This window comes from Lynx rufus, unplaced genomic scaffold (genome assembly GCF_022079265.1).
Source record: "Lynx rufus isolate CCGP_SWC_20201006 ecotype Redwood Valley unplaced genomic scaffold, mLynRuf1.p SCAF_13, whole genome shotgun sequence".
Lineage (NCBI taxonomy): Eukaryota > Metazoa > Chordata > Mammalia > Carnivora > Felidae > Lynx > Lynx rufus.
Window position 1 is genome coordinate 46,915,147 of NW_025814827.1, and position 288,358 is coordinate 47,203,504.

At 39.7% G+C, this 288,358-nt stretch overlaps 1 pseudogene; it reads right to left on the bottom strand.

Annotated features, from left to right (window-relative positions):
- Positions 1 to 251,666: 251,666 nt before the first annotated feature.
- On the bottom strand, positions 251,667 to 252,048 carry LOC124508300 (ubiquitin-like; annotated as a pseudogene).
- Positions 252,049 to 288,358: the final 36,310 nt, after the last annotated feature.

The following is a 288,358-nucleotide window of genomic DNA, read 5'->3' on the forward strand; positions in this document are numbered from 1 at the left end:
GCTTGCTTTATCACCTCCTTTAGATCGTCACTTGAAGATCACCTTCTCCGAGAGGGGTTTTCTGACCATTAAATTTAACCCTTTTCCTGCTTTATTTTCTTCACACACTTATCAAACATGGTCTAAATTATTTTTTAATTTCTTATTTTATCCATCCATCCACTAGAATGTAAGCTCCAGAAGGCATGATTTTCATTGGTTTCAGTCATTTCTATATGTACAACATTGTCTGTACATAGTGTGTGCTCAGTAAACACCTGCTGGATGAATGAATGAATGAATGAATGAATGACAACAGGGACATTCTCTTACAGTTCCCTGCCACTGCCCTCCACTACAGAGCACACGTTTGCTATTGCAGGAATCAAGCAGTGCCAGCCAGCAAATACCCATGCTGCTGGGGCATTTGCCAAATGCAACAAATGCTGTTTTGAAACAAAGGAGCCTCTAATGGAGACATCAGCCATTTGTTAAACAAACCATTAGTTTGGTGGCAGAAGCTTCACATGTGATGAATCTACTAATTTACAGATCATTATTGGACATTAGTTAATTGCCAGACAACTCCATGTCCTAGGAAACACTGGGGAAGCCCCTATTACTAAGAAGACTGGATATCTCAGCTCTTAATAATTAGGGGGCTTATATCTCAGAGTGAATGAGTGGGTGGGTCCTACATACACTTAGTGTCCATTGCCACTTCAAGAATTGTTTCTGAGCTTTCATTTTTAAATAAAAATTCTACATAATGCTGAATATTTAAATGGAACAGAAATGAAAAAAATAGAATTTGTTTCTCTACCTGAAGGTACCTTTGAGATGCATTTTAGGCATTCTCCACAAATATATACACACACATATATGTATATGTATGTGTTCCAGCTATAAATATATCAGCTATATATATATATATGGTTATATATATATTTATATATACACTATAGGTTTATACTATAGGTAGTACATCTAATATACAGTATATATTTAGTATGCATATAGTATATATATGTAATTATACTATATGTAGGTATACATACTACATAGTATACAGCTAGCGTTTATACATATATATTCTCAACATACACACATATTTTAAAATGTCACAGGATTTTCCTGTTTCACATCAGATTTCACTTAATGCTATATTTAGGGTATTTTTAGAGCACAAACAGATATACTCAATTTTCTTTTTTGTTTTTTGAGAGAGAGAGAGAGAGAGCACAAGCATGGGAAGGGCAGAGGGTAAGAGAGAGAGAATCTCAAGCAGACTCCATAGAGCCTGACGTAAGAGAGAGAGAATCTCAAGCAGGCTCCATAGAGCCTGACGTAGGGCTTGATCTCATAACAGTGAGATCATGGCCAGAGCCAAAATCAAGAAATCGGATGCTTAACCAACTGAGCCACCAGGCACCCCTACTGAATTCTTGTTTAATGGTTGCAGAGTATTCTATTTGTGTTTAGTAATTAATTAACCAGATACTATTGATTGTTTGTGTCTAGGTTTTATTTATTTATTTATTTATTTATTTATTTATTTATTTATTTATTTATTTATGCTCTTATACAGATAACAAGAAAAATGTTATATACAAGCATACCATGGTAGAATTCTGTGAGTATATCTGCAAGTTAGATGCCTAATAGAGGAATTTCTGAGACAAGGAATATTTGCACTTAAAAATAAGAAACTGCATATATTTCTGCTCTGAACAGAAGGATCGGAGAGTACCTACTTCCATTAACTTTGGTAACCTTTTATACTTTAAAACTTTCTGAGTTGTGCCAGTTTGAAGGTTAAAGAAATTATGTCTAATTTTTAAAATTTGCATTTCTTTGATTCTGAGTAACGTTGAATATATTTTTCCACATACCAATCAGTCTTGTATTTGTGCATATGTGGGAAGAGAAGGTTAGCCTGTCATTCAAAAGCTGTGCCTGATAGTTTTTTTTTTTCTTTTCTGAAAGTTATACCTCTAGATAGGAGTTACTGTGATCTAGTCTCTTGATGTATTCCCATAGGACTCTGTAACGAAAGGACTGTGCTGTTTATTTAACCATTCCTATCACATATCCCACAGTTTGGTAGATGGTTGGCTTTCTCTTATGTATGTGGATGTTGTGAAAAAATAATGAGGAATCAGTTGGCGTAAAGCAAGTGGGATGGTAAAGCTAATGGAAATGGCAGAATATCAGATATAATGGTTAAAACTCAGAAAAATTATGAATTAAGAAGTTTTAAGGTCATTTGGATCTGGTTAAAACAGGCAATTTGCTAAACACTCAATGTAAATATTTATAGTAAAATAGTGAATGTCTTAAATACCTGCTACTCATTTGAGATCTGTTATTTTGATTATTATTACTTACCAGTGTTGATAAGTTTTTCATAAAGAGTTGTTAGCTCAAGTGTGACTTTTTAAAAAATATCTGGGAACCATTTGTTTTTTTTTTCACTCTTGAAGTGGATATTTAATTTTATGAAATCAGAAAAATAGGAATTATATAGGAAATGGAAAAATAGAAATCGTATACTAATATTTCACTTAGTTTTCTGGGTAAATATTTTATTTTTAAATTTTTGTTTATTTTAAAAAATTTATTTATTTTGAGAGAGAGAGACAGAGAGAGAGAGCAAGGAGGGGCAGAGAGAGAGGGAGAGAGAAAATCCCAGGCATGCTGTAAGTGCAGAGCCCAACATGGGGTTTGATCCCATGAACCATGAGATCACGACCTGGGCCGGAATCAGGAGTTGGACAACGCTTAACCAACTGAGCCACCCAGGTGCCCCTGTTGGGGAAATATTTTGAAAATATGGTGTGATGCAGCCCTTAAATTGGATAAACTTAATATTGGGGATACTTTTTCAGGCCAAATATCTCTTGGAATTAAGTGTATTGTGCATTTTAGGTATTAAAGTCTTCTTTCCAAGCAATGAAAAATGTTAAGCATTGCCTATGCAATGCTTATATCATTTAAGTGGCTATGTGTATTTCATTGTTCTATCTTAAAAATAAGTGAAAGACCGTTAGGCTCCATGGCCAATTTTTTTAACATTATGATTGCCCCCATTTTTGTTTGTGATTTTCAAGTATAAATCTGTGAAGAATACATGTGAATATAAGGATGACCCCTTTACAACCTATAATTCTTAAAGGAATATGCTGGAACATTAAAGATAAATAACATAATATTGAATTCTTATCTAAGATGTAGTAGGAGAAAGTAAACATAAGAATGAGGCAATACTTTATCAGAACATACAGAGCTAGAGAAAAAAATCAGCATTGGGCCAAGAGAACAGATTGGAGCAGGTTTCGTTACTTCCTGGCAACAATCCTTACAAATTAAAAAAAAATAATAAAAAAGAGAAAGATAAAAAAGAAAACACAAAGCTGTGGAAGCATAGGTGCTTCAGGCTGAAGGTGAAAGTTAGTGGACCCAAACAAGAATGTGCTAGTAGACAGGCCGCTCAAGTTTGACTTGTCTGCAGTAAATCTAATTTTTAACTTTATATTGTTTCCTAAATCCGTGAGCTCTCCCTTTGTTTGATGTGCTGGAAAAACAAAGTCACTGTTGTTTAAAGCCCAAAAATATTTTCTTTTCTGGAATGTGGGAAGTAGAAACCCCAAAGATGCAAAACTTAAAAAAAGACCTGGAGCATTTATCTAAAGCATAACTGTGGTTAATTGCTATAGCTACATGTGATTTTTATTCATGTTCTAAGTCATTTTATTTAGGGGCTGTATTCATTTCTAGGATTTCTCTGTCTAGTCTCCCCATTCCATTCCTTGATAGTCAATATATTACTTTTCGTCTGGGGCTCCAGACCCTCATATCTCTGGGACCCCTTACTATGTCTTTGTGCCCCTCCCCTGGCCTGTGTTGGCCTTTGTTTCTACTGGCCAGTCCCTCTGTGACTCTCTCGCTTGTTACTTGGGCTATTGGAACTACACCTGCTGCCTTAGCATCCATGCTTGTGTGCGTGTAGAGGTACACACACATACCACACACATACAGCTGAAAACATCCTCCAGGGAAGCCCTGAACTCATGACTGGGAGCTGTAAAAGTCCAACTCCCTTGTCTGGAGCTGAGATAAACTCCAAGGTGTAATTTACACTCCAGAGCTGCCCTGGGGATCCAGCCAAGACTGGGACTTGGCTTGTCCTTCTCCCCTTTCATGTTCTGCTTCCCCATTATCTTCTTGATTTTTCCTGAGTAAACTACCATCATGGAAATGTTCTTGTAGTTTATTTCTGGACAACATGATTTAAGAGAGCTGGTTGAAAGTAAAGTCAAACTTTTTCTTTCTAGTTTCCTCTTTGTGGAGTCACTCTAAGTCAATAAACAATAGTACTTTAGATCTGAATGACTGAACTACAACCTAAGGTTTTCTTGTTTGTGATCTCATTTGGAGTATTCTAGAGAATCCATGAAATGGGCTGGGCAGATGGCTACTCTTCCCACTCACAAATAGAGAACAAAAGAGCAAATGACTTGCTCAAGCTCATGGCGCAATCAGGATAAGAACACGGGTTATTTGATGTTTCGTCTTGTGCTCTCTCTTCTTCACCATTCGGCCTCTCTAAGGTGGAACTATCCCCTGCCAGACTCCTGTAGGCACTAAGAAAAACAAGGTCCCTTTTAGCTTCTAGAACTGCACTGGCCAGTATAGTAGCCCATAGCCACATGAAGTTATTAATTAATTAATTTATTTATAAGTTTATTTATAAGTTTGTTTATTTGTTTTGAGAGAGTGAGTATGAACAGGGGAGGGGCAGAGAGAAGGGGGCGGGGGAGACAGAGAATCCCAAGCAGACTTTTGCACTCCGCACGAGCCGGATGAGGAGCTCAGTACCATGACTGTGAGATCATGACCTGAGCCTATATCAAGAGCTGGATGCTCAACCAACTGAGCCACCCAGGCTCCCCCACATGAGGCTATTTAAATTTGAGTTTCAGTTAATTAAAAGTAAAAATTCAAATCCTCAACTAGCCACATTTCAAATACTTAATACCCACATCATTATAGGAAGTTCTACTGGACAGTTGGACAGCGCTGCTCTAGACCCTTCACTCATCAATATCTTTAAGAATTCTGCTCTTTTCTTCATGTGATGGCCTTAATTATACTCTCTTCTATCATCTCTGCCTCTCCCGCATATTTATATTGGTCTCCTTGCACATATCTGCTAACAAGGCCTAGTTTTTTGTTTTGTTTTGTTTTTAAACAATCTTGAGATTAACACCAGGGTGATTGCTACTTTTGAATTTACCATTATAGGCATCTGAATTTTCATAAAACACACTGTATTGGTTATTTTCATGTGTTAAGCTGACTGGGCTAAAAGAATACTCAGATAATTGGTAAAACATTTTTTCTGAGTGTGTCTGTGAAGGTATTTGCAGAAGAGATTAGCATTTGAATTGGTAGACTGAATAAAGAAGATCCCCTTCTCCAATGCAGGAAGGCATCCTTCAATCTGCTGAGAGTCTGAAGACAACAAAAAGGCAGAGGAAGGAAAGGCTCAGGCTGTCTGCTTGAGTTGGGATATCCATCTTATCTTGTCTTCAGACATCAGAGCTCCTGTTTCTCAGACCTTCAGACTTGTACTGGGTCTTACACCATTGGCTCCCCCAGTTCTCCGGCCTTGAGGTTTAGACTGAAACTATACCACCTGCTCCCCTGGGTCTCCAGTATGTAGATGGCAGATTGTAGGACCTCTCAGTCTTTATATTTGCATGAAGAAATCCCTCATAATCTTTCTGTATATATTTATATATTTTACTGGTTCTGTTTCTCTAGACAACCCTAACACACACATACTAGAGGAATTTGTTATAAAAGAAAAAGGTAATGACCACATAATGCATGTAATTAGTAGAGAAACTTCCATAGCAGCCCATTTTTTTCTCTCTCTGAAATACTAGTGGAATAATTCTTACTCTTGTCTACCACACAGATGTGGAATTAAGGTGAAATTATGGAAATTATTGAGAACACAGAGAATGAATTAGAACAATTCTGAAATGTATCTTTGAATTTAAGTAGGCATAATATAACCTCATGGGATCATTATTTGATTTTAATGATAGGTTATCTGTTAACAAACAGAAAACTGTCTTTTCCTACAAAATAAGAAACACTTTTTTTTCCCTGAATGAAAGAGACTTAGAAAAAATGATAAACTTTATGACTTTAACTTTGGGATACGTATGATCAACCAAAGCAGTGGATTATACTTTCTTTGCAGTAGATAGAGTGAAACAAATAAGAGCATTGAGAGGGGGAAGAGGTGAAGTGACAGGGCTCATGGAAGGCAACAGGAGGGCATTTGCTGTGGGAATGCAGAGGATGCCATGGGAAGGTTCTCTGAGGAGATGGGAGAAAAAAGAGAAGCTGACTGTGCCCTCCATTTCTAGTGGTACGTGTTTTGGGTAACGGAATTCAATCTAGGAACTAGTATCTTAAAAATGTAAGACCACAATGAAAATGAATTGTTGATGAGTAATTTAAATAGAAATTCCTCCTCTTCTCTCTACAAGTACTTTTGAAGTCAGATGTATTTGAATATAGCACAGAGCAATGGAGCCAAAAGAAAACGTGAAATGTCTTGGAGAAAAATGAAGACTGATTTATTTTTCAGAAAGGCCAAGAACCCCCCCCCCCCACCCCCGCCATTCCTAACCAAGTGACAGTGGATAATTTGAACTGTTGTGAGGTCCATCATTTGGCCAAAATTGTCTTTCTTCTGACTTGGCCAGTAGTGGCACAATAAATTACAAAATGTTAAAATGAATAACGGTAATTGAAATCACAGTTCATCGTTGAGTATGATGCTGAATAATGAGAACACACAAAGAAAAAATTTGTAAGAAGAAAAAAATATTTTTAATGTTGGTTTACTTTTTAGTTTTAATGAGGTGGATTCACTTGCTTATTTATTTTTAATCTGCTTTAATGAGATGGGTGTCAAGAAGAGTCCTTGTTGTGAGACAGGAAACCATCAAAACCTTAGAGGAGAAAACAGGAAAAAACCTCTCTGACCTCAGTTGCAGCAATTTCTTACTTGACACATCCCCAAAGGCAAGGGAATTAAAAGCAAAAATGAACTATTGGGACCTCATGAAGATAAAAAGCTTCTGCAAAGCAAAGGAAACAATCAACAAAACTAAAAGGCAACCAATGGAATGGGAAAAGATATTTGCAAATGACGTATCGGACAAAGGGCTAGTATCCAAAATCTATAAAGAGCTCACCAAACTCCACACCCAAAAAACAAATAACCCAGTGAAGAAATGGGCAGAAAACATGAATAGACACTTCTCTAAAGAAGACATCCAGATTGCCAACAGGCACATGAAAAGATGCTCAGTGTTGCTCCTCATCAGGGAAATACAAATCAAAACCACACTCAGATATCACCTCACACCAGTCAGAGTGGCTAAAGTGAACAAATCAGGAGATTATAGATGCTGGCAAGGATGTGGAGAAACGGGAACCCTCTTGCACTGTTGGTGGGAATGCAAACTGGTGCAGCCACTATGGAAAACAGTGTGGAGGTTCCTCCAAAAATTAAAAATAGACCTACCCTATGACCCAGCAGTAGCCCTGCTAGGAATTTACCTAAGGGATACAAGAGTGCTGACACATAGGGGCACTTGTACCCCAATGTTTATAGCAGCACTCTCAACAATAGCCAAATTATGGAACGAGCCTAAATGTCCATCAACTGATGAATGGATAAAGAAATTGTGGTTTATATACACAATGGAGTACTACGTGGCAATGAGAAAGAATGAAATATGGCCTTTTGTAGCAACATGGGTGGAACTGGAGAGTGTTAGGCTAAGTGTAATAAGTCATACAGAGAAAGACAGATACCATATGGTTTCACTCTTATGTGGATCCTGAGAAACTTAAAGGAAGACCACAGGGGAGGTGAAGGAAAAAAAAAAGTTAGAGAGGGAGGGAGCCAAAACATAAGAGACTCTTAAAAACTGAGAACAAACTGAGGGTTGATAGGGGGGGTGAGAGGGAGGGGAGGGTGGGTGATAGGTATTGAGGAGGGCACCTGTTGGGATGAGCACTGGGTGTTGTATGGAAACCAATTTGACAATAAATTTCATATTAAAAAAAAAAAGAGAACAGTCCTTGTTTCACCCCAGGTAAATTTAGGAACCAAAAGTGCCAGTGCCATCAGATCTGAGTCTTGATTTAAGAAAGTAAGATCCAGCACCTCAGTGTGTAAAAGGAAAATAAATTACTGGGGAAATCATTTGATGTTATTAATGAGAAAGGGTAGTATTTTTAATAGAAAGAATGGCAGTAGCCACTGAGAAGAATAAGAGCCCGTGAGAGAGGTCACTTTTTCTACATAAGAAAGACAGAGAGAGTGGGATGGGTAGGGAGGAGGAATGGCATTATTTCTGAAGATTGAGGAGGCAGAAACATATGCAAAAGTCATGTGGGAAAAAGGCGAAGAAGAAGTCGGTGGTGGCTGGGGAGGAAACATGGAGATGGGAGGTGTTCCAGTCATCTAAAGCTTCGTACAAATTACCCCTGAATTTAGTGACCTAAAATCATCTTCATGCTTGCAGATTCTGAGTCAGGATTTTGGGGAATTGGGTTAGGTTTGGGTCTCGTCCAGTTGTAGGCCTATGCTGGCTGGGGCTGTGGTCATCTGCAAATTTGACTGGGCTGGAGCACTCTGCTAGCTTAGCCAGTAAATTAGTGCTGACTGTTGGCTGGAGGCTTCAGTTCTTCTTTACGTGGGCCACTTCATGGAGCTAACTTGAATGTCCACATGATGTGGTAGCTGGCTTTCCTCAGAGTGAGCAATCTTAGAGGCCAAGTTGGAGCCTTACTGCCTTTTATGATAACCTCAGAAATAGCACATCATCACTTCTACTGGTCACTCAGATCAGCTCTGATTCTGTGTCAGCAGGGACTACACAAAGGCATAGATCCAAGGAATGTGCATCACTGGGGGCCATCTTGGACACCGGTTACCACAGGGTACCATAGAGATATATAATAGGGCTCTAAATAGCATTTTTACAGCTAGTGTGTCGTGTGTTTTCCCAGACTCCTCATTCAGTTTCCCGTAAATCTCAGATACTCACTAATGGTGTGTAGAGTTGGATTTGCTTTGGAGACCTGCGTTAAGTGGGCTTGAGATAAGAAAAGAGGCTTCCCACAGTTCTGGACACATCTCAGTTACACATTTATTTTGATGAGACTCTGAGTTTTATTTATAAACCCCCCTGCAAAAATGGTAGGAGTAGCTAACTAGGTCCTTCTGATCTTCTTCCAAGTCCCAGATTGTTCTCATTGTGTTGCCTAAGATTAAAATGAGAACACCTAGTTCTTTTCCATCTCCTGGGCAATGTGCACCATGGTGGAAAGACTTTCTTTCAAATTTGACCTTTTATACTGGCACCAGAAAACCAATGTGGGGAAATTCTGTATAGCCCCGTTTTTGCTATATTCACAGAACTCTCTCCTTCCATGTAAGAACAATTTCCCCTCCTTCTCTCTTTTCCTGATAGCTTCAGGAGGAACCAGAGCAAGAACTAGAAAGAGCAAGGGAGGAAATGGCTTCTTCACCAGGCCTCTGGACAGGCAGAACTTGCTCTTCCAGTCAAGTTCATCTTCTGTTTCTTGGGAAAATGATTTGTTCTGGAGAATGAATGAGCTACTCAGCGAAAATAAATGCAAGTAAAGAAAAAGGTAGAGGAAACAGGTTCTATACCATGGGGAAGGGCTGAAGATCCGTCATTACTATTTCAGTTTTAGTCAAAGAGAGTTTGAGTCGTTATTGGCTTTTCTAAATGCACTCTGTGACACAAGCCTCCATGAATATTCTCTAACAAAACTGTTACTGTGAATCGATGAAATACTCAATAGCATTTCCCTTTGGAACCCATTTAAAAAGAGCTATTATTGTGATGACTAGAATATGCTAAACACATCGACTATTATCCGTTTGATTTTCTGTGAGGAGAATTATTGCAAAGGTACCCAAGCAGTTTGATTATCACAGGGAGACTTTTTATTTTCAGCTTTGTCAAGCTGTGTGTTGAGTTGCTGTGCCTTCATTTAAACATTAAGTTCTGAAATTAATTTACAATAAATTCAGGGAAAAGACTCCTTGGTGTAAAGCAAAAAGCTACAAAAAAGTGGTAAATTTAGTTCCCTCAAAGCCTTCAAATTAAATTTAAATTCAATTCAGTTAACATTTATTGAATGCCTGCAGGGAGCACGGCACTGTACTAGGTACCAGAATTTGAAATATGCAGAGGTTCAAGAGGTTTCAAAGTTAATTTTATGAGCTTGGAGAGAGAAAAATCAGAGTCATTTGAACTGTTAATATTATTATTTTTTTGAAGCCTACATTTCCTTTGATAAATTCTCAAATTTGATTGGGAACTCAATGGGAATGGGGAGAGGAGAGTAGAAACCATTTTTTTCCTTGGGTTTTAAGTTTGGAAGAAAGGGCTTTTTCATATTTCAATAAATGGTTTAAGTAATAGAAAAATTAGTGAAAAAATAAACTGAAATGAGCAAACAATGGTGTTGTTTTCAGAAAGAAAATGAAGTAAGAAGGCTCTTGCTATACATGGAAGTTAATATGTCAGATTGGGACATATTTACCTTTTGAGGACCATTCTAAAAGAGAATAGAATAAAGAGCACTTCTGTGTCACCAGGAATCAGGCATAAGCTTTAGAAAGAGAATGGAGTGAGTTTTAGAATTGCTAGTATTTGCCAAGAGATGTACCAAAATTCAGCAAAAGATGATCACTTAAATTCCTCCAGAGTCTTCCTTACCTGAAAATGTTTTACATACCTGTTGGTCCTTTTCTGCAAAAATCAGATGGGCTTGCAAAGAAAACAGATGCACTGAGGTTTTTTCTTAGGGTCAAAAGCCACATCTTGTCTGTGGTTGATGAAAGTGGCTATCCACAGCAGAGCCGGAAACACTAAAACATTGTTTCTTGGTCTTTGTTACATTCTCAACTTTTTTGCTTATCCTGTGGTATTAAAAAAAATTATTTTAGTACCATTTATTGGAAAATAAATGCCCGCTATACTGTATGGGTACTTTGTTGTAGGTTAGCCTTCTATTTGTGGGTCTGTTTCTGGACTCTGTCTTGTTTCATTTTTCCATTTGTCTATCCTTGTATGCATTCTACACTGCCTTCATTACTTAATGACTTAATGTTAATCCTTGCTATCTGAAAATCCTCTGACTTAATTTTTTCTCAAGACTGTTTTGAGTATTCTTTGATCTTTTTATGTCCGTACACATTTTGGAGTCAACGTGTCAATATCAATAATGACAACCACAAACAGAGTACATTTTACTTCATATAAGTAGCTTTATTTTCTCTCATAAATATTTTCTAGGCAGAAGTCTTGTATAATTTTTATTAGATTTATTCCTACTATTTAAAATGTTTGATGTTATTATAAAGGGTAGAGTTTTAAAAATTTTATGTTCCTGTTGTTTTTTGCTTGTATGTAGGAACACAATTGTTTTGGTATTTTGACTTTGTATCCAGATATTTTCCTAAATTTCCTTATGAATTTTAATATTTTGCCTATAGACTCTTTGGGTTTTCTATGTGCAAAACTATAATGTTTGCAAATAATGGCAATAATAATTTTTCCCTATTAATTTTGTCTTTTATTTCTTTTCCTTGCCTTATTGTACTAACTAGGATCTCTAGTTCAAAACTATACAGATGAGGTAATAGCAAATATGTTTGTCTTATTGATTTCAAGAATGATCTTAATGTTTTATCGTTAGGTATGATGTTTGCTGGAATTTTGTAGATAAGAGAGCGCTTTTCATTATATTTGTTTCAACTACGCAGCATTTTCATTCTTTTTCTGTAGCTAATAATTGTTTCATCTTTTTCTTTGTCCTGTTTTTCTTCAACCTAAGAATGGGTCCTCCTACACTTCCCAACAGTTTTTTAAACTTCTCAATATATTGTTGCACGTGGTCAAATCTGTCAGTTAAACTAGCTCCTTTTAAAAAAATTTTTTTTTAACGTTTATTTATTTTTGAGACAGAGAGAGACAGAGCATGAATGGGGGGAGGGTCAGAGAGAGAGGGAGACAGAATCTGAAACAGGCTCCAGGCTCTGAGCTGTCAGCACAGAGCCCGACGTGGGGCTGGAACTCACGGACTGTGAGATCATGACCTGAGCCAAAGTTGGAGGCTTAACTGAGCCACCTAGGCACCCTTCCTTTTTTTTTTCTTATTTGAGTAGAGTTGACACCCAATGTTACATTAGTTTTAGGTATAGGGCATAGTGATTCAACTTCTCTCTGTGTTTTGCTATGATCACTAGCCATGCGTGTACCTTCTGTCACCATACAACACTATTAGAATGTGATAAAGTGTATTTCATATGCTGTGTCTTTTAGTCCCATGATTTATTCATTCCATAACTGGAAACATGTATCTCCCACTCTCCTTCATCTATTTTTCCCATCCCCTCACTCTCCTTCCCTCTGGCAACTTTTAGTTTGTTCTCTGTATTTATAGATCTGATTCTGTTTTTTGTTTGTTTATTCATTTGTTTCGTTTTATAGATTCCATATAGAGTGAAATTATATGGTATTTGCCTTTCAGTCTGACTTATTTCACTTTAGTATAATATCCTTTAGGTCTTCCATGTTGTTGCAAGTGGCAAGATTTCATTCTTTTTTTATGGTTGTATAAATTCTTGTCTCTGAGTGTACACCCCTCCCCCACACCACATCTTTGTCTATTCATCTATTGATTGTCACTTAAATTGCTTCCATATCTTGGCTTTTTAAATAATGCTGCAGTAAACATATATCTTATCAAGTTAGTGTTTTGGCTAACTTTGGGGGGGGGTAAATAGTAGTGAAATTATTGGATCAAATGGTATTTCTATTTTTAATTTTTTTCAGGAACCTCCATACTCTTTTCCACAGTGGTTATTACTAATTTATATTCCTCCTGACAGTGCACAAGGGTTCCTTTTTCTCCACGTGCTTGCCAATGCTTATTATTTCTTGTCATTTTGCTTTTAGTGATACTGACAGGTGTGAGGTGGTATCTCATTGTGGTTTTGATTTGCATTTCCCTGATAGTTATAGTGATGTTGAGCATCTTTTCATGTGTTTCTTGGCCATCTGTAAGTCTTTGGAAAAATGTGTATTTGGGTCTCCTGCCCTTTTTAAAATTTTTTTTTCAACATTTATTTATTTTTGGGACAGAGAGAGACAAAGCATGAACAGGGGAGGGGCAGAGAGAGAGGGAGACACAGAATCGGAAACAGGCTCCAGGCTCTGAGCCATCAGCCCCGAGCCTGACGCGGGGCTCGAACTCACGGACCGCGAGATCGTGACCTGGCTGAAGTCGGACGCTTAACCGACTGCGCCACCCAGGCGCCCCTACTGCCCTTTTTAAAAATGGTTTTTTTTTTTTTGGTGTTGAATTGTGTAAGTTCTTTATATATTATGGATGCTAACCTCTTATCAGATACATCATTTATAAATATCTTTTTCCATTCAGGAGTTTGCCTTTTTGTTTTGTTGATGGTTTCCTTTGCTGCACAGAAACTTTTTATTTTGATGTAGTCTCAATAGTTTATTTTTGTTTTTGTTTCCCTGCTCTCAGGAGACATATCTAGAAAAATGTTGGTAAGGTCAATGTCAGAGAAATTACTACTTATGTTCTCTTAGAGGATTTTTATTGTTTCAGATCTCAAATTTAGGTCTTTAATCCAATTGGAATTAATTTTTGTGTATAGTGTTAAAAATTGTCCAGTTTCGTTCTTTTGCGTGTAGCTGTCTAGTTTTCCTAGCACCATTTGTTGAAGGGACGATCTTTTCCTCATTGTATATTCTTGCCTCCTTTGTCATAGATTTTTTATTTATTTATTTTTTTATTTAAAAAAAATTTTTTTTTCAATGTTTTTATTTATTTTTGGGACAGAGAGAGACAGAGCATGAACGGGGGAGGGGCAGAGAGAGAGGGAGACACAGAATCGGAAACAGGCTCCAGGCTCTGAGCCATCAGCCCCGAGCCTGACGTGGGGCTCGAACTCACGGACTGCGAGATCGTGACCTGGCTGAAGTCGGATGCTTAACCGACTGCGCCACCCAGGCGCCCCTGTCATAGATTTTTTTTAAAGTTTTTTTTTTTTTTATTAATGTTATTTATTTTTGAAGGAGAGAGAGACAGAGCGTGAGTGGGGGAGGAACAGAGAGAGAGGGAGACACAGAATTCGAAGCAGGTTCCAGGCTCTAAGCTGTTAGCACAGAGCCCAATGCAGGGCTCGAACCCATGAACTGTGAGATCATGACCTGAGCTGAAGTCAGACACTTAACCGACTGAGCCACCCAGGCACCCCTCCTTTGTCATAGATTAATTAACCATACAGATGTGGTCTTATTTCTGGGCTTGATCTATGTGTCTCTTTTTGTGCCAGTATCATGGTATTTTGATTACTATAGCTGTGTAGTATATCTTGGATTCTGGAATTGTGATATCTCCAGGTTTATTCTTCTTTGTCAAGATTCCTTTGGCTATTTGGGGACTTTGGAGATTCTATTAAAATTTTGGTATTATTTGTTCTAGTTCTGCAGAAAGAAATGCTGTTGGCATTTGGATAGGGAATACATTGAATCTGTAGATTGCTTTGAGTAGTATGGACATTTTAACAACATTCTTCCATTTGCTGAGCATATAATATTTTTCCATTTGTATTGTCTTAAGTTTCATTAAAGTTTTATAGTCTTGAGAGTGCAGGTCTTTCACCTCCTTGGGCAAGTTTATTTCTAGGCATTTTATTTTATTTTGTTTGATTTGTTGGCGCAAGAAGACTTTTGTAAATGGGATTGTTTTCTTAATTTAAAAGTGGCGAAGGCAGACATCCTTGTCTTGTTCCTGATCTTAGAGGAAAAGCTCTCAGTTTTTCACCATTGAGTATGATATTAGCTGTGGGCTTCTCATATATGACCTTTATTAAGTTCTAAACCCACTTTGTTGAGAATTTTTATCATGAACAGAAGTTTAGTTTTGTCAAGGGCTTTTCTGTATCAAAATTATCCTGTTTTTTATTCTTTATTTTGTTTATGTAGTGTTTCATGTTAATTGATTTGCTAATATTAAACTATCCTTGCATCCCTGGAATAAATCCCACTTGATCATAGTGAATGATCTCTTTTTTTTTTTTTTTTAATTTTTTTTTTCAACGTTTATTTATTTTTGGGACAGAGAGAGACAGAGCATGAACGGGGGAGGGGCAGAGAGAGAGGGAGACACAGAATCGGAAACAGGCTCCAGGCTCTGAGCCATCAGCCCAGAGCCCGACGCGGGGCTCGAACTCACGGACCGCGAGATCGTGACCTGGCTGAAGTCGGACGCTTAACCGACTGCGCCACCCAGGCGCCCCAATGTGAATGATCTCTTTAAGGTATCATTGAATGCAGTTTGCTAATATTTTATTGAGGATTTTTGTATTTATGTTCATTAGGGATACTGATCTGGTGTGTGTGTGTGTGTGTGTGTGTGTGTGTGTGTGTGTGTGGTGTCATTGTCTGATTTTGCTATCAGGGTAATCCTGGCCTTGTAGAATATATTTGGAAGCTTTCCTTCCTCTTTTATTTTTTGGAATTGTTTGAGAAGAATAGGTATTAACTGTTTTTTTAAATGTTTAGTAGAATTCACCTGTTAATCCATTTGGTACCAGACTTTAATTTTACCAACTCAAATTTGTTACTAGTAATTGGTATGTTCATATTTTCTGTTTCTTCCTGATTTAGTTTGGGAACATCTTATGTTTCTAGGAATTTATCCATCTCTTCTAGGTTGTCCAATTTTTTGGCATATAATTTTTCATAGTATTCCCTTATAATTCTTTGTGTTTCCATGGTGTCAATTACTTCTTCTCTTTCATTTCTGATTTTATTTACTTGGTTTCTTTTTTCTTTTTTTATTAGCTTGGTTAAGTGTTTATCAGTTTTGTTTATCTTTTTTTTTAACGTTTATTTATTTTTGAGACAGAGAGAGAGCATGAACGGGGGAGGGTCAGAGAGAGGAGACACAGAATCTGAAACAGGCTACAGGCTCTGAGCTGTCAGCACAGAGCCTGACGTGGGGCTCGAACTCACGGAGCATGAGATCATGACCTGAGCCAAAGTCGGCTGCTTAACCGACTGAGCCATCCAGGCGCCCCAGTTTTGTTTATCTTTTTAAAGAACCAGCTCTTGGTTTCAGTTCTTCCCCCCTAGTTTTCTTTTTTAATCTCTGTCATTTATTTATGCTTTGATCGTTATTATTTTCCTCCTTTTACTAACCTTGGGATTGTTCGATATTCTTTTTCTAGTTCCTTTATTTTTATTTATTTATTTTTAATGTTTATTTATTTTTGATGGGAGAGAGAGAGACAGACAGAGCGTGAGTGGGGAAGGGGCAGAGAGACAGGGAGACACAGAATCTGAAGCAGGCTCCAGGCTCTGAGCTGTCAGCACAGAGACCAACATAGGGCTCGAACTTTGAACTGTGAGATTATGACCTGAGCTGAAGTTGGACGCTTAACTGACTGAGCCACCCAGATGCCCCTTTTTCTAGTTCCTTTAGGTGTAAGGTTGGGTTGTTTATTTGAGCTTCTCCTTATTTCTTGGGGTAGGCCTGTATTACTATATACTTCCCTCTTAGATACGTTTACACTATGTGTCAAAAATTTTGGACCATTGTTTCCATTCTCACTTGTCTCTATTTTTTGATGTCTTCTTTGATTTCTTTGTTGACTTATTGATTGTTTAGTATCATGTTTGCTAGCCTCTGTATGTTTTACTTTTAGTTTTTCTTGTGAATGGGTTTTAGTTTCATACCATTGTGCTCAGAAAAGATGCATACTATGATTTCAGTCTTCTTAAATTTATTGAGACTTGTTTTGTGGACTAATGTAATCTCTCCTTGAGAATGTTACAAGTTCACTCAAAAGAACGTGTATTCTATTGGTTTTGGATGGAATATCCTATATACATTTGTGAAGTTCATCTGGTCTAATGTGTCATCAAAGACACTGATTTTTTTTTAATTGATTTTTCTGCCTGAATGATCCATTCTTTGATGTAAGTGGGGTGTTAAAGTCACCTACTATTATTATTAATTTCTCTCTTTATGTGTGTTGGTATTTGCTTTATATTTAGGTGCTCTAGTGTTGCATGCATAGATATTTACAAATGTTATATCCTCTTTTTGGATTGATTCTTTTATCATTATGTAATGCCCTTCTTTGTCTTTTGCTATAGTCTTTGTTTTAAAGTCTATTTTTTCTCATATAAGCATTGCTACCTTAGTTTTTTTTTTCTACCTCCATTTGCATATTGTTTTTACATCCCTTCACTTTCAATCTGTATGTGTCTTTAGGTCTGAGGTGAGTCTCTTATAGGCACTATATAGATGGATATGTTTTTCCCCATTTTACCTCTTTAAATGATGTGACCGAAGCATTTAGGCCATTTACATTTAAAGTAATTATTGATAGTTATGTACTTATTGCCATTTTGTTAATTGTTTTCTTGTTTTTATAACTCTTGTGTTCCTTTCTTCTCTTGCTCTCTTTCTTTGTGATTGATGAGTATTATATTTGGCTTTTTTTTTCTTTTTTTTTCTGTATGTCTATTATAGGTTTTGGGTTTGTGGTTACCATGAGGTTTATATGTAACATCCTAAGTATATAGTAATCTATATTAAGTTGATGGTCATTTAAGTTCAAACACATTCTAAAAAAAATTATTTTTTTTACTCCCTGCTCCTTGTTTTATGTATATGCTATATTACTCCTTTTGTTTCCATGCAGAACAACTTTAGCAGTTGCCTGCAGGCACCTGAGCTCACTGCCAAACAGGGAATGGGGGACAAAGGGTACAACAAAGCCATTCTGTGGGAGCATTGCTGAGGCTTGGCTGAACTGAGAGGCTTTAAGACAGAAAGTGTGGAGAGGAAAAAGGGAAAGATACAGCTGCCATGCTTCGATTCATGACAGTTATGAGGCTATTTAAAAAAAATTTTTTTTTAATGTTTGTTTAGTTTGGAGAAAGAAAGACAGAGCATGAGCAGGGGATGGCAGGGAGAAAGGGAGACAAAAAATCCAAAGCAGGCTCCAAGGTCTGAGTTTTCCAGACAGAGCCTGATGTGGGGCTTGAACTTACGAACCATGGGATCGTGACTGGCGTTGCAGTCTGATGCTTAACCTACTAAGCCACCCAGGTGTCCCGAGGCTGTTTTAATTAACATAAAATTTGGTCAGTACCATATTTGAGTGTGTGTGTTTTCCTATACTGTTTTTAAAAATGATGAGGGAATATTTGAAATAGGAAATTCAAATAAAACATTCATGACGTCTCTGAAAATCATTAAGATTTGTTAACCTTTAAAATGGATTATCAAAGACCTTGATGACCTTTCCTGTAAACAATGAATATTCATTCATGAAGTATTCATCCAGTACCTTCTGTATGCAAGGAATCAATGAACAGAATAAACATAAATCCCTGCCTTCATGAGGAAAGGCAATCAATAAACATAATAAAGTTAATTATATAGAACAATAGAAGGTGAAAAGAGATATAGAAAGGGTATGGCCAATGAAGTCCTGGAAAAGTGCAATTTTAAATAAGAATGGTGAGGATGGGCTTTGTTGAGAAGGTGATACTTAAAGACTTGAAGAAGATGAGAGAGTGAGATATGGACATATGTGGTTGAGGAGCACTACAGGCAGAAGGAACATGTCTGGCATGTTTAGGGACACATGGGGCCAATGTGGCTGAAGCTGAGTGGAGTGAGAGAGTACACTAAAAGATGAAATCTGAGAGATGAGAGGGCTAAACCATGTTAGGCCATGTAGAACATTGTAAGTATCTGGGCTCTCACTCTGAAATAAGAGACTTTGACAGGTATGGAGTGGAGGAGTGACATGATCTTGTGGTTTCAAGGGATCACATTGGGTGTGTAGAGAAGAGACTGTAAGGGGCAAAGGCAAAGGTAAGGAGGCCAGGTAAGAAGCTATGACATAATTCTGGTGGTGGTTTCATTCAAAATGGTGGCAGTGCAGGTGGTGAGAAGTGGCTGAGCAACACACTTCCAAAACTTAGTGGATTGGAACAGTTTATTATGTATCATAAATCTGTGGGTTTACCAGATGGTTCCCATGATGGTTTCTTCTGTACTCATATGGCTACATTTGCTGGAAGGCTGTCTGGATTGAAGGTTCAGGATGGGTTAGCTCACATGCCAGAGATCCTTGGCTTTCCTGTCCTCAGCCTCTAATCCTCTAGAACTAAACCAGCCTCCTCATGTGGTGGATTCAGGACAGTATTCCAGGAGAGGGAATGTGGATATTGCAAAGTACCTACCTCCAAGTCACATATTACTTCTGCCACATTCTAGTTTTCAAAACCAGTCACATGGGTAATCCAGATAAAACCAGTGGGGATACAGACTCCCTCTCTTAATAGGATAAGCAGCAAAGGGACCTGCATAGCAGGATAGAGGGAATTTTTCAATTCACCAAAAATTATTCAGCGTTATATGAGTATAGGTTGGATATGTGATATGAGAGAAAGAAAAGCATCATGGATAACTCTGAAGTTTTTTATTTTACTGACAAGCAAGTAGAGTTGGTACAACTGAAATGGGAAAACTGTGGGTAGATTAAGTTTTGGGTGAGAAGAGCAAGATCCAGGCAGAGGAACTGGAGGGTAGGCTTAATGCATCAGCATTCAACATGCAGCTTAATATTAAGTCAAAGGCTTTCTGAGGCAGGGTCTCCTGCCCTAGGCCAGGGTTAGTCTTCAAGATGGGGAGCTGGGTAATCAGAGGATGCAAGTAGGTGGGCTTGAGTGGAAGAAGGATGAGAGAAAGCCTCTGCATTCCAGGAAGTGAACTTGTTATATGTAGAAATGTTTTCTGGGTATGGACAGAAGAGGTAAACAGGCAGATTCCAGATGAAGAATTCTAAGAGTTTCATAAGAAAACCCAGGGGTATTCTGCTTCCTACAGAGACTGACAGAACAGTCTTGAGGAAGAACTGAGAAAAGCTCTTAAATAACCATCGCTCATTGAGGACATAGAACTTTTAACAGAAAGAGATATAGGCAAGAGCATGATAGATTGAAAAAAATTTCCTATTGCCAAGCCAGGGAAGAGCCTACAGCAAAGCTGCCCCTGAGTGTTATAAATGTGAATATGACCCATAATTTAAAGACAACTTTTTTGAGTGGGAAGAAATCTCAGGGGGAAACCTTTGATTTTTCCTTTAGGCATAAGTGGACCATGAATTGTATCCAAGGAAGATAGTATTTTGCACTCTGTGCTCTGTGAGTCTTTAATGGGAAGGCTCTATGTATAAGGATGTGTCTATGCTGTGTCTGGGTGTATTTGTATGTATGATTGTACTTGTGAGTCCTGGCAACTTTATATATGGAAATATTGGCAACTGCTCTGATTGACCTTTGCTTAAGTCAAGGACTCTGATGTTGAAGAGGGAGAAGCCGGTCACTCCTCACGCTGGTGCACATTCTTGGCTACATTTTACAAATATGCTGTAAAAGATGGAATATATTCTTTTCTGGCTGGTTTGACAGTCTACCCAAGGGTAGGAGGATAGATTCCATGACCTTTGAAAGTCAATTTTCTTCCCAAGATTTTACATTCCAATTATGTCTGATAGACTATTTAAATAAATGATGTTTTTTCTATTAGGAAAGAAAATTGACTGGAATTCATTCTATTTGAGCTGTAAAAATTTGAAAATAGGTCAACTCTTAATTATCCAGGGTAATAGGGAACATCTTGGATGGATTATCCTAAACCACAGGTAATTAACAAAATGTGCAAATTAGGCACTGATTCATAGCATTCATTAAAATTTACATTTAAACTACTACTTAAGCAGCATACATTTGTAGATGAGCAAATCAACATGGTAAAAATAATTTTAAGACGAATACAGACATTTTAAAGAAAACGTAGTTGAAAATATTGCTGGCAGACTGGACAACCTGAAATATTTTGTATTTTAAAATTCAAAACATTTACCTAGAGCTTCACAGGACACTTGGCAGTTTTTATCATCCCGTTTTTATAAAAGCAAGGGAGAGATCAACAGAGGCCTCCCGTCTCCTGGAAACTGCCTGGTGGCCCAGGGCCATGGAACACTGCTTTGGGTGTAGTATTTGGGCATATGGGGCCATTGCTGTCTCTGTCCCATGAATTCCATTAAAGATCCAATAGTAACACAAAGGCTAGGGCAAGTGGAGAAGTGAGAAGGAGAAACTAGAGACATGAGTAGTAACAGGACAATCCTTAACTGATTATCAAAACCAAAACTCTAGTGGCAGTCCTGTGTTATCCTCAATTTTTCAACAAAGCACTTGGCCTAGAAAGCTCTGTTATTCTGACAAATTATTGTTAAATCTGTTAAATTACTTTTTATTATTATTCTAACAGTATTTGCTGAAATAATCGGTGATATTAGCACTTTTATTTTTACTGATGATGGTTTATTGAGACATATAATGCGCCCAGCATTACACTGGGCACTTTGCTAGTGTTATCTTCTCCTTTACTTCCTACAGCAGCTCTATGCAGTGAGAATAATTCCCATTTTACAGCTGATCCACAGAGAAGTTTATGGCAGCATGTAGTAGAGTTTAGGTTTAAACCCAAACTTTTCTGTGTCATGCCAAAGCCCATGCTCTTTCTACTAGGCCACTGGTTTCTTTCCATTGCTCCTACCTCCTGACCAACAGAGCATGTATCTCTTGGGAACTTGTTGGAAATCTAAATTCTCAAGCCTCACTGTAGACCTACTGAGTCTGAGGTTGGGGCCCAGCGAACTGTGTCTTCACAGGTCTTAGGAATCACTTTTCACAGGTAATTCTGATGTATGCTCAAATTTGAGAACCATCATACTATGCCATGCTTCCTTAAAAGGACCTTTATTATTTTTAACTAGAGGTAGAACTAATTGCAACTGTTCCATGAGAAAGGAAGTCAGTGGTCTAAATGAGCTTCTCAACTGGACTTTCGGGTTGAAGTGAACATTGTCAATTTTCTTACTAGGAGTAGCCAGGAAAGACTTCCTCAGAATCATTTGAGGAGAATATTGCATAGTCTAAATCGGTGGTCTCCAAAGTGGACTTTGTGCAATCTAGGGGTTTGCAGGGCCATTCATGGGGTGGTAAGAAGAAAATTTCTATTTTTATTTGTCTCTAAAAATAAGAAGAAAATAAAGTTTGCTAATATTTAATATGGATTGAGAGTAACACATGCACGAATAGACATGCATTAGTGTGGGTATGGGGGCCCCCACATGCCCAGGCTTGCCTACTGTTGTTCTACCCTTTTCTCTATTATGTGGCAACCAGCTGTGTACAGGTGTAACCCATCAGCCTCATGCTTCTGCTGCTCTGTCTCTCACTTATTATTCTGGTCCTTCTCTACCCCGGTGCAGTTATTCTCAAGCATGCACAAATGGGTAGTATAAGGACTTGATTCAATGTAAGCCAGCAGCCAGTGAATAAATAGTTGCCTTTCCCAAGTCCCATATGGACAGTTTTGAAGTGCATTCTGCATGCCTCCTCACAGGGTCCCCAGCATAACTCTAACCTCATTGACTCATAGTAGTAACAAGCTCAATTTTGCAACTTTGGATTGACCTTTGACCCTTTCCTTTTTTCCTTTTTCCAGTGCCCATTCCTGTTCTTTTTGGTGAAATCATTTGTGAAAATAAGCTCCCTGTAGAGAGGCCATTGTCTTAGACTCTTGGGGAAAGAATCCAGGCCGAGAAGGTGCATGCTAAAACATCTTTATAAAAGGATTTAAGATAAACATTTTGGAGATTGCTGGTCTAAAACATTCCCAATGTTTTAAAGAAATGAACCATCAGAGGATAGTCTAATGCTTGTATATGTGCTATACCTCTATGAATGTGTGCCTATTTCATGGGCATATTATCTATAACTCTAACCCCCTTTCTCCCACTCAAGAAAGCATATTAGATACAAGTCAGTAAAAGTATCGTTATTATGGTGATATTCTTAAATTTATTTCAGTTTATAGAGAGATAGCTAATCAAATGTAGGCATTAGTACTTTATCATTAATGCCAAATTTCATACCTCAATAACTGTTTGTAATGCATAGATGTGCTGTGATCCTTTGGTTGAAATCTCTGTCTAAAGAGACTTGAAAAGGCTTTAACGCAAACACACCCAGGTCTAGAGCCTGGAACTTCATGCATGCAACATTTATTTTCATATTTAAACAACTTCTTATTTATTTGTAAAGTGTAACAATGTTGTGTTGGAGGATAGGAACTTTTCACCATTTTACTTCTTGCTTAAAAATATCTTGGGGATGTTATGAGAAGGGTACCTCACCTCTGGGTATTTTCCCACAAAATTCATAACCTCTGTTTAATCATGAGAAAACCTCAGACAACCCAACTGAGAGACATTCTATAAAATAGCTGTTCATTCCTTAAAAAGTATCAAGATCCTGAAAAATAAGGAAAGACAGAGAATTGCCGTTGTCTAGGGGAGACTAAGGAGGCATGATGGTTAAATGCTCTGTGGCATCTTGGATTGGATTCTGGGACAGACAAACAATGCTGGTGGAAAAGCTGGAGAAATACAAGTCAAGTCTGTGGTTTAGTTAATAGCGCTGTACCAATATTAATTTCTTAATTTTCACAGATATGCCATCATTTTGTAAGATGTTAACATTAGGGAAAGCTGGGTGAAGGGTCTATGGGAATACTCTGTACTAATTTGGTAACTTGCTGTAAACCTAAAATTGTTTAAAAAAAATTTTTTTTAACGTTTGTTTATTTTTGGGACAGAGAGAGACAGAGCATGAACGGGGGAGGGGCAGAGAGAGAGAGGGAGACACAGAATCGGAAACAGGCTCCAGGCTCTGAGCCATCAGCCCAGAGCCCGACGCGGGGCTCGAACTCCCGGACTGCGAGATCGTGACCTGAGCTGAAGTCGGACGCTTAACCGACTGCGCCACCCAGGCGTCCCCTAAAATTGTTTAAAAGAAAGTTGAAAACAAACAACTCAGGTAGACTGAATTCTGGCTCTGTGGGCAGAATCTTGCTTACAGGTCCCAGTGAGAGAATCCTTAAGGAAACATGTCTGTAAAAGTATATGTATAGAGAAGTGACATCTACACAGGCAAATGAAAGCTCTCAACTGAGTTGTCAACACTAGAGAAAGCCTGTTTGTACCATGAAGACCCAAAGCTTATTTTTCCCCTTATTTAGAGATTTTGGGGGGTGGGTAATAGAATTATCTAATTACCTCTAAGATGCCACTTAGCATTGCCAACGAATCTAACGCTGTTTCTTCAGGAGGTTAAATGGCGGGATCATCATCTTTTGTAATTATTTTTCTATTAGCAACTCTCAGAACATAACTTTCGCTTTTGCCCATGAGATGACAAACACTTAAGAGATGAAACCCCGGCTCTTAGAGATGCAACCCTTAATTTCGAACCAAGCATTTAATGAGTAAGAATTCTGCAAAGCTGCAAAATGTGCCCTTGAGAACCTCTGACAACTAAATATTCTGTGGTTTCAACTGATAATCATGCTGTCAGTTAAGCATTTTGCATTTTAAAAACAGCTGGATATATATATTTTTCTCCATGAATTTCTGTGAAGGGATTTTGATGCAGGAACTTTTTAAAAGATGGCTTACCACATGCTGGGAGGCATCAACAATCACCAAGGTGTTGTATGGTAACTACCTGTTCTGTCCGAATTGAGAACGTTATATCTCCTGGGAATCATTGGGTCAATGGTGAACTCTGCAAGGTGTATTTTTGGACTCATTTCCATATTAACCCCAAATATGTGCTTAAAAACCTTTTGGGGCCATATTCACAAAAAGCAACATTTCTGAATCATGAAATTAGGTATAATGGGAGCTTAAACTTGGTTCAAATAAATTTTCCATTTTAAGCCTTCTTTTATTTATTTATTTTTTTTTTTTAATTTTTGTTTTTCAACGTTTATTTATTTTTGGGACAGAGAGAGACAGAGCATGAACGGGGGAGGGGCAGAGAGAGAGGGAGACACAGAATCGGAAACAGGCTCCAGGCTCTGAGCCATCAGCCCAGAGCCTGACGCGGGGCTCGAACTCACGGACCGCGAGATCGTGACCTGGCTGAAGTCGGACGCTTAACCGACTGCGCCACCCAGGCGCCCCTTAAGCCTTCTTTTAGAAACCTGGCTGTGATAAATGCCAAGGGAGTCCATGCCAGTTCTCGGCAGTAAGCCTGCAGAGGCGCCGGGTTAGCATAATGCGATCATTCTGTTATATGACTGGATATGTGTAAACAGATCCATCAAAACCCGTCTGTTGTTAGATAGGTGACAAAACTATATCAAAATATGTGGCACCTATCCCAGACGGTTTTGTTTTCTCCATCACAAATTTGATATCAAAGTTGCATGGCGCTTGATCATGGACAATTAAAATGAGGGGAATTATGGAGAGAAGGAAGATCTCTGAAGTCTGTCTTGAGGTGTCTTTCAGCCAGAACCAAAACTGACCTAGGGGAAAAAACCAAAAACTTGCCTGTTACATTGGGGTGCCTGGGTGGCTCAGTTGGTTGAGTGTGTCCGACTTGATTTCTGCTCAGGTTATGATCCCAGGGTCATGGGATTGGGCCTTGTGTGGGGCTCTGCGCTGAGCATGGAGCCTGCTTCAGAGGCTCGCTCTCTCCCTTTGTACTCTCCTCTGTGCACTCTCTCTCTCTCTCCCCCTCCCGCTCCCTCTCTCTCTCAAAAAAATTGCCTATTATAACTTGTATTTTTAATACATAGTGGACCCTTGGAATTCACAAATTGAAATTTGTGATTTTGACTAGCAGAAAACAAGAGTGGGTCTGCTGTGTTGCATATATAACATAAATGGCAACCCAGAATTGTGCAACACAACCCCCTGCTCTAAAGCCTTGTCTCTCCTCTGTTATCCTGGTGCTGAGAGACAACTTGGAGCCCCAGTGCAGTGGTGTGCCAGGGAGACTCTTTTAGCTGGTGAATATGCCTCGTTCACCACCCCACAACCACATCTTGTGACTTGTTATATATGTAGACACACCCAGGAAGTGATTGTGAAAGTTGATCTAAAAAGAAATCCAAGTGCCGACACTAGTGATAGAAGAGAAGAGGAAGCTAATCAGTTGGAGGATAAAAAATTGTAAAGATGAATTTGGCAGGTTGTGAAGGCTTCACCCCTCGCAAATGTCAAGAACTTGCTCTTCAGAACATAAAATGTAGCATATAATTTTCTTGGTTGTCTGAGAATAATAATAGTCAATCAGTGAGTGTAACATTGAACTACTAATTTTGGTCTTAGCGTAGTGCCAGATGCCAAGGATCAAGGGAAACAAGGACCGGCCATTGCATGAATCTTCAAATGCCTTCAAATTCTGGGAGAGGGAGACAAAAGTAATCTAGAGGAGACAAGTCAAGAACAATAACTGCATTGTTTTAAGAGGTTGGCTGGGGTGGGGCAGTGGGGGGTGGGGCCCTGAATCAGGAGTCAGGAGTGGTGAGTTCAGTTCCAGCTCTTAGAATAATCCTCTTCGATTCCTTCCAGAGGTCAACAGGCCCCAGTTTAAACCCAAGAGCCTCATAGATCTATAATTTATTGCCCAGACTGGGACACTTTTGAGAGTGAAAGTGGGCTTCATGAATATTTATCCTAAGATGACTGGAATACACTGGGACTGTCCTGGACAAACCAGGATGCAAATGTATCCTAACTCCTGTACTTCTGGCCTGTGGCTGATTGTCTCTACAGATCTCTTCCAAGTGAAACTTCTTCCTCCTTGGATCATATGTGTGCTTCTATTGAGTGATAGATGCTTATATACATTCCTTGCTTATATGCAAGGAAATAATGTACCTATGTTATTTGAGAATTTTGGAAATCAGTCCTTATTTTTATATTTTAATAGGAACATTCCATTAATAGGAACATTCAGACTGAAAAGGAGAAAACCAGCAACCTGAGGGAGGTATTTTGATCCAGGTGAGGTCTTCGGGTTGCTTTCAAATCCCCCTGCCTAGGCAGCATCTGAGCAACCCATTGAAAAACATCACTGCCATAAATACCACTAAAATGAATTCAAGGAAATTGCTTTTTAGATTTTACGTTGATAACAGTATACTCGCATCAACAAATACCTATGTGCTTACTCTCCACAGTGGGCTTTGCTGTGTGCATGACACGTACGTAGCTTTTATATGAAGCTTGCTTTTTAAAACATAAGATGGGGGGATGCCTAGGTGGCTCAGTCGGTCGAGTGTCTGACTTCAGCTCAGGTCATGATTTCCCTGCTTGTGAGTTCAAGCCCCACGTTGGACTCTGTGCTGATAGCTTGGAGCAGAGCCCGGAGCCTGCTTCAGAGTCTGTCTCCATCCTTCTGCCCCTGCCCTGCTCACGCTCTGTCTCTCTTTCTCTCTCTCAAATATAAACTAAAACATAAAAAAATAAAAAAAATAAACACAAGATGGAGTAGCGTATGCTAAATGTTTGTTAGTGAAAATAAGAACCATGGGACCTCGGAAAAGAGAGAGAGGGATATCTCAAATTTTGCATGGACAAGGAAGGTGGATAGGACTTACGTGGGGTATGTGGCATGTAAGCATGTGTGGTGGTAAGGGTGGGGATGGCAACTAGATTGACTATTTTTCACTTAATCCATCAGAACATGAAAAACTCTTTGAATGTGGCTTGCCAAGTTCTATAAAACTGAATCCCATTTTCCCCTCGGAAATTAGATCACCTCAAAATGGGGAAGTTGAATCTGCAAGATAGATTTGATCAACAGTCCATGCATTCCGGGTGTGCGTCACCCCTGACTGAAGTGAGTGTGCTGAAGCTAGTTTGGGAGAGATCCTTTTGTCTAAATGGTGCTTAGACATAACAGAGTGGCCTCAATGATGTGCTCTTTATTAAGGTAATTTGTAGAGAAGCTTCGTGTGTGAATGTGTTGTGTAGTAAATCCACAGCCGACTGCAGATTTATGAACTTCGTTATCCTGCTGTACAGATAGCACCTCCATTGAATTTAATGAGCTGAAATAGGTGAACAGTTCATTCTAATCTGCTGGTGCCTGGGACTCCTGTAGTCCCTGAAATCATAGAACATATGTCCTTCTCTTGTTTTAAAAACCAAAGGTGCCTTTCTGGTAAGCAAGCCTCTCTTGAGGGTAACGACAGGGAGTGATTTTGAAGATGTTTCCTTTGGCGCCTCGATCGAAAGCTAACCTGAGGCAGCTACCTGTTGCAGAGCTGTGAGGTGATTTGTCAAATCCAACATCCATGGACGATTTGCTTTAATTGCTTCTTGTTCCTTTGCATGAGTTTATTACCTTCACAATGCCTTAGATTTTCTCACCCATATGTTTCCTTTACCGTTAGGAACAAACAAACTCTCTTCTATAGTCCTTTACATAATAACTTTAAATTGATTCTACCATGTTTATCATAATTAGATGAAATGTTCATGAAAGACATACCTACCAAATCTAACTGAAGTTCCTGCCATATTATAAAACGACTAATGAGTGAATTCAGGTAAAGGAGTATAGGGAATAAAACTTTTAAGGTCTCTAATGGAAGCTGGAAATCCTACAGGGCAGCATTTATAGGGAGAACCCTGGTGAAATAAGACAACTGGTGTATATTAATGGCAGTGCTCATGACACTTTGGGACATTGTGTGTTTGTGTCTGTGTGTGGATGTGTGTGTGTGCACTCATGCGCAAGTCTGTCTAGGTTATTTCAAGACTTTTAGAATCAACCCAAGCATGGCACCACCAAAACCATCCCAACACAATTATCCAAACAATGCTTAAGATACAATTCATTGTAGATGGTAAGAGAGTAAACACTTTCTAGATACAAGAAATTTCTAACTTGAAAAGTTAATGTTTACAAAGGTGACTTTGATGGGTTAAATGTAGAACACACTCTTCTGTATTGTGAAGGATAGACATGAGGACTATGTCCCTAGGCTGCTGACACCCTGACTGGCCTCCTTGACTGCTGTCTACATTTCCTACTCCAAGGTCTTAGACTAAAGTCACTTAATGCCAACATTTAAATCTCTTTTTCTCTTCCTAAATCAGATTGTCAAATTAGAGTCTTCTTAAAGTCTTTTTGATTAGGGAGACTTTAAAAAGTTAATTGACTTAGGACCAGATTTTGGCCTGATCAGAACTTGTTCTGGCTCTTACCTTATTCCCAGTGACCTAGTTCCTATCTTGCATTATATTTACTGATATGATCCCTATCTGGCCCTCATATACTTTCCATCCTGCCTTCTCTATGGGCTGCCATTGCCAGTCTCTTGAAGCTTATTCCCACTTGCCTGTGGGACCATTTGCTGCCCAAGTCTTTTTGCTGGCGGCTAAGCTACCACCTGGACACCTGGTTATCCCTTACTTCCAGGTGGAAGACACCATGTCCACCATTTTTATTTCTTCCTAAAGATTGTTTTCGGGTTGTCCTTTGGTTACCTCCGTTGCCCTGGCAGGTCTTCAGCTCCTGCTTATTCTAGGGTGGGCTTGCCTGCGCGCCAAACACAATAACTAGCTTATTCTGCTATAGACCTGATGCAGCTGCAATCAGGAACCTGGGTGTAAGAGGTGGGGAAGCAAGGCTGCAGTACAGTAATTAAACAAATCCAAAAACAAATTGAATAAGAAATAGTTGCTTAATCTTTAAAGCTGGTGCTTAAAGTAAAGTAGTCTTAATTAGAGGAAAAGAGGAGATACACGAAAATTATTTAAAAAATCTGAATTATCTGAGCCTTTGAGGCAAAGTTTTCAGAAACTGATGGCAATGACTATTATGGTTAATTTCCCTTCAGAACTTATGGATTTACTCTTCCTTGATATGGAAATATCATTAGCAGTACTCTCAGGTTGATCAACTATAATTAAGATAATTTTTTTGCCTCACAAATGAAATAAAAAGAGATTTTTCCCCCCTCTAGGATTACTGGGCAAAAAACTGAATTGCAAGTGGAAGGAAGGAAATCATTAAAAATAAATGTGTATGTGTGAGTAAACAAAAATGGAAAAGCTTGATAATGGGAGTAGCAGATAATGCACATAAATGCTATTCTTCTTTTTTTTTTTTTAAAAATTTTTTTTTCAACGTTTATTTATTTTTGGGACAGAGAGAGTCAGAGCATGAACGGGGGAGGGGCAGAGAGAGAGGGAGACACAGAATCGGAAACAGGCTCCAGGCTCTGAGCCATCAGCCCAGAGCCCGACGCGGGGCTTGAACTCACGGACCGCGAGATCGTGACGTGGCTGAAGTCGGACGCTTAACCGACTGCGCCACCCAGGCGCCCCGATTCTTCTTCTTATTTTGGGGTGGAACATTTTGTTTTAATCACTTAATGTATGCCTGTGTTATAGAAATCAGAAAAGATTGGGGCACCTGGGTGGCTCAGTCGGTTAAGCGTCCGACTTCGGCTCAGGTCATGATCTGATGAGTTGATGAGTTCAACTCAGTTGATGAGTTCAAGCCCCGCATTGGGCCCTGTGTTGACAGCTCAGACCCTGGAGCCTGTTTCGGATTCTGTGTCTCCCTCTCTCTCTCTGACCCTCCCCCACTCACACTCTGTCTCTCTGTTTCTGGGAAATGAATAAACCTTAAAAAATTTTTTTTAGAAATCGGAAAAGACAAAAAGTAAAGAATGAAAAGTGAGTCTCCTATACACCTTTTTAATTGCACTATGTTGCCTTCCCCAGAAACCACAATTACCTATACCTTCATTTGTGTGTATGCCTTAATACACACATATGAATTAAATATTTGAATGGATTTGTATTTAATTGGTATTACAGTCTCTAAGGACCAAAAGGCTCTTGTCAAGATATTTAGTAAAAAAAAAAAAAAAAAAAAAAAAAAGTAACGTCAGGCTTTTGTGTTAAACCTTGTTAGAAATCTATTTCTTTAGAGTCTCATCTTTGAGTTCCAACCATATGCCATCATTACTGTAGATAACATAAATAAAATGATGGTTTGGTCGATCTTAACTACATCTGCCTGTTCCCTCTGGACAGATTCCTACTGACATGGTGCCTTGTGCTATTCTTGGCAACACAGTTTCTAATGTGTTTTGATATAAACCAGTTTTCCTCTATCCTTGTGGTATAACAGTTATCCTGGGATTCCTGTCTCTCCATCACCCTGGAGATTCTCTTCACACTTAGGTTGGGTGCATTATTTCTTATGTTTTATAGATTCCTCTTTCTTAGTTTCTCCTTCCTTAGTTTACTTCCTCATTTTGGTGGAACACAACTAGCAGTGATTTCCAGAGAAGGGATAGATGACAGATCAATTTGATTACTTTGAGATCTGTATCTCTGTATTTCTTTATTTACTTTTCCAAACAACATGTATGGAGTTCTGTGTTGGAAATATTTATCCTTCAGAATTTTGAAGATACTCTTCTATTTTCTTTGATCTTCCAGTGTTTCTGGTAAGTCGGAAGCCTTTCAGATGCCTTTTGGGGGGCGGGGCATGTATGTGACCTGTTTTCTTTTGTTTTTTGTGTTTTTTTTTTTTTAAATTCCAGGATGTATTTATATCATTTCTGTGTCCTCAATGTTTTGAAATTTTACAATGATATGCTTTAGTGTGGGTCTATTTCCATTTATTGTGTTGAGCATTTTGTACTTCCTTTCAAGGTGGAAACTGAGGTCTATTAGTCCTAGGGGCTTTTCTTGAGTGATTTAATTTATGATATCCTCTCTCTCTCTCTCTCTCTCTCTCTCTTTCTCTCTGGAACTCTTATTCAAATTATCCTAATATTTGGATGCTAGTTCACCTGTATGTATGTTCCTTAATTTTTTTGTCTCTTCTTTTGTACTTCCCATCTCTTTATCTTGCATCTTTCCATCTCTGTACTTTCTTCATGATTTTCTCAAATGTATCCTCCAAACATTGTATGGATTTAAAAAATTTTCTGTTGTCCTGTTTTTAATTTCTAAGAGCTGTTTTTCTTTATAGCACCATACTTCATGGGTGTAGTATCTCCTCTTAATGCTCTGAGGATGTTAACTATATAGTATGTTTTTAAACTTTTTTCCTAAGCTTTTTTCAAGTTATTTTTTCTCAGTTGGTTTTGTCTTTATCTTTCTTGTTAACTGATTTCTTCAAACGTTCATTGATCTTTGGTTGTCTGCTAGAAATTAAAAGTGAGTCTAAAGCTCTTATCGACTGTGGGGCTTTGAGCTTCACTGTAGGGTGATTTGATGCTTATGTCCTTGTCACCTTGTTCTCTGAGGTTACCCAGAGAAGTTTTCCCAGCTTGGCTCCTGCTTGGGGAATAGAAGTGTGGCTCCCAGAGTCATGGAAAAGTAGGGCCAGGGGACTGAAGGTTTTAGCACTTAGAACAAAGCATTGAATATGCATGTGGTAACTTTAAAAAAATTTTTTTTAACGTTTATTTTTTGAGAGACAGAGACAGGACGTGAATAGGGAAGGGGCAGAGAATGAGGGAGACACAGAATCCAATGCAGGCTGCAGGCTCTGAACTGACAGCACAGAGCCCGACATGGGGCTCGAACTCACAGACCATGAGATCTTGACCTGAGCCGAAGTTGGATACTTAACCGACTGAGCCACCCAGGTGCCCCACCTGTGGTACCTTAATTACCCTTTATATATGGTACATGGTTCCTTAGTTGCTTCCTAGTCAGTTCCTGGTTCAGAAATCCTGTTTAACTCATCAAGATGAAACTCCAGGAGTCTGCTGGCATTGAGAAGAGATAGTCACCTGTGAGCGTGTTGTGGGGAAAAGGGTGTACCTGCAACTCAAACAACTGTAATACATTTTTTCCTTCCTTTAGTTTCTGTCTCCTTTGCTCACTTATAGTTCTAGAAGTAGCTGGATTTTACAGTGTAAATTATGTTGCTTACCAGATTTCCCCACTATTGACTTCAGATACTCCTGCCTTGGGTCTGTAAGTCAATTTCCTTTCATGATCTGTTTTGTCTTCTAAAATTATGTCACTGTTTTCTCCAGTAATTCCCATCCTGGTGGATTTTTTAAAAATCCCTTTATTATAGTTTAATGGGGTTGGATAAAAAAGGGATATTATATGCCATATTAAATCTTCCATCTTCATGGGGAAGCCCATTAGTGGCTATTTAGGATGGTGGGTTTATGTTTGATTTTCAGTTAATCTGCGTATCTATATAATTTTTAAATGCTTATTAGTGTTTTACTTTGGTATAAAACAAAACACAATACAATAAGAATTATTTTGAAAATTATAAAAATTTTCCTGCTCCCCAAAAGAAAGTTACTTGAGGTAAAATAAACAGTTACAGATAATGAAAGAGTGAAATCATGATATGATCACAATGTATGCGCTGCGGAACTGATTTGGGGCAGTCTGTCATAACATCCACTAGATGGTGCTGTTGACCAAGGTCAGCTTGGTTGTGGTTGGGTTTGGAAGAGATAAAATGGTTGTTTGAGGTCGGAAAGGGTTGAGAGACATCCTGTACCAATAACCTTTCTATGTATCGTCTTTATGTAAATAGTTTGGCATGCTTTCATTTTGATATACTTTGTCCATTCCCAGATAAGAATGAGTTTGGTGGCATTTTTCGGTTGTTGCTTGTATCAGCTACTCTGGGCAGCTACTCTGCCTTGAAGGTAAAGGGGTCTAGTTTATTTAAATGATATATTTAGTAGGAACTCTATAAATGCGTTGAGAGAGCTTACTTTTGATAATAATGGTAATAATGAATGCAGAAGAAAAAGCTGATAAAATCCACCCACAGTTGTAAAATCCTATCGGTTAAAGTTTGGTCTTCTCTTCCTTGACATTTTATCTATTTCTGCTATGGATACCAGGTGGCTCTTGAATTACCCAATAATTGAAAAATATAGCAGGTTGGGGGGGGGCAATGCTGCAAGCTGGTGCTAAATATGACCTGAGGCTTTTATCCTTAAAATAAGTGAAATACCTCAGGGTTGGGAGCCCAACTGCTCACTATCTTTATGGATATGTATATATTTTTAACAGCTTTTGTTAAAAAGCAGATTTAGAGGCAGCTCTTGATGTCCATTTTTTACCAATTTTCATCTGGTTAAATACTGAAATAGTTAAATGTAGCTTATGTTCAATTTCTATAAATCTGTACGGGGTCACGAAAGGACTCAATCTCTGCACGAAAAGGCCACAACACAGGCTCAATTTTATTGTAGCTGATTACAATATGCTCCGTGCAGAATAATAGAATTCTCTGCACCTCAACAATTAAAAAATTTTACTTTTCTTTTTCTTTTTCTTTTTTTCCCCTCCATCATACTCTTTGTGGGAGAATAAGCTAATGCAGCTAGCGAGCAACAAATTAGCTGAAAGGTGTGTAAAGCAGGCTATGAGAGCTCAGGTGATGCTGAGGCGCAGAAAAGACAAATAGGTCTAGAAATAAAGACTATGCAACATATAAAAGAAGGCTAAAGAATTGAAAAATTCATTGCACAGTATATTGAAACTGTGATTTTATTACTTTATCTCTTTCCTGCTGACCTTCCTTTTCACATTTATAATGACAATTAAACAGGAGGAAAATGTTGGTTGAGGCTAACTGCCCAAAATGAATTAAATTGAAAGGATAAATTAAAGATATAGTTCCTAATTATTTCTTGATAAGGCTTAAAAGAACTAGGAATCAGGCAAAGGAATGGGAACGATATATTTGGCTTTTGGTGTTCTAGGCAGTTTATTTGTAGATTATGCGGTTGTGGTTCAAGGTATAAAACGTTGTCTCCTAAAATACCACTACCACTTGGAAGATGGGCTTTACGACTGGAAAATAGCCAGGGAAAAATGAATATATAGGCATGCATAGTGGATTCATACCTATATAAATATCCATGAATCTGAGGGTGAAGCAATGGTGAGTTCCCTCTGATTGATTCTTGATTTTTCTTACTCCCCCCCCCCCATATTGTTCATGTTTTTATCTTATTCTACTGTCTGGGAGAATATTTAAACTTTGTTTTTCAAACATTCTTTGGAAATTTTCATTTGGGATAACATATTTTTAATTTCCAAGAACCTCTCTCTGATTATTTTTCTTCCCATAACATACGCTTCTCAATTCATCTGAAGATATTAAAAGAAATTTGGGGGGCGCCTGGGTGGCGCAGTCGGTTAAGCGTCCGACTTCAGCCAGGTCACGATCTCGCGGTCCGTGAGTTCGAGCCCCGCGTCAGGCTCTGGGTGGATGGCTCGGAGCCTGGAGCCTGTTTCCGATTCTGTGTCTCCCTCTCTCTCTGCCCCTCCCCTGTTCATGCTCTGTCTCTCTCTGTCCCAAAAATAAATAAAAACGTTGAAAAAAAAATTTAAAAAAAAAAAAAAGAAATTTGGGGCAGGGGAATTTTTCTTTACACACCTACAGTATCTCTTTTCCACCTGAATTCCTTGTGTGTGTGTGTGTGTGTGTGTGTGTGTGTTGAACTTTATCTTTTCTTACTCTATTCATGATTCTGAAGGCTTTCTAACTGAAATCTCATTTAATGTTTACAACAACCTTATGAAGTAGAAGTCTTATTATTCCCTTTTTACAGATAAGAACACTGAGATGGGGGAAAAAAAAGGTTAGTCTATCCACAGTCACACACTTAATAAATGTTGGAGTCAGGATGTGAACCCAGGCCGTCTCTCTCAAGCATCTTGTGTCTTGTCTGCCCATATGTGTTTATTTATTTTTTATTTTTTATTTTTATTTATTTTGAGAGAGAGAGAGAGAGAGAGAGAGTAGGGAAGGGCAGCAAGAGAGGGAGAGAGAGAATCCCAAGCAGGCTCCACACTGTCAGTGCAGAGCCCGATGTGAGGTTGGAACTCACCAACCACAAGATCATGACCTGAGCTGAAACCAAGTTGGATGCTTAACCGACTGAGCCCCTCAGGCACCCCTGCCCATATGTATTTAAACATGAAGTGCGAAAACGTTATGTGGGAACTCTTGCATAGCTAGGGCCACCCAGCTGCTGGGCTTCTCTGGAGGAGTGCAGAGCAGGAACCAGATGATTTGCTGATGGGTCATGTATTGGCATCTGTAGATGTTCCTCAGAGAGAAACCATCTAGTCTCCTACATTGTGGGATTGTGAGTCTGGGGATGGTGTTGGTGTTCCCACCATTCAATAGGCAAGTGCTTTTCAGCCCAGTGACTCATCCCTTCCCTCTACTGTGCCAAGTTTTCCCAAATTTGGAGCCTTCAGCATAAAAACCCTCCTCCTGTGGTGGTAGAGGTGGAGTTGTCACCTGATTACATAAAATGAAAGAGGAGAACTGGAGGGTCCAAGTCTTTCTTATACAGATTCTCATTTACCTCATTTTCTGCCCATCTTCCACCCTGCTTTTAGAGGTGTCTGCTGCTTCCAGTTCGAGTCTACCCTAAGTTCTGTGACATGAATTGGTGTCAGAGTTTCCTACTGCTGCTGGAACAAATGACCATACACTAATTGGCTTAAAATGCCACAAATTTAAGGGTACCTGGGTGGCTCAGTCAGTTAAGCATCCGACTTCAGCTCAGGTCATGATCTCATGGCTCATGTTCGAGCCCCACGTCAGGCTCTGTGCCAACAGCTCAGAGCCTGGAGCCTGCCTCAGATTCTGGGTCTCCCTGTCTCTCTCTCTCTGCCTCTCCCCTGCTCATGCGCGCTCTCTCTTTCTCTCTCTCTCTCTCAAAAATAAACGAACATGTAAAAAATGATTCAAGTTTACATCTTACCATCCTGGCAGTCAAAAGTCCATATTGAGTCTTAATGGGGCTAAAGCCAAGTGGTGACAGGGCCATGTTCCTTTTGGTGGCCCCCGGAGAGAATTTGTTTCCTTGATTTTGTCCAGCATCTAGAGGCTGCTTGCATTCCCTGGCGTATGGCCCCATGTCACACCAACTGCTGTTTCTGTCATGGGTCATGGGTCTCCTTCTCTGGCTCTACCTCTCCTGCCCCCTCCTGTGATTACTTGAGGCCACCTGGGTAATCCAGGATGCTGTCTTCATCTTCATACCTTAATCATACCTGCGAAGCCCCATTTGCCATGGAAGGTAACATATGATAGTTCTGGGGATAAGAAGTGGACGTTTGGGGGGCCCTTGTTAAGCTTACCACGGCCAGCCTGCTTCTTACCGACTTTCCCCCTACAGCCAATTTGGTTGCAGTTTTGCTTCTCTGCGGTCAATTGCCACTCATCTATCTGCCTTTCATCCTCTGCATCGCTGTTGACATGTCTTATCTGCAGTGCTTTCATCTTCCAGTCTCTGTTTTGATGGGTCCATACCTTTTACAATCTTCTGTCATTGTTGAGGTGTGTCAAGCTTCCATTTTGAGCTGGAAACCCTCGTTTGCTTTAGAGGTAGGCAATCTCAGATGCCGAGAAATTGCACGTCTTGCCCAAAGTTGTAAAGACAATTAGTGGCAGTAATGAACCTTTGTTTAAGGACAGAAACAATTCCAGTAATATAAAGAAAATGGAATTTCAAAGTTGAAATAGCACAGAAACCACATTAGTTCTTTGTGATAGATTTAGGGTATTGTTTTCCTCATCAGGAGATTTTTAGAGCTGACTTTTTTGTTATCATTTCAAAGATGTGAATGTTGCCATGTCTCACAGATCTATTGTGAGAGTTAATAGATGAAAGTTTCTTTGAAAGGCTTAGAGTGCTTCTATAGAAATACAAGAAATCCAGTGTTACTTAGCAAACTCTGGAAATATCCTCTCAATGCTCACTTGTAAAATAATCAGAAAATGTGAGTTAGGTATGGACAAGGAGTAACTTGGAATTCAATTTAATCAATTACTAGGACATTATTCAGAAGACTGTGGTCTACATTTTTAAGCACAGAATTGACCAAATTCTCTATTCCATAATTCAATAAATAGACTTAGCTTTCACTGGAGAGAAAGTAAACTATAAATAAGGAAAAAGAACAATAAAGTATTCCTAGGCATCTCTTCACTTTGGTGTCTAAAATAGAATTTCTAGGCAGACAATGCAATTATAATTGGTAAGGGTATATAGAATCCTATACTAAAGAATGTTAACTACATTTCCCTCATACTGTGTGCCTTTCAGTCCTCCTAAAAAGTGAGAAAAATGAAACTGGTGTCTTTATCTGCCTGGAGATTTGTACAGAAATGGGAAATCGAGCCAAATGTAGAAGTAGTTCTCATATCTTAGGTCTAGAGAGAGAGGGAGGGGACAGAGAGAAGGGAAAGAGAGAAGGAGAAGAGAGTGAGGGAGAAGTAGGATGGGGAGGGGAAGGTTGGAGAGGCAGCTTTTGAAGATATCTCTTTGAATGAAAAAAAGTTGATTAATTTGCAAACCTTTGCTTTTGGACGTCTACATCTCTGTCTTAATTAGTGATAATGAATCCTTCTGAAAGAAAGGTTTATGCCCTCTTCCTTTCCCTTCTCAATGGGCATTGTCATATTCTGTAAACCTATTTTCTGCAATAGGAGGTCACAGGTCATAGCACAGTTGATCATTCATGGTGGAGAAGAAGGAAGTATGGGAGTCCTTCCGAGCTAAGTTATTTTAGTGTCTTGCTAAGCACTTATTCCATGGCTCTTAGGATATGGCTCTTAGATGTGGCCATAGATTACTGTTAGTCACCTAACTCCTGTCAGATTCCAGAAAGGATTAGTACTATAAATGACCCTATGGTTCATATTTATTTATATTTAAATCGAGACTCAACTCTGCTTTTTGTTTAACTGCAGCCTACAGTTCTTTTACTTAATAGTTGAGAAGAAGAGAATACCAATTTGCTGAGAGAGGAAAGAAAATATATTTACCAAAATCTTGTTGTTTTTACTGTATGTATAGACACAGGTAGAAACTGGTGCTGATTTGGGTTTCTTTGTGGCAATAGAATTACATGGTGGAAGTGTGCTGAGAAGTGAGGTGTGCTAGGGTACAGGACACATTACCCCTAAATATGGCACCTTGAATATTTTCGTTTTTTTGAGGGAGAGAGCAAGTGCGTTTAAATGTGCATGTGTGAGTGGGGGAGAGGCAGAGAGGGAGAGAATCCTAAGCAGGCTCCCTGCCCAGCACAGAGCTGGACACATCTCATCTCATACCATGAGATCATGACCTGAGCTGAAATCAAGAGTCTGACACTTAACTGACTGAGCCACCCAGGCGCTCCACATATTGAATGTTTTTAAGTTGAAGAAGTTTGAGAAAATGGCAGAAGCCACCATTCTCCTCTGAAATGGGTCATAAAAACCATCATGTGAGATGTGCCCACTCCATACCTGGAGGAAGGGAGCATCCTTATCTTTAAGAAGAGTGACACCAAGAAGAATTTGAATAAATATACCTTGCTAAGCTTCCCCCAGTTTACTACACTTACCTCATATTCTCTATCATATCTGCATGATTGTCTACTCTCCATCAAACTTGGCATAAAAATCCTCAGGTGTAACTCTTTCTTCAGGTCTTCATTTCCACATTAAGGTTCTAATGTCATGTAAATCATATCTGTTAAATGGGTATGCTTTTCTCCTGTTAATCTGTCTTTGTCAGTCTAATTTTTAGACCCAGGCAGAGACCCTAAGAGGTTCCAGGAAAGCTTTTCCCTCCCCTATAAGTGGATCCTTGAGTTGGGGTACATTTGGACCTTCAAAGATGGGAGAGTTTCTGTCCTCTAAGGACGAAAGCATATAAAGAAACACAGAAAAAACAATGCCCAACTTTAACCCATTTTCTGTGGAACTAGCCATTCTTTGACTTGCCTTGTCTCATTGACAGCCTGAGCAAGAACAATGAGGTTATATGCTTGTAGATGAGCAGAAATATCAGAACTGTTTTCTCTTACCTATATTGTAAGAACAGGGATGCAGGAGTATCAGGTTATGTAATGGGTAGTCTTTCTTTTTTAGTTTTTATTTTACTTTATTATTTTTAATTTTTTACAATGTTTTTATTTATTTTTGAAGGAGAGAGAAACACAGCATGAGTGGGGGAAGACCAGAGAGAGAGGGAGACACAGAATCTGAAGCAGGCTCCAGGCTCCGAGCTGTCAGCACAGAGCCTGATGTGGGGCTCAAACTCACAAACTGTGAGATCATGACCTGAGCCGAAGTTGGTCCCTTGACCGACTGAGCCACCCAGGTGCCCCTGGGTAGTCTTTCTTTAATCGTGCTCCTCCACTTCCAATGGCCCAAGATTTCTGTATATAAGTTAAAGAAACTAGTTTGATGTAGCTGGGAGAAAAGACCAGATAATTTTCCTTTTGGCCTTCCATGTATGCAGACTCTCTAGATGAGGGTGATAATAATTCGTATTCGCAGAGGGCTCATCTTGTGCCATGGACTCTCCTGAGACCCATTTCCCATGACACCTGTATGAAATATGTGTCTATATAATCCCCATTTTATAGACAGGAAATGCAGGCAAAGAAAATCCATTTGCTTGCTCTGGGTCACACAGCAAGGATGTGGTAGAGAACAGATTTGAATCCAAGCAGTATGGCTCTAGAAACTTTGCTTTTGACCACTATCCACACAGTCTTGTTAAAGGATGGAAGATATAAGAAATATTCTTTCGCACATCCTGTGCTTTAGTCAAACTGACTTAGCTGTTCTTCCTGTACACAGCTTACAATTTTTCAATTCTGTACCTTTGCTCATGTTTTTCTCTGCTCAAAATACCTTTCTTTTCAAATACTATATTTCCTTCTGTTCTGTTAAAGCTTGCCCCCCAAATCAAACAATATCCAGTTGAAGGAGCTTTCCTAAGATTCTTAGTAGGAATTCATCTCTTCCTTTTATGAGCTTCCAAGATATTTTATATTTTCCTCCTTAGTAGTACTTAACTGCTATTTTTAAATTTATTCTTTCCTCCCCATTAAAGTGTAAATTACTTGGAAACAGGGCCATTTATTTTTACATCACTTTACACTCCTGGCATAGGCTATGCCTGCGGTATATGCTTACAAGTTTGGTTAATTAATATTACGAGTAGACATTTCCAAATTGCGCATATTTTGCTTTAGGGAGAGTTGAAGCCACAGGCAATGATTCACATACACTCTCTCTTTTCTGCATTTCTACACAAGATTGCCTCCTGAGTAGTTGTCTCATTGGGTCAGTGATTTCCAGAAAGATGTCCACGGATACAGTTACAGGCCTAAAGTTTATTTAATAGCAAAAATTAGATTTTCAGAGATGGTTGCATAACGCAAGAGATCACAGGGATTAGGCAGAGATATGGCTTCCCCAGTCTTAGAAAATTTCCAACAGGGAATGGCTATTTTATAGAGCACGGAAGCGGCGGTGGAGGGAGCTCATGGGATTGCTTAGCTGCTCTCCTGTTCTGTGGAGCATTGCCAATTAAAGCAAGGAAACAAATTTTACCAAGTGATGAAATGCTGGTAAAGGTGAGACTGGCCCTGTTCAGTTGTTTGCTACATTTCATTCAATCCATGTTTTTAACATGAATATTCTTGCTTTTTTATTCACATGTCCTTTTCAATTCTCCTCCTCTCTCTCCCATTTTCCTCTAAAAATTTTATTTTCATTTTAATTAACTTTCCTCCAGATCCCTAGTGTTTATTCAAAGGTCTGCTACTCTTATGACTATTTCATCTTTCCAACATCCTGGGGACGTTTTCACTCTTTGGTTTTCTCTCTTGCTTCAGTTAGTCTTTTGTTGCTTCTGTTTCTTTCTCTTTCTTTCTTTCTTTCTTTCTTTCTTTCTTTCTTTCTTTCCTTCCTTCCTTCCTTCCTTCCTTCCTTCCTTCCTTCCTTCTTTCCTTTTTCCTCTCCTTCTTCCTTTTCCTTCCTTCCTTCCTTTTTCCAGATTGTAGCCTGAGTCAATAAAGGAAACACTGTCTTCTTTGCAGCTTCCTTAGAAAAACATCTCCCTGTGTGATTATGAATAGGGTCTATAAAGAAAAACCCATAACTTCAAAACAGGAAATTAACAGGAGAGAGCTATAAGTTGGTGATCAGAGAGGCAAATTAACAACATATTCTGAAAAACCTGCAGTAATTTTGAAGCAAGTTCCCGATTTGTGACACTGAAGGAAGGAGGAGGGAGGGTACTTAACTCTTAAGATATGGCTGAATGTTCTTCCAAACCATCAGAAATAATGATAGACAATAGAATCTTGTCTACGGAAAAGAGATTGTTTTGTTGCACAATGCACTATATTTTTGTCAAGTGCTCTAAGTCCTCCATAGTTTTACAATGTGTTGGTGCTTTGGGGAAATCTGGTTTGAAGGGTTGTCCTAACAAAGGAACTCATATAACCAGCTGCTTCTTTAATCAGGCCACTTTTGTACCATGACTGAAGTGAGTTTCAGTTGGTAGTAAGGCTACTTTATTTCCCATGATGGTAGAATTCCCTCATGACTTGGCTTAACCAATGACATTGGCTGCAATACAGTTGAAAACACCTGCCTAAAATGAATCAGTCACAAATGCTCGAAAGCTGATATCCTGTGACAGGCTGTTAATTAGTTTCCTATTAGGATTCATTTTACAAAGGTATTTAGGAAGAGTCCTCGAGTCCATCATTTTAGAGTTGGGCTTTCACTGGCTATTTTTCAGTGCCTTTACTATTGACTGTGCTGAAACTCAGTGACACATGGAAGTCTTGCCAAACGTGATGAATGAGACTGGAAATGGAAGGAAATTTTCCTTCATTATTTCCATAGGAATTCTTTAGAGAAGTTGGCAAGTGTAACTTGAGGAATTCAAGGATTCACTTGAAGAACATGAGGATTCACATATGCCTCTTGTCATTGCCAGTTATGTTAAAGTACACACACACACACAAATTAGTAAACTGTTACCAAGAGATGGATTTCCCATGTTTCAGAGTATATGCTGACATATACTAGAGATAGGAAATCTCTCTTCATGTTACAGGACCTCTATCGGAAGGGGTTTAATTCCAACTGGTACTGGCAAAATAGAGTCACTGAGTAATAGAATGAGACCATTGAGCATAGTGAGATATAGGTTTCCAGTTAAGTGTAAGATTCTTGGGAGTGAAAGTAATATTTTCAGTGCAGCCAATGAGGCGGTGGCAGCTGGGGGGTGCGGGTGGGTGCTGGCATGAAAGAAGGAAAACAGCCCAAATGAGGCTGATGAAGAGATGTGGCTATGTAGGGTTTTGACTTTGGGGTGTCTGGCTCAGTGTATCAGAGAGAATGAGAAGCAGCTACTCATCATAAATACTGGGTTCAGAATCAAATTTCCAGATAGCTGGCTAGAACCCTTATCAGGGTCTGGGAACCAATGGAGCTACTTTGTAATGAGAGGCTTTGACTCGTTTGATGTCATTTTAACTGAAGTAAGAGGTCATCTTAGTGGGATAAAACTCCAATGAATAAAAACACTTGGAAGGTGATTTTAGTGGGTATCTTTTCTTGATTTTATTTATTTATTTATTTATTTATTTATTTATTTATTTACTCACCTGTCTACCTACCTACCTACTTAGAGTGCAAGCAGGGGCAGAAACAGGAACTGAAGCAGGCTCTGCACTGTCAGTGGACAGCTCGAGGTTGGACTTGAACTCATGAGCCGTGAGATCATGACCTGAGCTAAAGTTGGACACTTACCCGACTGAGCCACCCAGGCGCCCCTTTTTTATTGAAAAAATCATCCATTTTCAGGATTTTACTTCATTACGCATGTTCTACAATTTGGAGAACCTCATCCTCCAAATATTAAAAAAATTTTTTCTAGTATTAAAAAAATGTTTCTTGTGTGAATATGTGTAGGCAGTTTATATATGTTATTGATTATTCTTTAAATCTTACCATGCATAGACATTTAAGTTGGTTTTGACTTTTCAAGAATTATAAATATGCTGGCATAAGCAATATGTTGCATAAAGCTTTGTCTGTATTAAAATGATTTCTTCAGGCAAGATAACTATAAATAGGATCATTGGTTTAAAGGCTATTAGCAATTTCAGGCCCTTGATGCATATTGCTATTTTTTTTCCCCAGGAAAAGCAAATTAATTTATACTTCTATCAGCAAAAGAGAATTGCCCACTTCACTGTACCCTTATCAGCATTAGGCATTATCTTCTTTTTTAATCTGTGCTAATTTAGTTGTTTTTCTTTTAATTTGCATTTTGGGTTATTACTTAGATTGAACATTTTTTATATGTTTATTATCCACTTACATTTCTCTTTTGAAAAATATATTCCCTGGTAAAATGTGGAAAAAATGTCCTGGCACATTTCATCTGATCATTAACAGTTCTTGGATTTTTTTTTTTTTTTTTTTTTTAAGAATAGGAAAACAAGTTCTTATAATGATTCTGCAGATCTTCATTTAGGGAGGATTTTAGCTTCCTTAATTTTGAGTGATGCTACTTTAACTCTCACAACAAGTAAAAGTCATTTCCAGGATGGTCAAAAACATGATTTAAATGGCTGCCTTCATATGCCATTGTGTTAGGGGAAAATGGAAGCAGTTTCTCTAGCCACATGCCCTGCCAATCCTGAAGTCTGGCCCCTTGTTAAAAATAATAGCTGGTGATTTACTGCATTTATTTTGAAAAGTAGTTATTCAGTGCCCAGTATCTGGAGATATTAATGAGTACTTTGGTCACCTTGGGATTTGGGTGACTTTAAATAGTTCCCTTATTTGTTTTTCTTTGTATTTTTGAGTTTGGCCACACAACATTGTACCCTGATAGACAGGTGCAAGCTGGAAAACGCATCCACAATTGCGTGCCAATCACCCTCCCACCTAACGCTATATTACTCACCACCCACAATGAATCAGAAACAAGAGCTTTAAATAAGAGAATTATTTGTTTTTAACTTTGACAACACTTCCCCTTCAACACTCCTCAGTACCCGCAGGGACGAATACCTCTCTGGATTATTAGAACATTACTGAAGTTCCAGCCCCTTGACTTTGGGCTGAGAGCTTCTTCAACCTTGAACTGAAAGCTTCCTCTGGGTTGTTGGCTCGGTGACTGCCTTTGCCAAGCCATCCAAGCAGTGCTGCCACATGGGAGCTATTTTAAGGTCTCGCATGGAGCCTGAGATGTATTTCTGTGCTCTAGCAGACATCTCTCAAAACTTCTGTGTTTGTGGCCAGACAGGTCACCCTGTGCCTGGGCTCCCATTTTGTTAGTGGAGCAAACAGAGATGCCAATTACCTTGAGGTGGGTACCCCAGTGCCTCTGCCCTGAGCAGAGGCACAATGTGCCAGATCACACCATGCTCTGACTTTTGGTGACCACTGCATGACTTAAGCCCCATTCTTTAGCCTCCCTTTCCTTATCTGCACGATAAGGGAGTGGGAGCAGATGGTCACACAGATTTCTCCCATCTGTACAGATGAATGAATCTGACTCTGTTAGCCTCTGTAGGTAGACTTACTCCTTTTTTTTTTTAACTTCTAATCCTCTTACTCCAAAATTAATGATTAATTCTTAAATTATTTTAATAATGATTTTAGACTTCCCACCCTATGCTAACCATGGACATCAGTCAGGTATTTGCCTTTTCTTCTCCCCAAACTACGACAATAAGTAAACAGTTCCTTAAAATATGTGAAGAATCAAAGGGGCCCAGCAGCAACCATGTGGCAAAGTCCTAGCTGTCAGCTTTGGGCTGTGAGGCTAGAGCCTGGTTCGTGACAGGGCCGTGGCCGTAGACACAGCTAGAGAAAGTTAGGGTGGAAGGGGGACTGCAGCTAATGTGGAGAAAATCTGGATAAACTCTTTTTCTAATTAAGACAAGACAGATTTTGCCTTATGTCGTTGACGACCAGGACAGCTCTCCGCCACAAAGTTGCAAAGAAAGCAGACGTAGAAATACAGAGGAAACAGTGGAAACCAAGGCAATACTGGGAAGCTGAGCCAATGGCGTATGAGGCCATTTGAAATGTTTAGCTGTTTAACAAATTTGCAATCAGTTTATCTAAGGTATGGTTTTTTTGTTTATCACATTCCAATGAAAGAGGTCTATTTAAATATAGTTGGCATTTAGAAACGTAAACTTAGGTAGAACCAAGTGTACATCTGGTTGTTATTCTAAGTTCTGACAGGGACCAAGAGACAATAGGCATCTGAAGCAGTAATGTTATCCAAACTGGGGGCCCTGCTTAAATTGGCACTTGCAGAGATAGTCCTATGAATCTATCTTGTCAAGGCAATATTTGGAAAACTATGAATAGGCATCCAAAATGTAAACTATTTAATGGGTAAGCAAATGTTACTTTTATCTGTCCTGTTTCACATATATCTTGTTGCCAAGATAGTGAACTAGCATGAGCTGCTGTCTCTTTGCATTAAAATTAACCCTGAGAAATCCATAGAAGTGAGAGAGAAATGGAGACTTCAGGAACTAAGAAGACAAAATAAATAGGATAAACCTTTTGAGAAGCTACTATTTGTATTGAGCTGGTGAAAGTGGAGAGAACTTCCAAGGATGAAGGGCTGCAGAGGGCAGGGGGAGCATGAGGGAGAGGAAGCTTCCTTAGTTCTGTTTTTCCTTTTCTTGCATTTCCTTGAGCCCAGTGTTTCTCTTTACAGAAGCCGTGGCTGTAGCCAGACCCTGATGCCCCCTGCCCCCAGTATAGTATAAGGGCAGATATAAACTCTGCTAGTTGAGAAGTTGATCGAAGCAGTTGTCGGGGACTGGAATCATCTAAAGACATTCACTCACATGTATGATGGCTGATTCTGGCTGTCAGCTGGTCCCTTAACTGGGACTGTTGGCTGGAACACCAACATGTAGCCTGACATGTAACATGGTGACTGGGTTCCAAGGAAGAGAGATGCAGGCAAAAAGTGTATTACCTCTTATGGAGGTCAGACATTCTGTTTTGTTCTATCTGTTGAGTCAGTCACGCAGTTCTGTCCAGGTTCAAGAGTCTGGGAAATAGATTACACGTCTTGACGGGAGAGTGTCAAGCGTCTAGGAGAGTGTGTAGAACTGGAGATATTGTTGCGGACATTTGGGGAAAATAAATTTGTCACATAAGATTACTTCTAAATAAGGACCAGAAACTGGGCAACAAATGTTGTCTGTATCAGGTGGTTTGAGTCAATGGAAGAAGAATTTAAATTTAAATTCAAGGACAAGAGCCTGCCAGAAGTCTATTTAGCCAAGGAATTCAGGCATCTCCTAGGAGAAAATGCATTCCAACGGGAGAACATTAGACAGACAAACTTTGTTCAGGAATAAACAACTCCCCACAGTGATTAAAACCTGATTTTGAATGCACTACCGTGGATTGCTCTTGTCAAGGATGACTCAGGGATAAAACGTTTAGAAAAGAAGGGAAAAAAAGCTTACCTAAGATTGCAAGAAAGTCCGGCCTTTAAAAGGACCGGCTCACAAATTTAAAAATATAGCAAGTATTTAAAGAAAAACTTTGCCACAAGATTACCAAGATAACCATGCTTGTTAGCTCTTGTCAATATGCTATGTAACTGCTATGAAACCTGATGGTTTAATAAGCATATAAGCTGGTCAGCTGGGGCATGTCAGTTCTAGTTTGAATTTGGCTGGTGGCTCCAAGATTCAGTAAGGGCTCAAGTCTGTTCCAAGTATCTCCCATCCTCTCTGCTTTGGGCCAGTGATGACAGAAATGCATGGGTGAGTGAATAAAGGTGATATCTCTCAAGGATAGGCGTCTAAACTGACAAACTGTCAGTTTCAACCTGTTGGTCAGAACAAGCTATGCGGCCATGCCCAACATCAATAGTGTGGGAGGAAGTCTACTCATCTTCAGTGAGTGGAAATGCAAAGTCACATGTCAGAAAGCAGGAGAGAGGGAAGAATGAACTGAAAACAGTAAAGCATTTTGCCGCAACGATTGATCATGGAAAACAGCAATTTTTTTCACATGACGTCCATATCAACAAACATTGTGGTGTGTGCATGCACACACAAATTTCAGATCAGTGTTATGAAAGGAAGAAAGAACACTGTGTTCGTTAGTGAGTCAGCATCTTGTGGGAAAGGCCCAAGGTTTCATGTCTTTTGGGGTCTGGAAACAAGGCAAACCGTTTTTTAAAAAATGTGTGTTTTGTTGTTGTTTATTTGATGTTTGTTTGTTTATTTATTTATTTATTTATTTATTTATTTATTTATTTATTTATTTATTCCTGTGAGATATGATACACATGCTTCTCCATAAAGGTAGCAGGTACCCTCTGTTCCATATAAAGAATTCCTGTCTAAATACGACATAGGGTTAGAGGTAGTATAACATAATATGCAGCCGGAAAACCACTGGCCAGGATCAGGTTGTGAATTGTATGTGTAACAGGCTAAGGAGGCTGACTTTACCCTCTGAGGAATCATCAAAAAGCTTTTACTACATCAGATTTCAATGTTAGAAACCAATTTAAATTTTAGAAACCTGATTCTAATAGTAATTGAAAAAGATAAAGAGGAGAGATACTTGAATATAGACCAGATATAACTTGATACAAGGTAGACAATGATTATTATTCTAAAAGAGAAATACAGCAATGAGTGAGCAGAGAGTGGAGAGATTAATTCCAACTGGGAGGTTGGGTGAAGATCACTAAATAAGGCAGGAATCAGAGGGACCTTGATAAAGTGAAATCACATGATGGGAAAGGGAAGGCAAGCAAGGAAGAAGGTAGAACCTTGATTTATTCGATGTAAATATGGAGCGTTACTAGGTTCTGGGCACTGTGTTAGGTACTGGGGATGCACCTTGGAACAAAACTGAAAACACTTCTGGTCATTGGGAGTTTGTATCTAGTGGAGATTTAGACATTACTCAGACATAAACATAAGTTTAAAACTCTATAACAAGCCCAGTGAAAGATACACAGTGCTAATTGACTCTTTTTAAAAAATTTCTTTTAATGTTTATTTTTGACAGAGAGAAGAGAGAGACATAGTGCAAGTAGCTGAGGGGCAGCGGGAGAGGGAGACACAGAATCTGAAGCAGGCTCTAGTCTCTGAGTGGTCACCACAGGGCCCAATGTGGGGCTCGAACCCACAAACCGTGAGATCATGACCCGAGCTGAAGTCGGACACTTAAGGGACTGAGCCACCCAGACACCCCAGTGCTAATTGATTCTTTGCAAGGAGTATGCCCTGGTTAGGTTAGGATAATCAGGAAATTCTTCCTTTTTTTTTTTTTAAATTTTTTAATGTTTATTTTTGAGACAGAGACAGAGTGCAAGCAGGGAAGAGAGGAAGAGGGAGGCACAGAATCTGAAGCATGTTCCAAGCTTTGAGCTGTCAGCACAGAGCCCGACGTGGGGCTCGAACCCACGAATTGTGAGATCATGACCTGAGCTGAAGTCAGACGCTTAATTGACTGAGCCACCCAGGCACCCCAGAAAATTCTTCCATTTGTAAGCAACACAGAAGTAGAGATCTGAAGGATTAGTAGGGGTTAATTAGGTGAAGAGAGGAAGGATGACATTTGACGATATTGAATACTTACCACTTGCCCCATGATTCCTAAATGCTTTATGTATATTAAATCTGTTTATTTTCAGAATAACTTTATGATATAGACACTGTTATTTATCCCCATATTACAGATACTGAAATTGCAGAAGGTTTAATGTTATACAACTTGTAACAGGTGCACCTGGCATATGAACCCAGATAGCAGTTCTCATCCTCCACCCAGTTCTCTCTGTTCTCATTAAACCATCTCCCCAGACAAGGAAGAACAAATGGCTTGTGGAAGGCTCTGGAGGAAGCCATGTCTGGAGTGAGGGACTGAAATGAGACAATGTGACACAAACAAAGGTAGCAAGAAATGGAGTGAGGCAGGAATGGTAGATAAAAGCCGCTGCTGCAGGACTTAGTAGCACATGTAAGGGACTTTTTTTGGGGGGGGAGGGGGAAGCAATTGTAATATATTAATGCCTTTTGAGCAGTGCAGTCATATTTTTAGACACTCATTGTGAAAACATTGTTGGGGAGGACGTGGGGGAGCGGAGTAAATACAAATGGACCGACCGATTTGGTGGCTTGTGTAGTATGTCAAGCAAGAAATGACAGTAGTTTAGGAGAGGCTGCTATTGCAAAAGATGGGCAGCTGGGTGGGTGGATCTTAGCTTTTTAGCAGGTAAAATTGTGTGGACTCTATGAATTGAATGACAGAGGCATTGGATAAGGGGAAGAAAGGTATTAAGAATGACTTCTTATATCTGGCACCCACAACTGGATACCTGGTACCAGTGAGGACAGGTTTGCTTATTTGCTGGGTTATTTTGGGGAGTGGGGCAAGGTCAGCTCTGGCATGTTTGGGAGCTGGGCTATGGAGAAACGAGAAGCAGTCTGAAGTGACTGTAGCAGGGAGTGTCCCACTTGCTTATGGCTTTTCCTCTTCCTGCTGCAGATTTGTAGTTGACAGTTGCCACAAAAAGAAGCAACTAAAAATAGAAGAAGAAATTGGCTTCTTCTGGCAGATAAAATTAGATAGAGAGACAAGAATCACTTTATTAAGCTCAGGTTTATTCCTAGATACATTAGGTTTCCTGGTCTTGGTAACATAACCTAAATGGTAGAGGAACCATAAAGCTAAATAATGTCAAGTAATTTTGATTCAAATAGGAGTTAGATTTTTTTTTCATCATCTAGATCTTAATGAAATATAAGGTTCTAGGATTAGATGGTATCTCAAAGGATTAAGCATTCTGCTCTTTTCCTCTGAGCTCAGTTGCATTCGCACTGCCACAGACTTTTTTTCCCCTAAAAATAGCCATAGGAGGGGTGCCTGGGTGGCTCAGTCAGTTAAGCATCCAACTTTAGCTCATGTCATGATCTCATGGTTTACGAGTTTGAGTCCCACATCAGGCTCTGTGCCGACAGCTCAGAGCCTGGAGCCTGCTTCAGGTTCTGTGTGTCCCTCTCTCTCTGCCCCTCTCCTGCTCGTGCTTAGTTTCTGTCTCTCTGTCTCCCCCCCACCCCGTGTCTCTCAAAAATAAATAAACATTAAAATTTTAAAGATAAAAAATAAAAAAATAGCCACAGGAAACTAGCATTCATTCATTCATTCATTCATTCATTCATTGGCAGACAGTCTTTGCTTTGCAGAAATGAGAATATCTCACAAGCCCTTTTTTTTTTTTGGTATGAAAATCAGACTGATTGAAAGAAATGCCTTGCCTTAAAGGGCAGACCTGCGCTGTTGCAAAAATTTAATTAAGCTTAAAAGTACCATGAAATGCAATTGAACATTTCAAGCAAGTAGATTGGAATAGAGGCTTCAGGTGATAAACAGGATCTTAAATGTTTTTCAAAGTGAGATTCAGATATAAAAGAAACTGCCACACTAGAAGCCATTTTTAATTAGACTTTACTTTTGGTTCACTTGTATAAAAGAGTTAATAACGGTACTTAAACCCATACATTTAATTTTGCTTTTATGCCCTATTCTTGAGACAGCAAATTGTCATGAACTGTAGAACACACATGAAACGTTATTGTCTAACTCTTGATTACATTCACTGTTAGAACTTCACAACTCAATCAAATAGTTTTTTTTTCCTAATGTTTATTTTTGAGAGGGAGAGACAGAGCGTGAGCAGGGGAGGGGCAGAGAGAGAGGGAGACACAGAATCTGAAGCAGGCTTCAGGCTCTGAGCTGTCAGCACAGAGCCCGACATGGGGCTCGAACCCACGAACCGTGGGATCAGGACCTGAGCCCAGGTGGATGCTGAACCGACTGAGCCACCCAGGTGCCCCAATCCAAAACAGTTTTTTAGTGAATTTGGATCACATAGACAGAAAGCCAAGATGATTTAGCCAGTGGTTCTCAACGTTGACATTATGACCCCATTAGGGATAGTTTTAGAAATTTGTGGAGGCATTTTGGGTTATCACAGCAGTTGGGGGTGGTGTTTGATGGGTGGGGCCGAGACATTAGCCACCCTGTCAAGTCTAGGACAGCTTTATAAACCTAGAATCTCCTTCATATACTGCAATATACAACCACTGGCTAGTCTGTTGGTCATTCACATAGGTGAGAACCTCCTTTATAATTATCTGAGCCAAGAATGTAACTCAATTTTACATATTGACACAAAGTTTTTTTTTCTTTTTTTTTCTTTTCTTTTCTTTTCTTTTTTTTTCTTTTCAGAGCTTTAATATAACCCGAATTTTCTAGAAATACCATTGTAATGTCTATTGAAGAAGAATTGTATACTGCCTTAGTTTTAATTTTACCAGGACATGATTTCCACTTTTATCATATATCATGCCATCAGTGGGAACACCTGCTGCTTATAGTAGATAAATTTGAGGAGTCTGCTCCAACTCATCAGAATGCATTTACTGCTGATGTCCCATTCTTGGTGATTCTATGTACAGGCACAAGAATCTGACTTCTTCATTATATCTTCATAATTAGTGAAATACTGCAATGTAGCTATGTCCGAAAACTTGTATCTCAAAATACCCATTTATACCAGCTTATTATACACTGTTTTATTTAATATATATTTATATATTTAGTAATTATGGGTACAGACAAGTCCTATTATCTATTACATTGTTCATTATAAAATGTATGTTACAAAAGGGGAGTGTTAAGTCCAATAGGGTTCATTGAGTTTGAACATCACTCAAGTATATATGTGAATTATATAATTTTAAAAGGCCAGGAAGAGACATTTGAACTCCTTGTAGTCAAGGATTAGGTTATGGACAACATAAACAAATACCTGAGAGTTGACTATAGGCGTTGGGTTGAAAAGCATATTAAATAAAAGATACTAGCAATCATTTAATTATCTATCTATCTATATATATGTATATATATAAAACATACACATCACAGTATTTTAAAGTTGGGAAATATTTGGAAAATTAGGCATAAGTCTGTAAACATTTTTAAATAAAGGCACTCAAGTTTCTACCATTGAGTAGATACTATGTATAAATTTGGTTTGCGTATTTTTCTCTGGCTTATTTTTAAAACAATTTTTCTAGAATTGAAATAAAACTGATTTTAAAAAATTGGTGTTTGTCATATAATGAAAATTTGAAAATGTTAGTATTGATTTCAGAAATATATTAGTGAGCACTTAGAGTATTTTAATTGATATAAATATCACATACACACCAAAAACAAGCTAGTTCCAGCCTTTTTAGTCAAATTGTCCAAGTTATGACTTCATGACTTAGATGCCTTGTATGCATTATTATATATGTTATATATAACATAGTATTTTTAGGTTAGGCAGTAGATTTGGAGTATTTAACATAAGGTCTCCGTTCCTTGTACCAGATTTTTCTTCATTGAATTAACCTCACTGATAATTTTAACATACACTTTGCTTGCCTGGAAGATTTGGGTATTGAACAATGGGGTAAGACAAATAGATTATGAAATTTAAGAGCTGAATTACTGTGTGAAATTCTACCAAAATTAATATTCAGACTTACAATAAATATCTTTTTGTAATATGTTATAATTGTTTAAGAAAATATGCAGTTCTCAACTCTCATACATTTACCATTTGTGTAATCAGCTTTAATCTAATCAACACAACACCCCTAACCTTCCTTACCTATACTAACGCTTTCAGTATGTCAGCTGGGCAATCCATTTTTCAAAATAGTACACAGAAGTGACCGGCATTTATGTCATCTTTCTAAGTCGTTCCTCTGCTTATGTGCTGTGAAATCATATGCAATTTACTCTGCTAAGCTTCAGTTTCAAATGGGATAATCATTAGCATCTCACTGTATTACAGTATTGAATGGATTAATGCATGCAAAGATGTTTTATATACTCTGAATAAGTGCCCATAAAATATAGGATTCTGAGTATTAATTATCAGCAACAGCAAGGTCACAACTATTTGGGGATTTTGTTCTATTTTATTTTTTAAGGAACGGGAAGAATACAAAAGTTCAGATGTTTATATTATTGCTAAAATGCTTAGTCTCACAAAATTAAACTAATGCAGATAAAGCTGGAAATTATTAGCTGAAGGTTTAAAGTGTGAGTCTTTAGCCACAATGTCACATTCTTGGAACCCAGTTTCAATCTCACACACACTGTGTTCAGATGTAAAGGAAAAGAACAACAGTAGAGATCACATATGAAATGTTGAGGATAAATGTTAAAGATAGTTTCTGAAAAATAGTGTATAGTTTGTGATTTTATAACACATTAGCTCTCAGGATAATTTTTTTCCTTCTACGAGTGTTTTCACAATGATTTTTTTCATACTTTTAAGGAATATATAATAGATGAAAATAGGGAACAATGGGCTATAGTAAGCTTTTATTTAAGATTTTCATTTTTAAGTCATGACTATGCTCCAGCAGTCAAATTCTGTTGCTATTAGTTTGAACATACAAAAGAGACTGAGATAAAATACGTGTGAAAATTCAATTTCTTAACAAAAATTTTAAAAAGCAGTTATTAATGTGACTCTTGCTATTTCCTGGCTTCCCTCCCAGATGACGCTATATAGGAGACCCTGTTTTCCATAACCCTATAGGATTTTTTTTTAATTCTATATTTTATGTAATTTAAGGCTTTCAAAAGTGTTTAAAATTTTGCTATTTCTCAATTTGCTTTTATTTTCCTGAGGGATAAAGATGGAATGTTTTAAAGAACATTATCATGATAATTCAATGCAGTACATTTTTCCCTTAGGAGTTTGATTCTACACGGTTTTCAACGTACCAAATTTTACTTTGTATTAGCATGTACAAAGATGTTCTTTTGAAAACATATTGACTCCTTCTCATATAGTGACACTGGAAATAATTCTGATTTTTTAAGTCAAAATTCTTTCCTTTTAAGTTTATTTATTTATTGTGGAGAGAGAGAGAGAGAGACAGAAGGACAGAGAGACAGAGAGAGAAAGCAGAAGAGGGGCAGAGAGAGAGGGAGAGAGAATCCCAATCAGGCTCTGCACTGTCAGCATGGAACCTGATGCAGGGCTCAAACTCATGAACCATGAGATCATGACCTAAGCCAAAACCAAGAGTCAGATGCTCAACCAACTGAGCTACCCAGGTGCGCTTTTAAGTCAAAATTCTTATGTGACAACCTAAAATATTGCTGAGAGGGATATTAAGCAAGTATTATCTTGTGTATCATCTACTTTTTTTTAACAGTTTTATTGAGATATAATTCACATACCATACAATTTACCATTTATTTATTTATTTATTTATTTATTTATTATTTTAATTAAAAACATTTTATTTTATTATTTTTTTTAATATATGAAATTTATTGTCAAATTGGTTTCCATACAACACCCAGTGCTCATCCCAAAAGATGCCCTCTTCAATACCCATCACCCATCCTCCCCTCCCTCCCACCCCCCGTCAGCCCTCAGTTTGTTCTCATTTTTTAAGAGTCTCTTATGCTTTGGCTCTCTCCCACTCTAACCTCTTTTTTTTTTTCCTTCCCCTCCCCCATGGGTTTCTGTTAAGTTTCTCAGGATCTACATAAGAGTGAAAACATATGGTATCTATCTTTCTCTGTATGGCTTATTTCACTTAGCATAACACTCTCCAGTTCCGTCCATGTTGCTACAAGAGCCATATTTCATTCTTTCTCATTGCCACATAGTACTCCATTGGGTATATAAACCACAATTTCTTTATCCATTCATCAGTTGATGGACATTTAGGCTCTTTCCATACTTTAGCTATTGTTGAGAGTGCTGCTATAAACATTGGGGTACAAGTGTCCCTATGCATCAGCACTCTTGTATCCCTTGGGTAAATTCCTAGCAGTACTATTGCTGGGTCATAGGGTAGGTCTATTTTTAATTTTTTGAGGAACCTCCACACTGTTTTCCAGAGTGGCTGCTCCAGTTTGCATTCCCACCAACAGTGCAAGAGGGTTCCCGTTTCTCCACAACCTCTCCAGCATCTATAGTGTCCTGATTTGTTTATTTTAGCCACTCTGACTGGTGTGAGGTGATATCTGAGTGTGGTTTTGATTTGTATTTCCCTGATGAGGAGCGACGTTGAGCATCTTTTCATGTGCCTGTTGGCCATCTGGATGTCTTCTTTAGAGAAGCGTCTATTCATGTTTTCTGCCCATTTCTTCACTGGATTCTTTGTTTTTCAGGTGTGGAGTTTGGTGAGCTCTTTATAGATTTTGGATACTAGCCCATTGTCCGATATGTCATTTGCAAATATCTTTTCCCATTCTGTTGGTTGCCTTTTAGTTTTGTTGATTGTTTCCTTTGCTTTGCAGAAGCTTTTTATCTTCATGAGGTCCCAATAGTTCATTTTTGCTTTTAATTCCCTTGCCTTTGGGGATGTGTCAAGTAAGAAATTGCTGCAACTGAGGTCAGAGAGGTCTTTTCCTGCTTTTTCCTCTAGGGTTTTGATGGTTTCCTGCCTCACATTCAGGTCCTTTATCCATTTTGAGTTTATTTTTGTGAATGGTGTGAGAAAGTGGTCTAGTTTCATTATTGTCCATGTTGCTGTCAGTTCTCCCAGCACCATTTGTTAAAGAGACTGTCTGTTTTCCATTGGATATTCTTTCCTGCTTTGTCAAAGATTAGTTGGCCATACTTTTATGGGTCTAGTTCTGGGGTTTCTATTCTATTCCATTGGTCTATGTGTCTGTTTTTGTGCCAATACCATGCTGTCTTCATTATAGCTTTGTAGTAGAAGCTAAAGTCTGGGATTGTGATGCCTCCTGCTTTGGTCTTCTTCTTCAAAATTACTTTGGCTATTCGGGGCCTTTTGTGGTTCCATATGAATTTTAGGATTGCTTGTTCTAGCTTTGAGAAGAATGCTGGTGCAATTTTGATTGGGATTGCATTCAATGTGTAGATAGCTTTGGGTAGTATTGACATTTTGACAATATTTATTTTTCCAACCCATGAGCACGGAATGTTTTTCCATTTCTTTATATCTTCTTCAATTTCCTTAAGAAACTTTCTATAGTTTTCAGCATACAGATCTTGTACATCTTTGGTTAGATTTATTCCTAGGTATTTTATGCTTCTTGGTGCAATTGTGAATGGGATTAGTTTCTTTATTTGTCTTTCTGTTGCTTCATTATTAGTGTATAAGAATGCAACTGATTTCTGTACATTGATTTTGTATCCTGCAACTTTGCTGAATTCATGTATCAGTTCTAGCAGACTTTCGGTGGAGTGTATCAGATTTTCCATGTATAATATCATGTCATCTGCAAAAAGTGAAAGCTTGACTTCATCTTTGCCAATGTTGATGCCTTTGATTTCTTTTTATTGTCTGATTGCTGATGCTAGAACTTCCAACACTGTTAAACAACAGCGGTGAGAGTGGATATCCCTGTCGTGTTCCTGATCTCAGGGGGAAAAGCTCTCAGTTTTTCTCCATTGAGGATGATGTTAGTTGTGGGCTATCATAAATGGCTTTTATGATGTTTAAGTATGTTCCTTCTATCCCGACTTTCTCGAGGGTATTTATTTTATTTTATTTAATTAATTAATTAATTAATTTATTTATTTTTATTGTATGAAATGTATTGTGAAATTAGTTTCCATACAACACCCAGTGCTCAGCCCAAACGAGGGTTTTTATTAAGAAAGGATGCTGAATTTTGTCAAATGCTTTTTCTACATTGATTGTCAGAATCCTATGGTTCTTATCTTTTCTTTTATTAATGTGATGTATCACGTTGATTGATTTGCAAATGTTGAATCAGCCCTGCATCCCAGGAATGAATGCCACTTGATCATGGTGAATAATTCTTTTTATATGCTGTTGAATTCGATTTGCTAGTATCTTACTGAGAATTTTTGCATCCATATTCATCAGGGATATTGGCCTGTAGTTCTCTTTTTTTACTGGGTCTCTGTCTGGTTTAGGAATCAAAGTAATACTGGCTTCATAGAATGAGTCTGGAAGTTTTCCTTCCCTTTCTATTTTTTGGAATAGCTTGAGAAGGATAGGTATTATCTCTGCTTTAAACGTCTGGTAGAACTCCCCTGGGAAGCCATCTGGTCCTGGACTCTTCTTTGTTGGGAATTTTTGATAACTGATTCCATTTCTTCTCTGGTTATGGGTCTGTTCAAGCTTTCTATTTCCTCCTGATTGAGTTTTGGAAGTGTGTGGGTGTTTCAGAATTTGTCCATTTCTTCCATGTTGTCCAGTTTGTTGGCATATAATTTTTCATAGTATTCCCTGATAATTGCTTGTATTTCTGAGGGATTGGTTGTAATAATTCCATTTTCATTCATGATTTTATCTATTAGGGTCATCTCCCTTTTCTTTTTGAGAAGCCTGGCTAGAGGTTTATCAATTTTGTTTATTTTCTCAAACAACCAACTCTTGGTTTCATTGATCTTCTCTATAGTTTTTTTAGATTCTATATTGTTTATTTCTGCTCTGATCCTTATTATCTCTCTTCTTCTGCTGGGTTTGGGGTATCTTTGCTGTTCTGTTTCTATTTCCTTTAGGTATGCTGTTAGATTTTGTATTTGGGATTTTTCTTGTTTCTTGAGATAGGCCTGGATTGCAGTGTATTTTCCTCTCAGGACTGCCTTTGCTGCATCCCAAAGTGTTTGGATTGTTGTATTTTCATTTTCGTTTGTTTCCATATATTTTTTAATTTCTTCTCTAATTGCCTGGTTGTCCCATTCATTCTTTAGTGGGGTGTTCTTTAACCTCCATGCTTTTGGAGTTTTTCCAGACTTTTGGAGTTTTTCCAGACTTTTTCCTGTGGTTGATTTCAAGCTTCATAGCACTGTGGTCCGAAAGTATGCATGGTATGATCTCAATTCTTGTATACTTTTGAAAGGCTGTTTTGTGACCCAGTATGTGATCTATCTTGGAGAATGTTCCATGTGCACTCGAGAAGAAAGTATATTCTGTTGCTTTGGGATGCCGAGTTCTAAATATATCTGTCAAGTCCATCTGATCCAATGTATCATTTAGGGCCCTGTTTCTTTATTGACCGTGTGTCTAGATGATCTATCCATTGTTGTAAGTGGAGTATTAAAGTCCCCTGCAATTACCACATTCTTATCAATAAGGTTGCTTATGTTTGTGAGTAATTGTTTTACATATTTGGGGGCTTCCGTATTTGGTGCATAGACATTTATAATTGTTAGCTCTTCCTGATGGATATACCCTATAATTATTATATAATGCCCTTCTTCATCTCTTGTTACAACCTTTAATTTAAAGTCTAGTTTGTCTGATATAAGTATGGCTACTCCAGCTTTCTTTTGACTTCCAGGAGCATGATAAATAGTTCTCCATCCCCTCACTTTCAGTCTGAAGGTGTCCTCAGGTCTAAAATGAGTCTCTTGTAGGCAGCAAATAGATGGGTCTTGTTTTTTTATCCATTCTAACACCCTATGTCTTTTGGTTGGCGCATTTAGTCCATTTACATTCAGTGTTATTATAGAAAGATATGGGTTTAGAGTCATTGTGATGTCTGTAGGTTTCATTCTTGTAGCGATGTCTCTGGTACTTTGTCTCACAGGATCCCCCTTAGGCTCTCTTGGAGGGCTGGTTTAGTGGTGACGAATTCCTTCAGTTTTTGTTTGTTTGGGAAGACCTTTATCTCTCCTTCTATTCTAAATGACAGACTTGCTGGATAAAGGATTCCCGGCTGCATATTTTTTCTGTTCATCACATTGAAGATTTCCTGCCATTCCTTTCTGGCCTGCCAAGTTTCAGTAGAGAGATCCGTCATGAGTCTTATCGGTCTCCCTTTATACGTTAGAGCACGTTTATCCCTAGCTGCTTTCAGTATTTTCTCTGTATCCTTGTATTTTGCCAGTTTCACTATGATATGTCATGCAGAAGATCTATTCAAGTTACGTTGAAGGGAGTTCTCTGTGCCGCTTGGATTTCAATGCTTTTTTCCTTCCCCAGTTCAGGGAAGTTCTCAGCTATGATTTCTTCAAGCACACCTTCAGCACCTTTCCCTCTCTCTTCCTTCTCTGGAATACCAATTATATATAGATTATTTCTCTTTAGTGCATCTCTTAGTTCTCTAATTTTCCCCTCATAACCCTGGATTTTTTTATCTCTTTTTCTCAGCTTCTTCTTTTTCCATAATTTTATCTTCTAGTTCACCTAATCTCTCCTCTGCCTCTTCAATCTGAGCTGTGGTCGTCTCCATTTTATTTTGCAGCTCACTAATAGCGTTTTTTAGCTCCTCCTGGCTGTTCCTTAGTCCCTTGATTTCTGTAGCAATAGATTCTCTGCTGTCCTTTATACTGTTTTCAAGCCAGTGATTAATTTTATGACTATTATTCTAAATTCACTTCCTGTTATATTGTTTAAATAGTTTTTGATCAGTTTGTTAGCTGTCGCTATTTCCTGGAGTCTCTTTTGAGGGGAATTCTTCCATTCTTCATTTTGGATAGTCCCTGGAGTGGCGCGGAACTGCAGGGCACTTCCCCTGTGCTGTCTTGAATAACTTGCGTTGGTGAGTGGGGCCGCAGCCAGACTTGATGTCTGCCCCCAGCCCACCGCTGGGGCCACAATCATACTGGTGTGTACCTTCTCTTCCTCTCTCCTAGGGGCGGGATTCACTGTGTGGTGGCGTGGCCCATCTGGGCTACTTGCACGCTGCCAGGCTTGTGGTGCTGGGGATCTGGAGTATTAGCTGGGTGGATCTGCAAGGTGCACAGGGGCAGAAGGGGCAGGCTCAGCTCGCTTTTCCTTCAGTGATCCGCTTTAGGAGGGGCCCTGCGGCACCGGGAGGGAGTCAGACCCACCGCCGCTGGAAGGATGGATCCACAGAAGCACAGCGTTTGGTGTTTGCACGGTGCAAGCAAGTTTTGGCTGGGGGATGGGCGAGGGAGATGGCACTTCCCAGCGCCTTTGTTCCCCACCAAGCTGAGCTCTGCTGTCCAGAGTTCAACAACTCTCCCTCCCGTTGTCCTCCAGCCCTCCTGTTCTCTGAGCAGAGCTGTTAACTTATAACCTTCCAGATGTTCAGTCCCGCTTGCTGTCAGAACACCGTCTGGCCCCTCCACTTTTGCCAGCCAGACTCGGAGGCTCTGCTTTGCTGGCGGTCTGCCCCTCCACCCTGGCTCCCTCCCGTCAGTCTGTGTAGCGCGCACCGCCTCGCCCTTCCTACCCTCTTCCGTGGGCCTCTCGTCTACGCTTGGCTCCGGAGAATCCGTTCTGCCAGTCTTCTGGTGGTTTTCTGGGTTATTTAGGCAGGTGTGGGTGGAATCTAAGTGATCCGCAGGATGCAGTGAGCCCAGCCTCCTCCTACATCGCCATCTTCCTCCCCCTACTATCATCTACTCTTTCATTAAGGGAGGAGACACAATCAATTTGACTTATGGTCTCCATTGAAAATAATGTATTTTGACATAGAAAGCAAATGATCATGGTTTAACCAGTAAACCTATTTCTAAGGGCCACAGGACTGACTCAAAATATAGAGTGTCTAACAGAGACAGAAGAACAAAACTCTGAGATATTAGCTGTCCTTGGTGGATGAAAGCAGAGATCATATTAAAGCTGTCATTGAAAATGTAGTGATAAAATGCTGGCAGATTTTTCAGTGTATGGAAATGAGAAAATCTATTTCATTGGTTCTGATGTCTGGGAATCATTTCTAGATTTCATATCTTAAAACATAATTGACTCAGGAAATGCTATAGAATGTACTATTTATAAATGTGATATTTTGGTGATAGCAAAATTTTCTTGAATAGGATCCATTCCCACTTTCACCCTCTGTTTCTCCATTCATAAGTGTGTGAATGCTGGAAGCCAGTGTGAGGATTCTGCCAAGAGCTAAGCAACTTAATTTCAATTACATTTTCAGGAACTGGGATGCAAATACAAGGTCATCCACGGACCTACTGGGCTCACTGCAACAAAAACTGGAGACAAAGCTCCAGGTACCATTGACCACTGTTTTCCCAACTTCCCCTAGAAACTCTGCTTTGAATCCCTAGGAAACAGTATTAATTCAGAGCCAGTGTCTAGAAACCCCTGAAAGATCTTCATCTTTCCCTTTCTCTGGTATGTGGTCACTTCAGAAAATGGCCTGCAGTTACTTTATGGAAAGACTTGGAAAATATTTTCAGTATATAATTGTGCAGTATTACGTTGCCCTTCCTGAAGGAGGCCCACCTATCAAGAAAGCTCAAAGTCCATGAACTTGCTTCATTGTGAAAACTAGATGAGAGGTCTTGACTCTCCATTGTGGACCTTTAAGTTCAGTTCCTGGGCTTGAGATTTCTGTTCTACAAATCAGACAGTATTTTAGAAGCAAGCTGATGCTTTTTCATTCCTAGGAAAACCAGTGAGCCACTGTCAGATCCATGAAGGTCAAAACATTCAGACTGCCATGTTGTCTCTGTTTTCTGCTGTTCATTATGGAAATTATGTCTACCTTGCTTCTGGTGGTTAACCATTGCCACTTGGCCTTTGCCTCTCCAGTATCCCCTTATCTCTTCTAACATCAGGGAGGACATCTCAATAGTGGCATATCCTACCTTCATCCTGGCCTATACAGAGCAGGTTCTACACAACTTTTCAAAGACATTGATGCTCCTATCAATGATGTCTTTCTCAATATTTTAAAGAAGAGAGTATTTTTTGGTCGTTCCAGAAAGATATAGTGATCTTGGGAGGTGTTCAAGTCACGTAAGAAATTCACTGCAACATCCCTGTATTCTTAACTTTTCATTTCCTTCCTTTACATTATGCTAAGGAAGTTCTGGTCTCTCCACCCCACCAAGAAAACTGCTATAGGCACTTCTGTTAGAGATGGCACATGAAATCCTGAGTGTCTGGCAATGCACCCATATCAGTAAATTCAACCCAATCCAATGTTACGTTCCACCCTCCTTGGTTTAATGCTCTGAGAATCTGTTTACATCTATATTACTCAGGTGTCCGCCAATATGAATTGGCATAGCTTTGCAATTCCTTTGGAGTTTAAGTTATTTTCTCCCTAATCACACTTTGCTCTTGTCCCCCCAGAGCATGATGAGATCTGATTCTACTTTTCGGTCTAGTGGCCATACGGTTGGTGTGGGCCTTGAGAAGGAATGATGTCTCCTTTTAGGGTGGACTAGAAAACTAGGCTCAAGACCACATGTAGAAGAAGAGCTGTTATTCTGCCTCAACAGCTTCTTCCTTACCTTGGGCAGGGACCCTGGGCCTGTGAGCTCATTTAGGCATCCCTGAATCTTGGGAAGGATGTCTTAGACTTGAGGTTCCAGATGATCACCTAGATTGATAGTGACACTGAAATCTTTTGAAACTGAATCTAAAAGGTTGACTCCCCTGGCATTGTCAAGGAAGATTTGTTCTTACCTGCAACTAATTGTCTTTTAAATAGCCCGGTATGTTAAATTCACCAACAGCTCTTTTAAGGATTCAGAAAATGCTGAGTCAAGGAATTGTTTGAATAAGAACAATGCAAAGGATGTCATTATAGCAGGATAATATAATTATCATCAACTGGTGTTCACATCATTTCCACTGCCTTTAAAGCACTGAGGCAGGTTTGAAGGAATACATCAAAATTGCCTGGCTCAGACACTGATTGGTTGGTCGTGCGTGACTTTGGACATATCATTAAATCTGAGTCTTAAGTTTTTGTTCGCATCAGATGGGTAAAGTAATAGCACCTGACTCCCACAAGGTGGTTATAAGGATAAAATTAATGGAAAGTTTGGCTGAATAGTGGATAACACAGGGCAAGAGATTAAGAATGAAAAGATGTGAACATCCATGGACAGGGGCTATCCTTGTTATTTTCTGGTTTAGGAGAAGAATGAGGTTCATATATGATTGCAGTACTCATTGCTGATTTTATTTTTTAAAATATAGCTGCCTATTGAAGCATATGGAAGTTTGTTAGAATACTCTGTATATTTTTGTTTATGTATGAATTCTACATGATAAAATGTTAAAATTTTTAAAAATATAGGTTCCTAATTTAGATTAATTCCATATTTGGAGTAGTGTTAAGGGAGAAGGCTTTTATTATGAGGAAAAATTATTGGAAAGAAGAAAGAAAAAAGTAGAAGAAAAAGTGATAAAAATAAAACTAGATCAAAAGTAAGAGTCATACATGATGCTAGAAAAAAATTAAGGGGCAAGAGGAGAGCCAACTAACAGAATATATTTTTTGGTAAAAATACCAAGGGTAGAAAATAGTAATGAGAGGAAATGGACAATGGACCCAACAGTTTAGCAGAAGCTCAGGGAAGAGATGTCCCATTCATACCCAAGGCTTCGGCTACTACGTGCATATGGTTGCATTCCAGATCTGTGCAACTGTAATCTTCACTATGATCTGATGTTCCAGACTCATGCTCAATGGCCTACTGAACATGTCCTCTGATAGTCCTGTAGCCCTTCAAACTCAGCATGTCCAAAGCAGTGATTATTTCCAATTCCTCCCTGTCCCAAACTCACTCTCTCACTCTTCTTCCCCCCCCCCCCCCCGACACACTCACTTGCTCGTAATTCTTACTCTTCCTGTCCTGGTTAATGCCACCCACACAGCTACCTAAACCCACCATTGGCTCTTACACACATTCCTGTTATGATACCTGATACCTTTTGTTTGCATGTGCATCATCTAATAGATTATGGATTTTTCCAGATCAGAGATCACATTTCATGCATTTCTGTGTCCTTAGCAGCCAGCTCAATACATGGCTGATAGAAGGCATTCAGAAGTGTTTGCGGTACCTGAGTGGCTCAGTCAGTTAAGTGCCCAGACTCTTGATTTTGCTTCAGGTCATGATCTCACAGTCCTGAGATTGAGTCTGCTTAAGATTCTCTCTCTCCCTCTCCCTCTCCCTCTTCCTCTCCCCTGCTCTCTCTCTCTCTCTCTCTTTCTGTCTCTTGGAAAAAACAAAAGTGTTTAATGAGGAATGAGTGAACACATACTTGAATATTTGGTTACAGGAAGTTGATGTAAGCAGATCCTGTTGGTGTTTCTCTACACTAAACATTGTGTCATCTGTGATGAACTCTCTATGCTGCCCTGAGACCGATGACACCCTGTTTCCATAACTGGCAAACCTTGGCTGCAATTTACTGTATGGTGTAAATAACATACATTTAATGGACAACAGAGGTCTTATAGAGTCAACCCTCAAGACCGAAACCCTCTTACTGCTTATCCTACCTGTCTCTATGGTCATTTATTGATGACTGTTTTGAGGTATTTCCAGGTATGAATCTCATGCTGCTCTCACTTAGCGAAAGTGATATTTTGTTGTTGGTCCTGGGTTTTGCCGAGGTAGAGAGAACTCTCACGTTTACCTCGAGAAAATGTGAGCTCCATGGATAGCCAGAAGAGAGTGCCAGATGTAGTAGTTTATAACACACCCTTTCTAACCCTTCACCCAAAGATGACCTCAGTTATGGTGGAAATGTTCGGCTATATTTTTTTAGTACCACTGGTAATGTTAACTTCATCAATAAATATCAGTGATGTTGGCACTGTAGCTCATCCTGCCTAGGCTTAAGTGCTTTTCAAGTTAAATTTGATATTCCTTCAAAGGATGGGTAAAGTAACTGGGGTAAGGGTTTTGTGTAGTAGGCTGCCTCTCTTTCTTCCCTGTGCTTTTCCTGATTTGAGTATATCTGACTTGACAAGCAGAAAGGACTGCTGTCCATGGACCATAGTATCTATTTCATGAGATACTTCCATAGGAAGGGTATATTTTGAGATAGAGCTGTTTTCCTTTAGTAGCTCTAATGTATGTGCTCATTAGAGGTATTTCCTCATTTTGCAAGGTGGACCACTTAGATTGATACACTGATGCCACCTGATTTTGATAATCACCCTCTGAACAAAGTGTGCAGTACCCTTACCTAGCATATTTGTGAGAAGCTAGAGTTTTTATTTTTTATTTAAGGTTTATGCTTCCTAGATGACTAGTTTTCAAAGCAGAATATTTGTTTCACCAAAGGCTTTTTTTAAGTTTATTTATTTATTTTGAGAAAGAGCATGAGAGAGCACATGAACGTGAGCAGGGGAGGGGCAGAGAGAGAGGGAGAGAGAACCCCGAGCAAACTTTGCACTGCCAGCACAGAGCCCAACGTGGGGCTCGATCTCATGAACTGTGAGATCACGACCTGAGCCGAGATCAAGAGTTGGATGCTTAACTGCCTGAGCTACCCAGGCGCCCCTTACCAAAGACTTCCTTAATAAAAATAAGATGATAGAACTTGTGGCACATGATGACATTTCAGTTCCTGTATTCTTGCTTCCTGGAAACACCTAGCTAAAATTTACCTTTGAAAACAATTTTGTAAAAGATTATGAGTTAGAAAATATGGAAACGTTTAAAGTATAGAGAGAGCAGGGTACTCTCTAGCCAAGAATTTTAATGAAGATCCAGGAAATATGGTGGGCTTTTATAGTGTTCAAGTATATTTAAAGACATTTTGAACATACAGTGGTTGGAGGAAGCAGAGTAGAAATGTGGAAGAAGGATTTGTCAGAAACTATTTTCTTTTTTTTTTATTTTTTTAAACGTTTATTTATTTTTGAGAGAAAGAGACAGAGCATGAGTGGGAGAGGGGCAGAGACAGAGGGAGACACAGAACTGGAAGCAGGCTCCAGGCTCTGAGCTTTCATCACAGAGCCCAATGCAGGTCTCGAACTCAGGAGCAGTGAGATCATGACCTGAGCCGAAGTCAGGTGCTTAACTGACTGAGCCACCCAGGTACCCCTGTCAGAAAATATTTTCTAACTATAGGATGATGGCATTAAAAAGTGAGAATGTAAAGAAGATATTACTTATGAGTCTGGTAAAGAAAAGGATATGAATTCACACTACATACTTAAGTGATGTCCATTCTTTTCTAAGTTAGACATCTTGACTCAGTCCCATAGAAGTTGGAATACAGGCTCAACTTTATTAAACTACACTGTGTTGAGATGCCCTATTGTTTTTTTTTTTCTTTTAAAAAATGTTATTTATTTATTTTGAGAGAGAGAGAGAGAGTACTAGTGAGGGAGGGGGCAGAAAGAGGTGAGAGAGAATCTTAAGCAGGCTCCATGCTTAGCCCGAGACCAATGTGGGGCTCGATCCCAAGACTTTGAGACCATGACCTGAGCCAAAATCAAGAGTTGGATGCTTAACCGACTGAACCACCAAGGTGCCCTGAGGATGCCCTATTGTAGTATTTATGATCTCCTGTCCCTCTCCACAGAAACAGGAGAGCAGGATACTAGACCCAGCTTGAGTCAGGATGAGCCAGAGTAGCCATCAAGATGCTCAGCAAGGAGCAAGAGCCAACTGAGAGATGCCAGGGGCAAACCTAAAGAGAAAACCTTGTGGAAAGTATAACCTAGGAGGTAGTCCACAGGAGTTAGACTAAAAGTAACCCAAAAGTTTGAAGCCACTGGCAGAGAACAGGGATTTAGAATGGAAGGGAGGAACCCACTGAAATTCCCTGAGCCATGTGAGTAGAGTTGTCAGTGAATTGTGTAAGGTTTTGGGTGGTATGCAGTAACATATGAGTGAAAGATCCACAGCTATCGAAGATATTATTGTGATATAACAAGGTTCATCTGAAAATTAAATGACTAATGCCTTTTGCAATGTGAGAGCTCACAGTGAAAAGTATAAACTAGTGATAATAACAATAGCTAGCGAGTGTTGATTGATACTCAGTGCCAGGTTCTGACCCAAGAGTTCTCTATCTGTAAATTCATTTAGTCTGCATCAGGTGTATGGTAGTAACCCCTGTTTATAAGTGAAGTACAGACAAGCCACAAGGTCATGCAGAGATGGCAGAAAAGGGATTCAGGTCCAGACTTTCAAGCCCATGCTTTGAAACAGTTCAATACATAATTGAACACAACTTCAAATCCATGACTATTATTCCAATCACCGATTATATTGAAATATACCCAAGTCTCAAATTAGTTATTTTCCCCAACTACCTCATGATCCCTTTCTTTCTCATCACGATAGAAAAATATGATTTTTAATTCTTACTACGTATCAAATTTCATCCCTAGTCTTATGCTAAGATACCACCCCCCCCCGCCCCCGGAACCTCATCTCTACTCTAACACATGCTTGAAAATAGACCCTCTTATACACAGAGCAGGGTTATCAATACACTGAGGTAGTTTGCTCCACTTATAAAGAGTGATGAGGGGCGCCTGGGTGGCTCAGTCGGTTAAGTGTCCGACTTCAGCTCAGGTCACGATCTCGCGGTCCGCAAGTTCGAGCCCCGTGTTGGGCTCTGGGCTGATGGCTCAGAGCCTGGAGCCTGCTTCCGATTCTGTCTCCCTCTCTCTCTGACCCTCCCCCGTTCATGCTGTGTCTCTCTCTGTCTCAAAAATAAATAAACGTTAAAAAAAAATAAAAAAAAAAAAGAGTGATGAAAAATGGCTTCTAGGATCACTTGGATGAAATACTCCAGAAAGGCAGAAACAAATTCTAATAGAAAGGTTATTTAAAGTCCCTAATCTTAACTAATCTTAACATAATTATTTACTAGAGGGTTTCACTTAAGCAAGTCACTAAACCTTTTATCTGAGATTTCTTAGTAAAATAAAGGTGCTAATACTTAAATTGTGGTTTAATCATTCAACAAACAATTTTTAAACATCTATCATGTTGAGGAGTACATTAAACAGATCACATTTGTGCCTTCACTCAGCTTATGATCTAGTTAGGGAAGACAGAAAATAAATGTGTAAAGAAATAATTTAATCTCAGAGAATGGTAAATAATGCTGAAAAAATACAAGAGCAATGTGATGAAGTGACTCGTAGGGGAATCAGGGATGGCTTCTTAGTTAAGTGACATTTGGAGTGGAACATAAATGATGTGAAGGAAATGGCCTGTTCTTGGGCAGGGAGAAGTCTTTGCAGGCAGAAGGAAAAAGGCATCGAGGTTGGGGTGAGCTTGATGCAGCCAAAGTACAAAAATAGGGCCAGTGGGCTCAGATGAAGTAAACCAGAGGGAGATTGTGGGGAGGTGAGGTTGAAGAGAAAGCTCAGGGTCAGATCGTATTGGGCCTTGGAGGATATGGTTCAGAAGTCTGGGATCTTATTTGGGGCAATAGAAGCCATGGAGGATTTTAGTGAGGGATTAGGGTATTAAATGCTGTGAATTCATGGCATCTACACAGCACAGGACATGGTAAATTTCTTAACAGTTTGATACAAAATTTGTGTTGGAGAGTTGGAGTGAGTGTGGGGTTACACCAACCTTGCTTGAATGTTGGGATCCTCTGTGTAGCACAAGGGGTCTTCAACAATCCCCTTGTCTCCCCAGTTGAGTGTTATTGCTGCTGCCTATACTATTGTGTTTACTTTGTACAGTTTTCATTGTAGTGCTTCACAGAACTCATAGAATCTTAATATCGACAAAACTTTGAGGAGTCAGCTAAGCCAGTGTCTTAATTTCACAAATGTGAAGACGGTCCCAGAAGAGATGAACCTTCCAGTACTCTCTGTCTTACCCTATGCAGCTTCTCACTAGTGTGCTTTGCAAAAGTTTTGTTTTTTTTGTTTTTTCTGTTTACAATCTTTTTAGTCCTTTGGTACTTCTGTGTCTTCAGTGGTCCTGGGCATTTCCATGCCCCCCAGGACAAGCATGCTGAATGCTGATTCTTTCCGGTATTTTGCAAACTCAGTTCCCATTTTTAAATGGGATTACTGGAGCAGTTGCTCCCTGAATAATTGACTTCTTTTATTGCAGCTTTTGCTGCAGTCCAGCTTTCTTATGATTGGCAAAATTCCCAATGCCTGGAGCCCACCCCTCCCTTCCCTACTCCCCTCCCCAGATATTGTTGCTTAGTGAAGGCTTAGCTCATTTTTGTAGAGGCCTGTGAGATTTATAGGCTTTCTGCTGGAAAAGTTTGCATTCACTTTGCTCTTCTTTTCTGAGCTATAAATTGTTGTTAATATCTAGAGTCTCTGGACCAGGTCGTCAGAAAGAAAGCAATCTCTTCTCATCTGCTCAGTCTGAGTCCAGCAATTTGCAGATTTTGAGTGGAATACTGTTTAGTTTGTTGTGTGTGTGTGTGTGGGGGGGGCTGTCTGTGTGTGCATGTGTTTTGACGTTGCTTGAAAGGCTTTTTCCATGATTGCTCTTTCACTGTGTCTGTACCACCTCTGTATTGAAGGAAAATGGACATTGGCTTCAGCGTAATGTCCTGCAAATGGGACTGACTATTGTTCAGAGACCGTTTCTTACATGTCATGCTGGACTTATTCTACCTGATAAGCTTTTCTAAACCACTTGCTTCGGGCTTGATTCTCATGCATGCCAAGGAGAGAGTATTGTTCAACTAACTCCTTCTGAACCCAACTTTTACAGAATTTTTGAAAATATGGAATAAAGATTTTGAGCATGATATGATATCTAGTTCACTTAGTTTATTAGAAATGAAAACTTACAGGAAATCAGTAAGAAAATGAAGTGATGTGGAATAGGAGAAACATGCTGGGCCCAGGTAGGAAACAAACTGATTTAGTTCATTCTTCATAAATTGCATTTCAACTTTCTTTTGCATCTTTTGTTTTAGAGCCCATAGGAGTTAGAATAAGAAATGCTTATTGGAATTAAATAGTTAATTAAGGATTAAGATTTTAATTTATTGGGTGATCCCTTTTCTTTCATGTTTTCCCATCCCACAAGGCCTATAAAAAGGGCTTCTTCTCTAGAACTTTTTATGACTTCTGTGGTGCTGCGACATGATTATTGCAGTCTTTGGACCTTTGTATGGTTATTGGAGTTTCTTTTTTAATGCATGAGCCTCTTTTAAATGCAAGCTTCCAAAGGGCCATACATATCATAACTTTATGCACCCTCAGGTGTGTGAGGTTCTGATTTAGTTGGTACTCAATAAATGCTTATTTATGAGAAAAGAGAATTTGAAAGAAACTAAAATTTGTACTAAGCAATTTCTGGGGATAAAAAAGAATTTGATACATACATTGGGTGTTATTGGAATATATTGTTAAGGGAACATTTAATTACAAAAGGGGGTGGAGAGAATTTGACACAGTTGGGTTGTCCTCTCTCTGTTTAATATGCGGTAAGTATCAAGACATAGTAGGAGGGGTACCTGGGTGGCTCAGTCGGTTAAGCCTGCAAATTCATCTCAGGTCATGATCTCAAGGTTCATGAGTTCAAGCTTCGCGTCGGGCTCTGTGCTGACAGCTCAGAGCCTAGAGCCTGCTTTGGATTCTGCGTCTCCCTCTCTCTCTGCCCCTCACCCACTTGCTCACGCTCATGCTCATGCTCTCTCTCTCTCTCTCAAAAATAAGTAAACATTAAAAAGAAAAGACATAACAGGAATATGGGAAGATAAGATGCCAAGATCTGACACTTTTTGGGGAATTTTTTAGGAACAATTTTTATTTTGGAATAAGCCTGGACTCAGTGCTCATGGGGTCCTTTTAACTTCTCAGTATAAATTATTTTACAGATAAAACACCTCTGTATTTTAAACACCTCTGGTTTTAAACACTGGATATAATTTTAGAATTCTGCCTTAGAACTCACAACATAGTTTGTTTTTGAATATCAGTTTCTCACTCTTTAAATATTACATTCTTAAGTCTGTCGTGTCGTGATCATCTAGTATGACTTAATTTGTATTTACCTACCTTATTGCACTATATATGATGTCGTTTGACTGCTTGTCTTCTCTGTCCTTTTGAATATAAAATGCTTAAGACAAGGGGTTTGGTCTTAGGACATGGTTGAGAACATAGAATACAGAGTTAGAATGGAATATAGCTTCATTTACTGGTATGTAACCTGGACACAATATTTAGTCTATATGTCACCTTATTTTCGCTTAGTCTTTTCATAGATTTTAATGAGATAATACATAAAATACCTTTATTCAAGATGCACAATAAAGTATTAAAATATTTTATGCATTACATTCACCACATGCTCGGTTATTATTTGGCAAATGAGTTGAGCTGAATTTTTTTCCTAGTAGAATGTGGTGTTCTACGTAGTATTCATTTTCATTGTTAGAGCAAATATGCCTGACCTAAACTCATTTTTATAAAATCAAACATAACACCAAATTATTAAACAACTGAAGTGTTTTACTTGGGGAATGAAATCCTCTACCTTGCATGCTCTGAAACGTTCTTACCAGATTAATTCAAAAGAAATCAAATGTTTTGGGGCACCTGGGTGGCTCAGTTGGTTGAGCATCCAACTTCAGCTCAGGTTGTAATCTCATGGTTTGGGGGTCGGAGCCCTGTGTCAGTCTCTGTGCTGCCAGCTCAGAGCCTGGAGCCTGCCTTGGATTCTGTGTCTCCCTCTCTCTCTGCCCCTCCCCTGCTCATGCCCTGTCTCTCTTTCTCAAAAACGAATAAACGTTAAAAAAAATTTTTTTTAAAAGAAGAAATCAAATGTTTTGTTCAAAAACTTTTTTACTGTGGTCGAAGTGTCTTCCCTGAGAACCTTCACGTAGATTCTTTCTCTCCTATGCATCTCATCTGGTTGATTGGGACATTTATCTAGGTTTTCTAAGACTCCTGTTCCACTCCTGTGTTCTTCTCTGAATGGCAGTATAACTTTAAATATGTTACTGTTCCTCTACTGCTCTTTTCTGTGACTCTGTCTTCTTACTCGGAAAGTCTCAAATCCTTCAAGAACTTATTCTCAGGCTGAGCCCAAAGGACTCGCATAAGATTTTTGGTAAGTTTATCAACTACATAATAAATGCCCATTGAGTACATACTAAGTGCAGTTCTTTCACTTTAGGGTATAATTGTGCCACTGAACACTGTAACTTGGAAGAAGTTAAGAAGCACCATATAAGCTGTACTGACGCCTTGGGGTGTTTCTCACCTATTCTAACCATTTCCTCTTAAGTTAGAGAAATACAATGGAGTGATGTTTTCCAAATGTGTGTTGGACTTAACACAGCCTAAAATCGGTGGGAAGGGAAATCTGGCATTCGTTGGTATATTTTATTGATGTTAACAGACAAGTTGGATCATCATTTGGAGCCCAAAAATATGTCTCAAGTTGGGACAGATTTAGCTGTCTAACCCATCGAAGAAACACGATCTTTATACATTGGAGAGCCCAGCAAGCTAGACCCTGATAAAGAATTTTGTGGTCCTCAAAGTAGATTAATAGTTCAGCAGATCACTGGCCTAACTGGTGAGAGCTATTTCCTCATTACTTAATTCATCTTCCAAAGCATTCTTGGAAAAGTTGAGGGGGATCTGTGACTAATGTAAGAGCCCTGTCACTTTGCCCCCTTCTGTTTTGGTAATATGTGTGACCCCATTTCTAGAAAGAAGACAGAGGAGATTAAGGTTTTTTCCCCTTATATGAGTATTTCTCTTTTTGGGTATGTATTTGTATGGCTACATGTGGCTTAACATAGAGATACAGAGCTTAGTGTATTTATATAATGAGAGATACATCCCTGTCTCTGTGCATGCCTGGGCATTCATAAACCAGACGTACATTTATTTACATATTTTTTTAATGTTTATTTTTGAGAGAACGCAAGTGAGGGAGGGGCAGAGAGAGGGGGACAGAGGATCCAAAGCGCCTCCTGCTGACAGAAGTGAGCCCAATGTGGGGGGCTCGGACGCAGGAACCACAAAATCATGACCTGAGCCGAAGTCAGACGCTCAACTGACTGAGCCATCCAGGTGCCCCCAGACTTGCATTTATAAGCCAGACACTGCATCAAATGCTGTGTGGGTGTTCTATTATTTCCTCCCTACTAGCCACGTAAGGTGGGTGTTAAATCCATTTTAAAGATAACGAAACTGAGAGACTGCTTGCCTAGGATCACATATTTTAAGAGAGCTGGGTGGTTCCAATGCCTATTCTCCAAATTTTAGATGTTTTTACGGACTCTAATGTTTGTTAGGCCACTCTTATGTAGGTAACAGCTCTACCTTAACTCCATGTCCTTACAAAGGTTAAGGTTTGCTTTTGTGCCAGCCATTCGCCTGTTCACATGGTTTTGGTTTTAATCTGACCCGAATGCCATCCTAGGAACAGAGATTGGATTGGAATGACTCATTTTCCATGAGGGAACCTGACGCAAAAAAATTAGTACATGTCAGACATGGCCATAATTTGATCTGTCCTAGGGCAACATATAGGAAGCCGTAGTTTCTTTCTTGTGCAGAGGAGTTTATTTTCGTAGGACCTGTTCGACACTGAATTGCAGTGACAAACTCAAAATCACCACATGCATTTATCTGGAAAGTGTAAATAGAACTTTCTGCCTCTTCTAGGCTTAGGGAAACATAAAATCATATTTAAATAGAAAACTTTTATTCCAACTCCAAAGATTATGAGCTACAACCTTAGTAGAACAGGGTAACCCAGAAAAAGCTCTTGTTTTACCAAATTCTTCATTTGTCTGAAACTTAGCAACATATTGCTACATCAGGTTCAGGCTAGGATCAGAGTTTATGATTGGGATCAAAATGCCTAACATTTCTGAAATTGAAATTCCATATAAGTCAGCCTGATTTATCAGTAGTCTGTTATTTCATAAGACACTCCCACCATCACTATCATCTAGAGATTTATGGAACCAATTACTTTTCAGAGACTGTCACTTGTTTTTTATTGTGTGCCTTGCAATAGTGTTTGGGTAAGAGTAATTTGTAAGTCAACATAAATGTAGCAGTATGGGTATATCACAGTTTTGGACTAAAGAGAGAAAACACAGTCCTAGACTGAGGACTACAGTACAAAATTGAAAGAAGCGTCAACCAGAAGATTAGGGAATAAAATATGATACCGAATTATCTAGAAAATTATGAGTATGTGAAGGCAGGGATCAGACAGAAAATTTTTGGAAGAGTATTTAAAAAACACAAAGCTATAGAAATAAAATAACTATCAAAGAATAAGAAAATAAATTAGTATATTTCAGCTCTGACTGCACATTGGCATCACTTGAGGAACTTAAAAAAATACTAATTAATCTGAAGAGAAATAAGAGTGCAGTCTTTGAAAGCTCCCGGGTGATTCAAATGTTTATCCAGGGTCAAGAAACTCTAAATTAAATGATACTTTGAGGTCTATAGGTCTCTTATGTTTGGGAGATCAAATATGTGGGCTATAAATAGGGACTTATTTTGAATTTCATCTGAGTAACATTCTAAAATCTTTGTTTTTTTTGTGGAAGACCTCAAGAATAAACCTAACTTAGGACATTAAGAACCATCCCAATGGTTTATATTTGGCTAAGTTTTTCAATCTTTTCATATTTTTATTAGGGGTTATATTCTTTAAAATCCTTGATGTCCCTTGCTTGCTCCTAACGGCTTTGTAAGAGATTAAAGAAAAATATCATTAAGCTGGGTTGTGTGAAATAACAGTGTTAATCCTAAGGCCTTTTAATGGAATTGTTCTCAAGACACAGTAGAGTGGAGTGTAACCTTGTCAAAGATTACCAGAATCTTCTATGAATTACCTACTAATGAACTTTTAAAACAAGCACATAGAACATTGAGTTTATTATTGTAAAGTACTTTCTTATATGATGAGGGGAAGCAGGAAAATACAATAAAAAATGCAGAGAAAAAGAAAGAAAAATAACACTCTTATTTCAGAAAGAACTCTTAAAGAGCTGTAGCTCCATTTCTTTGTTAAATTAAATAGCAGCTACCTTGCTTTTTTATTTTTCTTTCTAAAGAAATTATCAGAAGTCTTCTTTACTATTTATGTGGTCTCAAAATATCTATTTTGTGAAGATAAAAATAATTTTCTTCAATCATCTTGCATCAAGAATTTTTCAGTGTGCCACTAATAGCAGGTTAAAAAAAAATGGACCGTAGGAAAGTTTACTTTGAAATGTGTCTTAGATCAGAATTCCCTTAGCATCTTTCCATCATCCCTGGAGCATGAGTGGGTAGCCTCAGTTCCTGGCCTCTTCTTATCCACTGCCTGAGACTCTCTTACTCTTCACATGGAATGCTTGGCATGGCCTCTCCTCATTGCAATGTCAGGTTCTGAGGAAATCACTATATTTCACAAATGTTTGTTCTCCACTGTCCTTCTTAGGAACATCGTAGTTATGGAATAAATATTTGTGGCATTAATTGAGTAACCTCCCCACCTTCACCCTGCCCTATTTAAAGGAAAAGGCAGGTCTTGATGAGGTCTGCCTGTATGTATGATAACCAATGTAATAAGGAAGGTCCCGGGTTTGTGAAAAACCAAAGGAATATTTTACAGTAGCAGCAGATGAAATGTAACGCAAATTCAAAGAATCCAGCCAGTATACGAGTTGCTGCTTAGCCAGTCTTGGTCACCCATTGCTTCTATAATATTACCAGTACAGTTAATCAAAAGGAAGTTGACTCTCAACAGAAATTATGCAAGAACTAAATAAACAAAATGGTGGCCTTTGAGCTTTAGGTGGCTAAAGCATGATCTGGAAATGTATGGACCTGAGGAAACTGGGCAACTTTAAAAATCTTAGGACTTTTTTTTTTCTTTTGTCTTTTTGCAGCATCAGTAAGAATCTGACCCTCGGTTTCAGGAAATCTTATTTCCAGTACATCAGAGACATGTGGGTGGACTGAATCATTCTCATTCTCTTCCACTGCTCTCTCCCCCTCCAATCTCCCCTAACACCCATAAGCAATCTGCTACTTTCTGTCCTGCAGAATGTAATAATTTATTGAGAGTGCTTCTGAAGAAAAACTTGAAAATCCAACAAAGTATGTGAATCCATAGCAAATCAGCATTCATTAATTTGCCTTAAGTTTGTATCGGTCTACCCTGCTTTCTTCTACCTTAAGCTGGAATTATCAAGTTTGGATAGAGCAACTCCAATAATGCCAGGCCAGTCTTAAGGTTAAATTCTGCTGTAGGATAAGGCGATGACTAGTGAAACCAACCAAATGGTACTGGGTGCTCCTGTTTTATTGGCACTGATGATTTTCTTTTGAGGGTTTTCAGAAATGGGATATAATTCTGAGAGAATCTGAAAGTCTTTGCGTCTGCAAATGTCGAGCTTCAGCAACCCAGAAAGCCCCAGGCTCCTTTCAAAATATTTGTAGGATGCCCCAGGAGATTCTCTAGACTGATAAGGCCATGGTCAAAGACGACATTTTGCTGTCACTGTTGTGCTGCCTTCTCTGCATCTCAAAGTTATGCTCCTTAGGTAGTCCTTGTGTCAATTAATTAGATATTAATAGCAGAACATATGTGCATTTGTCCCCTACTGTCTCTTGGCTTGAGCCAAGCTGCTGAGGGTTGGGGGAGAGATAAGCTGTGGGTATATGTATGTGTGAAGACTTTAGAGGGATGCAAGAATGGAAGCACATTGGACCTCCAGCTTGGGGTTTGACGGCTTGTTCCCAGTTCCTGCTGCTCTGCTGTGCCAGATGACGTCCTCCTGACTCTGCCTCTCCTCATTCTTGTCCTTGAAATTCTCCCTGAAATAACTCATTGAATGAGAGACAATATAGCATCCCAGAGGCCTGCCTCTAATGACCTCCTTGAAGATAAATTTATAGGGAAAACCAGAAAGGCCATTAGGACTTTGTTTTCAGGAGTTGAGGTGAAGAAGCTAAAATGTGCCTTGAAACCTGACAGACAGTGGAGTTTATACTACATTCCTCTGTCTCTCTTATACTTGCATGCCAAGGATAGCCACTGAAATACAGCTTCCTAGTCAGAGTTTTGAGGTAGAAAAAACCTAACATGCCACTTCTCACTTGTTCTGTTGGCATTCCCAATCCTGTTTGTCCAGAATTCTGGTTAGTAGTCAGAACACTCACTCTTTACTGCTTATGTTTTACCTGGCCTTTTCCAGCAAATGGTGAATCCTTAGGTTGACAGCCTGTTGTAAAAGGGCTTCTCTGTCAAAATATTCATATATTAAGTCAGCCACCCATGGAGACTGGGACTTCCCCCTTTCATCCCAAACATACATGTACTTGCAGTCTCTTTTTCTTGAATGAAACATACCCCAGTCTGATGTGGGTGGTACAGGGCCCAGTTCAGGAGGACTGTGATCTGGTTCCATGTCTGTACCACTTTATGAGTTATTTGAACAAGTCAACTTTGAGCTCAGTCTTCTGGTCTATTATGTGATTGGGTTGGACCAAATGATGTCTCGAGTCCCTTCTAGCTCTACTACATATGAATCAAAAGAGCTTTTTGAGTTAATACATTCTTTTTTAACGTTTATTTATTTTTGGGACAGAGAGAGACAGAGCATGAACGGGGGAGGGGCAGAGAGAGAGGGAGACACAGAATCGGAAACAGGCTCCAGGCTCTGAGCCATCAGCCCAGAGCCTGACGCGGGGCTCGAACTCATGGACCACGAGATCGTGACCTGGCTGAAGTCGGACGCTTAACCGACTGCGCCACCCAGGCGCCCCAAGTTAATACATTCTTAATAGCTGTTTATACTTCTGTTATATGACAGATTCTTGGAAAGATCTAGTCCCATCTCTGTTCTTAAAGACCTGATCTCTTTATAAAATGGTGATGAACAACGTGGTCATCATCCATGATCATTCCTGCCTTCATACAGATAGATGGTTTTCTAAAATATCTTTACATTTCTTATCTCAAATAACCTGCTTTTATAGAAGAGAAAACTGAGGCTCACAAAATTATGATGCTTGTTCAAGGCAGTAAGGGTAGTAAATGTTTGAATTAGGACTAGAACCTGCTTTATTCTCACTTGAAGTCTAGTACTCTTTCCATCTCACTATAATAAAATAGTCCTGAAATAGTATAAGCTGGAGTTCAGTAACATCATTCAAATGGTGTAGATTTGCTCTAGGTATGTCTTCTGTAAAGGAGGCAGTAAGTGGGTGGGGAAAGATCACATTTTACTCTCTTAAAATGCAAGACCAGTTAATACTATTGCCATAGTGAGGATTTCTATAGGTTACATCTCTTCTTAAAGTACTACAGTCACCAATACAATATTGTTTTCATGATTTAGACTTTATAATAGTGCTGACTTTTTCCCTATTCTGAGTCATGCTGCTCCTCCCACATCCCTCCCCTCCCAGCCCTGGTCTCTTTCATCTGTATAACAGTTTTTTCCTTTGCTGATTGAAATGAATTATTGGTATCCTTGACAGAGATTGTTCATATCTGGAAAAGCCACAAGTTGGACTTATCTCACACTATTTTGGGGGTAGAATCTTATCTATGGTGCTCTTCTTTGTATGAGGAAATGAACCCTAGGTAAGATATGGAATCAGATTAGCTAGATTACTTTTTAAGTCTCATCAGACACCAAAGGCAAGGATCTGTCTTAAATGGGCATGACTAAGATCACAAGCTACTAGAGGGCAGGGATCAATGAGCAATTTATAGCTTTATCGTTTTTCTTTTAGAATTGACTCCTACTATGATCTATTCTGCATCTGTTTTGTAATTTTAATTGAATTAAATTTCACCAAATGAAGGACAGTAGCATTTGAGGTCTGTAGAAATGTTTAACATGTTGGGGGTGGGAAAGGAGGGAAAAGAACAATAGAGTCCAATTAATTTCTTCCCTGTGAACCTTCCACTGTTAGGAGAGCAAATTGTACTCAAAACTTCATTGTCCAGGAATGAAGCTTTTGTTTAAAGAACTAATGTAAATTCCAAAGCTTCAGCTTATTGAATTTAGTTCAATGGCTTGTGGCCAAAAATTTAATGAGGACTGAAACAACTGATATCTCCCCCCATTCAACTCTACCACTGGGACCGCAGCTGATGAGAGAAAGAGTTGTCTTAAAGTTCAAAACAGAGTTAATATATTCTGTCTCTTTGCAACTTTCATCAAAATGAAGTCACCTTCATAACAATGACTTGTAGCAGGATTTTGTCCTCATTTGCCATTTTTAGTTGGAATTTTGAGGGGAAAATAAGGGAAAATAAATCACTCTGTCCTCTTTCTCCTTTTACCTTGCAGAGTTGGAGAGTCTTTCCAAACTTCAGAGTAACAAGGCTGAGAACAAAGGGGAGGAGATCTTTTTAGTAGTTGGCAAAGTTAAGTTGAGCGGTTTGCTTTGTGGATGCTATATGGGCAAACTTAGAGCTCTTATTCTCACTGAATATTGGATGAGTAATTCTGAGTGAGCCAAACCAAGGAAAAGGATGAAAAATGACAAGGCAGGGGGCCACATAGTTCTTTCTTAGAACTCCCTCTTTATCCCTCCTTTTAAACAATAGACTGCTTTCAATTCTTTCAGCATCTTTGCCATTTGTTGAATATGAGAAGATGAATGCATACGTTCTCTGAAAGACAAATACGTGATTCCAAGTTCTTCTTCTTGGGAATAGAGATGTCTACATAAAGGGAATTAGGTTATTATAGCCATTGGGTGAATGCACGTGTGTCTGTGTGTATGTTTGTGTACATATCTTCTGTGTCCATAGTTACAAATTCTATCACTTTTCACAGGATGAAAAATGAGTAGGACTGGGTACCTGGCTGGCTCAGAGGAAGTTGTGACTCTTGATCTTAGGGTTGTGAGTTTGAGCCCCACATAGGGTACAGAGATCACTTAAATAAATAAAACTTTAAAATATGAGTGGGACTATCAGCAATCAGCATCAAACTTACGGATTTTTTTTTAGCATAAGAACAAGCAGGAAGCTGCCTTCCTTGCTCAGTGTCTTATGACTCTGAGTAGAATAAAACATCGGGCATCAGACAAAAATAGGAAATAAACCTGGACTAGACTGTTGTTTGAAATCTTCTAGCTTTTTGACTAGAGATGCATTTTTCATGCAAAGCATACAACACTAACTCTAGGCAAATTAATACCAGTTTCTAATCTAAGTTGAAACTCCAGAGATGATGACTTTATTATTCACATGTCGAATACCTGAACCTCAGACACTGCTGTTTTAACAAACAACATGTTTCAGCTGAAATAGACTTTTACTGTATATTATCAGGCAGGTGAATTTAATGTGAAACTCATTTCCATAATTAGAGCTATTGAGAGTGTCACTGTAATTATGGTTACTTTAAAAAAAAAGTTCCTTCCTAATTATCATCTGAGGGGTGTGCTCTCAGTGGATTAATGATAGCATTACCCACTGCTGAGCCAGACTCGGGATTAAATAGACCCAACATCTGCTGCTGTGACATCTATCCAATGTACTTTATGGTGGTATGTTAGGTCAGGCCTATACTGATTTATCTTTAAAAGCTGTGCTTGACTCAATTGCATAGAAAGTTTTTTTGGAAAAGTAGGCCTAAAGCTTGAATTAGAGGGGAAAGTCTTTCAATATCCCACTTTATTTTGCAAGTAGAAAAGGGAATTCTTGTGCATGGCACAAGGTAAATGCTAAATGTTAACTTCATATGGATTTTAACTTTAAGCAGTTTTTCCTGTAATATTTTAGGGTAAAATTGGCTGGGATGGAGAATAGATTTTAAGATTTTGAATTTTCATTGTGCAAAAACATTATCTAATCCAGGGAAATATGAATTCCTTTGGGAAAGGAGGTAGACTTTTCGCTTTTATTTATTTTATTTTATTTTTTTTTAATTTTTTTAACGTTTATTTATTTTTGAGACAGAGAGAGACAGAGCATGAACGGGGGAGGGGCAGAGAGAGAGGGGGACACAGAATCTGAAACAGGCTCCAGGCACTGAGCCATCAGCACAGAGCCCGATGCGGGGCTCGAACTCACGGACCGCGAGATCGTGACCTGAGCCGAAGTCGGCCACTTAACCGACTGAGCCACCCAGGCGCCCCGACTTTTCGCTTTTAAATCATAGACTGAGGCCACGAGGAAGCGAGGTAAATTATCTCCTTGCACATGGGTCATATTTAAGACAATATATTATTTAGGGGGTGGGTCTGAGTTGGACAGCCTCCTTAGAATAATTCTCTGTTAATATACAAATTTATTTTAGTTAGGTAACAAAAAACTATAAAATGTTCACTGCTTATTTTTAAATTATTTATTTCATGAGTGATTATGCTCTTTCCAAAAGAGGCAAGCTCAGACTGGAAAGAGAGGAACTTAATAAAGAAGCTACTGAATTATCAGAGAATGTCTACCTAAAAATATATATTTTTCCAGTATGAGTTTACTATTTTGGGCTATAATATCCTATTGAGATAGGTTTTACAAAGGATGTTCCAGTTTATGGAAAGATAGTGAGCTAGTGGACCCTTGTGGAGTTTCATGTGTTGGAAAGTTTTTGAGGGGTTTCCAGTCCAACAAGTAAGGAGCTTACAAGTTGCCACTCCATCCTAACAACAAATAAAAAGCTGAACAAACTTATCAGAGCCTAACCTACAGGACAATAGAATGTTTCCCTGCTCCCTACACCTTACCACCATACCACTAAATGCCTATTGACTAGAGTTTCTTTTACACAGGACATCATGTCTAGGTTCCAACAAAAATTATAAGACGTACTAGAAGGCAAAAAGCACAGTTTGAGGAGACTGAAGAAGCATCAGATTCAGAGTCAGATGGGTAGGGATATTGGAATTATCAGTCAAGGAATTTAAAATGACTATAATTGTTTTTAAAACATCAACTGCTAATCAACAATTATTTTTTTATTTTTATTGAATTATGGTTTGAATGTATATTATAATGCAAATGTGAATTACAGTGGAGATAATACTTTAAATTGTACCTTAAATCTATACATTAAAAAGAGAAGCCATTAAATGTTAAAAAAATAATAAACAAAACCTTACCTCTTCAAGAATAAGTAAATAAAATGACTAGGATTAATATGCTTAGGGCTCTGCCAGAAAAAGTAGACAGCATGCAAGAACAGATGGGGAATGTAAACAGAGAGATGGATATTTTAAGAAAAAAATAAAAAAAGAAGTGCCAGAGATCAAAAACACTGTGACCGAAATTAAGAATGCCTATGGTGCCTCATTTGTAGACTAGATAGACATAGCTGAGGAAAGAATTTCTAGGCTTGAAGATACGACCATAGAAATTTCCAAAATTGAAAAGCAAAGAGGAAAACAGGGAAAAAAAGAGAAACCTAACAGAATACCAAGAATTGTGGGACAGTTACAGAAGGTTGAACATATGTGTATGTGGAATAGCATAAGAGAAAGGAACAGAAGCAATATTTGAAGCCATAATGACTGACATTTCCACAAATTAATATCAGGCACCAGTCCACAGATCCAGGAAGCTCAGAGAACACCAGCAAGATAAATGCCCAAACCAAAACCAAAACTGAACACAAACACACACAAAAACACAACACGTAGGCATATTGTATTCAAAGTTCATAAAGTCAAAGATAAAAATAGTCTAAAGCCAGAGGGGAAAACACCATCTTGCTTCTAGAAGAGCAAAGATAAAAATTACATCTGACTTCTCCTCATAAACCATGCAAGCAAAAATAGAATGAAGTGAAATATTTAAAGTAGTGAGAGAAGAAAACCACCAGCCTAGAATTCTGTATCATGTGAAGTTATCCTTCAAAAGTGAAAGGAAAATGGTGACTTTCCCAAACAACAATTGAGAGAACTTATTGCAAGTAGATCTGCCTTTGCAAAAAATATTAAATGAACTTATTTAGAGAGAAAAAAAATGATTTGGGTCAGAAACTTTGTATAAAGAAAGAACATTGGAGAATGAATAAGTGAAGAAGGTGTCCCAGCCACATGGGACCAAAGAATCTAAACACATGTCTTGGAATTTCTCCATTAAGCCTCTCAGATGATATGGAACTGCAGCCCCTCCTCTTTTGGCCGTCCCAGACCATGCATTTGGCCATTGTTCTTGGGAACCTGCATTCTGTTGGCCAGATTCCCACCTCATCCCTGTGTACTTTCTCTCCAACCTGTCCTTGGCTGCCATTGGTTTCACTTCCATCACAATCCCAGAGATGATTGCGGACATCCCAACTCACAGCAGAGTCATCTCACACAGGCTGCCTGATGCAAATATCTTTTAAAATTCTTTTTGGATGTTTGGACAATGTGCTTCTGACAGTGATGACCTATCCCCAATTTGTGGTCCTATGTCACCCCCTGAACTATCTAGTCATCATCAATTCCCACTTTGTGGTCTGTTGGGTTCTGGTATCTTTTTTCAATCAGCGTTTTGGAAACCCAGCTGCACAGTTCGATGACATCAGAACTTACATTCTGCAAAAATGTAGAAATTCCTCATTTCTCTTGTGACCCTTCTCACTTTCTCAACCTTGGCTTTTCTAACAACTTAACCAATAACATATTATTGTATTTATTGGTGCTGTATTCAGCAGTAGTGTTCCATTCACAACGGTCCTTAACTCTTATACCTTAAATAGTTTCCTCCACTATTGAGAGTACCATCAACAGGTGGGGAATATAAAGCCACCCCCATCTGAGGCTTTCTCCTGTCAATTTGCTTATTTTAGGGAACAGGCCTTGGGGGCTGCCTTAAGTTTGGCTATCTCAGCTTGCCCCCAGGAAGGGTACAGTGGCCTTGGTGGTATGTACTGTGGCCACTCCTACGCTGAATCACTTCCTCCACAGCCTGAGGGCAGGAACATTGAGAGCGCCCTGTTGAGGCTCTTCAGCAAAACAACCTAATCTCAGAACCTGTGCCATCCTTTTTAGGTGTGTATGTTGGAGAAGACAGCAAAACCAAATGTCTAGAACCTGAAATTTCTGCCTCTTTGTTATATAATTTTTGTAACTCTTACGGCTTTCAGTGCTCTCAGTGTATTACATCCAAATACGTCTCTTTTGGTATGTGTTTAATGGGTGGAGAGGGGTATTCTGGGATCCTACCTATGTTATAATCACTGCATGACTGAATCCTATTACAGCCCTAGAGCTGTTTTTATTTCTCATCTGTGACCCAGACATTCTGGAGAAAAGTATAACTCCCCCTTTTTTATACTTAAAATCCTTAAACCTTTCCAGAATTCATGTCGATTGCCCATAGAATGTTTGTATCTCCTGATCTATTTATGTACATTATGTTAAGGATGCATGTAAATGGTTCTCAACTTTGGCTTCATATCGGCATCTCCTGGGGAGCTTTAAAAATATTGATGTCTGTGTCTCACCACAGATTCTATTTAATTGGACTGAGCTGTAGCCTTCGCATAAGGATTTTTAAATTGCTCCTGTTAGTTTTAATGTGTAACCAAGGTTGAAAACTATTGATGTATCGCATATTTTGTTGAAAGATGACTAGTATGTTTGGATTCTCTGCTACCCATGAACAGATGCTGAAGTTCGTAAAGTGATCCAAGCTCACAAGAGAGAGAATATGAAAAAGCTTACCCTAGCAGCAGGCAATGTATTTCCTGGTATTTCTTTACATATATTCTCCTTCCATACCATACAACTAGTCATCTGTTGTCAACTTGTTCCAAACCCCTCCTTCTATACTTTATCTCTTTCCTTTCACTAGTAACGGTATCTGTAGGACTTGACTTTGAAACCATGCTTCCCTGTCTCTTGTCTTGAGAAATCTGTCTTTGGGCTCTTGTCTGTCTACTCCATGAGTACCCATCTCTCCTTTAAAAATGTTGCACATAGTTTGTGAGTCAGTATCTGAGACTCTCTGAAAACCTATTCAGTAACCAGTTTAATTTACTCAGAATTTTGCCGCAAAGCTAACTCTACCAACTTCACTGATCAGGAAATTTGATACTGGAGAAGGAAATAACTTTCACAGAGGTTAAAGCCACACCAGCCAATGAGAAGAGATACTTTCCAGCAAAAATTACTAAACTAATTAAATTAAGGGATTGTGATTCCCTGGTTATGATGAAATGCAATGAGACATGTTGGATCTGATTTATTCTAGAACAATGTATAAAGTGTGTCTTCATTTCTGAAAACCTAACTAATGGGGGGGGGAACCTTGGAATTTGCTGATGTAATTTTCTTATGTAAACTTGGCTGGGCCACAATGTTCAGCTATTTAGTTAAATACTATCTTGGATATTTCTATGAAGGTGTTTTGTTTGTTTGTTTGTTTTAGTATTTTTTTTCCTTCTGAGATTAACATTTAAATCAGTGGGCTTTGCGTAAGGCACCCATAATGTGGGTGGGCTTCATCCAGTCAATGGAAGATTTTTTTTTTTTTAATTAATTTGTTTTGAGAGAGATAGAGAGCAAGCAGGGCAGGGGTAGAGAGAGAGGGAGACGGAGAATCCGAAGCAGGCTCCGTGCTGTCAGTGCAGACCCCAATGTAGGGCTTAACTCACGAACTGTGAGATCATAACCTGAGCCAAAACCAAGAGTTGGATGCTTAGCTGACTGAGCCACCCAGGTGCCCCCAACTGAAGATCTTAGCAGAACAAAGACTGACCTCCACTGACCAAGAGGGAATTCTGCCAGCAGACTGCCTTTCCAACTCTTCCCTGGGTTTCCAGCCTGCTGGCCTATTTTGGACTTATCATACATCCACAATTGTGTAAGCCAACTCCTTAAAAATAAATCTCTCTCTAAAACAAAACAAAACAAAACAAAACAAAACAAAACAAACAAAGTCGTTTGGGAAAACCGCACAAGAAAAAGTAAGAAACTATTAAAAACAGGGCCTTTAGAAGAAGAAGATAAATACCCCCCTCCTGCTGGAATCCATAAGTCGTCTTCACAAAATATAAAGAGCAGCCCATGTGAAACAAAGCTAACCTGCTTGCACTGCCTCATCGTGAATAAATGTGCACCATCACACTCAACAGTAGCAACAGCAACAAACCAGGGTCAACTCTCTTGTTCTAGCCTCCAAAATAAATAAACCCATAGCCATTTCCAATAAGTTACTGACTTTCCAATGAAACCGACTTTATTTGTGATTTTTATAAGATTGATATGTGACAACCCTTACCGGTATGGTGATTGTGTGAGGGAACATTCCTATCATCAAGAGACTAACTGTAATCTTGTAAACTTGATAACCTTATAAATTTTCCCTTTTAAATGCCTGTTTATTTAAATCTGGTCAGCTAGTTTTTCTAAAGCTTGAACTCCACCGTAAAAGTTTTTGCATGTAAACTTTCTTCTCTAAATGTTCTTCATCTGTGTTCTTTTTTAATGTTTATTACTGAACTTTATTTGTATTTATTTATGAAAAAGTTACTAGCCAGTATTATTTATGTTAAACTGATTAAAACAAAACAAAAACAGTTTATTTAAATTTGAACTCTCATGATGATACTGAAAGCTGTTTCATTACTTCATTGGCAGGTTTGAACATAAAGCCCTTCCTGCCCTCAAGAAAATGGAGCTGGATCTTATATTGCTAAGGAATTGCTCTATAGGTGTATTGGACCATTGGAAGAACAAGAAAATAATAGAATAAGAATAATATTGGAGGGGAAACATAGAGGAAACAGGGCTAATGGAGAGAGGGGAGGAGGAAAGAAAAAAATGTATTCTGGGTAAGACAAAGAAGAGGCAAAGCATTTTTACCTTTAGAAAATAAGAAAGTGCAGAGACCACTCTGAGTGGCCCGAGAGCTGACCCTGGGAAGTTTGCTTGAGAAGCATCTTCAGATTATGTCCTTGGGGGCAGAGCCTGAGAAGGGAATTTTTATACAAATGGTTTTAATGAGAGAATGCTCACAGGATAAACCTACAAAGAAGTAATGGAAGCAGAATAGGGCAGGGGAGGATAAGCAGAGATGTGGGTTCAGATGAAGTATGGTCTCTGATGGAAATGATGGCAATGAACTTTAGAGTTGATGGAAACTATGATGGAAATGAACCTAGTGGAAGTGAACTTTAGAGTGTGCTGTGTTCAAGAAGCACTGCATCAACCACTGGTTGTGAGCTATTGGGGCCTGGTGTGTTACTTCCCAGGGAGCTCTAAGAGAGGCGGGGTTTAGGGGTGAGCCATTAGCATCCAACACCTACAGCTCAAGCCTAGGAGAGAGGATCTTGTTGCAGCAGCAACAGAATCTATCATGGGAAGGGAGAGAGCCTGTTGCTCAGGAGAAGTCAAGTGGGAGGATTGGAAAGTATGGTGGTAAGGGACATCAGTTAAGTGTTGAGGACAATATGGGAGCTGGGTCTTCACTTGCAGATCCCTTAGTCTTTATTTGATGCATCTCCCATTCGCTGTACCTAAGAGTTCTTTCAGCTGTTGCTCTCACAATGTCTGGTAGGATTGCGTTCAGCTATCAAACTTTGCCTGTTGGTGGACCAGCGGGGCAAATCTCAGTCTGTTCCATAAGAATATGCTCAGTTCTCAGTATATTGCCCAGTGTGGATACTCCTGTCTTAATGTCTAAGAAAAATAGGGAATTGAGAACTCGTGGTCTAGTAGTAGGCAGTCTTTGTACTTGTAAATGGGGGAGGGGGTCCTGAAGTAAAACAGCTTAGACAACCTTGCCACTGGCAAATGATTAACATCTCCCTTATACTGTAGCTATACCCTACTGGAAGTGCAAGGCCTCTGGTAAACTGAGTTGGGGAACATGGCTTAGGCTGGAGCCCCCAGGAGGCCTCTTTTTCTCACTTTTATTTAAAACCTGGAGCCTACACACTGGGACTTATTGTTTCGAAGGTCAGATAGTTAAAACTAGGTTGAGAAGAGATGCGAATACAATTTGCCAACCAGCTTCAGGCTGCTAACAGCAGGCCTGTTGACTGCTTCTCACAGATGGAATAGAGGGAGATGTTTACCTTCCAACACTAGGCTGAGTAGAAAGATGGGGCTTGGATGAAGTTGTTGTCCTCCTCGTAGACCACCACACAAACCAGAGCAGAGAGAAAGTTGTTCCCTATGCTGATCGTCAGGTGACACATAGAAATTCAGTACAAAATAATACACGAATGGTAATCGGGTTTCTCTTTTTCTGTGATCTAAGAAGTCAAGGTAAACTTGGAAATATAGCTCATTGGACTGATTGGTAAGAAATCTGTTTTCTGTTCTCGGTTCTGTCTTCGTGTGACTTTTGGGAAGTCATTGAAATTTTCCCTGCCTCTGTTTCTTCACTGTAACCATGTGACTATTCGTTCTCATCTTCCTAAATGAGGTATATGATGTGATTATTTTATAGCCCAATTTTTATTTTATTTTATTTTAAAAAAAATTTTTTTTCAACGTTTTTTATTTATTTTTGGGACAGAGAGAGACAGAGCATGAACGGGGGAGGGGCAGAGAGAGAGGGAGACACAGAATCGGAAACAGGCTCCAGGCTCCGAGCCATCAGCCCAGAGCCTGACGCGGGGCTCGAACTCACGGACCGCGAGATCGTGACCTGGCTGAAGTCGGACGCTTAACCGACTGTGCCACCCAGGCGCCCCTAGCCCAATTTTTAAATGAAGAACAAAATGATGAATAAGCTTGGGGTGAGGTCGGAACAGACCATTCTGGTAGCCCTGGTCAGGGTATTGTGGTCATTCACAGCTGTTACTAGAAGCAATTGGTCAGTCATGTAAAATAATTTAATTCATTCATGGGGAAAGGAAAACAGTCAATTAACTTACTATCACATAGATAAATATGTCTCAAAATTGCTTAACTGATTTTGTAATTTTTGACTAATTTTGTTTGCATTAAGCAAACTTTTGGAAAATATTTCACAAAGCATTTTTGTGTTTTTTTGAATTTGTACCACTTCATTTGACAAACAAATGCCCTGAAAAATTATTTATTTGCTTCTCTACCTAATAGTAGCAATTACAAAACTGTGAATTTCCAAATTACCTCTATTAGTTAATTTTACCTCACAGAATTTTACCTTTAAGAAGATCATATAAGCAAGTGGGTGTGCTTTTATATGTGAAAATGTAAAGCCCCAGGAACATATACTGGTATTTGCTTTTGAATTGGCTCAGCACTTAAAAGAAATTGCATAGACTGTGGTTTGCTCTTTTTATGTTCTTTATACATTTTTATAAATAGCAAGAGAATATGAGCATGAGAGAAAACAAAGTAAGCAAAGGCTCTGGATCAACTACCAGTTGTCTTGTAATTATTTTATTGTTATTTGCTCCTTACATCGTTGTCACTTTTCTTAGTCTTTAACATTCTTAAGACTTTTCCTCTGTCCTTTGTCCTCCAACATTCTCACGAGGTAGGTTTGGGAAGATGATCACAATTCCACATAATACCTGTGACACATTTCTGAGTTTGCCAATTCATATTACAATATTCCAGGAGCTCTGTGAATTTGGTAGAACAGGAAATACTGTTCCATAACTAAATGTGGAGGAACTGAAGTGTGATATTGGCTATTCCATATGGATCAAACTGTAGTGATGACTTTGGAGAGTGACTCATGAATGAATGCCTATGGGTTACTAAGAAGGGAGTCCATTTTGCCTCTTTGCTCTGCTTTCTTCTCCTTTTAGAGTTGCATTTCCATTTATTTATATTATTTAAAAACTATTGTTCAGGTAATATTTGATACTTTTAAAAAATGGTATGTAATATATATGATGATTGAGGGGCATATTAATAGAGGGAACACTCATGGACACTGGACCCTATAGAAAAACTAGAACAACACATGCTGCTCTCTAACCTCTGCCAATCTCCCACCTAGAGATAATGATTATTTTAGACTTTTTGGCATTTTTTTCTTAAGAACTTTTTTTTTTTTTTAAATTCATGTGTAGGTATTCCTCAATAACACAGGGCTTAGTTTTGCATTGTCTGGTCTGGATCTTTTACAAAAATGGTAACACAGTCCATAATCTATGATTTGATTTTTTTTAAATTAAGTATTATGTCTAAAGGTTTCTTCCTTTCTTTTTAAATTTGAGAGAGAGAGAGAGAGAGAGAGAGAGAGCAAGCCTGAGTGGGGGAGAGGGGCAGAGGGTGAGAAAGAATCCTAAGCAGACTCCATGCTCAACACGGAGCTCAATGCGGGGCTGGATCTCACTGGAATCATGGATCATGACTGGAGCCAAAATCAAGAGTTGGACACTCAACTGACTGAGCCACCCAGGTGCCCCCAAAGATTTATTTCTGATATTTCATATGATGCAGTTCATTAATTCTCATTACCGAATAGACACTTGTACGACATAATAATTTATTCATTTGCTTATCCATATCCTTGTCAGAGAACACTTGGATATTTGTATTGTTTCCCATTTTTCACATATATTAAAACTGGTCTGAATTTAAGCTTGTAGGCAAGGGTTTCTGTACCTGTTCATCTCAGAGCACAGTCATATAATATGCATATATTCAACTTCAGCGGGTGATGGCATAATGTTTTCCAAAGTGGTCGTACAATTTTCACTCCTACTGAAAGTGTGAAAGAGTTCCTGTTGATCAACCTCCTTACCATCTTTTTGATATCATCACACTGTAAAAAGTTTTTTCTGGTCTTGTGGGTGTATGTCGTGCTTTGTCTTGAGTTTTAAGTCTTTGCTTAAACAGGAATAGGCTTCATTTCTTTTTAAGTCCTTGCTCTCAGCCAGAAGTTGCCAACCCTCTCAATCCATTTGTTCGCAGAATAATTGGAGCCCGCTTCACTGTGAAAGAAAACTGTGGAGCCTGCTGCCTTTCAGAGAAAACTTTGAACTGTCCTAGGCCTTCTGGTTCCTCATTAATATGTCGTGCCTCCTTATGAGCCCAGGAAGGGGACACAGTCCTCAGTCGCAGGACTACCTCTTCTCCCACTCTGTGCTCTCTGAACTCAGAGGGTCTTGCTTACTCAGATTTCCCAGACGAGAAGATAAGTGATATAGGTCCAGTTTCTCTCCTTTTTGATCTACTGCAAACATGCCTGCTCTGCTGAGAATATCAAAGCTTCAAAGCTGCATGGTTGATAATATATTGAGTGAGAGAGTCAGAAATTCATGGGGAGGGGTGGGATGACTGATGGATTTCCTATAGCAGCAGGGATAGAATCTGTTGTTCATCAAAGGCCTCCCTAAGAGGCCATGACAGAAGAAAAATGAGCTTGGAATTAGGAAGCCCATGATAGAAATGTGGGTATCTTCAAAGAAATTTGAAAGGTAAGGATTAAAGGCATACGTGAACTCCAACTGATGTCTGCCTTTCCAGGTAGCAATATTTTCACAGACGTGAAAAAGCCCCAGACATATCCAGTAGATATTCTTGAGCCCTAGAGAATATCAGTAGTTGTTCAGGGACCTAGCAATGGTGAGTGATTTGCTCAGGATCCCACAGCTAGTTATCAGCAGACCTAGATTAGAGTCCAGAATATCTGAGCAGTCTGATACATGAGCACACTTCCCATTAAAACACAAACTCTTTTGCTTCCTCTACCCTGCTCTCCAGTTTTTCCTTTGCTGATGACACGGAAACAGTGCGACAGCATGCAAATCCCTAAGAAATAAATAAGTGATGTGTTGTTTTCTGTTAGAAAATAATTTGTCAAAAATTTTATATTAAAACCCTCAAAACCAGAAGGAAAAAAAAAATTGGCTTTTGTATTTCTCGGAAGCCACTGCCAAATGGACATTTCTGTGGATTTACTTCTTAAAGAAATGCTCCCAGGAAAAGATGGTTAAAGGCATGGGGAGTGGGTCAGGGAAAGGAAGGAGGCCATGCAAACATGGCTCACAGAGAATGGCCTGTTTGGTCCCATGGGAGAGTTTTGAAGACAGCGCACATTACACCTCAGAGTTGTCCCCATGAGGAAGCAAGGACACTGGAGCATTAATACACATTTACCTGTTGGCCTTTGGTTAAGGGCTATCCCTGGAGTGAGGGGAGTGAATCCCCAAGCATTTTTAGCTGTCCTTATGCACAGAGCAAAGCAGATTCCAGCAGCCTGAAGGAAGCCTACCAAACCCTCTGCTGGCTATTGGGGTTGAAAAGCACATCAGTAGCTGATGTTGACGAATGTGGTGAAGGGATCCAATGAGATACAGGAGAACACTGACTGCTTCTGCTACTGCTTTTATTTTATTTTATTAAAAAATTATTTTAATGATTATTCATTTTTGAGAGAGTGCAAGCAGGGGAGGGGCACAGAGAGAGGGAGACACAGAATCCAAAGCAGGCTCCAGGGTCTGAGCCGTCAGCACAGAGCTGGACGCGGGACTCAAACCCACAGACTGGGAGATCATGACCTGAGCTGAAGTTGGTTGCTTAACTGAGTGAACCACGCAGGCGCCCGCCCCCCACCCCCCCACATTTCTTAATGTTTATTTATCTTTGAGAGAAAGAGAGCACAAGCAGGGGAGGGGTAGAGAGAGAGAGAGAGAGAGGGAGACATAGAACCCGAAGCAAGCTCCAGGCTCTGGGCTGTCAGTACAAAACCCATCGCGGGGCTCAAACCCACAAACTGGGAGATCATGACCTGAGCCGAAGTCAAACACTTAACTGGCTAAGCCACCCAGGTGCCCCACTGCTATTGCTTTTAAAGCAGACCTTGTCTATAAGGAAATTCTCTGCAGCAGTGATGGTGTAGTGAGTCTCTGCTACATAAATCTCTGCTACAATTTCCTTGGGTTGTCTCTCACGTGGCTGATAAAAAACCAATTCACATGACACTTTTCTGGAGGGTGATTTGGCAACATATATCAAAAGTCTTAAACATAAAACTTTTCTCATCAAAACAATAGGTATTATTTATTAGGTGCTGGTTGTATTCACACATCTTGCTGCTCGCTTTACTTGAATTATCTCAGCTAAGCCTCCAAGCAATCTGATAAGATAGGTCCTATTAGAATCCTCATTTTATGGTTGAGGAACCTGAAGCTTACTGACTTGCCCAAGTCTCACGGCTCTAAGTGATATAACCGGAAATTGACCCAGGTCTGCTTGACCCCAGATACTACACTTTATCCCAGTACCATTTACATAAAAAGGCTAAGGTCAGGGGCAAAAACATCCTTTCCATGTTGTTGTTGTTAAAAAAAATTGGAAACAATATACATGTCCAACAGCTGAGGTCCGGTTGAAGAATTTGCGTTATAATCGTGATGGGATAGTTTGTGACACTTAAAAGTGATGTCGAAAATCCATATTCAACTCACGGAGATGTTCACTATATAGCATTCACTAAAAAAAAAAAAAAAAAAAAAGATTTAAATAGCTATAGAGTATGTTTCCATTTTTGTGGGAAAAGTAGTAACAAACAACCCCCCCTCCCAGACTATGTAGATGAATGGTCAGTCAGCCCCATGAAATAGCAGGCCCAGCAACTTTGCTGACTGTCTTCCTCTGAAGATCTGTGAAATCCACTCACCCCTCTCCTCTTCTTTGAGGCGTCCCCTCAACATAGTGGGAGATGACCACATTTGTTGGCAGTTTGTTGAAGTTGATACTACAAATGGAAGAGGAAGACCTTCTTAAAATCTTATCCATAAGGCAATTTAACCTGCTTTTATCATCACGGCCTTCATGGCGTCTGTGCACTGTGATCCTGGTACCCCCAGCTTGGCACGCTCTTCTCCAAAACCACGTGGTTGATTCCTAGCCCAGCTCTGGCATCATTTCTGTGGCAGCCTGGCTTTGCCGAATGGGTCCAATTCTTGTTTGTTCTCTCCTCGAACCATGTTTTAATCTGTATAGCTCTTAACACAGTGACAGGTTTACTTTATTTGTGTCATTGTCTTATCTGCGCTGGTCTCTCCCACTGTGCTGTAACTTCTCTGATTGCTGGGACCACTTACCCTTCACCAGAGGTTCAGAGGGAAAGTGGTACAGCACAGGGGTCGTCAGTGGTCATACACCAAATACTTTCAGATAAGTGACTGACCCTGACAGCAGATGCAGTTTCGGGGTGTTTTTCCTCTAGTCCAGTGGGGGAGGCATGGGAGTGGAGAAGCAACCACTTTTCAGACCATTCCGAAGAAAACAAATGTGCGGCACTAACAATTTGGGGAACCTGATTTTCTCTGTCAGTCTACTCTTCTCTATCCCTGACCAATTAATTTCTGTTCACACAAGCCACTTGGCACAGTCGGGTCATTCTGAGCGACCGTCATCTTTTTCTTCTTCCTATGTTTTTCTCTCACATTTCTTTCCTATCCATCACTCTCTCTCTCTATTACTAGTTTTTTTTTACTTTATTTACTATCTTTATTTACATATATTTATATTATATATATAATTAAATATATATTAAAATAAATATATAATAAAATAATAAATATTAAAAATATTTAAATTTTATTTATTTATTTAATTTATTTATATATATTTATATATTTATTTATTTTAAATATTTAAATTTAAATTTAAAATAAATAATAAAATAAATATATAGTAAAATAAAAATAAAATAAAAATAAATAAAATAAAATAAAATAAAATAAATATATAAAAGTATATATATAATATATATATAAAATAATATATATAAGTATATATATAATAATATATATATAAAATAATATATATATAAAATAATATATAATATATAAGTATATATATATAAAATATATATAGTATATATTAAATATATATAATATATATAATAAATATATATTACTATATTTACTTTATTACTATATACTATATTTACTATCTTTATTACTCTGTCTCTTTTATTGTCTCTCTTTGTCCTCTCTTTTCCCAATTTTTGCAAATGTATTCATTCAACTGCAAGGTTTCAAACTTTATTGAGCGCCTATTATTATGCGAAACACTGGGCTGGGGGTGGGGGATGCAGACACCCAACCAACAACATTTTCCTCTGTCGATTAGAGGGAGACAGAAGTGTGAACAAAGAATTGAGATAGGATGTGGTTTGCCCTGTGTCAGAAGTGTGTGGAAGGGATATTGGTGCCACATAGACAGGAATAGTCAATTCTACCTCTTTGGGGGAAAAAGGATTCTTAAAAGTCCTTGTGGAAGAGGTGTTGAATTTTCTCCATCTTTCTTAGCCTTACCCAAACATAGATTTTCAAGGGGCTCCCCCCATCCTTTCTTTTCCAGCATTTCTTCTCCCATTTAATAAAATACCTGGACACCAGGTACCATGTTGGGGGGCCAGACAGGACACTAGACAAGAAATTAGTTTATGGACCTGTGTTCATGGTGCGTTACAAAACATTTGGACAGCAAGAGATAATGTGGCTGAATGAAAGACTCACAATGAGATTTTCATGTACTTACAAATAACTCATGTACTGTCCTGCTTACAAATAACTCATGTACTGTCCTGCATGCCCATTTTAAAGTGATTCTCAAGCTCCCCTAATAGCGGTAATAACAACTGAGATCTATAAGGTGTGTAGAAGGCCTTCCATGGTTTACAGCCCTTCACAAATATTACTTGAGAATCACAGGATATTTGGGACAAGATATTCAAGAGATACATTTCTGCATTTTCGTCACATATATCTCTGCAACTGAAACATGGCTCTTGAACAAAAGGAGCTAAGTGTCTGTTAAGTGTTTTGCTTGAGCGTGTTGTTTAAGGAGGGAGGACCAGTTTACTGTGCTGGTTTGAAGATGCCACTTTGGGCAGCTTTACTCACCTTTACTACACTTGGCAAACGCACAGTGACATGTATCACGTTGGGCACAACTCACACACCCATCCCGAAGCCCAATACAAGACAGCATAGGGATAAATATAGGGAACTTGGTGTTACGCCAGTAAGTTATAAATGTGGATGAGTAGGAGGCTCTGAAAGTTGATGTTCAGAGGAGTATCATAAATCAAAATTTCTTTGGCTTTGAAAAGTTGTCTGGAGGAAATATAGAGTACAATTCATCTTTATTCATTTTTAAAGGACAGGAGGAGCAGCGATTTATAGGAGTCTCGAATATCATTTTGCTCTTGTCTCCCGTATTGGGATCTATTCAGATTCTGCTGGTGTCATAGTTCAGTAGTTCTTGGAGAAGAACCAGGAGAACCTTGGAGAATGACAACACTACATTTGTTTGGAAGATGAAGATGGAAATTATACCATCAAAACTGAGCTGCAGGAATACAGTTCATGACAAGAGAGTTATGGAGAGGTACCGGGCCCATTAATAAGATGCTTTTTAGAGACAAAGATGATTTTAGTAAGCATTTAATGATTTAATTTGAAAAACGGATTTTGAAATAAAGTGTCAGACAAAAATGGTGGTTTATATGTGTGCATCCATGCATTTGAAGTCCGTTTTATAGACTTTAGCTTCTGTTTTATAATGAATTACTATCTGCCCTGTTTTTTCTTCCAACCTTGTATTGTCCACATTGGTTTATCCAAAGTCAATTAAAATCTATTTATACTGGTGATATCTATACTGATATTTGTGACCTTTCCATGATGAAGGACTAAGGGAAGTGACAAGAACATTCTCCTGGATGTCAGGAATCCTAAATTCTAGGTTCAGCTCCTTCCCTAATAAGCTCTGTGACCTTGAGTAAGTCACATAATTTTATTAATCTTCAGTTTTCTCATCTATGAAATGAAGTCAGACCACATGATTTTGAAAGTCCCTTCCATCTCTAAAATTATATTGTACTGTCAGCTCTCATTTTTACTAATTTGGAGGAGCAGTGAGCTGCTGCTACGACACAGTGGATTAATCCTCACCGTTTCTACCTAATTGGTTGGCATGAGAAGTGACAGAAACTGGGGTAAGAGGAGGGGGTTCAGCTGAGGGAACTGCAAGTGGGCACAATGCTCTGGGTAATTTCTTGCTGTCCATTAGCTCAGTGCCCTGATGTGCTTGACTCTTCTTAGACATGGGATCTGACCTTAGACTCTAATGACAGTCTGTGTACGGAGTCATTTATTGAAGCCTATGGGCTAGTGTTTATTACCTGAAAACCCTTCTCAAACGTACACAAACTCCAGGATTTAATTGTGAGGATGTATCTGTTACCATGGACAAGGAGCGTGTTATTTAAGGGTGCCTTCTTGATTTCACATTGCAAAGTCATAGACGAATAGTTTGCATCAAGGACATCTTTGGCAGTCTAGGGAAGCCTCAGGGACCACCACTCAGGGTTGTTTTTAAATGCACAAAATAAAATACATAGGATCACCAAAAAAATTAAATTGAAATGCAGTTCCATTAATAAATCCTAGGTTAAGGCTACTGTAAGTAGGGGCGCCCGGGTGGCTCAGTCGGTTGAGTGTCCGACTTCGGCTCAGGTCACGATCTCACACTCTGTGAGTTCGAGCCCCTCATCGGGCTCTGTGCTGACAGCTTGAAGCCTGGAGCCTGCTTCAGATTCTGTGTCTCCCTCTCTCTCTGCCCCTCCTCCACTCATGCTCTCTGTCTCCCTCACTCTCAAAAATGAATAAATGTTAAAAAAAAAAAAAAAGACTACCGTAAGTAGAATTTCCTACCTAGACTGTAAACTTCCTGAGACCAAGGATTATGTCTCCTGTTCACTGATGTGTCCTAGGCGCTTAACCCAGTGAGTGGTTCAGACAGGATGCTCTATAAATGCATGCCTATTCATTTGGGCACACTGTTGTAATACTTCCCGCTTTCTTTTAAAAAGTCTGTCTCCCAATTGGTGTAAGTTCCTTACGGATAAGGGCTGACGCATACCCACTACTGCCTCTCCAGGCCTCGCATAGTGTTTCACACATGGTTGTTTCTCAAATATTTATTGAATAGGTGCATGGATGAGCTAGTCCTGCACATTTTTCACTCTCTTCTGACAACTTCGAGTGCCAGGTTGTTGGCGTATTGCCAGCCATTCTGTTCTCTGGAGGTGTGGGTTGACCTGAAGTCTTGAAGCACTGAAGGGGAGGGCCAGTGTTACGGTTAATTTCGTGTGTCAACCTGACATTTGATTGGGTGGCCTCCGTGAAGTAGACTGCCTTCCCCAGTGTGGGTGGGCATCATCCAATCCACTGAGGGCTTGAGTAAAGCAAAAGAACAAAAGGCTGAGGAAGGGGGAATTCACCCTTTTTTTTCCTGCCCCACTGATGGAGCTGGAACATCTCCTCTCATCTCCAGCCCCCAGACTGGGATTCACTTCATTGCCTCTTCAGATTCTCAGGCCTTTGGACTCCAATTGAAATTACTGCCAGCTTCTGTGGGTTTCCAGCCTGCAGACAGCAAATCAGAGGACTTCTCAGCCTCCATAGTCATGGAACCAATCCCTCATAATAAATCTACTTTATAAAAATATCTATCCTGACTACCCCTTCAACTGCCAGCACCCTGTATTGGGGGAGCTGGCCGCTTTACCCAAGACTCTTAATCAAGAGATGTCCTCCTTTTTTGAACACCATGGGTGATACCTGCTGGCCAGGGGAGTGTGGGTCTTCTCAGAAAGGTAAACAGGGTACAGATGAAGCCTGGAGGATGTGCTCTGTGGCTCCCAGTGCTGGTAGGAACTAAGTGTGGGTTCAGATGAGAGGGCAGGGACAGGATGGGCTGGAAATGCTGAGCATCAGGGAGGGGCTTCGAAGGCAGTGGAATCAGGCCTGAGGCTTTGCTACTGCAGCCATTCTTTCCAGAGGAAGCCCACTCTTGCTGGAGTTCTACAGTGGGGTGACGGGAGTCCTGGGATGAGGAACGAACCTGAGTGCCCTGGGTGTTGGAGGCTCCTTCTCCCAGACTCGTTGTAAGGAGTCTGGCTCATGCCACTGATCAAGTGTACCCACTCCTCCTCCATGCTTCCCCTGAGGCCACAATCAGGGTCACCCTGCACTGATACCTAGCCCCGGGGGCCCAACAAAGTGTGGAGGACTGAGCTCTGGGCTCGGGGCTGTACTGGGGGCAGGACTGACCGAAGCCAAAATGGGTGAGTGAACCGAGCATGCGTAGGACAGCTGCCCAGTCGATTACCTTCCAGGAGGCTGAAGGCCAGGGGCTTAAGGCATGCTTCCCTGAGGTCCCAATATGATGTCTGCCAGGGTACAAGGCTGTGGCAACCTGAACACACTGTCCCATTGGATATCCTCAGGGCCAGCTGTTCCTCTTGGCAGTAGTGAGCTGTCAAGATTTTTGTCTCAGACCATTGCTGCCTGTTCCTGGAGTCTTTCCCCTGAAGAATAGCATATATATATATATATATATATATATATATACACACACACACACACACACACACACACACACACACATATATAAAGTATTATATAATAGATATAATATTTACAATATATTATATATACTGTATATATTATATATGCTATATATGTATATTATATATATTATATATGATATATACTATATATGTATATTATATATATGTATAGACTATATAATATATACAGTATATATATATTATATATTATATATATTATATATTATATATATAACCTTTATATATATTATATACTATATATTATATTATAATATATATTGATACATATACTATATATGTATTATATATAATATATATAATATATGTATTATATATATATATAACCTTTCGGTTCTGCTTCTCTAATAAAGAACCCTAATACATCAGTGTAGTGCAATAGAGTGTGCAGGGGACTCCGAGAACAGAAAACCATAGTTCTCATTCTGTCTCTGCCATTAACTAGCCAGAGACCTAAAGAATGCCCACTGTTTTCTCATGTGTATTAGACGAGATAATCTGAAGTTTCCTTTCACATTCAGATTCTTTACACCCCTGTGAAGGTCCAATGAATCTCAGTAGAACAAACCTGCTGCCTAAACCAAAAACAGCTATTGAGAATATTCTTTTAAGTGTAGTTTCTCCAAATACGACACAGTTAAATTCAGCTTCTGATAGACATTCTCAAAGCTTTTCAGTGAAGTTTAATACACAAGATGTGTTGATAAATTTATGCTGAGGTGGCGGCTCAGGAATCTGCACAGATCGTGTTTGTAATGGGGATTAGAAAAGTTAAGTGTGCTTGACATTCTTTTTTACATCTCGAAGTTGCTTCTTTAGATCATCTCAGGGTCACATAGATTTTTTTTTACATGGAACTAAATAACAAAATTACTTTTACAGTATGTTTTTTAAATAAACTTACACTTCAGGAGTTGATAAATAAATATGAGTAAAAAGAATGTTTATTAGACATTGATCTGATAATAACTTCCATATTTTTCTTAAACGTTTATTTCTGTCCACACACACTTCCCCTCTGTTGTGTTTTGATTCTGATTTCTGTTGTGTTTTGAAGGTCTTCCTAGCAGGATTGTACAAGCTGAAGTAACTGATAAGCAAGCATTGCTTTGTTGAGAATTTCACTATTTTTATTCGTTGATTAGGACCAGTGTTTCCTTTCATCAGAAAGACAAAGACTAACAAAGCTTGCTAATTTTTGTAGCCATTTTTGATGATTGTTAGTGTTGCAAAAAGTCAGGAATTTGATTAGGTCTTGTAAATCTTAAACGTAGCAAAAGCTTTTGAGTTGATGTACTTGGGCTGTTAATTTCACAGAATTCTAGAACTGAAAGGCCCTTGAATGATAGCATAATCCAGCCTTGATGTTATAATCCAACTATCACACATTACAATGCCCACATATTTTCTATGGTTTAAGAATTGTCTATTAGTTCTAGTTATTAACTCATTCACTCATTGCTCATTTACTTATTTGTATGTTTATTCATCATTTCATAAATAAGGCAGTGTTGTATAGTGGTCAATAGCATGGGCTCACGTTAAAATTCTGGTAGCTCCCTTATTAACTGTATGACCTTACTCTGTAAGCTTCAATGACCTCATCTTTAAGATGGGGCTAATGAAATGCCTGTTTCATGCATTTGTTTTAATGATTAAATGAGATGGTAGGAGTTAAACACTTAAAAGAGTGCCTGCCATATATAAATGGTTCAATAAATGTCAGCCACTCTTATAATTACCCCATGAGGTTGTTACGACGATTAAAAAGATGATGAGTATAAAGCTTTCAGCTAATTTCTGGCACACAGAATCTTTCAGTAAAGGTGTGATATTATTATCAGGAAATATATGTGTAGGCTCTGGGTTCAAAAAGACGATTACAAGTCACAGGTTGGTTTTTTTTGTTTTGTTTTGTTTAAGACTCCCTCTGTCTTCCTTTGCATCTTATTTCTCCCTGGTAAGAAAACTAGGCTAGGAGAGCACCACTTAGATTCTTTTCATGCAGAAAATATTTAGAAAATACCAAGCAGGAAACTAACCAGAAGAGTCGAGCAGAGTCCCTTGCCTTTCTTCCTGACCATTTTGTTCAGTAACTCGTCCCACAGAAGATGAAGGAAATACATGCATGTGAATTTAGAAGCTTCAGACTAGAGAAAATTAAATGAAAGAAGATATATGGAGTAAGGGTGAAGTTAGACTTAAAACTTAATTTCTTTTAGACAGGTGAATACCTAGAGAGGGATTGACTGAAATCTTATATTAATGTACAATGTAATTAAAGGGCTAAAAGAAACACTACATGCTACCTGGGTTCCCAAAAGTAGGAAGAGGGATGCCCTTGTTGAAATTTTAGGAAGGTAAATTTGAGAAAATTAAAAGGATGCCTTCCGCAGGGATGAAAGCTACAGCATAGGGAATATAGTCCGTGATATTGTAATAGCGTTGTATGGTGACAGATGGTAGCTACACTTGGGGTGGGCACAGCGTAACATATAGATTTGTCTAATCACCGTATTATCACCTGACTCATGTAACATTGTGTGTCAGTTACACTTCCGTAAGAAAAAAAGAGGATGACTTCCATATGTGAAAGGTAATGGAATTCATTATTTTAAGCAGTAGAGTAGTGCTATTATAAACGATTCTGGGGAAATGATGCCAAGGTCATAAAGAGTTTAGAGTTGTTGAAATAAAGGATGAATACATGGGGAAAAAACTTTGTTCTTATAGGATTTCCCATGGGACCTTTGGCAACAAAATCTACATTGAATGGACTGGAAGTCTAATCCAGTAAGTAAAGCCGTGCTTATGCTCCCGTGATTTTTTTCACTACTGGATAAGTGGATCACTGGTTACTATTATTCTGCTAAACCTGTGAGCTTTTATTACAACTTGGAAGATTTATATAGAAGAAAATTCTAGAACATTCTCCATTTTAACAATTCAGCATGTACATCTCCCCCAGGGCATACATGTTCAGGGTAAATCTAAAGTCTTTATAATGCAACTGAAGCCATATTGCTTTCTTCTTAGAGGATGTTTACTTCAACTGCTCTGGTTGAATAATAGTCCTTCATGAACAAAGAAATGATAAACAACCAGATTTCTTTACATTTTTGCAAAGATGTTATCCTCCATCCCTTTAACTGTCCATGTGATATTAAGGTTTTCAATCGTTCTCAAATTGTGGAACATTCCATAAATGTCTGATCTGTAGACTTACATGAACATTAAATCCAGTAAAGAAGCACATATCATTCTACTTATTTCCTGAATCATTAACCATTTGTCTATGGAAATTTTGTATCTTTCCAGATATGTATCTTTTTATACACTTCTTTATACCTTCATCCAATGCATTATTTAAAACTTGGCTTTAGGGGCGCCTGGGTGGTGCAGTCGGTTAAGCCTCCGACTTCAGCCAGGTCACGATCTCGCGGTCCGGGAGTTCGAGCCCCGCGTCAGGCTCTGGGCTGATGGCTCAGAGCCTGGAGCCTGTTTCCGATTCTGTGTCTCCCTCTCTCTCTGCCCCTCCCCCGTTCATGCTCTGTCTCTCTCTGTCCCAAAAATAAATAAACGTTGAAAAAAAAATTAAAAAAAATAAATAAAACTTGGCTTTATTTATTTCTAATACCACCATTGATTTACCTATCTCACTGAAAATCGTAAAATGTTGCCCCTCGTTTTACATTTTTCTGTAAAATGGTTGTTGGTACTCACTTTAATTTTGCCACTTTATTATACTTTCTCGCTAACCATGCACTTTTTTATTAGTTGTGGATTTCTCCCCCCAAAAGAGGAGAGAGAAATGTGTTTGCTTTTCTTCTCAACATTCAATATTACCTCAGTAAGGTTTTCTAATTTTTTGTAGCCATGTTCGCATGGTCACTGCCTGGCAGGATCTCCAGGGACTGAAATGTTTTCTTCTGAGTGAATCTTCTGTTTTGACTCTTTATCATTCTCTGCATGAACTGTTTACCATTTAAAGACACTGAATAGTATTCTATTCATTCAAAACCCTCACAGACTTTATTTAGTAACCTTTTTCTTGATGGTGGGGGTGGTACCAGGGTTTCAAATTTTCTTATGATTTCACATTGTTGAAGTAATCAAAAAATGACAAAGTAGGCTGTCCGTTTAGACTTCATGTTGTGTAAACTGTGTCAAAAGGAAAAAAAAAAACATGATAAAACGACAGTTCTTTATTTTCCACATTTCAAAGCAATTTTATCAGGTTTGTCAGCCTTTTTTGGGGTCCTAAATGGAACATCACAGGCCAGGAAAAGAACCTTCTTAATGTTTTTTGTTGACATTCTTTTCAAAGGCAGATGTCTAGTGTTTATTTTCCCAGTGAGATTTTAATATACCAAGAGTAAGCAAACATAAATGTGGGTGATATTCAGGACCAAAATGCTGCCCACATTTATTTCCTACATGAGCCCGCCATTATTTGAAGTTCTCAGAAGTACAGTTATTGGCAAAATATTTTCTGATGGCATTGATTGCAGTTTCAGGCAGCAACATAAAACGATTAGGAAAATAAAGTTAGGTTGATTTAAAATAGTAGCTGGCTACCAACTATTGGTGAAATTTCCCGACATTCTTGAAAATGCCCTATTATTTTTTATTGTTTTATTCATTCAATAAATACTTACTGAGTGCCTGACATGTGCCATGACTCTGTGATTCCTGCCCAAATTGAAAAAATAAAATTTATACCACCACTCTACGCAGACACCGAGAGTCGGTCTATTGGCAGGAAATGGAAGAATTTCTATTGTTTGAAAGGACAGTAAAGTCGCGTGCAGAAAAGCACTTACCGGTCTGCACCTAAATTAAAGCAGCCCTGTCAACCTGGAAGGAATTTGGAAGTTACTTATTCTTCACTCCATGCCTGCCTTTGGGTCAGGCTTAAGCTATCCTCCAATTGGGCAACTGTTCATCATGAATAAAATACTTTTCTGTGTCCATTCAGAGACAGAAAGCAGCTCAGGGATGCTGGACTGATGAATCATGTGAGGTAAAGGTCCTCCCAGGAGGGGGCTGTAGACAATGTTGGAGAACAAAAGAATCTCTGTAATGTTGCTTCCTGAAGATATGATTTTGATTGCACTCCAGTTGGATCAGTGAATCAGTGATCCCAGTAGTGGGTTGGAAAGGCTTTTTCTCCAGCAGAGAGGCTCTGGGTAAATGCCCAGTGGACACTGAAGACTTTTCTGGAAGCCTGGATTTGCCTTCTGTTAGACTTTGTTTTTCCAAACATGTCAGTTTGCATTGTAATTACTTAATCATAGTAAACATAGTTGTTATATAATCTATTCCTGATAATTCCAGTTATCTGACTTCTGTGTCTGTTTCTGTCCTTTTTTTTTTTTTTTTTTTTTTTTTTGCTGGTTCCTACATGCTATCTTGCTTCTTTCTGTGTCTCATTTTCACTCACCATATTTTGCTCAGTGTCCTTGGAAAATAACTTTTAGTGATCCTCTGTGTGACCTAGGATGACGATGTCTTCCTATGGACAGAATGTGAGTGGGTTCATAGCTTGGAGTTCCATGACCATAAAGAATATGTCTCAATGAGCTGAAAACCTGTATGAAGTTTGGATTATGACACTGTTTCACAGAGATTGTCTTTATCTTACTGCATCAGTGACACAGCTGTCTCCCCCGAGTCTTTGTGGTGGGAAGCGGGATATTTGGTTCTGGTTCACTCTTATCCCAATGGCTTCATCTGCCCTCTTTCCATTCCATGTTCTCTCCTTGGAAAATTGTATCCAGTCATTGTAACAACCAACTGTCAGTGACACTCAAATCTACTCCATCTCCCTCTCTCTTCTGAGTGCCAGACCCATGTTTTTAACTTCCTTCTGGACATTTCCATCTTGAGTTCCGTGCTGTGCTCAACTTGACTCATTAATTTTATCCCCACCCTACTTTTCTCACTTGTAATCTGCTCTCTTGCTATATTACCAACTTGATCATGACCTTCCATATCTAGTTTTTTCTACATTGTTTACTCTGATATATTTAAAATTTTTCCCCTTTGATTCATTTTAGCTATTGATGCCTTAATTTAGCTTTACATGTACTGCTCATCATTGAACAACACCGTTGCATGTCCGTTTTTCCGTTTGCCACTCCAGAACCACTCTCTTTCCCTCTCTGTAATCCCACTGTGCTGTCTCTGCCCAGGAGTCTGACCTTTAAGCCCTGTACCCCCAATAGGTCTGTGCTTCTCTGATTTATATTAGGCTTAGCCAAAGGGAGGCCCTGGCAGAAGATGGGAGGCACAGGGAGATGGTGGAGGTAAGATATTATCCTTTTCTTTCCCCTCAGGGTCATAGCAGGTGCCCGTAGCACTGAAGACCACAGCTCCTGCTGGATAATGAGTCTCTTATAGGCAGCCACTCTGACAGGTGGCATTCTACTTCAGGTGGCCATTCTCCTGCCTATTTGAATGACTCTCTTCCCTTGACCCTTCAATACTAGACGTGGTAAGAACTCCCAGCAATTCCCTTTTGCAGATTACTCTGCTATCCGTTTTGACTTCCCTTAAACTTTCTCTGACATTTGTAAACAATTGCTTTATTTAACTCTCTACCATTTGATTGGTCCATCTGAGTGACTTTGACTGATGCCATGACTCAAAAGACCTCTACTTCTGATCTCATTTCTCATCTATACACCTTACTCACCTTTCACTAACTTCACTATCACATATCCAGCCACACTGGGATATGCTGTTCTGGAGACGTGAAGTGTTTTTTTTCACAATTCATTGCCTTTTCACGTGATTCCCCCATTCCCTGGAATGTTCTTCTTCCTCCTTCCTCCCTTAGTTTTCCCCTACCTGAGGAATTCCCCCTCCCCCTTTAGATCAACCGTTACTTCCCTATTGTGGCTTGTATTATTGTCAGGCTAATTACTCTGCTCCATCTAGGACCATCCCTGTCTTATTCATGATACTAGGATTATTCTTCCACTCCCATTGATATAAGTCTTGTCCATGTGACTTGCTTTAGTTAATACAATATGAGTGGAAGTCATGCCTTCAATTTTCCTCTCAGGAGCTTTAAGAACCATTGCATGGTTCTGCCATCTTTCTTTTCCCTCTGCTGTAAAAATGGTAATGACTCCGACAGAGGTCCTCCTCCTGCCTTGATGCAGGTGATTGAGCAGAGCTGTGTTTGATCTACCATAAACTGATGATGGTTGGCATGAAATGTCGATGATAAAACGAACCAACTAAACCCCCCACAGTGCCAGTATAACTTGGGCTAAGCTATTTACTTCTATCGTAATGAGAGAGGTAAACAAAGATTTTTGTTCAAGAATTTTTGTGCTATTTTATGATAGTGTGAAAGGGGCTTGGTTAAGTTAACAAGGAATTTGAAAATAAATTGTCAATAGGATAGAACACTAAACATTAAAAATTATGCTTGAAGAATATTTAATTATGGAGGCAATGCACATGATATGTTAATTAAAAAACATCTTACCAAATCATCTATACCATATGATGCCATCTGTGTAAATAGAAAATGAATAAAATATACATTTCCTTTCCACAGTCTTGTACATTTTCCAAGGGTTGTATAATAGTCATGCATCACTTTTATATTCAGAAATAAAAATGTTATTTAAATATTTCTTTCTAATGTCATCCCAAATTTACCTAGGCAAAACCTAACATTCTTTTCTCTCTGAAAACATGCTATTTAGTGATATTATATTTTTGCTTATAAATATCTTAAACAATAAAAAAAATACCTATGTCATAGCATTATTGTGATCGAAAGAGATAATTCACGTGAAGCAATTAGCACAATGTCTTACATATAGTAATGGCTCAGTAAATGCTGTTTTATGATCCTATTTTACATTTTGGAAATTAAAAAAAATTAATGTTTATTTTTGAGAGAGAGAGAGAGAGAGAGAGAGAGCGAGAGCATGAGTGGGGGAGGGGCAGAGAGAGAGGGAGACCCAGAATCCCAAGCAGGCTCCAGGCTCTGAGCTGTCAGCACAGAGCCTATTGCAGGGCTCAAACTCACAAACTGTAAGATCATGATCTGAGCTGAAGTCAGACGCTTAACTGACTGAGCCACCCAGGCACCCCGTATGTTTTGGGCATTTTTAGAAATGAATATGCTTCTTAGGGGTAGCAAAGGTTGAGTTTCAGGATGATAATCACTTATTTCCACTGCCCTTGGAAGACTGTCATCTCTTGCACGTGCATCCCCATCTTCTGTGATGAGATTTGGAGAATGGAAAGGGTTGAAAAAGCTTTTTTTTCTTAAATTTTTCTTTTTTTAACGTTTATTTTTGAGACAGAGAGAGAGAGCATGAACGGGGCAGGGCAGAGAGAGAGGGAGACACAGAATGGGAAGCAGGCTCCAGGCTCTGAGCCATCAGCCCAGAGCCCGACACGGGGCTCGAACTCACCGACCACGAGATCGTGACCTGAGCTGAAGTCAGACGCTTAACCAACTGAGCCACCCAGGCGCCCCGAAAAGCTTTTACTAAGAAAGGTGTATGTCTTTATTGGAGAACCTTAAGATGTCAGAGCTCATATTCTTGAATACACATCTGTATTCCCCATTCCCATCATGCTCCACTGGAAAGTGATGCTAGCACAAACAGTATGACAAACCTACAAATCATGGGAGATGAATCAAAACCAATTTATTTTTGTCTTCAGTCACCTCTTAAAAATTTACTCCGAGAAGGTAACTTTTTTTCCTGCCACTGGATTACTTTTCTTCTCATTAATAGTGGATGTTTTAAGCATAGAAACACATTTTCAATTCAAAAACTTTCCGTGTCCAGCCCTAGACGTTAATCGACCCTTTTTTTCTCATTCCGTAAGGCTTTTCTCATTTAATGCTGAAGGCCTGATTTGGCAGATGGCCCAACTTTGGGCAAGAGGCTATGCTTGTCCTCTTCCATCTCCCTCAGTGTTGCTCACTGGCTACTTTTTTAGATACCACCAGGATTGAAGAGTAGGAGGAAAGAAGAGGTCAAGGGTCGGCATAGAAAAGTTCCTCCTATGTTGGTGTTTGATAATCCTTTCTGGTTTTGGACTCTCCTTGGCAGAGGTTTAAAATGAATGTTTTCCTCATGAATGCTTTCAGTGCTTCACGGGGGCTTTATGCTGGGCTTCCAGAGACCAGTTCCCATAATGTGAGTGAGACCTTTGATGAGGCCAGCCCCTTCTCCCCACCCTCTGCTTCTCTGTGGCCCACCCTTCACACAGGCTTTTAATGGTAGAGTGCCCTTAACTTCCCAGGTGTCCTCTTGGGCCAGGCCAACTCTCCATGTGGCCTACATTTGGTCCATGGGAGAGACCCTTACACAACTGACCACCATAGGTGGTAGTGTAATTATTTAGAAAGTGGAACCCTATCTTCAGTACCCACCCCCACCGCCCGTCCCCCCCCCCCCCCCAAAGACAGGGAACCTATATCAGGTTCTCAAAGTGGCGGAGTTAAATCTCTGTCCTCAGTAGGCTTGAAATGAGGTAGGCAGTCTCCAGTCTTCCCTATTCGGGGGGTACGGTTTCATTGCTTGGATTTCTCCGTGATCTCCTCTTAGAAATTCCACTTCATGTTCTAAGCACTTTTTAGATTCTTGATCTAGTTGAGGGATCCTCAGAGGGTAGAGGAAGTGGTACAGATGTTTGTTGGCTCTTTCCTTGTAAATTCTGCCTTTTGGCCTGGCACCTCACTTTGGTATGTTGGGATAGTTGTGTCTCAGTGCTTAGGTAGACATTAAAGTGCTGCTATATTGTTCTACTAATTTCAGGAAATGCTGGGGCACACCGGTAATACATAGGAATTGAGAGGAGGAGCATTCTGACAATGCTTGAAAGCCAATAAGAGGTAGGATGGTTAGTGGGTAAAGCACATCCTTTAGAACCCAGGTAATCCTGGATTTACATCTTACCTTTTCCGTGGACTAGCCGTAGCTTGGGCTAAGTAAATTAACCTCAGGGTTTTCATCTGTAAAATTGGGATAACAGCAATACCTGTCTTATTATAGCCTGTTGTAAAGATTAAGTGAGATAATTAACGTAAAGAATTTAGAACGGTGTCTTGTATATGGCATGGTAATAGGCCGATTAATAGTATCAAAGTAACGTAATCATGCCTGTGTGGTATTGTGACATGAAAGCTGTTTCAGGTAGTTTTCTAAAGGCTCTCTGCCTCTGAGCACTACCCTTTGCTCGCACCCCTTTCTGGCCCTGTCACCTGTATTTCCCATTACACGGTGAAGTGCGCCGTCCAGGTTTCAGCCTGAGGCAACACCTGAGAGTTGGTTCAGGTTGAATCTGAGGACTGGGTAATTATCTCAAGACCATACTCCCCATGTGAACACAACACCCTGTGTTACGTCTGCCCTCCACTTCCAACCCCCGGGCTGTAATCCATATAAATTCCCTTTCCAGCCTTGATGCTAAAATGACCTTGGATAACTTTTCCACTCTGCTTTTTTTGCATTCTGTCTCACTGTCTAATACAATGCCACATTGATTTGACTAAGATGACAGCTTTGTCATTGGGAGAAAAATTTTTACATGTTTCCATAATGCTCTTTCTAAAGCACAAAGCAATTTTGTCATTAAATCCTGAATGCTCTCTTTAGTTCCATTTCAAGATGGCTTTTCTCAGAGCCAGATGAAGGTCTTCGAAATTACTTCTGACAACTATCAAATGACAGTATTATTCTTGCCACCATGTTGTTTCTAATCTACAAGGAAAGGGCGGCAGGCATTAAGGAGAGAATGTAATCACTTTCTCTAGAGAACTGCTATTTTGTAAGGTTATCAAACCCCCCCAAATTAGCATTTTGAATTCTTTCTTTAAGAATTTTCACTATCCTCCTTCTTTAACACACACTTTGGGGGCAGGGAGCGTATGAGTTTGTCCTCTCCAGATAATCAAGCCTAAACATCTGTTGACACTAAATTGGGCCCCCCTATATTTGGTTTGGTGGTAAGCAGAGTAACTCATTTTTATATTAAAAAAGTATCTGGGGGCGCCTGGGTGGCTCAGTCGGTTAAGTGTCCAACTTTGGCTCAGGTCATGATCTCACAGTTCGTGGGTTCGAGCCCCGCGTCTGGCTCTGTGCTGACAGCTCAGAACCTGGGGCCTGCTTTGGATTCTGTGTCTCTCTCTCTCTCTGCCCATCCCCCACTTCCTCTCTCTCTCTCTTCCAAAAATAAATATTAAAAAAAATCTTTAAAATAAAAAAAAAGTATCTGATGATTAATGGATGTGATGGTTTGTCTTTTCTCCAACATCTGAGAAAATGTCTTTACGCTACTATTCCCCTTCAACTTTAGCTGATAGAAATGTGTATTTAAATTTTTCCTTGAGTATTTAAAAGATACACTTAAAATTAGTATCTGCAACACAGACCAAGCTATTTGGATGTTTTCTTTTCAAGTGTTTTCTCCATTGTATCATCGATGTTTCAGAGAAACAAGCTGGGCAGCTGGGTGTATGGCTTTTGTCTCTGTTATCCGGCTCGGATTATCATCTAGTAATGAAAAGCTAGGTTATAATGACACCATTACCTATGTAGAATTTCATAGAAGAAGATCAATAGGATTTATGGCATATTACCATCTTATATAGACCAGTGAATCTTTTATAAATGAATGACATTTATTCATTAAAAAAAAAAAAAAACAACTTACCTCCATTTTGCGTTAGTAGCTTGAGAAATGATGCTCAGGGTCTCTGCTTTTTTGGGAATCTGACTGTATCCAGTGAGAAGCTCTAGTGCCTTGTCCTTATACTCGCGTGTCTCAGGCACATAGGTTTCCGAAAATGAAGAAGGCAAAACAAAGAGCTTCAAGACTGAGTGATAGCCACTTTTCTTTCAAGACAGCAGTGGAATAGCTAAGGAATTTTTCTCTGTAACTTTGGTTCCTGGCATTTTTACCATGATGTGCCTAGGCGTGGTTTTTCTTGTATTTACCCCGCTTGAATTTTATGATACTTCTTGAATCTGTGGCTTGATGTTCTTCTGCATTAAAAAAAATTTTTTTTAAATATTTAATTATTCTTGAGACAGGGACAGAGCATGAACAGGGGAGGAGCAGAGAGAGAGGGAGACACAGAGTCTGAAGCAGGCTCCAGGCTCTGAGCTGTCAGCACAGAGCCCAACGCGGGGCTCGAACCCACAAACTATGAGATCATGACCAGAAAGGAAGTCAGATGCTTAACTGACTGAGCCACCCAGACGCCCCTTTCTTCATTTTTTGAAAAGTTCTTGGGTACTGTCTCCTATAGTATTACTTCTGTCCCTTCTTTGGAATCTGTGCCTCTTGGGTCTTTAATTATGTTCACATAGTAACTTTTCATTGTGCCCTTAGGTCTCTTATTCTTTTTTTCTATAATTTCCAATCCCCATTCTCTGTGTGCTTCAATCTATATACAGTGCACTAATGTTTTCTTCAGCTGAATCCAACTTGCTGGAAAAAAGGCTCTTTCTGAACATTGTGGAACGAATAGTAAAGAACTACTAGATGTCGGGTACTACCCTGGGTGGTGTTGGTGCATTAGTGAACCAAACATGAAAAACGTGCCCTTGTGAAGCTTACATTCTTGTAGAGGGAGACAGACTATAAACAAAAAAATATAATGAACAAGTATATTATGTACTATTTTTAGAAGGTGTTAAGTGCTATGGAAAAAATACAGCAGGGTGACTGTAGTAAGCCAGGCCTCTTCAAGGGAGTAACATTTAAAAAAAATTTTTTTATGTTTATTAATTTTTGAGAGGGAGAGACAGAATGTGAACAGGGGAGGGGTGGAGAGAGAGGGAGACACAAATCTGAAGCAGGCTCCAGGCTCTGAGCTATCAGCATAGAGCCTGATGTGGGGCTTGAACTCACAAACTGTGAGATCATGATCTGAGCCAAAGTTGGATGTTTAACCGACTGAGCCATCCAGGCGCCCCAAGAGAGTAACTTTCAAGCAAAGGCTTGAAGGAGGTGAGAGAGTGAGTGAGTGACAAGGGAACAGCCAGTACAAAGACCCTATATTTTAAAAAGGAACATTCTTGTTGCTATTGGGAATAGATTGTAGGAGACAAGACTGAAAAGATAGAGTAACTAGGGGCTATTAAAATGATCCTGGCTCTGACCAGGGCGGTAGCAGAGAAGGTGGTGAGAATGGACTGGGTTCTAGAAATATTTTGATTGTAGGATGAACAGAATGTGCCAATAAACTGGATGTATAATGTGAGAACAAAAGAGATGACCGTGTTGACACCAAGCTTTTTTGCTAGATGGAGAAGAGGTGTGAATGGAAATCGGGAGTTCAGTTTGGGGCAAAAGTAGCAAACATTTAAGGGACAATGTAATTTGGCAAACCACCGCACTCTCAGCCACTTGACTCAGTTTTATTTACTCATTGATCTCATTCTTTTTCTATGTGTTGTTTATAATCCATTCCTCTGATTACAGTATGAGTTCCAAGAAAGCAGGCTTCTTTTCTGACTTGTGTGTTATTGGATCCTAGAATATCATTTGGCAAAAAACATATGCTCTAAATATGTATTGAATGAATTAATGAAGGCATCTAGGTTTCCAAATTTGCAGAGGGGGTAGAATGATATTTGTAATGTCTAGTTCTTCAGGGTACAAGTGAGGGTTAAATGTTATGTAAAAATACATAGATTTTCATATATACATCCATCCATGCCGTAGACAGAAGTGCCTCTATATGTCTGTGACTTTTTAGATGAATACTGAGGTCTATATGACTTGGGAAGAGGCTAGCATAGTAATTAAAAACCTGGGCTTCGGAGCCAGTGAGACCTTAGTTTGAATCTCAGTGGAGCTATTTTATAGCTGAATGACTTTGAGAAAATTACTTAATTTCGCTCTGCCTCCATTTCTTCTGCAACTTGGGAATAATAATATTATCCTTACAGGTTTGTTGTGACTCTTCAATATAATTATGCTCATAAAGGGTATGGGGGACATAGTAAGTGCTCAAAAGTCAGAGTTATTATTATTCTTCTGTCTCCTGGCTGACATATCTGACAGTGAATATTCGTAGTGTTTTAAAAGGCCCCATTATATCCTATCCCTTTTTAAAAAATCTTATCCCTTTTTATGCCTTCTATGCAGACTTCATGTCCTCCTTATCTCCCTTTGTTTTTTCCATTCAATAGGCCTTCTTTTTTATCAGCCATTTCTTTCCAAAATTAACTCCATACTGCACATTTTTGGATGATGATATTTCCCTAGGACTGAGGATTAGTGTGAAGGATGGTTAGGGGGGAAAGTAGCAGGGGCAATAAAACTAAGCAAAAGTCAATTACCTGACTTTACACTCAGGATCAGGGGCTTATCATTCCCAAACCAGTAAACATGCTGGAAATTTTGTCATGAGGAAGAAGAAGTTCTGAGTTAGAGTTCCGTCCTTTTGTTTTACACAGTTACAGATGGGAAATCAATATGGCGCTACAGTAACATGGAAAGTAATGCAACGTGAATATGTGAATATTCTCATTGCTTGTATATGTGATTGTATAAGTGTGACCCACCTCATGCTTCTTCTCAGAAGGCTGTCTCATTAACATTGTCTTACGAACCTGTAATGAGTGAGTGAGCAGAGGTGAGAGAAGAGGCAGGAGGAAGGCAGGAAGTGAAGGTTGATGTACTGTCCATGAAGAACCTGCCTCTGAGCAGGGCTTTTTTTCCATTGGGAGCCTGACTGGAAAAGCACGTTAGATCTTTTCCTGGAGGGTAAGCTATAAACCACCAGTTATAGCCGTAGTAAATGACTAACTACCACCTCCAAAGCCACTTTTGTCCTTTTATAGGGAAATTATTTTTTGCTTCAGAATTTGGGGTGGTAAAATCAGACATGTTTTAGTGTGTAAATGAAGCAGTAAAACTGACTTCAGCATACAACAATTTGGTGCAAGGTGATGAATATCACACATGCTATTTGGCCCTTTTTAAGAAAAACTCTGTCAAGGAGTTTTAGGATTTAAGAAGAATAGTGCCCTTTTGCTGTAAATGGTATTCTGGTGAACTCCCGAGTGGGTTTCTAAACATTTTTCAGGTGCCAAGGAAGACAGAATATGGGGACTGGATGGTATACAGAGCTGGAATGCTGTTGCCTCTAGTGGAGGCTGGCTCTGGGACATGTGGGTCTGCCTGTCTGTCATGTCCTGCATGGTAATGAAGTTGTCTAGACACAGTGAGGTCAGCTAAGGTGTGGTGGGTTTTTTTATATAGCTGCTGCAGAATGATGTAACAGATGGCATTGTGCCCAAAGACAAAGTTCTTGCCCTGAGGCATGATGCCCTGGGAGGGGACCACAGGGGATGGAACAAACACCAGCTTGCCCTGTGCTCATTAAAGTTAAAACACTTGACAGGGAATATGGAGATACAAGGTGATACAAGGAGAGGATTTTTACCTTCAACTCTGAATTTGTTGACTACTCTGAGGCTAGGTACATAGTGTTACCTGCATAAGATAGACAAAAGGAGTGTTGCTCTGTTGGTTCCATAATTGGGTGCTATAATTCATGACCCCACTTGTCCCTTTCTTTTCTTCCTCTCACCCCAACCTATCCCATTTCACTAAGGCCAATGTAAGCCGTAGATAGGGCCATTAATTTGGACACAAAGGTAGCTGACAGTCTGGCATTTCTGCTGTTTCCTTAGGACAGTGATGACTGACTTTGAGGGGAGTTCCTGAGCTCATGTTGTTTGGCTGGAAGAGAGAAATTAATCATTATGCTGGCCCTGCCTAAAGAGCTGAATATGGTCCACTTGGGATCAAGGACCCATGGTCATGCTTAGAGTTCTGTGAACTCCCTGAATGTGTCCATGAACCTATAAAGGTTAATGCTTGTGGCTTTCCTATTCCTACACACTTCTTTCCACGTATCCAAATCCTTCCTGTGTCCGGAATCAAATCTCATTGTTTAAAAATCTTTCCCAGCTATGCCAGCTCACAGTGAATACTCCCATCTCAGAATGTCTGTGAACTACACCACAACTGTATTAAGTGCTCCCTGAAGAGTTACTTGATGTGTTAGGGGCACAGGAGGGGAGGAGGAGAGACTACCTGGGGAAGTGATGCGGGAGTTGGGGTCTGCAGGAAGGGTGGCATGGAATGAGGCAAAGAGGGAGGGTGAAGATTAGATGCCTCATGCATACATTAAGATGATGTAGAAAATTGATTTGGTTATGGTTGTTTGAAGAAAACTCTCAGATATTCTTCCTGATAATGGTGATTTTACAGGGCTGGGGACTGCGGATATACCAAGAGAATACGATTTAGAATTCACTGTGTGGATCCTGCCTACTCAGGGTAACATCTCAGTCTGAAATCAGGACTATTTTATGTGATTGTATTTTAAGTGTGTAGTTTCTTGTAGGTAAATGTCCAGACCCCGTTCCTAAAATTCCAAATTATTTCGGTGGTTGGGGATTAGGCATTAGTGCAATGAAATCTCCTCAAGTGATTTTATTTTATTTTATTTTATTTTATTTTATTTTATTTTATTTTATTTTATTTTATTTTATTAAGTTTATTTATTTATTGTGAGAGAGCCAGCGAGCAGGGGAGGGGCAGACAGAGAGGGAGCGAGGGAGAATCCCAAGGAGATTCCACACTGGTAACTCTAGCTCTACACAGGGCTCGAACTCACAACCTGTGAGATCATGACCTCAGCCACAATCAAGAGTCTGACACTTAATGGACTGAGCCACCCAGGTGCCCCACCTGAAGCAATTTTAATGAGAAACCAGTGTTGAGAACTATTATAAGACCATCAAGCAAACATTAATAGGACTTTAAAAATGGTAACATCAAGTGTTGACGAGGACATAGGAATTGGATACTCCCACACATTGTTGTTGAGAGTTTAATTCACTGTGAACTTTCTGGAAGGCCATTTGATAATAAATTTCAAACACTTAAAAAGTTTGGATACTTTGTTTTCCCACAGCAATTCCACTTAAGGGGTCTATGTTAAAAAAAATCAGGTGTATGGACTAAATTTTTTAACACTTATTTATTTTTGAAAGAGAGACAGAGCACGAGTTTGGGAAGGGGCAGAGAGAGAGGGAGACAGAATCTGAGGCAGGCTCTAGGCTCTGAGCTGTCAGCACAGAGCCTGATGGCGGGGCTCGAACCCATGAACCGTGAAATCATGACCTGAGCCAAAGTCGACCCTTAACCAACTGAGCCACCCAGATGCCCCTGGACTAAAATTGTATATGAGACTGTTCTTCAGTGTTTCTATGACAGAGATTAATTGGAAACAATTTAGAAGTCTGGCAATAGAGAATTAGTTATATTAAGTTTGATATTGATTCTCCTTATAATGATATACAGCTATTAGGGATGATATAGCAAAATGCATACAAACATGTGAGTGTTCAGGGTAGATTACAAAGTGAGGAAAGGAGGTACAAAGGAGTATGTGCGATGCCTGTATTGAAGAAAAAATTGAGAAAATACACAAATATTCAGCTGTATCACTGTTCGATAAAATTACAGGTACTTTTTAAAGGTATTTTTTTCTTGTCTGATTTCTCTAAAATCTTTGCAGTAAACATGCATTATTTTCATACAGAAAAAATACAATTTTAACAGGAACATTAACTGAGGAATACAGGCATCGTGAGGACAAATGAGTTACCTCGTCAGGTGTACCACAAAGGATAGTATGGAAGAGAAATCCCAATTGGGATAAATACCAGACAACCTGGGTGCTTGATAAACACACAGTTATCTTGGCTTCCTTGTTTATCAGATTCTCCAGGCAGCTTAGCTACAGCAAAACCCAACAGGCTTTAGGAACTCCTGGGAGCGTTCAGTCTTGAGGTAGCTCAGATATCTTAGCTAGCGTTCCTTCCCTTTCTTGTGTCTCTTATGTTTGCTGGTGTAGTTGCAGAGAATCTCAGTTAATGTGGGTTTATTTTAAGGAATCGAGGGAAGGTCAGTCTCACCTGCCCCACATGAAGTAGGTCGTGGTGACTTCCTGCTCATTCCCGCAGCATCCTAGCTCCGTCCTGGGAACAAACACTCCTGTGTGTGGTTCCTTCCCTCCAACGCTTCAGTGGTTTGGTTGTGGAAGTAATTAGGAGGTTTCCCCTCGTGCCTTGCCTATTTAGTGTATTTTGGTATAATGCAAATAAATTTCAATTGCACGTTTCTGCTGAGCAGTCTACCAGGCCCCGATTGGGTTGGGGGTGGGGGTGGGCTGAGACATTGCTCTTCCTCTCTGGCTGCCAGGGACACCAGCCCGAGGTGGGCATGGGACAGAGAGCCTGATGAAATGAGAAGTCAGCTACCCAGAATAGGATACCAAGGCCCGCTCTCTGCACTTACCTTTCTCTTGCACTGCCTTTGGGGAGACCTTAGAAACCTGATTTCTTCTTTGGGGCAGCGATACCCGCTTCACGTCACAGAAATTGGAGGTGCAGAGAATCATTGCCTCCATCAAATCTCAGCCCAGAATTTGTGCTTTTAGACCCTGAAGCTTGGAATTCTGTGTGAGCTGGGCATCTTGCGCCTCAAGCGGGGAGGAGCCTGTGGGCCTCACTTTTCTTCTCTGGGTTGGCTCCACCTTTGTCTGTGGTCCATGAAGACTCATAAGACCTCCTTTTACAGAAGCCAGAGCCAAATTCCTTTTGTGGGAAACTAGAACATGCACGCTTCCTTCTCAGTTCCCTTCCAAGCTCTGGATTCAGGAATGTCTGGTCCATGTTCAGATGGTTGCTTCTCTAAAAGACGTACAGCCAGGCACAAAGCTGGGAGGAGCTACCAGCATGTTCTTCAGAGGAGAGACTCCAGGAAGCAGTCAGAAGTAAATCCATTCTTCCATCCATGCCTAGTAAAGGACAGGTATTTGAGACAATCAGCATTAGCATTTGTGTTTGAGAGATCTGGATTCCATTCATACCTCATTCATCCATTACTTAGTGATCCGGAGCATATTAACCTATCTGAGTCTCAGTTGATTCATCTGTTGAATGGTAACAATAATAACACCCCTCTTACTGTTGAATGGATTATCTACTACATTGCCTAGCCGATAGTAGACACGTAATAAATGTATACTATTTATTACATATGGCAGTACACATTATTAAGATTCTTAGAGTGAGTTATCTTTATTACTCCTACTTGCAGTGGGATAACTTAAGAACCTCATCACTACTTAATTTATTTTATCCATCCTCAAAATAGTCTCTTTCTTTAAAGGTTTCCACCTTAGATATATCACTTTTGTAATATAGTAAATGCTGGCCCCTGAATCTAAACTATCTCCACTTACTCCTTAGTCTCCCCCCACCCCACAGGACTTATAAGCACTGGGAACATTGTATATTTATTAGTTTGTTTATTGATCACTTGTTTTCTCACACCAGAATGGAAGCTCTAAGGGAAATGTATAGCTCTCAGCACGTTATTGGTACACAGTCAATTGCTCAGTACATTTGGGTTGAATGAATGAGTGGTTAAAAAAATAAGAAAAATGAATACTTGAATGAGTGACTGATGCAAAGCCTTAATCTAAATTCCATCGGTAAACAAAGGTAAATTTGACTGACTGTTTCCCCTGAGGATTGTGAAGTCTAGCAGCAGATGTATGAGAAAACATGAAAGACCAGTAGAGGGGAATAAGTGGCAGACACTGTAAAAGAGAAAAAGAGAACGTTCTGTGGAATGTCAAGAGAGAAAAAGGTAACTTTCAACGGTAGGATCAGAGACTGCTTCATGGAGAAAGTGTTTTTGTGCTTAGATTTGAAGGGGGTAGAAAGCAGTGGACTTGAATGGATCGAAGGCATTCCATATGGAAGGACTGTAAGGGTGAAGCCAGGCATGGCAGACCTGAAGACAGATATGCGTAGCAAATGAAACATGTTTGTTTGTTTGTTTGTTTGTTTGCACTGATGTCACACCCTTGGGGCGCCTGGGTGGCTCAGTCGGTTAAGCATCTGACTTCAGCTCAGGTTATGATCCCACGGTTCATAGGTTCGAGACCACATCGGGCTCTGTGTTGATGACACCTTGGAGCCCGGAGCCTGCTTTGGATTCTTTGTCTCCCTCTCTCTCTTCCTCACCCCTAGTTGTGCTCTGTCTCTCAAAAATAAATAAACATTAAAAACAATGAAAACTAATGCCACCTCTATACTCATTCCTACCTCATTCCCATTTGAAGCATACATTATTTTTATTGTAGACTTCACTGAAATTCCACTTTTCTGTTGACACTTTTTAAGATCTCCTTAGTCTATCTGAGGTTTACCTGATACGAATTTTTACTGTTTTATCATTCATTTGGGGCTCACATTGTATCTGTATTGTCACTTTCTTCTTTTGTATGCCCTATCAAAATTTAAGGGGCAGGGGACAGAGACTTCTTCCTGTGAATTCTAGCTGTATATATTTGGATATATACATTATTCAGTAGATATTGGTTGGTAGACTGATTTAGGAAAGTAACTTTAAAAGATCTTGCAAGAAGTCTTTCTGTTGAATTCTGAGCAGAATTGCTGCCTCAAATTCTGTTTTGTGAAAGTTTGGCAAGACCTTGAAGAGCAAGTCCCTTTAGAAATAGAATATTTTAGAGCTAATATTTAGAGCTTCGCTTATGCGGGGTTCATTTTATGGATCATGAAACTGAAGGCCAAAGAACTCACTGCTTTCCTGATGTCCTGGAGCTAGTTAGAGGTTCATGATGATATTTTGGGCTTGGAAGCTTGAAAAGGTTTGTAAGACTTGATGTTTTACATTAGCCCAGGGAAATCTCCTGCTGGGGAGCCAAAACACAAAGCCTCATAGAGGCTCCTGAGTATAAAGAATGTACTCACAGACCCTCTAAACAATGAATATTACTGAAATGAGCCTTTTGACTAATAGAGGACTATTTTTGGAACTTGGAGCTGGAAGAGAAATTTGGATCAGGGATCTGAGTCATTCCCTGTTATTCCGGTTAATTACCACAGCCCTGCTTGAGGGAAACTGACTATTGCTAAGTAATAAAAATAGATAAGGCCCACAAAGGAAAATGGGTAATTGCTATGGAACCTGAAGGCATTTTAGGAAGATAAGACTAGAAGGAAAATCTCACAGAAAAGAAAACCTGGCCAAAAAAAGAAGAAAAAAGAAAAGAAAATACTCTGCTATTTTTAAATTTTTTTTTTCAACGTTTATTTATTTTTGGGACAGAGAGAGACAGAGCATGAACAGGGGAGGGGCAGAGAAAGAGGGAGACACAGAATCGGAAACAGGCTCCAGGCTCTGAGCCATCAGCCCAGAGCCCGACGCGGGGCTCGAACTCACGGACCGCGAGATCGTGACCTGGCTGAAGTCTGACGCTTAACCGACTGCGCCACCCAGGCGCCCCATACTCTGCTATTTTTAAAAAAAACCTATGCTTAGAAATCAATCTAAACAGTTAAAACAAAACCTTATTTATTTTCAATTCAAACATTTATTGCAGTTCCATTTATTTCCATTTGGATAGCTTATTGGTAAATTTTTCTTTGAAGGTTCTTAAAAATTGGTAAACCATGATACTTTTAATTGGCTAGGCCAATCTTACCCGGTAGATTAAAGGGAACAAAAACCCAGACCTGTGAATTCTCTTCCACAGAGTAATAGTTATAATGGCAGCAGTTATGGCTGAACTGATTGGACCTTCAAAGTGAAACATCAGCAGGTCAAAGGATAAAAAAAACATTGGTAGAGCTGTGAATAATGTCATGGTTAATAGTCATAAATAGTAACCAGGAATAATAGTCATAGTCTATGCTAAGAGATAACAGTAAATTGAATTGTAGACTCTTGCACGAACACTTCAAAAGTGTTGACTTTTCTGGGGCACCTGGGTGGCTCAGTCAGTTGAGTGTCTAACTCTTGATTTCAGCTCAGGTCATGGTCTTGCAGTTTGTGAGTTCAAGTCCCACATCGGGCTTGTGCTGACAGTGCAGAACCTGCTTGGGATCCTCCTTCTCTCTCTCTCTCTCTCTCTCTCTCTCTCTCTGCCCCTCTCCCACTCATGCACACACGCTCTTGCTCTCTCTCTCAAAATAAATAAATAAAATAAAAATAAAAAATGAAAGTGTTGAATTTTCTTCTTTTTGTGTTTTTTCCTCACCAAATTTTCCACTTCAGCTATTCTTTTGCTTTATTTCTGCCTTTCCACCTCTAACATTCCCTGCATTTTTGTACAGTTTTTCTTGTTTCATTCTCGTTTCTACTTTTCCTCTCTACAATTTTTCGTACTATTGGTTGTTGTATTTTCCCTCTGATTCTCTACCTCCTTCCTCCTTCTTTCTTCCTCTTCTTTCCCCACTTGAAAAATTAAATGACCGTAATAAATACATTAAGTATTAATGATTACTCATTTAATGGGGTATGATTTTCCATACCTCAATCAAATCAATTTAGTTTAAATTTGTATGTCGTGCTTGTATTTGGCCTCTTGAATTTGTTGACTCATTATGTTATGCCTGTCACAGAACTTTATGAACATTTCCACATCGCAGAGGCCGCAGGTAGTGGAGCTAAGAAGGTACATACCTCATCTTCCATGGCCTTGAACTGCCCTTAGGTTATTGAGAGAATCAGGCCTGTGAGCAGATACTTCAATGCAAGAATATCAAGTACTGCAATAAAAAACAGGAACTCTGGCTGTGAGAGAAGAGAATGAAGAATTAACTCTGCCTGGGGGTGGGAAGAAAACTTCCCTAGCAAAGAGGGTACTCAGGGGAATCTTTAAATAAGGAAAGAACGGCAGGTGGAAAAGAGAGAGTATTGGGTTTTACTTCCCTTTGACCCTCAACAGATTTTTCTCTATAATTGTTAGCGGCCTTAATGAAAAGGTGTTCCCGGTGATAAAAGTTTCAGGACGTTTTCAGATTGTGCCTTCTGGTAGAAAATGCATGCAAATAACTTCTGCCAGGAATAAGGGTTTCCCAGAGTTCTGTTCTGGGTTGCGTGGCCGCTGCAGGGCATCAAGAGGAAACAAAATTCTTGTAACTTCCACTAAAGCAGAACTTCCTGAACTCTTTAGGGAGATGTTAATAAATGTTTGGAAAAATAGCATCCTTTGATCAAGTAGTTTGGAAACTAAGTTAAAGGATGTTACAAATGGGCTGTTCTACTATGCTGATAGTCACCAAAAGTCTTCCAAAAGAGATACATTAAGAGGCATTTTCCAAACTGATTTGACCTTGACCTTTTTCTTCCTCTCATGGGTTGGAATTGGGCCTTCCTGACAGAAACGCACATGGTTTTTCTCCTGCAAACCAAGTCATCAGCACTTTCCTAACCATAGAAGTGAGATGTCTTTCCTCCCTGACTCCTTTCTGGAGCTGTCACCCTGAGAAAATGCTAGTAGCTCTTTGAGTCATATACCTCTCTGCCTGTCCACAGCCCAGAGAAGAGAGAAGAATGGGAACAGAGATGGTTTCCTGGCTCCTTCCGAAGTCTCAGTCCTAAGTGCTACATGGATTTAGATACCTACAAGCTGTGTAATCTTAGGCAAGCCTCATAACTTCTCTGCACTGCTGTTTCCTTCCTTGACACTTCATCTAAGGCAGTTAAGGGAATGCAGGTGTTGCTAATAAATCCTGGATATTGTACCTTTCCCAAGGACATTTGGATATAGTTAGGGAGCTAGACAAATAGGTCTTTTAGAGCCAAGAGAAGAAATCTTTTAGCGGTAGATTTTTAGGCACTTTGTCAGATAGGAGGAAACTTGTTTGGAAATAAATGGGCTAACAGGGGGCCCCAGGTTCCCAGAAATCAATACCACATGGTCTGTTTTATCTGTCTATTCTTCTCCTGGTGAACTTTGGTGAACTTTGGTGTCCCAGACTCTGCTCTAGAAAAGGACACTCCGGATGGACTAGAGTGTCAGACAAGGACATGGAAACCCAATCAGTACTCGTACTTCAGAAAAGGCCATCTGGAGGTTTAATCTTGTGTCTTCACAATTTGGCAGCTTTCTTTCTAGAAAAATTGCATTTGGTGATGTTTACAGAATTCATCCAATGCAGCTTGAATTTTATGGAGCTGTAAACATTTAAACAGTATCTGGGAAAATGGCAGGCTTAAAACATTTCTGAGTAAACTTGCAGCTCTAGTTGTTTTCTTCCCGTTCCCGAGTCCTAAGGAAGAGTTTTCTGAGTAAAAAAAAAGGTAGGAGATGTGAACTGAACAACCAAAGTAAGACCTTTGGCTTTGTGGAAAAAATCCAGGATTAGTTAAACGGTCCATTTAAATTATTTAGTACAACTTACATAATTGGATTTTTATGTATGGAACCTATGACCTTCATTGCTTTATGTCTCAGCAAGATAAGCTATTGGAAATATAACTCTGTGAGGGCTGGATGTTTATAAGAATTCATAACTGCAAAGAAGCACAAGGGTCTTTGCTTTGAGGACAAAGGGTTAATGAGAGATTTTTCTGTGCTTTCTCAAAAGTCTTAAAAGTCAACCTGTGTTGCATTTGCTGGAGCCCTCTGGTCATACAGGGGTCATTCTGCAAACCCATAGCTAGGTCCATCTTTGGAAAGTAGAAAGCCCATAGACAGACCAAGGAGTTGGAGCTGAAATAAGATAAAATGAAAGAGAATAAATTTGATTGGAACACTGGTTGATTGGAACTATGAATTCTTGAAAATCCCCAGGCATTAAAAAGTGTGTTCACTAAGTATCATTTGAAGCGTGAAAGAAAAGAATTCCATGAACTCTTCAGTTTTCTACTCTACAACCTACCCTCAGAAACGTTGATATTTCTTGGTTATCATAATTGCATCCTGACTGTGTCCAGGCCAACACAGCTGAAATGTGTTCCCCTGCAAAGCATGGACAAGGTACTTGGTTTCCTGAGAACTCTGTGTGTGTGTGTGTGTGTGTGTGTGTGTGTGTGTGTGTGTGTGTTTGGGGTGGAGGGAAGGCGGGGGGAGTAGTATCCAGGGGATATTGCCTATTTTTCCAGGAAATATTGGGTGTGGTGGGAGAGCTGCAATGACGTTAAGACCAGTTGTGAGCTTCATAGAAGCATCCCTAGTGCTGTTAGTGACAGGATGACAAGGGTTTTTCCCAAGACCACCAACCCATCACTTACAGAGACAGTCCTGGGTTGGTGGGAATGCCAGCATCCTTTCACCTATATCCAGCTCCTTCTGCTTCTAACCACAGACAATATGATCCCCACCTCCACACAGCTGTAGCTGAGTGGCAAGGAGTGTAAGGAGCGAGCCTTAGTGGAGACCAGAGATGTAGACTTCACTCTTCTTTTGTTACCTTAGTGACATTGGAAGTAGGGTCCAAAGTGAGGTATAGGGACTGGTTGGATCTGAAACAAAAACTTCCAGCTGGTGGAATACTGGCTATGCGGGGTCAGTTAGGACACCAGCAGGAACTGAAATACCCTGATGATACAGGAATTTTTTAAGGCAAGAGCACACCTTGCTGCTGGTAAACTGTAACTAATGTGTTATGTAAGCATCAGCTTTCTAAGAAGATGGCATAGGGCAATTGTATCAAAATATAAGAAAGAGGACCAATTTTAGTCATTTGATTGTTGTGGAGATAGCAAAGAAAATTGTTCACACTGACTACTGATAAGAAAGAGTGCCATCTAGAGGCCCTACTTAGAACTCCGCTTCAGTCTCAAGAACCATCCTTCAATGTGACCTTGAGCTGCCTTATTCTGTAACTGTGGTGCTCATGATCGATAATAAGGGGAACGGAGCAGTGGGCATAGCCAATGGTAATGGAGTCAGGTATTCTGAGGACTAAGTTGTGTTGATGTAGAGTGAAGGCCAGACCTTATTAATTCCTAAATAATTCCCTTTGTCTTTGCAGGGTTGCTTCTAGTCAGCTGAGAGCTTTCTACTCCAGTGATTTGCTCTTAGGCTTTAGATTTTTAAGTTTCTTTTTCTTTAATAGAATTAAAGTACCTAGAAATCATATTTCTTTGTTTCTTTTATGTTAGGAAAAGTAAATTGTTGAGGTGATACATATTATTAGAAAAGAATCCTCCTCCTCCTCCTCCTCCTCGTCATCATCCCTAAGGGGAGAAATAGTAAAAATGAGAAGCAAAATGGGAGATCTAAAACCATCTCTAATTTTGCTCGACACATCTAATTGGATTAACATATAGGCCATGTTCCTGAGAATTAGTTTCTTTCCCCAATCTTGAATCATTCTATTCAACAGTATCAAACAAATGATTTTCCAACCTAGCACCAATGTTCATTCTGCAACTTTCAAGCTCACATCCAACCATAGATTTTGAAAAGAGGTTTGAACTCAACACAGCATATCAACATTATCATGCTACGGGCATGTGATAGGATTTTTTTTTTTAGAAAATCTAATAACAAATCTTCAAGTGTTGGTAATGATTTGACTATCATCCTGCTACTGCGATGGGTAAGAACACCTGACAGAGTGACCAAGGTGGAAGTCACCCCAAAAAACAAATGAAGTTGGCAACAGACCTTGGAGTCTAGAGTCTCTGAGAAACTACTTCTAAAATAAATTGCTGCTACTGTAACAGAGAAAATAGGGATATACATGTTTGAATTTAATGTCTGTAGTATTGGATTTTTCTATTTTGAATTTCAAATCAGTTTGAACAAACTACTTTGTTCCTTAGAAAAAGTCTGGCTCTTACAGTAGATGTTTCTGGACTCTGCTATAATAGGTGAGCTATAGAGAAGCAGTGCAAACTCCAGAATCTTCAGTGATAATATTTTCAGTGATTTGTTCAGGGTAATCCACACCCCTTGAGATAATGATTAGTGGTATTCAATTTACCAATGGTACATTAAAAAAACAAAACAAAACAAAAAAACCACCCACATCATGTTGTTTGTCTCCAAACTTCAGTAGCCAGTTATAAAAGCTCAGAGGCTGTTTGCCTCATTCTTTCAGTTAATTAAAAAGATTTTTGTATAGCCTCAAGTGTAGTGTAATTTATAATAGGTCTTTTTCCCTCTGTTTTAATTACTATCTTTGCATGGTGTTGTTGGACCTCTTCCTTTTTATGAACTACTTATGCATAGTTTCCTGAGACCAGCTCTATGGCTGTTAATTAGAAAATAAAGAAGCGTTCTGTATTTTAGTTACCTTCAGCTAGGAAAATCAGTGGAATTGCTCAGTTGGGATTTATTTCCCCTACTTTTTTCCCTGTTGAAAAGGAAAATCTTCCCTACCAAATAATGGCTTCCTTTTCTATTTTTTTTTTAATGTTTGTTTATTTTTGAGAGAGAGAGAGAAAGGGAGAGAGAGAGACAGACAGACAGACACACACACACAGAATCCAAAGCAGGCTCCAGGCTCTGAGCTGCCAGCACAGAGCCCGACACAGGCCCCAACCCACAAACTGTGAGATCATGACCTGAACGGAAGTTGGATGCTTAACTGACGGAGTCACCCAGGTGCCCCAATGGTTATCTTTTCAAACCATGTTATATATAAAAGGTTAGGAAGACTGAAATGAAAGCGCAAATATAAGTTAAAAATCTATTATCATTTTAGTTGTTACCTGGACAAGGTAGAAACGTTTGGGATTTTACAGTGTTATGAACCAAGCTCTTGAAATTTCCAATTCATTGAATAAATAAATGAATGAATTTCTTTGCTTACTGATCAATATAATGAAGAGAACTTAGACTAATGTAATTCATGGGAGCTGAATAAGAAAAAAAGCAAGAAGCAAAACATTAGACATTTCAGAAATATAGCATTTCAAATGATTGAATCACTGGAGTACCTCCCTTGGTGTTTTGCTCAGAGTGTTAGGCTGGTGTGTACAATTAGTAGAAGTAGGCACTGCCATTGTTTGTGTCATTGGCTTTGCTGTTAATTTCAAGTTTAGAGAGGGAACTGGGAAAAGCTTTCAGAGAAGAGAATAACTGTACAGTCAGCCTGAGATATAGGAAGGCAACTTTCTAATATTACTGCTTTCCTTTTTATTCCTTCCTTTCCTTATAAATGAAAGAGAAACCCACAGTGGTGGAAGAATTTGCTCTGAATCCTGACAGCAATATTGCAAAGCACTCTTATAAATAAGAAGGTGTATAAATCTTCAAGTGATAAATGCATCTGATTAGTTTTTCATTAAAAAAAATTAGGATAATGTTGCCCACCTTGCAAATTACTCCAAGGAGCAAGCAAAAAGATTACATTTTAATTTGATCACCACAATCTACAGATATTATTTGCAGTTTAGAGATTAAAAAATTAGTCAGTAAGTGACAGAATTAAAAGTTAAATCAACTTTGTCTACCTACAAAAACTTTTGATTCATGACCGAGATGATAAAGTGGGAGAAACCTGGAAGAATTTCATTTTTTTCTTCTTTGGGAAGGTAAAATCAAGTCAAGACTTTCCCTTTACTGAGCTTTGCCAATAGACTGACCCATGCAAACCCCCTGATAGTGAGTGAAGCTGTTTGAGACCCTCCAGTTTGAGCTGGGTTGTTTAAAGTCTGTCTACCATGCAGATTCGCTTTTCAGTCATAGCCAACTATAGATGGAAAGAGTTGTCTTTTTTCCCTTTCCTGCAAATATTCAGGTCACACTAGTGCTCTCAGGCAGCCTTCTTCACCTCCAAAGGCACTTTTTCGCCTTCGAACAAGAAGAGAGCTTCCTGGAGCGCCTGGGTGGCTCAGTCGGTTAAGTGTTCGACTTCAGCTCAGGTCATGATCTCACGGTCCATGAGTTCGAGCCCCACATCGGGCTCTGTGCTGACAGCTCAGAGCCTGGAGCCTGCTTCAGATTCTGTGTCTCCCTCTCTCTCTGACCCTCCTCCGTTCATGCTCTGTCTTTCTCTGTTTCAGAAATAAATTAAAAAAAAAAACATTAAAAAACAAAGAGAGCTTCCTTCTCCACGGTTTTAGGAATAAAGTTTTTATCTTCATATTTCTATCACGCTATGTTCTGTCACCATTGTACCAATGCCTCGCTGTTATCCTAACTCTATGGTTCTAACTTCAAAGAGAATATATCTGAAAAATGAACATGCATTAAGACTTTCAGCCTGTACCCACTATCTCAATAAATTCATGGGTTTGATGGGAAGAAATTCTGATCATAGAGTGTTTGTCTTGTTTTGGGTTGAGATATGTGTGAATGTAAGTTTTAGAATCTGTTGTTCAATTTCTCCAAAAAAAAAAGCCCCCTGGATTTTGAGAAATATTTCAAGGAATCTATAGATCAACTTGGGAAATAATTGTCTTCTTAGTAATACTAAGTTTTTCGGTCTACAAACATTGAATATCTTTCTATTTTGTTAATTTCATACTTAAGTATTCTTTTAGATGCTGTTGCTTTCTTAATTTCATTTTTGGATTGGTCGTTGCTACTGTATGGTGTATAGAAATATGATAGAATTGAATACAAGTACAATTGATTTTTGTATATTGATCTTGTATCCTGCTGCCTTCTTGAACTTGCATATTAGTCCTAGTTGTTTTTATGGGTGTGTGCATATGTAGTCCTTAGGATTTTCAAGTCATATATTAATAATGATAGTTTTACTCTTTTCTTTCCAATATGGATGCATTTTGGTTCCTTTTCTTGTCTACTCTCCCTGGCTAAAACCTTCAGTATAATGTTGAATAGAAGTGGCAGGAGAAGACATCCTTTTCTTCTTCCTGATCTTTGGGGAAATATTCAGCCTTTCACTCTTAATTATGATGTTACCTGTGTGTTTTTCATAGAGCTCCTTTATTGGTTGAAGAAATTCCTTTCTATTACTACTTTGTTGAGTGTTCTGTATCACGAAATGGTATTATATGTATAGGTATAGATTTTGTCAGACTTTTTCTGAGTCCTTTAAAATGATCATGCATTTTTTTTGTCCCTTATTCTATTACTGTAGTGTAGTGAATTTATTTTCTTTTTTTTTAAGTTTATTTATTCATTTTGAGAGAGAGAGAATGTGAGGGGGGGAGGGCCAGAGGTGGGGGGACAGAATCCCAAGCAGGCTCTAGGCAGTCCGCAGGCAGCCTGACATGGGACTTGATCTCATAAACTGTGAGATCATGACCTGAACTGAAATCAAGAGTTGGATACTTAAACAACTGAGCCACCTAGGTGCCCTTAAATTTATAGATTTTCATGTGTTAAACCAAACTTGTATTCCTGGAATAAATCTCACTTGATCACAATGTATAATCTTATTTTATATGTTGATAAATATGGTTTGTTAGTATTTTGTTGAGGATTGTAATGTCTGTATTTATAAAGGATATTGCTCTGCAGTTTATTTTTCTAGTGACGTCTTTGGTTTTGGTATCAGTAATATTAGCTTCATAGTTGAGAAGTGTTCTCTTGTTATTTGGAAGAATTTGTGTATTGGTGTTATTTCGTCCTTAAACATTTGGTAGAGTTCATGGGGCAACCTGTGTGGCTCAGTTGGCTGAGTGTCTGACTCTTGGTTTTGGATCAGGTCATGATCTCACAGTTCCGTGAGTTTGAGACCCACATTGGGCTCTGTGCTGACAGCATGGAGCCTGCTTGGGATTCTCTCTCTCTGCCCTTCCCCCACTCGCATTGTCTCTGTCACTCTCAAAATAAAAAAATAAACTTAAAAAAATTAAAAATAAATAAACATTTGGTAGAGTGCACCAGTAAAACCATCTGGGCTTTATTTATTTATTTATTTATTTATTTATTTATTTATTTTATTTATTTATTTATATATTTTGAGAAGGTTTTTGATTATTAATTCAATCTCATTATTTGTGATAGTGTATTCAGATTTTCTCTTGTCCTGAGTCAGGTTCAGTGGTTTGTAATTTTCTAGGAATTTGCATATTTCATTGAGGTTATCTAATTTGTTTGCATATAATTGTTGATAGTATTTCCTTTTGATAATTTTTATTTCTGAAGGGTCAGTATTGACATCCACACTTTCATTCCTCATTTTTGTAATTTGATCCTTCTTTCCTTTTTTTCTTGGTCATTTTATTCTATATTGATTTTATAATCCAAGGGAAGGTACTAATCTGCAGTTTGAGAAACATGACCTGGTGGAAGAGTGGGAAGATGGCGGTGTAGGAGGATGCTGGGCTCACCGCATCCTGCAGATCACTTAGATTCCACCCACACCTGCCTAAGTAACCCAGAAAACCGCCAGAAAACTAGCAGAACAGATTCTCTGGAGCCAAGCATAGACGAGAGGCCCACGGAAGAGGGTAGGAAGGTTGGAGAGGCGGTGCATGCTACACGGACTGGTGGGAGGGAGCCGGGGCGGAGGGGCAGCCCGCTGGCCAAGCAGAGCCCCAGAGTCTGGCTGGCAAAAGTGGAGGGGCCGGATGGAGTGTGTTCAGACAGGAAGCGGGACTTAACATCTGGAAGGTTATAGGTTAACAGCTCTGCTCCGCCAGTGGGAGGGCTGGAGGACAATGGGAGGGAGAGTTGTTGAGCCCAGGACGACAGAGCTCAGCTTGGTGGGGAACAAAGGCACTCGCCAGCGCCATCTCCCTCGCCCATCCCTCAGCCAAAATCCCAAAGGGAACCAGTTCCTGTCAGGGAACTTGCTTGCACTACACAAACACCCAACGCTGTTCTTCTGCGGATCCATCCCTCCAGCGGCAGCGGGTCTGACTCCCTCCCTGTGCCACAGGGCCCCTCCCAAAGCTGATCAATGAAGGAGAAGTGAGCTGAGCCTTCCCCTCCCACCCCCTGTGCAACTTGCCGATCCACCCCAGCTAATACACCAGATCCCTAGCACCACAAGCCTGGCAGTGTGCAAATAGCCCAGACGGGCCACAACACCCCACAGTGAATTCCGCCCCTAGGAGAGGGGAAGAGAAGATACACACCAGTCTGACTGTGGCCACAGTGGTGGGCTGAGGGCAGACATCAGGTCTGACTGCAGCCCCGCGCATCAACGCAAGTTATTCAAGACAGCACAGGGGAAGTGCCCTGCAGTTCTGCACCACTCCAGGGACTATCCAAAATGAGGAAACGGAAGAATTCCCCTCAAAAAAACGTCCAGGAAATAACAACAGCTAATGAACTGATCAAAAACGATTTAAACAATATAACAGGAAGTGAATTTAGAATAATAGTCATAAAATTAATCACTGGGCTTGAAAACAGTATAAAGGACAGCAGAGAATCTATTGCTACAGAGATCAAGGGACTAAGGAACAGCCAGGAGGAGCTAAAAAATGCTATTAATGAGCTGCAAAATAAAATGGAGACAACCACAGCTTGGATTGAAGAAGCAGGTGAGAGAATAGGTGAAATAGAAGATAAAATTATGGAAAAAGAAGAAGCTGAGAAAAAGAGAGAGAAAAAAAATCCAGGAGTATGAGGGGAAAATTAGAAAACTAAGTGATGCACTAAGGGGAAATAATATACGCATAATTGGTATTCCAGAGGAGGAAGAGAGAGGGAAAGGTGCTGAAGGTGTACTTGAAGAAATAATAGCTGAGAACTTCCCTGATCTGGGGAAGGAAAAAGGCATTGAAATCCAAGACTCACAGAGAAATCCCTTCAGATGTAACTTGAATCGATCTTCTGCATGACATATCATAGTGAAACTGGCAAAATACAAGGATAAAGAGAAAATTCTGAAAGCAGCTAGGGATAAACATGCTCTAACGTATAAAGGGAGACCAATAAGACTCGTGACGGATCTCTCTACTGAAACTTGGCAGGCCAGAAAGGAATGGCAGGAAATCTTCAATGTAATGAACAGAAAAAATATGCAGCCAGGAATCCTCTATCCAGCAAGTCTGTCATTTAGAATAGGAGAGATAAAGGTCTTCCCAAATAAACAAAAACTGAATGAATTCATCACCACTAAACCAGCCCTACAAGAGATCCTAATGGGGATTCTGTGAGACAATGTACCAGAGACATTGCTACAAGCATGAAACCTACAGACATCACAATGACTCTAAACCCATATCTTTCTATAATAACACCGAATGTAAATGGACTAAATGCGCCAACCAAAAGACATAGGGTGTCAGAATGGATAAAAAAACAAGACCCATCTATTTGCTGTCTACAAGAGACTTATTTTAGACCTGAAGACACTTTCAGATTGAAAGTGAGGGGATGGAGAACTATTTATCATGCTACTGGAAGCCGAAAGAAAGCTGGAGTAGCCATACTAATATCAGACAAGCTAGACTTTAAATTAAAGGTTGTAACAAGAGATGAAGAAGGGCATTATATAATAATTACAGGGTCTATCCATCAAGAAGAACTAACAATTATAAATGTCTATGTGCCGAATATGGGAGCCCCCAAATATATAAAACAATTACTCACAAACATAAGCAACCTTATTGATAAGAATGTGGTAATTGCAGGGGACTTTAATACCCCACTTACAACAATGGATAGATCATCTAGGCACATGGTCAATAAAGAAACAAGGGCCCTGAATGATACATTGGATCAGATGGACTTGACAGATCTATTTAGAACTCGGCATCCCAAAGCAACAGAATATACTTTCTTCTCGAGTGCACATGGAACATTCTCCAAGATAGATCACATACTGGGTCACAAAACAGCCCTTCATAAGTATACAAGAACTGAGATCATACCATGCATACTTTTGGACCACAGTGCTATGAAGCTTGAAATCAACCACAGGAAAAAGTCTGGGAGACCTCCAAAAGCATGGAGGTTAAAGAGCACCCTACTAAAGAATGAATGGGACAACAAGGCAATTAGAGAAGAAATTAAAAAATATATGGAAACAAATGAAAATGAAAATACAACAATCCAAACGCTTTGGGATGCAGCGAAGGCAGTCCTGAGAGGAAAACACATTGCAATCCAGGCCTATCTCAAGAAACAAGAAAAATCCCAAATACAAAATCTAACAGCATACCTAAAGGAAATAGAAGCAGAGCAGCAAAGACACCCCAAACCCAGCAGAAGAAGAGAAATAATAAAGATCAGAGCAGAAATAAACAATATAGAATCTAAAAAAACTGTAGAGCAGATCAACGAAACCAAGAGTTGGTTGTTTGAGAAAATAAACAAAATTGATAAACCTATAGCCAGGCTTCTCAAAAAGAAAAGGGAGATGACCCAAATAGATAAAATTATGAATGAAAATTAAATTACTAGAACCAATCCCTCAGAAATACAAGCAACTACCAGGGAATACTATGAAAAATTATATGCCAACAAACTGGAAAACCTGGAAGAATTGGACAAATTCCTAAACACCCACACACTTCCAAAACTCAATCAGGAGGAAATAGAAAGCTTGAACAGACCCATAACCAGAGAAGAAATGGAATCAGTTATCAAAAATTCCCAACAAAGAAGAGTCCAGGACCAGATGGCTTCCCAGGGGAGTTTTACCAGACGTTTAAAGCAGAGATAATACTTATCCTTCTCAAGCTATTCCAAAAAATAGAAAGGGAAGGAAAACTTCCAGACTCATTCTATGAAGCCAGTATTACTTTGATTCCTAAACCAGACAGAGACCCAGTAAAAAAAAGAGAACTACAGGCCAATATCCCTGATGAATATGGATGCAAAAATTCTCAACAAGATACTAGCAAATCGAATTCAACAGCTTGTAAAAAGAATTATTCACCATGATCAAGTGGGATTCATTCCTGGGATGCAGGGCTGGTTCAACATTCGCAAATCAATCAATGTGATACATCATATTAATAAAAGAAAAGATAAGAACCATTTGATCCTGTAAATCGATGCAGAAAAAGCATTTGACAAAATTCAGCATCCTTTCTTAATAAAAACCCTCAAGAAAGTCGGGATAGAAGGAACATACTTAAACATCATAAAAGTCATTTGTAAAAAGCCTACAGCTAATATCATCCTCAATGGGGAAAAACTGAGAGCTTTTTCCTTGAGATCAGGAACACGACAGGGATGTCCACTCTCACCGCTGTTGTTTAACAGTGTTGGAAGTTCTAGCATCAGTAATCAGGCAACAAAAGGAAATCAAAGGCATCAACATTGGCAAAGATGGAGTCAAGCTTTAGCTTTTTGCAGATGACATGACATTATACATGGAAAATCCGATAGACTCCACCAAAAGTCTGCTAGAACTGATACATGAATTCAGCAAAGTTGCAGGATACAAAATCAATGTACAGAAATCAGTTGCATTCTTATACACTAATAATGAAACAACAGAAAGACAAATAAAGAAACTGATCCCATTCACAATTGCACCAAGAGGCATGAAATACCTAGGAATAAATCTAACCAAAGATGTACAAGATCTGTATGCTGAAAACTATAGAAAGCTTATGAAGGAAATTGAAGAAGATATAAAGAAATGGAAAAACATTCCATGCTCATGGGTTGGAAAAATAAATATTGTCAAAATGTCAATACTACCCAAAGCTATCTACACATTCAATGCAATCCCAATCAAAATTGCACCAGCATTCTTCTCGAAGCTAGAACAAGCAATCCTAAAATTTCTATGGGACCACAAAAGGCCCCGGATAGCCAAAGTAATTTTGAAGAAGACCAAAGCAGGAGGCATCACAATCCCAGACTTTCGCCTCTACTACAAAGCTGTAATCATTAAGACAGCATGGTATTTGCACAAAAACAGACACGTAGACCAATGGAATAGAATAGAAACCCCAGAACTAGACCCATAAAAGTTTGGCCAACTAATCTTTGACAAAGCAGGAAAGAATATCCAATGGAAAAAAGACAGTCTCTTTAACAAATGGTGCTGGGAGAACTGGACAGTAACATGCACAAGAATGAAACTAGACCACTTTCTCACACCATTCACAAAACTAAACTCAAAATGGATAAAGGACCTGAATGTGAGACAGGAAACCATCAAAACAGCAGGAAAAGACCTCTCTGACCTCAGCCACAGCAATTTCTTACTTGACACATCCCCAAAGGCAAGGGAATTAAAAGCAAAAATGAACTATTGGGACCTCATGAAGATAAAAAGCTTCTGTACAGCAAAACTAAAAGGCAACAAAACTAAAAAGCAACAAAACTAAAAGGCAACCAACAGAATGGGAAAAGATATTTGCAAATGACATATCGGACAGAGGGCTAGTATCCAAAATCTATAAAGAGCTCACCAAACTCCACACCCGAAAAACAAATAATCCAATGAAAAAATGGGCAGAAAACATGAATAGACACTTCTCTAAAGAAGACATCCAGATGGCCAACAGGCACATGAAAATTTGCTCAACGTTGTTCCTCATCAGGGAAATACAAATCAAAACCACACTCAGATATCATCTCATGCCAGTCAGAGTGACCAAAATGAACAAATCAGGAGACTATAGATGCTGGAGAGGATGTGGAGAAACAGGAACCCTCTTGCATTGTTGATGGGAATGCAAACTGGTGCAGCCACTATGGAAAACAGTGTGGAGGTTCCTCAAAAAATTAAAAATAGACCTACCCTATGACCCAGCATTAGCACTGCTAGGAATTTACCCAAAGGATACAGGAGTGCTGATGCATAGGGGCACTTGTACACCAATGTTTATAGCAGCACTCTCAACAATAGTCAAATTGTAATAAGAGTCTAAATGTCCATCAACTGATGAATGGATAAAGAAATTGTGGTTTATACACACAATGGAGTACTACGTGGCAATGAGAAAGAATGAAATATGGCCCTTGGTAGCAACATGGATGGAACTGGAGAGTGTGATGCTAAGTGAAATAAGCCATACAGAGAAAGACAGATACCATATGTTTTCACTCTTATGTGGGTCCTGAGAAACTTAACAGAAACCCATGGGGGAGGGGAAGGAAAAAAAAAAGAAGTTAGAGTGGGAGAGAGCAAAAGCATAAGAGACTCTTAAAAACTGAGAACAAACTGAGGGTTGATGGGGGGTGGGAAGGAGTGGAGGGTAGGTGATGGGTATTGAAGAGGGCATCTTTTGGGATGAGTACTGCCTGTTGTATGGAAACCAATTTGACAATACATTTCATATATTAAAAAAAATTAAAAAATGAAAAAAATGAAAAAGAAAAAAGAGAAACATGACCTTGGGCACATTAAATAACTTGTCTGGATCTCTATTTCCTCTCCATAGCATGGGGCCCCCATAAGGACCTTTCAAGTTCTAACATTTTAAGATTCTATGGGATTTCATTCTAGAAGATTATGGGTTTCTTGTTACATTTTTCCCCAAATGGAGTCCAATTTAGGTAAATGGTGTATCTAAAACAGTGATTCCCATAATGTAATTCCCGGGCAGCAACATCAGCATCATTTGGAAAATTGTTATAAATGCTGATTCCTAGACCCACTGAATCAGAAACTCTGGGCTGGAGCGCAACATTTATGTTTTGTTTTACAAGCCCTCCAGGTGATTCTGATACATTCCAGTGCCTGAGAACCATTGGTCTAGAACAACTATCTTATCTGACACAGACTCCCTCTATCTCTGGTCTTCTGATTGAGTGTCTTTATTCTCACAATTCTTTCTCCCATTCCCCCAACCCGTATTTTTTTCCCCTTGGGGAAAATCAGTTCCTGTAATATCTCTGAGATCAGGATAGTACGGCAGGGCATTTCAGATAAATTGAAAAGTAACTCCAATCGTTTCTAGCCTCATGTGTACAGAGTTCCTGCAGAAATACCCCAAGGGTGTTGGGGAGGCACCAAGTCCAGTTTATAGAAGAATATTTGTGCCCTTTCGTAGAAGAAGACCATAGTTCTCCTCTTTCCCAGCACTTGCTCGTGCCTTATGCCCTGGTGGATATACTGGAATGCTGGGCTGCTTGGTTGTTTTTTTTCATAGATACATGTTGTAAAAATTGTCACTTTTTCATTTTCATGGCAATTTTCATTTTTTGCCATCTTAGGTCTTGCCAACATAGATACCACACATTTTTGAGGGTCAGAAAAAGTCCTGTAAGATGTCTATAATGTAAGCGGGAGTCCTTTAGACTAGTACTTGTGGTAGATTTCTGTAAAGTGAGGTTTCACTAGGACATGTTTATATTTCTCTGTGTGTTTATCCCCAATTTGTTTCTTTGCTTGACATATTACATAGAATGTAAGTGAAATTTTATATTGAAAATATAAAAAGCTAAAGAAATAAATATAAAGAGCTAAAGGAAATGGATGATATTTAGCCCACGATGCTTTTTTTTCCTTCAAAAAAGCAGAATCCTATCATAATCTGTGAATTTAGTCATTTTAATTTGCTTAAAGCTATTTTTCTGTTTCTGCAGCTCTTTGAGATTATTGTATAGTTGAAAAGCCAAGAGACCTAGATTCTAATCTGAAAATTAGAAAATGGTAAATGAACCACGTGTTACCTTGCACTCAAGCACAAATCACAAACCGTTTCTGACTCTCAATTTCTTTATCTACAAAATATAGATAATGCCTTCTCAAACATACAGCATTGCTGTTGGAATTTAATTAGCTAGTTCAACATGTATAGCTCCTCTTATATGCTTGGCAATAAGGATAAAGCAAAATAGGGGAGATCCCTATCCTAGTGGGGCATATATTCCTTATAGCAGTGGACAGACAGTAAAAAAATAACTTAAAAAAAAAAAGGTTAGAATTCAAGTGGAAGGAACAGTAAGCCCAAATGTCTGAGTTAGGGCTGTTTCTGGATGATCAAGGAACAAAAGGGGGCCGAGTGCCTGAGGAAAGTTAAAGGGGGAAGAAATAGCAAAAGTGGTATTGGGATTGAGGACATGCTGGGTTTTAAGGCCATTGTCAGGACTTTGGCCTTTACTCTGAGTGAGATGGGAGCCATTATAGGGTTTTGAACAGAGGAGTGACATGATTTGATAAATGTTCAAAATCATAGGTTTGATTTCTCTTTTAAAGAACAAACTATTGGGGCGCAGGGATGGAAGGGAGAGACCAGTTAGAAGGACAATAGTGGTTTCTGTAGCTAAGAAGGTGTAGCCAAGAAAAGTTGTCAGATTCTGGATATAACTTTGAAGGTAGATTCAACAGGTGTTGCTGATGGATTGAATATATAATTTGAGAGAAAGACAGGAGTCAAGGATGACACCAAGGCTTTGAAAGTGAGGGAATGGAAGGATATAGTTGTCTCTCCATTTCTGCCTTCAGCTTTCATCCCCACAACTTACAGCAGAGATCTGAAGATGTTTTCTTTAAAATGACAACATCTGTCACTTGTTTCAGGCCGCCCTCCATCATCCAGAGTTTGTGTCTCAGAATGCCATTCATATTCTTTCTTATAAGCTTCACCATGGAAAGTGGCTCAGTAGGCAACTAAGTAAGTTTGGGAAATGCTACATTTTATATTTCCTTCAGAGGCTTAACATAAAAGGCTCTGAGATCTGAAAAAAAAAAAAGACCCATTTTACTTGGTTTAATTTAGTATGGCTTTCTTTTATTTGCCTTTGAAATATCTGATTAATTTGTCTTCCACTTACATTCCAATGAACATATTAAGATACATGTTAGGAAATGCTGAACTAGGCACCCCCCCACCGACCCCAGGATGTCCTCCAAGCCTCTTACTAGCTGTTGCCACATAAATTTCCCCCAAACACCCTTTTGCCATATCATTCCCTTCTCAAAAGTCCCGTGAGGATCATCTTGTCTGTAGGATTAACTGTGAACTCTTCAATCCCACATTCAACTTGGTCCACAGTCCAGCCCCAGCCTTCCACATGCAATCTTGTGACGCAGGTGCTCTCAGTGGCCTCTACCTTCACTGCATCTATTCTGGTTCTTTCTCTGGTAAACCCTGGTGGGCCATCCCATAGCTTCACTGCTTAAATAATTTCTACTCATCATACATTGCCCAGCACAAGGGCTATTTTTTCTGGGCAGCTGCCTATGATCCCCACAGGCTGTGCAAAATCGTATCAAATTCTACAGCATACACCGAACATATTATTCATATGGTCCTTAACATATATTGCCATGTGTTAATATTAACACTTAAAATAGTGTGCTTTTATCTCAAAATATAATTCCTTAAGAGCAAGGAATATGTCTTGATTGTCTTTCTCTTTGACATGACATCTCACCTTGTAATTTGTTTCCTATGTTTATGGTCATGTTTATAAATACTTGCTGAGTACAAGTGAGCTTGAGTACTGTAGTAGCAGGATCCACTATTTTCCAGTTTTATCGTACTTCATGTTGGCCCTCGCTGTGACTCATATTCTTCCATTCTGTAGTGCTGGTGGGTTGCACGCATTTCTTCCCACAGCATGCTGGTAATGGCAGCGCCAGCCCAGGCTCAGGTGTGAGGAATGCTGGGGCCTCGGCAACTTCGTGTGGTAGGAAGTGAGAAAAATTGGAAGCCAGAAAGAAGAGATTGCTGGGAAAATTGGAAGCAGTTGTAGGCCTGGTCTTTGTGGGAAAGGCAGCCAAGAGCTGAGTATATGGTGTCAATGAGCCTTGGCAAATGTGGGCTTGCGTCCACCAGCCGTTATTCATTTGAGGGAGGTATATTGCCAGAGGGGCAGCAGTAGCGAGTGACTTGAGGTCAGGCCAGTTTCCCATCTATCAGAACAGTGCATATGCCAGGACCAAGGGGTGTAGGAAACAGGATTCAGCTTCCTAGGGAAGGATTTGTAGGTGGTAGACAAGGCATCCCAGGTAAGGAGCCCAGTCAGCTGTGCTAAGAGGACTTGGGTGCTGGACAGAACCCCCGGACACACAAACAGGGTCATCAACTACAGTTAGAGTCAGAGACTGGCGAGGTGTGCCCAGAGCTTCTCACTGGGAGCAGTTCATTTCCTAGCCTTTGGAAGCACCTAGGGAAGTGTGCCACTTAATGTTATTTCTTTAAGACTCTGTTTTCGCCTCTGTAAATTAGGGAGCTTAATGCCTACCTTGGAGTATTGTTGAGACAATTAAATGAGATAATGTACAACATATGCCTTATGTTGCATTAGGCACATAGTAGGTCATCTAGAAATGTTTCTATTCATTCCGTATATCTGCTGATGGGGCACTGGAGCTCCTGTTGTGATCACTATTAGCTCAGAAAATGGGTTAGACTTAGCCTATAGGCAAATCTGTCAGTACCAACAAGGGCTGAACAGGCCTAGGGGTGGTTGGGGCAGACAGGTAAGACAGCTAGCTGGACAGCAAGCCCTAGGCTTAGCATGATCACTATATCCTTTGGGATCAAGCAAATGAAAATAAGCCAAAGGAGCAGCCAGAACAGAGTAATAATAAATGATACGAATAACAAGTATTTTAGTGCATACTAAGTGACAGCTACAGCTCTAAGCCCTTTACTTTCCCCAACAAATCTACAGGGTAAGTACTGTCATGACCCCATTTATTCATGCAAAACCGAGGGGTTGGAAGGCAAGCTTACGCAGCTAACTAGCAGCAGAGTTTGGACTCAGATCAGGAAGGAGAATTCCCTGATGGTCTAGGATTTCGGATGCTAGAATGAATGACTAGAATAGGTGTTTAAGATTTTAAAGTCAGGAAAGGCATGTCGAGCTGGGAGAGCTGAAGCACAACCCTGCCTAAAGACGGCAGAATGGATTAAATCAATGAGTTTAAGTCCATTTTTGGACTATGTGAGGCTCTCTGTCTCAGAATCACCTGGATATCTTTTTTTTAGACAACACCATTTCTCAAGACTTGTCCCTGGAGGTTGTAACTCAGAAGGTCTTGGTGGTCCCAGGAATCAGTGCTGTAAAGAGCTTCATGGAAGCAGGTGCACTTGAGAGCTTCTCAGCCAGGTGGCTTTTCAAGTTAGCTTCCAGGTCCCTGGCTCACTTCCATTCCCTTATTCTTATTTTGTGATTTAGAAAAGTAGGCTGTGTGGTTTAGGTTTGCTCAGACTGGAATAATTCTTTCCTTTGGCCCTGTGACCTTTAAGATTCAGAGCCTGCAAATTGCATTCTAGTACTTTCCATGGAGGTAGTGCTGAGGATCACATAGGCAGCAAGGCCACTGGCTGACCACTGGATGGCATCCCTGTTCTTCCTTTTCTTGCAGGATTCCTGTTAGCATTCACAACTCTTGATAGAGTGCTCCTGCGGCCTCTTGGCAGTGTCTGTCCTACGACAAAGAAATGTAGTTACTGGTGCCCACCGAACAACTTCACCAGTGAGGGTGGAGGTTCAGACCCAGAGAGACCTTGGGCGAATGGACAGAACAGGTGAAGGCAGGGTTTTCATTTTATAAAAGCAGCCTCCCCTTTTTCATTCTGGGACATGTTTCCAGGTCATGCTCTTCAGTAACAGAGAGTGAGAGTGTTAAAGAAGTCCAGGGATGATTAAATAAACACGTCACTACACTTGATCTTTGCCAAAAGGTGGAGAAGAGATTGATCGAGTTAATGTTTCAGTGCTGAAAATCACTGAATCTATCATGCAAGTTAATGGGAAAATAAAATTTGTTTATAACCAATTTTAGAAGCAATTGTGTTCAGGGCACAGGTTGTTTGTTTGTTTGTTTTTTATTTACTGCCCTCTGGTGGAAATACATTAGAAATTTAATTTTCTTAAGATATCCAAGATACAGAGGAGCAAAGAGTCCAGTAGTATTTCTAAGATACACAGAGTCCTGTGAAGTTAAACAAACTTCTTATTTGGAAAGGTACTTTGAGGGTCAGTTGCTTTGCCTAGACAAACATTAAGCAAAATCTGTCATTTGGCTTAAACTTTTACACCATTTGTATGATCAGAGGTAACACAAAATTTGATGTTAAAAAAGCTGGACATTGAAACGTGTTGGAACCATGCTTTCCAGGTTTTTTTTTCTTTTTTCATTTTATTTAAATATGTGCTTAGTAAAAATGTAGGGTCTTAAAATTTATTTTATATTTCTCATCTTTGTTTTTCCCCTTGGTCTTTTCATTTTTTATTAAATGTTTAGCTTTCTTGCAAAGTCCGAAATATCTTTTCTTGGGCGGTTTTGCTTTGCCAGAAGATACTACAGTAATGCTGGTCTTTTTTTGAATTTGTCTTGCTGACAGGCTATGTTTCTTCCTAGAGTCTTGTTAATGCACTAGGAGGAAGGCCAAACCTGATTCCTGGAATTGAACCTCAGGCTTGCCATGGAGACACATGGCTAAATCCTGGATTTAGAGGAAATCCCAGCTCTGGGGACTGTATGGTATTTGGTGGGAACAGATTGAACTGGACAGCTCCCAAACGTGCTCTCTATGTAGCATTTTATAGTCTGCAGTTTCTTTGGTTGGGGTTTTCAGTTCCAGAATAGCAGCAGAGAGAACACCTAGCAACTGAGGGGAAATATTTAATCCCTCATCTTTTTCCTTCCTTAAAATAAAATATTAAATTCCCTTGCTTTGTCTTTCCTCTCTCTGTCTTTCAATACCTGGGAGGTTTATTTACAGCATTAGATTGCATACACATGCATGCTGTAACAGCAGATCTTATGTACTGTCCCTTTAAAAAATGGCATCCACAACCCCTCTGCAATTCCCAGCACAATCAAATCTCGACCTGACTCATCCTATGGAGATCCCAGAGGGCCAAGAGTCAGCAGTTGTTTGCGTGTATATTCCCCTGCTGTATATTGTGAGCTCTCTGAAGCCAGAAATGGTCTCATTTCATCTTTGTGAGAGAACTAGCTCACCTTGCATAAAGTCTAGAGATGGTCACTTGGATTGTGGCTCTGTGGAGTCTTGTAGATGTGCGACTTTATTTGGAGCTGTCAGATAACTCAGAAAAGCCAGAACATTTTTTCTTGTCATAACGTGTCATCCAAATGTCATTTATTTGAAGTCTCAGGACCTAGGATATCTATTAGAAAGGTTTTGGAGGTTCTCATGCCATGTGGGGGGTAAGAGGGAAGGCCCGTGTGAGAGGATAACAAAGTGAGCATGCGCGCTGCCTCTGATCCCACACTGTTCCCTTTAATTCGCACGACACTTCTGTGAGGTCAGTATGCTGAAACAGGTGTTACCTGTCAGATGGCACATAGAAAGCACAGGATAGAAAAGAACAAATCTATTCTGCATATAGGACAGGTAGCCTCTCAGATGCCCATGGGGTATCATTTACCTAGACAATCTGCTGGGATCCAGCTCCTTCAATCTGCTGGTCTCAACATCTTGGACAAGGAATCCACTGAGAGGCGATCTGAAGCCGACTCATGTTCACTAGATTTGGGGGGCACCCACCTATACATGCACACACAATGCCAAATGCAATGATCCTTTGTTTCCACCTGACCCACCTGTCATCTTCCTTAAAGCAAGCTATGTGATAAGCTCTGATGTGATGAGTCTGGAGAATGAGTTTGATGATGTCAAAATTTTAAGGAGGTTTGGGGTGCTCTCATCCAGAATGCTGTGGGTGTAGCCAAACTCTTTCCCTCTCTGACAGTACTTGGATGAGAGCTACCGTTCCCTCTGACTCTCATTTTGATTTCTGTTAGGCTTACAAATCACCTGCTGTTCACACGATCTTTCTCCAAACATGGTTTAATGGAACTGCTTAGATTTGTGCTTCACTAAATTACAATCTCATTTCAGACTCACTTCACCTCCTTGAGATTCTCCCCACTCATCTTAGTTGAGAGTTTTGGACACACCCAATTCACTGCCACACATTTAGGAAATTTCTGAGTCTGTTCCCCTTGATGGATGATCATTACTCTCCTATGGGGGTTTTGCTAACTTTAGCTTTCAGTGGGCAGCCATATTTTAAAGGTTTTGAAGAAACTCATGGTTTTCCCCATGAATAAACAACGGTATTGCCATCCTATACTCATATGTTCTTATTAAAAGGTATTGGCCCCTTTAAAAAAAAGAACAGTCTGTATTCAGAGCAGGTTAATCCTGCTATGTTCTGGAAACCTGGCAGAATCATTAATAAGGGAACCAGTTATGTGTAGATTTAAATTAATCAGCAAGCATCCAGCAGCTAGAAACCTAAGGGGAGGGGAGAATATTTCTCCTTGAAAAGATAAAATATACTCCCCTCTCATTGGGAAAACACACACACATGCACACACACACACACAGAAGACACACACACACACACACACACACACACACACAGAGTCACGGAGAAACAGACATATGGTGTGGCCGTAATCTTTTCTCTCTTGTGGTTTCTGTCAAGCTGTGTAAGAAAAAGTTTAAATCTCTGAAAGATGAGCTGTCCCCCCAGGAGAATGTTTTCAGAGTCTAGAGGATGGAGAGACTGAGGTGGATTATACCCACCATTGTGAAGAGAGCTGTTTGGGCTTCAACCCTGAGAGCACAGGGAGCTGCGTTCAAGGTTCCATATCAAATTAGGTGAGAGCAGAGTTGCAGAGGTGGGGAAGAGAGGAAACCAGGCTGCAGGGAAGTGGGGGGGGGGTTGCCATCAGCAGTACTCTCTGCCAGGCCCTTTCTAGGAGTGCCGCCAGATGACCGTAAGGTTAATCCTAACTCAGTAGTTTTGTTTTCTCTCTTTAGTTAAGGCAAGTGGAGCAACGAAAAACTGTGGGAGGTTGACCCTTGAGAAAGTTCTTTAGGGCCTTAGGTATTTGAATACGTTCCATACATGCCAAAAAAAAAAAAAAACCCAACAACAACAACAACAACAACAACAACAAACAACCAAAAAAACCCCTCAGGATAGATTGGAAAGTTGTTTATTTTGAACTAAGCCATAATTGATTGAGATTTGCTGAGCCACAACCAATTTACCCCTCTGCATTTTCGTATACTGTTTAACCCTGGTACTCCTTAATATTAATGCTTAATTGTTAATATTAATTACTCCTGTTTTTATTTTAAAGGCTTAAGTTAGTTGAAAAGCATATGATAGCCTCTTTGGCTTTAGTTATTTGATATTTATGGACAAATTATCTACATGAATTATGAGGACATTGCACAGTGGATAAAACTGAGCAGTGAACCAGAGGACCCCCATTCTAACCTCACCTCTGCTCCTTACAAGAACGGTCACTTGGGACAGATCTTTTTACCTTTTGGAGACTCAGTTTCTCATGTATAAACCTGGGGTAAGGAGAAAAATCTACCCATTGTGGACCGCAGGTTTATTGTGATAGTTAAATGAAATACAGTCAAATCAACTTAGTGGTGTTTGGGAAATTAAAAATTACTGTAAAAATGCAGTTTTTTGTATTTTGAAAAAAATACGTTGTTTTTTAAATGGAGTCACAGATCTATTACCATGTCTGTGGTCTTGTAGCTTCACTTCCAAGGACCTTAGTTCCATCATCTATTAAATGAGAGGACATATCGGCCATTCAGTGAACTCCAACTGTGAGGCAGGAGCAGTGTAGCTGAAAGGCTCATGTGACCCTCTGTCGCACCCCCTGACTTGGGCTATCCTGGGGAAGACACTGGTCCCTTGGTTCACCAGAGTGGCTCTACCTTTAACTGATTTAGTTAGTCTTCTGAATAAACTGCTCTTTATTGAAAGGGTTCTACAGCTAAATGGAAAAATAATGTTTGGAAACCTTTGGGTCAGGTTGTTTATAATTTCCTTGCAAAAGTCCACAATTGTATTGCTGTGATCATTTTTGCTGTTGTTATTGTTAATGTTACAGGAGAGGCACCGCCCCCGCTGGTGGCAGTGCTCTTAAAGGGCAGGCACAGAGCTCTGGGAAAATGTTAGGTCTTGAAATACTGGCTAGCTTTGCAAATCCAAATGAATGCAGTGGTGGAAAACAAACCATGCCTTTCTTTCCAGTCAGGGCAACCGACTCACAATGCGGGCCAGTACTTGAGTAAGAAGGTGTGTATGAATCAGCACGGCCTGGTTGCCAAGAGTCTCTTGATGGCACCATTACGTTAATGGAAACCATGTTTCATTCAGGAACTTCCTTCCTAAAGTGGTACCTACACTCATTCTCTAAGGGGCATTCCTCTCCTTGATTCTATAGGATGCCAATCTCTCAGTGTTCCACCTTTTAAGCTAACAAGACATCTTTTCATAGTTTTGTTAAAGATATTGACTTTACTTATGTTTGTACATCTTCTAAAATTGAGAACAGCTCAGCGTGGATAAAAGACTCCACAAATAAATGACAAGCCTGTGGATAGAGCCTGGTGGTGCGAGTAAATAGAAATATGACAAGAGGGATATTTATATCAGGTTATGTAATGTGTGTAATTAATGTCACATATTCTTCCCTAAAAGCTGGGCTAAGATAAAGGCCTTAGGTTTATAGGGCCAAACAAAAGAAAAGCTCACCCTATCTATCTGTCTATCTATCTATCTATCTATCTATCTATCTATCTATCTATCTTTATCTATGTACCTTCGGATTAGTCAGTTAAGTGATCCAGAGATAGATAAGTACAGTGTGGGTTAAAATAATGGCAAATTGGAGTTGAAATCCATCAATCTATTGATCGGTAAGGTAAAACAGTATAAGTTTCAACAATAAAATTGAACATGTTTTTATTAATTGTAGCCATATCTCCCCAAACTATCACTACCATGTCAGGTAGCGTTAACCCTTTCATTACCAATTAGTTAATATACTGACATGGAATTTACAATGAGGGCATCTCACTGACTTAAATGACTTAGTACTGATTTAAAAGATTCTTCAGAGTTGTCCAAAATTCCCCAAGAAATTCCCAACTTTTTCTCTTTTAAAAGGAATTGATGCACCTGTGACATCCCTTGTGATTTTTTTTTTCCTGCAGATTATACTTCTCCATAATACTTACTGCTACTGGCCCTCTAATTCCACAGTCTCCTCAGGCTGTGGTACACAAAAATGACAAGCTTGATGCCAATACTATTGGGAAATGGTTCAGCTATCGTGTTAATCTACACCACAATGTACATAAAAACCATAAACATTTAGAAGTATATTCAATATTTTCTTTAACTTTATTCAGAATCATGGAACCTTGTTGTACTATATTGAAGATCTTTAATACAGTTTTTGTACAAAAGGATGTTAAACACATGGATTAAAATAATGGCAAAACAGTTAGGAGTTGAAATTTTCTTGTTTATTAATATTACGTTCTTATCTCTTCCCTCCAGTCCAACACAACCCATAAGGCTGACATGGTTGTTATTTTAAATTGCTTCTTAGAGGCTCTTGCTCTAAGACTTGCAGTATCTATTAAAAATCTTAATGAAGGGGATTACAAACCTTCTTGGCAAAAGATAAACAACATAAATGTTTCGATTAAAATGGATAAACTGAAATGCGATTTGAAGCTGGGATAACAGCAGCCAGCAGGACAGAGATTTATTTCCTCTTGAAGACAAACTTGTACCATTTCAACATGGAGTCTGGAAGTCTGGCCCTAAACTCTGAGAGAAAGTGGGCTCATCTCATTGCATGGGGGTGGTGATTGGCATATCTGTCCCTTTAGGAAAAACATGTCCTGTGCGTTCTGAGTATGGGGACATTTTATACATTCACAATTTGTTGCTTCTTATGTTACTCTGAAGTTTTGAGATTTAATGCACTATATTATTTCTGGTACTTGGAGAGCGTATAAAGAAAGGTAATTAATGCTTAGTCATTTTTTATTTTCCTGTTGATGTTAAGAAATGATTTTGAGCTACAAAGCATGAAAAACAGGGTAGACACAATGAAAGATCTCCTGAATGGAACCAAAGTTTGGCTTAATGTGTGTGTACGAACACATACACTTATATCATATATATATATATATATATATATATATATATATATATAATTTAATAAAATAGAATCACATTTACATGCTGTTTTATAATCCGATTTTATTATTATTTTATGGAATATTCATGTATCAGTAAACAGAGTACTAAATCATCTTTCCCTGTTACACAGCAGGTACTCAATATATCTTAAGCAAATTTTTAATGGCTGTAAAAGGCAGGATATATATTCAGTGGGCTTCATGATTTACCTTGTTGTACCTTAAAATAAAAGCAAGAATGGGGGGTGGAATATGTGACCTTTAATATTCTAGAAAGCAGGGTTCTAAAATCCAATATATTTATTATACATATAATATATATATTCCTTCCGCATCTTTATATATATGATATATATATCATCCATATATATGAGAGATATATATTTCTTAAGATATGATATATACACCATATATATATACACCATATATATCTAATTGTGTGTGTGTGTATCTTAAGACCCTTTTTCATCTTTGAAGCATCAGTCAACATGCTTTCATGCTGATAACTACTTAGAATATATTTTCTTCTACAAATCTTGTAGTTAGAGAGTTGGAAGGTCATCTGAAGATCCAAGATAGGTTTCTAGTGGTATTTGTGGCAATTAATAACTCAAGTTGCCTGTATACAGCCATTTATTCTGAGTAGTTATTAAGTATTGAAGGAGATCTAGAAGTGATAAAACATGGTTGAGACTCTCTTGATTGATCTGTTCATGATATCAATATGACTCATTCTTTAGGCTTAGTTCAAGTCACATGCATTGATCCCATTGATTCTATTTCTTCTTCCTGGACTTCAGTCCAACAATTTTTGCTAACATGCCTCCTACAGTGACTTTATGGCTTGGCTTTTGCCTCATCAACCTCATGCAACCTATGCTTCAAACTCACAGATCTGTATACAGTCTTCTAAAACACAATGTTTTCTCTAAGTATTTTTTTCTTCCTTCTCTTAAATGACATCCCTAGCTTCTCTTTTTGGTAAACGCTCAGTTATGTTTCAAAGGTTGGCTCAAATGTCGTCTCATGTGGAAAGCCTTCTCAAGACCTCCCTAGGTAAAATTAATCATTCCTTCCTAGGTGCTTCCATATCGTCCGTATATTCCTCTATTTTTTTTTTTTAACACTTACCAAAGTGCTATGATTATTATTTGTTCATGTTTGCTTCCCCAGGTAGAATTAATCTATTTATAGCACCAAGCCCTGTTCCTGACAAATAGGAAACATTTAATATAACCGGTATATGACTAGGCCTCCATGAAGAGCCCCTGCTCTTGAGCTGGCATCAAGTTTAAGGACAAATTCTACAGTCATGAAATCTTCAGAAAATAAGTGTAACTTCAGAGAGCATTAGCAGTAATATAAATTTTTATTAAAGACTTTGGGGGAGAAGGAGAACTAGGGCTTTAAAATCAAACACCAAGCCACTAATAACTTGATTAAAAATCTTTAGCTAATTCCTTCCTTTTCCTTTTTGTCAGACTTGTCTTCTGCATCCTCCAAGCAGAGGGGACACATCAGAATCTTCGTATGGGTATAAAATGGTGTTGGTGGCTGGTGGATGTAAGTTGCATATCACATGGGCACAGATTTTTTTTTTTTATTAAAAATTTTTTTTTTAACGTTTATTTATTTTTGAGACAGAGACAGAGCATGAACGGGGGAGGGGCAGAGAGAGAGGGAGACACAGAATCGGAAACAGGCTCCAGGCTCTGAGCCATCAGCCCAGAGCCTGACGCGGGGGGACCGCGAGATCGTGACGTGAGCTGAAGTCGGACGCTTAACCGACTGCGCCACCCAGGCGCCCCATATGGGCACAGATTTTAACAGCTTAAGCTGTTGATAAGTGGCCACGTGCATAACAGGATGTGTCATGACACTCATGTGCTTTCCTTTTTCAGTAGCACAGGGTCTCCCATTTTTCTTGAATAATCTCAACTCATTCTTCAAGTTCTCCATGAATCTTATCTAAAAATTACCAGTGTGCGCACTCTCTCTCTCTCTCTGTGCACTTAGGTATAAGGGAGTTAGTGGGAGTAACTGCTGCATATAAAAAGAGAAAAGCCTGAGCACCACATCAGCATGACAATAAGTAGGTTTTATGCTACAACTAGAAAGGAAACACACAGGAAAGGAAAGCACAAACACTGGCAGGCTCTGCTTCATAGTCCTGCTGGCTATGAGCTTCTCCAAGGTGAACAGTATCTGATGTGTTTTTGCCTGGTAGGTAATAACTGCTTAATAAGTATGTGTTGAAATGAACTACCATCTATCCCAAGCAGAACGTAAACTTTTGCAGGGATCGCAGCTTTCACGACTCTTAATTCTTAGCACTTGGTATACTGGCCAGAAGTTCATTATTCAACAAATGCTTTTTGATAAATTTTATGGTTTCTCTCTCTCTCTCTTTTTTTTCTACCCCAAATTGCAAACCATATGGATAGAGATAAATCTCTGGATTGAGTTTCCATAATACAAAATTTATTTCACTAGTGCATAAAGAATTTCATTGTGATGGATCAATTTAAAATTTTTCAGTGGCAATCTTTGGCCTTAGTTGGCCAGTTCAAACCTGTTATTAAGACTAAAGGCACTTTGACTTGATCTATTTTTAGGTTATCATGTGAGGATTTATTGGTGATCAGGATATTCAATTTGGTGTACTTAGAAAAGTTTTGTCATTGTGTAAATAAATACGAAAGCTGTTCATTCTGTATGGTTGTGGAAAAATCCTTTAATCATTTGAAACTCTTTTGTATTATGTACAGAACTGGAGATTATATATGCCTCTATAACTGCCTGAATCATATGACTCACTCAGGTTCCATTTAGTTCTAAATATTTGCTTCAGCTACCTTGATTATTTACATCAGGGATCAGCAAAGTACAGCCAGTAGGCTAAATTTGGACTACCAACCTGTTTTTTTGTTTTTTTTTTTTGTTTTGTTTTTTTAACAAATTCAGTTTTATTGGAACAGAGCCACTCTCCTTTACATTTTGCCTGTGGCTGCTTTCATTGGCAGAGTTGAATAGTTGCCACAGAGACCCAGAAAATGTGTGGCCCACAAAGACTAAAATATTTACTCTCTGACTCATTCCAAAAAAAGTTGACCAACTGCTGATCACATCCCATTTTTTAATTGATCTACACTGATCAAATGCATAGATCAAATAGTTGCTGCTATAGACTGAATGTTTGTGCTCCACTGCCCCCACCAAAATCATGTTAAAACCTAGTCCCCAGTGTGATGGAATTAAAAGGTGGAACCCTTGGGGCACCTGGGTGGCTCAGTTGGTTAAGCGTCTGTCTTCGGCTCAGGTCATGATCTCACGGTTTGTGAGTTCGAACCCTGCATCAGGCTCTGTGCTGACAGCTCAGAGACTGGAGCCTGCTTCAGATTCTGTGTCTCCCTCTTTCTCTGTCCCTTCCCCACTCTCACTCTGTCTGTCTCTCTCTCAAAAAAAAAACATTAAAAAAAAAGGTGGGACCCTTAAAAAATTATTAGATCCTGAAGGAACTGCCCTTATAAAATGATTAGTGCCCTTATAAGAGACCTCAAAACCTCCTTCGCCCTTTCTGTCCATGAAGACACAGCAAAAAGACAGGTATTAATCAATCAGGAAGTAGGCTCTCATCAGACACTGGCTTATTAGAATCTGTGAGTGCCTTGATCTTGGACTTCTACATATCCAGAACTGTGAGAACTACATTTCTGTTGTTTATAAACCACTCAGCCTATGGTATTTTGATGTAACAGCCTGAACAGAGTAAGACAGTTGCCAAATATCTACTTTTTATACATTTGCCTTTCAGTCTACAACTGAAACTGTCATAAATCAAAATAAAATTAATTTTAAAAATCCAAATGTTTGATCTGCATAATACTGAATATCTCAACATTTTTGACATTTGGACTTTTAATTTTTATCTGCATGCTGATAAGCAAATGGCTCTGGGATGCCTCAACTTAATGTTTCATTTTTATAAAATTTGAAGATCCAATAATAATGTTCCTTACCATTAAAAGTGAACTTAAAGGTCTTCTTGTCTCTCCTGTCATGCATGAGAATCATTACCTTACAACATTCTTGACTCCTGCTGAGGTGTCAGTCATTTTAGCATTATGCATGGACTGTGCCATAGCTAAGCCAACAGAACTGGGGCGTCCTTTCATAATTAGAGATTAGGTATGAGGATATCAGTTGCAAATTAAAATAAGTATAAAGAATATAGGAGAAACAATAAGAAAATCTAATGCTGGGAAAATAGCTGATTGTTATATCAACAATCAATGATATCAACTCAACCAAGATTATAAATCCATAGTCAAACGACAAATGTCTCCTTTGAGTTCTCTCTCTTGGCAGAAGCATTTGGAGCTATTTAGGAACTTTCACTCAGATGCATAATTTGTATATCTTTGAGGAAGCATGTTATTTATTTTCATTGTATTCTGACAACCTACCCATGTGATTATCCATTATGATGATTCTTCTTTCCAGAGCCCTTATCACACTTTACAAAATTAATGCACTTTATCCTCTGTCACCATTTACTAAAAATTGAACATTTTCAATCAGTGGACCTAACCAAATAAGTAGCCTTATATTTCTGTCTCTCTTGGCAGAATTGAGTGTTATTTCCTCTTGATATAACAAACAAAAAAGAAAAAGTATGGAAAAAAAACATAACTTGTCAACAAAAGTAAGTAGGACATCAAAAATAAAAGCTTTCTGATATTCATAACCATTATGGCAACATGGAGGGGTGTTTAATTTAGAAGTCCAGTATTTTGACATGGAAAATCTTGGCGCTTTTTGGAGGTCACATTTGCCTTGATATTTCCCACTGTGTCATCTTCCCTGTTGTGTTTGACTCATGGAAGAATTCTTTGGGTTATACATTCCCTTCCAGAGCCTTCCCTCCCACCAACAATTGATTTGCTCTTCTTCTGGGTAAACCGGTCTGAGACATGAAAGGGTCTGAGGTAAGAAATATGAGATCCAAGAAAAAAATATTGTTAACAACTGAGTTAATATTTGAAATGTATTGAAAGTACAATTTGGAATTGGTCTTAATCCCTCGGTTGTTGCGTCCTAGGCAGCAATGCCTTGGCAGGTTGGCCTTTGTTTGTTTAGAGGTTGGAATGATGGATGAGCTGTTACCAGGCCAATGTGTTTAAGTAAAACCTGGGAGTTCCTGGGTTAGCAGAACACCATTCATGTAAAGCCTTGGGAATATCCAGCAGCTGTCTTGTTGTTTGTACCACCAAGGAAGCTGATTGGCCCAAATCACATCCCACTTTTATTTTCAAAAGAGAAAGAAATAATTTGAGAGCCCTCTCTCAAACTTTGAACCCAATTCTGATTTGAGCAGAAAACTTTGAATTCCCTTCTAGAAAACAGTAACAGAAACACATGGAGAATTTATAGTGAAGAATACTCTAGGCTCCAAACTCATTACAGACTTTCCCATCTGGCCTGAGATGGCAAAAAGAATTACCTTCATTTCACAGGCAAGAAAATAGAGGTAGAGAGAGAATAAATGATTTTGGCAAATTAGAAAGGGAGGAAATTGAGCTTTAGTCTCTTGGCATTCATTTATCTGTTTTAGAATAGTCAACTTCCAGCATGGGAAGATTTTGTTTTGTTGTTGCTCTGTTGTTGTTTTTTGTTTACACAGTCCAGATGTCCTTGAATGCATGGATTTTGTAACATTCTTGCTTGGGCATCTGGTCAGTGATTGCAAACCTCAGTGGGGAGCACATTTAGTCTTTAATTATTAGAAATTCGCCTTTAGATTAACTAAAATCTCTTTATCTTCCTTTCAATAATTCTAGTAGTTCTACTCCTTGAAGCCATATGGAACAAATTTAATATCTGTGTCACATCCAAGCCATTGGAATATTTGAAGATGATAATCGTATTTTCTTTGGGTTAAAATGTCCTATGCCCTTCAAAGTATCCTCAGTCAGTTTGTGCTTAAGGCTTAGCCTGTTTTACCTTCCTAAGTGAGTTCTTTTTTAAGTAAAACCTGTTTAGAAAAGTGCCAGATGAATAGCCAGATGAAGAGATATATAGGGTGAGGTTTGGGAAGGTCATGAGCACTGGAGCTTCTGTCCCTGTGGAGGTGGGGGTATGTCACCCTTCCAAGTGTGCCTGAGTTCACCAACCTGCAATCTCTCCACACCCCATACTATTGAGATTTTATGGAGGCTTCCTCATGTATCATCCAGTCAATGATGAATCATTAATGCCATTTTCAACCCATCTGCCTTCTCTAGAAAATGGGAGGTAAGACTGAAAACTCCAAGCTTCTTTTCATGGCTTGGTCTTTCTGGTGACTAGACCCATCCAGAAACCCACCCAGTTACCTCATTGGAACAAAAGATGGTCCTAGTGCTCCTATCACTTCAGAAGTTACAAGAGGGGGTGGCTGGCTGGCTCAATCAGTAGAGCATCCCACTCTTGATCTCAGGGTCATGAGTTCGAGTCCCACATTGGGCATGGAGCCTACTTAAAAAAAATTACAAGGGTTTTAGGAGCTCTATGCCAGGAATAAAGACAAAAATACCCTACATATTTCTTATTATAAATCACAATATAACATACATAGTCTCTTTTTTTGTTTTTTTAAAAAGAATTTTTTTTAACATTTATTTATTTTTGAGACAGAGAGAGACAGAGCATGAATGGGGGAGGGGCAGAGAGAGAGGGAGACACAGAATCGGAAGCAGGCTCCAGGCTCTGAGCCATCAGCCCAGAGCCCGACGCGGAGCTCCAACTCACGGACCGCGAGATCGTGACCTGAGCTGAAGTCGGACGCTTAACCGACTGAGCCACCCAGGTGCCTCTGTTTTTGTTTTTTTGAGGGGTCACATTACTCTCTTTATTCAAACTCGGTCTGTTGTCTATTAAAATCGATATGTCATGCTGCTATATCATATCATTACTTCATTTTTTCAGGCTTGGTTGCTTTTCCAGTCTAAAATGCACTTATCTCAGTTGAACTTCATCTTACAAAGCCCATTTTTGGGGTCCAGTCTAACAAACATTTTGAAGTTTGATTCTTTTTTTTTTGTTTTTGTTTGTTTTTTTGAGGGGGTGGTACTCTAGAGAGTGAGGGGCAGAGAGAGAGAATCCCAGAAGGGGCAGAGACAGAGAGAGAGACAGAAGAGAGAGAGAGAGGCAGAGATAGAGATTAAGAGAGAAGCAGGACTCACCTGAAGTGGGGCTCACCTGAAGTGGGGCTTGTGCTCACACGAAATGGGGCTCATGCTCACCCCATGTGGGCTCAAGCTCAACTGATGTGGGACTTGAACTCAGGAACTGTGAGATCATGACCTGAGCTGAAGTCAGATGCTTAACAACTGAGCCACCCAGGAGCCCTTGACATCTGATTCTAATATTTAGAATTCTCCATCTGGAGCTTTCTGTTATCTGAAAGTATGATGAGTTACCGTCTTATACTTAGGAAACAATTTTAAGAACCAATGCCCAGGCTAAAGGGGAGAAGTTTTCTTACTGATCTGTATCCATTGCTTAGTACCATTTGGGTCTAGATATTTAAAAATTATAATCTTCCACCTAAAATGTTCTTGTTTCCAGTCCAGTACTCCTAGCTTTTGTTAAGATCATGGGGACTGACCTCATTAAATCCCTGAGTAAAGTCCAAGTATACTGTGTTCATGTTTGCTGTGCTGCCTGCATGGGAAGGCTAGCTAATTTAATAATCCTTTTCAATAAAGAAATTAGATCCATTGGCCATAACTTGTTATTAATAAACCTAAATTGAGTCCAGTAGCTGTAACTCTAGAGAAACTTTATGGAGAGTGAAATGTAGTGAAGACTCAATAAAGTTTATTGATTATGGCTTAAAAATTACCTGAAGTTTTGGGTTTTTAAGGATTATTCAACCAGCTACTAAAATTTTCTACTTTACATGCTTTGACTCAGGAGAAAATTAAGCACATGGGAAGTTGATATCACAACTACTTTTAAATAATTCCAATGAAGTGTTGACATACTTTCTAGATATTGAAAAACTGTGTCTCAAACAGCCAGAGATAGAAACATCTCTATCTGAACTATTGTGTACTGAGGAGGTACCCATCCATTAAGAGGGAACTGACAGATGATGTCTGTGAAATCTATCTGACCCATGGGAAGTTTGTCCAAGGATTTCTAGGAAGAGTAAGGGGAAATGTTTTCAGTTAGTCAGATTTCTACTATCAGTCTTCACATTTCAAAGGGAATAGGGGGGATTGCCATCTTTATTTATTTATTTTTTTTCTCTGCTTATTTTCTCCTTACTCTGTAGATGATTGCTCTGTGTTAGTGCACAAGAGATGGAAGACAGAATGAGTCTGAGACTATGAAGAACAAAAGCCAAAGAGCCATATAATCTTTGGAAGAATTTTTAGATGTCACTAAGTCCAATTTTCAAGCGAGGTCATGAGTCTCTATGATATCCTTGACACATGGCCATCCAATCTTTATCTGAATATCTCATGTAACAGGGAACTTATTCATAGTAAAGGAACTACTCTATTTTTAGAAAGTTCTAACTATCAAAATCCTCTTCATGCTAAATTGAAATTTGCTTCCCTGTAGCCTTCAACTTCTACTGTCTTCTCTGTCTTTTGTGTGAAGATAAAGTTTAGTGTTTCCTTTACTTGGTAGCTCTTTAGATTTTAAAAGTGACAATCCAAATCCGTTATTTTTTTAAAGTTGAATATTTCAATATGGACCACTAATCTCTTCCCTTTGCCTGCGTCCAGAAGAAAGGTCAGGGAGGGCATGCGATTCCCATGGAGAAAGCATAGTAGTAAAACAATTAGACTTGAAATCAATGGACTTGCAAATTCCTTCTACTTCTTCCTTTAAATATGATTTGGAGTTTCTCATCTGTGCCTCAGCTTTACCATCTGTAAAATGAGACTCAGGTATTTCTTCTAATTGCTTCAAAAGAATGTTATTGGGATGTGATGAGAGAATGAATGCTAACCATCTTGTTTAAAGTTACAAATTTTATAACTGTACACACAGAAGACTTCAGAGAAAAGCCAAAAGAAACTGTTATCTTTGCTCGCAGCCAATGGCCTGTATTCTCTGTCCTGACACCTTTCCAATGCCTGACAACAACGGGATTGTTTTCTTTTTCTCTGGGCTCAGTCTGTCCTAACTATACCTCCTCTCATTCTTTTGATCTCCAGGTCTCTTTTACTTGCTTTTTTTTTCTTGAGTGTTGTCCAAGATGTCTGAAGGCCATCTTTTAATTGCTTATCCCCTATCAGCTGTCTATTTCTATTAGAAAAAAAACTTTTTAAAATTTCAAATCTTAGATCCTATTCTGTCCAGTTCCATCATGCTTCATAATAATTTCACTATTCACAAATACATTTAATCTCTAATTAAAATGAAGTAAAATACAAGCTTCTTTTGGGTTTGCCATACATCACCTTATTCTTTCTTCCCTCCTCAAACTACTTACTCCTGTTCTATAATCCTTGCTCCAAATCCTGCTTTTATATTACAAAAAAAACCCCAAAAAAACAAAAACCAAAAACCTATGCCTTCTCCTGCTAAGACCTTATTTCTAGTTTTTTTTAGCTTCTGTAACTGCTCAATACCTAGTTCCATTTCCAAGGTAAATCAGTCTTTCTATAAGAATAATGCTGCGCTAGCCTTTTAATCTGCATACTGTGACTATAACCAAAGAAGTTAAAAAAAAAAAAAGCCAAAAAGCTTTTAGAATTGGTAGAGGGAGGTACATTGAGAGAAGTACTTTAAGGATTCTGAATCTTTTTGTTTAGGAAATACCAGATCCGGGAGCCAGGGTAGTATGTTTGGGAGGAACCCAAGTTATCCACATCTTACTTACCATGATTACTTCAAAAGAAGAAAGAAGGCCAAGGCAAAAAGGAAAATGTGTGTCCTCACAGACAGTATGTTTTTCTTCCCATAATTTCATTACTGGTGATGGTAATCACATTGCTCTGAAAAGAAAACAGATTTCCATTTTATTTCATGATCCTAATGAATAGATCTCCATTTATGCTACTACAAAGTCGTTTCAGGGTATGTGCTCTTCTCTTTCAGAGTAGTTAGAATAATGGATGATCTTTTCTGCAATTACTTGGGTATAATTAAATCTGTGGATTTTGCTGACGACTCTAACAGTCAAGCACTCAAGCTTGTTCCTGGAGGTTTATTATATCAGTTGAATGGTGTCTCTCCTGCCTAGCTCTGCTCCTATAGATGGTTTTATGAATTTATAGTACACAGTACCCTTTTTGGAACATTCTGGCTACAACTGAGGAGAGTTAGGGAGGAAAAGGGGAGCATATTTCTACTGGGATGAGTTCTAGTCGTACTTTTCTTATGTCTGAGGAGGGCAGAGACCAGAAGAGGCTTCCTAGGAGATAAATCTGCTTAACTATATGGTAGACATTGCGGGGGAAATAACATCTAGGCATAATCACTAGACTGACCAAAAGCCACGTAGAGGCAGAGGACTTGTGTTGAAGTATTTTGTATCACCGAAACCTAACGTGGTGATTGGCATATGGAAGTTTCTCCATAAGCAATTACTGAACTGAGAAAAGCCTGGGACAACTAAGATTGAAATGAGGTAGCTGGGTTCACTTATTCAATTTCTGTTTTTAGGCATCATAGGGTTAGAAAATTTCTTGACCCTCTCTGTTTAGGTATGAGTATTCCTACATAAGCACAGATAAAGTTGTCTCTTCTAGTCATAAAAAGCATCTCTGTATTGCCACCCTTGGTAGCAGTAAATATTTCTAACAGTTCTACAATTATTCCAAATATCTAATCCAAACCTGTCAATATACATCAAAGTATTCTTTCCTGTTTTCTCCTTCCCTCAGCAGAAAATCTTTTCTTTCAAATATAATACCTGTAAAGTTCCTTAACTAGAAAATAAACCAAAAGCCTTCTTACTCGTCTCCCCACTTCTTGGAGAACAATAAAATAAAAAACCAGAAGGGGGGTAATTAGAAACAGAGTAAAGAAGAGAGGAAGAGAAGAGAAATCATGGCTTCCAGAGGACTTTTTCTCCCTTCGAATGAAATGAAAGGAACTCACATATTCCCATACCTCACTCAGCATGTGAGCATAATGGAGCATCTTTGCTCTTTTATTCTGGCTCTATGCTTCTTGTTGGGAATGGTGATTGTCCTAGGTATCCAGTCTCTGTTTCAGAGGCAGCAGAATATCAATTCGCTCCTTAAATTCCACCATTGTCATTGCTTTCATCTTGACCAATGCTGAGTTCTGCACATCTGAGCTAAATAATCTGAAATAGGACCAAGGGCACAAGGTGTGTGCCTCGGCATCACTACAACATATACATCTTGACCCCCTGACTTACCTCCACATTATTTCTTTGCCAATTTCCAATCACATTACCAATTTCTCATTAGAGAGTGAAGCTCATAGGCAAAGGTGACTCTTCTTCAATTTGATTCAGAAAATTAATTTTCTGCTCCCTTCCACCTTTTTTGTCATGGTGATCTCAGAATTCCAGGCAACTGAGAGTAGCGTTTGCTCAGTCCAAGCTGGGTGGGTTCCCATGAAAACGTCAACTTTTTTTTTTTTTGCTTTTGTTTAGTCTTATCTATGTTAAGGTCACATTTGAAAGAAAGAATGAAAGTAAGAGGTGTGGGTGGGATGTTTCATCGGCTAGTTTAAGGTTTTATTTTTTGGATAAGTGGGTAAGAATTACATAAAGAAAATGACTGAAAAAATAAGCTTTGAGGGGAAAACCTCTTGCTTAAGTATCAATGAACTGGGTCTTCTCGATTCCTCACTTGTAGAAGACATGCATTTGAGCAATTATTTGGTAAAATTATTCTTACCAAACTTACAGAAATGGTCATAAACATTGGTGTTTCCCTGTATTACAATGGGAATATGAGAAAGGTCCAGAGAAGTGCTACAAAAATAACAATGATATGACAAAGTGAAGATAGCTTGGACTGTTTAAGGGTGGTGTTATGGATATAAATATTCTTGTTAACCAAGTCTGGTATCTAGGGCAGAGGTTCTCAGAGTGTGGCTCCTGGGCCGGCAGTATCAGCAGCTCCAGGAAAATTGTTTCAAACACACTTTCCCTCCACAGACCTACTAACTCAGAAACTCTGAGGGTACAGTGTTTCCAATGTGAAGTCAAACTTGAGAACCACTGCTGTAGCACAAGTGCTTTTGTATCCTGTAGACCTAGGCATAAACAGTGCCTCCATCCCTTGCAGTCTTCATACTGCTCATACATCACATGACTTGTGTAGATTCCATGACGTCCTGGAGCCTTAGTTTTCATAGCGATAAGAGGTGATAATAAGAGGTTTCCATAGGAAATCATAGGAATGGTATTTTTCTGCTTTTCTTTTTTAAAAGAGTGTTATAATGTCTGATTTAGTTGAACACAACTAGATTCTCATATCTCCTTCTTCATTCAATCTGTTACAATATCACATGTCAGGTAGCCTCTGGAAAATTCTCCTGTACACGCGTAAGATAAATAATTTCTTAGGGGCACCTGGGTGGCCCCGTCAGTTAAGCGTCTGACTTCGGCTCAGGTCATGATCTCACAGTTTGTGAGTTCGAGCCCCGCATCGGGTTCTGTGCTGACAGCTCAGAGCCTGGAGCCTGCTTCGGATTCTGTGTCTCCTTCTCTCTCTGCCCCTCCCCAACTTGTGCTCTGTCTCTCAAAAAATAAATAAATGGAAAAAAAATAAAAAAGATAAATAATTTCCTAGTATTATTATAAAATACTAAGTATTTTCTTATAATTTCTTAGTACTATAAAAATTATTTCTTAGTTTGAATTAAATAATTTTCTTAGTATACAAAATAGTAGTAGTAAGCTTATATTTTCTCAGTATTATAAAAATAATTTCTTAGTAAATAATTTGGTATCAAAATTTCTTACCATTTTATTTATTTTTTAATTTTCTTTTTGATGTTTATTTATTTTTGAGAGAGACAGAGATAGAATGTGAGTGGGTTAGGGGTGGAGAGAGAGGGAGGCACAGAATCCAAAGCAGGCTCCAGGCTCTGAGCTGTCAGCACAGAGCCTGACACGGGGCTCGAACTCACGAGCTGTGAGATCATGACCTGAGTGGAAGTCAGACGCTCAACCGACTGAGCCACCCAGGCACCCCATTTTATTTATTTTTAATGTTTATTTATTTGTTTGTTATTTATACTGAGAGAGAGAGAGAGAGAGAGAGAGAACGCATGTGTGCATATGTGCGTGCAAACGGGGGAGGGAGAGAGAGAATCTCAAGTGGGCTCTGTGTGGAGCCTGACAGAGGGCTTGATTTCACGAACTGTGAGATCATGACCTGGGCCGAAATCAAGAGTCAGACACTCAACCGACTGAGACAGCTAGGCGCCCCTCTTGGTATTATTTTAAATAAATCACATGATTATAAAAATAATTTTCTTACTGTTATTACAATTTCTTCATATTATTATAAAAGTCGTTTCGATCTCACAGGTCCTCTGAAAGGGTCTTGAAAGGGTCTCTGAAAGGGTCTCTGAAAGACTCTGCCAGGGGTCATTGGGTCACGCGTTGAGAACCTTATGGGCTAGTTAATAGCTGGAAGGAAGTGCACAGATAATCCAGAATCACACTCTAGATCTTTCTCTTTCCTCTTAGTGAACAATGATTGGGCCCTGGGTTTATCAGCTAAGAATGAACCAAAGTGAATTCATGTACATGGAACCATGCCAGGAACCCCAAAGAGTAAAACATAAAATGTAAAAATGGTAAACAGCACAACTGCAAAATAGGAGCCAACTTTAGTTTGCTCAGCTTATCACCGTTAATTTTGACAGCTGAATAAAACCATTTGCAGCATCAATGGAAATAGAGCAGAAAGAAGATAATGAGGAAGGAGGTAGGTGAGTTTCCATGACAAAAAAATAGGAATCTCTGTGTGTGGTGTGTGCGTATGCTCATTGCTCATAAATGTTTCAGAATGTCTGGAAAATACCGTGTGTCTACAACATCTTCTTGCATCAGGGGATGTGTAGAAGTTCAGTATTGCTGTTTCTCATTAAAACAGTGTACTTGAAATTGAGTTTAAGGAACTTCTGAAGCTTACTAATAGTGCAGTAGATCCATTCCAACAGGTACTGTTTAGGAGCCAATCTTTGTGCAAGAAAACGACAGCTCCTTTAACCTTCTGGAAGCTTGTTTTTAGTCAACAGTGACCGTGTGAAGTGAGATGACATAATGGAGTGAAGGCACCGCTCAGAGGCATTTGCTTTACATCTAGGCAGTCTGCAGAGAGATTTAAGGCAGCAGTTATTTCTTCTTCTTTTTTTTAAAGTTTATTTATTTATTTTGAGAGAGACAGCACGAGTGGGGGAGGGGCAGAGAGAGAAAGAGGGAGAGAGAGAATCTCAAGCAGGCTCCACACTGCCAGCACAGAGCCCAGTGAGGGCCTTGAACCCCTGAGCTGTGAGATCATGACCCGAGCCGAAAACCAAGAGTTGGTTGCTTAACTGACTGAGCTACTCAGGTGCCCCCATTTAGCCTTTTACCTACTGCTTCAAATAATCAGGAATTTCCCTCTATCAAGAAAATGTTTTAAATAAATTCACCACAGCATCTTTGCTATTTCATATGCTGAGAGTGTTTTGGACTTCATACTGTACCTGTGAATGTAACATGCTTAGCAACCACGGTTTTGATGTCCTTAAAAGAGAATATAGTTCACTAGGTAACTACAGAAAAAGTTCAGATACTTTGTAGTATACATAGATGGTATCCTAATTCAATTTCAGTGCCACTGTTGAGTCTGGCAAAATTACAATAGGTTAAACAGGATGACTCATGCTATAGTAATGCACAGTTTAGCCAGAAGTGGTACGTAAAATATATACAATGAACATAATGTTTAGTATAGTGTAGGTTATATTTGGCATGTTTGGTAGGTATTTTATAAGCACATCTGAAATTTTATATCATCTCCAACAGATGGGAAATAAACAGTAACAGGAGCTGTTAATTTTTTTTATTATGCATTGGAAGAAAAGGAGTAATAATGTTAGGAAAAACATATTGAGGCTAAAAAACTATATAAAATGTTTTTAAAGCCCATTTTAAAATCTTGAGAAAAAAAAGAAATAAAAAGTAAGTCGAAATGTTTCAACATCTGTTATCAGTAATGGCAGCCCTAAAAAATCAGGCACTGTTAGGTGAGAAAAATATTTTCTGGTTAAAATACAGCCAGCTGGTTTTTGAGATGCTGGGAGCAAGTATTTGCTGAGTAGATAAAGTGGAAGAAAACTTTAAAACCTCAAGCGTGAGGCAAATTAAGACAAAGTTCAAATCTCTCTCTCTGTCTCTCTGTTTCTCTGTCTCTCTCTCTCTCTCTCTCTCACACACACACACACACACACACACACACACACACACACACACACACCCCGCATTCACAGTGCCTTTCATCAGCAGGACACTCTGAGGCAGCACGGACTACTGCCTTGAACCCCAGCTGAACCATTTGAGGCAACCTTTTCATCCTGGCATTTTTGTTCAAAAAGGTCGTTCAAGCTCTTACCCTCTTTCTCTGATTTTTGCTGCTTGCCACCTCCCAAACTGGTATATCAGAAACACAAGTTTTCCAGCTGTGCTTCTCCTGCAATGTTTCCTCACTGGCCATCTTACAAATAGATATGGTCACGTCATTCCCAAGCTGACCAGGCTCTGTTGGTTCTAAATGCTTCTGCCTTCTGCACAAACGTGCCCTTCCTCCAGTCTAGAGAAATGTGCTTCTCTGTGAACTGTGCTACATACGAAGGTCCTGTGTGTTGGCCAAATCTTTCTTCCCTGGAAAACCATCTCTCAGGCAGGGTTCCTTGGTCTTGATGGGTACTCCTGACAAGGAGACTCTACTTGGGGAACCCTGTGGAAGTGTTTATTGTACATTCGTTACGTGTTTGCAGTTTTGTTAAAAAAATAAACTGAGGCATATTAAACACTGTGAGTTAGAAAAACATCTATTCCAATCAGGCAGCACCAAACTGAAACTGGTGAGGAGGGTTCCACGTGCCTGAGAGAGACTTTTATAGAGAAAAGGTGGAAGCAAGGTAAGGAAGTTATTGATTCGCTAGAGCGGAAGGCCTAGCTGGCTGTTTGTGATTGGTTGTCCTTGGGCTTCAATTCCATAACCTTGAGGCATTTACGGGCTTCTATTTTGGTTTGCTTACCTAAGGCCTCCGCCATTAGAGCCACCTCAGTCTAATGGCCACCTTGCTTAATTAATTCAGCAGTTGTGCCTGGATTGTGGGCTCCTTCTGGACGGAATTTTGTATTTTCACCTCTGCAGCCCTAAATATGGCACTTTTATGGGGATCCACAGATATTGTTGATTGCACAGTTAACTAGTGACAATCCCTGAAATGCCTTTAGCAGTCTTGGAAGCCTATCATGCCAAAATTAGAAAAGAGCCTGGGAATGTAAATCCCCCTGACAGAATGATCGCGGTGGTAGCAGGTGGATGAAATTGAAAGCAAAGGCCAAATGCCCTTCTAAAATCTTGAGGCAGAAAGGCAGGGGGAATATCTGGGAGAAAGGGTGCCAGCCGAGTGGGGGAAATCCCACAGGAAAGGGAGGCTAAGGACAAGCAAAGGAAGAGCTGGGCCTGTGGTTCCACTAAATTCCTTTCTCTGAAGGACGATCTGACAGAGGCCTTTAGAACTGGAGGGGGAACATTTCATTTGTAAATTGTGCTTAAAATTGCTAAGTGCTTTGTTTTTTTGTAAAAGGTGACAGAACTGGCAAGGAGTTAAAGCCATTTTAGAAAAAGGTGATAAGGACAGATAACTCTAATGGAGTTTTTGGTTGGGGGAACAAAACTCCAGGGAGGGTTATTGAACGTAGGTGGGAGGGCACTCATGTGCCCTCTGCAATGCCCCTTTGGCTTGGTCACTCGCTCCTGCCTGGCTCCGGCTGCCTTCCATGGTCAAATCAGTATCTGCTTGTCATTTGGGACCACAGAAAGCAAAGGGCCTGCATGATAGTTTTGGGGATTTGAAAAGGCCTGGCCATCTCTCACTTCCAGGGCTGGCTAGTCACATCATTGGGTTACACCCAGGCCTGCAGGGTCTTCGTGCCTCCAGGCTTTCGAGCCCCCTCCCTCACAGCCTTTGGCCTGCAGCCTTCCCTGGACCCTCTCTGTTTCCTCGGTTAGAATGCCCACCTCTACCAGCACCTGAGCAGGCCAGCCAGTTAAACCGCTAGAGACTGAACTTGCTAAATCTTTTCCCCAGACTGCATGATCTTCCTCAAAGAAGATGCTTTGGGAAGGAAAACTGTTCTCAGAGAGAAACAAAGTACTCTTAATGGGCTTTCAAGCCCTAATTGGGGGAAGGACTTGCCCTCTAATTATGCAGAGTGGGCAGTGGCTTACTTTGCCTTTGCATGGGGTTGACCTTGCCCATTATCTTTACATTATCTTTGTGTACGGTTCATACAGGGACTACAAAGAATAAAAGACTTGTTCGCAAGTGGGAAAATGCTGAACAGATCGAGCGAAGATAGAGTGTAATCCAGTCTTATTTATCCAACTAATGGGATTCTACTTAACTAGGGTGAAAAGTGAGAGCATGTGACCTGCTCAGTCAACACAGGGGAGATGGAAGTAGGCCGACCTTTGCATATATGAGAAGCTCCCGCAGAAGCCAGGGAGATAGACAGGCTTCTGCCCGCAGCCTTCTTCTTACCTAGGCCATAATGAAGCTCGGAGGAGCTCAGCTCTGCACAGCCAATTGAGCTGTGTCTCTCCTACCATTAATTCCTACAAATCTAGAAAAGGTAGCTGGGGAAGCAATTAGAGAAGGAAAAAAAAAATTCGGAGCCTTATTGCCTTTTGTACAAAATCAGGGTTTTGTTGCTTCTGTTGTTGTTTTTTTCCAGCACAGAGCCAAAAGAAATAAAGCAGTCCAAGACTTTAACATCAAATTTCTGCTTTGAAATTGCTAGAGGAGGAAATAATGTGTAGATGAGAGAACCTGCACACACATACCCCAAATACGTAGGTTTCAAATTAGAAATCTACATGCACGCACATTTTGTTTTTTTATGTTGCATTAATTCATTTTAATTTAACAAATATTGACCATGTTCTATTTGCAAAACACAGTTATAGATGCAGAAAGAGGAAAAGAAATTAGCCCTGCATTTCTGGAGTGGATCTGATGGAGCAGGAGTCATAGATAAGAATCTCCCATAGAAGGATTTCACAGAGATGCATAGTAATAATTACGACAATAAAATAATTATCACACACCTTTTGAGCTCAGCGTTACCTCTTCCCAACCACTTGTGCAGGGACCAGTTCTGTACTGGCTTCAATCGGCTTTGCACAAGGGCAGTCGGACAGTGCCTCACCTTGGCCTCTGCCCTTTGCTTCTTGCCTTGGGTCTTATCTGAAGCACCTTCATGAAACCACTGACTCATGCCTTCAGAACCTGGAAATGTGGGAGAGTTGAGCGGGGTTGTTGGGATGAGGGACATCTTTGATGAATCAGGAACAGGAGCTGGTGGATAAATGCTTCCCCCTGTTATCAGGACACACAATTCTGAGGCACATTTTGTAAGGTTCTCTAGGATGTTCTGTGCAATCCGTCCTGTCATTTGCAAGGGTAACCGATTCTGTTACTGCTTTCCAACCTTCTGTATTACTGTTGCCTGGGCTGGCTTCTCCAACACTATGCCTATGTATGGGCCTTTGCTTCAGGCTATGCTTTCAGGAGAAACCAGGCTAAGAAAAATAATGGCATTTACCATGCATCAAACATTACACTGAGCACTCTCTATGTAATAGCTGGGTTAATTCTTCCCAGATATCTCTTAAGCCGAGAGGAAATACTGTTATTCTCATTTTACAAGTAAAGAAACAGGTTTAAAAAGTTCAGTGACCGATGCAATGTCATATTGTTGGTGATAGTGCCAAAACTTAAATCCAGGTTTGTTTAATGTCTAACCTCTCACAGCAACAACAAAAACCTTGAAGTGGTGTGGTTAGTGTGGCAGCCATTGTGGTGCTCTCCTCAACATCTGTTCGACTCCTCTGGGTGCTGCATGCAGTTTGGATGGGTTTGGCCTTGGCCCTCTTCCCCAGGTTCAGGGGTGACCCCTGATTGGTCGAAACCTGATTAATCCCATTATGCTTGCCATAGGGATTGCTTCTGATATGTCAGGCTCCATTCATTAGAACACAGCATCTCCAGGTCACAGTGCTAGGTTTACACGTAAGCATGTAACCCAAGATGCTTCCATTAGAAGCTGCTAACTGCCAAACATTGGTGTGCTCAGAGCTCAATCTTTGGGCATCTTCTCTATCTGTACTTGCTCACCTGGTGACTTCCTCTGGTCTTATGGCTTTAAATGCCATTTATATACCGAAACTCCCAAATGTTTATGTCTAGCCCAGACCTCTTCTTGAAACGCTAACCTTATTGGTACATCAACTACCTCTTAGACATTTACACTTGGATGTCTAATTGACACATAAAACTTAACATGTCCAAGAGTAGACTTCAGATCCCCTTCTTTCTCATCTCAGTTAATATCAACTCCAACCTTTCTATTGCTCAGACCAAAATTTTGGAGGCATCCTTGACTTTTCCCTTTTGCTCACACCTACAGCCATTGATCAACAGATTATTGGCTCTGCATTCAAAACATAAGCAGAATCTGACTGTGACCTTTGCACTGCACTGCCATCACCCAGGCCAAGCCACTGTACCTTCTGCCTGGTTTCTTATCCACCTGACTTCTCTGCACTCCCCTAGCCTGTGTCCTACCTACTCCTATTACAGCATTTGCTTGCTTTGACACTTTTATTTAACCTTTGGAAAATGCTTCCATCACTCTTACAGAGTTAAGTGGTTATGAGTTCAAGGCCATCATGGGTATACAACATCAGCATCTCAGTTGGGTCTTTGGGGCAAGGTAGTTTTTTTGGTGATAGTTGAAATAATAAATAAATAATAAATGACATCCATGACACCAAATGGGAAGATGATCCTTTCTTGAACTGACTCATGGGCTGAGAGGTCAAATTATTGCTTAGGGTAATTTTTATACGTTTACCTACAATTAGACACCTTGATCATAGAGTGACAGAGCCACATTTACCTACAACTAGGCACCTTGATCATGGGGTGACAGAGACAGGCCAGGCATTAAAAGAGCTGATATTAGTTCTGCCTAATTAACTTTTTCCCTTAGATAAGTCATTTCTGTTTCTGAGTTATTTCATCTCTTTATGTGTAAAATGAAAAAATAATACCTGCTTATGTACCTCATAAGGATGTTGTCTGTTTGAAAAGATGTATAGGAACTCCCATATCCCCTGACTTGTATATAAAAATGTGTCTGTGTATGGGCTTAATGCACTTTTTCTTTTTTCTGCTAATAGAGGCCATAGTTTTTATGACCTTCTCAAGATGACCCAAGAGAGACCAAGATCTTCTGGTAGTGATGCTTTGTAAACTATAAAACACTGTTCACATAAAGGTACCATCTACCGGACTCCTTAAATCATCCTCAATGACCTTGTTGTATATGGGGACAAGGGCTCTTGACTAAGAAATTGTGACTTTGGCCTTTAAAAACCAATAATGAATCAATAAGCTTTGTATGTCCATAGCAGTTAGTAATCATGGCTTCACAAAAAATCGTCCAGCACATATATTTTAACAATCATGATACTGCTCTAATCTAGACCTGACTATGAAGTTTTGAAGACAGTTGTAACTGCTATTAAAATATCTGAATAGCTCTTTTATTGTAACTCTTGAGACACAAAAGTTTACTACACTGTAATTTTCTTTCCCATCTAGTTCCTTTCTTCCTCCTTCCCTCCTTCTTCCCTCTGTCCTTCCCTCTCTCCCTGCCTTCTTTTCTTTCTTCTTTCCTTCCCCAGACATTTACTGAATGCCAAGTGGGCCTTAAACAGCACTGTGCTGCCCTGGGTTCCTGGAGGAGCCTTATCCTATGAGTGTGGAGAGACCACACCCAGATCCCGGGATGAGTTTGCAAACCGGGAGGGTGAAGCTGTCTGGGAGCCCAGCGCCACTATTCAAATCACTCGGTGACCCTCTGTCGGTCACTTAACCTGCTGTGCTGCTATTTGCTCATCTGTAAAATTGCTCTCCCTCTTGGGCTTGTTGTGAGGATAAAGGAAAATAATAGGTGGCAAAGTGCACTGGATGGTGAAAGTCTAATACCACATCAAAGTATTATCATTTTAGAAGTTTATCCCTGAGTAGTGCCGACACCGACGTATGGAAGGTAAGGCTGCAATTAGAGACCTGCTTTATCTTTAATCCACCAATAATAAAGCATTCTCCAAGCAGTGACCCAATTTCAGGCACCCTGTGGTTATTTGCAAGTTTTCTTCTTATTCTTGATATAAGTAGAGCAACTCAGAATTTTTGAGGACAATTCCAAGATCAACTAGTCTGCAGTCTTGCCTCTCTAAGTACGGGTTCAGAGCATGTGTCATTAAAGCTATCAAGAGCATCATTAATGGGTGGTTTTGTTTAGTTCAGTGCATCTTAACTGGGGCCTGCTATGAGACAGACCTTGGGGATAGACAGGTGGGAAATATCCATCCTAGACCCGAGGGAGCGAATAGTCTAGTAAGAGAAGATCCAGTGAGCAAATGTGTGTAAGACAATGGGATAGAATTATGACAGATCTCCTCTGGCGAGCACTCACTAAATGCGAGGCATGGTGTTAGAACTTTTCATAAGGCAGCATTTTGAAGCTTCCCAACAACATGATGACGTAGGTAATTCTATACCCATTTCCTGAGAGGGCACTTGGGCTTCAGAAATCTTACGTAACTTGGCCAGGATCACACATATAATAGGTTTCAGCCAGGTCAAAAAGTTTGGTCTGTCTGATTTCACGGATGTTGGAAGGAAACAGAGGAAATCACTTAGCCCCAAGGGAGGGCCAGAAAAACAACCAAAGCATTTCATTGAAGATTAAATTGAGCAATGTACTTGTCTAGTGCTGGAGGATAGGATATGTTCCCTTTAATAGATGCAGTTGGAGTATGTTTTGATTTTGGAAAACCTGCTAAATGCTTATCAAAGAAGCCTTATCATCATCTGGATATTTCTAAGATACACACAGGCATAAGTTTTCATCATCCAAATCTCCAATCTCTGAAATAATAAAAAACTTAAAAATGTGTATCTTTCATAAACCAAGCTAATCAAGCATTAGCTGCATTAGTAGGTATCCAGTCAATACTTGATTCTGACAATAAAATTAACAAAGACCAGATTAGGTCAGGGCTTTTATTTGTCTATTTCTTGTATTTGCAATTTTCTTTGATAATGGTATCTCCTTATTATGACTCATTCCCGAAGTTCCACTGTGAGAGCTTCATTCCTTAAGAATTTTGGACTCTACTACGTCATTAAGTACCTGAAGAACAGCAACCCTTTAAATCAGGAGTTGCAAATAATGACCCATGGGCAAAATTTGGACTATAACCTATTTTTGTATAGCTTGCAAGAGCTAAGAATGGTGTGTTTTTTTAAAAAAAATTTTAATGTTTACTTATTTTTGAGAGAGAGGGAGGCAGAGCACGAGTGGGGGAGGGGCAGAGAGAGGAGGAGACCCAGAATCCGAAGCAGGCTCCAGGCTCTGAGCTGTCAGCACAGAGCCTGAAATAGGGCTTGAACCCACGGACCACGAGATCATGACCTGAGCAGAAGTCAGACGCTTAGCCACCCAGACGCCTCGCTAAGAATGCTTTTTATATTTTTAAAAGATTGTTTGCAGAGGAATGTGTACCATAGATCATATGAGGCACACAAGAGCCTAAAATATTTACTATCTTACTCTTTAAAAAGTTTACTGACCCCCTGCTTTAAATGATAGTGACTGGTTAACTTTCTCAGGGAAGGGCGGGTTTTCAAGGAGAAGAGAGAAGGGTCTTGTGAATCCTGGTTATATGCTTCTCGCCAACAAGAGGCTGTGGGAGCCAGGGAGATTCACCACTCAGCTCTCACTCCAAGAGAATTGTATCTGTGACTCCTCCAGGATCTGCCTCAGCTTTTTGCCTGAGGCCGTGCTCTTCCTGGGTAGTGATGGGTCCCAGAAAATGCCACCCTGAAATGTATCTCTTTGGCATATGGATTATTTTGAGCTAAAGGCTATTGAGATCCAGTAGCTACAGGAAAAGCTCTAAAGTCAGAGTACAAGTTTTCCTTTTGCAAAGGAAATTTGCACATATTAAGAAAATTAACATTTGAGGAAGGTACCTCCCTGTCCTGTACCAGGAAGAAGAGGACTCTTAACAATTCTTATCAATAGGGAAAGTACCAACTTATATCTATATATTAAACCTTATTAAACAGACTTTGTTTACCATATTTTCCTGGACCTTCCTATAACTTGCCTTTCTTGCCTGGAATCCAAAAATGCCCTTATCCTTTGTTTAGCCTAAGAGGGCAGATAAGACCAAGTTCTAATAATCATCCCTTTGGGTTACTCATCACTGTGCGCTCCCATGTGTACATCTATGACAAACCTGTTAATAAACGCAGGTTTTTCTCTTGTCAGTGTGTCTTTGGCCAGTCTAATTTACAGGGCCTCAGCTGGACAACCTAAGGTGGGTAGAGGAAGAATATTTTTTTCTTCCCCTCCAGCAACCTCGGCCATTGTCTTCTAAACATGACAGGTGTCAAATGGGTTATCCTGAGATGAGCAGCTTTACTTACAATGTAGCAATGGACTGGACGCAGGAGATGAGCAAGAAAGGGGGGGGGGAAGATATCAAGATAACTTCAGGAGAGTGAAATACAATTTTACTTGAATACCATATGACAGCCCGTTGCATAAGCTAAGAAGGTTGTATTGCTAGGATGGCCAGATTTAACAAACGGAAATAGAGGATACCAAGTTAAATTCAACTTTCAGATACACAACACATCTTTTAGAATCTGAACATTCCTTAGCATAAGCATTTCTCAAACTGGGGTGCCAGAAGAGATCGCCTCTTAAAAGAGTTCTGCATTGGGTGAAGAAAAAGAAAAATACTTTAGCATGAGTATGTCCCAAATATTGCAGGAGATAGGTTAAAAGTTATTCACTGCTTACCTGAAATTCAAATCTAAGTGCATGTCCTGTGTTTTGTCTGGCAGGTCTAGTTATGGGATTATTGGCTTAAAGGAAATCTGTTGAAACAGAAATCGTGTCTTAATTAATTAGAAAGACTCGTTGGGAATTTGAGATTCTGTAGTCTAACGTGTTTATTTTTACATGAGGGTGGCGAGTGGCTTGCCCTGGGTCATGGAGACAAGTAATCTCAGAACTGTCCCAACACCCACCCTCGCCAAGTTCAGAGTTCTTTCTGCTCCATTACTTAGTCTCCCTCCAAAGAGATACCTTTCTGACGCTTGTGATGTAGCACCATTCTTTTGAGTTTCCTTTGCCGCTTCTTCTTTCTATTCCTTTTCTTATCAAATTGGTCTCCTTCAAGAAATGGCTTCTTATATCTTTGTTGACACACAATTTGAATAGTTAGTAGACTTCACAAAACGTTAAATGTGTCTGTATTTTTAAGATTAAAATGGTTATTGTAGAAAATTCAGAAAGTATAAAATAGCACAAAGAAGAAAATAAAACTTACTCATAATCTTCCATGGTTGTAGATAGCCACTAAAAATATTTTGGTGGGATCCTTACTTTTCTATTAAAAACAAAACAAAACAAAATTGAGATATAGTTACAACCTATATATTTATTTTAATTATATGAAATAAATATTACCTATTTTATTTAACATTTATTTAACTTATATTTATTTTAATATATTTAAGTTTTTATATGTATTTTAACTTATACATGATATATAACTTATATATGATAAAATATTTTATATATTCATAACATACACTTTAAATATTTCTAATGTATATATAAAACCTACCTATATATTTTGTAACCTGCTTATATAAATTAATATCTGTGTGTATTTTCTTACTCCTAATTTTTCTACCACAGTATAGGGCTCTATTACATGGATGTAGTGTGTTTTATTTGATCGCTTTCCTATTGAAACACGTTGAGTTAATTTTTTTTTCCTGGATAGTAATTGATGTTCTGATGAACATTATAATACCTAAAACTTTGCAAGTTTACTGATTGTCCCCTCATTTAAGGGGTATGCAATGACTTGCTGAGTTGTAGAGGAAGCTTGTTTTAAGGATTATTGATTTATATTACTAAAGCGTTCTATAGAAAGATTGGGCCAGTAAATGGCTGATAAGCAGTGTACAGGAGAATGCCTTTCCTACACCTTTGTCAACCATGGTTATTGGCAATTAAAAAAAAATTTCCTAAAGAATTAAAACGATGACATGGGTTATTTAATTTTAATTTCAGTGGTCATGAAAGAAAGGTAAAAAAATTTTCATGTATTTATAGGACTCGTGTCTCTTTTTTTTTTTTTTTTTTTTTAGTGTTTATTTATTTATTTCAATAGAGATTGAGATGAGAGAGTGCGTGAGCTGGTGAGAGGCAGACAGCTAGGGAGAGAGAGGATCCCGAGCAGGCTCCGTGACTCGTAAGAGCCTTATGCGGGGCTCCATTGCAAAAAGTGTGAGATCACTGCCTGAGCTGAAATCAAGTCAGATGCTTAACCAACTGAGCCACCCAGGTGCCCCAGGCCTTGTGTACTTTTCTATAGTGAATTGTCATTTTTCTTTTTTGTTTGTACAATTGTTTTACTATTGAAATGTTCATTTTATTAACTGGAATTAAATATGTGTGTTAAGATTCTTAATCTTTTGTTTTGTTCCATGCCAGAAATAATTTTTTTCTCATTTGTCATTAGCTTTTTATTTGTGCATAATATTTTTATTAAGCAAAAGTTCTGAGTTTGTATATAAGTAATTCTATCAACTTTTCTTCATAGTCTTTGAAGTTATACTGAGCAAGACCTTCCTTTATTTGTAAAATATAAATACTTAACTGTATTTTTCTTATATATATATATATATATATATATATAATTTTTTTTTTTTTAATGAGCAAATTGAGGGGCACTTGGGTGACTCAGTCGATTAAGTGTCTGACTCTTGATTTTGGCTCAGGTCATGATTTCAGGGGTTCCTGAGATCTAGCCCCACGTAGGGCTAGGGATTCTCTCTCTCCTTTCTCTCTTTGCCCTCCTTTGCTTGTGCTCAAAATAAATAAAACATATTTGCAACTACATGGATGGAACTAGAGGGTATTATGCTAAGTGAAATTAGTCAGAGAAAGACAAATATCATATGATTTCACTTATATGAGGACTTTAAGAGACAAAACAGATGAACATAAGGGAAGGGAAGCAAAAGTAATATAAAACAGGGCGGGGGACAAAATATAAGAGACTCTTAAATATGGAGAACAAACAGATGGTTGCTGGAGGGGTTGTGGTAGAGGGGATGGGCTAAATGGGTAAGGGGCATTAAGGAATCTACTCCTGAAACCACTGTTGCACTATATGCTAACTAACTTGGATGTAAATTAAAAGAATAAAAATAATACAAAAAAAATAAAACATTAAAAAAACAACAAATTGAGCTGTTTGCATTTAATAATTCAACCCAGACTGCATTTTTTGGTATGCAATATTCTTCTTGATTTTCGTGATCTGAGTATTTAAAACACATTTAAAGAAAAAAATCTGTAATAAAGACAGTTTTTCACATGCAGTCATTTCCTACATTTCTGCACAGAAGTACCTATGCAAAGAATTTGTAAATGTTATGACCCCCAGGGAGATCTCAAGAGAGAACACTTCTTTAATGTCTTAATGCTTCAAAGGACCTGTGAACAAAGAAGGTTTTTCTTTTTCGATTGACCTATTACATTTGCATAATCTTTTCTGATGTCATATAGAAGGGAGAAGACTTATTATGGCATCAGAAGGCAGAACTAGGACAGATAGGTGAAAGGTACACAGAGACAGAACTCAGCTCAAAGTAGGGAAGACAATGCTGCCTGGAAGTCATTGTTCTGACCTTCCAGCCTAAGTTTTTGTTCAGAGGCTGTGTGTGGCTGTGCTCAAAGAGATACCTGTTTTAGCAGGCTCTGTGATGAGAGTTAATGGGCAGGTATCCTATCATCATGAGAACAGTGTCTTTCCGTTAAACAATTTAAACTTCCTTGTGTTAGTTACTATTTATTATCCGAAAACTAGGAACTTAAAACAACTATTTTATAATGGGGTGCCTGGGTGGCTCAGTAGGTTGGGCGTCCGCCTTCAGCTCAGGTCATGATCTCACGGTTCGTGGGTTTGAGCACCACATCAGGCTCTATGCTAACAACTAGGAGCCTGGAGCCTGCTTCGGATTCTGTGTCTCCCTGTCTCTCTCTGCCCCTCCCCTGCTCCCGCTCTGCCTCTCTCTCAAAAGTAAATAACATATTAAAGAAAAATTAAACAACGACAACAACTATTTTATTTTGCCTACGATTTTGTGGGTCAGGAATTAGGGATAATTTTGGCTTGATCTCCCTCATGAGGTTAGAGTTAGTTGCCGGCTAGGGTGCATAATCTGCAGACTCAACTAGGCTGGATGTTCCAGATGGCTCATGCACACAGCTGGCAGTGGAGGCTGGCTTGTTGGCTGGGTGCTCAGTGAGGACCGTTGACCTAAGTTCCTATGTGTGGTCTCTCATGCATGGTGGTCTCAGGAAAGTCAGACTTCTTACATGGCACTTGCTATACCAGTGCACGTATTCCAAGAGAACCAGGTGGAAGCTGAATGGTCTTTTCTAATCTAGCCTTGCAGGTCACATAGTATCACTTCTAGTGTACTCTTTTGGTTGAAGCAGCCACAAGGCCACCTGATTCAAGAAGAGGGAATACATACTCCATCCCTTTTCTATTTTATTTTATTTTATTTTATTTTATTTTATTTTATTTTATTTTATTTTATTTTATTTTATTTTATTTTATTTTATTATTTTATTTTATTTATGAGAAAGAGAGGGAGGGAGAGTGGCAGAGGGAGAGAAAGAATCTTAAGCAGGTTCCATGCTCAGGATGGAACCCGACACGGACTCTATCCCATGACTCTGGAATCATGACCCAAGTCGAAGCCAAGAGTCAGACACTCAACTGACTGAGACACCCAGGTGTCCATCTCTTATTGGGAGGAGTACAGAAACACTTAAGACCATTCTTTAAAACTGCCATACTTACTGATACATGTTTCCTGTTCCCCTGCCTCCTCTCCACCCATGATCCATATTTCATGGTTCCTTCTACTCTGCTTTGTTCCACTACAGAGAAATAGTTGGGAGTGGGAGTTTGTCGAAGGGGGAACATGTGATCTTATCCAGCTTATCAGGCGTTTCAAACAAACCACTTGGAGCATTTTTAATTTCAATTTTATACTGAGTTACTATCTTCATATTTGTTGAAAATCAAATACATACACTCTAATTTCACTCCATGTTCATTTATTTCCAGACAAACTCTAACTCACCTGGGGAGAGAGGATGCAAATTATGCTATGTTGTCCCCAGCCTCCATTTAAATTTTCTATGCCAAGGTTGTAAGGTTGACCTTGGTTCCTGGCTCATAACTGTCTAGGATGACAGGCTGAATCTGCTACCTCTTTGTGGATTTCTGGGATTTACCTTCTGTGACCCCAGGCTTAGTTAAGCCTTTGGTCAGCCCCCGGGTAGGCAGGCTACTGGAAATGCTCTACACAATTCTTTCCTTGGTTGGAATGTCCTCGGAGACTCTATATTCCTTTTACATAAATCTTTTAGAGGCTAGGTAAGCAAAAGAGGCAAAAACCCAATTATTTGGAGAACGCTGAGTTACAGATGAGTTTATGTAATTCAGGTAGCACCGTCGTAACCTGGAAGTGAGGAGTGAGGCGGGCAGCCCTGCATTTGCTGTCTGGCTCCATCCGGCGAGCTCTTGTGCCTCCTTAATTAGGCCACATTTACAGTTCCAGAAGGGGATGAATGTTATATTTGTTGGTTTATGTCCCAATAATATTACAAAGGCCTAGGGTTTATTTGCATCAATTACTCTGGGGTGCGGATGGCTCTTTGTTCTGCTTTGCTCTGGGCTGCCTGTCAGGGCCCCACCACAGTGGGATGGGGAAGGAGTGAAATTACAGAAGAGTATTTGCAGTGCTGAGCCCTGCTGCATTGTGCAAGGGGATGGCAACCAAGACCACAGGATTTGGCCTAATGAGACAGTGAAAACTGGATGTGGTGTGTTAAATCTCCTTTTTTTCCATCCTACTTTAGAAGCCCTCCTGCTGTTCAAGTTTTTTTTTTTTTTTTTTTTTTTAAAGAAGAGTAAATAGGCGGACAGAAAACTCTAGCTCTAAAATACGCAGTAGGGTTTAATTAATCATTTTGAAGGTTCCTTTCTGTCAATGAAACATGTTGCTAGTGTTTTGCTCTGTGATACGTGGCCATCATCTGGGGATCAGACTTTGCCTTTATAAGCAAGAGCCCTCCTGTTTACCCATTGCTTCCTAATCTATCCATTTGTTCTTGTATAATATGATACCATAATATGATACCAAGCCCCCAGGCTATGTTTGGAGATTGTTTCCTGCCCTGAACAGAAAAGATATTACAGTTTTCTGATACTGCCAAATGTTGGCCTAACATCAAAGCCCTTCTCATGTACGTGAGGACCTCTCACATATTCTTGGATCACAGCTACCCAAACTCCCTCCTTAGTTTCAGTTCTTGATCCTGCACTGACAGTGCTCCTACCTTTGCCCTCCTTTCTGTGAGCTCCTAACCTATTACCTCTTATTGTCTCAGTGTGCTAGTCCAGAGATGCAGCCATTGATCATTATTCAACTCTAGGACTATGTTTGCTTAGCATGAAGACATTCAGCAACACTTATTTTGCCAAAGTAATGAGGAACAGAGTCAATGTATTTCTCCATAAAAGCCAGGGATTGGGTGGAACAGCGCTCTCGATCTTACTGAGGTCTACAGTTCATTAATTCATGCAAGACGTCTTTATTGAGACCTGAATAATGAGAAAGACTAGTCAGACAAGGGTTCGGGAAAAAGAATATTCTACATTGATGAAATGTGTCAAGGTCCTAAGGAGGGAAAGAATCCAAGAAGAGCACATGGACAGAGGTAAAGTGAAATGAGATAAAGAGGTTGACAAAAAGATCTTTAAAGGCCAGGATGAGGGGTTCAGATTGTGTCCTTAATAGTTACGCTAAGCCACTGGAGGGTTCCAAGCAAGACAATGGCACAGCCTGAATTTATGTTGAGGCTAAGACGAGACCACAGGCACCAGCTCCAAGGATAAAACCATTTTCCAGGTAAGGGATGATGGTGAAATGCATGAAGGTACAGTACTCCTATCAGGAAGGGTTGGTCACAGAATGGATAGGACCTGATGTATTTATATATAGAATGGAAGTGAGAGGAAGGTCAAGGGTGAGCAGCTTGAGCAACTGAATAAGGTGGTGCCATTTACGAAGGTGGATAAGAGTAGAGGGGAAGCAAATTTGGGAGGAATGGGATCCTTGTATTTGGAGTCCAAGAGGAAAAGTCAGATCTGGTCATTGTCAGTTTACACATGGTAAAGTCATCAGAGAAGATGCAAACAGTGCTTCAATTACAGTGTTACCAGGAAAAATCCAAAGATGGGGGTAAAATAAATGACTTCTTAACTTAAAAAAGAGGAGTCTGAGAAGTGACTTGATGTTTCTGTTGTACAGAAGAGCAAGAAAAGGAAAAATGGGCTTTACCTGAAGCAGAAGGGATTTATTAAAACTACAACAGACACATGAACCAAAGGGAATACCTGAGGGAAACTGGAATGCATTTCATCATGATTTTTGTAAACTACATGTGAAGGTATAGCTAAGTGTACATATCGTATGTGCATAACTTACTGCATTTTCACAAAATGAAAATACCTATGTAACCCCACCCAGAACAAGAAACATTACCAGGACCACAGAAACCCACCTGTGCTTCTCGCGATTAGAAACGAGACTTCCAATAGCATAGATTAATAATGTCTCTTTTAAGACTTCATATGAATGTAATCATACAGTATATATTGTTTTCTGTCTATTTTTATTTGCCATCAGGTTTGTGAGATTTTTTTTTCATATTGTTGCATGTGCATGCTGATGAATACTACTCCACTGTGTGAAGATACTGTAATTTATTTACGCATTCTGCTGTTGATGGGCACTTGGCCAGTTCCTGGTTTTCAGCTAGTAGGAAGCATGTCATCGTGACCATTCTCGTATATATCTCTGATGAACATATACACATATTTCTGCTAGGTACACAACTAACAGCGAAATTGCTCTTTCATAGTATATGCCAATGTTCAGCCTTAGTAGATACTGCCAAACATTTTCCAGAGTGGTTGTGATAATTTACACGTGTATGAGCAGTGGAAGAGAGTTAGTGTTGTTCCAAAGCCTTGACTACACTTGGCATTGTTGGCCTTTTTCATTTTAGCAATTTTGATTGGTGTGTAAGTGGTACCACATTGTTTTAATTTGCGTTTCCTTGGTGATTAATCAATCAATTTGAATACACTTTCATGTTTTATTGCTCACTTGACTATTCTCTTGGTGAAGTGTTATTTCCAGCCTTTGGGTAAATTTTCCAATGGATTTCATATCTTTTTCTTATTGGATTGTAAGGGTACTTTATATATTCTATGAGTGTTTTGTCAGACGTGTGTTGTGAATATTCTTTTTTCACTCTTTATGTTGCCATTTCATTCTCTTTTAAAGGTGTCTTGTGATAAACAGAAGTGATTAATATTAATATAGTTGAGTTTTTGTTTTCCCTTTGTGGTTAATTTTAATTTTTTTGTTAATTTATTTTTTACTTTTTTTAGTGTTTATTTTTGAGAGAGAGAGACAGAGAGAGAGAGAGAGCCAATGGAGGAGGGGCAGAGAGAGAGGGAGACAGAATCTGAAACAGGCTCCAGGCTCTGAGCTGTCAGCACAGAGCTTGATGCAGGATTTGAACTCGAGAACCATGAGATCATGACCTGAGCTGAAGTCACATGCTTAACCAACTAAGCTACCCAGGCATCCATATTTTATTTTATTTTATTTTATTTTATTTTATTTTATTTTATTTTATTTTATTTTATTTGTGGTTAATTTTTAAATGCCTTATTAAAAAATCTTTGTCTACCCTAAGATCACAAACATTTTAATCATATATTTTCCTATAAAAGGTTTTTTAATTTACTTTTCACATTTAGATGTACACTACATTCAGAATTGGTGTGTGTGTGTGTGTGTGTGTGTGTGTGTGTGTGTGTGTGGTGTGAGGTATGGATCCAGATATGTATATTTTTTCTCCTTTTTGGTTATTCAATTGACCCAGCACCAGTTTTGGAGAAGTCCACTCTTCATCCCACTGCAGCATAGTGTTGCTTTTGTCATAAATGACGTCACTGTAAATGTGAAGGTTCTTAAGAGTTTCAACATTGAACTGAAGCTTCCCCCTTCAAATGGTAACCATAAAAACCAGATACTTAAAGTTGAAATATAACTTAAAGGTCTTCTAGTCCAGTGGTTCTCAAAATGTGGTCCTTGAGCAGCGAGTGACAGCTTTACCTGGGAACTTGTTAGAAATGCAAATTTTAGGGCCCCACCTAATACCCACTGGATCAGAAATTCTAGGAGTAGAGACCAGAAATCTGCATTTTAAACCCTCCAGGTGATTCTGGTTCAAGTTCAAATTAAAGAAAAACAATCCTAGCACATCTTCTATTTACAGGTACTGAGAGCAAACCAGATAATAGGTAATTTTTTTGTTTTAGTTAGCCAATTAGAATTCATGATGAAAATATGTCAATTTTCCTGATATGGAACAAATTTGAGGACTTCAAAATATTTGACCTTTCTAATCTGAACAAAGTGCTTAATACACTTACTTTAAGAGGAATGTGTGTGTGTGTGTGTGTGTGTGTGTGTGTGTGTGTGTGTGTGTGTGAATAAAGATATTTTTAGAGGATTGGAGACAGAATGAGTTCAGAATCTCTCTCCCTATGCCACTTCATGCCCTCTAAACATTTCTTGGGCTAACAGGGGAAATGCCCCAAGGCAAAAATAGTGATGGGCTTGAGCAAGGGAAAGAGAGAGAGAGAGAGAGAGAGATCAACCAGGAAACTGACCCTTAACTATAGAGAACAAATTGATGGTTACAAGAAGGTATGGGGATGGGTGAAATGGGTCACTAGCACTGGGTGATGTATGGAATTGTTGAATCACTATATTGTACACCTGAAATCCATATCACCTTGTGTGTTAAATTTTACTGGAAGTAAAATTTTAAAAAGTGATGGGCTAAAATATTCCTCCAGGGTATTTCAAGCTAGTCATCTCTTTTGAAAGCTTTTTAGACCTCTTTCTGGTCTAAAGTATAAATTCATGGGTTGAAGAGTACTTTCATTATCCTCTTCCATATATCTTAATATTTAAGTGAGTTTAACACTTATGCCCAGAACCACAGAGATGAAAACAGCTCCTTGGTGCCAATCTCTTTGAGTCGTCGGTCTCTTAAGCAGCCCCTTAAATGGATTATGCAGCCCTGCTCAGGCTCACCACCTACATTCAGGAGGTATCTCTGAATTCCTCATTAGAAAAGTAGATTTAGTAGAGGTCCAGAAAAGGTCTTATGAATTGTTGCCTGCTACTCCTGTTCTTGAAATCTCATGGTTAAGACAGGTGCATGCCGCATGGAGGCTGCTTTCTGGATTGCAAATGAGATGATCTGGAAATTGCCTCCGAAATACTTCTAAACCTCCACTGATTAGAATGAGCAGAGAAAAGAGCAGAGAGAGGCACTCACGGCTTTCAAACTAAGCTCCACGTCTGCTTCTCTGCTTGCTAGCCAATCGCTATTTAGCCATTCATTTGCCTTATTGTAAGGCTGCATCTTCAGGGAAGGCAATCCAGAAATATGCAAATCATTCCAAAAGGGCTAGCTTCTCTTTTGTCCCTTCTGTTCTGAGAGTTTGGGGCAGGCACTTATATTCTCTTGCTTTTTGGTACCAGAAACAGACGGTAGCTATTTCTTCTTAGAAACTTAGCTTTATGGGACTTTCTAATGATAAATGAGTCAATATTTCCAAGAGGGCAAATAAAGAGGAGATTCTAAACCATCAGGTATTATTAGTATTGTTGTTACTAAATTTTATCTTCTTTCGGAAATTGCCTTTTTTCCATTTGCTTCTGGTTTAATATGCTAGCTTTTCATGACCTTCACATTGTTTGTTTACAGAGCAAGTAGGGTTAATGTCTCACATTTAACATAGGACATTTCATCTTCAAAGAACTCTTCAAATAAGCTAATTGAAAGGAAGCTAACAGAAGAGTACAAAGTTAACACTAAAAAAAGGAAAGGCCTCTAAACACAGACCTGGAAAGATAATGGCAAACAGCAAATCATCAAAAACATATATATGAGAGTGAACTGAAGGTCTGGAACCAAGTCTGGATGGAGGTCCAGTGTCAGTGAGGGTTGTGTGCTTGGCATGGGATGTGTGTGTGCCTGCTGTTTATCCGCCAGGGCGTCCAGACTTTGAAAAACTTCTGCTAATGCTGCTGATTCTCAATTGAAAGACCATTCATGGTCATTTTCTCCCCTTCGTGCTAATTGTGGCTAAAAGTGGGCAAATGAAGTTCGTTTCAAAGTTAGAGGTAGATGAGTAAAAGAACCTCCAAACTCTGCTCCTATGGGCAGTTGGGGCTCCATTCGGGTGAGCAACTGGTCTGGCTTTTGTAACGATCCTTGGCCCTTCTGATCTGCTGGTTTGATTCGGTTGGCACCATGCGTAGGTATTTTCCCAGCTCATAATGGAAGGGAATAGCGTGTTTGAGTTGGAGAGTTGCAAACAACGTCTGGGTAATGTGAGGCCAGGTACCTTCACTGTTCTGCACCACTTGTCTAGCACAATGCCTGGCTCAGGGAATGCATTCACTTGTAGAGTGAATAAATAAATTAACGAATCACCTTGGGTCCCTGGTAAAACTCCTGGATGGTTAGTGTGAAAGGCCACCTGAACGTGATCCTGTGCTTGCTTGACCTTTCTTTATGGCTGACTTTTAGAAAATATAACCCATTCAGCAGCCTGGTTTCTTCCTGTGTAACATAATAACTGTGTATTGTGAATAATATCTATAGTTCATTCAAGTTCCCCATTGCCTTAAAGCTCTCTGATATATACGTGCTATTTTTTTCCCCAATCAAGGAAGAAGACTTGCGTATGGCCTCATTTATTTCATACCAGCAAATAAAAAGTACCAAATGGGATTACAGAGTCCAGGGGTGCTGCTAATCCCAGATGAAATGTAGCTTTTCTTTGGAAGTCTCTTCTCTACCCCAGGCTGTAAACCTTGGCCACCATGCTTTATATGAGGAAAATCACATCTTGCTATTAATAACACGTAGGCTCTCAATGGTTGGTAAGAGAGGGAAATGGCAAAGATCTTTGAGGCTTTAATTCTTGTCTCCTGAATTCACCTGGCTCTTGAGGATTTCACATTACTTATGCCTGTCACCTACACCTAGACCTTCCATATATTTCCAGCTGTATAACATTCTGGCCAATGTGGATACCTGATTCCCTATTATTTCATTACAGAGCTGAGGCAAGGCCAATAGGGAAGGGGTTGTTTTCTCTTGTGCAATAAGGCAAGTGGTTAAGAGTGGTTTTGGCATCAGAAAGACTTAGGTTCAAGTCACTGTCTGCCATTTTTTTTTACTGTTGTGACCCTGGGCTTGTGACTTTATCCGTCTGAGTCTCGTTTTTTTCATCTGTAGAATTGGCGTGCATATAATACTTATGCCCTGGGACTTTCGGGAGCACTGAATCAGATAATTCCAGGAAAACATAATGTAGTCCTAGGCACATAGTAAGTGCTCAGTAAATGTTAGATATTTTTACTACAAACTGCTACTATAGGTCAGGACATGGCCAAAGAGAGATAAACACAAAAAGGAACATAAATCCAAATAATTGGGTTTCTAAGAGATAGCTTACTTCCTGGGCTTTTAGGATTCAACACATTCTCACTCTGTGAGTGGGCCATCATCCTAGGACAGGCACCTAGGAGTCTGGGCCTATCCCCTAGGGAATGAGACGAGCATGTGACAGGATTTTCTTTTCCCTTCTCCCTAAGACTCTCCTTCCCGGTTTCGTTTTTCTGACTGAGAAACTGCCTCTTGCCAGATAATAGAAAATTAGAACTGACTTGCCCTCTGAGAAAAGGTCTCTGCTGACGTGGGAGAGGAAAGGGTGGCCTCAGCAAGAAAATAACAGAATACAGCAAAACAAGCCTAATACACATACAGGGGATACACATAAATAGCAGCAATGGGGACATTTCATTATATCTACAACTTTTTCTCATTATTCTGTGATTTTCCCTATTACCTTCAAATGTGCTCTCCCACACACAATTAAGAGTTATTTTGTGTTCCATTGTCTTCCTTAAACTCCATCTGGGCCGGCTCTTCCCTGGCAGAATATCTTTCTCCCCTCAAACGCTAATATAGACCCGGGAGACAGGCATTGTCGAATAACAGCAAGGAGGACCCATGGCCAACTCTGACACTCAGGGACCCCGAAGAACAGCGCTTGCCCTTGGAGAGCAGCTATAGTGAGGGTCTTTGGAAATCCTTGTGCCACTGCCCCATTCCAGGAAACGTCAGGAGCATCACGGTACACATTTTGCTTGGAAACTTATTTTGTGCTTATCTCAGGGAGTGTAGTGGAAATAAGAAATTAAAAAAAAAAAATCCATGACCACTGCGAGTTACTCCATATAGTCAGGGCATAGGAGAGCCTGTGGGGAGGCAAGTCCCAAGAAGGTAAGGCAGAGTCTTTGGCTTGCAATGGCTTGGGTTCAAATCCAGACTGTGCCTCTTAGTAGCCATGTGATCTGGGGCATGTTTCTTAACATCTCTTGGTTGCAGTCTTTAAGAGGGTGATAGTAATAGTATTTACCTTATGGTATCATAGCATCTATCTCATAACAGGTACTAGAATGCAGTCCCTAATAGATGTAGCTTATAGGTTGTTATAGATTAAATAACACAATGTACTTAAAGCAGTTGACAATTTGTGGTATTCGTTAATATTTGGAATTCCTCTTCACTTTCCGGGACTCAAAGGCAGGGGGTAGGAGCCTTTAAAAGGCCTCAGAGGCAGGAGGTAGGAGCTCGGACAGATGCTGAGGGAGTCAGGCAAGAGTTTGATTCGAAGAAATAGCTACTGTTCTTGAAATCCCCTTTCGTGCTGGTGAGGAAGGCATGTGACTCTTGCTTTTTCCAACTTAACTCCTGTCTGTAGCATCATAATGTTTAACTAACTTCGTCTCAAAAATATATTTCAGGAGCATGTATTCACAGGGGGTGTGATGGTTAATTTTATGTGTCAGGTTGATCGGGCTAAGGAAAAGCCCAGATAGCTGGTAAAAAGTTGCTTCTGAGTGTGTCTGTGAGGGTGTTTCTAGAAGAGATTTGCATTTGAATTGGTAGATTGAGTAAAGAAGATCCTTTTTACCAGTAGGGGTAGACATCATCTAATCCACTGGGGGTCTGAATAAAACAAAAAGACAGAAGAAAGGTAAATCCACATTCTCTTGGCTAAAGTCCAGACACCATTCCTCAGGCACCCTCAGGCATTGGTCCTCCTGGTTCTTGGGCCTTTAGACTTGGACCAGCACTTACAACACTGACCCTTCCTGTCCTGCTTCAAACTCATACCAAGACTTACACCATTGGATCCGCTGGTTCTCATGCCTTTGGGTTTGGAATGGAACTTCACCACTAGCATTCCTGGACTCTAGTTTGCAGACGGCAGATCATGGGGGTCTCTCAGCTTCCATAATTGTGCAAGTCACTCCCTCACAAAAGAAACAAAACACAACAACCACCTCTCTCTCTCTCTCTCTCTCTCTCTCTCTCTCTCTCTCTCTTTTAATTCTTAATTTTTCAAAGTGTATTTGAAAGGACACATATTCCGTTTATGTAGCCTAACGACAGTGGAATGCTAATAACCTTTAATGTGCTTGAAAAACTTCTTCCTATATGTCTTTAATATATCCTACTGGCTCTGTTTCTCTGGAGAACCCTAACACAGGTAGAATAAATAAACCCAGGCAGATCCATCTGGCTCAATCCACTCGGAGAGGCCCGGGAATCATTTGTTCACCTGTTTTATTAATAATACTTATGGGGTCAAGGGGCGCCTGGGTGGCGCAGTCGGTTAAGCGTCCGACTTCAGCCAGGTCACGATCTCGCGGTCCGTGAGTTCGAGCCCCGCGTCGGGCTCTGGGCTGATGGCTCGGAGCCTGGAGCCTGTTTCCGATTCTGTGTCTCCCTCTCTCTCTGCCCCTCCCCCGTTCATGCTCTGTCTCTCTCTGTCGCAAAAATAAATAAACGTTGAAAAAAAAAATAATACTTATGGGGTCAGCATGGTTTATTTTATTTATTTTTTTAAATTTTTTTTTTTTCAACGTTTATTTATTTTTGCGACAGAGAGAGACAGAGCATGAACGGGGGAGGGGCAGAGAGAGAGGGAGACACAGAATCGGAAACAGGCTCCAGGCTCCGAGCCATCAGCCCAGAGCCTGACGCGGGGCTCGAACTCACGGACCGCGAGATCGTGACCTGGCTGAAGTCGGACGCTTAACCGACTGCGCCACCCAGGCGCCCCGGGGTCAGCATCGTTTAAATCTGACTATAAAGACAAAAAGAAAAGGCAAAAGAAAAGAGCTGTTTCTCTGAAATCAGGGCTCATCCCCTGTATTTGTGACTCTGAGGGCTCAGAATCTGGGCTTTGCCTGATTTGGCCAGTGGAACTTTTGCTCCCTCCTGATTTGTCTGTCCTTTCTGGGATCCACTTCTCATCTGCTAAATTCTTTGGCTTTGTCATCTCTTGGCTTCCCTCACTTCTCACAGAATCCCACCCATGGTTGATCTATCAGTCAGAGTTGCATTTGGAAAGCAGAAACCACTCTAGGTATTTTAGGGCATAGGTGATTTAATACAAGGAATTAGAATTTCCAAACCATTGGGAGGCCTGGGAGAAGGGATTCTAACCTTGATATCCAGGGATGACTGCCAGTACACTTGTATTGGTTCTGAGGCTCCACTAGATCAGCTGAGCTTAGAAGACATCAGTGAGATCGCAGTCCAGGGATGGAGCTGTTACAGCAAATACTCGGTGCACAAGAGAGACAAGCCACACACACTTGGGGAATCAGAAAAGACTGTTTATTGCACACCAGTGCCAGTCCAGCGGAATCACCTCCAAAGGTTGAGCCCCAAACCTTGCCATTGGCCTCCTTTTATGGCTGGGAGGGTAGCGGGTTGAGAGACAAAAGAAAAAAGGGAGGGGGCCCTTAACAGTGGTGCTATCTGGGAAGTTGGTGAACACAGGAGGCAAACAAGATTACAGAAGCCAAAAGTATGCAAGGGGAGTATCCAGCCTCGGGCATCTGGCTGGCCCCTTTTGTCGTGTTTTTACTAGCTTTTCTTCTCGAGCAGCTTCCCCTACTGCCACCGTGGCTGTCGGTGAATGGCCCCTCAATAAGCCAGCGATGGAATGTGGCTACTGTCTCCCCTGCAAATGCCTCCTAACACCTAGAAAGCTGGAGAATAGACACTGGAAAAGTGGTGTACAAAAGCTTGGCATTTCCGTTGCTTCGTTGCCTCAAAGGACTTGCTTCTGTCTTTCAGATCTCATTCAAGTGCATCTAATATGTAGAATCTAATTCATATCCAGAACCCTGGTTGCATGAGAGGCTAGGAAGTTCAGGTTTCAGCTTTTATGTCTCTGCAGTACAGGAAGGCACACCGAAGGAGTTCCGTGAGGTAATGAGCTAGTACCTGGAAAAGAAGGTGGAAAATTGGGGCAAACCATGGACTGAGTTCAGACTGTTCATCACCTGAAGAGGTAGAGTGGTCAGTCGGTTACCAGGGATCCAGAGGGAATCTGTCAACAGAGATGAAAAATCAGCTTTGGACGACTAGGTGACAGAAGGCTGTGAGCCTAGGTAAAGAGTACAGCCAAACGTTGTCATGATTCAAGCAAGGGAAGAGTAAACGATGTGTAAGTCCAACAACAAAGAAATTGACCAAAGCCAGCCACTTTTGGAATTGTGGGCTTCTGGTCCCCAATTTGCCCAGAGCCTCAACTAACCTAAATTATGGGCAGGCCTGAGCCTGCACGTAGAGGGACATAGGCCCCTTCAGCTGGAAGGGAAGGGGGAAAGACAGAGAGTGAAGCAATCTGGACAAGTCCCATGTTCCACCTGACCCTCAGAACCTCTCTGTTCCCACATTCATCAACCGCCCCCCCACCCCACCCCCACTACACTGGCCCTAATAAGTAATGTACCATCCTGGAGCTCTACCCATCCCTCCTACTTTCTGCAGCCCTTTCTTTAGGATTGCAAACTCTTAAATATACTATACTGAGGTTCGTATAATTATATAAAAGTAATTTAACTGTTTTCAGTGTACTGGGAAAGGATACTAGAGATAGCATTACATGTGGACCTGATCAGTGGTAACACACGTTAACTATTCCCTTATCAGTAAAGACAAAATATTAAATGCCTTTAAGCATAATTTACATAAAAATTGCCAAAGCAGAGGAAATAATATATACCAACTGCAAAACAATAAACAGCATTAAAATGAAAACGTGAGATAATAAAAAAAGAATTCGTATCTATAGACATACATGCCCATAGGCACCTATAATACATATATAAGTGTGTGTGTATGCACACGGGCACACACTCACAGAAATCATCTTAAATTAAGACAAAGAACAAGAACAAAAAAAATCCCATAACCTGAGTTCTTAGGATTTAAAAGATAAAAAGTAACGAGCTGTACTCACATGCCAAAAATTACTTCCTTGGCAAAATGAGGTCTTTTGTGAAAGGAATTTTTCTGCAAACACATTTTGACAATTGACACCCCATGAGCACCGTCTGTGAAAAACATTTTTTTTTTTTTGCTGTAATTTGATGAAGCAGGAAGTGGAAATCGATAGGACGTTGCCAAATGACTTCTTTGCTCATGCCCCATCTTTCTCTCCTTTGCTCCTGTTCTGTAGTAGATAAGAGATAGGAGGAGCCCAGAACACAATGTATAGATTTTTTTTTCTAACTAACACAACAAAGAAAGCTACAGAACATTTTTAACTGTAGAAATGCTTTTAGCGCCATGTTGTAGCTTTACCATGGAGCAGTATGGGCTGATTTCAAGCCCAAAGGTGGGTTGGGAGTTCATATGATCCCCCAGAACTTCAGGGAGAACCTTCCTTGCTAGTGTGTGCTCATCCCTGCCTCTCAGCCCTGCTGGTTTCCATGACAACCAGGCCAATGTCTAGTTCAGTTTTGCAAATACTCCCCAAAGCCCAGTCGGCCTAAAATTTTCTCTATAGGCTCTTAAATGTGCCTTATTTCATCCAAGTTTCCTACTGCACCCATCCTTTTAATCCTCTTCAACTTGTGAGGTGAAGAATGGAGATTTGATAGCAGCAAACTTTGCTAATGGTCATACCAAGACAGACGTTAGGGAAAACACAAGGAAAAGGGGCGAAAGTAGTGCCTTGATTACCTTCAGGCCTGCTGTCCGACTGTCACCGTCTCATCTTGTTTTAGACTCTGAGAAGAGGGACCTGTGTGTACTTGCTTGGCTGTTCTGGGTGGATATGTTCCAGGGGGTCAAGTGAAAACTAACAACGCAGTGTCGTAGCAGGAACACCGTTCTAGCAGTGGAGACCTGAGCTCTTGCCCTAAGCTTCTGTCTTCATGAGCTTGAACCACTGCAAAAAGAAGGGGGCTGAGGAGCAACAGCCCAGCTTTGTCATCCCATGACCTAGTGTGGGCAGGACTAGTCTTCCCACCTTTGAATACTTTGGTGTTTCCCTAATCAAATATTCGTCCTGTAGGTTGGTAATTAAACAGACCAATCTTAATCTTTCAAAAAAAAATTCTTTAATGATTCATTTTTGAGAGATGGAGAGAGACAGAACATGAGTGGGGGAGGGGCAGGGAGAGAGGGAGAGAGAGAGAGAGAGAGAGAGAGAGAGAGAATCTGAAGCAGGCTACAGGCTCTGAGCTGTCAGCACAGAGCCTGATGTGGGCTCAAACCCCTGGACTGTGAGATCATCACCTAAGCTGAAGCCGGACACTTAACTGACTGAGCCATCCAGGCACCTCTGGACCAATCTTAATCTTGACTCAAGAATAAGATAGAGAAAACAACCTATTAATGCTTAGAGCACTTCTAAGTATTCCATCAAAAAAGGCCCACTTCTTAGAGTAGAACTGGAACTTTTAGGGGCATCTCTAAAAGTACAATATTTATCTTTCATGGAGTCTGTGCTCAGGCACACCTGAAAGATTTATTGCTGATGTAAATATTTCAAAATCCTTCTGTATTTATTAACTAAACTGTGAAAAACCTTATTAGAAAACATTCTGTACAACAAACTCATTTTCAGTAGTTGGTTCAAAGAAAATATATGTTTATTTCTCTGACAGTTCAGCTCACCCCTAGGCATGTCCAATATCCTAATTATCTTCAACCATCCACTAAACTCAACACAAAGGCTAGTCCAATAGATGACACCCTTGAGGGTCTTTTACATGTGACCCTCATTTACAAATGACATCAGTCCTTTATACATAAAGCAGTGTGTGTTTGTCGGAGTGCTATTATAAGATCTTAACGTCACATCACATATTTACTTTTCTTACTGAAGCTCCATATGAGAGAGAGAGTTCATAGTGGACTTGACAGAAAGGATACCTGAGGGGTCTGGGAAGGAAGTGCTATGGTAAGGAAAGTTGCAGCTTTGAAGCCAGACGCCATCTTGAGGATGCAGGGTCCCTAGTGGGGGAAAGAGTGCCTCTTTGCTTACTCCTTTACTATAAGGAGGAAGGACCCTTGATTTTGTTTTGTTTTATATTTTGTGATTTCTGACTTCCAGTTGTAGTGTATTGGATTAGAAGAGATGCTATAAAATAGGTAAATCAAACATATGTTTCATAAACTCTACTAGCTATGGGCACTTCCAGGATGTTCTCTCAAGAAGCCCTGAGTTTCTTTTCTTAAATCTAAGCAAGCTACACCTGTTGCTACACTTAGTTTGATTTGATTAAAGTTTGAATCCCTTGCTATTTTAATGAGCCATGTTCAGATGCTTTTGTAAGTGGTACATTTCATCATGGAAACTCTAGGTCATGGAGAGTGAATAAAGGTCAGTAAATACAGAAAAGGTACGGCCTTTGAAATCTTGGTGATAAATGGACACCTTTTAGTTTTCTTAAGGTTACCTGTATTACCTGAGAAGTAGGAGGTATTTTTGTATTGAAGATTAAGGATTTGGCTGAATGCCTCAATTTTCCACTGTACTAGGTTTTAAGAACAACCATTTGATTACATATAATTCAGTTTCTGTCAGCTTTAACACACACACACACACACACACACACACACACACACACAAATACTTAAAAATATAAAGCCTGCAGACACTGTTTCTAAGTAAAATGAGATCTTTAAAAAATAAGCTAATGGCTCAATAATTAATCAGTTTTCAAACAACTGCATTAATCCAAGAAAGAAGCTTTTTTATCCCTAATGTCCCCCAGGGACAGAGGATGTTCAACATTCTGTCGCCATCTTGCAGACCTTTGCCTTGGAAGTTACCTTCATAGTATCACTCAATGTATTTGGAGAAAATTCAGAAAGAGGCTTATACATCAAAGTGCAGGAAAGCCAACTTAAGCTTTAGAATAAATACCCAAATCTCCTATCTTTTCATATTAGTTTTTTGCTCTAATCTTTGCAAAGCAACCTCTAATAGTGAGGGGAGGGGCTGGGCAATGAGGAGGAAGGGAAACTACTGTATTTGAATATCTGATTAAAAACAAACAAATATGAGAATTCCAACATTCTTAAAATGTGAATTAGAGTGTGTGATGAGGCTCCTGGGTGGCTCAGTTGGTTGAGCCTCCCACTTCGGTTCAGGTCATGGTCTCGCGGTTTGTGGGTTCGAGCCCTGCGTCGGGCTCTGTGCTGACAGCTCAGAGCCTGGAGTCTGCTTTGGATTCTGTGTCTCCCTGTCTCTCTCTGCCTCTCCCCTGTTCATGCTCTGTCTGTCTCTCTCTCAAAAATAAACATTAAAAGAAAAAAGTGTGTGAGTAGGTAGAGGCAGAAGAGAAGAATGTTCAAAATCTGTAGTCTTCTTATAATAAAACACATCTCCCAATGAGAACAATTTTTCACAAAGATTTACTGAAGTATGAGTTCTGATTCCATCCAGGAGAAACACAGATGGAATCCTTGTTATTATACCCTTCTGTTGATAGGATAGAGATGTAACCTACCACATGGTTGTTGTTGTTGTTTTGGTATAGATTAAATTTGGCTAATATATGTGAAGTGGTTAATACTTGGTACATTGTAAATATTGTATAAGAGTTTGCTGCTTTGTTATTTCTAATAATAATAATAATAACTAACAGTGAATGATTCCCTAATACAGGGTTTCTCAGCCTTGGTTCTACTGACATTTTGGGATGGATAATCCTTTATTGTGGGGGGGGGCATGTCATGTGCATGGTAGAATATTTAGCAGCATCCCTGGCTTCTACCCATTAGATGCCAGTAGCCTCCCACCCTATCTGGTTGTGACAACCAAAGATCTCTTTGACATTGCCAAATGTATCATGGTGGAGGGGGGCAAAGTCACACTCATTTGAGAAACACTGCCTTGCTATACCCCTTGAACTATTCCCAGAGTCTTATACATGTTATCCATTTAATAGGTACTATTTTAATGCCCATTTTATAGACACAGTAACTGAAGTATAGAAAGGTTAGGTAATTTGCCCAAGTCACTCTGCTAAAAATAGTAGAGCCAGGATTCAGGTTTCGAACAACAATTATTTATTGTTTCCAAGGTAGCTTCTTATTTTTATTTTGGGACAATGAAGCCGCTGTTAGTTGGGTTCTAGAAACAGAATAATTTTCATACCTTGCCTCTTGGTAGTAAGAGGCTCAACTAAAATACTGCACTAGTCAAATAATGATATGGATTTGTTAAAGTTCTTTGAGTTGTCTATTTACTTCAGCTGTCAAAATGTTGTATTTTTGTCACAAGTAAACAAATGCTTATTGAGCATCTGAAGATAATGAGACACTGTGCTACAAAGGTTTTAAAAACTGAGAAAGTCTGGTTCCTGTATTGGATACCTGTGAGAATTTATAGCACCTGTCTCTGACAATCCTTCCTTTTCCCCAACCTTGTCTTTAATAAGGGAGCCTCCATGTTAGTACAGCTTGCCTTGCCCTCCTGGAAGCACCTGTCCCAGGCCAAGGCAATGAGTGTCCCCTGGGGGATTTAAATCTCAGAGAGCCTGTGTTCTCTCTCTTCTGGGGATGAAGGTATATGATAGAATCTTTGGGAGTTAGTGGTGGTAGGGTTTCTACCATGTGGGGAGAGGCCTCTGCAGTGACAGAAATTAACCCCGATGCTCAGAGAGAGGCAAAGATGAGAGACAGTCTTAGAAATTTCTAAATCCATGGCTTCAGTTGGTTCCGAGGCTGGGCTGCACTTCTGAACCTCATACAGCTGGATTGTTCAGCCCATCCTTAGATACCCAGTGCCAATCAAGTCCCTTTGGACTGTGAGCCAAAAGTAACCAGTCCTTTGCAACCAAGAGGGTCCTAATTAATTTAGCACCGATTATTAAGAAGCTTGTAGGACCCAAGGGGTATTTGGTGGTAGAGATCAAGGAGGCCTTTGCATTCCTGCCACAGACAAGACCTGCAGAACGCTTTCATTGAGATTTGATAACTCTTGCATCATTATGAAGGCGCCATTGGTGGGGTAGCAGATTGGGTATTGGGAAACCTCTTGGGATCTACTGCAAAAGTTCAAGAAGAAAGAAACGGAGTTTCAAAGTACAAGTAGGATCAAAAAGAATAGAGATAAATTGGAGGAGAGCAGGAGATGTATAAGATTCTCTCAGTACGTAGTGTGACACAGGGATCAGAGAGTCAAGGTTAATAGCTGTGTTCCTTTGGGAACTTGGGGTAACTTAGAAGCCACTCTCGCCTGGCGTAAGTAACTAGGGAGGCATTATTATCCTTGGGCAGACAGCCGAGCAATGTATTTACTCATTCAATAAATATTTAGTAAGAGCTTGCCACAGTTTCTTTACCACTTTTCTCCAAGCCTGGCTAGATCAGAGGACCACAAGGACAAAATCTGTATCTCCTGGACCATGCATTTTAACATGAGGAGAAATGGACAACATGTGTCAAAGGAAGAGGTCAGGGGAGATTTGCAATTTAAAATCAGGTGGGTCCCTCTGAAAAGATAATGTTTATCTCAGAGATGCGCTTTAAACTAAGATTTATGTAGGCACAGGAAACCTCTATCCTCAGCACAGCATGTACAATTGTCTTGCAGATTCATGCCTCTCTGCACAGAATTCTTATGGCTAAAAGGGAATGAGATGCCTGATGGGTAGACATGGGATGTTTTAGCTCACTACTGCAATCTTTGCCCTTTTTTTTCTGGAAGTTATCTATACCTTTATGACTTCCTGCCATCTGTCATAAGCACTGAAGATATCTGTCTCTATCCCCTATCCTGGAACATGGGACTGCTCCCAGATTTAGAATCAGTAGGTACAAATAACCAGAATTACATAGATCCCATATAAGGCGGTGGGGAGGTGGGGGTGAAGAGTAGGGGAAAGGGAAAAAGCATTTAAGAGACAAGTGCTGGAATGCAGGCTGTCACCCAGTGTCCGGTTTAACAGATAATGAAATGCAGGCAGGAGCTCAGGTATTAGCAGACCAGTACCGTCCAACAATAGGACTCTTTGCCGTGCTGGAAATGTTCTCTACCTGTGCTGTCCAAACAGCAGCCGCAAGTGGCTATTGAGCCCTTGAAACGTGACTAGTGCAACTAAAGAGCTAGCTTAATTTAATTTTAATTAAAATTTAAATAGCCACATGTGGCTGGTGTCTACAGGATGGGCCAATGCAGCTTCGATCATTGATTTTTATATGAAGAGTCCAGAATATTTTCCTAGTTTGAAACGAATCTACTGTAACATCATTTGCCATTCATTTTAAGATGAAAACTTCTAGAGGCTGAATTATGCTTTTAGGCAACTGGAAGCATCTTTCAGCAGAAATCAGCTCGACAGTTGGCTTCCTGGATTGAGTGCCAAGAGAGAACGGGCTTAACTGTGTCCCCTGGTTAATGCATCTGCTAGAGAAGGAGCCGTGTTTAGCAGTTTTACTAACAACAAAACTGCAGTGTCTTCAGCACCCACACCAGAAGCAAGTAGGTTCTTGGTTCCACTCCTGGTAAGGCTAAGCTATGCCCCTTCTGGGGGTTTCTAACCGGAGAGATACCAGCGTGTGGGATTTATATGGATGTCTGAAAAGCACGGGCTGTTTTTCCTTCTCCTATTAAGTTGCCAAAGGCATCTCCCTGTGCTTACAATAGATTCCCCTACCTCTTCTTTCCTTTCTCTTCTTCCCCTAGGAGAGATAATTGGACTGTGTGATTTCCATTAAATGTAATGTACCACATGCAGATGAAACACAATAGCAAAATGCATTAAGATAGAATCCTTTGGAAAAAATGGTCTGAGTGTTTTTCCATTTGTTAAAATTAGCTACCAAATTATTTTTGTTTTTGCACAATTAAATGCAAAGGTCTCATTTACTGTTTTTAAAGGTTGCTTGCATTTCAAACTCTTGCAAACAAATGATCTTGTTTTTCTAAGAGAAATACCACAATGCTTTTTTGTTTTGTCATATATGTGTATATATACGTATATATACACACACACACATACATATATATGTTTGAAAAATATATACATGTATTCACATACTCACTAACAGACCACATAGTGGTGCTCTAAACCTGCCAAAATCACATAGGAGAGCTTTGTAGTTGTTAGATGAAAATGCAGTGAGCCTGATTGCAGTTAGAATCCTCTCTGAAATGGACTACTGATAAGTTTCCTTTAAAAATATGCTTCCAGCATTCATCATTTTGCAAGATAGACCCTCTGTACAAACTCTAAAATGAGGAGTTGAACAAACAGCACTAAAGGAGAAAAAGGTTTTTGAGAAAGCCTTGTCTCATCCATAAACCTGAAATAACCATTTCTTTTTCCATCCATAACTATCATTATTATTAGGTTTTAATTAAGTTCATGCCACAGCTCAGTGGTTAGGTTTAGGAATCACATGCTCCGGACAAAAGGCAAAATGAGTTTAGCAGTATCTATTTCAGGCACCTAATTTAATCAGTCTCCTTGTCTCATCCCAAACTGTTTTGGTTGACAGTTATCCTTGGTAGGCTATGAAACGGTTCAGAATGTCAGGGTCAGAATGTTCTAGTACCTACATGTGTCATCAGGAAACTAAGCAATCTATTCTACTCTTTGAAGGTGCTTGAGTTTTACAATTAGGCAGAGGGAACATGAACAGTGAAATCTGTAACATAGCACACATGTAAAAGTGCAGTGTGATAAAAACAACACTGCTTTTTCAGCCAGTCTGAATTGCGCTGAGGACTACCTTATATTCCAAGCCAAGTGTCTTTCTTTTCATGACTGGCCTTAGCTACTACTGCTACATCCCTGGAGGGCACTGTAATTCACATGTAATTTAATTGTGTTTATAACTGTGGGAGTGTATGATTGGGAATGACCAGAATAAACACTCTTTGCTTTCTTCCAGTGATTCAGAAATGTGTGGGAATTGTACTTCAGTAGGCATTTGAAAAAGGTTTTGTTTAAATTTTGGATATTTACAAATCAGATGGCCTATGTATCAGCTGTCTAGTATCATGTTAATGCTAGGTAACAAAACCCAGTGGCTTGAATGGTGAGCATTTATCTATCTCGTGAATATGTAGGGATGCTGAGATGGGGTCTTCGAGCCTCAGCTAGCTTTGCCTAATTTCGGCTGGGCTCTTCCTGTGTCTGAAGTTAGATTCAAGCCTGCTGGCTGCGGGCTGTTGGGGCGGCTGAGTTCTCCGTGTGGTCTCACATCCTCCAGCAGCCTAGTCCAGGCTGCTCTCATGCAGGAGCTGGTTTCTTAGAGAGGGAGAGTGCAGAAGTTTGGGGCTCCTTAAGGCCTAGGCTCAGAGCTTGCGCACAGTCACTTTGGCCACATTCTGTTCACCAGAGCAAGTCAGGCCAGCCTAGATTCAAGGAATGAGGAAACAGACTCCACCTTTTGATGGAAGCAGACTAAGGGCCATCTTTGTGATGAATCTGTTGCAGGATTTTTTTACCTCAATACCCAGGGTTCGTTGTCACTTCGAAGAATGAAGAGGTAGACACAGGCTAAGATGAGCAGCAGGCAAAAGTTTATTAGAGTATAAGATCAGAAAGTAAGCATAGTATGAGAGCTCTCTTTACACAGAGGGGACATTCAAAAGTGAATGGCAAGGGACTTTGTTTTCAATTTTTTTTTCAATGTTTTATTTTATTTTTGAGAGACAGAGCATGAGTGGGGGAGGAGCAGAGAGAGAGGGACGCACAGAATCCCAAGCAGGCTCCAGGCTCCGAGCTCTCAGCACAGAGCCTGCCTGACACAGAGCTCGGGCTCACAGACCGCAAGATCATGATCTGAGCCAAAGTCAGACGCCTAACCGACTGAGCCACCCAGGCGCCCCAAGGGACTTTGTTTTAAAGGGTTATGGTCAGTCCCCTCCCTTCCCCCTTGTTCCTTCTCCAGTTCTACCCTTATTGGCTAAGTAACTCTAAATGCCTAGTCATTCCTTTTTGACTGGCTTATTTCCATTGTATGGGTGGTCTACTGCCACACCAGTTCCTTGTGGGTCTTATGTTTTATGGTCTACTTATTTTAAGCCAGGTCTTTTGTTTGTCAAATTCCTGAGGGAAACCTGAGGGGGAAGTAGGTGATGTCTGTCACATTCTCAAGAGGAACTTTATGCCTGAGGGAGTTTGCTCAAGGTCAGATGTTCCCAGAAAAAATGTTTAAAATATGTGCCCCCCCCACCCCCGCCAAAGAGCCTCAAGTCTCATCCTCTCCCTTTTTGTCTACTGAATCCTATCTTTCCATATCATAAATCTACCATAACCTGTGTTCCCTTAGAAAGGAACTCTAAAAATATGTTGGTATCGATCTTGTGAAAGGTCTTAGTTTCAGATTTAAACCCTGCCCCTTGCTATCGGAGCATGTGGGAGACTTAAGAAATGAAGATGAGTGGTCGAAAGGAAAACAATAGTAAGGCTTGACTTGTTTATGACATTGATCACCTCAATTACTAAACTAGAACAATATTTGTCCATATCTATATTGTATTTCATAACATCCACAGGCTGGCTCAAAACTCCAGTGAAACCAATCACAGTATTGTCCATTGAAGATAAGAATCTATTAAAGCCACACAGTCATAATAATGGCTATTTTATGTGACTTTCAAACCAAAACAGGAAAATATCTTAGCTAGAGTATTTATAATGAGGTCTTTCAGATGTTTAGAATTCTGTTGCATCAACCCTTATGTAACACAGAGTTTCACACCATAACCCTAGTATACTATGATCTCAGTCAAAACAGGGTTAGCCTGTGTGGCAGGTGTTAGTCGTGTTTGCCAATGACTAGAGTTCATTATTATATTCATTTCCCTTCTGTTCTCAGCATAAAACTATCCAAATTGCAACCTAGGAGCAAACCCCAAAACAGATAGCCATGACGTCTCTGGAAAGCCTTTGTTCTTGTTATTAGATTATAGTTCTTCATACGCAGACTGCTGGAGGCTGGTAGGTCCACGTGGAAACTGCTACTTTTTGCTGTAATTGTGGGATGTCTAAACTGAAGGCGAACTCCCTGATCCCTTTGATCATCATTTTTTAAAAATTGATAGCATGTTAGAATCATCCGGGAATCTTTTAAAATACTCATATCTTTGCCTTCCCTAAGATGAATGAAATTTGAATCTCTAATGAGAAGGGCCCAGGCATCAGTATTTCAAAACATTTCCCTGGTAATTCTAATGTTTAACAAAGGCTGAGAACCACACTTCAGATGGGTGATCAAAGAATACCATATTAATTTGATTCAAGATTCAAGCCTACTTATGTACCCATTGCCCCAGTCTAATTTTTTATTCTGTAAATGCACAATGTTGAACAGCTGGATTAAAAGTTAAAAACTAACTGAATCGTATGTATAGACAATTGATCATCTTTTTTTCCTTTTAAGTTTACGTATTCGTTTTGAGACGGAGAGTGAGCACAAGTGGTAGAGGGGCAGAGAGAAGGAGGGAGAGAGAGAGTCCCAAGTAGGCTCCGTGCTGTCAACACAGAGCCCGATGTAGGGCTTGATCCCACAGCTCGATCCCACGAACCATGAAATCGTGACCTGAGCCAAAACCAGTAGTTGGACGCTTAGCCAACTGAGCCATCCAGGCGTGGTTATTATAGTTTTTATCTGGATGCTTAGGGTCCTTGAGACAGATATCTAAATATATCTGGTATCTCTAGACACTTAAGAATTCTTCCTGTAGGGAGAATGTAGGAAGATTTGCTCTTTGATAACTCCCTTCAAGGCATTAATAAAATCATAAATTATGATCTATAAGCTATGTAGCCCTAGTCTGGTAGGCCTGAGTACAGCTCAATACTCCCCCAAAAACATGAGGGTAAAGAAACGACCCAACAGCACAATCTTCTTTCTCAGCAGCCTAAGACAAAAGATGAAAAAAATCAAAAACCCGAAGGAAAAGTTAGCCATTTTTTTTTTTTGCTTACTTTTTTTTTTATCTAAAACTCTCCCTTTAGGATGAGTCTCCTTTCTATTTAACCTATATGGGAAGGAAATAGGGAAAAGTGGGTGAGTTGGGGCTTCACTGTCCTTGTAAAAAATTTTGAGACGGAAAACTGCGCTTACCCACATGGAACCTCCCCCTTGCTGGGACCAACAGCCGGGCTTGCAAGATGCATGGTCTTTCGTCTCCTAAGCAAATGGGGCTAGGCTAGCATACGTTGCTCAGGTATTGAATGAACCAGACAGAGCCTTGCAGCCTGGTCTAACAGATGTCCTCTTCAGACACTTCTGTCTATTCCAGAATTGCTGCGCCTTCTGTCTACCGGTCATTTCTGATTTGCTCAATATGCAGATCGATGGAAATAGAAGTCAACAGAGTGATTACTGTGTGGCCTAGACTGGGATTCTGCTAGGTACTTTTTCATGCGTTATCGTATTTAATTCTTACAGCAGTCCTACAAAATAGGTAGTGTTATTACCCACCTTTTGGAGGTATAGAAGTGAATAATTACGGAGATCAAAGAAATTTCCCAAGGTTATTAAACAACTCATTCAGTTGGTGAATATATTGGGTACCTGAACCTATATTTCAAATCATTATACAAAGTATCAGGCATGCAGGGTCACCTGGGTGGCTCAGTCCACTGAGTGTCTAACTCGATTTTGGCTCAGGTCATGATCCCAGGGTCAGGGGATTGAGCCCTGCATTGGACTCCACACTGAGCCTGGAGCCTGCTTGAGATTCTCTCTCTCTCTCTTTCTCTCCCACCCCCTTCTGCCCTTCTCCCCCACTCACACTCTCTCTCTCTAAAGTAAAGAAACAAACAAATAAAAACACAAATATCAGGCATGCAAATAGAAATCTGACTGTTTAAAATCAAGGAAAACTTTGGCTGATGTTGTGACTTCTTTAATGTGTTTTTTGGTAGTTAATGTGGTATAGATCAACAGCGAGCACACACACATTCGCACACACACAATTACACCACTTCTGTCCTTCATTTTATTACTTCCCTCCCTATGACCAGAGAAGGTGAGTAAAACCCTATTTTCACACACTTTCAACCTCCCCATTTCTTTGTTCTCTCCATCCACAAAATATATTTTTCTTCAGGTAAATTCTGTTTCTTTTATTGTCTTTGCCTTTCAGAACTTGGAAGTTTGAGAAAGTTACTTTAAACATATGCTATAAAACTAAAGTCTATTTCTAGGCTTACGAACGCTAAAGAAGTTTAGGTAATTAATTTGGTTTGGTATCTTTTTTCTCCTTAAGCAAAACTGGTCTCCAGTGAAATGACCTTGGTCTGTTTTCCCCATAGTCCCAATACACTGAGGAATTCCTTTTAGAGAATCACACTTTTTCTCAATTCTAAGGAAGGCTCTTGTTTCTGGATCTCCCTTGTGGTTTCACTCAGGCCAGCTTGGATGGCCCACCGTGCTAAGTTGAACCTCCTGGAACAGAATTCGCTCAGTGAGCTGTCATCTCTGAAAATTTGGAAGTGTTTTCAAAATAGCAAATGTGTATTTTGGGAGCCAATTTTTGAAAGGTCAAAACATTGCATTTTCAAAATCTGGACTAGATTTCTGTTTCTACACGCTTGTTCTGGCATATTTTGTTATCTGTAAGGATAGGCAAAGTGTTTAGCCATCTCTTGTTAAGTTATGTGTGTGTGTTTGTGTGTGTGTGTGTGTGTGTGTGTGTGTGTGTGTGTCTGTATATGAGTGTATATATATAATTTACATTTTATATCTATAAAATTTACATTTACATTATAAAAAGTATACATATTTATGTATGCCTGCCAAGATATGTCTAAGACAGTATATAAACTGTTTGTAAGGAAAAATGTCAAACCAAATTGTAGAATAGCCAATCTGTATTTATGGTTGGACTATAGGTAGCCTCTGCTAATGAGAAATCATTGGTACCCATGACTTCGTGTAGCAGGAACCAGGCTTATTATCTATGAACAGCTAGTTGGATTGGCTGGATATTATGCCGAGTTTGGTTCTCTTCAACAATCTAAGTGTAGTTGCTCTATTGTACTGTAAGCTACTTTAACTTGACTACACTAAGATCTATTAAAGACAATGGTTACATCAACATGCATCATTTGGTACAACAGAAATGAAGCTACTGTATTAGAACATTTTCTTACAATCAATGTTTCTCAATTTGCATCAGCATTTGCTTTCAATAAATGTCTGGCTTTACCTCGGCATTTATCTAGCAACAGCAAACTATTATCTTGTGACAGTGTTCCAGTCCAGTGACTTTATTTCTCATATGTATATTTTGAAAAATATGTGCAGTAATGAGCAACATATTAGGAAGAGGCAAAATAAATAAAGGAAATGGGTAGGTAAATGAAAGTATTATTAAGATTAATGTTCAGAAAGATAAAAACAAAACACATGAAATAATATTTGAAATGTCCATTGATAAACTTGCACAAATGGCCCCCTCAAATCTCTTATTTAGGTAAAATATCTTCTTATAGTTCTCTTTCCTTTTGTCTTTTCCTTGGTGATGGCACTGTGCAAGTTTGGATGAAAATGCTTAAACATTTTATGATGAGATCCTGAAGACTTATGCTTTACTGCAGACTAGATACATTGTAGAGGAGTGTATACACATAGAACTATTTATTAATTTTGGGGGGGAAAGACCAAGAGTTGACTTGTTTCAAATGGGAAGATCTGTAATGCTTCAGGGTGCGTCAACTGGAAAGGGACTCCAGCCTCTGCTCATGGGTGGAAACACTTAGAGGCTGTCGATCATAGAATTGCTGATGCTTATGTCATCTCCTTAGCCAGTTTGGTGTTTTTGTTTTGTTTTTGTTTTTCCTATTTGCTTATATTCCCTCCTTTAAGAGTGATAGTTTTCCTCTAACCTAAACAAAGTACATTCACAGTAGATATGTGATGTTAATATCCCCAAATAAGCAAGCTAATTTAGAGGAATGTCAGTAGATTTTAAGGAGATGTGGGTTCTAATCCACATTCTACTAGTGCCAATTCTCTATGAAAGTTTTGGACAAGTCACAGAAACCCTGGGTTTTCTTTTACTTATCTGTAGAATGGCCATCCCTAGTCTAGTTGGTATCTTAAGGCTTTCCAGTGTCCTCATTCTGTAAGGATGTGTATGCTTTTATAAGCATTAAAACATCAAAATTATAGTGAGTCAACACTAACATGCTGATGAACTAAGTTGTCATTTGAGTGACCTTCCTTTCATCCTATTATCTTAAAAATAAAATCTGTGCATTGGCTCATTCAGTGCTACTATTAGAGTCCGACCAAAATATTGTCGCTACTCCAACTTTTCATTTTCCACTTCCCATGTGTAAACAGACCATACGCTACATCGTTTTGCTCTGAGTCATATCCAATATTTTGGTGGTCAGGTTGCCATGTCGTATCTTGCGAAGTTGACAACTAGGCGTGTCTCCTCCCGAGCAGTAGGAGCGCATTTTAATAGATCAGTGGCACTTTGTATTTGAGGAACAGAATGAAGCCCAGGAGTTTTGAAACCTTCTCATTTTTCATGTAGATGCTCGATCATAGCTGTTGGATGAGATAATCTGCCAAGTTGAAATAACAGTGCAGGTAATATTGATGGGGCTGTGATATGATTAATATCAGCTGAGGTATCAGGACATCATAAAATAAAGAGAAGGAAGCGTGCTGAGTTAAGTCAAACTTTTCATATATATTCCTTTTAAAGGATTATACTTTGAGCCTTGGGCTGCTTTTATGAAAGAGGAGTCTTTTACCAGAGGACTTGACCATGACTTGTTAACACACAACTTTGGAGGAAATGTTATTGGACCCAGTGAAATTAATATGAATAGAAGTTTTGTTTTCTTAAACAAATGTTTAAGAAAAACAATGTTTTCTTTCACTCTTTTGTTAAATAAGGAGAATTTCTAGAATGTCTACTATTTTAGAACTAAAAAAAAAGATTAAGTAATGAAGATGACTTAAGCAGAGAAAATAGGATCAATTAATTCTCATTTTATTAAGTTGAAATAATGCATCACTTCTGTACCCTTGTCTCTAGAACATATAATCCCATTGCATTTATATTAGCAAACACATTTATTAAATTGCATACCTTTATAGTTTCATAATTTATTATCTCAGAGATAGAAACAATTAGAGTATATTAATTACAGATAGAGACCAAGGTAGCATTTAATTATAAAAGAAAACTGAATTTACCCTGATTTCAAATCTCCCATTTGCTTTATAATCACCAACAGAACAATTCTGGAAAAATAATTCTGTGGCTAATGACTTTGGGGGAAATTTAAGGTGAATCACCTACTAGCTTCATTAGCTCAAATCACGGACTAAAGCTATCCTACATTCAGATCCCAATCTGAATCCCAAGGCATTCAGTACCTTACACACTGATCATGAGAGTAGTCACACTTTCCCCCAAATCCTGAAATACAGTCTTCGCTGTGGTTGGTTCATTATTTTAGATAGCTTGTTAATTACAGTCATGAAGAATAATCTCTTTTGATTCAGCAGTGTTATTAAAATCAAAGAAAGAAAGTAGTCGTAACCCATGCGTTGACCCACTAAATGGTCTGTGATATGGTGTGTTACCATCCAGGGTCTCAAATGTTGGGCGAAGACCCTAGGCACCCTGCCAGTAGACAGTTCGATTCTATTTGACTCAATCCGGCAAATATTTATTTTAAGTTTCTACTGGTTTTCCAGGACTGCAAGCGATAAGAAGATACATCAAGTCAAGAACCTGTCCTCTAAGAATCTATAATCGGTTCATGGGGGAATGACATTAGCAGTAGTAAAGTGGTGTGGGTCATACATAGGGAGCAGACTCTATTTCAGGCGGGGGTCAGCAAACGTTTTCTTATGAAGGGTCAGATAGGAAATATTTTGGGATCTGTGGGGCATATGATCTCTGTCATAATTATTCAACTCTGCCTGTGCAGTATGAAAGCAGTCATGGACAATACCCAGAGACGAGACTGTACATGTTATAGTAGAGATGGACAATAGGTTAAATGGGTGAGTTTGGAGCCAACAATACGTAATGGGTGTGACTGTGTTCCAATAAAACTCTATCTACAGAAGTGGTGGCAGTCTGGATTTGGCCTGTGGGGTGGGCTGTCGTTAGCCAATGTCTACTTTAGAGGCTCAAAATAGGTGTCAGTGGGCGATAAGATGATTTGGACCATATTGTGAAGGGTCTTGAAAATCCTGGTCAGGAACTTGTGCCCGAGTCGGTGGTAAATAGAGAGCCATTGTTAGTTATTGAGTGAGAAGGATTAAAAAACAAAACAAAACAAAACACACACACACACAAATGGGAGCATCTGGGTGGCCAAGTCTGGTAAGTGTCTGACTCTTTTTTTTTTTTTTTTCAACGTTTATTTATTTTTGGGACAGAGAGAGACAGAGCATGAACGGGGGAGGGGCAGCGAGAGAAGGAGACACAGAATCGGAAACAGGCTCCAGGCTCGGAGCCATCAGCCCAGAGCCTGACGCGGGGCTCGAACTCACGGACCGCGAGATCGTGACCTGGCTGAAGTCGGACGCTTAACCGACTGCGCCACCCAGGCGCCCCAGTGTCTGACTCTTGATTCAGGCTCGGGTCATAATCTCCCAGCTGTGAGATTGACTCAGGCTCTGGGCTGCGTGTGGTGCCTGCTTAAGATTCTTTCCCTCTCCCTCTGGCCCTACTCTGCTCGTGCCCTCTCTCTCTCTCTCTGTCAATAAAGAAAAAATAAAATATTGAAGTCTTAAAAATAAATAAACAAATAAATAACACAACCAACATTTATTTCATACTTATTATATACTAAGTACTATGGTATGTACTATCCTAGGTTGTTATAGGTTATCCTTATTATATCCTAGGTGCTAAGGATGGAATTTGAGACTAAATTGGCTAATGGGGGGGATTTTATTTGAATTGGCATCTAAGTACTTCTTGTATCACAGAGCATGAGCAAAAGACTTATGTGCTGGCATTGAAGACAACTTCTAAAATTTCCCAGAGAACCTTATCATTCAGTAACACAAAACAAATACATGAGAATTTATGATATTTCTATCATGTGCCAGATAATGTGCGGAATAGTATGGAAGCAGAGACGACTAAGGCTTTAGGCCTTGCTTCCACAGAGCTCATAATCTAGTAGAGCATAAAGACATATAAAGAAATAATTATAGTGTTAACTGGCACATAGCAGGATGTACAATCTGAAATTTTACTAATCATAAGGGAGTGATTCTATTTAGGGAGGTCAAGAAAAGCGTCAAAGAAGAAGTAATATTTAACTGCGGTATTAAGGAATATTTAAGTGTATGTCTCCAGAGGGAAAGAGAGTATTCCAGGAGAGTGTACAAAAACGCAAAGGTGTCAAAGCAGGTTAAACGTGGCTACCAGTTCAGAGTATCAGTCTTTTTTTTTTTAATTTTTTTTTAATGTTTATTCATTTTTGAGACAGAGAGAGAGACAGAGCATGAACAGGGGAGGAGCAGAGAGAGAGGGAGACACAGAATCTGAAACAGGCTCCAGGCTCTGAGCTGTCAGCACAAAGCCTGACGCGGGGCTCGAACTCACGGACCGTGAGATCATGACCTGAGCCGAAGTCAGACGCTTAACTGACCAAGCCACCCAGGCGCCCCCAGAGTATCAGTCTTAATGTGAAGAATTTTAACAAGGCCTAAGGTTGTTAACTAGGTAACAAAACAGCAACAGCAACCACACCAGTGACTTACTAGAGTTGGTGATTGCATGATTAAGGCTACCGAACACTGGGAAGAAGTTGGGATTATTAAAACCTAGAAGTCTGCAGGAGAGGCCCTGTGGGCCTGGGGCTCCGGCCCATGAGGTGGAGAGCTAGGTGGCTGGTACTTTTGTCTCTGAGGGGTCCACTAGGAGGCTGGTTCTGCAAACCGTAGGGAAACCTCAAAACGAATTCAGCTGCTTTTATAGGAAGAAACTGCCACCTCTGGGTCAAAGAAGCATCGCTAGGAAGATGGCACAGGGACAGGAAGCAAACAGGAAGTAAACAGCACGCAGGGAAGAAACGGGAAGGACTAATTCTCTCCTATCTAGTCTTAGAGCCTCCCGCTATCGCCCCCTATCGGTGAAATTTAGCAGGGAGACGGTGGCAATGCAGAAATGCTATTTCTAAATAGTGGAGCATATAGAAGGTGGGTTTGGAGCTGAGAGACAAAAGTGTAGTGCCTGGCACCTTCAGTATGTCTAGCACATAAGGTTTGCATTTGAAAATTAGGCAGGTCGTGTGGTTTCACACCAGGTGAGGAGTAGGACTTTATTCTGTAGGCAATGGAAGCCACCCAATAATAGATGGAAGAATGAATAAACAACACTGTTCCTGGTTTTATCGTACAGTGTATTCTCGGTTCTGGTAGAAGCTTGCCTCGTGTTCTGTCTTCAGAATGATTTGGTAATAGTAACAAGTATTCTGTATGTTCTTCAATGGTTACCACTAATAAGTGCTGCCAAAATTTGGCATAACAACGGCTTATGCATACGTTTTGGAGCTATTAGCGACTGTTGTATTTCATTTGTTTCTACTCGGGGGAGATTCACTGCTGACTCATTGATATATGCATCATATACACACGTATATACTTCCCAATTCAGCTCTTGTTCCTCTATTTGTAAATTGAAGCTATTTTTGCTTTTACTGTTTTAGAAAATTGAGCTGAGCATTCTCTGTGCAGGGTGCTAAATGCTCCGGTTGGGCTGTGCATTTTCTATACCAGACAGATGCATTACAAGAACAAAGGGAAGGAGAAAAGAGCAAGTCATGGCAGAATGGAGATGTATGGTCAGTGAGCATCCAGAAAGGATTAACACCTTTGTCTTCTCTGGAAATGTTATGCTGGACCAAGAAAGACTAAAAAAGACTTAAAAGTGTTAAATATGGGCAGGGGGTGGCATTTGAAGAATTGTTCCACATAATTCAGTGGATAGGGAGAAATTCCATTCTCGCTCATTAACTTGATTTTTTTTTTTTTATACTTTTGGGTCTTCATATAATTTTAATAGGGACATTTAGAATGTGATGGGCCAGAGGAAGATTGAAACTAATAAGTAAATTCAGAATTGTTAACATAGACATATTGCTGGTCTTTGTTAATCTTAAATGTTTGCCCTATTCTTTTCTGCGACAAATCTAAAATCATTATGAATGCTTCCAAATAATTTTAAAAGAACTAAAAAACTCTGAACCAAATTATTTCTTCAGTATAGAATATTTTCCTATGCCTACTGTGTCATTTAATGGACTTAATATTAATAAATTATTGCAATAGAATCTAATAGCAGTGGATTCCCTTGTGACAAGAACAAATCTTCACCGAAAGTGAGAACATATATTATGATCAGAGACAGGACTCGAGTTGAAGATTACCACTCTATTAAAATAAAAAATAATGAAAATGATATTTGAAAAGAAAAACATGTCAAGTGGAGGAATGCTATAAAGTATAGATTAATTTTTAAAAAATTTTCTGTTAATTCTTCATGCTGCTGGGGATTTGATATGTCAACATTCACCTCTCAAGTGTGTGTCATAGCTTATTAGGCGACCTGTCTTGGAATTACAAGTAATTTGGCTTGCTTTGATTTGAAGCCTTTGATAAGAAGCCTATTGATTTCTTTCTAACAATTAAATACCCCAAACTACGAACCCTAATTGAAAACACAGGTAATAACCACTCTATTAAGCTACAGTATGAGAGGTGGGTGGATAAGAGACCCCGCTGCCCTCTGGAATTGAGTAAACAAGTAAGAAACAGGGTAGCTAGAACTCAGGAGGCATTTGTTCATAATGTTGGTATCCTCTTTGAGAGGCAGAGCCAAAGCCAGTTGGGATAGTAAAGAAGCCTCCAAGAAACTCCAGGAGGCATTGGGTGGCAAGGCTGGAACATCTGTGACTCAGAGGGTCTCGATCTCCTTGGGGGCCTCACAGCTGTTTCAGAACAAGCATCTCCATTCCTGGTGCTATTTCCATGGTGCTATATTCTGAATGTTTGTGTCCTCCCACCCCTATGCCCTCTAATTCCCCTGCCACCAAACTCATTTGTTGAAATCCTAATGGCTGATGTGATGATATTAGGAGGCGGGGCCTTTAGGAGCTGTTTGGGTCATAGGGGTGGAGCCCTTATGAATGGGAGTAGTGACTTGGTAAAAGAGACCCTACAGAGATCTCTCACCCCTTCCACCATGTGAGGATACAATAGGACTGCCGTCTGGAAGAAGGTCCCCCTCTGACCAGGTTGGCATCCTGATCTTAGACTTCCAACCTCCAGAACTGTGAGAAATAGATTTCTGTTACTTATCCGCTACCCAGTCTGTGGTATTTTGTGAAAATTGCCAGAACTGAATAAGCCACTGGGTTTACTGCTGTATTGAGTGATGGGCTGATGGTCACCAGGATTATTCACCTATCGTGAGAAGCAATACTGGTTAAATAATCGATGGACCCAGTGCAAAATGAAAATGGAGTCCCTTGTTCAAAAATAATTAAAGATTGGAAGGTGTTAACCACAGAACATTAAACCAAGCATGGGGTCCTTTCTAAGTGTGGAGCTCTGTGCAACCACATGGGTCATATGCACACAAAGCTGGTCCTGCAAGGAATGGAGTTAGGATCTATTCATTCATTTCATTTACTCATTTTGCTCGCATATATTTAGCATCTACTATGTTATAGCTTTGTGATCACTGTTGGGGATATGGCAGGAACAAAACAGATAAGTGTCCTTTTCTTTGGAAATCTGTTTTGTGTATGTGGTTGTAGATATTGGGAGGATTTGGTGATGGGGTTATGGTATTTCTCCAAACACTTTTGAATCAGATTTCAGAAGTCTTGAGACTACTAGAAGCAACACAGGGTAAAATATTTATGCCAATATTATATATGTGAATAATACTATCTGCTTTAGTATTTATTCCTCTACAGGCATCCTAGAAATCTGTCATCCTTGTAGCAAAAGAAAAATCCCAAACCACTTCCAGTCTTTTGGGACTGTCTACCTTTATTTGCTTACCCATGTGACGTATGATCATCGTTCTCTTTCACTGAGAATCTTTTCTCAGCACAGAATGAGAAATACAAGACAATCTTTTGGGTTTTAGTTCTAAGGTCCCTAAGAATATTAACATAATTGATCAACCAACAGGACTTTTCTGGGCACCTTGCTCTGTGTCAGGCACTGTATCAACTACTGTGGAAGCGGGGGGGTCACTGAGCTGGTTTAAAGTTTAGGAGACCAGGTGTAGATGACAAGATCAGAACCCCAAAAGGGGCAATAGTCAGTAATGTTGTGAGTAAGGGCAGTGATGACCTTATTGAGCAATGACCCTGTGTCCACCTTAGTCATAAATACTGTCACCTATATTCACATATTCAATCTTCAGTGAGGTTGTTTGTATTACTAAAGATCACCGGGAAAAATAACTTCCTCGAGGTCATACAACAAACAAGTATCAAAGTATATGCTAAGTATATTTAAGTAAGTGCTAAGTGGGATGTCTTCCTAAGCTGGTTTAATTGGGAAAGTCTTCATGAATGAGGTGTCACTGGCACTGAGGAATATTTCCTTCTCAGGCCCCCTTTGTCTGAGAAGTGCCTCTGCCCCTCCCACCCAGCTTGTGAGACCATATTTGTTATGTGCTCTCTATGACCTCAGTTGTTTAAATGTTTTACCTGATCCAACCTGGACCCATTAGATTCTCTCTCTTGGGAGCTTAAGATCTGGACTCAATTTAATTATCCTTTGTTCTCTGGGAAGTAATGTAAATAAGGCCTAGGGCTTTCTTGTTTGCTTTTGTGCGTTTGGAAGCAGAAAAGTCAGTCGGAGGTAGGGACAGAGAAGAAGTGGGGGAGATGCAGTCTTGGCTAACTCAGAAAGAAAAAGAGAACGAGACAGACTGGGAGACAGGCACGGACACACAAACATGCACGCACAGAAAGGCACAGAAAAGGACAGAAGGGGACACGCGGAGCCTCACATGCATCTGGAGGCACAGAGAGACTGAAACCATGAGAGTGAGAGAGAAAGAAGACACAGAGAAAGAAAAGGGGCAACAGCTGAGCAGCAGAAATGGCCCTTTCGCTGATACAGACCCTCGGTGACTCCATTCGCCAACTCCGTGTGATGCCCAGGACACGATTCCAGTACAGAACCAAGGAGTTGTTGATCTCCATTTCTTCTTAACCCCATACCCACTTCCCCTACTTCACAATCCTCAGATTCATTTTACACTAATGATGTAGCAGTGCATTCTTTTTCTTCTTTCCATATTTTTTCTGTTCCTAGATAAACCTGCACAGCTGGTATTTATTTGGGTTTCCTTTTATAGCTTGAAAAATATTTAGGCGTGTTTACCACAAGTGGGAATCTAGAAGCAATTTATGTACACATACATATTGGCGCGTTTCTTTTTTGAACCTGGTGTATAATAAGCATATTAATTTAATTTTTAAAATATCAGCTGATTAATACACTGTAGCGGTCATAGTTACTCGTTTCTTCCCTTCAGGCTCTTCCTGCTTCCAGTTCCCAGTCTTTGAAAACCATTGCTGTTTTTTTGAAAGTAACATTTAGGAAGATGTGATTAAGAAATCAAATGCCGAATATCTCTGCTAACTCTTTAGTTTCTATGGAAATAACTAAGTAAAATTTAATTCCCTTATCAGACGCTAAAAGCTTAAAATGATTCCTATTAAATTGACAAATGCAGCAGTGGGTGCCTCTTATCAGAAGAGAGCATCATCTTGCTTGCCATTTCATTGTCAGGGTTGCTCCGCTTTGCTTTATGAGTACATTCCGTTGAATACGGGGATAGAGCTCTTTATCCGTCAGGAGCGGCACACTCTTCATGGGCCTGAGTGTGGCGAAGCATTTGCATGGCTCCTTATCTAGTAGAATGTTGCCGGTGCAGCTTCCTTGAAGCCTGCGAGGTGGCTTGGTGCAGGTCTCAGAACAGAGGTGTGCACGTCCAGATTGCATTTTTTGCACCATCACGTGGTGTTTGTGGGGGGGCTTCGTATTTACTCCTCGCTTGGAACATATTTCATTCGTCGTGTCCTTGTGGGAAATGCTCTGCTCTGGCCCGCGGGTCTGCATTATGCTAAACACATCATCAAAAACTTTTCAGAGGGATCCAGTTGAAGGATCAAATGTTTATGGAACAGGAGCCAGGTCACCAGCTCTACAAGGAACCAAACCATATTGTTGTGGCTGAGAGGAAACCTGGAAGTCAGAGTGTCACATATTGAAATGGACTGAAATTACTGGAGGTTGGTAATCACTAGAAAGGCAGGCAATCAAAGGATGAATTCGAATAGCTCCAAGGAGACGCGGAGAACAAAGATGTTCCATGTGGCTTTGATCTGAAGGTTCAGGAGTCTTGGAAGGGTTCTTCACACCTCCTCTCAAACAGCCCTTCCAGATTCATTACTGTCTGTTATGCTATAGTCTGTGGATTTCAGGAGTTGATAATGCTCTCCGCATAACTCTGTACACACACTATATATGTAGAATCTGTTGTTCTTCTACCTAGCGTTAGGATTTTAGAATTTGTCTTTCCCTCTTTTTCATAATTAGAACCATTATGTTTTAGAATAAAAGCTAACATGCCAAATTCTGTCTCCCTTCCCAATGGATATAAAATATTTGTTTAAATGTTCAGAATCTACTTATTTCCAGTGACCTTTTTCCTTCTTTTTGACATCATAGTCTTTCCTCTCTAACCAGATGGCATGGCCACACTCAGAAGCAAAGAGAAGCCTAAATAAAATCCTTGTTTATAAAGTCAGATGTGATGAAGGGAGAGGTGCCCTGATCAGAGAAAGCCTGGTCATATCACTTTGGCAGGTGTCTGTAAGTATTACAGTGAATAATTTTTAAAAGGTGAAGAGGACTATTTAATATTTCTTATGGGGCATCACCATTTCCTGTATCCGTATCTTTATGTATGATCTTCCCTCTGTCTAAAGTTCTCACCCTCATTTGATTGCCCTGTTAATTTCTAATCATTCTGCAAAACACCTATCCATGGTTACTTCTTCTGTGACACCCTTCCTAAACTCCCCAGAAAGTGGCAGTCACCCTCCTCTGGGACCAGCAACTAATTACATTGTGTGATACATACAAATCATTAAGGTATCGTGGTGGTCGCTTTACTCTTTGAAGTCAGGGAATATTCCTTAATCATCTCTGCCACATTAGCACCCTACAAAGGTGTGTCACAAGGTCGATGCTCAAAATGTATTGGTTGAATGAATACACAAGGGATTCATGAAATAAATTATGGTTTGAGCATTAATAGAAAACCTCACAGGTATTTGGAATTATGTGAGAAGTATTTCTGATATAGCATTAAGTAATGACTGCAATGTCTATAAAACAGTATTTGCAGTATGATCTCCAATATGTTAATATGTGAACAGAAAAAGATCCTAGAAAGATATAATTACATTAAAATGTTGCAGTATTTATTTCTCGGTAGTCGCATTACAGATGATTTCTCTGTTTTGTGAATTTCCACAGTGCGTATGTGTTTTGTAATCTAGGAAAAATTAATTATAATTAGAAACACAAGCCATTTAGTAGCTTCCTATGACGGTCTTGACAGAAAGTTCCTTCCAGAAAGTTCCTTCCATGCTCTGACTTGGTGGTCATTTTTAATCCCATATAGGATTTTTCTTTCCTCGATGAGCTAGTATTTAGGCATGGTCTGGCCTAGAAGCCAGCTGTACAAAGGCATATCCGCTCTGAATTCTCTCTAGTTTGCAAACGGATCTGAATGTAAACATAAATTAGAATAGAACATACGGATCTCCTGTTTAAGAGCAGAGTTTTCAACTGGGAGATAAAACAAGTGAAGACACTGAAGAGAGGGAGTTCAAGGGGTCATGGCATCACTCAGGTATTTGATGCTTCTTTGATGTTTTAATTTGCAGTTTTCCAATGGAAGAAATCCTAAAACAAGTAGCAAGAGGCTCCCCCTTTGTATTTTGTGCTATTGTTTTGACTGTTGTTGTTTCTGTAAAAATTGCATTCTTGCCATTTCAGAGAAGGATTAATACCCCCAAATCTCATTATTGTGCAATTGTCCCCCAGTGGTTTTTTTGTTTGCACATTGTAATTATGGATAGCATTAATTGTTCACGAAACTACCATTTCTCCTCTTTATTTTTGCATATATTTCAAATACCCATTATAACTTCTCCATCTTCTATATAGCGAATCGGTTTCATCACAATATGACAAAGCATTTGTCTTTCGCACTGCCCTGCACAGGGTTAGAACAATTTATAAAGAATTCACATTATTATTTTGGAGCAGAGCTGAGCATTGGTTTCAGTGTAAATCTCCTCAAAGCACTTCTTGCCATAATAGCAACTTTTTTTTTTTTTCAGAGATGCCATAATTCTGGGCTGCATTTGTTGCTTCCTTTGGCAACCAAATGTCCCATCATTGCAAATTGATGGCCGTAAAATTGACCTTTATTATGGCCTTTTTATTCGCTTAACTCAGAAGGATTTATAGCATTATATTTTGTTACCACATTGACTGTTAATGGGAACTATAAAAAAATGACTGAATTCTACATATCCTTTTTATTTTCTAATGCCCTCGGCATTATTTACCAACTAGACTTAGATTTTAAGATTTCTCTTGGACAATTCAGGAGTGGTTTTGTAAAACCAATCCTTCTTCCTTATGTGAGATACATAGTCTGCTATATGCTTATTATAAATTTGGGCACTTAAAATGACAAAACCATTGCATGTAAAGTAATGGACGAAACAAAAAATTCTGGGAGGAAAAAAAAGAACCCTGTAAGGTAATTCAAGCCGCTTCATCTGTAAATAATGAGAATTTAATGAGGCTCATCTTGTAAAATCTCTCTTTTCTAAGTGTGTAATGCATTTATTTTCATATTAATTGTCTTCCCCGTTGCATTCTTAGGCTGGTGTTCACAGGGGAAAGGTTACATTCTTCAGGCTGCAAGTGGCGGCCTGTGGAGGCCCAGCCTCAGGGTACTACTCAGGCCTCTTCAAAGTGAAGGAGGTTCTCTCTGGTCCTGAAAACCTGGGCTCAAGTGCTGGTTATTTACTGGTTATTTACTCACAGTGGTCAGAGAGAAGAAGAGTAACTGTTCCTGGAGTATGGGAGTGACAAACCGGGGAGTGGTGGTGAGGGACTGACCTCAGCTCCCTGCAGCCTGTTTAGACTCTGGAGACACAGGAGAGGCCCGAGTGTCAGGTGTCAGTGAGGGTGACCACAGGCAGGAGGCCAGCACGTGCCCATTTCATCCACAGGCTCTGTTTCTGCTCAGCCTCTTGAGTTTCCCTGTCAACTTGCTGCCGTTGTGATGAGTAGTATCATACTAACTATCCCAATTTCCTCCAGTTTCCAGAGGAGATTTTTAAAACTACAGTTGACTCTTGGGGTGCCTGGGTGGCTCAGTTGGTTAAGCGACCGACGCTCGGGTCATGATCTCGCGGTTTGTGAGTTCAAGCCCTGCATCAGGCTCTGTGCTGACAGCTTGAAACCTGGAACCTGCTTCAGATTGTGTCTCCCTCTCTCTCTGCTCCTTCCCTGCTCGCTCGCTCTCTCTCTCAAAAATAAACATTAGGGGTGCCTGGGTGGCGCAGTCGGTTGAGAATCCGACTTCGGCTCAGGTCATTATCTCAGTTCATGTGTTCGAGCCCCGCATTGGGCTCTGTGCTGACAGTTCAGAGCCTGGAGCCTGCTGCGGATTCTGTATCTCCCTCTCTCTCTGCCCCTTCCCTGCTCATGCTCTGTCTCTCAAAGATGAATAAACATTAACAAAAAATTTTTTTAAATAAACATTAAAATCAAAACTACAGTTGACTCTTGAACAATGAGGGTTTATGAGGGTCCACTTATATGCAGGGTTTTTTTTTAGATAAACATAGTAGAGTGTACCATAAATGTATTTTCTCTTCCTTATGATTTTCTTAGTATCATTTTCTTTTCTCTAGCTTAGTTTCTTGTAAGAATACAGTGTATAATACATATAACATACAAAATATGTGTGAACTGACTAGTTATTGGTAAGGCTTCAGGTCTACAGAAAGCTGTTAGTAGTTAAGTTTTGGGGGGAGTAAAAGGTCATTTGCCAATTTCTGACTTCATGGGGGCTGTTGCCCCTAACCCCTGCACTGTGCAAGGGGCATGTATATATATTCACTCTCTCCACAATGGCATTTTGTTTTCAGAATCTTTTACTTTTTAAATATAATCTAAAATACCACTAGATTAATACTTGTTTATGCTTTGGAACTTGATTTTAGATATTTCATGTTATGCAATTTACTTTTGAATTTAATTTTTAGTTTGGAAAATTAATATATATTCACATAGTTAAAAAAAAATGCTGGCCTAGACTCCAGAAGTCAATGTTATAAGAAAAAAAATCTGAAAAAAGTCTCAAAACTTTCAAACAGAAACAGAAATAAATATCTAGGCACAAAATACCAAACAAACAAATCAGTATAACAAGAGATACACTGAAAAATTTTACTCTCATTTCTGCCCCTTCTGTCTCGTTTTTCTCCCTGCATGCCCTGGAGACAATCAATAGCTTGTATTTGTTCATGTGTATGTAACATTGTTAATTTAACTAGCTCCTACTGAAAAACACTTGGGCAATTTCCAAATGTTTGAGATTACAACCAACCTTGCAGTGAATAAGTTTGTGTATACATTATTTATCACATGTGGTGTTGTGAGTGTAGGATAAATTCCTAGGATTAGAATCGCTGGGTCAGATGCCACATACTTTTATTATTTTGTTAAATATACCAAAAAATTGCCCTGGGTAAGGCACTCTTAATGACAATACATAAAAGTACCCTTTTCTCTATAGCTTTGCTAATGGAGCATCTTGTCAAAGTGTTGATTTTGCAACATCAATAGGTAAAAATGGTATGCTGGAATATTTTTTAAATTTTTTTAATGTTTTTTTTTAATTTTTTTATTTTTGAGAAAGAGACAGAGTGTGAGTTGGGAAGGAGCAGAGAGAAAGGGAGACACAGAATCTAAAGCAGGCTCTGGGCTCTGAGCTGACCGACGTGGGGCTCGAGCCGTGAGATCATGACCTGAGCCGAAGTCGCTCAACCGACTGAGACACCCAGGTGCCCCTGGAATATTTTAAATTTGTTTCTTCTAATTATGAATGAGGCTGGGCATCTTTTCATGTATGTAGATTTCATTTATATTGTTATTTCTTGTCAACTGTTCATGGCCTTTGCCCATATTTCTATTGGGTTACCAGTCCTTTCTTAGTGATTTCTAAGATCGCTTTAAATATTGGGAATAGTACCCCTTTTGTTGTGACATGAGTTGTTAGCGTTTTCCTGCACTCATTTGACATTTGTCTTTGCTTACAGTGATTTTTGTGTTTGTTTGTCTTGCCAAGCAGAAGGTTCTAATTTCCATGTTTCAAAAACTTTTTTTTTTATCAATCTTTAATGATTTCTGGATTTTGAGACATATTTAGCACATTTTCCTTCTCCTTACTCCTTGTAATTTATTCTTAATTCCTTAGCTAATCTTTTTTCTTTCTTTCTATTTCTATCATAGGTCTGTTTGTTTATTTCATATCCTCCTGTTAGCAGGAGGTTTATTTCCTGATCTCTTCACAATTCCAATGACTTCCTGGAGATTTGTCTTAATTCATATTCAGAACGTTCATCTTCTCTTTGACGATATTTTTCTAGTGGGCTTTCATCTGCAGGAATCTTGCATTATTCTTTTCCATGTTTTCATTTATATCGAATATATTTCTTTCTTAATATTCATTGTTTACCTGTATTACCAAGAGAAAGATTCTGTGGTGTGGGAGTGTTCGCGTCCTTGAAGGACTCTACCTCCGTGCTCCAGAGTAAAGGGAAGGGCTCCTTTTAATCTATGAATTAGCACTACCCGCCCCCTCCTTGCCTTTTGGAGACTGACTGTACAGGATAGGGATCAGGGTACAGACTCTGGAGCCAAACCTCTGGGGTTGAATACTGGCCCTGTCCCTTACTAGTTCATGATCTTGAGCAAATGTGTGCTTCAGTCTCCTCATCAGTAAAATGGGGATATAAAGAGAACGCGTATCTCAGGGTTGTTGGGATTAAATGAGCTAATATACATAAGTGCTTAGAACCAAGCCCAGCACTTAGTGTTTGCTTTTGCTCTGCAGTGGTGAGAAAATGCAAATGAGCCCTGTGGTTTCCAATTGCCCTGCATTTGCTCTCCCTGATCAAGAACGTTGCCAAGCAGAGGGTTCTAATTTCCATGTGTTCAAAAACTTTTTTTTTTTATCAATCTTTAATGATTTCTAGATTTTGAGACCTATTTAACACGTTTTCCTTCTCTTTACTCTGCTGAGTTCAGGAGAACCCCAGGCTTCCTTCTTCACACTGCCACAGTATGGAGCTCTTGTTCACCAAAAGAAGCACACATTTTTAGAAGATATTTTTGAAGACTCTGTCAGAGATTTCCTCCCAGGGGGGCGCCTGGAAGCTTTCTGCACTCACCTCTCTGTTTCCCTTCCTGACAGTGCCTTGTGCAACCTCAGTTTTGCTCTCAGCAGCCTCTTCTCAGGGGAGATCCTCTCCCTTTGGAGGAATGTCATTTGCTAAAACTTTGTGAGCTCAACCCTCCCTAGACCCCCTCTCTACTCCCCATTGCTCTCTCTCGAGCATACTTATGCCTTTCGGTGCAGGCTTGCTGGTCAGATAAAACTTGATCAATGCCAACTCACAACCTGGAGTTTGTGGGTGCTGTTTGAATCCCAACCTCATGGAAAATTTTTGGTTTTCTCCATTATCTTTGCTTCTGTGGATGATTTCCAAAGAGAAGTGGGAGATGCCGAACAAGCTTCCACTGTTCTCCTGCTAGAACTGGTGTTCATTTCACCATTCACCCCTAGGTATTTCTTTTGGGGACATGGATTGGAGTTTTTATTTTGGGCGTTATCTGCCACATCCAACATACTGTAAAACAAATAGGTGGCCGAGTGAAAGAATTTCCATGAAACTGTGTGGCTGAGGGCACGTTTCTTCTCCCACATCAGATGTTCCATGGCATAGGCTTCTGAGGGGCCACTGTGGGGTCTGATGCCCTGACACTTTATATGGCTTTCTTTCTGCTTCATGCTGCCAGAGTCCTCCTTCCTGTGTGGCCTCACAGAGCCCTGCCACCACCACAGTGCTTTTGGAAGTGATAAGACATTTAATATTTTGTTTGGGGAACAAACAGTTTGGGGAAGGAGGGACTCCCAGGGCATTCGCTCCTCTGAGAATTCACTGGGTTTCATAGAAGGATTTGCATTTTTCTTTTGCCTTTTTTCCCCATCTAAGATTTTTGACCAGTTACCTTGAGCTGGGCACTGGGCTACAAGGGCAGATGCTTTGCATAACTAACCAATGTTCTTTTCACAGTAATCCTCTGAGAGGCAGGTATGATTATACCCATTTTATGGATAAGGAAATTGAGGTGAAGAAGATTCATACAGCTTTCCCAAAGACGTATGGCTAACAAATAGCAAAACTAGGATTTGATTTTAGCTGGTCTGACTAGAGCTCTGTGGCCAACCAATGCTTTATTCTTCTGTATCATTTTTTTGACACTCATTTGCATGAATATCCCTGCAATTGCCCTTTAAATCAGACAAGTGGAAAGGAGGACAAGTAGGATTCTGGAAATCTCAGGAAAGCCCTATTTGGGTTAGGAGTAGCTGAGGTAAGTATCTCTTGATATATAGTCACAAAAGTTGGTTTGACAGTGGCTTCAGTGTCTGTGATAATAACTAAGAGGTTGTAAGGGCTTACACTACATGCCTGGTATTTTTCTAAGCACTTCATGCATTTACTAATTTGACCCTGACAGTACAGTACCCGCACAGAATGGGCAGCATTATTTTGCCCTTGTTGGATGAAAAGCCTGGGGTCAGAGGGAGCAAGTGTCTTGCCCAAGAACACTTGGTAGTAAGTAGCAGAACTCGGAATATTTCCCAGGCAATAGGGCTACTGAACACACTTCTTACCCACTGTGGTGCATGTTAGCCATGCCCCGTGTTGGCCAGCAGACTTAAATGGACCCGAAAACCCAGCAGTTTGCATCCCCCGATGGTGGACTGTCACTGGTCGAGAGATTTGGTTCATAGTCTTGACTGGAACAGACTCCTTGTCTCAAAAGAGAATAATAAACACTTAGAAAATCACAACCAAGAAGTGTGTGTGTCTTTACGGAACATGAAGTAATTCTCAGAGGAATAGTAAGAACATCATTTCGACTGGAGCTGTTCAGGAACTGCTTTCATTAAAGAGCATCTTTGTCTTTCAAAAAGAGTTACATATACAAATGATAGGGAAGCAGTCATCGTGGCACAATACATTATACAAATACTTTTATGATTCCAAAGTCCGTAACCTTTACCTCTAAAGCATATTCTCAGGCTTTCAACCAGTAGTGATTTTCTGTTTCCACAGCGATCATTAAAAATAAATAAATAAATAAAACAAACAATATGCTTCCAGTAGGTGAGGTCAAGGAATATTAGTTTATTTTCACTTCAGTGTTTTAGTCTTTGTTGGCTTAGTTTCTAGTGATTTGTCCATAATAGCAACCCATGTGACGTGGAGTATATCTAAGGGAAAAAAAAACAAGAAGCAGAAGATGGTTAATTACCACGACAACCTATTTCTTTCTACACCGAAGAAAGAATTTTTACCCAGTGCAGGATGGCAAAGATTTAAAAAAATAAATAAAAGTCTGAAGGCTCAACACATCTGTTTCTTTGTTTGCTGTAAGAATAGAAGCCTCTTGGTTTTTTTTTTTTCCCCTGTTGATTTCATAAGGTAAGGCACTGAAGAAGTGTACCCAGGGAAGCTTCATAAAGTAATTCAAAATAACTACACGTTTCTTCCCCATCCGTTATTGTCCTGCTCTCCATTCAGGCTAAAAACAATTAGAATGGGCCTTTTGTGTGATGAACACTCAACTTGGCCTTTATAGATCGACATAAGAAATGTGGACTCTGTCATAGAAGGTTTATAGACTAAAGCTGTTTATATTCTATTTAACTAATTGAAATGTGCAAAGTTCCGAATATCTCTTACAATATTAGTTTGTGAAACAAATAACCATCTGGACATGAAGTTAAATTCACAGATTTAAATAGGACAGGTATGCATAGATATGCATATACATAGGTATGCATATATGTGTGTGTGTTGTTATTACTGAGTTGTTTAGGGCTTTGTGGAGCCCTTATAGCAACTGCAGTTGGAGGACAAATCAATTTTGAGAAAAATATCATAACAATTGCATTACTGTATTTAATTTTTTAAGTGACATTAATCTAATAGTTGAAAGATTGTTGTTCTCTGAACTTTGATACCTAGAGAGCAAATGAAGGGACATTTAATTTACAGTAGTTCAAATAAACTGAGGATGAAGTTAAATCGTGTTTTTTTTTAATATATATTATTTGTATCTCAGAATTTTTCTATAAATTACTATAAATTTCTATAAATTACTACAAATTTCTATAAAATATTTTATCTGCAACCCTAATGTAATTATTTAGGTAGGCATTAGTAAGCTTTTCCACTTCGTTTTAAGTATACAGCACATTTAGAAAATCACTGTAAGATACCATTTGGCTATCGTCCAGCAGAACTAGAGTTATTCACACCTCTGGCTTTCAACCACGTTGTGTATACGTGGACCAGACAGTCCTCTCCCTCCTATTTTTCAGTACCTTTTTCATTGCCTGGATGTCGGCGTAAAGTGCCCATCGAAGGACAGCAACTAACAAAAAGATTTGGGAAAAATCTAATCAACAGACCACCTCTAGGCTTATTCAAATAGTAGAGCGTTAGATACTATAGAGACCCAAGAGAAATGTATGTATGGTCTTTTCCCACTAAAATATATCCAAACAAACAAAAGTAGTTGGAGAAACAGGACTCTTAGCAGATGAGCAGAAAGCAGCAATTCGAGATAAAGCCACAAAGTGCCAGCTGTGTGGTACAGATAAGGTGTTGGTGGGAGCTGCTCAGAGGCGGGCCGCTGCACTGTGACCAGGGGACAGTGAGGCCAGGGAGAGCCTCTCCGAGGAATTGGGGCTTATGCTAGGTCCTGGAGGAAGAATGGGCTTTAAAATAAGAATGATCTAATTTAGGGAAAAGATTAAGTTATGATTTACACTTGTAGACCATTCCATCTGAATGCGATCTGCAGTTCTTTACAAGTTCATATGCATTCTCTGTCCAGCCGCACCAGGATCCAAACAATATTGAATCAAAAGAAAGTTTCAATCTTTCTGCTCTTGCATTATTGAACACTCTGAATATTCCCCAGGCCTACTCTTTCTGAAAACACTTTCCTACCATATGCAACTGTCTGAGAAAATCTACTTGCGTGCAGTAGATTGCTGTTATTCATTATTCATTACATTATTTAGTTGAACAACCTACCAAAGAAAACTTGGTTCTGTAGGGGGAAATGTACAAACTCAGAGAACTAAATTATTTTACTATAAATGCTTTAAAAAGAGCAAGCTTTATGGTCCTCATTATTTGGTGTGCACCAAGGAAAACAAGTTTTCTCTGATGGAAAATAAGCCATAAAGGACAGAAGCTATGTGATCCAATGTATTCAATAAACGTTGGAGATGTAAGTTCTGCCAGGAACACGCTAAATGAGTAAAGACCATTACAGGGTTTACAATCCTCAATCAACTAATAAGCATTTATTAAGTAACCATTGTATGCCTAGAACTTTTAATTTCAAGAAGCACACGTTTTACCAGCCTGGTTGTCACAGCACACCGACTCTGACATCCCGTAGCATATTGTGGTGAATAGATTTCTTCGATGTGACTGTCCCAGCAATCCTGCTCGGGCTTGTTCTTCCTTACCCAGGAGAAAACCTTGGGCAGATCCCTTATCTGCTTGGTCACTCTTGGGTAATAAAATGCCCAATTCAGTCAAATACTCAAACTCTTATCCGCCATCCCATGTAAATGTCTCATCACCCTCTTATGCTCTCCCACTGAGTTAGGGGCTCTGAGAGGTCCCCTATTCTGTCGAGTAGAGCCAGGATGACCCATGAAAAATTCACCATCCTTTGTCTTGGCAAATGTGGACGAACAGGCAAAGCAGCTTCCCAATACAGTCATTTCTCTTTGTTCGGACCTCTGACCGTGTTGAATGTGTCAGTACAAGTTCCCACCTTCCTCAAAGCCCAGAGGACCCATATAAAGTGCTCTGAGCAATTCTCTTGAACTATCCTTCCCTTGGCTTACGAGCACCCCCTTTATCTTGCCCCACGGTAGGGGACAGGACCCCATGAAACAGTTCTTTTCACAGACCTCTCTTTTACCTGCCTTTTAGTCCTAAAACCTTCTATCTTTTCGTATATAGAACGAATGGCTACAGTTTCAAGTCTCACAGCACATGATTTATAGGGGAGCCTGCACCCCAGTTTAGGATGGGGGTGTGTTCAGAATACGCTTTATTGCTCTTGGTCTTGGGACAAGAACAGTACAACCAAAAAGCCATTGCATTTAACATTCTCTTACACAGTTTGCACTTTCCCTGTTAGATTCATGGATACTATTTTAATAAGTTAACTCCATTAATGAGATGGGAGCATGACTATAACAATATTTTATACTCCTATTTTTCCCTCTTTATATTATAGCAACCACTTACGGTGCTGTCTAACTTAAGTATATTAGGGAGCTTTCTGTTACAAAAAGGCCAGTGTACCACATTGGCAATCGTTGACGAAAATACCTGTGAGTAATTTGTTACCCAGCAGATATCTTTGAAAAAATAAACAGACTTAGTATGTCATTTCATGTTAAAGATGATATGTTAATGATTAGTAAGAAATGAACGCTTTCGAACAAAATCATGCTGTGGAAAGAACCCTTTGAATATGAATTTTTAAATTTACGTTTTTATTCATATTTTATATTCATGTTATGTAATGTTTTGTCAAAAGCGATATGTAGGCCATATATAATAATTCTCATATCTGTTCACTGAGATATTTTAGAAATGGAATTTTCTGACTGGTTCTGGGAATTGTCCAAAAATAGAAAAAATAGATGTGTGTATCTTACTACCTTTGTGAAAAATATTCAAATGCTGTATCTTCCAACTAGTTTTGCAGTACAACTGCAAGACATCGAGGGAGATGAAAGTTTACCAGCTGAATTTCACCAATACAAAACTGGTGATTGGGATTGAACAGTGAGTGTCATCATTCAGTGCTCACAGCCAGAGGTGGCTTCTGTCCTGACTCCATGTGTCTTTGTGAGACGTCTTTTTCAACTAAGAGAGCCATTGTAACTAAGTTTCCAAATAGAGTGAATTTCAAGTCAGACCTTTGAATCACTGTTTCCCAGAATGTTAAACTAATATTTTTAAATTAATGAAATATTGAATCACATATGCTTTTGCCCAAAATATTGTTACTAATGGTAATGTTTAAGTGGCTGCAAAAAGCTTTTTAACTAATAATGAAATAAGTAATTTAAAAGTATGATTAAGTTACCTGTATATCATCATTTTTAGAGCTCTTTTATGTGTCTTGCATTGGTATTTATTAGTACAGTCACTCATAGATGAAATAAATGTACTAATAAATACACTTACTTGCAAACATTGGGGTATGTTCTTAATTTTCACCGATGTGGTACATAATAAGAAAATGTTTGGAGACCCACAGTCTTCATTAGCTGGACAGACCACGCTGAACTGTAAGTACATTCTCTCCGTGCCACATTTTGCTTCTAATTCTTTATGGCTCTCTGCCATTTCGATGATAAATTACAACTCCTTAGCGTGACACACGGGGACTTTCACGGTCTGACTTGTGCTTGTTTTTTCCACTATTGTCTCTGGCTGTGCGCTCCCTGTATCCTTCCTTCCAGACACACTCAACTGTAGTTCCCTAAATGGACAGTACTCTCATTTCTCTACCGTCTCCACATTCTCAAATGTCGCCAACTCAGCCTGGAACTCACCTCTGCACCTTGCCACTCCTTCCCTCACACCCCTAGTCTCTTTCTATATCTGATTCTTTTTTTTTTTTTAGTTTTTTTTTAACGTTTATTTATTTTTGAGACAGAGAGAGACAGAGTGTGAACAGGGGAGGGGCAGAGAGAGAGGGAGACACAGAATCTGAAAGAGGCCCCAGGCTCTGAGCTGTCAGCACAGAGCTTGATGCGGGGCTCGAACTCACAGACCTGAGATCATGACCTGAGTCGAAGTTGGACGCTTAACCGACCGAGCCACCCAGGCGCCCCTCTATCTGATTCTTTTTGACACTGCCCTCAATGCGTGTCCCAACTTGTTTGTTCTGACTCCATCATGGCACCTGCCACCCTAGAGAAGATAACACCTTTTGCTGATGTTCCTTCCTCACTAGACTGCAAATTCCTGTGGAGAAACAGTATATGTGCTGTGTCCCTGTACCTCTGGAAATGTGACTGCACATATTAATATGTTATAATATTATAATACATTGGTTGATTATTTACTACGGACCAAGCACTTTATATAGGTTGGTTTCTGTAAGCCTCACCATAGCTGTATGAAACACATATCTTTTAAGATTTTGTTTTAGTTCCAGTTAACATACAGTGTTACATTAGATTCAAGTGTATAATGTAGTGATTCAACAATTCCAGACCTCACTCAGTACTCATCATGATGAGACACATGTTATTATTAACCCCATTTTACAAATGGGAAAACCAAGGCCCAGCGGAGATAAATAATTTACCCAAGGAAACATTGATATCAAGTGGCAGAAATGGGGTTTAAATTGGGGAGTACAACTCTAGAGTCACACCCTTATTATCTCAAAGTGTAGTGGGCTGAATAGTGGCCTCAAAAGATAATGCCCAATGCTTGTTTAAAGATTTGTTTTTATAATGTTTATTTATTTTGAGAGAGAGGCAGAGAGAAGAGAGAGAGAATCCGAAGCAGGCTCTGCATTGTCAGTGCAGAGCCTGAGGTGGGGCTCAATCTCACCAACTATGAGATCATGACCTGAGCCAAAATCAAGAGTAGGGTGCTTAACCAACTGAACAACCCAGGCACCCCATTCTTAACCTCTGGTTCCTGGGAATGTAACCATATTTGGAAATAGGGTCTTTGTGTGTGTGTGTGTGTATGTGTGTGTGTGTATATATATATATATATATATATATATATATATATATATATATAAAGTTCATTTATTTTTGACAGACTGAGAGAGAGAATGCTTGAGTGAGAGAGGGGCAGAGAGAGAGAGAGAGGGAGACAGAGAATCCCAAGCAGGCTCCATGCTACCAGCATCAGAACCCAATGCAGGGGGGCTTGAACCCATGATCCTCCGTGGAATCATGACCTGAGCCAAAATCAAGAGTCAGGCACTTAACCGACTGAGCCACCCAGGTGCCCCGATATAAATTTTTTTTAATGTTTATTTATTTTTGAGAGACAGTGTGTGAGTGGGGGGAGGGGCAGAGAGAGGGAGACACAGAACTAGAAGTGTGCGCCAGGCTCTGTGCCATCAGCGCAGAGCCTGACCTCGGTCTTAAACCCATGAACTGTGAGCTCATGACCTGAGCTGAAGTTGGATGTTTAACTGACTGAGCCACCCAGGTGTCCCTGTAGATATAATTAATGTAAGGATCTGAGACCATCCTGGATGGCTGTTACCATCCTGGATTATAGTGGGCCATACCTAATGATGAATGTCCTTATAAGAGGACAGAAAGGAAGACATTAAGAGATAGAAGCAAGAAGGCCATGGGAAGACAGGCAGACATTGGAGTTATGCAGCCACAAACCAAGGAATGCCAGGAGGCACCAGAAGCTGGAAAGGCAAGGAGAGATTCTCCCCTAGAGTCTTCGGAAAGAGCATGGCCCTGCTGACACCTTGATTTTAGACACCTGGTCTCCATAACTGTGAGAGAATAACTTTCTGTTGTTTTAAGCCACCAAGTTTGCCCTGGGAAAGTAATGGACGAATCTGGTTTGCTTTTTAAAGCTACTCAAAAAATATTTGTTGAATGAATGAATGAATTAATGCATTTCTCAAATGTCTCTGTGTTCCAGGCACTATGGTGGACATTGAGAATAGGAAACTTACTAAAACCTACATGCTTGTCTTCAAAGACCTCACTGTCTAACACCTTGAAAGTCTTTCTCTTACATTGCCTCTCTCCTGGTTGAGTTTTGAATTATCTTTTGCCTCATTCAATATAAGAGACTGCTAACTTCTCTATTTTCCTCTTCTTCTCTTCAAATTACCTTCAATATTTCTTCAATATTATTTTTCTAAAAATATTTAAACTCAAAGTTCTTTTTCCATTCTTCAGAGAATAAAGTCTAGGGGCACCTGGTTGGCTCAGTTGGTTGAGCATCCAGCTCTTGGTTTTGGCTCAGGTCACGCTCTCACAGTTCATGAGATCAAGCTCTGAGTCAGGCTCGGTGCTCAAAGAGCAGTGCCTGCTGATTCTCCTCTTCCTTTCTCTCTGCTCCTCCCCCACTCATGCTTTTTTTTCTCAATCTCAACATAAATAAACTTTAAAAAAAAGAAAATAAAGTTTAAACTTAGTAACCTATCATTCAAGTCCTCCTTCATCTGGATCTTTCCATGACTTTCTTTGGGTATTCTTTACAGTTACTACATGAATCTCATGCTTATCTAGTCTAAGCCACTCTCATCTTGAACCTGTATCACAATTGCAGGCCTCCTAACTGGCCTTCTATTATGTGAAGACATTAATTCAGACCATGCTACTCCTTTACTCGAGACCTTCCAATGGCTTCTCACGTCAAAGTGAAGCCCCAGTGCTTTTTATGACCTACAAGCTCCTATTCCTCCATGACCCATTGGTTCCCTCTGCTCCAACATCCTGACGTCCAAAGAAGTCATAAGACATACCGGAGATAGTCCCATTTTGGGGCCTTCTCACTTGCTGTTTCATTGCCTGCATTGATTTTCCCAAGAAAGCCCCCTGGTAACTTCCTTATGTCGATAGGGCCTTTACTCCAAACATTACCATCTTCTAGAACATTCCCTGTCTGCCCTATTTAAAATTTCAGCACCCCATTCCCATTGGCAGTTTTTGTCCTCCTCTGTTTATTTCTCCCCTATAGCACTTACCACTGTCTATTACACTATGTGTTTTACTTATTAATCTTATATGTTGTCTGTCTCTCCCATAAAAATGTCAGCTCCATAAGGCAGGGTGGTAAGTCTGTTTTGTTCATGGTTGTAGTCCCAAATCCCAGAACAGGGCTGACACGTGGCAGGGTACCATGCGTATTTATTGAATGACTTCTCTGCTGGCTCTTTTGGGTAGATCGGGTTCATCATATCTCAAAGCACACCTCAGCATGGCTCTGTGAACTAGAGAAGGATGGGTCTGAAGAGGAAAGGGCTGTCTTAGAACCAGAAGTTCCCATCAGGGTTGGTCTAGTCGGCTGGGATAACCTGGTCGTAGATCCTGAGGCAGTTGAGTCTGATGGACAGGATTATGTCACCCAAGTATATGCCAAGAAATAATCGGGGTAATGCTGGCAAGTGGCAGCCAGAAGCCAGAGCCCATGGCCTCCAGATGTCTGGTGAAGCGTAGCAGAGGTAGTACAGAGATGGAAGAGATTCACAGTCAGCCTGCATCTGGGGAATCTACCGGCAGGTGGCAGCATTCACTTCGTTAGGCTGGGGCTTGCACAGACTCTCAGGCTTTGGGTGAAAGAGGGAAAGCAGAAGGCAGAAAACACTAGTTCTGAAGGGTCTGTATAACTTGGTGGTCTGGACTGGATGAATGGCTGATTACAAACCTAAGTATTAGGAATGCATTAGAAATTCTGTTCTTGGGGCGCCTGGGTGGCTGTCTGTTGAGCGTCCAACTTCAGCTCAGGTCATGATCTCACAGTTCGTGAGTTTGAGCCCCGCATCGGGTTCTGTGCTGACAGCTCAGAACCTGGAGCCTGCTTCGGATTCTGCATCTCCCTTTCTGCCCCTAACCCACCCACATTCTGTCTCTGTCTCTCTCAAAAAATAAAAAACGTTAAAAAAAAAAAAAAAGAAATTCTGTTCTAAGTCTGGGATACCTTGAGGTATCAGTGTAAAGATCTGTTATCATGTCTAGGGGGGCCAGGCCAGAACCAATTGGAAAGAAATTTGAATGATGGATCTCAGAGTGGGAGGCTCACTTCTTCTAAACACCTTTGCTTTAAATCCCACAGGTTACGGGATTGACATGAAAAGTGGGTCGGGAGAAGAAGAAAGGCAGTCAGGGGACAGACAAGTCCCTGGCACTTGTCTTGCTCTGCTTCTTTGTCATGGAATGCTTTGTGGCTCATTCTGTCTCTAACTAAATAAAGTGCATGTGACCAAGGAAGACCAGATCAGACCCACAGCTATATTTTGGTTTGCCAAGAAAGTTTTAAAATTGACTTTGAAATCCTTTCAGTGGGGCATTGATGGTACAGTTTGCCGTAGGCTCCAGCCCTCTCGTGCTTTCCATATTGATGTTACCTGCCTGGCCCTGAAGGCATTTCTTTTTGCTACCCCTAATTGTTTTGCTTACCCTCCAAGGCTCAGTGCAAGGCTTTTCTGACTTTCTTCCTCTCAAAATTAATTGCTCTCATGACTTATCGTGACTTTCTGAGTACATTTTTTTCTCTTTGCAGTATGAATACTTGTTTACATACTTGTGTGCGTAAGATAACAAAACAAACAAACAAACAAACAAAAAATGTCTGAGTTTTTTGAGGCCAGGCAGTAGATCTGAGTCATTGTGTGCGTCTTTAGTGTCTAACACAGCATCTTGAATTTAGATATTCTCAGTAAATATGTCAATTGGATTTATTACTCAGGGTAATCTTTGGTCATCCTGAAAAATAAAAATTCGTCAGAAAGTCACCAGTTTATCCGTTTTTACATCACCTTTGTTATTTCTGTCATCATTAAAGTTAATCACAGTGAAAAAGATCAATTTGCAAATGCTCAGTCCAATCTGGCTGCTTCATGATTCAAATAACTGAATCATGCTGGTTAAGGTCAAATGATTAAGCTAATTGGATTGAATGACCATTTCTTAAGTGAGCAATCCCTTTCTCACCAACAATCTTGGCATAGCTGATGCAATCAGTTATGTGTCCATAACATATAAGTAATTGCAGCATCATGTGACTTCATAGTTAGACAACTGTATTTTGGGATTTGTGTAGACACAGTTCTAGATTTATTCGCAATTTCCTATTTTTTTTTTTTTTAAAGGGGGCTTAGGGCATGGGTAGGGATGGAAATGGAAGGTATACTGGCAGAAAAGCTAGAAACTTTGCCGTGATCCTGGAGATCTGCTAGTCTGTTTCTGGGAGGAGCACAAGAGAAGTTTTTGACCAAAAAACAAATCCCTCTGCACTGATAACAAGGTAAACATACAAATCAGCAGGAATACTAAAGGGGCAGCTCTGATCTGTTCTCTGACTAGGTGGGGATGCTGTGGGCTGTGCTCCAGGGTCTTGCACGTGGTAGTGCCCTACTCTCTGAATTTAGTCTTGTCACTTACATTATCCTGGTAATACCTAAACGAGCTACTTTATTAACTGCAAGCGTTGCATGGAAGGAGAGACTAACTTGTTAGTTAATACGATGGGGAACAGTGCTATGTGTCCGTTACCACCTTCCAGATCCTTCAAGTTTAATTGAACCATTAGTGACTCCTCCACCCCCTCCCCCTACCCACTGACTACTTTAAATTAAGGAGAAAATAAACCACCTTGATAAATGTGAAGTCACTCTGTCACCTCCTGAAGTGTTAGCACATAACATTTTCTATGACAAACTCAATTATTCATCCAAAAATGGACACACTTCAAACATTTTTGTTTGTTTGGGAGATAAATCATACCTTTTCCTGATGAGAGTATTTCTGCTTAAGTATGTATGGCTTATTCCGGTGATAAACTCGCACTGCATGAGCTCACCCCCACTGATGGTGGTGGAAGACAATCTGATCATGTGCTAGGCGACAGGGAACCAGCATAATATGGCAGTCCCGTATTAAGGGATAGGTAGTTGCTTGTATATGTGTGTGTCTTCTATTCAAGTATGCCATGGTTAGTTATTAATTTTTTTCTGCTAATGGGTTCTATTGTTGTGTTTGTGGTATGATGTTCAGTGTGACAGGCTTTTTTTCCCGGGGGGGGGGGGTACCTAGCTGCTCATTTAATTGACATCTTGAAACAAATTTTACTTTCTTGGCTAAAGCAGAAAAGGGCAACATATTCCATTTCACGTATTTCCTTTAGATTTATGGGCTGCCTTCCGCCCTCAGGGGTCTGCATGAAATTCTAGGCAACTGTAGTTATTGTAAGGCTTTGGGGAGAAATCAGCAGTTGTGGTGGTGATAGTCCTGCAGTAAATAAAAGTACAATTTGCCATTTATGTAGATTTTGATCTGTTGCGGGTGAATAAAGGTTTGAAGTAAGAGTAAGGGTGGAAATCAGTTTCAAAGGCTATGGCAGCTGCTGGCTCTTTCATTGTTATAGGGGTTAATTTCATGTCTTTTGCACCAAAGTGAGTTTATAGTTAATTGAGAAAATGCTACAAGTGTTTGCCCTTTTTTGGGGGGAGGATCCTCTGACTTAGACGCTATCATGGATCATGTTAGTCTATGTCTTTTTATTCTACCAATGAGCCTATGTGACCCTCAAAATTGTTTGCCCAAGTTACACGGATTAGTGAGAGTGTCAGGACCACATCAGGGGTCTTGACACCAAATCCAGTTCTTTCTGGGGCCTGTGTCCAGTGATACTGTGACATTTCTTCTCCAGGAGAAATATGCAAGGCCCCAGAGAGGATTGCCTTTGACTTCGCAGACACCCAGAGGTTGAAGTGAACCGTGCGATGCCAGGAAACAAGGGGGTGAGCTCACAGGGCCAACCTTGGGACATGGTCCCTACCTTTCCTTCGCTCTTCACAGTACTGGGTGGTATTTATCATCCCTCTCTATGAGGCCAGTAATGTGCTCTCCCAACACCTTAAACATACTTAAGGTAGAGGGTAGGTCCTGGTCTTCTTCATGAAGCTTCCCTTCAGGGGGCACTGTCTGGCTCTTCCCCAGAGGGATTGGAGACTGCACTGGCCTTTCACGTTTCAGGATCCTACATCTGCCCTTTCTGTGACCATAGTTTTTGCTTTGTAGTCTTTTTTGCTGATGGCATTAGCATTGTTTTTTTTTTTTTTTTTTTTTTTTTTTAATCACTTCTAAGAGTTTTAGAGATAGAATCTGGAAGGGCTGCAAACCTTCTCCTTCTGGACTGTTTATTCTGCCAACTTCCCTTAACTCTTTTGGCTGGTGTAGCCATTTGACTTTTTTGCTGGGCAGGTAGTAGTAATTTGGGGGATCCCTAATTAGATTCCAGCAGCTCAATTCCCTGGTTCATTTACCCTGAACCACCTTCAAATTGAATTGGTTTTTTCTCACGGCCAACCCAAGCAGGAGTGGATCCTGGGGAATTACACAGAAATAACAGCCTTCTTCTCCCCTTCCCCAGCCTCTGACTCATTCGCCTGCCCTTTTGTGCCTCTCTTCCATTATGCCTTCACAACCACATGCTCTGCGCCTTCTGCTTAAGCTGTCTGAGCTCGTTTCCTCCATGAACCATCGTGATGTACAACACGTACAATCCCAGGGCCAGATGAATGGTTTTCCATTAGAAGTACACCGTGCCATCTGGGGCACCTGGGAAGATAATGCCACAAAGACGCCCCCATCTTTCAAACACTTGGAAGGAAAGATTTGTACCGCTCTGCCTAGCTCGCCTCGACTACTGCAATATAACGTGCCGCTCCTCAGTTCTGAAACCTGCATTTTCTCTCCCCTCCTCATTCTCTGCGGTATCCCAGTGCACCGTGTGGCGTGGGGCGGAGGTCCTAGAACAAGCTTCTGCATGCACCGAAAGGTAAAACACAATGACGATGCAGACTGTCGACACAAATAAAAGAATTCCCTCAATTAAAGCAATCAGGTGCAATACTTGCCTTTAAAGAGGGCTTAAAGAACACGAGGACAGTTTTAAAAGAGCTGGACCCTTCACTGGGCCACAAAATTAGTGTTTTCTTATTTTAGCGCGTTTGTTATTTCTTCTGTGATTAAAAGTGATTGGTGGGGAGAAGTCTCGGACGCAACATAGCCTTCTTAACTGATTTCTTTTGTGTGTGCGCGTGCGTGCACCTCTATTTCTTTTAAAGCCTGTTAAGACAATGCAGTTGCCTTAGAAAAAAACCCTGATTAGTATTCTGCATAAGGTACAGTCTTCATTGCAGTAGATATATAAAATCTATCTTCGCTTTCACCACCTGTCACCTGAGAATTTTAAAATGATCTAGCTTTGAGATTGCAGGAAGCAGCCTTTTTGATTCTCATCTTTTCTCGACACCCCCCCACCCCTTTTGTCATTGGCACTGCGTCTATGGTGAACTCCAGTCCATTTTTATTCCTTTGTCAAATGCTTTTATTCACGGGAAACCGAAGGCACATGTTTACTAGGGATAGAAATAGAAACACAATAAAAACCAGTTTGATAGATGATCTAGCCTATTCTTCACACTTCCCTGTTGTTTTATTGATTTACAGAACACAAAGACTAATCCGAATTTACATTGCGTGTCTTTCCCCAGATCTCAAAGGACTTGTTCCCCTTTGCTCAGATTAACCAAGCCAATTTTTTTCTTTGTATCCAGTAGCCCCTGTGACAGTCGAATAGCCTGTCAACTAATCAATTTATGCGGCAAAAACTAATTTTTACTTTAAACAAACATCCCAACATCGTGTTGACACAATTAAATGATTTCTGCGTTATATCATATATCTCACACACACCCCGGGGAGCAGGTAAGAGCTACAGCTGAAATCACGCGCACGTGCTCCTGCATCAAATTAAATATTTTCCCCTTAATCCTACCACCAGCAGCTGTTAGGTACGGGGGCTTATTGCATATGGCCTACATAATGAGACCGATCCAGGCGGTTCCGGCTTCTCCACTGAATGCTGAGTAGCTCTCTTCCCCCCAAGGACAGGAAGAGTTACCGCTATTGAAAGAAGTTCTCGTGCCAGTGAAGAGTCTCAGCATACATGTTTGGAGATGCGGGGAGAAAGCATTTAAAGCCGGAGCTTCTACCTTGATTAAAATACAAGGGATTGGCACTCTGCGAGGACTTGAAACTGGCTAACTCCCCAGAGCTACCGCGGCGTGGAGGGGGAGAGGGGGTAGGTATGGCAAGAGAGGAGATCTTTGCTCTCTTCGGAACCTGTCAAAAAATTAGGTCAACATGATTTTGTATTTTAATGAAATAACTTAAGGGTAAGCCCGAGACTTGGAGGCCGCTAATACTTTTATGCTAGAGTGGCTTGTCATGCTTGACGTAATGTCTGGCTCTGTATGAGAAGTATCGAAGCTAATGTTCTCCATGGCTAATCGGCCTTTAGCTGCTCCTGTCCTTTTAAATTCTCAGTAGCTGGAGCATCCATATGGATATTCCTATCTCTAACAGTATAAACACAGCGCAGGCTGCACATCATCATTTCCATTGTCAAAACAGATGAAAGGATTTCTGATACTCCAATTAAACTAACCTGAAAAAAAATCGTTTTAAAATATGCTCCACAAAATAACCTGAATGTTAAAACACCGGAATCTTCCAACCATTTCCTCTGGCTGCATCATTAGCATTCCACCCCCACCCCCATCCCCACCCCAGCCCAAGTCCTTATCTGATTTGATTACTTTTAGAATGAATTTGGTTTTCAACATGAAAGCTGAGGAAGCTAAATTGGAAGAATAATGGCTTGGCATTTTATGTCATTTGGTTGAAATTGCAGGTGTGGGAGTCAGGCCTGCTCCTCTAACTCGTGCTTGGCTATTTCCCCTTTAATTTACCGAATTTGAAATGGATTGCCGGTTCCAAATTACACTACACTTAAGGGACTTGCAAAGAATGCTCGTGATTTAGGATCCTACATTATTGCCTTGATGAAAAATTATGCAGACACACTCACAGCCCTACAAGAAAACTACTTCTTGTAAAACAAGAGTATTTGACAAACACCAGGAAGCTGAAGATGATAAAACACATTCTAAGCTCCTTTTCTTATTAATCAAGAGGGGGTACTGTGTTAATGGCGGTCTGAGGTATTGCATGGGAAAGAATCAGAGCAAGAGGGTATGTAAGAGAGGGTGTATGATGACTGTGGCCTGGATGACTGTAACAAAATTCTCTCATTTGAAGGTACTTACATTAAGGAGTAGTCTCTAAATACCAGGGTTGTAATTGCTTTCAAGCACCAAACATAACTTGCATTATAATCAACAGTACAGTTGACCTTTGAACAACATGGCAATTAGGGCTGCTGACTGTCCCCCTCCACCCCGTGCAGTTCAAAATCTACCTATAACTTTGATTCCCCTCCAAACTTAATCACTAATAGCCTGCTGTTGACTGGAAGCCTTACTGATAAACAGTCAATTAGCACATATTTTGTATGTTATATGTATTATGTACTATATTCTTGTAATCAAGTAAACCAGAGAAAAGAAAATGTAATTAAGAAAATCGTAAGGGGGCGCCTGGGTGGCTCAGTCAGTTAAGCATCTGACTTTGGCTCAGGTCATGATCTCGCGGTTTCTGAGTTCGAGCCCCGCGTCAGGCTCTGTGCTGATGGCTCGGAGCCTGGAGCCTGCTTGGGATTCTGTGTCCCCTCCTCTCTCTGCCCCTCCCATGCTCATGCTCTGCCTCTGTCTTTAAATAATAAATAAATGTTAAAAACTTAAAAAAGAAAATCATAAGGAAGAGGAAATATGTTTATAGTATTATACTGTAACAAATCTACATGTAAGTGGACCTGTATAGTTCAAACCCGTGCTGTTCAGGGTCAGCTGTATTTCTGAACAGAAGGGGCATCTTAAATGAATGAACAGTACTCATCTATAATTATCAGTAATACTTGCTTAAAAGAGATATGTACTTTAATTCCAAAGTTTTGCTCCTTACTCTGGCTTTAGGCCATCTATTCTAATATTCATTTGTATCTGTAAGAGCAACACACTACGATATGTTACATATGTTAGATGATTCAGAGACACATGTGAGGTTGCATTTTTCACATTTCAAATTAGTCACTCTTGGCAGCCTCTTTAAGCAGCCATGCTCAACCTGGGTCTCATGTCATGTGCCTGAAATCCACCAACGGGGGGTCAGGGAAATAGGAAGTGTATGCTTTACCTTTCAAATATGGCCCAGAACATGGTGGCTCTTACTGATGTGCCAAGTACACTTGAAAAGAATGCATATTCTGTTGTTTGTGGGTAGGGTGTTCCATAGAGGTCATTAGGGTAAGTTGTTTGAGAATGTTTCTCAAGTCTTGGATGTGTTTGCTGATTAATCATCTCCTTGCACAATCAGTTACCACGAGAGGAGTCTCCAGGTCTCTAAGTATAACTGCAGACTTGCCTATGTTTCCTTTTGTTCTATCAGTCTCTGCTTCATGTATTCTGAGATCTCCACTGGTAGGTGCACACACAGTTAAGTTTGTTATATCTGCTTGGGAAATTGACCCTATAAAAGGTCAATTACATCGTGTATTACATCAATTACGTAGTATAAACCTCTTTATCCCAATTTTCTTCATTTTGAAATCAACATTTTCTCATATTAATATAACCAATGCAGCTTTTTTTTTGGATTAGTGTTTGTATGAGGTCTTTTTATATGCTTTTAGTTTCACTATGCCATTATGATTAAGGTGGGTTATAGACGGCTTATCATTTGATCTTATTTTTTAATCCAATCTGATAATGTCTTTTTTTTTTAATGTTTATTTATTTTTGAGTAAGGGAGAGAGAGAGAGAGAGAGAGAGAGCATGAGCCAGTGAGCATGAGCTGGGGAGGGGCAGAGAGAGAGGGAGACACAGAGTCCGAAACATGCTCCAGGTTCCAAGCTGTCAGCACAGAGCCTGATGCCGGGCTCGAACTCATGAACCGTCAGATCATGACCTGAGCTGAAGTGAGATGCTTACCTGACTGAACCACCCAGGCACCCCTAATCTGACAATGTCTTAACTGGAGCACTTAAATCATCTACATTTAAAGTAGCTATTGATATGTTAATATTTAAGTCTACCCTTTTATTATTTTTCTATTCCCTTTGAATTTTTTTTCTGTTCTCTCTTTTTTTGCATTCCTCTAGATTACTTGAATATTTTTAGTACTTCATTTAATTCATCCATTAACTATTTGAGTATATCTTTTGGTATTGTTTTAGTTGTTGCTCTAACGATTATAATATTCACACCGAGTTTTCTGGTATTTATAATTAGTATTTTACCACTTCAAGTAAAATGTAAAAGCCTTACTACCATATATGTCCCATTTATCCTTTCCTTGTGTTATAGTTTTTATACATGTTATATCTGTATATATAAAATGCCCCCCCCCAGCCCCAAATAATCTTACAAGTTTTTTCTTTCAAGAATCACACACATTGCAAGGAACATAATAGGAAAAAAATAGGCTGTCTCATTTACTCAAATATTTACCATTTCTGTCACTCTTCCTTCATTCCTAAGTTTCAAGTTTTCCCTCTGATACTATTTTTCTTCAACTTGAAAAACTCCCTTTAGCATTTCTTTCAGAGGAGATCTGATGGTGACAAGTTCTTTTGTTTTCCTTCATCTGAGAATGTTTTTATGTCAACTTCATTCCTGAAAAATATTTCCACTGGATATAGGATTAGTAATTGATAGGTTTTTTTTTTTCTTTCTTTCTTTTTTTTTTTTTTTGTTTCCAGTGCTTCAAAGATGTTTGCACTGTGTAGGTCCCGTGATTATTGTAGAAAAACTTGTGGTAATTTCTATTGTTTCCTTGTATGTAATGTGTTGTTTTTCTCTGGCTACTTTTAGGATTTTTCCCTTTGTATTTCGTTTTCTTCAGTTTGATCATGATATGCCTGAGCATGATTTTCTTTGCGTTTATCCTGGTTGGGATTCATTGACATTCATTGAGCTCCTTGAATTTGTAAGTTGTGTCCGCGATTTACTGTCCTATAATTGACCAGGTAACATTGCCTTTACAGCTGACATACACTTCCTTGTCAGAGAGTTGTAGCACGTTCCTGATATTAAATTTTATAAATTGGCACGGCTGAAAGATACACTGAAGATGAGAAAGGTACAGTTTTCGATTTTTAAAAGATAAAGAGGGGTGGGAAAAGAGTACACGAACCATCCCAAAATTTTGTCTTCGGTCTTTTATGAGTTTTAAAAATGTGTTAGTGTGAAGGTGTCATGTTCAGAGTTAAGAGGATCATCAGGAATCAGCATGGATTCACTCTGGCGAAATCATTTGAGATCAAACCCAATTTCTTTCTTTTTTTTTCTTTTTTTTTTTTTTTAGATAAACTTATTAGGCTGTAAAATTGGAGAATTGATTACAAGTAACATATTTTTCAGCAGCAGGGCAATAGGACAGATCTTTGATGCTATTCCTTTGAGCAAAAGGGAGACATTTGGAGAGAATATGACCACCATTAAATGTATCACACCTGGTTTGGCAAGTGTACCCAAGGGGTGCTAGTTAGTCAGTCAGTTTCTGTCCTGGAAAACTCTTTCTTATGCATCCGTCATGGTTTCTACTTCAGATCTGTGATTGGGTTGAACTATTGATGTTGGAAGATAGAATAAATATTTGGACAACTGAGTCAAGGTCTAAAAGAATAACACTTACCACTTCATTAAGGCCTACAATATGTCGGGGAGTTTTCCAGGAGCTGGAGTTTGGAGCTAATGTGTGACTCCTCAAATTACCTGACCTCTCAGCAGGATAACAGAAAGCAATGGTAATGAGCTTTTCTTCCAGGACATCACTCTCTCATCCTTTCCCTCCCACCTCATTGATCTCTCTTTTTTGGTCTCCATTGTTATTTCTTCCCAATATTAGAGGGACCAAGGTCATTTTTCTTCACTGTCATTTTCTAGGAAACTTCCCAAATCTCATGACTCATATGAATCTACAGCTTTGAACTTCCAAATCAATAGCTGCAGCCTAGAGCCTTCTGAATCCTGGCGTGTGTTTTCTACTGTCTACTTGACATTACCACTCCGTTGCCTAATAAGCATTCCGGCTTAATGCACCTAAAACAGAACTGAATGCCAAGCCTCCACTTATCAAATATCTTCTTTTGTAGTCATCCTGATTCACTAAATGGCACCTCTGTTCTCCCAGTTGTCCTTCAAAAGACAATATTTATTCATTTATTTCTTTACAATTTTTTTTTTTTTATTTTGGAGAGAGAGCATGTGCATGTGTGAGTGGGGAGGGGCAGAAGGAGAGAGAGAGAGAGAGAGAAGGGAAGAGAATCCCAAGCAGTCTTCATGCTTAGCGTGGAGCCCAACATGGGACTTGATCCCACAACCCCAGGAGCATGACCTGAGCCAAAATCAAGAGTCGGACAGTCAACCAAATGAGCCACCCAGACATCCCAAAAGATGATTTTTAAATAATAGACATTCCATCCCTTATTAACAAACAAACATGAGACTCTGATAAATGGAAGTTCCTTGCCTAGATCACACAACCAGTAATAAGTTAGTGTCAGAGTTAAACTTGAGTTTATATAATGCCCACTGTCTCCAGATGTTTCTAGCCTTCACTCAAGTTACATTGAAGTCTTATGCTTTTGTCCACACACACACAAATCTATGAATATAATTCGGGAAAACAGAGTTCTGCAGAGGCAGCCCCTTGGTAAAACACTTGGTTTAATACCAGTGCCCTTCTGTAGGAGGTAGCTGCTGACACAGGGTACTTTAATTCTGAGCTATATCATTTCTAGGTTGATGGAGTTGTTAGTATGTTATACTCTGTATTTGTAAGAACAAACTTAACAATATTCTGTTTTATTTTGGAGACAACATAATTAGAAAGGGAATACAGATAAAAGTCATTTAGTGAGAAGGCACCAGGATGATAAGGGAGTTTGAAGTCATGACTAGGAAGAATTCTTGAAGAGCTGGAGAGAAGACAGCCTGGGAAACACTGTTTTTGGACCTGTATTTCAGTTATATTTAGTAAATACTTAATGAAGTCCTACTGTGTGTCAGTTGGGTGCTATCATAAGCACTAGAGATACGAAGATTGATAAGTATAGTCCTTGCCTTCCATTATCAAAGAATATGTGTAGAAGTTATAGAAGGATAGAAAGATTTGTCCTTTAGATTGAACCAAAATCTAATGGAATTATTCAAGGATGAAATGAGCTAGCCTTTTGCCATCACTAAAGATATTCAAGCACATGCTGGAAGTCTACTTGGTATAGGAAGGAGGCTGTGGAATTAAATTAACCATCGTATGAGTGATGGAACTACAGGACCTTTAAACACTTCCAACCCTGAGATGCTATGATTCTTTCATCTGTGCTATCCCTGTCCCTTAATGCCATAAATAATTGGGACATAACTGCAAAAAATCGCATTTACATGGCAAATGTAAATCATCCACTTGCTTGGGTAAGACTTGTCCTTCCTATTGTAAGCTCACATCACTTAGTGTGTCTTTCTTCCGTCCTAGAGAAAATTACAGGGAACACAAACTGAGATAGATAAACCCATCAAAGTTGTAAATGAAAGGGGTTCAAACTTATAAACATCTGTATTTATTTTTTGTACCCTAATTGCACCTAAGAGAACTAAATAAAATGTATATAGATAAAGGATAAGCCTAAGGTACTTGAAAATTTCTTCTTCTTCTTCTTCTTCTTTTTTTTTTTTTTTTAAATTTTTTTTTTTTTCAACGTTTATTTATTTTGGGGACAGAGAGAGACAGAGCATGAATGAGGGAGGGGCAGAGAGAGAGGGAGACACAGAACCGGAAACAGGCTCCAGGCTCTGAGCCATCAGCCCAGAGCCCGACGCGGGGCTCCAACTCACGGACCGCGAGATCGTGACCTGGCTGAAGTCGGACGCTTAACCGACTGCGCCACCCAGGCGCCCCATCTTTTTTTTTTTTTTAATTTTATGTTACAACAAACTAGGGACCAGTGTAAGGTTAGCATTTAATTTTATGCCACTGCAAGATTACTTTGCTCAGATTAAAACAACAGTGCTCTTTCTCATCATGGCCATCTGTAATGTTCTCATCATTTTAGCAGCGGGTGAGTCCATTTCTTTCTATGAATTTTACAAGTCAAGACATTCCATAAGTTGATTTGATCAGGTGGGAAAAAAGCATAACAGTGAACTGACAGAAGAGTTTTGAAGAGTGTGGCAGAATTTGATCAGTCTCCATGGTTTTGTAAGAACAAAGGAAAGTGCTCAGATTTGAAGTGTTGAGAAAAATGGTAAAGGTAAGAAGAGAAGGACAAGGAAACTTGTTAATTCAAGATACACCTTGAACACTTTGAATACAATCATTGTAATAAGCCACATATGTAGTTTCAAAACCTTGAATGCATTATTTCACAAGGCACTTTACATGGGCTGCGTTGTTTTTTCAATCATCTCTAGGTTCAGGAAGTGAAAAACTGCAATATAAATCTCGTGAGCTATTTGGACAATGATTGAAAGTTGACTAATGGCCAAGTGCAAATATTTATGCATTACTGAGCAACTTCTATATGTTCATACAACCCTAAGAACAATTCATGAAGTTGGTATTGCAGCTTTACACATGAAAACATGTAATCTTAAACAGCATGCCAAGCCATGTTCTGAGGCTCATTCCACAGAATCCATCATGGCAAATGATGGCATAGATTGAGAGTCAATTTAATTTAGGGCTGATAGGATTATTTGAGCATTTTACTGCTCTTGATACATAGGCAAACAGGACTGGCCATGTTTTTGCAAAGACATAAAACAAAAAAATGGCTCTCAAGTCCAACTGCCTGCCCTGAAGGATATTTACAGGGTGCAATGCTTAATCTCATCTCAGGTATTCTGAATTTCAGCCTGCAGGCTAATATGCTTCCTGGATTTGAGTTGGGAAGAGGGGTTATTAGCGAGGTAGGCTGAGGAGGAACATATCGCCAATAAACTGAGAACTCCTTAGGAGAATCCAAAATTGGATCTGGATTCAAGCCAAAATTAACAGACAGGGATGGCTACATATTTTTCAGGGTCCAGTACAAAATTAAAATACAGGATCCTGTGTTCAAAAGTCAGGAAAGAAGTACCAGGAAAAGTAACTAAATACAAACCTTTTTCCTTTCTTCTGTGAATTCTCTCTCAACTTGTCATAGTATTTTTTATTTGCTATTTAACATTATTCTAAGTTAAAAAATTAAAATGTTAAATTATTAGCATCAATTTTACCATTTATCTTTATATTGTGCAATGCCAGTTTTAAATGCAAATATAAGAGCACTGAACTGTTATGCAGAATCACCGAAATTACACAATTTGTACATGCATATGTATTTTGTTCTTACCACGATAGAGGACATGCCACACAAAACTAACTCAGCTATTTTTATTTCACTTCTTTCTTTGTCCACATTCTACCCATACTCTCTACTTTGCCCTACTGATAAGTAAAAATGGAGTGAAAGTAAAGGCACTGTTTCATAAAGGAACTATTGTCTTTCTCCTTCTTCCTAAGCCATCATTTTCAGTGTCAGTTGTAGGCCAATAGGGAAATAACATAAAAATGGTATGACAGGTTTCTTTGGTCATTTGGGTTTCTTAAAACATCATTGTCTTCTTTCTGCATTCAAAGAAAGTTGTGCTTCTAACAGGAAGTATGGCCTCTTGGAGGTGTCAGTTATAGATATAATATGCTGATCATGTACTCACAAGACATCATGAATGCTCCATGCTAATGGGGCTAGCACGAAACAGTAGTGCACATTGCATATTGTGTGGATCTCCTAAGCCCATGTATGTGCTCCATTTCCATTGAACTTCACTCATACAGGTTGGTAAAATTATTAAGGATTTCAAGATGGCAGCAACAGAGCATTAAAGCAAGCATAGGGGGGCGCCTGGGTGGCGCAGTCGGTTAAGCGTCCGACTTCAGCCAGGTCACGATCTCACGGTCCGGGAGTTCGAGCCCCGCGTCAGGCTCTGGGCTGATGGCTCAGAGCCTGGAGCCTGTTTCCGATTCTGTGTCTCCCTCTCTCTGTGACCCTCCCTTGTTCATGCTCTGTCTCTCTCTGTCCCAAAAATAAATAAACGTTGAAAAAAAAAAAAAAATTAAAAAAAAAAAAAAAAAAAAGCAAGCATAGGGTCCTCCTAAGCCTTGAGCCCCATGTGACTGCACAGATAGCACATCCAGGAAGCTGGCCTTCCCTGCTGACAGATGTAGAAAAGATGCCGGGATTTCTGCCAAGATGGAGTAGGGCCTATAAAGTCTATGACTTCCGGTGGTAACAAGTAAAGACTGGTTAAAATACAAAACAAAACCAAAATCCCAAACAAAAAACCCAGTTTCCCAAGGGCAGAAGTGTAAACAGTAGCAGCTGGAATGAAGAGGAAAGTTCAACCTTAAAGAACAAGGAGTAAAGGAGGGGTGAGTTCCTTCCCCATGGACTCCTTTTCTTCCAGGTTTGACCCAAGAGCAGGCCAAATCAGGGAATTGGCAGTGGGTGCAGGCAGCACAATCTGGGAGAAGCCAGTCTTTCTGGCCAGACAACTGGAACAAAGGGCTCCTGTCCTGTGAGACTGAGAGAGTGGGGGAGATCGGAGAGGGGGAAAAACCGATCTCCCCCTCTTTTTCTGCTCTGGGCCCTGACCCAAGGCTGGTTGCATTCACAGATCTGCACTGCTGTGGTTCCTTAAAACCTGAGGGAAAACCTGTCTTTCTTGATTGGATTATGTGGAATGTCTCTGTAGGAAACATACACTAAAGTATGAGAGGGTGATGGGGTATCTTGTTGGCAATTGATCTCTATTTCTACATTTATCTGTGTACGTGGAAAATCAGAGTTCACATGGATGCATCCAGTTCCAGGCCAGTGTTTCAGGGTTTACTCTAGTGTTCTCTCTTTATTTGTAACTTTGTTGATCAGTGAGAAACCTGGTTCCCATCAGCCTCAATATACTTACTGCCTTGGTCAATCCCTCTGTGTGCGATGCCCTGTTCACCCCATTCTGTGTGTGACATCTTGCTGTGGTCCACACCTCTCTCTTGGATGCCCTCCTCATCCTAGCCAGGCTCTGATGCCCCATGACAACCACCCTCTTGAACCTCCCCTTTCTCAATCTTAAGGACTCTAACCCCCAGCTCTGGGAAATCCTGGCTCTTTCCAACCACCAACTTGGATTGTCTCACCCAGTGGCTTTTGGATTCGGTTTTCCAGGAAAGGAGGAAAAAAAAAAAAAAAAGAGAACGCTTAATTTTCAAATGTTCTCCAGCTCACTTCTATACCTAGACTGATGGATATACAATCCCTCTAGCTCCTTTATATGGTCTCATCATTTACTGTAATGTCTCAAGTACCTAGCAAAGTGCCCGACATATTGTTTGCACTTAAAATTAGTAATTGATTCAATTAATGTTGCCATGACCTGTCAACAAGCCCCTGAGTTTCATGTTGGCTTTTGCTTCATGGTTAGATTTCTAAGATGTATAATCTGTACTGGATAACAATGGTAGCAAGTAGGTAGCTTGTCTCGTGCCCCATATTTTCCAAAGTGCTTTCTATGATTGAACTTACTTAATCTGTAACAGCCTAAGGAATGTGTACTATTACTATCACTACTTTCCAAAGAAATTTGCAAGGCGTAAAGAGGTTGCATAAGTTGCCCAAAAGTGTACAGCTGGTAATTCATGGGGATTTGAACCCGGACAATCTACCTTCAGAGGCCACGTTCTTAACCACTGTGTGAGTTCCTATAGCTTTTGTTCTCCTTCAGAATCCAAATGGGCTCTGTTACCCTTTGTATGCACAGCATCTTTTGAATATTTCTGTAACTCACATGGTTTGTTTTCGGTGCTGATACTGGTTATTAATTTCACACGGCTCCGGGTTTATGCTCTTCTCACCTGGGCTCAGTACCTACCCACACAATCTCTCTGGTTCCGTTAAAACTCAGGGGCCGGCACTGGGTTTGCTGAGATGGCAGAATGCATCCCCGTAGCCCACTACTGTTTACCCTGTCAACCCCTCTAATAGCCACTGGAGGAAGTGGGGTGGGGTGGATATCCCCTTTTAGACTATAGAGAATGAGACTTACTGACATTTCCTTTTTTCTTTTTTTATTTTAGAGAGAGAGAGACAGAGAGAGAGAGAGCATAAGTAGGGGAGTGGGGGAGAAAGGCAGAGGGAGAGAGAAAGACTGAGAGAGAGGGGGAGAGAGACAGAGAGAATGAGAATCTCAAGCAGGCTCCACACTCACAAGGAGCTCCACGTGGGATTTGATCCCATGACCCTGGGATCATGACAGAGCCAAGATCAAGAATCAGATGGGTGCTCAATGGACTGAACCACCCAGGTGCCCCACTAACACTTCCTTCTAATGAGCTTATTCATAATCAACAGGATGTACATTTCAACTGGCATTTTAATCATGATCATCAGATCATCAAGTCTTAGCGACATCTTCCTGTTGATTCTTTTGTCTTCCTGATAATTTCAACTTTGTTTTACTTATCATTAATTAGGTTTTCAAAATTGACTGTGACTCCTTTTTCAAGTATTTTTTAAATCCAGAATAATTGGATATTATTAACTCTACCTGCCTTTTTTGGACATCACCCTTCCAGAGTTACTAGCTACACAGTTAAATCTGAGAGTGTTCCTCTATATTTGTTTTTAAGTTGTCTTGATGAGCTCAACTGGAAATTTCCATTTGAAAGAGACATAACTTCCTCATCCCCAATCCTATTATTTCTAATGTGTGTGTTCTTTTTTCAGCCCAAATCCTTCTCATCATTTGGAGTTATGGATGAATATCCTATTCCTATATGACTCATTTTCATGCCCAGGACTTCCGTGTTCCTGGAATTCACCTTACTTCCATTCTCTGGAGATCTTATTTTGTTTCCATGCAGGATTTGGTATCAAGTACACAATGGAATGTATTGCAGAAAACTCTTTGTTACATATCAGATGCACATACAGGCTCTCGGCGAGCCATCCAGCTCCTCGAAACTTGGTTTTCTTTAACAACGACCATAAATCATTTCCTTCTCGAGCTATGAGTAGTTTTGTCTTGTTACACTTGAGGATTTTTATGGGGCATCTTCTCCAACACATGCACACACGCTTGGGGAGACACCGCTCTCTGCCCTGGGCCTGGTCAGGGTGCAATACATGCGAGACCTGAACAAGCATGAGGACTGTGGAATGCACAGCTCAGAGGAGGTGAGCTGAGAGGCAGCATCTTATGGAGATGAATTACAAGGCAAGGGAGACAACTCGATGGATTTGTCAGTATGGCGGGGATAGACAGAACAGGGAAAGCCAGATCACACGTGAGATGGGATTGCACGGAAAATGGGAGGAATTGTCTGAACCCAACAGGGGTTTTCATCAGGTGCCTACAGGCACTTCAGATGAAGGCAGGATGGTTGCCTCTAAAGCTGCTGACCCAGTGTGGACACTCATTATGTAGCTTCTGGGGTTCTGAGTTTTTCCTTTTTCCTTTGTGTGGCCATGTCCCCCTGCTTTCCAGCCTCATGAATGATTTCCCTCCATTTCCTCCTTATGGTGCTATGGAAAATGGTTCATTTGAAATCATTTTAATATTTTTCTTTTTCTGTGAAAGAGCTCCTGCTGCTTTGTCCTGACCAGCTGTTTTAAGAACTCAAACCACCCTCACTCTACACGGGCCACAGCCCATGAAAGTCTGCCCTCTGGTTTCCCTGCTTCAACCACAGCCTTCACCCAGAGTCCCTTGCCCTGATCTATTTCACACCCACTCAGGGCTTCTGATGTTGTTACCGTTTCCCGTTTCTGACCATGTTTCTCCCCTCAGACCTCAGTACTATCTCTCTAGCTACAAACTTGGTTTTGTTCCTTGACTGTGATTTAGTTTCTCTTGACTGTCACTGCCTCCAGCAGTAGATAGCCAACCTGGTCAGCCCAGCTCCAGAGAGTGTCCACTGGCAAAGCTCCTGTGGTCTCTGTACCAGGGAGTGTTCTGGAGTCTTCTGAGTGGACTCTCTCCTGCTGAGGAGTTCTTCTCCCTCTCACATTAGTAGGAGTGAAGAGAGGGACTCTTCAAACAGAGGGACCAGCTAGAGCATCTACCGTTCTCATGGTGGCTGTTTGCCCCCGGCAGAGAGACAGACAGCACACCCTCTCTGTAGGGTACTAGAATGGACTCTGACTTCTATACCTTTGTGTTGTCAATTAGAACTACTGCTCCTTAAGGTTTTCCCTGCTGGCTTCCTTAATGGACTTCCAGAAAACTAGTCAGTCTTAGGGGACAATTCCCCTGCATCTCTGCTCAGATGAAAAAGTTAGCTTTTAAAATTTTTCTTCATAATGTCGCTCGTTCCTTTCTCTGTTACACAGGGGCAATTTAAGGGGACACATTTCAGCAAATTACTACAATTATCTTCAGCCTGCTGGTACATTTCAGTGGACCCTACTGTCTTCTATCAGCAGCCAATGCAAAGAATCTGAATGATCTTGGAAATGTGTAGATCATCCACAATCCTTATTTTCCCTTTAACTTTAGGAGTCTTTTCAACTCATTTCCCGACTTAATGGTGAACCAGAAACAAAAAGGAAGTAATTAAATTTTATTTCACTTCTCTTCTCATTCATAATTGTAGAGAGCAAGAGAGACAGGAAAGATGTGTGAATTTACTCAAGAGAATTCTTTGTGCATCTCCTACGTGCTAGACGCGAGGCTAAGAAGCAGCTTCACAGAAATGAGAGAACAATGTCTGCTTTCTAAGAGTTCAGGGCCCAGTGGGGGATGGGGACCTACGTCAAATAAAATCCAACATCAATATTGACAGAAGAGCATTTTCAGTGCTGTGAGGACATTTAACACGATGTGAGGGAGAAGAGGCTCAGGGAAAGCTTGTGAGAGGTGATGCCCATGCTGAGTCACTCAAGGATTAGAAGTGGCTGGCCGGAGGGGTATCTGGGGGGGCTCAGTCGGTTAGCGTCTGACTTTTGATTTTGCCTCGGGTCATGATCTCACGGTTGGTGAGTTTGAGCCCTGCATCGAGCTCCTCGCTGCCTGTGCAGAGCCTCCTTGGGTTTCTCTTTCCCCCTCGCCTGCTTGTGTTCTCTCTCGCTCTCAAAATAAATAAATAAACTTAAAAAAAAAAAAGAGAGAAGTGGCTGATCAGATGTAGGAGGACACTGATTTCAGATGCAGGGAACAGCAACTGACAAAAGAGGTGAGAAAGCCTGGGAGGCCTAGGCTGGGCTTGCAGGACATGGGGCATGTCTGGGGCATGGGGAATGTGGAGGTGTCCAGAGAAGGGACGGGTGGAAAGGAGAGAGTCTGGGTTGGATCATGGGGGCCTCATGTGCCTTCCTACAGAATCGGAGCTAAGGCTACAGGACTGGAAAGCCACAGGCAAATTTAAGCAGGAGAAGGACATTATGATATGTGCTTTTGAAGAGCGTTTGGCTCCCGTGTGGCTGATGGCTTAGAATGGGGCAAGTATAGAGGCAGGAAGACGATAATGAAATTCATGCTGGGAAGAGTTGTAAGGTTCTGAGTCAAGGCAGAGGCAATGAAAATCGAAAGAAAAGATTTGAGGGACATTAGGGGAGTACAATTGACAGAATTTGGTCCCATTTTGACAGAGATGGAGAAATACAGTATAATTCCCAGACTTATCTTTTTTCTGCTTAAGTAACCAGATGGACTTCATAATAATAAAGGGATTGTACTGTAAAAATAGCTGACATTTATTGAGCACTTTCTATGTGCTAAGTAGTTTAAGTATATTGCCTCACTTTATCTTTAAAATAACACTGTGGAGCAGATCCTATTAAGCACATTTTACAAATAGGAAAATGGAGGCATGGAAAAGGCCAGCATTTTCCCCAGGATCATGTATTATGTGCCCAAACCGGGATTTGAATACAGGTGTGGACACCTCCCGAATCTGACGTTTCAGCACTATCCTATTTTGTCCACCGGGGAGGGATTCAGTTCGGGGGAGAGATGATGAGTCCTGTTTTGAACATGCAGGTGGATTTCTAGCAGCTGGTTGTGATATGGCTTTGAAGGTCCAGTGAGTGATCTGATCTGGAGCCAGATACTTAGGGAAGGAGCCAGGGAGACAACCAGGAGTCCACTGAATTGTTCAAAATGTGACCTACTGTGCTCCTGAGCTCGTTTCGTATCTTTTGTTACTCTACAAGAGAAGGAAGGCATGATCTTCTTCGGCAGGGTCAGGCCCAGCTGCCACAGCCCGCCCCGGAGCCTCAGCCCCACTCATCACCATGCCTCTGTGACAGGAGTGGGTTAAGTTTGCTCCACTTTCTCTTTTCCTTATGATGATTCTTATCATGAGAACACATTAATCTTTTGCTATTTTCTGTTTTCATTACAATCTTTGTCACACAAGTGGAGCATCAGAATGTTAATGCCTCGTATCTTCTGTGAAGAATTGGTAGAATTCTCCATTGCTTTGACCTTTCCAATGTTCTGTGTTTCGATTGGGTCTGGAAGTTGATGATTAATGATAATTACAATAATTACACCAAGGGACTCGAAATATAAATTACCAAATGTTCAAAGGAAGCCACTTGAAACCTTTAATAGAATCTTGAACAATCTCTGTCCAAATGTTCCTACTTCCTCCATCAGACATCCCTCGGTGAGTAGGTTGGGAGAGATTCAGCCTAGGTTGTAGCCAGAAGAATAAAAGAGCTGTGATTTGTGAGCCATGTTTTAGTTATATGAAGGGGGAAAAAAAGAAATCAATTTTTAAATCAATAGAATGGTCCTTCGCCCAAACAGCTTTGCTTAACAAAGAGTGAGCATTCCATAAAACAAGACTTCGCTTTCGATTCAGATCATTAACTACGATTCCCATTAGGCAGGAGGTGCCACGGGGAAAGGGGATATTTACTTGTCTCCTCTGCTCTGGTTTCTTGGCTTTAATTTTAGGGAGGTGTGGCCTTTCATACGGAGAGTTAGGACTCTATGTGGCCTTTGCTCCTTGGCCCGCAGACGACAACCACACCTGGCACTGATATTAGTGTAATCATATTTTCTGTGAACTTTTGCCGTGGGCAAGATGCAGATTCCCCGATGCTTTAAAAACAGTAAGTATTAAAATGCACTGGAATGAGGGTTTCATCTTGAGACCCCTGGTTATTTTCTTCCTGCTGCAGTAAATTGTACCTTATGTTGTGATAACCAGTGCAGTATATAAAGTATCCCTATCCAGAAGGTTGAAGAAGTTGCCATCATGCTAGGCTTTCAAAGGGAAGGATTTAGGATGACCAGACATCTAAACACATCTGTGGATGGTCACTATGGAGCATTTTTCCACAGGATGACAGAATGGAAAGAACAATCTCTTGCTACAGTTTTGACACACTCAAATACAGGCATCCTGTTGCCCTTCGACTCTGCCAGGTTATGTTATGGCATACACTATTTCTTTAAACAAATATTTTTTTCATGTTTACTTATTTTAGAGAGAGAGACAGAGTGTGAGCAGGGGAAGGGCAGGGAGAGAGGGAGACACAGAATCCGGAGCAGGGTCCAGGCTCTGAGCTGTCAGCACAGAGCCCGATGCAGGGCTGGAACCCCCGAACCGTGAGATCATGACGTGAGTCAAACTCGGTTGCTTAAGTGACTGAGCCACCCAGGTGCCCTGGCATAAACTGTTTCTAATTAGCATGATCCAGACTCTCAACATTTAGAAATCTATGCATTGAGGCTATAGTGGGAGAGGAAAAGAATGTCTAGAGAAGAATGATGGACAGTCCTTACAGTGTCCTTCTCCAGTCATATCTAGGACACCGTGGGGTTTCCCTGAGGCCAGGATTGACTGAAACTGTGTACTCCGTGTGAGAGCTTTTGCACCAGGCGAGATGTGGATTTCCTGAGGTTCGTTGGTTGGTTGGTTGGTTGGTTGGTTTGCAATGAAAGGAAAACTTGATTGAGGCCCACGGGCCTTGGGGCTCAGGCCAGATGTCACCCTGCAGACAAAGGAAGGGCCGGTGGATGAGCCTTATGTAACCTTCTTCTTGGGGTGCAGGTTGTTGGTGTGGCTCTACGTCTTGTGGCACTTGACAGCACGGGGTGCGGGCGAGCCTGACTCTTGTGGCAGATCGTCGTGTCGCAGTTGTATTTCTGGACCAGCTGGCAGAGGGAAGGCTCGGTGGTGCCACCCTGCAGGTGAAGCGGCAAGTGCAGGGTGGACTCTTTCTGCGTATTGTAGTCTGAGAGGGTGCAACCATCATCTAGCTGTGTGCCCACAGAAAGCAGACGCTGCTGGTCAGGCGGGATGGCCTCCTTGTCTTGGATTGTGGCTCTGACATTCTCAGTGGTGTCATGGGCTCAGCCTCAAGGGTGATGGTCTCGCCCATCAGGGTCTCCGCAAAGATCTGCATCTCTGTGTCTGCTGCAGGGCCGCTGCCTCCAGCCTGCTCGACCACCTTTTTTGAAGAGAGTTTCATTTTGTTTTTAATAACATAGTAAGAGGTAGGCAGCCCAGGGTGGCTTTTCTGGCCAGGAGACAGCAAGCTTCCCTCTTGATTTTGCTTTGGAACTCACAGGGCCTGAGGGCACCGTGCATATTCTCAGAGGTGTGGTGCGGTGTTGGCTCTGAGGATTCTCAAGTTCAGGTAGGCTGACCCGAGTTCAGATGGTCCTGGTACTTTGGGGTATGGTTCCTTTCCCCAAAAGATCCTAGATCCTGTTGGATCCTAGGGGTTTCTGATGAATCAGTCTGGTGCATGCCTACACGGTTTCAAGTAAAACCTAACTTTTAAGAGCATTTTATGAGTATATTTATGAAGAACACGGTGCCGAGTGTGTGTATACGTGGCATACAAACATATTTCTTCTCATCTTAAAGTTTCCCTCTTGAGAGGTGCCACACTTCTTCTTGGCCTCCATTCCATCCCAGAGGATATAGGTATGGGATGAGAGGTTTAGTCCATCGTGTCAACCGGAGCATGACCATCCGAGTCAAGTTTTGTCACTATTGTTACCGCTTCTTCCCCGTACTTTGCTTTTGTAGCGGAGACAGAGCCTTAGCAGGGTGCACTTGAATTCAGCCTGGATGCCCGGTCAGTTAATAAATGAATCAAGAAGCATTTGGTAAGTTCTTTGCTTCAAGTGGCGGTATGCTGTTTTTGAGCTTTTTATTCTGCCGAGATATTCAGAGCTTGTAAACATGAACTCAAAGAAATTCAGACTGTGACAGTTGATCTTGTAACCTGGGCAGTTACTACTATATTAAATTGCATCCTGATCATTTGGAAAGCACAATGCTTTTGATCAGCTATTGAGGTCATGTTTGTGGGGTCAAGTATCCCATTATACTCGTATTTTCTTCCAAATGGATTCTCACCTTTATTTTATTCTGCTGGTTGTTTTTCTGGCCTATTATTACAGCTATTATTGCATCCTTAAAAATAACTCCTATTCCCACTCCCAGAAGTTAAAGGCAACATTCCTAAAAAAAAAAAATAAGTGTATCTAATGAAAAAGTTAATATACTAACTTCTCCTTTTTTGTGACTATGAAGTGTGTGTGTGTGTGTGTGTGTGTGTGTGTGTGTGTGTGTGTTTTGAGGACGACAAAAAGAGAGTTAGTTAACACACATTTGGACCTGAACTCAGAGTGATCGAAGGCAGATTCCCTCGTCTTAGCCAAGTGGAGAGGAAAAGGGTTCAGATGCACAAGAAAAATAAAAGTGTCAGTACCGGAAGGGACATATGGCAATACTGGGCAATATGCGAGGAACCAATGCAAATGCTACAAGCCAAGTGTTGTTTGGAGGCTGCTTAATGAGTGTGGAAAATGACCCAACTTCTAAGGTTCTATAACTGCCTCACTTAGCTTTGATTTTTATAAATAGTCACATTTGTTCCAACCCTGTCTCCACATCCTGTTAGTAATATCAGTCAATTTATATACGTCGAGTGGGAAGTACATTAATTTAGATTCCCTGAACATCTGCTGGTGCCTAGATGGACTTGAACCGAAATTAAAATCATTGAGTCATTCACCCCACAAATATTTATTGAGCATCCTAGGGCCTATGCAGTCTGTCAGAAGGCTCCCTCAGCAACCAAGGGCACTCTGTGAGAGGAGACACCCATGAGAATTGCAAAAAGAAATAAAAAGCCAGTTGGAGCAGGCCCTGGAGAATTCACTCATCTCTTCCTTTGTGATTGTTGCCGTTCCCAAGACTTTGATCCACTGTGGGTCTGGATTCCCAACTTGTATTTGAGATTGGCTTTTCTGGGTTTGTGTCTCCTTGTTTCTGGATTCACTTCTCCTTCTTCAGCTGCTACCTCTTTCTTTTTAGACCCATTTGATTTCCTGACTCTGTACTCCAGCCATAAGGGCTTCAAACCCTACCTTCCAGCTCTTCTTCTGAATATGTGGAGATGGACCTATGATGGGGATGGGGAGGGAATAAGACAAAGTCCCCACAGTCTGGGAGCCGTAGACTAGGTGCTCTTTATCATGCAATAGAACAGCCTCTTGTTCTAAATGAGGGAGAAACAGCATAGCCTGAATGTCCTTGGCGGTTTCCAAGGTCTTGTCAATTTGGGTATGACTGAAAGATTCCGTGGCTCCTTCTGCCATGCCCATCTCCGCACCTTAAAGTCAGTGCTGATGGTGCTCGGGCATGACCACAGGCTGTTGCTGGGCACGAACTAAGCCAAGTGGGGCAAAAGGTGGAACTAGTTTCCAAAACTGGCTCTCTGCAAGCCTGCTTTCACTCTTTCCTGCCCATATCCTGCAGGGTGTGATAATCACTTGCTCATTGATTCAACCTCTTCTGGTGCGGCGTGGAAGCTATTGTAATCAATTAAGGTCACAAGGATCCTATTTGTGTTCCATGTAACAGCCTTGGAGTGATTCCCTACCACCATGAAATAGTTAATTCACTGTCAAAATGGCCCCTCTAAAAACTGAGGTCAACTGACTCACTATGTTTCCTGATCTTGTCTTTCACATGCACTGTTGTATCACTCACACTGAGGTCCCTTTCTTAAATGATCACCGTATGTCGGCACCAGGGTCGTATTTGTGTACATGATAATACACGTTCACCCGGTTGTAACCTTCATGATTTGCAGAATTTCTATCACGTGTGCATTTTGTGTAACAATTGTAGTTTGTGGACCCGTAATAAATATGAAATAATCACCATCACCAGGGAGCCCTCCAGACCTATTGTACCCAATGCAATGAATGCCTTTCAATATCCTGGTTCACTGTTGCTGCCCTCCATAGTTTGCAAATGGACACTAACCTTCCGGATTTATACATTTCTCTCACTTATAGGGCTCCCGAAAGCTTACGTCTTCCATGGAATTCTTTAGGAACAACGTTCACTTTGTGATTCCTCTGAAAGCTGAAAACTCAAAGCACTGAGCAAACTGAAAAGTCAAAGCAAAATCCCCTCGTCCTCTTGATCATTAATCACCGGCTGGGTGTGTGTGTCAGAACTTGGTGCTGCTCTGATTTCTCTCCTATGCCCTTCGGGCAGAAACCTCTTCTTATTTGTGTCTTCTGGAGCACCCAGTACACTGCCGGAGCTCCATAAATAATTAATCTCGCCAATAATAACGGGAAGCAGAAGCTTCCAAGAGTCTTCCTTTCCCCCGTTCTGCGAAACTGGTGTTATGGTATTTTGACTATCAAAACAATGATTAAGCGGCTTTGGCACACTTTATGTTTGGGCTAAATGCGATTTTGCTAATGCACTATCTCATTCCTCCCTCCCCCAACACTCGTATTTTAATGATTTCTAATTAATATTGTAATATTTCTTGAATAATTCATGTTTTTAAACAAGAAAGGCTGGCATAAATTTATGTCAATCTGTTTGTGTATTGCAGCGCTGTGCACAACAAACAAACACAGTCTGCTTCCCTTGGAGACTAGGGGAAGAGGCAACAGAAAAGAGAAGCATCAGAGTATGGGGCTAGATTCACGTTCCTCCCCAAAAGAGGGAGGCTCCCAGGTTGCCCTCTGAGGTTTCCAGGCAGACACCTTTGTCTTCGCCGACACCTCCTTATCATTTCAGTTTTTTTTCCTCCTGACAGGCGCCTGAGGCCCTCAAGCTGTACTTCGTTACCCTGAACCCTCCTGTCCTCCCTCCCCAGCTGTTCCCTGAACTCCATGTCCTCTAACCGCCAGCCCCATCACAGATTTGTCTTTGTGCCTCTCTGGACATTGCTCAAGGATAGGCGCAAACTGTAATCTGACTAGTCAGGACGACGTGGATAAAAATCAGGGGTAGACTTATTCATTTAGTAGACAAGTATTTGATGAGCACCTGCTTCCTGCTCAGAACCCTACAAAGCCGGAGGGCACTAGAGCATTGGGTAACCTCAGCCAAGTAACGCGATTGTTCCTTTATAGGGGCTCCTGAGGGCGCCTGGGAGGCTCAGTTGGTTAAGTGTTGGACTTTGGCTCAGGTCATGATCTTGCGATTCGTGTGTTCAAGCCCCGCGTCAGGCTCTGTGCTGACAGCCACATCGGAGCCTGCAGCCTGCTTCGGATTCTGTGTCTCCCCCTCTCTCTCTGCCCCTCCTAATTCACGCCCCCTCACTCTCTCCCTCAAAAATAAATAAACACTGAAAAAATTTAGAGGAGCTCCTGAAGAATCCATTTCGGTCTCTCTAGAACACTAAGGGAGATTTCTTTTAAGACAGGCCTCAAAGCCCCTTTCTGGACAGCTGCTGATTCTACCGTCACACAGCTCAGGCTATAGTTGTGGTGTGGCGGAGAGCCGTCGGTGGATTTTTTAATTTTACTTTTCATTGTGTTTTTCAGTAAAAACGAACCGAAGGACTGGAGGAAAGATTTCAGAACAAAAGCTTAGCTCCACCATGAACCTGCCATCCCTCCTCCAGACTCCACACAGAGGTGATCTCCTTTACTTTGTTTGAGACTAAGTTCGCAGTCTTTTGAATTACACATACAATTATTCAGACATCCAGAAGCAGGGACTTGTTTTTGTTCGCTATTTTCTTCTTCTCTCAGATTCAGGGAGCCTGCTGCTTTAGAGCAGCTTCCATGGGAGATCTGTTGTCAAGTGACTTTCATTTCCCCCCTTCTTCTTTGGAGCTGGAGAAAAGACTTTCATATCTATCATTTCTGCCTGCATTACAGCACTGCTAATGCTGTGCTGACCCCGCTGCTGGGGCCATTAATGTGTGTCATTGTTAATTAGCAGCCAATGGAATAGCCAAGCCAGCGACATGGTTCACTGAGATGGATGTGGTTGTTTTGATTGCATTGCTATTGCTAGGGTAACTATCATTTGTACTAATGATTTCCAAGTAGGTAGCAAAAGGGTAGGAGGGAAATGACTTAATTTGATTCTTTTCCCCCCACTATCTCTAAGAGCAATTTTAGTGGTGAAAACGCTCTGTGAGGCAACAGCTCCCGAATTTGTTGAGGTCTTTGGAAAGACAGATTGTTATTAACTGACCGTATCGGGATAGGGAGTGCCGGCGATTATGTATACGGGATAATCTTCCCCGAGTGGAGAGGACATACCTGCCCTCTGATGGACTGCAAATGGCCCCTGTAGACACAATCATCCGGCAGACAGAAGGGTCGCCCATTGCTGTTGCCCATTCTAATGACACCGAGAAGTGGAAAGTGAAGTTGAAAGTGAACACAAAGTAGTAGGGGGTATGTTGCTTGTAGGAAGAGGAAAAATGTAGCTTGTCTCTGCCCGAAGGGCATGGGAAGATGGGATGGAATTTAGGGAAGCTGATTAAACCTACACACGGGATGTTGAGCCTCTCAATAACTTTGAAAGTTTTCAGAATGCACATTTTCCTTCTTATGTGCTCCAGTGTCCCCTTGACACGTGGGCCTAATGTAGCTGCATCTCATAATACCGTCACCACATTTCCCAACCCCTAGGGCGAGGATTCAGAATGGACCTCTGCCGAGAACTAGACTGGAATCAGAAACTCATGTCTCTAAGCTCAGTTATATTTCAACATTAATGGGCAATTTTTGTGCGTGTCCCTCTCAGTGCATTTCTTGCCCTCAGCCATTGTATTCAGGGACTCTCCCAAACTTCCCTCTATCTCCAAACTCTGTCCTGGCTACCTCCTCACTCGCTTCCAGCATTTAGCTTTCTGGGGAAAGCACTTGGATTCTACTCCACTATTCTTCTAAAAAAAATTTTTTTTTAACATTTATTTTCAAGAGACACAGAGAGACAGAGTGTGAGTGGGGGAGGGGCAGAGAGAGAGAGGGAGACACAGAATGAGAAGCAGGCTCCAGTCTCTGAGCTGTCAGTGCAGAGCCCGACGCGGGGCTCGAACCCACCAACCATGAGATCATGACCTGAGCTGAAGTTGGAAGCTTAACGGACTGAGCCACCCAGGCACCCCATCTACTCCACTATTTAGAAACATCTCCTCTTGTACCCATCTTCCACCTGTTCAGGGCTATTACTGCCTCCGGGGTCCGGGAGTCCTCTCGCAGTTCCTTGGGGCAGTTCTCCTGCCATTTCTCCCTCTCTTGGATCTTCAAACTCGCCAGCTCCATTGATATCTCTTGAGTTTCTCTCATAAAGGAAATTAATTTACCTCCCATTTTCCTTGTACAAAACCCCATATTTCCCCTTTCCTTCATAGGAACGTTTCTTGAAACAACAACCTACAATGGAAATCCCTGCTTCTTACTTTACGTTTGTTTCTCAGACAATGAAGGCTAGACGTCAGCCTCTGTCCCTGTTACTCTGCTAAACTGCCCAGCAAAGACTGCAGACAACATCCTTGTAGCCAAATACAGTCAGCCAGGTTCAGTTCTCATCTGACTTGGCTTCCCTATAGAATTGATCACCGTTGGCCACTCTCTGTCCCATGATGTTCTTTCCTCATTTGGTTTGGTTTCCATGAAAGTTTTCTTGCTAGGATGGTTCTCTTAAACTTCTGGTGGCCCCTTCTCAGCCTCATCATGGGACGTTCATTCTATACCTATCACTTCGATGTTGGGAGTCCTTGAGGGTTCTTTCTTCTGTTCTCTTATCTTTTTCATAATTATGGTCTTCTGGAGAAACCTTCTTCAAGGATTTAGTTACTACATATAAATTGGCATTGTCCACTGGTCTCCCCCATCCCCCTTTAAGAATCTTTGACTTTCTTCTTAGCATTTTATCTAAAAGCATGAGACTTTTTCATCAGGCCCCAAATCTTGTCCTCTAACTCATTATGTTCAAAACCAGAATAATCGTCATTTTCTCTGAGCCTAAAATGTGATCTCCTTTCTATATTCTCTGTCCAGAGACTGACAACCATCTACCCAACTGCTCACACTGGAAATCTGGCCCTATCTTATCTTTTACTCTCACTCATCATCCACTGTGAGTCCTCTTGACTCTGTATCTCATTGTCACCTTCACTGTCACAGCCCTGATTTGCATCCTCCTAACTTGCATATCATTTTTCCCTGCTCAGAAATCTTATATCTTCTTCTCCCCAATTTCTTATAAGGTAAACAGGTATTTGGTTCTTTCTGCTTTTCCAACCTCATTGCCCAACACTCCCCTCCCAAGTTAGATGCTCCACCAAGCTGCTTACAGTCCCTGGATGAAGCCATCTCCTTTCCTTCCTCCATGCCTTCATACATGCTGGATCCTTTGCCTAAATGTCCTTTTCTTGGCCGGCTCCTGTCTTCCATGTCCCCAATAAAACTCTACCTTGCCTGTCAAGTTTCCATGACTCCACAGAGAAGATTCAAGGCTCTTTCTATATATTGCTCTTCTGAAACTCTGAGGTTGTTGTTGTTTTGTTTTATGCATCTTTCCAGCCATTGGGCTCTAAGCATCTTGAAGGAATGAATTTTTCTTTTTACATTTGTAATACCCGTTCGTTGCCTAGCACGGTATAAATGTTAAATAAATGTTTATTAAAGTTACATAACAACTCCATTTTTCGCTTGAGGTCATTCTGTGTTTTCATCAGCTCTGAATTCCCATTTTATTAACATAAGAGCAAAATCACCTATAATTCCCAGCTACAGAAAACTGGGTTGTGCTTGTGTCCTTGTAACTCAAAAGGTATGTTACCTGGGATAAAGCATTTGATCTTTCTGGTCCTCAGATAGGAGATAGCATGATACCAAGGCTTTTCAGTTGTTTCCTGAGGAGACTGGGGATCCTTGAAGGCAAGAGGGGGATGAGGAGGAGGGCCTCTGTGTGCTCCTTACTTCTTTGTTTCAAAGAGAAGCTCTACCTTCACCCATTTTATATATTGTGATCACATGTAGAATTGTCTTTAAACCTGAGATTCCACTGCTAAAATATAATTTGGAAACCACTTCACGGGGTTATCTCTAATTCTTTCCTAGCGGGGGAAAAAAAATGTCTGTGGTTCTGTGAGCTGCATAGTAATATTGGCCTGACAAAGCACATCTCCCAGAAGCACAATGGAAATGCATTACATAATCTTTGTATAAACATTCAATTTTATACTTTCTACATAAAAGACAGAGGGAAAAGGGTCAGGGTATAAGGATGGAGAGGGAGGCAAAGAAGAGGAAAGGGGAGTCGGGAGGTCAGTGGAAGGGAGGGCAACGGGAATGAAAAGGTGAATTCAGTGCCGGCAGAGGCAGACCGATTCCATTGCTTTTCCACTCCAGGAGCATATGCTGTGAAGAAAGCGTGCACTTCAGAGTACAGATGAGCCAGGAAGGGAGAACCTGCTGTTCCCGGAAGTCTTCCCGAGTGGGAGCATCTCACGGGGCTGAGTGTAAGGCAGGTATTCAAAGATGCATATTGTTCATGCAACACAGACCTAACATGCGAGCTAACAACTCCATTCGGTGTTTAACGAAAGAAACAGTGGTTCCGTTCCGGAGCTGGAGGACAAACTATTGGACTTTGAAAGACACTGCTGGTCTCTAAAATGATGTCATGTGAACCGTTTTGTGTGCAGTTTAAAGGTTGTTCAATTTTCTGCATAAAATTGAACATAACACACAACTCCATTATAAACCCTATCTGAACATCTGGGGTTTTGTGGTTTCCCTGTTATCATGAATCATCATGTATCTTTTCTCTGCAGAAGCTGCTTTACATGTAAACTATAACCGTGTTTATTCACTTGGTGTAATAGTGATTAGGATAAACAATGTAGAATGTGCTGGAATCTGCACAGGAGGTGCATAAATGCTGGGACCAAGCAAAAGCTGCAGACAGAGCTCATCGTGTCAGCTCTGATTTACATCATCACATTTAAATGCAAGAAGGAATGTTGACTCTAAAGAAAATCAAATACATTAAAACAGAGCTCTTTGCATTTTTAGGACCATAGACCAAATAATCCTGAAATCTATATCTTGTTGAAATGTCCTTGATAGAAAAGATAGAGATTCTGCCTAATCTAAGAATTGAGAAAAAGAGAAATAAATCCAGATACTAAAGGACAGAAAAGAAAATGCTATATAATGATTTTATGATACAGAAATATTTTTACTCCAGAAGTACATTTTAAAATCCCATTGAAAATGCCATGTAAAATTGAATTGCCCTCAGACTTTGAAAAATAATGTGGAGGATGGCTAGAATTTCAAGGTGGGAAATAGCTTGCTTTGTAGCAACCCAATTTCATAGCTAAACTGTATATGAGACACCTTTCTGAGGTTTCTACTATCTTTAAGAGACTTACATGTTGTTATCAGTTCCATTTAAAGTACTTACTTATTAACACGGCTCGTGGAAAATCCAGAACGGTTGAACAACAGCAGATTTGAATTTTATTATTTTGCTTTGTAAAAAAAAAAAAACGCCAGCTGAGAAAGAGATCAAGTATAAACTTTCATTAGAGCAGTTTATGTTTATTCTAAAGTCTCTAGAATGTTAACATGCTACAAGCTCTATGTTAAGTCAAGGGAAGACCTTTCAGAAGCAACGAACCAATGTATTTTCTACAATGCATAAATCCAATTTTTTCTTGAAAACATTAAAGCACATTGGAAAACCATTCCCCTTATTTCTTTAACTGGAAAAAGCCGCATTTGAGAAACTCACTTTACTCAGACAGAACTAATGTGACATAAAGATCTGATTTGGGGAGGACAGAAGAACTCATATCGTGAGGTGGACTCCACATTGCCATTGGCGTTCCCAAGTCCATTACATCTGGTTTCTTGTAATGAAAAAGGCGAGTAACTTTCTCATGTGCAGATCAACCCTATCCTAAGGTGTGTGTATTCCTTCTGGGAGCTGAGGGTCAGGATATATCCTTTCTCTTTCCTGCCTCTGAGGCATTGCACATGTCTTCCATGTCTTGCATCTTCAAATCTCATCTTTGGTGTTTTCAGTGTCCTAATAATTACCCAGACTGTTGGAAGCCTTTCCAAACAATGTTCCAAGTTATGTTACCTCTCCTGTCCAGCCCTTTGCACCACCCTGATTTCTCAGCATGCAGGTTTCTTTTCTTTTCTTTTTAATTTTTTTAATGTTTACTTTTGAGAGAGAGAGCGCACAAGCAGGGGAGGGGCAGAGAGAGAGGGAGACACAGAATCCAAAGCAGGCTCCAGGCTCTGAACTATCAACACAGAGCCCGACGTGGGGCTCAAACCCACAAACTGTGAGATCATGACCTGAACCGAAGTTGGACACTTAACTGACTGAGCCACCCAGGTGCCGCAGCATGTAGGTTTCTTTTAAAAATAATCTCTGTTGGATTTTTTTCTCAAAGGGTAAACATGAATTGTTTGGTCCCTTATTTATCATTAGAAATACATGTGCTAGAAATCCCATTATGTGACAGGTTTTTCCAGGATGTCTCTTCACTTTCCATTAGCAAGGCAGAATGTGTAATGGATAGAGCATGAGATTTGCGAACCAACCATCCAGGTTCAACTTTTTAATCATTACTCAGATCGTAAATCTCTACCTTTAAAGAGATTACTCCACAATTTAGAACTGGTCCGTTTTGTGCTTTCTCAAAGTACTTGGTCTTTTCCTTCAAAGAACTATATTTGTGACTTTACATTTACTTACATGAGTATTTGAGCAACGTCTGTCTTTCCTACTAGACTCTCGGCACCATGATTGATTTGTCTGCCGTTCTAACCTCACAGACTCTGGCGCATAGTAAGTGTAAAATAAAATAAAATGAAAATGAAAAAAGTAAAGTGAAATGTATAAGCATTTCTATTACCTTTCACGCTTTCCTATAACTTACAAGGCAGCGTGCAGTAAAGACTATCTGGTAAAATGTTTTCAAGCAAATATCGGTGACTATTGAGTGTTTTAGATATTTTTCAGGGTTGGAGATTACCACAGAGGAACCCATTTATAGATTTCTACTTGAAATTATCAGGCAGTTCACAATATATGGAACCCCTCAGGGAGGTGGTCGGTTCAAAGGAGCAGGGTATAGCAGTAAGAGAGAGTCATTCAGAATAGGAGGCATGAAGGGCAGGCTGTGACGTGCAGCCCATTCCCCTTGCTGAAGAAAGATAGCAACCTCAGATCATGTATGCAATGCTGCTTTTAACTGTGGGTGTTAAGCTTTGAAAGGGATGTTGACATTTGGGGCGCCTGGGGGGTTCAGTCAGTTAAGCGGCCAACTACAGCTCAGGTCATAATCTCGCGGTTTGTGAGTTCGAGCCTTGTGTCAGGCTCTGTGCTGACAGCTTGAAACCTGGAACCTGTTTCAGACTGTGTCTCCCTCTGTCTCTGCTCCTCCCCTGCTTGCGCTCTCTCTCTCTCTCTCTCTCTCTCAAATATAAACATTAGGGGCGCCTGGGTGGCTCAGTCGGTTGAGCATCCGACTTCGGCTCAGGTCATGATCTCACAGTTTGTGCGTTCGAGCCCCACATGGGGCTCTGTGCTGACAGCTCAGAGCTTGGAGCCTGCTTCGGATTCTGTGTCTCCCTCTCTCTTTGCCTCTTCCCCACTTGCGCTCTCTCTCCCCAAAATAAATAAACATTAAAAGAATTTATATTTAAAAGGGATGTTAACAAACCAGAATAGGATATGGCAATAAAAGTTGGTAGTGTCACTGAGGAAACTTTGAAAAGATAGGTTGTAAAAGAATTCAGGGTGGGGAACAGGTATAATTGTCTCCAACTATTATGATGTAAAAAAAAAAAAAAAAAAGGTTAGTCTTTTCTATAGTCGCCAAAGCAGAATAAGGAATAATCAATGTCAAACTAAGTAGCTGGCACTGTCTGAGGGTGGAAAAGAAGCCTTATGACACAGCAAACTTGTTTCACTGGTGTTTACTCAGAGTCTGGGGAACATCTGCCACTGCATTGGGAGGGGTTTTGGCCTGGATGAGAGACTGGATTCTAGGGCCCTGTGGCACTCAGGCAGAAGGCTGTCCTTGGCTTTAGACCCCTTGGATGGCAGTCACCAAGCCTGCCCTCACTCAGCTCATACTCATCTGTAAAATGGAAAAAGCACCACCTATGTTGCAAGGCTCTGTGGATGGAGTATGGTAATTTATAGAAATTTAAAAGTACCGTCTGACTTTTAGAACTGTACTGTGCTAAATAAATATCAGACATTATTAAATGAAGATAAATTTGCATTTTTTCCTTGATTTCGCATCTTGACTGTTATATACATACAAGCCAGGGCTGTCATTTTTTTTCTCCTTCCGTATGTCTTTGAATCATTTCCTTCCATCCCATGCCTAACCCACCATATGCACCCTGACATTTGGGAGGACTGCTTTTTTTAAAATATTGCATTCTGTGCTCCAAATGCACAAAATACCAACCTGCGTCAAAAACAGTGTCGTGTGTTTTCCAAATTCTGTTTCATAGGTGCCTTTCTGATCATAGAGGAAGACGTACACTTAGGTTGTGGTTATTTGATTATGTTTTGGTCAATGGAATATGGACAGAAATGCATGCCATTTCTGGGCCTCTTCATAAACCTTTCTCAGTTATCCATGATGTGTGTGTCCCTTTTTCAGAAATCTTGGGGGCCAAGATGTTTAAGAGGTCAGCCAAACAATATGGAAATAGACTAGATCTCTGAGTCCCCAACTGGAGGGCCATCACCCGAGAAAGCCACCTGACACATATCAGGCTGTGACTTGAATGAAAATTGAGCCTTTGTTGTATTATACCCTTGAGATGGCACTTTTATTGATTGATTTATTTGTTAACCACCGCTGAACCTACAGTATTTTGACTAACACAAAAATTAGTACCACCAAAGAGCAGTAGTTAAAACAAAAACCTAGAACAGGAGGCACTGGTTTAGTGTTGGAAGGTAGGTGGTGGCTCTGACATGAGAGTTTATCATTCTTCTTACAATCCCAGGTCACCTTATTATCTTTAGTTCCTTGGCTATTATTGAGGTTCAAGGGGGATTAAAAATGATGATAAATAGCACTTATCGAACCTCTAGCGTGTGCCAGCACTGGAGAGTCTGTGCATTGCCGCAACTAATCTTTGCATCGGAAACTCCATTATTTTCCCTTCTGACAGATAAAGAGATTGAGAATTGGACAAGCCTGGCTTCCGTGCTATCAAATCTACAATGGGATGCTTGGAAAAGTTGAGTTCTCCTTCTACTGAGTTGTCTGGGGATAAGCAAGGAGAACATCTTTAGAGAAAGTATTTATTAACCTAATTTACTAACCTAGATTACAACTTAACCTAGTAAGCTAGAAAGGAGCAGAACTCACTGGGAAGAGTTAATATCTTAGAATAGCCATAGTGCATTACTTGGGCATGCTTCCAATTGGACAAAAATAAATCTTTCTTTCTCTCTTTTTCTCCTTCTCTCTCTCTTCCTCCTTCTCTCTCTTTCTCTCTCACTGTCTCTCTCTTTCTCTCTCTCTCTCTCTCTCTCTCTCTCTCTCTCTCACACACACACATATGCACAACAAATTGAGACATAATAGAAATCTCTAAATCATGCACCAGAATACAAGCAATTAAAAAAGTATGGGCTCTGAAATACCACCCATACGATGTAGGGAGGACGGACTAAGTTACAATTGTGGTTTTGGGGCTAGAACTATCCTATTCAATGTAGTAACCACTGCTAAATGTGTCCATTGAGCATTGGAAATGTCTAGTCCTGAGATGTGCTGTACGTGTTAAATACACACCAAATTTTGAAGGCTTAGTACAAAAATGTAAACTACCTCATTAATATTGATTAAATGTTGATTGGTATTTTGTATATAGTGGGTTAAATAAAATGTATTATTGTTATTTTTTAACAGTTTATTTATTTATCCTGAGAGAGAAAGCATGAGGAAGGGAGGGGCAGAGAGAGAGAGAGGGAGAGAGAGAATCTTAAGCAGGCTCCACACTGTCAGTGCAGAGCCCGACCTGGGGCTCGATCTCACAAACTGTGAGATCATGACCTGTGCTGAAACCAAGAGTTGGATGCTTAATCGACAGAGCCACCCAGGCATCCTAAAATATATTATTAATTTTACCTGCTTATTTTGATCTCTTTAACGTGGCTGGTAGAAAACTTAAAATTACGTCTGCGGCTCATTTTGTGGCTCAGATTACATTTCTGTTGGACAGTGCTGGGCTTGAGTGTCAGGAACTAAGCAAGTCAGAGTAAGCTGCGGAGAGTGTTGCTGTTCCAGAAGCAGTTCAGATTCTAGTGAAGGTGATGCTGTGGGTCAGTTTTGGAGAGTTTTTTCTGAACTCTTCGTTTAGTCTCTTGGTATATTTTCCTTAAGCATCCTTCCTGGTCTCCAGCCATATAGACAATCTCAGATCTTCTTGTAAATGATGCGCTTGCTTAATATTGAGAAATCAATTAACTCTCAAAGTAGCTAGAAGCAGACCAATGCTTCTTAGATTTAAAGTGTAGAGGAATCACTGTGGAGGAAGGAGGTCTTCTTAAGAGCAGGCTCTGTTACTAGGTCTGGGAAGGGGCTTGAAGTAATGCCAAGGTTGCAGGTCTGGGGACCACACATGAAGAAGCAAGAGGCTAGGACACATTAGACCCACCAGACATCAAAATATGGGAACAAAGAGTAAAGGTGGGGTGATGTTCATAAGCCATCAGAGTGAACTCTCTATCCTCAATTAACTTACTCTTCTTTTTCCTCTCAGATTGAGCTGTATCTATAGAAGGGAAAATGAACAGGCCACAGCACAACTAATCTGCTCAATTCTACTGTTGCAAAGATTGATGGAGACCATTGTGTGATCAATTTGGTCATGACACTGGGTATCAGTCATGAGCATGACTGAAATGAATGGAATCACTTTACTCCAATCTGGTCTGCTTTCATTGTGTAAACTTAGCTGGTCCTGAGGGCTTGGGGTCAGGGAAATCAGCACTACACCTAAGTCTACTAACCTTCCTGAGATCATTTATTAGCAAAAAATCAGCATATTCATGCATATTAGTTATTATAAGGAACAATTTGCCTGCCTTACTCATGTTCTCAGAGGATGTGCTTAGTTTCTGTTGAAGTTAGGAAGTGCCACAATTTAATATTTGGAAAATGAAATTTTGTTATAAGATAATGAGATCCAACCTCAATTCATAAAATCAGCTTAAAAATAATTATTTAAAATTTTTAAATGTTTTTTTATTTATTTTTCAAGACAGAGAGAGACAGAGCATGAGTGGGGATGGGGCAGAGAGAGAGGGAGACACAGAATCTGAAGCAGGCTCCAGGCTCTGAGCTGTCAGCACAGAGCCTGATGCGGGGCTCGAACTCACGAACTGTGAGATCGTGACCTGAGCCAAAGTCAGACGCTCAACCGACTGAGCCACCCAGGTGCCCCAGCTTAAAAATAGTTATTAAAGGAGAATTAAGGAAAATATTTGAAGTAGTTATATAATATTTGGCATGAGTTTATAAGCTCTCAAAATGGCTACTTAGAAGAAAAAAGCTCTATATGATTTTGTAATTTTTAAAAATTTGAACATAAACTCATAAGTCTCAACTTATAACTCTTTAGAACATCATTGCAGTGTGGATATTGAAGCATTTTCAATCATGTCATATCTCTAATATAAATTTTGCATGACACTTTGGGGTGTTTGAGGTGCTCTGGTTGGAAACTTTAAATTCCTGTGACCTCGAGTCTCATTCTCCGTCGCTCATAACATCAAATTACTTTACTGTTGACTCTTTTCCTTGTCCTTCCTGCAGTAGCCTCCTTATTTGAATTCAGATCTGGTTCAAAACATTGGCTGCTACTTTGACCTACACTGACATTTCAAAGGCTGAAGAATAATTAGTGAAATAAAAACCTCATAATTACTTTCTAACACACACCCACACAAAGCCTTTTGTTGAGCTGGCAGAATGGATTGGGATTTTTGTTGTGTTGTGTTTTGTTCTAAATGATTGAGCATGGGACTAAAGTGAAGTGACAGACATTTCTTGAATGCACAAAATGATCTGGAAGCTAAGATAGTCAATGTTTCACCTAACAGTATTGAAATCTTACTTGAGAATCAACTTTATTTAATATCTGATTTTAAACCTTAAGCACTAACAAAAAAAAAAAAGTCTTTCCTTGGAAAGACTTCTTTTCAGAACTTTAAAACAGCATATGATATCATATTAATAACAAAGTCGAGTTAAGTTTTTTGTTGGCTTTTGGCTAGGTTGAGAAGACTAAACCGTGAATTGTTCTGATTCGGATATTAAGAGGGTTTGAACTACTAGTTCAACTATCCCAGTAAAATGTTTCCTACAGCATAGACAGGATGAATAGGTTTGTATTGCACCGACTCCTTCTAATCTGATTAGTTGGCTGGGCTTGTGTATGAAGGTCTATCAATATTTGTTGCAACCATGTGAGATCTTGCTTCCTCAGTCAAAAGAAGAGAAGATCATCAGATAGGAACTGCCTATTGTCAGTTGGGTCCAATGCGCGAGACTCATCACTGGGTCTTTATGGTCTACATGTTGTTTCTATAGAAAAAATATAATTTTGAATGCTGGAGACAATTATCTTACCAAAGAACCTTCCAGAGTCCTACTCATCTTTAAGTCAGGCAGTCTGTCACGTGATTTTCCACAGGACATGTTGTGTTTCTTTTGTCTGATTATTAGTTTTTTTATTTTTTTAAGTGTTTACTTGTTTTTGAGAGAGAGAAACACACAGTGTGAGTGGGGGAGGGGCAGAGAGAGAGAGGGAGACACAGAATCCGAGGCAGGCCCCAGGCTCCGAGCTGTCAGCGCAGAGCCCGTCACAGGGCTCGAACTCATGAACAGTGAGATCATGACCTGAGCCAATGTCAGCTGCTTAACTGACTGAGCCACCCAGATGCCCCTCTTTTGTCTAATTATTTTTTGCTGCTGTTGTTTGTGCTCTTTGCAGAGAGATTTTATAATAGCTAATGTAAGCAATACATTGAACAGATATGCTCTTTTGTAAACAAAACAATAAAAAGTGGTTATCTCTCCAACTTTTCAATCTTATGGCCCTTTACACCTGTTACAATGACTGAGGACCCTGAGATGCTTTTTGTATGTGTGTGATATGTGATTTTAGAATTAAAATCTAATTTGAAACAATAACACACATTATATGATAACAAAATATGTTTTTATTCAAAAATGCATTTTTCAAAACAAAATAGTCAGAAGAGTGTCATTGTTTTACATGTTTACACATTTCTGTAACATTTAACTTGATAGAAGGCAGCTGGCAGATATCACAGCCTCTGGAAAATTCTACATGTAGAAGATAGTAAGATAATAAGACTGAAAAATAAAATTATGTCATATTACTATGAAAACAGTTTTGACTTAGTGGGCTTTCTGAATGTCTTGAGGCCCCCCCCCCCCGACATGTCCTTGGACCACACTTTGAGAACTCCTTGTCTGAAGATGCAACCGAGGGTAAGACTGAAAAACTCTATTATAACCTCAAATAGATTCAAAGTGGTGCCTCAAGGGGCACCTGGGTGGCTCAGTGGGTTAAGTGTCCAACTTCAGCTCAGGTCATGATCTCACAGTTTGTGAGTTCAAGCCCCGCATTTGGTTCGATGCTGACAGCTCAGACCCTGAAGCCTGTTTTGGATTCTGTGTCTCCCTCTTTCTCTGTCCCTCCTCTCTCTCTCTCTCTCTCTCTCTCTCTCTCTTAAAAATAAATAAAACGTTAAATGAATAAATGAATAAATAAATAAATAAAGCATTCGAATACACTGAGGACTTAGTAAAAAAAAAATAAACAAATGAAGTGGTACCTCAAACAGAAATGGGTTCCTTTAAGAATCTCACAGGTGTATTTCATGGATCCTGTTATTAAACTAGAGGGCTCCTATAAGTATCAAGGGTGTTGGGCTACAGGAGGTTTCCAAGAACCTCAAGGTAGAGACAAACTTAGTGTGTGGGTGTGGATTTTGTCTAAGGGAAGGAAGCCAATAGCTTCATAGGATGCCCATAGGTTTGAACGGATCTACACTGGTCATCTCATTTGTCCCCCACCATTGATGGTGTGTGTGTGTATGTGTGTGTGTATGCACACATCCAGGTGGATGTCTTCTCTAGTTCACAGGTCTTAAGATTGAGAAGAACTCTTTGCTATACTAGATTACGGATTTTGTTGCCCTTTCAGTTGGATGCATATATTTTGCATGTGGGAGTGACATCAGTCATTGAAGACCTGGGCAGACAGTGGTTGTCAGACCCTGAATTTGTTTGCAATCCTCCTTGCCTCTTGGTCTTCATGCCTGAGTGTAATCTCCTCTCATGTTCACTTAGGATTGGTCCTGTGTGACAAATAGAATACGGCGAAAGAGACAGTACTTCTTCTGAGGCTAGGCTACAAGAGGAAATGAAGCTTTGGCTTTGGTCTCTTGATTTCTCATTCTCAGCCACTCTGTGAACAGGCCTCTGCACAGAGGAACTGAGGTTCTGGGCAACAGCCAGCGGCAACCTGCCAGCCCTGAGAGGAGAGTAGTTGTGGGAGGTGGGTCATCTGGCTCCAGCTCACATTTGATTGAACCTCACACGATACCCAGAGCCAGAATCCCCCAGCTGAGCTGTTCCCAAATTTCTGAGAGATAATATTGTTCTTTTAAAAAAATTTTTTAAAAGATGTTTTGTTTATTCTTGAAAGAGAGAGAGGGAGGGAGGGAGAGTGGGTGAGCAGGGGAGGGGCGAAGCAAGAGAAGGACACAGAATCCAAAGCAGGCTCCAGGCTCTGAGCTGTCAGCACAGAGCCTGATGCGGGGCTTGAACTCACGAGCTGTGAGATCATGACCTGAGTCAAAGTCAGACGCTCAATGGACCCTAAATATTGTTCTTTTAAGACATTAAGTTTTGGTATGATTTTTAAAAGTAGCAATCGGTAATTTCCACATAGGTTAGACAGGAAGTCTTTTTGTGTAATGTGGGGCATGAAGTAGGAAAATTGATGGCAATGGTTGTGATTCAGACAGAGTGGCACAGAACTCGAAGGGAGAACCTTGTTTTTTTCCTCAACAAAAAAATCAAGGCTGTAGTTCCAGTTCTACAACTATTACAGGGTATGAATCTTGTGAAGACTTTTGAACTTTCTGGGACTTAATATATTAGTCTTGAAAATAAAGGACATTGGTCACACAATTTCAAAGGATCCTTCCCAGTTGGAAAATACTAGATTTTGCAAATCGACTTCAACACATCCAAAAACATCTTGGAATATGTCTGGCAGTTTTTTTTCAGTGGGGATTTGGTAAATTTTCACTCACTTGAATGAACTACTCTATCTTCATCTGGCATCAGTTGAAACATTCCACCTAGGTCCAATGTAAGTATAGACTTGTTTGCCAAGTTAAGAACTTAAAAATACAGCATATCTCTAAATTTATTCTTAATTAAAAAAATGTAGCTTGACATTTCAGTTTCACATCAGTAATAACCTTAGATTTTAGTTGTTACTGTTTGAAAATATATTGCAAACCAATTAAATGTTGTAGAGGAACAAATAAAGGTATCAGTGATAAATGGAGTAAGAATTTTTGGTTGGAAGGATGTATGATTAATTTTAGCATCATATTCATATTTATAATCTGAACCGGCGGATTTATTTCAAATTATTCATAGTGTTTATTATGTGTGTGGTGTTTCAGTCAATGATTGGTAAATTCTGAAAGCAATTTCAGCATTTAAAAAATTTTTTGTCTTTATATAACAAGGAAAGGTAATGAAAAGGAACTACTGTCCTGTTGTATCAGGATCTCTTTAATTCAACAAGAAATATTCACCAAAGTGCATGCTATCTTGAGATAAGGTCACTTTGACCATCTATTCCATTAAAAATATGTTTATTTTACTTACAGGTGCCATCCCTTAGGACAGGCAATTGACGTTTCAGCTAGTGGCCTTTGTCAAGGAAATAAAACTTACTTTTAATGGAATGGAAGTTTCTAAATGACCCAATCTCAAGAATCGTGCACTTTGGTGAATATTTATTTATTATAAACTAGTCAGCTGAAAATGCAATTTGTGCTGCAGAAGGTGATCTGGTTATTTATGAATAGCATTATATCAGTTGTATTCATCTCATTAGAAAAAAAAATCTTTGGGGGACTTAGAAAACCATGCAAGCATTCCATAATTTAAAAAAACATTTTTTTCTCATTTAGCTCATTTTCTTCTTAATCATCTTTTTATGCTTTTATCTTTTCCTTGCCCCCATTTATTCAGTCTTGCCTCTTGTTTTGTCCCTATTTTTCCATTTTTATTAAATTGAAGTCATTCTTTGTTCCTCCAGAAAAATTCATGCTTGCTTTTCCCTTATATTTCCCTTATATTTCCTCCTCATTTTTCCTTGTCTCCTGCTCTCCAGTGTCTCTTTGCCATTTGTGTCTCCATGTGTGACAAACCTCTCACCTAGCTACTCCAGAAGGGCAAATGAGCCGCACTTTTTCAAGAGGAAACTGTCTGTCAATCCAAAGAAATACAGAGGTGATATCTCAGCCAAAGAATAAGGAAAAAAAGTCAATTATTTTTGTACAATGCTCAGATCACTAAGTAATACTTTCATCTTAATAGTTCCCGTCCCATTCGATTTTGATGACATTGTGACAATACGATGTCCAGAGTTAGATTTTTTCCATGCTGCTTAAAATCAAACTAGTAGCTGGGGACCCTCTTTTTTCTTGATTGACATCAATTGGTAGTAATCCTTCCGTGTTTGGACTCGCTAATGAATTCATGGCCAGTGGCTCCTTCTAGCTCTATAAAAACCCTTAAATGGACTTTCTCTAGTCAGACCATAGTAACATAAGGCTGTGGTAACAAAAAATTCCAAATGTCAGGGACCTAACATAATTAGAAACTATTTCTTCATTCACACAAAAAGTATTTCTTCCTCACTCTGAGTTGGCTGGGGATTTTGGACATTACGGTTGCACAGGGACTCAGGCTAGTGGAAGCTCCTTCTCAACATGTATCTTCATTTATTTCTGTGGTGAGGTAGTACATAGTGCACTCTCTTAGATCTTGTGTCCAGGGTGACACATGATTACTTCTACTCACATTTTATTGGTCAAAGAGAGTCGCATGCCCTTACCTAGCTTCAAATGGGTTGGGAAGTACAGTCCCAGCATAAGTTTCAAAGAAACTGAGAGCAAGTGCACTTATGAATGGCCCCTCTCACTACACCGCACTCAAATTCATGGAGTCACTAGAATTGGAGATTATGGGTTCAAATTCACCACGTAATTAGGATACCAGTTCTCCTACTTGGCTGCATTTTGGGTTATGGATACTGGAACATATAGCAATATTTAGCAGTGGCAGGAAGAGAACACCCAGGAATGGTTCCAAGTGAGACACGGACAGTCTATCAAGTCTCCACATCTGGGGCCCATCTTTACTTACACAAATCATATGCCTTTTATTCTGTAATCTTTATGCTTTCCATTACGTTAAGTGATTCCTCTTAAGTGCCAGACCCTTGGGTTATTTAGTTTTTGGAAATCCCATGACAAGAAGATTAAATTCATATGGTCTGAGAGGAGTAAATAGGTAAGACAGAAACCCAATGGCTTAGCAGCTTTATAGCCAGCAAACACAAAGGTGCTTCACATTTCCTGTTAAAATTATATTTAATACTTTACATTTTAAACTGTCATAGAAAATGGACTTTTTTTGTATTCTTTGGGCTGAATAGTGCTGATAGCCAGTGAGCATATTTATTTTTGCATATTTATTTTTTTATTTAAATTTTTTTTTAAAGTTTATTTGAGAGAGAGCGAGCATGAATTGGGTAGGGGCGGAGAGAGAGGGGAGAGAAAGAATCCCAAGCAGGCTCTGTACTGTCAGTGCAGAGCCTGATGCGGGCTCGAACCCACAAACCGTGAGATCAAGAACCTGAGCCAAAAACAAGAGTCGGATGCTTAACCAACTGAGCCACCCAGGAGCCCCTATTTTTGTATATTGACGTTGTAGCAGTCCAATCATGAGACACAAAGTTTTATGTCTTAGGTTTTCACCTTGGAAATTACATCATTTGCAAATAGTAATAATTTTGAAAACCTTTCTGTTATGCATACTTATTATTTGTGTTTCAGCTTATTACATTGGCTAGAATTTCCACAACTATGTTCACTGAGGATCGACTACTAAATGTATTTACCTTGTTCATGATTTTAATGAAAATGCTGCTACCATTTCTCCAAAATAAGTGTTGTAGCATTTTTTTTCTATTTTCCTTCATTTCCCCAAAATGAATGTTGTAGCTTTTATTCTGCCAACGTCTTTCCTAATTAGATATAATATAATCATAACATTAAGAGAAAACACAACTTCACTGTGGAGAAATAGGTTCTACTTATATACATGGGTTAGAAAAAAGCTTAGGGTGGAAAGCCATCACCACAGGGTGAACGTGCCCGAGGCTAGCTAGTGAGATATTATAATGGGATCACGAGTGACTTGTTATATCACCTGCCGGAAAAGACTTTCCACCTGCCGCCAATATACTACTATACTTTGATCACAAACTCCACTTGCCCCCCAGAACCTTTGCTTCTTACACACACAAGTTGATGATTACTGTCTGATTGGCTTCTCCACGTTCACATGTGTAACTTGTTTTCTTCACGTTCACCACGTAGGAATATCTTGTGAGCTCAATAAATACAGAGACAAAACTCCTATTCGGGGCTTTTGTCTTTTCCCAGATGTTAGTCTGTCTTCCTGGACAAAAGAGAACTCCAGGCTCATAGAAGGTGACATTTTACCTTTAGAATTACTCCAAAATGATGCTTGGAACTCAGAGAATGGAGATGTCTTCCAAAAATATGTACATCTCATAGTGGAAAACGTTTTCTCAATTTGAGTTTGGAATCTGTAAAGAAAGTAAGTCCCAATTTTACTTTGCTTCTGGTTCTTGTAGAATTAGTAAGTATGCCAATTCTGAGTTGTGTACTTCATTACGAACCTGATCCAGGGCAGGGTTTAGACTGTTGGTCAACAATTACTCAGTAAGGTCTATGTGCCCGCAGGATGCTAGGTGCTGGGTAGGAACTGAGAGGCCAGTGAAAGAAAGTTGCTCCTCCCTATAAATCATGAAAATACAAAATTATAGGACCAGATAACTTCTGAGAAAGAACAGGGGCTGGTGCCAGAATTTGTAAAAGAGCTCCAGAATAATTAGGGAGAAAGACTGCTTCCAAAGGACACCACCAGGCTGGGAATATGTAGAAAGGCTGATCATATAAAAATAGATTTTTAAGCTAACTGTCTCTTTCAAACGAAGAGAACCATAGGGTCCTCTGAATTGAAAGGGCAGTGGTTCTTCAGCTTTATTGCTGAGGTGCTTATAAAAGTTTGGATGTCCAGACCTCCTCACAAATCAGTTAATTTAGAATCTGTTAGTGGGAGGGGCACCTGGGTGGCTCAGTCGGTTAAGCGTCCGACTTTGGCTCAAGTCATGATCTCATGAGCCCTGTGTGGGGCTCTGTGCACAGAGCCTGCTTCGGGTTCTGCCTCTCCCTGCTCACACTCTCTCTCTCCCCAAAATATGTAAACATCAAAAAAAACTTGTTAAGAATGTGTTCGTGGGGGAGACCCAGGCAGTCGTTTTTAACATTCCTCAGTTGATTTCAATGAGCAGGCACGTTTGAGATCCACTCCACTAGGGTTCTTTTTCAGCTTTCCTGTGTCACCTTGGGGGTGGAGAGAGAGAGCTTTTCCGAAGTATCGTTGTCACTTCCATACCATTTTACTGCATATATAAATGTGTAACTTTTGGATTTCTATCATCTGGTAGGATGGTAATTTATCATGTATTCTCAGGTCTGCGTAGTATGCAGGCAAACTTGAGGAGTTTAGGTTATGATCTTCCATAACGATCATGTAGGTAAGTTATGTCTTTCTTTAACCGTTTACTTCTGTTACCTGAGGATTAGTTGATAGACAGTAGTAGTTTCAAAAGGCAGTAAATTCAGTGTGACCTATGACGGTCAAAATAGACTTGTTGATAACAGTAATTGGGATAAAAATTTTCTATGCATTAAGCTCATTTATTCTTAGCAATGATGATATGAGAAAGTATTATTAACTCATTTTACAGTTGAAGAAATTGATGCCCAGAGAGTGCATCTTGGGTAGAGTGTGTTCTACTCAAGATTAACAGATATTGATGGAAAGGAGATTCAAATTCAGGTCCATCTTATGCCAAGGCTTGTGCTCCTAAAAGTAAATATAGTAGTCGCCCCTTATCTGCAATTTTGCTTTCCGAAGCTTCAGTCACCTGTGGTCAACTGCCGTCTGGAAGCAGGTGATCCTCCTTCTGACCAATTATCAGAAGGTAAGTAGTAGCCTAACACTACGTCACAGCGCCTGCGTCATTCCCCTTGCTTCATCTCAGCAGGTAAGCATTTTATTGTCTCCTGCCATCACAAGAAGGAGAAGCGTGAGTATAGCACAATAAGTTATTTTGAATGAGAGACGGAGAGAGATCACATTCACATAGCGTTTATCACTGTATATTAGTATAATCGTTCTATTTTATAATTATTGTGGTTAATGTCTTACTGTGCCTAATTTATACATTAAACCTTATTATAGGTATGGACATAGAGAAAAAAGAACATAGTATATGTAGGGTTTGATAATATCCACGGTTTCAGGCATCTACTGGGGGTCTTGGAATATATCCCCTGCAGATAAGGGGGCCTACTGTTGCTTCAATGTATTGCTCGCAGTTAGATAAGCAGGCCAATTCACTGGGAGAAAATACGTGCCTATTTTGGTGTAGCGGCTCAGGAGAAAGCAAGCGGCCATCACCATTGAAATGTTACAAGTCTAGATGAGGACTTAGGTCTTCTTACATTTTTATGTATTCTCACATAGAACATGACACAGTAAACATTCAAAAAGGTAGTAGTTCCCAGACTTTGTATCAGAATCCCCTGGAGAGCTTGTTGAAATAGGATGGGTCCAGGGCCTTTGTACTTTGACCAAGGTCTGCAGGTGGGTTTGCCACCCACCATTTTGGGAAACGCTGTGCTGAGGCATTAATCAAGGAATCACTTGTGCAATTGTCAATAGTTGTAGAAAGCAATGCAGGGCTGCAAATAAAAGAAATAGTGGGAAATAGCAAGCTGTATATAGATGGGAATCTAAATATGCATGTATATGAAATACCCTAATGCAGACTTGAAGTTGCACTCTATAGGACACGAGTTCTGGGAGCAGTTAATACCTACAGCCTGTGGCTAGACTGTGTGGCTGACTCATTGGAGAAATGCTACAGGCTAGAGCTACATGAATATTCATCATTCTCAATAGCATATAAAAATCTCCAAGAAGTCCTGAATTAAGAATGCAAGTTTAAAATGTAATTAGTTAATTTTCTATTAACTCATGTAAGCTTATAAACTTATTACTAACCCAGAGTTACTTAAATTTATTTTTACTGCATCATTTTTAGCATTCCCAGGCACCCGTTTGAGAGGCATCAATGTAATAACATAATAATTTAAAGACATAGGAAATAGTATTGAAGAAAACCCCTTTTTTTGAAAGAGACATGGTCATTTTCATTAACCATAGAAATACAACAATGTAACGAAGTACTGAAATAGCAAATAGGGCATTTATAATAAAGGGGTATAGTAAAATAATAAAAAGACATTTTAATGAGATGTGTAGTTGTGATGTGGTGACAGGATGTGTAAGCTAAAAGAGAATAGTGAGATATGTACCTTCCAAGATTGTAATGAGATTCATGAACAGTTCTATGTAATAAGACGTATATGTTAAAAAGCTGTAATGAGGTGAATACGTGAGGTGGTTTAACGAGCTGTCTCAGGAAGTGTCCTGCAAGATGGGCATCCTTCGGGGCTGAAATGAGATGGGTGAAGGGAAAAGTGTAATGAGCTGGTCACATAAAGGAGAGGCAGTATAATTAGATGCATAAAAGAAGGCAGGGAGAGTATATAAATTTTCAAAATATGTAAGATATAATGGGAACTAGGTTTTAATGTAATAAAATACAGAAATGAAATGACAATGAGATACAAAAATGGAATCGTGTAATGAGATATGTAAGGACTGTGTAATGAGATGTGCATGTTTAAGGGGTGTAATGAGATGCAAGATGGGAAAGGTGTAATGAGATGTGCACGTTAAATAATCTAATGAGGGGCATGAAGGAAATGATGTCATGTCACATGAAAATGGAAGAAAGTAATGAGATGTGCATTTTTAAGGACTATAATAAAATGGATAAAAGAAACTAAGGAGAATGAAGAGATGCAGAAATCAAATCTTTTTATTAGAATGTGCAAAAAACAAAGTAATAGGAGGTACCTCACACCCATTTCTAAGACCATTCTCTTCGATATATATTTTTACCTGATAAACAGTTTTGCTGTCCAACCACTTACTAAGCACTTTCTGTGGGAATTGAAAGACATTATTCCTGTCTTCAAGGGCCCACTAAGACATACAAGTATATGAAAAACAAGGCAAAATAGCGTAAATACTAAGTATCCCCAAAATTCAGAGAAGAGAGATTAGTTGGGGTCAAGATATTTTACATATCACCTGAATCAAATATTCCCTCATGGTCTCCTCAAGTTTTATAATTCTGTAACTCATTTCTCCATTCATTTGATCCCTGGGTTTTCTCTCTATATTACTTATTCTTATATAAATCTTTTCTTAAAAAGTTTGGTTCAGTGATCACATCCTCAGAGTAGTCTATTCTAATCTCTCTCCGGCTTCCAAATAAAATGAAACAAAAATGGACTTACAATACTTTATATCTTTGAACCGTATCACAATATAGAATATTCTAGTGAGTAGTGGATATTAGCTTGTTTGTGTGCTTCTCAAGGCTAGATCTCATTCAGATTTATTTCATCCACTGAGGCTAAAACTTTCACAGAGTAGGTGCTTAATTAAGTAATGCTTTTAAAAAATTTAATGTTTATTTTTGAGGGAAAGACAGAAGGAGACACAATCTGAAGCAGGAAGTAGGTTCTGAGCTGTTGCACAGAGCCTGATATGGGGCTCAAACTTATGAACCCTGAGATCATGGCCTGATCTGAGGTCTGACACTTAACAGACTGAGCCACACAGGTGCCCCAATTAAGTAATTCTTGAGTGAATGAATGCTTGGTAAGATATATGCTCTGATTGACTATTCATGAGGATGCAAATAATATAAGTGATATACTTAAGACTGATCCACTTACATTAGGTGGAAGTTACAGTCAAGCCACATGGAAAGAAAGCTCCCTCACAAAATCAGAATTCTTCAATCTGAAAGAATACTTTTCATGAGTTTGCTGAGGGGATTTGGTTTCACCATAAAGACACTGACCCCTGTATGAGTGTGCCCTGCCTTGTTTTTCACCAGACATCTGTTTGCTTCATTTACAAGCTCTTCAGTATGTTCAAGAACTCAAGTGCTATTTTAATCACTCCTGAAAGGAAATAACAGAGCGATTCCTTATTGAGCTCGTCGACCCGAGGAACTATTGTTTCAGGTGTCATTAAGTATTCTTCACTACAAGATGGCCTTCACATGATAACCAGCCCAGATAGAATTACATTGCTCTAACTTTTTAGTTTGTTTTGCTGTACCCTGTATTAAATTCATCTGGGAGGTAGGCCGTGGCAAGAAAGATGGTGTTCAATTATTTACAAACTGGATGCAGCTGTGAGGTGCACGTTGCGGTAATCCCAATCATTTATATAGGATTTTTACCCCCCACAGGTCTTGCATATAATGAAATAACATTCATAACTGATCAAAACCCCAGAGACAGCCACAGATCACAACACATGAAGCATATACTTGTCAGATGGATGAGAAAATCCATCTTTACTCCGTCAGTACATTGACCTTCTGTTTTCTCTATGGCTGATGGTCTGCAAAAACACGCCTCTTGGCTTGGTATTCATGGCTTCAGAATTTTTCTAAATACCTAAGGTAATGATGATTTTTCCAAATTGTTTCTCAGATTTCTCTTTTTACCTTCCCTTTTCCTAGACCGTTTTGCTAATACTGATGACACTTAACAAATGCTTCTCCAACCAACTTTTCTTCACGCAAACCATTTAACTCTTGCTCTCGACAGGTGCATTCTCTTCCCACCCTGGGTGGTTTATTTCCTCCCATTCCATTGAACAGCATTAAAAGTTCTGTGAACTATACCCGTGATCATTTGGCTTTCTCTGTCCAATCTTGACCTATACATCCATAGAGATGGCACCCTCTATTTCAGCTTGTACTTCCTATAAATAGAAAGTGCAGGGAAGACTGGAATTGTTGGGCAAGAGTTATCCCCACTCCTGTATGGATGGTAACCCATATCCTCACTTGGAAACAACCAATGTGCTTGATGGTATAAATAAGGGACTGCCTTTGCTCATCTCCGTTCCAAACCTTAAATTCATTAGTCTATGGGGTTTAGGCAGCAATTTTATTCTAGAAGCAGACAGGGGCAGTTGAATTCTCACACTCCTGCTACCCCCAGATCTCCGGGTACTTGTCATCTTTTTGTTGTCCTCATAGGGCAGTCATTATGGAGTACTAATTAATCCTTTATATAGAGCAACAAGTTGAGCTTCCTCGTTAACCTAATTTTGAACATTGGCCCCTATATTAATGAAGGTTTTCTGCCTCATTTTCAATATACTATCGTTTTCCTCAGCTTTGATTATTGGTTTCTCATTATATACCCCTCACATAAGCTCATTTCTTAGTAATTTGCCTCGGTATTCCAGGTTCTCAAGATTGGAGTTTTGGTATTGAATCTTTAGAATTACCTGAAAATCCTTTGCAATACCATTTGCCATATGTTTTAAATCACACTGTATTATGTATTCCTATACCAATCCTCCGATAAGATACCTTGTCTTTCCTGGATTTTTTTTTCCATTTAAAAAACATTGTCAGAAGATTGTAGTTAAAGTCATTGTTAAAACTTGAATTAGTGGTCTGAAAAATCAAGTGGTTACAAACCAGGAGAAAAGATTAAAGAAATGTAAATCTTGTGGTTTAGGATATTTCAAAAGGAGATAGGTACAATTAATATACCAAGGATAGGAGTCCCAGGATTGACAAAAAAATGGGGAAACAGATGGAGAAAATGCAATAATTAAGCAATTATAGAAGAAAATTTCCCTGGGCTAAATAAAGAATTCAGTAGGTAGATTGAAATAGCTCACTAAATTCCAGTCAAGATGAATGAGAAAATTGATACATATAGACATACCTTGGTAAAATCCCCAACTCCAAAGACAAAGTTTTATAAGCTTGGAAGATTTAGGTTACTTAGCAAGGAAAAAAAATAGTATTCAACTGATGTGGATTTCTTTAATACTGAAAGGAAGCAAAAGGTGAAATTATACTAAGAAAATAGATCAGTGGATTATAACTTGAGAATTCTATACCCAGCCAAGATACTCATCGGCTATGATAAAAGACAAGTAGTTGTGAATAGAGAATATATCACCTATGTACACAATCTGATGAAAATACTCAAGAAAATATTCTAAGTAACAAATGGCTCAAATCGGAGTCCTCAAGAATGGAAAAATGATGAAGTAGCAAAACAAAGATATCTAGGATCTTTCTCCTAATAAGTGATAGGATATATTTCAGTCACAGGTACTGTAAGAGAAGAGACTTGAACTACAAATAAACGATTTTAGCATAACCTAGGACATTGGAGGAAGTGAGTGATAAAATATGCTGAAGGTCTTGTTTTATTGGCATGAACTGGAAAGTTGAGGGGGGTACAGGGCACCTTGGTGAGAAAAGAATAGTTAAATAGTTGGTATATTCATAATAGAAAATGTATATGAATATGAGGATTTGGAAATAAGGTAAACACTAGTGAAAAGAAAAAACAAGACCTCACAAATTGTAAAGGGAAAAAGTTATAATTTGAAAAAAGCTAGTTAAGAAAATAGCAAAATAAATATAAAGTGAGATATACGGAATGAAATAAAGTCTATAGATGGATATGCTAAATGTAAGAGGCCTGATTTTAGCTACTAAAAGATGCAACTTCTAGAAATGGAGAACAAATTGGGAGTCGCTATAGGTGAGGGTGAGGGATGGGGGAAATGGGTGAAGGTCGTCAAACAGTATAAACTTCCAGTTATAAGATGAACAAGTTCTGGAGATGTAATGATGTAATGTACAGCGTGGTGACTATAGTTAAAAATACTGTATTGTATATGTGAAAGTTGGTAAGATAATATATCTTAAAAAGTCTCATCCCAAGAAAAAAAAAACTGTAAATATGGGGGGTGATAGATGTTAACTAAAAGTATTGGCAATTATTCAACAGTTTGTATATATGTGTGTGTGTGTGTGCATAATTATGTTGTACACCTTAACTTTACACAATATTATTTCAGTTATATTTCAGTATAACTAGGAAAAATACAAAAAGGGAGTTTCTCTAAAAAAAGATCACTACTATAATATTGTGTTGCAAGTCAAAATCCAGTTATATATTGTTCACAAGAATCATAATGACAGTTGAAAAATAATGCAATAGGCTAAGATACTAAGAAATGCAAATAAAAAGAAAACTAGGGTTTAGTATGAATATTAAACAGGGTAAAATCTAAGAATAAAAAGACTAAACAGGATAAAGAGCAAATTTTGTGATCCCTAGAGCTATAATTTATAAGGAAGATATGAAGTCATAAATCTTTCATGGCCAAGCAACATCTAAATATATGTAGGGGAAAGTATTAGGAACACAAAAACATATATAAAAATAAACTGTTTTAGTTGGATATTTTCATTGAAGCCTTTTAGATAATAGAAACTTATTAGAAAAAAGTAAACAGAATTAAATAATATAGTTATCAAAACTTTTTATAGATACACTTACATCTTAACATCCTTTAAAAAGATAATATAATTATTATATGCCCTTAGAATATATAAAAAAAACTACCATGTATTTGGCATAAAATAACATTATACAGTATTAAAAAGGAGACCTATGGCAGGCTATATCTTTGATTAAATAAAAATAAAAATTAGAAAAAGAAAATAAAATTATTACCAAAAATTTATTTAAAAATCCAATCTTTTATCCAGCCTTTGTTAAAAGAAATTTCAAAACCAAAATTCTGAACCATTTACACAGCAATGAAATTAAACACAATATAGCAAACATAAGGGACATAGCAAAAGCTTGATCAGAGGTTAATGTACAGTGGTCAATGCCTTTATAACAAAAGAAAAGTGACTGAAATTAAAGAAAATTTTAAAAAGTCCTTGTGAGGGGCGCCTGGGTGGCTTAGTCGGTTGAGCGTCCGACTTCAGCCCGGGTCACGATCTCGTGGTCTGTGAGTTCGAGCCCTGGCGTCAGGCTCTGGGCTGATGGCTCAGAGCCTGGAGCCTGCTTCCGATTCTGTGTCTCCCTCTCTCTCTGCCCCTCCCCCGTTCATGCTCTGTCTCTCTCTGTCTCAAGAATAAATAAACGTTAAAAAAAAAAAAAGTCCTTGTGAGTTTGAACAAAAAAGAGTGAAGCATATATTAACAAGTAAAAAATTAGACCCAGCAATAGCACTGTTAGGAATTTACCTGAGGGATACAGGAGTACTGATGCATGGGGGCCTTGTACCCCAATGTTTATAGCAGCACTTTCAACAATAGCCAAATTATGGAAAGAGCCTAAATGTCCATCAACTGATGAATGGATAATGAAATCGTGGTTTATATACACAATGGAATACTACTTGGCCATGCGAAAGAATGAAATATGGCCTTGTGTAGCAATGTGGATGGAACTGGAGAGTGTTATGTTAAGTGAAACAAGTCATACAGAGAAAGAAAGATACCATATGTTTTCACTCTTATGTGGATCCTGAGAAACTTAACAGAAGACCATGGGGGAGGGGAAGGGGAAAAAACAGTTAGGGAGGGAGGCAAAACGTAAGAGACTCTTAAAAAAACTGAGAACAAACTGAGGGTTGATGAGGGGGTGGGAGGGAGAGGAGGATGGGTGATGGGTATTGAGGAGGGCACCTGTTGGGATGAGCACCGGGTGTTGTATGGAAACCGATTTGACAATAAATTTCATATTAAAAAAATAAAAATTAATAAAAAAACAAAAAATTATGGGTGCCTGGGTGCCTCAGTCAGTTAAACGTCCAACTTTGGCTCAGGTCATGACCTTACAGTTTGGGGTTTTGAGCCCACGTCAGGCACTGTGCTGACAGCTTAGAGCCTGGAGCCTGCTTCAGATCCTGTGTGTCCCCTGTCTCTCTGCCTCTCTCCTGCTCAAATTCTCTATCTCGCTCTCTCTCAAAAACAAACATTATAAAGGGGTGCCTGGTGGCTCAGTCAGTTAAGCATCGACTTCGACTCAGGTCATGATCTCACAGTTTGTGAGTTCGAGCCCGCATCAGGCACTGTACTGACAGCTCAGAGCCTGAAACCTGCTTTGAATTCTGTGTCTCACTCTCTCTCTGTCCCTCCCCTGCTTGTGCTCTTTCTCTCTCAAAATAAATAAACATTAAAAAAAACACATCAATCAGGGTGCCTGGTGTCTCAGTCGGTTAAGCGTCTGACTTCAGCTCAGGTTGTGATCTCCCAGTTTGTGAGTTCGAGCCCACATAGGGTTTTGTGCTGACAGCTCAGAGCTTGCAGCCTGCTTCGGATTCTGAGTCTGCCTCTCTCTCTGTCCCTCCCCTGCTCGCACTCTATCTCAAAAAAAAAAAAAAAAAAAAAAAAAAAAGAATAAATGTTAAAATTTTTTTAAATCAGAAAAATTTCAATTAAATAAAAAACTAGGAATAATAAGAAATGATTGTAGCAGAGATGACAAGAATTAAAGGAATATTATATGCAATTCAACAGTGTGCAATTTGAAGAACCAGAAGAAATATAACCAGTTGAATCAAGAATTAGAAAATACTGGGGTGGCGGGGTGGCTCAGTCCGTTAAGCATCCGACTTTGGCTCAGGTCATGATCTCACTGTGAGTTCAAGCCCCGCATTGGGCTCTGTGCTGACAGCTCAGAGCCTGGAGCCTACTTCGTATTCTGTGTCTCCCTCTGTCTCTCTGCCCCTCCCCTACTTGTGCTCCGTCTCTGTCTCTCAAAAATAAGTAAATAAATGTAAAAATTAAAAAAAAGAAAATATGAAATATTCCTAGAAGAGATTGGAATGTTAAAGATCTAAGATTTAAAAATAAACATCAATACAAACACTAAGACAAAATGGTTTACAGCTGGTTTAAAGGTCTACTAATCCTTTAAAGATTAGATACTTTTTTTAATGTTGTTGGGTTTATTCTTTCTTTCTTTCTTTCTTTTTTTTTTAGAGCGAGAGAGAGAGACAAAGCATGAGTAGGGGAGGGGCAGAGAGAGAGAGGGAGACACAGGATCCAAAGCAGGCTCCAGACTCTGAGCTGTCAGCACAGATCAGATGCAGGGCTCGAACCCACAAACCGCGAGATCATGACCTGAGCCGAAGTTGGACACTAAACTGACTGAGCCACCCAGGCACCCCTAAAGATGAGACGTTTCTGATGTTAACTAAATCTGAAACTCCTCAAATTTATTTTACAAACTGAGAAGACTTACTACCGAAACTGGTGAAGAGTCACAAAAACCCTGTAGGCAGATTTCACCTATGAATATAGAAGGAAAAATTCTCTATGTAAATGATCATGTAATATTCGTCAGTAGATCAATATAAAATGCAATATGAATAAATAAGGATAATTTGAGTAATGCAAAGGTAGTTTAATTTTAGGAAATCTGCCAAGATAATTGACTATATCAATACATTAAAGGAAAAAAAATCATAGACTAATTTGAAGAGATAAAAGAGCATGTGGTAAGATTATGCCGAAAGACCTCAAATAAACTCTACATAAAGTTGTCTTTTGAAGGGAAACTTCATAAGTTAACTGAAATATAATAATAGTTTAGCAAACAACTGAATAAACAGCAAAATCCATTTTAAAAACTCTGTCCTTCCATTAAAATTACGCATATGACAGAGATGCCCATTGTTTTCAAAGATACTCAGTAGTATTTGGTATGTTTGACGAACAGAATAGTTGCCAAGATCTTTAAATGTCCCAGGGCCTTTGCATGTGAAAGTCACATACTACTTTTATCACTTCGTCCAATTCTGCATTCATCATACTTAGACATTTATTTAGCAAAATTTATCTAAAACTGTATGCAGCACTTGTACAATGAATACATCAAAATGTAGATGTTATAAATTACAAAAACCTGCTAATCAGCTTTCCCCAAATATTTTAAAGGTTAGAAACTTCCAATTTCATGTAAGTGCTTCAAATCCTTAAAAAGTGGACACAACAGACTATTTTTGCACTAATTACAAACTTGCAATTAAAGGACTTAACATAAAAGCATTGGTGCTGTAGACTGATTGGTTTCTTTGTTGGCTTTATAATGTTGGTGATCAGATGCCTATTTGTTTGCAGAAAGCACATGTTCCATTTTGCTCGTCCGCCATGTTTACAGGGAAGCACTCCCGCGTACACAGAGAGAGGCGCACGGTAGTAACCACTGCCTGTGGGTAACTTTATCTTGTCCGTGGCTCAGTATCATGAAGTTCTCTGGTGCACAGATTTAAACCATATTCTCAAATGTCAGGCATACTTTTTTTCCCATTTGCTTGCTCATCTTTTAATTAGTTCAGAACCTGGACAGGTAGAAGATGTGATATTTACGAGGTTTTTTGTTTTTGTTTTTTTTTAATTAGAAAAAACACGAGTACAGTTCCAAACAACACCAGCAATAGTAATAACTAATTTTTGCTAATTAGAAAAAATAGAATTAAAGCACCAGAAAAAATAGCACATAATTTACGAAAGCAGTCGTTGTTATAAATGTATAATCCAATTGCATTATTTGGGAAGGGATAATATATTGTTTAAATCTAGAAATTAAATTGGCCTGTTGAAATGTCAAGGGAAATATCAAAAGAATAGAAGTTAAATATTTAACTTCCAAACTAGTAGAGGAATATATTAAGGTGAAAACAACAACAATGAAAAAATTCAATTTAAAAGGATGCAAGAAATGAGAAAAAAATAAGGAAAAATAAGACAAATAATAGGACAGAAATTAATCGAAGCAAATAGGTCATCCTAGTAAATATACAAACTTTCTATGTAAAAGAAGAATTTTCAGGCTGAATAAAAATTCTACAAAATCTAGCTCTGTGTTGGGGGTATAGCTCAGGGGTAGAGCATTTGACTGCAAAATCTAGCTCTGTGTTGTTTATAAAGCGTCAACTTAAAAAATAAGAGCACAGAAGGATTGAAATTGATGAGATGGAGTAAAGATATGCCAGACCAATACTATTCCAAGAAAGCTGCTATGCCCATATTAGTCTCAGATGAAATAGACACAAAGCCAAAAAAGTATGAGAGATGAATAGGATCACTACATATTGATGAAACATTCATTTACAAGGAAGATATAGTGAATCTAAAATTGTAGGCAACTGGATGAGTTTAAAATATATAAATTTAACAAAATTACAAGAAAATGATAAATCTCTCATCATAGTAAATGATCATAACTTTTCTGTCTCATTAACTGATGAATAAGGCAGCCCCAAATCAGTAAAAGTGGAGATTACTCCAACTACAGAATTAAAAAGCTTTACCTAAGGGCATTGACACCCGCTGGTGTTGTGTCCTATACAACCTTGGTGAACAAGTTCCAGTGGGAACCAAACCAAGCTCTCCAAGCCCTATACGCTCGATGCCTATGAAGCCTATAAGAGGGGCTGTCTTTCATTTGGCATACTGTACTGCATCTTAGGGGTTTTGTCTTCTTTTATGTTTTTGTTTTTTGTGTGCATTTTACGTTCTTCACCCCCCACTTTTAAAAAATACAAGTATAATTGACATGATATTTTAGGTGTACATCATAGCAATTAGATGTTTTTTTCAATGTTACAAAATAAGCCTCATGGTAAGTCTAGTTATCATCTGGAGCTGAAATTATTGCAATAATATTAAGTATATACCCTATGCTGTGCATCAGATCTGCATGACTTATTTATATATATATATATTTTTTTTTTTTTTAAATTTTTTAATCGTTTCTTCTTTGTGTGAGAAACAGAGTGCAAGTGGGGGAGGGGCAGAGAGAAAGAGAGACACAGAATCAGAAGCCGTCAGCTCTGCTGACAGCTCAGAGCCTGCCGTGGGGCTCAAACCCATGGACTGTGAGATGACCTGAGCCAAAGTTGGACACCCAACTGGCTGAGCCACCCAGGTGCCCCATGACTTACTTATTTCATA